This window comes from Leucoraja erinacea, chromosome 5 (genome assembly GCF_028641065.1).
Source record: "Leucoraja erinacea ecotype New England chromosome 5, Leri_hhj_1, whole genome shotgun sequence".
Classification (NCBI taxonomy): Eukaryota; Metazoa; Chordata; class Chondrichthyes; order Rajiformes; family Rajidae; genus Leucoraja; species Leucoraja erinaceus.
Window position 1 is genome coordinate 40371285 of NC_073381.1, and position 288358 is coordinate 40659642.

The 288358-nt window shown below is 43.3% G+C and overlaps 3 protein-coding genes and 1 pseudogene across 7 annotated transcripts; 1 reads left to right on the forward strand and 3 right to left on the reverse strand.

The window, feature by feature from the left end:
- Window positions 1-11685: 11685 nt before the first annotated feature.
- Window positions 11686-23621, reverse strand: rdh14a (retinol dehydrogenase 14a). Of its 2 annotated transcripts, none has more exons than XM_055635411.1 (2): window positions 23061-23621; window positions 11686-12377 (listed from the first exon to the last, which is right to left on the reverse strand). In XM_055635411.1, exons 1-2 carry the CDS (start codon window positions 23614-23616, stop codon window positions 11758-11760), a joined length of 1176 nt encoding a protein of 391 aa, XP_055491386.1. In that variant the 5' UTR covers window positions 23617-23621; the 3' UTR covers window positions 11686-11757. The 2 variants fall into 2 exon arrangements, with proteins under 2 accessions (XP_055491386.1, XP_055491387.1); XM_055635412.1 differs by having other exon boundaries at window positions 11686-12381; window positions 23061-23437.
- An 18503-nt stretch (window positions 23622-42124) lies between these two features.
- On the reverse strand, window positions 42125-163910 carry LOC129697154 (cytosolic 5'-nucleotidase 1A-like). 4 transcript variants are annotated; one of them, XM_055635414.1, is made up of 7 exons: window positions 163557-163910; window positions 163066-163233; window positions 159172-159301; window positions 155285-155407; window positions 149426-149595; window positions 107805-107837; window positions 42125-42861 (listed from the first exon to the last, which is right to left on the reverse strand). In XM_055635414.1, exons 1-7 carry the CDS (start codon window positions 163686-163688, stop codon window positions 42541-42543), a joined length of 1077 nt encoding a protein of 358 aa, XP_055491389.1. In that variant the 5' UTR covers window positions 163689-163910; the 3' UTR covers window positions 42125-42540. The 4 variants fall into 4 exon arrangements, with proteins under 4 accessions (XP_055491389.1, XP_055491393.1, XP_055491392.1 ...); XM_055635418.1 differs by lacking the exon at window positions 42125-42861 and adding an exon at window positions 60708-62266 and having other exon boundaries at window positions 163557-163909; XM_055635416.1 differs by lacking the exon at window positions 42125-42861 and adding an exon at window positions 87999-89184 and having other exon boundaries at window positions 163557-163907.
- Window positions 163911-182249: 18339 nt separating this feature from the next.
- Window positions 182250-206303, reverse strand: LOC129697153 (cytosolic 5'-nucleotidase 1A-like). Its single transcript, XM_055635413.1, has 6 exons — window positions 206007-206303; window positions 205728-205895; window positions 203852-203981; window positions 201603-201725; window positions 189776-189960; window positions 182250-183013 (listed from the first exon to the last, which is right to left on the reverse strand). Exons 1-6 carry the CDS (start codon window positions 206145-206147, stop codon window positions 182648-182650), a joined length of 1113 nt encoding a protein of 370 aa, XP_055491388.1. The 5' UTR covers window positions 206148-206303; the 3' UTR covers window positions 182250-182647.
- A 65422-nt stretch (window positions 206304-271725) lies between these two features.
- On the forward strand, window positions 271726-271904 carry LOC129697745 (U2 spliceosomal RNA; annotated as a pseudogene).
- Window positions 271905-288358: the final 16454 nt, after the last annotated feature.

Here is a 288358-nt window from a genome sequence, read left to right on the forward strand (position 1 = left end):
TTGTACGAAGGTCACTGGCACTGTGAGGCAGTAGTTTACGATGCAATCGATGTTACTTTGGTTAAAGTATACAATACAATTAAATTTATTTTTCCATTGGGAACTTTGGTTTCTGCAGTCATACAACAAAATAAACAATTTTACAAGACACACAAACAACTCAATTCACACAGACATCCATCACAGCGAATCTCCTCCTCATTGTGATGGAAGGCAAAGTCTTGTCTCTCCCCTGCTCTCCATCTCTCCCAATGTTAAAGCCCCCGGTGGGCGATGGCAAGTCCCGCGGCCGTTAAATCCGCGCTGGGCGATGTCAGGCCCCGCAAAAGCCCAAAAGCAAATCACAGATGGTGTAAGTGTGAAATAAAAAGACACGGGAAACACTCAGCAAGCCAAGCAGCAAAAACACATTTGTTATTAGATATCGATGGCTTTCTATCAGAGTGAAACCAAGTGTGTGGTTGAAAATCCAAAAAATGTTGGTTAACAGATGAACATGATTCAGCGGAGAGTAGATCTGACATGAAATGAAATTCACTCTGTGAAGTTTTAAGTATTCTAATACCTCAAATAATCGATGTTTAAGGTTTCCATGGCAATTTCTGAATAGATGTTTCTTAGTTGAAACTTGAGTCAGCTCTGAAATGAGAAATTAAACTGTCAAACATTAAACTGTCAAGGATTAATACGAGATTAGTGCAAATTAATGCTTTATGATTTGGTGGACCGAATAGCCTGTTTCTGTGCAGGCAACTATGAGAAGTATGTTTTATCTTCAACTTAATTTCTGATGAAGCTGCGTGACATTGCACTTTCAGTTAAATTCCTTGAGAGAAAAATCAACAGCATTTCTGATTAAATAAATTTAAAATGTTCACAGAAGTTGTAATTTTATTAGTTGTTTTAATAAAGCATCGGTCCTCACTGGACTGTTGGCTTCGTCTATAAATAAAATTTATTTCTGCACATTTTCTAGTCTTTATTTTTCCAGACAAGTTTTACTTTGGTTACATTTGCTGCATCTGTAATTGGTATGCAACAGCCCTTGTTGTGGTGACTTAACTGTTACAGATCTTCTCTGTATAATGGTTGTCATATCTGCAACATATCAAAACGGGCGGCACGGTGGCGCAGCGATAGAGTTGTTGCCATACAGGAGACCTGGTTTCGATCCCGACTGCGGGTGCTGTCTGTACGAAGTATGTATGTTCCCCCCGTGACCATGTGGGTTTTTTTCCCGATATCTTTGGTTTCCTCCAACACTCCAAAGACGTACAGGTTTGTAGGTTACTTGGCTTGGTGTAAGTGTAAATTGTCCCTTGTGTGTGTCTGATACTATTCGTGTGCGGGGATTGCAGGTTCGTGCAGTCTCAGTGGGCCGAAGACCTGTTTCCGCACTGTATCTCTAAACCAAAACTAAAAAAAATTGAGTCTAAATCACAGCTCCAGGTAAGCCAGCACCTGCAGTCCCTTGTTTCTATATCTGCTTTCTACATTTATCAATGAAGACCAGACTGGTAGCTCATTGCAATACATTTGAACCTCATCACAGCAGGGGGATAGTTATCCAAGCAGAGTGATCAGAAGAAATAAAGGACCCAGATTGCAGAAATAGATATTATCAATAACTACACTGAACAATTCAGAGCGGAATAATACTAGATAAAATCATGAAATTAAGCACCAGCAATTTTTAATTTGTTTAATTTAGCCACGATTGGAGGTCACTGTCAAAGTAAAATATTTTTAAGAACAGCAGAGATTTTTTCTGCTTCTTTTTATCCACTCCTACATATCAAAACACAAACTATTTGAAGATTATTTAGGAAATAATGATTTTTTAAATTTGTTTGGGTCATTGTTAATAAATAAGCAAGAGAATATGCCATAGATCACCCTTGGTAACGTCAAAGGGCAAGTCACTTATGAGGGGTCCAGTGCTCTATTCTAGCTCCTACTATTTTTGTTACATCTCTCCAAATCACTGCCATCCTAGGCATCTTCCAGTGGGAACTAGACATCGGGGCCAAGTTGCAACCAGTGGAGCACAAAATGTGCAATGGTATCTAGTGGGTTGAGGTGCAGGAAGAAGGCTTTATATTAACAAGTAGTAAATTGGGATTCTTTCAGGGTTTTTTGCCCAGAATAAAATTACGTTAGCTCCAAACAACAGAAACCTTTCTTTTAACAAAACAGACAACTGATGCAGCCATTTAAAATAATTGAATTTGCATGTGCATTAGTCACTTGTGCTGATATAAAATCAGTGGGAATTTGATGAAACCCATGAGACATAAATCCAAGGGGGGAAAATGGCAATTTCACTGATGACAACGATGTCTAGGTGGAAGAAGCCAGTTAGGTTCCCTCATTCTGGCTTCATGTTCGTTAGAATCTTAACACTAATATGGGAATGTGGAAATTTCCTCACCATGTTAACATTTGTTTTCTCCCCCTTTCCTCATCCCCACATCCCTTCCACCGACTTTACATTTCACGCCTCTCCTCTTATCTGACATTTTCCTTTTTATCTCTTGCCTGTGTCACTTTCCCCACCCATTTGCCAATCACACCCCCTTAACCTAATTCCACCCATCACTTTGTCCTGCCTCCGAATCTTTTTTCAAGCTTCCCCCCACACAATCTTTACTCCATCAGTCTAAAATTATATCATAACCTGAAACAATGCCTGTGAATTCCCTCCACAGATGCTGACTGACCAACTGAATTACTCCAGCACTTTGTGTTTTGTTCAGGATTCCAACATCGGCATTCTCCTGTGTCTACAATTTGTTTTTGTTTGGAATGATTGTCTTGATCCTGTTGTACAGATTCACCACTGGAAATAAAATATCAATATGAGATCCTATGTTAATAAGAGAAATTCTGCCTTGTGCGACAGTTTACTCGTTGTAGATAATTAGTCCCAATTAATCCTGGAAAAATGTAGTTTATTTGTATATTAAAGAAAACAGAAGCCAGTGATAAAATTAATTTTCAAACTAATCTATTGCTAAGTTCATCTAACAACATTGATGACAAGCAAAATGGCTTATATTTTACTGTGTTTAATGAGGGTACTTACCTTGAAAGTTTCCCCCCGACCTTTGAAATGTGCTATTGAACATGTGTTTGTGGTTTATTGGTAGCAGTAAATCGGCAGGCAGGTCTCAAGCATCAAGGTGAACTGCAACACGTTGTAAAGCGATGCAATACAACCCATTTTAAAGTATCGCTAAAGAGTTGTTGGCAGTCACATTACCAGATGGTAATACATTGCAAAATACAGAAATGTTTCATAAATGTTTATAATACAATTTTCTACATCGTGTGGAGACTGAACAGAAATCTGAATTGCCTGAACCGTGTAAGATTTGGAATTTTCCCACTAAATCTCATCCAGTGCTGCCCCAATTCTTCTCCAGCTGCAAGGAAATATTTCAATTTCCAGTAACTGAACATTGTTTTATTTGAATGAGCATCGGATATAATTTCTCTAGCGTTGCAACTGGTCTTAAATACAAACTTACTTTGCCTGGGCCAGAGAAGGATCTGCTTGAGAAATAGAACACACTCCTTTAAAACGTGCAGACCTTTCCTGTCAGATATGCATTTCCTTGCCTTTTTTCACTTGCCTTCAATATGCAGAAAAAAATGCCACATTAGTGACTGTCATCACATTGTTTTAACTCACCAGGATTGATCCTCTTCATCTTGAAGTATTTCATAATGTCATTAGTTGCAAACTATTCAGTTCTCGATATATTGACAAATAAATGTATAATACCCCTTCTACCCAGCTCCCAGTTATATTTGGCCAGAATTATTTCTTACACACAGCATACAACCATCTATGGCATTCAAGATAATCTTTTCCTCACCCGGAGTCTATTTCATAACTTTCTGTAAGTACCAATCTTCAACCAGGAGGCACACAATTTTCTCCTCTTTAATCTGTAAATGGTTTCTAACAAGACACAATAATTCTTGCCTATATCCATGCATGCACTGTTTTCTGAATATTTCTATGCAAGAATCTTCTTTTAATGCAGATGTGCACAAACATGTATTATCTGCCTGCATTGTTCAGTATAATTAGCTGCCAAATACTTTGATTCACGTAGAAACATGCAATAATCACCTGCATAAAAGGAACAGATGTTACTTTAGTAAACACTGGTCTGCATCTCATTAACAAGGAAATCAGAAATTATATATTTATTTTGAGATGAAAGATATACATAAAACCACTCAAAGACATACTGTGTACAAAATGTTCAAAAAATGAATAGATAATTGTTAAAATGTAAGAATCTGTTTCTAGTCACTGACATCTGTGTATTTAGTATTTTCCATGTGCATGTGAGTGATTGGGGATTAATTGCCTGCCTGAATCCTACTTCATTGCATTTGTAGGAAAAATAAATAAATACAATCTCTACATACAAGAAAAAATGCATACATATTTGCTGGATTTCATTAAAACAAAAAAATAATGATTCCCATTCTCTCTCTCTCAGGAACTTCCCACATCTCACTATCCAATTTTGCCTTGCTTTTCCCCCAAACAATTAATCCATAAAAACACTATATGTCTGGAAGAATGTAACTTTTTGTAAAAAGGAATCCGTTGATCATGTTAATAATTTAAAAAATGAACACTTATTCGCTTCAATTAGGTCCATGCAAAGGTATTCTGCTTATTGACACTGCAATGCACTGTGTGATTTTTTTTTTAGTCAGTCTTCCTCCTCGAAGTCGGAGGAATTTTTTCTTCCCTCCATCCTGGCTGTCATTCCCATCATAAATATAAAATGGTAAAGATATTTTGTTGGGTGAGTTATCCAAATCCCGTTCTAAATTTTTACACAAGATATTTTTACACATTTCCAAAAGTAAATAACAACAGGGTCCCCTACAAATATATTCAGAGATTTTTTTTCTGCAACAAATGGTACATATTTAAGCATAACTAAATAAGTCCCAGAAGTAGACTGTTCAGTTATTTGCACAAAATGCTGCCAACACCCCCCTGCAACTTGTAATACTTAGCAAAGCTTCTGCTTTGAGCATTCATTCTGTCAATCTTGATATACTTCACTATCCTCTTGAACTATTGTTAAAATAACTCTAGCTCAGCAGGTGAGCATACAATCCCTACGGGCATAATCCTATCCATCAGTGGAAAGTACCACAAGTTTCTGCTTTCATCTCATTAGTAGGCTTTCCTTTATTAGTTTTTTTTATTATTACAAAATTTAGTAAACTGGCAGTGCTATTAAAATTGACAAAGTTGTTGGCTTCACCTTACCCACTATTCAGTGCCAACATTAAAGTACGTCCACAATTATTGTTACCATATGCCAGTAAAAAATGGATGCCCTCCATTTTTACATCAGATTTCTTTTTTCATGCTAGCATTGCTGGTACTAAATGTTTGGGAATTATACTTACCTTTAGTACTCGGCTTTTGTTAGTGACATTGTTTTACCATTAATTGTTTTAGATTGGTTTGGTTCAATTTCATTCAACTCTTTATTTTAATTTTATTTTTAAGTGAAGAACTGCATATTTTGTGGATTATTCAATGATACAGATTTGGGATGTTCTCGTGAGAGGAGTGTGGCATATTCCAATGATGAACAAAGTGTATGACCTCTGGACCATACTTTGTGTTTTTATAGGGTTATCCTTTCTCATGTGCAGTTCTCAGCACCCATTTCATTGGGAATAACAATCTTGTGCTTCATGTAAAATATACAAATCTATTTCAGGCAGCATTATCCAGGATCTGCAGCTGTCAATTTAGAAGAGTCCAAAGACACAAAGGTAAATTTTGTTTGGATAATGATTTTTCTGTACTTAGGGTATAGAAAATATCTCTCCACTACTGTCAAAGACCCCTCAGGATTTAGATCAACATGTTTCTCAGCAGTTTATTCTTGAGTTGTTTTCTACAGTAAGAACCAGAATAAAAATTTTAAGATAGCCCAATGAATCATTTTCAGCTCTTGCCTTGGTTTATTTTGTGTAAACGTGAATAGACGTCCAACCAATATCTATTTTTAATAGATGTGCAATTTTCATATCTTGCTTTGAGGTTTTTTTTTGGCATAATGTTACCTGTCTAGTATCCTGTTAGTGTCTACCCTCAAGAAATTAGTATTCCACATTCAGATTGTTACAGCCCTTCACTGCTAGTTTAACGCAACACTGGTGTTTCAAAGCAATACTTTTAGAGGTGTACCCTGATTGATTAAAACTAACAGATTTGTTCCTACAGAAATTACACTCTCAATTGGAATTGGATTTCTTCCAAAAGACTGTGCCAGATGTCAATCAAATTCTATAAGAAAAGGACCAGCAAATGAGTTTTTTACATCTCTCTCACTCCCCAATGACCATTTTGTAGGATTTAGTATTTATTATTAATTTGTGATTCATTGAAAAAAAATTTAAATTACAATTTTATTCTTCGGTTCTCTTATGTACATGTTTTGTCACACTGTAACATTTTATCATACTACTTTCTATATTTTTAACTGAGATGACTGTAAATGCAAACATTCCCCTCCCCCTTCCTCCATTAAATCAGTAAACCTGTACCAGTTTGCAACGATGTATCCCTCTTGGGATCACACTGTCCCTATCCAACAATCAGCCTATCAAAACCACCCTGCCTGATGTCTTCTGTTTCTGACCCTGATGTGTCCAAGTCTTTTCTTGATTCCAGTTCCCCCTCCAATTAGTCTGAAGAAGGGTCCTGACCCAAAAAGTCATCTACTCATTTTCTCCAGAGATGTTGCCTCACCTGCTAAGTTACTCCAACATGTTGTGTCTATCTTTGGTATAAACTAGCATCTGCAGTTCATTTTTATTACAAAGATAAAGAGGCATTGATTTAAATATGTGAATTGTGTTCCATTGAGGTTCTTAAAATACAATTACCATTTTTGGCCGAGGTTTTAGCAAGAGAGCAATGCGATCCCAGTTCCTTGTTAGGTTGAAATTGCCAGACACAGGTCTAGGTAATGATGAATTTTACTTTTTTTTGCAACATAAACCTGTTTGTGTATCTCAAACCCTTTCACAATTCCTCTTCTTGTAGCTTCCAATCTACTTTGGATGATGCCAGGGATCACTCTACAAAGCGCCCAGCAGCAGAGTTCAATCTGCTGTCATTTAAAAAACACTTTGGTGAAGAGCTCCAATGTAGAAACAAAGAACTGCAGATGCTGGTTTATTCAAAAGATAGACACAATATGCTGGAGTAACTCAGCAGGTCAGGCAGCATCTCTGGAGAAAAAGGATGGGTGACATTTTGGTTATGACCCTTTCTCAGACCTTTATTCACTCTCTGACAAAGGGTCCCGACCCGAAACGTCACCTATCCTCTTTCTCCAGAAATCCAGCCTGACCCACTGAATTAGTCTAGCACTTTATGTCGATCTTTGATGGAGTGCTCATTAAGTAACAAGTACAATCTGCCCATTAAATTGCCCATTTTGTCACTTCCGCACAAGCCGGCATTCCCTCCCCACAACAAAAGTTCAGTCTGAAGAAGGGTCTCGATCCGAAACGTCACCCAATCCTTCTCTCCAGTTACTCCAGCATTTTGTGTCTATCTTCAGTTTAAACCAGGATTTTCAGTTCCTTCCTACACAAAAGCTTACCATCAATTTTCAGATGTCAGAATAGCTTGATTAGGTGCAATAACTAATTGGTGGAATTTTAAATATTAAGTTTTTATGCATAATTACTATATTCTCCCCATTCTTTTCTGAGCTGCCTTAATTTTCTTTTTGTTATTTCCCTCTTCCCCCATTCAAATGCTGTTATTCACTCTAAACGTTAAAGCTTGATGAACAGGTCCAACAAAGGATACATTTTCATCCAGTTGAAAAATGAACTATAACTATGAAAATCATTATTGTGACCTTTAGACTGTTGACCACAATGTAGGGCTTTATCCAGAAAATTATCCTGAACAACATATCCATCTCTACATAAGATAACTATATATTGGTGCACCAAGGGTTAATATTAATCACCAATCTATATTGTCACATTAATAAGAGTACAAACCTTTAAAATTTGGTTTGCCTTTAAGTATCTGGATGAAACAATTTTACCATAACAAAACTACTTTCCACTTATAGCACAAATCTGACCACTCCATTATTCAGTCGACAAGGAGCAAAGGAATGCATCTGAAAGATCAATGGAAACTGGTGCCTCCTGTCAATGTCCATAATCTATGTCTGTGAACTTAATCTTTTAATTACACTTTTTAATAGTATTAATTCCACATCAGCTGTAACAAACAGTTAATGGTAAGATCACAAGATTTTGATGATCAGTTTTACAATGGTATTCTTGACTTACAAATCGTTTTAATTCACCATGCAATCCTGCAACTGCCTACTTACCATAGCCAACTGATTTGGATAGTGTCTGGGATTCATCATTAGTTATTAATCAATAGAGATGTAAAGAGCTTGGTCTGATGTGATAACATTCCAAACAAGAAAATCTTGTCAGTCTATGATGAAGATGAAAACAAGAAATAATAGATTTCCTTATGACTTTCTGTGATAACTTTCAGGCTTATTTCTTTCATAGAATCACAATGAAACCATAAAAGATGGGCTTCAGGCAATTGGAGCTGTGAGTTATGTGCGAGAACGCCTAAGGAAGGGAAACAGAGAAAAGTGAGAGTTCATGCATAGGTCAAGAAGAATCTTAGAAGAGGTTCGATCAATGGATTACGAAGTTCGTACATTGTCCCTTAGACTGACCGCGTAGGTTTTCCCCGGGTGCTCCAGGTTCCTGCCACACTCCAAAAATGTACAGGTTTTTAAGTTACAATGCCCTCCATAATGTTTGGGAGAAAGACCCATAATTTATTTATTTGCCTCTGTACTCCACAATTTGAGATTTGTAATAGAAAGTATCACATGCGGTTAAAGGGTACATTGTCAGATTTTATTAAAGGCCATTTTTATACATTTTGGTTTCACCATGTAGAAATTACAGCTGTGTTTAAACATAGTCCCCCCATTTCAGGGCACTATAATGTTTGGGACACATGACTTCACAGGTGTTTGTAATTGCTCAGGTGTGCTTAATTGCCTCCTTAATGCAGGTATAAGAGAGCTCTCAGCACGTAGTCTTTCCTCCAGTCTTTCCATCACCTTTAGAAAGTTTTATTGCTGTTTATCAACATGAGGACCAAAGTTGGACCAATGAAAGTCAAAGAAGCCATTATGAGACTGAGAAATAAGAATAAAACAGTTAAAGACATCAGCCAAAGCTTAGGCTTACCAAAATCAAATGTTTGGAACATCATTAAGAAAGAGAGCACTGGTGAGCTAACTGATCGCAAAGGGACTGGCAGGCCAAGGAAGACCTTAACAGCTGATGACAGAAGAATTCCCTCTATAATAAAGAAAAATCCCCAAACACCTGTCCAACAGATCAGAAACACTATTCAGGTGTGGATTTGTCAATGACCACTGTCCACAGAAGACTTCATGAACAGAAATAGAGACTACACTGCAAGATGCAAACCACTGGTTAGCCGCAAAAATAGAATGGCCAGATTACAGTTTGTTAAGAATTATTTAAAAGAGCAACCACAGTTCTGGAAAAAGGTCTTGTGGACAGATGAGACGAAGATTAACTTATATCAGAGTGATGGCAAGACCAAAGTATGGAGGAGAGAAGGAACTGCCCAAGTTCCAAAGCATACCACCTCATCTGTGAAACACGGTGGTGGGGCTGTTATGGCCTGGGCATGTATGGCTGGCGAAGGTACTGACTCAGTTATCTTCATTGATGATACAACTGCTGATATGCCTGAAGTGTATAGACACATCCTATCTGCTCAAGTTCAGCCAAATGCCTCAAAACTCATTGGCCGGAGGTTTATTCTACGGCAAGACAATGATCCCAAACATACTGCTAAAGCAACAAAGGAGTTTTTCAAAGCTTAAAAAATGGTTAGTTCTTGAGTGGCCAAGTCTATCACCCGATCTGAACCCAATTGAGCATGCCTTTTATTTGCTGAAGAGAAAACTGAAGGGGACTAGCTCCCAAAACAAGCATAAGCTAAAGATGGCTGCAATACAGGCCTGGCAGAGAAGACACCCAGCAACTAGTAATGTCCATGAATCACAGACTTCAAGCAGTCATTGCATGCAAAGGATATGCAACAAAATACTAAACATGACTACTTTCATTTACATGACATTGCTGTGTCCCAAACATTATGGTGCCCTGAAATGGGGGGGGGGGACTATGTATAAACACTGCTGTAATTTCTACATGGTGAAACCAAAATGTATAAAAATTGCCTTTTGTTAAAATCTGATAATTGTGTCTAAATTATCAGCACATCCCCGCAAAAACAGCATTATCTGTAGTTATTCATTCATAAAATTTGTACTTTTTACAATCCAGTTCTGAATTTTTTTTGTCTTTTTTCTGGTAGCCCATTGTTTCAGTGAATAGCTACAAATTCTGTTGCGTTATTGAAGTAATTGAAGGAAGGAATTAAAATACACTACCAATTTATGAAACAGTGGGTCCCCATGTTGTTGAAGACCCGATTTACACAATTTATTCTAGACTCTGCTCTCGAGCACAGCATTCGAATCTCTTCACCATAAAACTATGTAGGGATCACCCAGAGAAAAATCCAAGTTGTATGAAGGAACTGCAGATGCTGTTTATATTGAAGGTAAATGCTGGAGTAACTCAACGGGTCAAGCGGCATCTCTGGAGAAAAGGAATAGGTGACATTTCAGGTCGGAACACTTCTTCAGGCTCTAATCCAATACCTTCTCCAAAGTCTTCTTGAGGTATGATCAAATGTTATGAACCCCAAGCCATGTCTCGTCACCTTTCTTTTATCGAACTGCCGCCAGTTGTCACGTTGATCTGCAGATCAGCTCCCCACATCACTTCACCCGGGCTGTATTCAGACAAACATTTATCACAGTTCACTTGCTGGTCACAACTCATATCACCAATGCTGACCTTCTCCAGTCTACTCTCTGCTAGGGCTGTTGAGCCCAATGATTGCACCTTAAGGTTTGAGGGGAAAACTGGTCATTTTCAACTTGGATCATTTCATTCTCAGGAACAGACTATTTTATGTAACCTCGGAATGCCTAGTACTTCAGAAAATGAAAAAGATGCATAAAATCAGAACAAAACTAACTTCCTTTCCATGACACTGCCTCTACTAAAGGTATATTGTTAAACTTCTAGTTAACTCCATTATCTCTCTATGTAGTACAAAACAGCAGACTAACATTTTGCTTTCAGGAATAGTATTTATTTGGTAAGTGCTAAAAAATTTGAAATGATTGAAGTTTTGTATGTTATGCTGAGAGAAAGGGTCGATCAGTGAAACTTGCCAAATTGCAACAATAAATGTCAACGAAACAGAACTGAGCATTGCCATTACCTAATAGGGCAATCCCCTTTTCTTAACAGTTATTAGGTGCCGTAATAACATTTTTGACCTCCAAAGTAACAACATTCTGTTAACTGGTGTAAGGCAGAAGCAGTCATCGACAAAAAACACAACTGATGTTCATTTAAATATATTCTGCTAATTCAAACATTTTGAACATTATGGCGTGAACATTCCCTGGTGTAATAACTGGTTTCCAAATATACAGTCAAAGATTTATTGAAATTCAATTAGTCAATAATCTACTCAAAATGTATATTTACAACATAGAATATTTACAGTGGTGAGTTCAGTCCCACCATTTTCGCACTCTCATCCCACAACATTTTTGCAACTGCATCATCCATTGCTTTGGGCAATAACTCTTCCTGCTTGCAGTCTCCAAAATATTCACCCGACACCCCATCAACGTCAGGAGATGTAGCCAGGTAGAGAGATGTTTCTGCTCCTTGTTCTGGAGTTTTAAAGAAAGCCCAGGACACGAACTTGAAGATCGGTTGTCCAAGTAAAGGGATACTGATGTGTCTTCCCAGGTTTGTGCGCACAATGCCTGGGTGTAGCACGTTTACCGTGACACCAGTACCATCCAGACGTTTGGCTAGTTCACGGGTGAACAGGATGTTGGCCAGCTTACTCCTGCTATACCCAAAGCTTTTGTTGTAGCTTTTTTCGCTGTTCAGATCATCAAAATTGATCTCACCATACTTGTAGAGCTTGGAGGACACTACCACCACTCTGCTTGGGGCAGACCGCTTGAGGAGATCCATGAGGAGATTGGTGAGAAGGAAGTGTCCCAGGTGATTCACCCCAAACTGCATCTCAAAACTATCCTCGGTTTTCATGTAGGGACACTGGAAAATTCCAGCGTTATTGATGAGGACATCCAGTCTTTGTTCTTCCTTATGGAGAGAAGAAGATAAAAAAGTACTTTTCATCCATCACATTGATGCACTGCTCACAAAGAAGGAATTTGTGGATCTTTCCCAGAATGATCTATCCATTATCAAAATATGCTATGGACATAGGAGTGAAAGTAAGAACTTTTGGTGTGCGAAATCGTGTCTCACAAATCTGAGAATATTTTTTTTTGCAGAGGTCACCACGAGGATTGATGAGAGCAGGGCAGTGAACATTGTCCATATGGACATTAACAAGGCCTTTGCCAAGGTCCCACATGGTAGCTAGTCTGGAAGGATAGAACATGTGGAATCCAATGTGAGCTAGCAATTTGGATTCAAAATTAGCTTGGAAAAAGGATTCATAAGGTGGTTTGTGGAGTGTTGTTTCTCTGATTGGAGGACTGGAACAAATTGAAAGCCGTGAGGCTGGGTCCACTGCTATTATATACATTCACGATATGGATGACAATGTAGTTAACATTGTGAGTAAATTTGCAGATGTCACCGAAAAGATTCTACAGTGGACAGTGGGGAAGGATATCTTGGTTTACAAGAAGATCGGAATCAGTCGGAAAAGTGGATCAAGGAATTAACTCCATTAAATGTGATGTGTTACAATTTAATATGTCACACCAGAGTAGGAACAGTAAATGGAAAATTTACTGGGCTTGTGGGGTTGAGATATAGGGAGAGTTGTATCGGCTGGGACTTTTTCCTTGGAGTGTAGAAGGCCGAGGGGTGACATTAGTGAGGTGTACAAGATCATGAGAGGCACGGTTAAAGTGAGCATTCACAGTCTTTTCCCCAAAACTAGGCTTAGGGTGAGGGGGAGAGAATTAAGAAGAACCCTAGAGGCAATTTAAAATGATGAGAGGGATAGACAGAGTTGATGTGGACAAGCTTTTCCCTTTGAGAATAGGGAAGATTCAAACAAGAGGACATGACTTCAGAATTAAGGGACAGAAGTTTAGGGGTAACATGAGGGGGAACTTCTTTACTCAGAGAGTGGTAGCGGTGTGGAATGAGCTTCCAGTGGAAGTGGTGGAGGCAGGTTCGATGGCATCATTTAAAAATAAATTGGATAGGCATATGGATGAGAAGGGAATGGAGGGTTATGGTATGAGTGCAGGAAGGTGGGACTAAGGGAAAATAATTGTTCGGCACGGACTTGTAGGGCCGAGATGGCCTGTTTCCGTGCTGTAATTGTTATATGGTTATAATTCAGAGGCTAGTACATATATGGAATGAGCTACTCGAACAAGCTGTAGAAGTGGATATATCACAACTTTTAAAAATACATTTGGACAGATATAAGGATGGAAAGGGTTTAACGGATAACGAACTAAATGGAATTAGTCTAGAATGCCCAGTTGGTCAGCATGGATATGGTGGGCCGAAGAGCATGTTTCTGTGATGTACAGCTCAACGATTATGAACTTTGAGGGGGGTTTTAAGAGAAGCAAAAATAGATGGTTACGCACTACAGAAATGGCTCCCAAATGTCATCACAAATAAGAAATTGTCTAAAATTAACAAAACATTGTGAATATGTTTCGATGTCATTGTTCATATCAAGCAAAAAAATTGTTTAATTGCAAGTACAGGTGCACAACGTTTTATCCGGTGTTCCGGAAACCGAAAAACTCCGAAAACCGGCCATTTTTTCCAGGATGTCGTCTGCACACCAAATCTGCGTTTGGCGCCAAACTTGACCCGAAACGACCCACGGTCAACCCAGGTCTGTACTACTGTAGTGGCTGCCTCCTCCCCGGAGACCGGGGAGACACTTAAACATCTGTAAATCATTGCTTAAATGTTAGTCAGTTAGTTTGGAGGACGTTTATGTGAAGGGGGGGGTTGAAGGGGTAAACTTCAATTCTTAGTCCCCTACCTGGTCGGAGAGGCGGGGAGCGGTCAATGCCTTACCGGGTCGCCGTGCAGTAAGCTCCGCAGCGCTGTAGCCGCCAACTCCCAGCTGGGGCTGCGGGCGGCGCCGGTTGTAGCTCCGACCCCGGCAACTCTACCCCTGTCTGCGAGGCTCCGCAAATGTTGGGAGTCGGCTGCGTCGCAGCGCTGGGATACCAGCGGGAAGCGGGCAATGCCTTACCGGGTCGCTGTGCGGTAAGCTCCAGGGCGCTGAGCCCGCCTTCTCCCAACGTTCGCGGAGCTGGGGGCTGGGGGCTTCGGGCGGCGCTGGATTTGGAGCGCCGCGCAGCCAGGGGTGGAGCTGCCGGGGTCGGAGCTACAACCGGCGCCGCCCACGGCCGGACGGAGCCCCCAGCTCCGCGATGTTGGGAGTCGCCGACCAGGTAGGGGACTAAGAATTAAAGTTTACCCCTTCACCCACCCACCCCACCACATAAAATCCCTCCAAACTAACTGACTAACATTTATGCAATGATTTACAATGATTCCCCGGTCTCCGGGGAGGAGGCAGCCGCTCCAGACTTTTCAAACCACCCGCGCTACCTACCTAATCTACGCTAAAAATCTTCCATTCGGAAATCCGAAAATGTCCGAAATCCGACAAGTGTCTGGTCCCAAGGCTTTCGGATAAAAGGTTGTGCGCCTGTATTAAGATTTATACAAGATAGTATCCACTTAACTTCCATCATATCACCCCTACGCTACAATTTGAGGTATGTCTAGCCTCCAACAAGATGATGCAACACCAAATATCACATCGGTAAGAAAAGGATTATATATGTAAAAAAATCCCAAGAAAAATACATTGTTCAGAAGTATATTGATTATAGGTTACATTTCTGTTTTCAACATACTAACAACTAAGTACTTGGTACATCTGACCTGAATTTAAGTTTTCCTTCTATAATTATCAGTATCACCGGTGTCTGTTTCATTCCAAACATAGTGAACTCGTGATTGGTATTGATTTGCTACTCTTTTAAAAACACAAACTGTCATTTTAAAATGCATTTTAAAATTAACAAAAAGTACAATTACATTTACTCAAACTCACTGCCAGTAGCAAATTTCTGTCCACTCTCAACACCTGATATACTTTACTTGAGAAATTACATTGCAGAAATCTTCAATGAACTAGTCCATCTACATTAAAAAATACCCTTTTCTGATCGAATGGAGAGGTTGAAAAAGGGACCATCTGCAGATAAAAAGAACTTTTCATCCGTGGTTCAAACTGTAGTTGGTAATTTTAGTCCGTGAACAGGGAAAAAAAGTCTGTGGACTAAATGGAATGAAGCTGATGATGGTGCGAAATACTGGCTTTGTAGTCTGAAAGAGTGGGGGGTGCATGTAAACTTTATACACGGGGTATTATTAATTTAAGTTCCATTATACCACCCCCTCACTATAACCTAACGTTTGGCTTATCCCGAATCAACACGATGCAACAACTTCATGTCACATCGGTAAGAAAAAGTTCACGTCCATAAAGAATCGCAGGAAAACGAAACCTCTAAGGCATAAAGAAAAAAATAAACTTAATATAACAATTTTAGCTATTGTTATCTCAGTTGTGGATCAGCAACTTGAGAAATTGTGTCCACATGTACAGCGCTGAAGCAAGAAGCATGCCCCCCACAATATGCTCTCAGTGGGCAAGTAATTAGTGGTTTGCTGAGTGCGGCAATCACCGATGAAGACCATCCTGCCCCACCGGAATGCAGTCATGAGGATGCATGTTTTAAATTGAACCATATACCCTGCAAACTGAATGGAAAATGTTCGGGCTTGATAAAATCAAGCATCTACACATAGAAAAGAGGGATTATGAGAATTATCTGAAAAATCAAAAAACATTGCCAAATGGAATTCACGTGTAAACAATAATATTGTTAACAGACCCATGATTTAAATCACAAATTTTCCATTTCACTAGTAGTGTCTCAAACAACTGTGCTGTGCATATAACATTTTTTTTTAAACTGTATTTAACATCAGAGGCAGAGTCAGGATCAGATCTCAGAAACTAAAAATCCTAATCTTTAAATATTTATTATGGAAATGGATATGCAATCTTGTAAGATAAAGTAAACAGAAACTTTGTTTAAAGGTCATAAGCAATTAAGATTTTGTGAAAACCACTTGTCCTCATATTTAATAGCTGGGGAAAGGCATGTGTACAACAAAAGGACAGGGTCTGATTTATTTGTAGTACCAATGTTGTACTGAAGGGATCCCTGTGATTAGTTGGTAAATCCAACAGCAACTTCCAGCATTTACAGGGATACACAGTACATCTGAATTTCTGCCTTTACGTATCTATGAGGATTCTTCACTGATTTCTTGATGAGCTTCGCTGTTTTCTTGGCAGTACATGGGCACCACGTTGAATCAGACATCAGATTAGTAGAAATTCCTGATGACAAACCAGTAAAAAGTCACTGGGAAACCATATGCTGAGTGAATAGACATTTGTCTCTCTCAAGAAAATCCAAGGAATAGGTCATATTTCCATATTTCCATATTTTAATGGGGTTTTTTAAGTCAACAAGATGGTGAATGAAGTTAAACTGCTAGCTTCTCTTAGTGTAGGAGCCATTTATGTTTATTTTCTATGTTTGTATTTTCTATGTAACAGATTGGGATGTAATGCTGAGGCTTGAAAAGGCACTGGTTAGACCACATTTGGAGTATTGTGGACAGTCCCATATCTAAGGAGAGATGTGTTGGTGAGGGACCAGAGGAGGTTTACGAGAATGATCCCAGGGATGATTGGATTAACGTACGTTGAGCGTTTGGCGGCTATGGAGTTTAGAAGGATGGGTTGGCGGGGGGGGGGGGGAATCTCATTGCAACTTAGCAGGAGAGACTCGGAGAAGATGGCACAGCTTCAGACTAAAAGGATATACCTTTAGAAAGGAGATGAGGAGGAATTTTTCTAGCCAGAGGGTGGTGAATCTGTGGAATTCATTACCACAGAAGGCTGTGGTAATGAAGGTCATAGGGTATTTGAACAGCGATTATTGATTAGCACGGTGGGGGGGGGGGGGGGGGACGACAAAAGTTACAGGGAGAAGGCAGGAGAATTGGGTTGAGAGGGAGAGATAGATTAGCCATGAATAAATGGTGGAGTAGACTCAATGGGCCGAATGGCCTAATTCTGTTATTGCATGAATGTTGTCAATGTCCAAAGGTACTCTCTTAAGTGTCTTCCTGCATTTAAACTGGCAGCCTGTGTTCTGAACAAACAAGGTGCCTGATTACTGTCGGGAGGTTACATGTAAATAGACTTATTTTTCGAGAATAGTTCTCATTTGAATTTAATAATATCTGTGGAAGCTCGTTCGTATATACCGGATGTCCATAAGTTGGATGTTTGTCGCCCAGGAAGGGCCTGCATTAACAATATATTAATCTTGTCTGAGAACTGGGCAGAAGGCCTGAGACTGAAAGCAATTTGAGTACTGTGGTATCCCACGGGACTCAGTGTTGAACAGTTGCTCTTTTATTAATCATCTAGGTGTATGTATTATGGGCACCATTTGAAAGTTTGCAGATGTTATGAAGATCTGTGTGGGTGTAGAGAATGATCTTGAATTGTTGAGATTCAGTTAGGAATTGATAAATGCTGCGGCACACATGGGCAGGATGAATGATGACCATATGTAACCCTACAGGGATGAGCCTGAAAGGGATTGAAGAAGCGGCATTGTAGCGCAAAGATCTTAGAGAGTTCATGAGGAATTTGCCGAACATGGTTTAGGATTAAGGAGACAGTTTGTTTCAAAATGGAGCAAACATCATAATTTATAGGGGCACATGGTCAGTTATAAAGATTTTTTTTTAAACAAGTCTCTAGTTCATACTGCCAATGCTTCTGGTAGGTTCAAGTTTGTAGTTCTGGGTAGTTTTGCAGTCAGGTAACAACTCAATTTATTACCCCCAGGGTTGGGTCATGAGCTTCAGCACCAGGTTGTTTCCAATTTCTGACTATCCAACATTTACTACCCCAACTCTTATTTACAAGCAGTTGCTTTCACAAGTTATGAATTATTGACCTATTCCTGTTTATTCACATATACCCAGTTATTCTTTCCTTCATTTCCCAGCAGCCACAGATTATTATGATAATCTGATACACTTGTTCTAATCTTAGTTCTGATTTATTGATCTAAATTCCAATGATTCTACAGTTCTTACCCTAGTTAACCATATAACAATTACAGCACGGAAACAGGCCATCTCGACCCTTCTAATCCGTGCCGAACACGGATTCTCCCCTAGTCCCATATACCTGCGCTCAGACCATAATCCTCCATTCCTTTCTCGTCCATATAACTATCCAATTTATTTTTAAATGATAAAAACGAACCTGCCTCCACCACCTTCACTGGCAGCTCATTCCACACAGCCACCACTCTCTGAGTAAAGAAGTTCCCCCTCATGTTACCCCTAAACTTCTGTCCCTTAATTCTCAAGTCATGTCCCCTTGTTTGCATCTTCCCTCCTCTCAGTGGGAAAAGCTTATCCACGTCAACTCTGTCTATCCCTCTCATCATTTTAAAGACCTCTATCAAGTCCCCCCTTATCCTTCTGCGCTCCAAAGAATAAAGCCCTAACTTGTTCAACCTTTCTCTGTAACTTAGTTGCTGAAACCCAGGCAACATTCTAGTAAATCTCCTCTGTACTCTCTCGATTTTGTTGACATCCTTCCTATAATTAGGCGACCAAAATTGTACCCCATACTCCAGAATTGGCCTCACCAATGCCTTGTACAATTTTAACATTACATCCCAACTTCTATACTCAATGCTCTGATTTATAAAGGCCAGCACACCAAAAGCTTTCTTTACCACCCTATCTACATGAGATTCCATTTTCAGGGAACTGTGCACAGTTATTCCCAGATCCCTCTGTTCACCTGCATTCTTCAATTCCCTACCATTTACCATGTACGTCCTATTTTATTTTGATTTGTCCTTAAACTCCATCTGCCATCTTTCAGTCCACTCTTCCAACTGGCATAAATCTCTCTGTAGACTTTGAAAATCTACTTCATTATCCACAACCCCTCCTATCTTAGTATCATCTGCATACTTCCAATTTACCACACCATCATCCAGATAATTGATGTACATGACAAACAACAGTGGACCCAACACAGATCCCTGTGGCTCCCCACTAGACACTGGCCTCCAACCTGACAAACAACCATCCACCATTACTCTCTGGCATTATTTATCTCATTCTTAAGATATTGGCACTATAAACAACATTTAAAAGGCATTTAGACATGTATGTGGATAGGGAAGAATTAGAGGGATATGAACTAACTGTGGGCAGGTGGGTCTAGCGTAGATGGGCATTTTAGTTGAACAGATTAGGCCAATGGGCCTGCTTCTGTGCTGTACGAATCTACGACTTTGACCAAAAACATTTGTAGTGCTTTATTCCTTTATTTTGCTGTGGTGACTATCCCATCATTGAATGTATGCACTTTTGCCTCCATAAGCGTGGCTTGACCAGTTGAGTTCTTCCAAACTTTTGCTTTTTGTATACTCCATTGGTATTCCCATATGCAATGTGAATTGTACTCCCTGACCATCCCATCCAATAATTGGCTCTTTTATGTATTTGGATATCTGAACCAACAAGTGTCCCTCCCTCGTTACACAAAAAAGCTGGAGAATCTCAGCGGGTGCAGCAGCATCTATGGAGCGAAGGAAATAGGCAACGTTTCGGGCCGAAACCCTTCTTCAGACCCTGAGTGTCCCTCCCTCAGTCCTCCCATGCTCAGGGTTATTCCTGTTTCCAGGTATACACATTTGCAATCACCAACCTCCTCCATCGCCCGTCTCCAGATGGTACAGAATGCAGCTGTTCGTCTCTTGACTGGCACACGAAAGCATGATCATGTTTCTCACCTTTTGGCCTCTCTCCACTGGCTGCCTATTCAGTATAGGATTCGTTTTAAAATTCTTTTATTTACTTTTAAATCCCTAAGTGGTCTTGCCCCGTCCTACCTATCTGAGCTTCTTCACCCTTATTCGCCCTCCCGCTCTCTCAGGTCAGATGATCAGCTGCTCCTGATTGAGCCAAAGACTAAGCGGAAGCTCAGAGGGGACCGTGCCTTTGCTGTGTCGGCTCCGAGATTGTGGAATGAATTGCCTCTGCACGTTAAACAGGCCCCTTCTCTAGCTGTTTTTAAATCACTCCTGAAGACATATCTATTCTCCATGGCCTTTGTAGACCAGTGAGGTGTTGAATTGTTTATTAACTTTATTTGCTTGGTTTTGCTGCGTTGTTCGTACTTGTGTTTTATGTTTTTTAATTTATTGTTTGGATTTTTGTATGTAATTTATGCGCCTCGTGTTAGTTGTATGTTCTGTTGTTCTGCCTGTTTTATGATGTCTTGCTTGTTTTCTTTTTTCTGTACAACACTTTGGTCAGCTTTGGTTGTTTTTAAGGTGCTTAACAAATAAAGTTATTATTATTATTATTATTAATCTTCACCTGGCTCTTCTTTCCCAATATTATCCTGCACCCTAGTTAACTATCCACGTCCACGGCATTTCCCCATTCCCAGACATGGATACACAGTCTCTTTCATCCCAGTTTTAGCCCATTACCCATGTATTTATTCACTCCAAGGCTCTTGCTCTCCAGTATCTCCTCGTTCTCTGGGTATTTGTAGGCACCTCCTGCTGCCTATTTCCTCTAGTATTTATCCACTCTTCTACTCTAGATTTCTCCATTCTCCACGTATTTATCAACTCCCAGGCTCTTTCTGCCTGATACTTTAACATTTCCTAGTGCTTCTTTCCCAATGTTTCCCCACGCCCTGAATATTTATCTACTCACAGGTTCTTCATGCCCAATTTTACTCTTTAATTAGGCATTTTTCCACTACCAGGCTCCTTCTGACCTGTGTTTAGCCATTCCCAAGCTCCTTGTGTTCTCTATTTCGCAGGGCATTTATCCACACGCAGGTTTGCGTCCCCCTGGCTGGTATTTACCCGGGTGTTTATTTATCCATCTCCTGACACCTCTCACCAATTATTTCACCGGGTGTTTATTTATCCACCCCCAGGCCCAGTATTTCCCCGGGTGTTTATTTATCCCTCTCAGGCCAATTATTTCACCGGGTGTTTATTTATCCACCCCCAGGCCCAGTATTTCCCTGGGTGTTTATTTATCCACCCCCAGGCCCAGTATTTCCCCGGGTGTTTATTTATCCATCCCCAGGCCCAGTATTTCCCCAGGTGTTTATTTATCCACCCCCAGGCCCAGTATTTCCACGGGTGTTTATTTATCCACCCCTAGGCCCAGTATTTCCCCGGGTGTTTATTTATCCACCCCCAGTATTTCCCCGGGTGCCCAGTATTTCCCTGGGTGTTTATTTATCCACCCCCAGGCCCAGTATTTCCCCGGGTGTTTATTTATCCACCCCCCAGGCCCAGTATTTCCCCGGGTGTTTATTTATATCCACCCCAGGCCCAGTATTTCCCCGGGTGTTTATTTATCCACCCCCAGGGCCAGTATTTCCCCGGGTGTTTATTTATCCACCCCCCAGGTCACAGTATTTCCCCGGGTGTTTATTTATCCACCCCCAGGCCCAGTACTATTTTCCCCGGGTGTTTATTTATCCACCCCCAGGCCCAGTATTTCCCCGAGTGTTTATTTATCCACCCCCAGGCCCAGTATTTCCCCGGGTGTTTATTTATCCACCCCCAGGCCCAGTATTTCCCCGGGTGTTTATTTATCCACCCCCAGGTATTCCCCCGGGTGTTTATTTATCCACCCCCAGGCCCAGTATTTCCCCGGGTGTTTATTTATCCACCCCCAGGCCCAGTATTTCCCCGGGTGTTTATTTATCCACCCCAGTATTTACCCGGGTGTTTATTTATCCACCCCCAGGCCCAGTATTTCCCCGGGTGTTTATTTATCCACCCCCAGGCCCAGTATTTACCCGGGTGTTTATTTATCCACCCCGGGCCCAGTATTTCCCCGGGGTGTTTATTTATCCACCCCAGGCCCAGTATTTCCCCGGGTGTTTATTTATCCACCCCCAGGCCCAGTATTTCCCCGGGTGTTTATTTATCCACCCCCAGGCCCAGTATTTCCCCGGGTGTTTATTTATCCTCCCCCAGGCCCAGTATTTCCCCGGGTGTTATTTATCCACCCCACCCCGAGTATATTTCCCCGGGTGTTTATTTATTATCCCCCCAGGCCCAGTATTTCCCCGGGTGTTTATTTATCCACCCCCCGGCCCAGTATTTCCCCGGGTGTTTATTTCTCCTCCCCCTGGCCCAGTATTTCCCCGGGTGTTTATTTATCCACCCCCAGGCCCAGTATTTCCCCGGGTGTTTATTTATCCACCCCCAGGCCCAGTATTTCCCCGGGTGTTTATTTATCCACCCCCAGGTCCCAGTATTTCCCGGGTGTTTTATTTATCGACCCCCCAGGCCCAGTATTTCCCCGGGTGTTTATTTATCCACCCCCAGGTCCAGTATTTTCCCGGGTGTTTATTTATCCACCCCCAGTATTTCCCCCGGGTGTTTATTTATCCACCCACCCCCAGGCCCGGGTGTTTATTTATCCACCCCCAGGCCCAGTATTTCCCCGGGTGTTTATTTATCCACCCCCAGGCCCAGTATTTCCCCGGGTGTTTATTTATCCACCCCCAGGCCCAGTATTTCCCCGGGTGTTTATTTATCCACCCCCAGGCCCAGTATATCCCCGGTGTTTCTCACCTCCACGATCCGCTGGCAGAAGCCCCGCACGGAGGTGAGTGAGGCGAGGTCGAGCTGTCGAACCAACACCTCCCCGGAGGCCGCGCCGTCGCCCCGGTCTTGCTGCCGCATTTCGCGGGCCACCTCCTCGGCTGCGGCCGGGTCGCGACACGCCAGGATGACCCGGGCCTGAAGCCGCGCCAGGCCGCTCGCCGTCGCCCGGCCGATGCCGCTGTTGGCGCCGGTCACGATCACCGTCTTGCCCCGCATGGAGCCTGGGGCCGGGGCCGGGGCTAAGGCCGAGCTCGACACGCGGCCCGCGGTCCCCGACATCAGCCACCGGCCCAGGTAGTAAACGGCCGTCAGCGCCGCCACCGACAGCGGCAGCAACATCGGACCTGAAGCGCAAAAAGCCGCCGCAAGGGGCAGCCTGCCCGGGACAGACACAGACACATCCCGGGACAGACACAGACACAGACCAGACACAGACACATCCCAGGACAGACACAGACACATCCCGGGACAGACACAGACACAGACCAGACACAGACACATCCCAGGACAGACACAGACACATCCCGGGACAGACACAGACACACACACATCCCGGGACAGACACAGACACACACACATCCCGGGACAGACACACACATCCCGGGACAGACACACACACCCCGGGACAGACACACACATCCCGGGACAGACACACACACACACACATCCCGGGACAGACACACACATCCCGGGACAGACACACACACCCCGGGACAGACACACACATCCCGGGACAGACACACACACACACACACACACATCCCGGGACAGACGCAGACATCCCGGGACAGACACAGACCCATCCGGGGACAGACACACACATCCCGGGCCAGACACAGGCGCTGACACATCCCGGGCCAGACAGACATCCCTGGCCAGTCCTATAGTCATCCCGGGACAGACACAGACATCCCGGGACAGTCCTATAGTCATCCCGGGACAGACACAAAATGCTGGAGTACATCAGCGGGTCAGGCAGCATCTCTGGAGAGAAGGAATGGGTGACATTTCAGATCGAGACCCTCCTTCAGACATCCCAGGCCAGACACATCCCGGGACAGTCCTACGGTCATCCCGGGACAGGGACAGTCATCCAAGGACAGTGCTACAGTTATCCCGGGATAGTCTTGACCGTCATCCTGGGACATTACTACAGTAATCCTTGGACAGTCCCACAGTCATCCCGGGCTGACAGCAAGGCATGAAAACAGGCCATGCAGCCCAACCTGTCCAAGCCGAGCAGGGGGCATTCGGTATTAACCTCATTGCCCACCTCTTAGTCCATAGCTCTCGAAACCCAACCAATAACTCTGGATTAATACCTCAGTCTGAAGAAGGGTCTTGACTCGAGACGTCACCCATTCCTTCTCTCCGGAGATGCTGCCTGTCCTACTCCAGCATTTGTGTCAATGTTGGTGTCAACCAGCACCTGCAGTTCTTTTCTACACAATTAATCTGGATATAGTTCAACCACTTGCTTCAACTTTTGTCTGGGGAAGTGGGTATCCCCTTTAAATCTCTTCCCCCTTACCCTGGGCCTATATCCTCTAGTTTTATCTACCTCTGATAAATGGATACATTTCCTACAATCTACTCTATCTATACCCTCATAATTCTATATACCTCAATTATGTCAATTACCTCAACCATCCAGTCTCTGCAAAACTGAACTCAGCCCCTGTGAATGAGGATGAGATCAGCATTCCATGCTAGCTTGTGTAAAACATTTTCAGTGGTTGCAGTCTGCCTGCTCTTGATGTGATTAACTTGTGTTTAACACTTTGAAGGAGCGGATTCCGAGGCCAGGAATCTGCTTAGCCCTCACCTGGGTGGCTATCTTTGAGCCTATACACCCAATGAATGAATGCAGGCTTTCTTTATGCTTAGTTGGCTCAGATGTGTGTGCCCAATACCATGGTCATACACACTAAATCAGGCCCTTTGGCTCAACTTGTCCATGCTGATCATTGTATGTAACTCTGCTACTCCCATTTGGCCCATATCCCTCCAAACATTTTCTATCCATGTACCTGTCCAAATAACTTTTAAATGTTGCCATTGTGTCTGCTTCTATAGCTTATTCTGGCAAGTGTTACATATATGCACCACACTTTATGTGAAGGAATTGCTCCTCGGCCATGATCATATTGAATGGCTGTGCTGGCTCGAAGGGCCGAATGGCCTACTCCTGCACCTATTGTCTCAGGTCTCTTTTAAATCTTTTCTCTCTTGTCTTAAATCTATGCCGTCCAGTTCTGATCTCGTCTACCCTGGGAAAAAGACTGTGACCATTTATTTTATCCAGGTCTCTTATGATTGTGCATACCGCTATATGTTCACTCCTCAGCCTCCTGCACTACATGTAACAATGTCCCAGCTTATCCTAATAACTTAAGCCCTCAAGTCCTGGTAACCAGACAGCTCAATTGGATATTCTATTTTTAGCTTCATCACGGTATGAAAATATGAGGACAGAGGAGATGTTCCAAGAATGCTCTCAAATCCAAAAATGTTAACTTTTTAACATGGACTACTGAAAATGGTGGAACATCTGGGATGGCACTGAGAAACCGGAGTTTCATCATCTAGAACATTAGTAACCACCCTAAACAACATATTCTAAACAATCTATCAAGTACTGTCTGTGATGGGGTCTACTACTCCAACAATGGCCTTATCTGTTACCTCAAACCCCAGAGAAATGGAGTGAAAGCAATGCATCCAGAACATTTAGAAGAAAACAACAGTAAAGACAAGCACCCCTGCTGATGCATTGTTGCTAATCTGTGAGTCCAAGGTTGTGATGAGACCTGCGTTCTACAGGTCATTCATGATTTGTGCAGCTTCCTGATAAAGGTGCCCTCAAGCAGATATCTGAGATGTAATACCTCCTGGGAACAGTGGTTGCTGCCTGATGGTTGCATTTAAAGAAAGGAACCGATCCCGACCTATAAATCTCAGCAGCAGTAAATCTATATTTATGATTTTTTTAGCCTCAAATATCTTGCAGTAAAGGTGTTGCATGCAATAATATTTCTATGTATGAAGCCAAAACACAGACAAATAAAGATAATGTCGAACAAAGTTCCTAAAGTTGACAGTGGAGGAACAGTGACTTTAAAGTACTACATATGCAGGTGATGTCCTCCAACCTCATCTACTGTATCCGTTGTTCAAGATGTGGACTCTTATACATTGGCGAGACCAAACCTAGACTGGGCGATCGTTTCGCTGAACACCTTCGCTCAGTCCGCCTGGACCTACCTGATCTCCCAGTTGCCAAATACTTTAATTCCCCTTCCCATTCCCCTGACCTTTCTGTCCTCGGCCTCCTCCATTGTCAGAGTGAGGCTAATCACAAATTGCACATGAACATCTCATATTTTGCTTGGGCAGTTTACAACCCAGTGGTATGAATATTGATTTCTCTAACTTCAAATAACCCCTGCACTCTCCATCCCTCCTCCACCCAAGTTGCGCGGGGTTCCCGTTCCCACCTAGCAAACAGCTACCAAGAAAAATATTGGAATGATGCTAAACTGATGAAACCCAAAGGCACAATTTTATTTTATTAATGTTTGTGTTCATTACTGAAATGGTTGAATATTTCTGCAATGAAACTCTGCATTGTAATTCATTTTCAGTATTTGAACAATAGGCTTTTAATCCTAAAAGGACAAAAAAATGGTCTGGTGACTTTTCAGAAAATCCAGAAAACCAATGCTTTCCACGAAATGCACCAAATTTCATGCCCAACTGTCCTGCCAAATTTATAATCACTATACTCCCTCTGAAACAAGTTCACACTATATTTTATCCAGTTCCTGGACTAAAGAGACATTCTCTCCTTCCCTCCAAACCTCCATTCCCCAGTTCATATCAGCATTCCCCCCCTCTCCTTTTTTAATTCACTCATCATTCTATACATTATTTTTCACTTCTCTATTACAGCTAATGTTCTGTGCCCCAATTAATGTTGGCAGCCATTTAAAGATAATGTAAATGATTGTTTTAAAAAAAGTCCTACAGAACTCTACTGATGACTCCAAGCAAATCTGTATGCATTTACATTCCCTTCTAGTTTCCTGTTGCCTCACCAGTTTTCAATCCAACTACATTCTCATTCGTTGTATAAACCTTGTCCCTTTGCTCCAATAGTCGAGGGCCCCTTACCAGCATAAATGCATCAGAAATTGATTTCATCAGATCAATGACATGCCACATACAGTAAATCTTAAATTCTTTGGTGTTTGATTTTCTATAGAGGGAAATTTTGAAACTTTTATAACCTAGTATTGTACATTCCATATAGCAAACAGGATTAAAATGGAAATAAACTGCATTACATTTCTGTCATTTCAATGCAGCGAACATGGAAGAAGAAAGACTGAACTGAAAATGAACAACAGACCAAATTTTAACTCTAGCAAAAGCTATTGTTCTACAAGAACATTACTAGAATTTCTTCAAACCTGCTGGCAGTTGAAAATCTAAAATGTTTCCAGTCATACAATGCTGCAGTGCAATACTAAGAGAATTACAACTAAGAAGCACACTTCTAAAAAGCCTTATTTTATTTAAAATAGATTACAGGTGAAATAAGCAGATCTGAAAATCACAATTGCAGATTCTTCTGAAGAATATCTTGCAGCTTTTCTCTCATGCTTTGCTAGAAAACCTTTCACCATTTGGGATACTGCAAGTGTGCATTGCAAATGGTGCCAGGGCACGCTGGTCCATTTTGAATGTCGAGACCAATGACTTGATTTGCTGTAATCTGTATTAATTATATAAATAACAAAATGTAGTCGGTCTAGCTTTGCTAACAATACCGAGCTAGGTGGGGAAGTAAAGTGTACAGAGCAGTTACATGAAGAATGTAGCAGGTTTGAGGATGTGTGTATTATTTCTGATGATACAACTTTTGAGTGATGGTATTTGCTAATTCAGTAAAATTAAGATGATTTAACAGTGTTGATTTTACATTTTTTAACTAAGTCCTCGGTTTTGCTCACAGTGGCTATCATGAGATCTTTGCTGGAAATAAATACAAGGTTGTATAGATAACCAAAGAGATAGTGGGTTGTTCCAGAATCATCAAGTAAAAATAAACAATTACAAAGACAAGCCATTTTGAATTGACTACTGTAATAACAAACTATGGTAGCACAGCTATGCCATTACTGTTCATGAATGTTTAAAACTGCTGTATCAAGTGCCAGGTAAATTGTGGTATCCTTTTTTAAAATGAAACAATCAACAAAAAGCATCTCAATTAAAAATATTATTTTTATTGACTAAATAATCAGAATAAATAATAACCTAATTTTAGATATGTACTATCATGCCCAAATGATATTGATGATACCAATGCTCACTGCACTCTCCTCTGGGGTTCAAGAGTTAGCATGTTGTGGATTGGTGTTCAGCAGCCGGCGCAGCATGGACTTTTCATCGCGGAGCGGGTGAGGCCTTGCCGGGGTAGCCAGATGAGAGTGCTCCGATCGACTGTTACAGCCTGAAGCCGCGGTCTGCGGAGCTTCTAGCCACTGGCGCGGAGTCCGGAGCCTGGGACCCCTCGCTAGGGATCGTCAGAGAAGAACTCCGACCGCCGGCCCGTGGCCGATAACATCCTGAAGCCGCGGTCAGCGGAGCTTCTAGCTGCGGGTGCAGTGTGGACTTGCCATCTGGAGCCTGGGTTTCCCCGCCGGGGACAGCCAGAGAAGAGCTCCGACCGCCGGAGAAGAAAGGAAAAAGGAGGAGGAGGAGCCCGAGTGCTGAGGGAGAGATAGGAAGATGAGGAGACAGCAAGGGCTAACAAAATTGGAAGAATTCAATGTTCATGCCCCCAGGATGCAGACTCCCCAAGCGGAATATGAGGTGCTGTTCCTCCAATTTCCGGTGGTGCTCGCTCTGGCCATGGAGGAGACCCAGGACAGAGAGGTCGGATACAGAATGGGAGGGGGAGTTGAAGTGCTGAGCTACCGGGAGGTCAAGTTGGTTAATGCGGACCAAGTGGAGGAGTTCGACGAAACGATCGCCAAGCCTCTGCTTGGTCTCACCGATGTAGATCAGCTGACATCTAGTGCAGCGGATGCAATAGATGAGATTGGAGGAGATGCAAGTGAAGCACCTGGAACGACTGCTTGGGTTCTTGAATGGAGTCGACGGGGGAGGTTAAGCAGCAAGTGTAGCATCTCTTGCGGTTGCAAGGGAAAGTGCCCAGGGAGGAGGTAGTACAGGAGGGAAGGGAAGAATTGACAAGGGATTTATGGAGGGAGCGGTCTTTGCGGAAGGCAGACATGGGGGGAGATGGGAAGATGTGGCGAGTGGTGGGGTCACGTTGGAGGTGGCAAAACTGACGGAGGATTACTTGTGTGTGACGGCTGGTGGGGTGAAAGGTGAGGACAAGGGGGACTCTGCCCTTGTTGCGAGTGGGAGGGATGGGGAGAGAGAGCAGGGTTACGGGGTATGGAAGAGATCCTGGTGTGAGCCTCATCTATGGTGGGGGAAGGGAACCCCCGTTCCCTGAAGAATGAGGACATTTCAGATGCCCTAGTGTGGAACGCCTCATCCTGGGAGCAGATGCGGCGTAGACGGAAGAATTGGGAGTAGGGAATGGAGTCCTTACAGGAAGCAGGGTGGGAAGAAGTGTAGCCATGGGAGTCAGTAGGTTTATAGTGGATGTCGGTCAGAAGTCTATCACCTGCAATGAAGATAGTGAGGTCAAGGAATGGTAGGGAAATGTCGGAAATGGTCCAGGTGGATTTGAGTGCCGGATGGAAGTTAGTGGTGAAGCGGATGAAGTCAGTCAGTTGTGCCTGGGTGCAGGAGGTGGCACCAAAGCAGTCATCAATGTAGTGGAGGAGGTAGAGGTCGGGGGTGGGGGCCTGGTACGCATCGAACAAGGATTGTTCGACGTACCCGACAAAGAGGCAGGCATAGCTGGGGCCTATGCGTGTGCCCATAGCTACATCTTGTATTTGGAGGAAATGGGAGGAGTCAAACGAGAAGTTATTGAGGGTAAGGACCAACTCCGCTAGGCGGAGGAGAGTATCAGTGGCTGGGTATAGGTTACTTCTCTGGTTGAGGAAGAACCGGAGAGCTTTGAGACCATCCTGGTGGGGGATGGAGGTGTAGAGCGACTGGATGTCCATGGTGAAGATGAGGGGATGGGGGCCTAGAGAATGGAATGCGCGGAGACGACGGAGAGTGGCTGAGGTGTCTTGAACATAGGTAGGGAGGGATTTAACCAAGGGGGATAGGATGGAGTCAAGGTATGTGGAAATGAGTTCGGTGGGGCACGAACAGGCAGAGACAATGGGTCTACCAGGACAGTCAGGTTTGTGGATTTTGGTGAGAAGGTAAAATCGGGCCATGCGAGGTTGGGGAACGATGGGGTTGGAGGCTCGGTCGGGCGGGGCGTGGGAGTTGATGAAGTCGGTGATGGTGCTAGAGATAGTGGCCTGGTGCTCGTCAGTGGGGTCATGGTCCAGGGGTAAGTAGGAGGAGGTGTCCGAGAGTTGGCGCGTGGCCTCTGCTTTGTAGAGATCGATGCGCCAGACTACCACGGCACCTCCCTTGTCGGCGGGTTTGATAACCCAGTCTGGGTTGTTGCGGAGTGAGTCGATGGCAGTACGTTCAAGGGGGAGGGGAGAGATTGGAGTGAGACAGGGGAGTGGAGAAGCTGAGGCGGTTGATGTCGCGACGGCAGTTTTGGATAAAAAGTTCTAAAGTCGGAGGGCCACGAGGGGGGGGTCCACGAGGAGGGGGTGCGTTGGAGACGGGAAAAGGGATCATCAATGGGGGGGCGTGGACTCCTTCCCATGGAAGAACGCTGTAAGGCGGAGGCAACGGTAGAACAGCTCCAAGTCGTGGTGGGCACGGAACACATTGAGGTGGGGACGGAGGGGGACAAAGGTATGACCTCTGCTGAGGACAAAACCGTTCGGTGTCGGAGAGGAGGAGGTCAGGGGGGATGGTAAACACACGGCAGGGACGGGGGTTCGGGCCGGAGGAAGGCAGGTAGGTGGACTGAGGACAAGGCGATGTGTGGTGGGTGGTCAAGGGGTAGGGGGGGTATGAGGACTGTGGTGTGGGTGGGGAAGAGCAGGGGTCACATAGAGGAGGATGGGGAAGACCCAGTGGAACAGCCACTGAGGTTACCAGGGTTGGGCAGACTAGCACTAGGACCCAGTGCAGTCAAACCCAGAGGAGTGGGAATCAGCAGCGTGGAGGCTTCAGGTCCAGTGCAGAGTCCAGGCTCCAGGTAAGGCGATGGCTGCGGGCTGCTGGAGGGAGGTGGAGTGGCGAGGGTCGGCGGACCCGATGGTAGGAGTCTGTGGGCAGTAGAGTCGGGGTCGGCGGGCGATGCGTGGGAGGTCCCGGTGGGCGGATGGTCGGTGGGGTGGTGCAGTTCGGCCAGCCCGGTAAGGGGATGAGATGATTAGGGTGCGGTGCGGCAGCCATGTTCGAGGAGCCCCGGTCCGGCGGCCATGTTGAGTAGGTCCGGCGGTGGTGTTAGATAGGCCGGGTGAGACGGCAATATTAGGCAGGCCCAGTGCCTCGTTGGAAGTGGGGGACCTCTGTTTCCTAAAGAATGAGGGCATCTCCGATTCCCCGATATGGAACACCTCATCCTGGGTGCAGATGCGGCATAGAAGGAGGAATTGGGAGTAGGGGCTACAGTCTTTAAAGGAAGCTGGGTGGGAAGAAGTGTAGTCAAGATAGCTATGGGAGTCAGTAGATTTGTAGTAGTTTTCGGTCAATAGTCCATTTCCTGTGATGGAGACGGTGAGATCTAGAAATGGGAAGGAGATGTCAGAGATGGTCCAAGTGAATTTGAGTGCAGGATGAAAATTAATGGTGAAGTTGATGAAGTCAGTGAGTTCTGCATGGGTGCAGGAGGTAGCACCAATGCAGTCGTCAATGTAGCGGAGGTAGAGTTCGGGGATAGGACCAGTGTACGCCTGGGGCGGGGATTGTTCGATGTACCCTACAAAGAGGCAGGCATAGCTTGGGTCCATGCGAGTGCCCATAGCTACGCCTTGGATCTGGTGGAAATGGGAGCAGTCGAAGGAGAAGTTGTTGAGGGTAAGGGCCAGCACTTCTAGGTGGAGGAGAGTAATGGTAGATGGAAGTTGGCTGGTTCTGCTGTCAAGGAAGAAACAGAGGGCTTTAAGACCCTCCTGGTGGGGGATGGGGGTGCAGAGTGACTGGACATCCATGGTAAAGAAGAGGGAGTGGGGGCCTGGAAAACGGAAGTAATTGAGGAGATGAAGAGCATGTGAGGTGTTTTGGACATAGGCAGGGAGCGATTGGACCAGGGGGGATAGGATGGAGTCGAGGTATGTGGAGATTATTTTGATGCAGAAACAATGAGTCTGCCTGGACAGTTCTGTTTGTGGATTTTGGGGAGAAGATAAAATCAGGCCATGCGGTGCTGGGGAACGATAAGGTTGGAGGCTTTCGAGGGCAGAGAGCCGGAAGTGATGAAATCAAAGCTGTGTAACTATAGTTTGTTCAAGCAATTCAAAATGGCTTATCTTTATGACTATATGACTATCCAGCAATGTATTTCCCACCAGAGAAACAGGAAGGTTTTACTCCTTCAAATTATTTGTCATTTGAGAATAGTGGCACAGCTGATAGGGCTGCTACCTCACAGCATCAGAGACCCATGTTCAATTCTGACTTCAGGAGCTGTGTATAGAGTTTGCACATTCTCCCTGTGACCACATGGGTTTCCTGAGGGTGTTCCGGTTTTGCACCACATTCTAAAGACGTGCGGATTTATAAGTTAATTTGCCTCTGTATATTGCACCTATTGTAAGTGGATGCAAAGGTGGGATAACATAGATCTAGTGTGATGGGATGATCGGTGGTTAGTGTGGAGCCCGTGACCTGAAGGACCTGTTCCCATGCTGCATCTTTAAACTAAACTGAACTAAACTAAATTAGACTAAACTAAATATTGATGATCCCATCAATGAATCTGAGGTTGTGATACCTCCTCTGGCTGGGAGGTGGAGCTGAAGCATAATGGCAATACCAAGTGCATGCCAGGCAGCAGATTGTAAAGGAACAAGCAGAATTATTTATCTCAATGTGAATGCTGTACTTTTTAACATTAAATATGTTTGTTCCAGTAAACATATTTACGTCCTGAGTATTTATTTCAGAATTCTAATGCAATTCCAGCTTCATGACATTTTAGACTACATATTACAAGAATTAGTAATGGTCCTTTGTTTGGCTATCATGTACTTAATGAGTACAGTTTCAGATTTATGAATGCCCCGTGTTAAAAATAACATCACGTTAACATGTTATGTATCAGCCCCCTGTATATGTTACTGAATATTGAAGATTCTGATGAGATCTGATGATTTCATGTTTCGTGTATTTTGTTGGCTGATCAATTTCCCTCCTGGGATAAATAAAGTTCTATCGTATCGTTTCGCTATAATTTTCACTGCAAATTTCATTCACCTCGTTTGGAACAAATTTGAATTTCCAGAAATTTTAAAGTGATGATAAAAGACAAAGTTAATTTCTTAAAATATATATTTTGTTAGCGTCTGGGAGTGTTGACTGCAGGACAATAAAAACAGAATAAAAACAGAGGTTGTTCTACTTTGGGTGCAAACTTTCCTTGAAATTGTGCAACTATTTTCCAGTAAAGTTTAGGTTTTCGTTCAAAATCATGTTCACAATTTTTCAATGTTAATGTAATCAAGTAGCCACGTTTAATGCTAATGTTTATTTACTCAGCTTGCACTGACAAACAAAAAATCATCGACCCAGTGAATAGCAATGGGGTGGTGTTTTGTAAGCACTGCTCATAATGAGTTTTGAAAATATAAATTTTAGTAAGAGTGCCTGCCCCACCTGAATAATGATTTTAAGGTTGCTAAAAATGATTCACAAAAAAAAAAACCAAATCGTATTTTCATTGAAATACATTAGTTAACTTAGTAAATTAAATTAACAAAAATGTTTAAATTGTGTACATAATTGCAATTATGGGTAAAATGTAATCAACCTTAATTTGAAGAACTTGCACAAATGGCAGCAAACAATGCACACTTGATGTGGTGGGGATGTGGCTGTTTTATGCCAAACATTTCATACCCAATTCACGCTCAATGTAACTTTGAAATCACCCTTTATGAGGAGTGAAAGTAACAAGAATTTTTTACTAATCCAGTTGTATCACTAACAATGCCAATTTAATGCATTTGTAATGATTTTGTTGGCCACTTTCTTGCCAGGTTGCTACATTGACCAGGAATGGCTAATGGGCCTGTCCCACTTAGACGACTTTTTAGGCAACTGCAGGAGACTATGGCCACATGGTTGCCACATGTTCGCGGGTGGTTGCCAGGAAACACCTTCATGGTCGTGAGGAGTTCCCTCATTTTAGGAACTAATTGCGGCCTCATTATAGTCGCCGCAAATTTTTTGACGCTGAAAAAAAACGCAAGCAGTAGTTTTCAGAACCAAGAATAACTGACAGGTAATGTTAATGTCCACCGAGCTTCACAGCCGTGTATGTCTGGCTTCTTAAAAGTTGTCTCCACTCCTTCTCCCCCCTTCTCTCCCCTCTCCTCCCCCCTTTCTCTCCCCCCCTCTTTTAAAGGACTTACCGTACACTGTGCTTTCCATCTTAATTACAGCGCCAACCTTCCTGTTAATCGCGGTGTGTGTCTGGATCACCTTGGCTTTGTATCGTGTGAATTTCACTCAGACAGCGCTCCCCCCGCTTGTCCTGTCCCCCGCCTGCAAAACGTGCCGTTCCAGTCGCCATTCCAGTTGGCGGTTTTTCAGGCAACTGTTGCAACTTGACAGTCACCGGCAGTCGCCTGAAAAATCACCTAAGTGGGACAGGCCCATAAGTTCCACCTCTGTGCTTGATTGTGCTCAATTTCAATTGAATTAAAATCTAGTGGAAACTCCAGGCTACGGTTTCAACTCAACTGAAGTGGGTTGTATACTAGTTTATTGAAAGAATGGAGATGTTTACCTTGTTTACCTTGCCCCATCTGTATATGTGAAACAATATGTCAGCAATATGTTTCCAGGGTAAAAAAAAGCCATTTGAAAACAGGAAGTGTTATAATTTACATAAAATAGCCCACTAGATGGAGGTAGCAGGCTAATTTAGAAAATACTTGGATTTTGGTTCTACATTTACGTTAACAAATGTTTTCAAATTTGGAATTATTTTCCTTAACCAAATGTCCTGAGAAATTAGAAGTTGTCCTTCTACATGATGCCAAACTGGAACGATTGTGTGTAACGGATGCACATGAAGTGATGAGGGTCAATCACAGCCTGAGGATGGCATCAAAGCATACACTGAATAGCTTGAATGAAGCCATGACTGAGGCCTTAGTGAGTTAAGGGTTAGGCCTAAATTAGAGGAAAAATAGGTCACCATAAGGTCCTATTTCTCCTGACAGCGCCAACCTTCCTGTTCATAGCTGTGATATTTTGTGCTGTTAACAACTCTTACTACTCAACTGGTAACCTTGTGTGGACGGAGGGAATGAAACACTTTTGGCACTGTATGCCCTATAATATTTGCTTTTATCGGTAGGAAAAGGCCATCCAGAAATGATCTGATGGTAAAACAAGGGAGTAAGCCCTGGTCCAGGTAAGACTTATAGGTGATTACACTCTTAAGGTCACAGTTAATCTTGTTCCTGAGGTACTTGGTGACAAATTTAAATGAGGGATAAACCTAATAATGATCCCAGCTCCAAAGCATAATTACAGGAATGTACTAGGCCCACTCATCTTTAGTTGCTTCACCAATTACCTTACTTTCATCCTTTGGCCAGCAATGGGAAGGTTTACTGATAATTCTGCAATATTCAGTTGCAGTTGCAATGACTCAGCAAATGAACTAGTCGGGTTATGAATGAATGAATCATCAGCAAGCAGCAGGAGCTGGATGACATCTAGGCATGGGGTGATATTTAGTAAGCAGCATTTGTGTCAGTGTCAGACTAGTGAGAGTCCAAATCAAACCACCTACCCTTGATATTTAATAGCAGTGCCATCATAGAATAACCTACTATCAGCATCCTAAAGATCACCTTTGCTAGAATGGGCTCACCATCCGTAGAAAGCATTTTATCAGGATGCATCACAGCATGATTTGGGAACAGCTCCATTTAAGACCGCACAAAATTGCAGAGAATTGTGGACGCAGCCCAGACTTTCATACAAACCAACCTTTCTTCCATTGACTCCATTTACACCTCACTTTGCCTCGGCAAGGCCACCAGTTTAACCAAGGACAAGTCGCACCCTGGTGACTCCCTCCCACATCGAGCAAAGGGTATAGAAGTGGAAAATGCACACCTCCACATGGGCTCAGATGAGGGAGGGTGAAGTTAGGAGATAGTGTTGAGTGGGTGATAGGTGAGAAAAAGAGGGCAGATGGAGCCAAGTGGGGGTAAGTGAAATGAAGTAGATACGGGCTGGAAGGTGATAACTGGAAACACAAGAGACAGCAGATGCTGTAATCTGATAAATAAGGAGGGTGATCTGTGGACAGAAGAGTACAGGGCATGTATGTAGAAAGTGTGATAACATAAAGTGGATATTACTCATCTTGTTAAATCCAGTATTGAGTCCCGAGGGTTATAATGCAGTCAGACAGGATTTGAGGTACTTTCCTCAAGCTTGCTTTGGGCACCATTGGAGCAATGTAGGAGGCTGGAGACAGATAGATCAGAATTGAACTGGGAAGGAGAATTAAAATGACAATGCTGGAAGTTCCAAGTTACCCTGCAAATTGATTGACTTACTTTGGCTAAACACCCTCCAATCCTGCTTTGTGTAAGCACAGTTCTCCCAGTTTCTCCGTCACTGCTTATCTGCTCTGATGCCAAGACTTTCCACATCAGAACCACTAAGATGTTTCCCTTTTTCATTCATTGTTGCTTTTGCTCTACCATTGATGATACGGTTCTCAACTGTACCTCTGTTTTCTACACTTCAGCTTGCACCCAGGACCGTATGTTGTGACTATTTGCATACCTTGGGTATGCAAGCAAAGAATTTCACTATGACTTGTCACATGTAACAATAAATTATTTCATAAAGTATTCCATCCCATTCCACTTCCTCCCTTCCCAGCCAGAACAAGGACTGGGTTTTCCTTGCTTGCATCTTCTTACACAGCAGCCTCCAAACTTAACAAATCACCTTCTGTAATTTCTGCCACCTTCAAAGAGTTTGCACTACCTTCCCCTTATTTCTGCTTTCAGCTTTTTGAAGAGATTAATCTCAGATCCACTCTTCCATCTCCACCAACTACTCGCCTTCTCAGGGCACTTCCCTATTCAACTGCAGGAGATGAAACACTTGCTCTTCTACCTCTTCCCTTTATCTTCATCTGAATAAACAAACGGTCCTTTCAAGTTGCACTTAGTCATATTGTCATCCAGCGTGGAAATAGGCCCTTTGGCCCAACTCGCCAAACTGGTCAACATGTTCCACCTGCCTGTGTTTGGCCTATATCCCTCCAAACATCTTTCAATGTGATGTACTGCATTTGGTAATCACACTGTGGTCTCCTGTGCATTGGAGATTCCAGATGCAGATGGAGTGTGTGCTTTGCAGAACATGTCCATTCAGTGTGCAAGGGCAATCCTGACCTGTCTGATACCTATCATTTTAATTGTCACATTCTCCTACCTGCCTTCAATCTTCTAATTTGTCCATCAATGGCCAATGTACGCTTGAGAAACATCACCTCATCTTCAAACAATGCAGATTAATTTAATATTAAAATCAACAATCTTGGACAAGCAAGATTGTCTAAGATTTTAAACTCTCCATTGATTTAATTGCATCTTTTTGCCTCTTTTTTTCCCTGCTTCTTTAACTGCCAGTTTTTAAAGTAATTGTTATCTTGACAACTTAGGCCTGGTCTGAATCACAGACATTCCCTCTGTCCTCGCCACCCCTTGCTCAATTTATCAGCTAGTTTAAAAAAATTCTGTCGTTAACTAACTTATTTTTTTTAAATAGTTACTTTCTCAATTTAGAGGTATGCTGTCATAGTGCTTGTTAGTGAGCCATCAATTTAAAGGGCTCATGATCCAGAGATACAAGTTCAAATCTCACTGTGGAAGCTGGGAAATGTACATACAGTTACTTAAATACATTTTGGACTTAACACTAGAATCAGTATAAACCCCATGAAACTCGTGGCTTATTGTGAAAAACATATCAGGTTCATTGATAGCTTTAAATAAAGCAAATCTATCATCCTTACTTTTAGTCCCATATATTTCCCCAAACTCACAGCAATCTGGTTGATTCTGCTTTGCCTTTGAAAATGGTCTAGCAATTCTTTCAGTTCAAGGGTAATTACAAGAAAGGTTTCTGCAGAAGAGTATTTTTGTCCACAACGCAATTAGGCAGCAATCTGTACAGAATGTCCTTGAGGTCTTGCAAGGAAAAGGAGATTATAGAACCTGATAATTCCCTCGGCAGATGGTCAAAGACATTTGGCAGAATGCCTCATCAGCAGGACATTCAAACATGTCCCAGGATCTTTTTTGGCTGATGATGACAAGAGCCCTCCCTGTCAGATCTTTCAACCACAACTGGAGTATCAGGCCACGCCTTGCTGCCCTGGAGGTGGATAGACAATAGACAATAGATGCAGGAGTAGGCCATTTGGCCCTTCGAGCCAGTACTGTATCAATGTGATCATGGCTGATCATCCCCAACCAGTACCCCGTTCCTGCCTTCTCCCCATATCCCCTGACTCCGCCATTTTTAAGAGCCCTATCTAGCTCTCTTGAAATCATCCAGAGAACCTGCCTCCACAGCCCTCTGAGGCAGAGAATTCCACAGACTCACCACTCTCTGCGAGAAAAAGTGTTTCCTCGTCTCTGTTCTAAATGGCTTACTCCTTATTCTTAAACTGTGGCCCCCTGGTTCTGGATGTGGTGGGAGTGAGATTATCATTTATCTCTTTCTAGAGCGTATTTTGTTAATTAGACCTGGAGCGGGATGCACAGGACGCTGTGCTCTGCCATCCATTTGCAGGGATACACATTGAGAAAAACATAAACTGCTGCTGAAAGACAATCAACTCTGCGAAATAAGCTCTTTGGCCTCCTGGAACAAAGAGCCGACCATCGCTGAATGTTGTAGGCTGACCCGTTCCAAGTTGCAGGTCAATGTGCTGAGGGATGCACTGAAGTCTGGCACAGCTGCCACAAACACTCTCTTAGGGAAGGGCAACACTTGAAGACTCTCTTAAGATCATAAACTGAAGCGTTGGAACTTTTGAGACTAATTGCTCAAGGAACAGACACAAAAGAAAACATAATATAAACAAATGGAATGATACAACCTATAACATAAGGATAAAACCCATTACCATGCAATCCTGCAACACAGAAACAGGCCCTTCCGCACAACCTGACCACGCTGACCAAGATTCATATCTAGGGAAAACAAGAAATTGCAGTTGTTGGAATCAGAGAAAAAACAAAGTGCTGGATAAATTGAGTGGGTGGGAAGCATCTTTGGGGAGAATGGAGGCATGATGTTTTGAATCGGGCCCTTCTTCAAGCAGTTTGGAGTAGGGGGAGAAAATCTGAAAAAGTGAGGTGGGGGAGTACCAAAGCCAGCAAGTGTAAGGTTGATACAGTTGCAGGGGCTTAGATTGGCAGATGGGTGGAGTTAGTGACAAAGGCTAGAGAAGAAAAGGAGACACTAGGGTGTCAGATAAGGAGAGAAAAGGAGGAATGATCTGTAAAGCTGGAAGGAGTGATGTGGGTGGAAAGGATCAGGGGAGAGGGGATAGAGAGGGGTTAAAAGGGAAGTGGGAGATTCGGTGATGGTCAATGAGTATATAAAGGAGGGGAAAGGAGTAGGGTGACTGGAGGGGGATGGGAAATAGTGGGATGATTGGTGGGGGGAACGAGAAAGAAAGAGTCGGGTGTATACGAAGTTGGAAAATACAATGTTCATCCATTAGGTTGCAAGCTACCCAAGTGGAAAATGCGGTGTTGTTCCTCCAGTTTGCATGTGGCTTCACTCTGGCAATGGTGATCGCCCGGGCAGAAAGGTCAGTATGTGAACATAAAGGGGAGTGAAAATGGTTAGATCCAGTAGGGCTTGGTGGATAGAGTGCAGGTGCTCATTGAAATAGCCACCTAATCTACACTTGTTCTCGATGTTTGTTGAAACATTTAGTTTAGTCCCATTTGCCTGCTTTCATGTCACATCACTCTAAACCTTTTCTATCCATACACCTGTGCAAATATCCCTTAAATGTTATTATTGTACCTGCCTCAACTACTTCCTCTGGCAGCTTGTTTCATTCATGGACCAACTTCTGTGTGAAAACGTCACTCAAGTCCCTGTTAAAACTTTTCTCTCTCATTTTAAAGCAATAGCCTCCTGTTCTTGACTCCTCAACCCTGAGAAAAGGACTCTGTGCATTCACCTTACTTATGTCATTCTTGATTTTCCCCCTTATAAGACCACCCTTCTGTCTCCTATGCCTGTCCAACCTTTCCCTATATTCAGTCCCCCAGGTCTTGGCAACATCCTTATAAATCATGTATGCACTATTTCCAGCTTAATGACATATTCATTGTAGCTGGGTTACCTAAATTGGCACAATACTTCAAGAGAGGCATCACCACTTTGTAATGTTCCAATTTTTATTCTTGATGTATTTATCAATGAAAGTCAGTGTGCCAAAAACCTTCCTGAGTTTTACAATTAAAGTTTGGTTTACTGTTATGTGTACCGAGGCACAGTGAAACGCTTTTGTAATGTGCTATCCATTCAGCAGAAAGAAAATACATAATTACATTCAGGCCATTTACAATGTATAGATACATGATAACCTCACTGCATTGTCCATCTCTGACCCCCCTTTTCAGGGAATTAAGTACTGAAACTAGTCCGATTCCCCTTTACCCCATTGCCGACATTGGACTTTGTCTCTAGAACCATTACAATATAATGTAGCGAACTATAGACTGCACTCCACATCTTTTACTTTGTTCTGTCTGTAGTACTTGACTTTTAGCTTGATTATATTTATGTATATTATTATCTGATTTGACTGGATAGCATGGAAAATAAAGCTTTTTGCAATATCTCAGTAAACGTGACCATAATAAACCTAGAACCTAAACTCTTAGATCCTTCTGTTCTATTGTATTGACTGAGTATTATATCTTTGCAAATTTTATGAATAAAGTTTTAAAATATAAAATATTTAGGAGTGGACATTAATCCTAAATTTACTAGCTATATCTGCATCATACAGACAAATGCCAGATTTTTTTCGAAATGATAATGAGATGAATAATGTGAATCAGGTTAAAAAAAAAATCTCAATTTTAATCAGAATATTTCTCACATTTTTCCTTCCTGTTTTTATCCTACTTATGTGTTATAATGCAGATACCTTTCTGCTTATAATCCTCATCAATCTTACAAATTTAAAAAAGATAAAGTAGCCTTACAAGTCTCATATAATGTCTATTACCCATAAGCCCCTCCATTATTTTTATTTAAAAGTTTACACATAAGGTATAACTAGCAGATAATAGTTGAACAGATAAGGAAATGCCTGGACAGGAAGGAGATAGAGGGATATGGGGACAAATGGCAGCAAATTTGGTCATCCTAGTATGCGAAGTATGTAGACAAGATAAGTCAAACGGCCGGTTTCCATGCTACACAGCTCAATAAAATCATGAGGGGAATAGATTGGGTAAATGCTTGGAGAATCAAGAACCAGAGGTTGTAGGTTTAAGGTGATAGGGGAGAGATTTAACAGGAACCTGAGGGGCAACGTTTTCACACACATGTGGAATGAACTGCCAAAGGAGGTAGTTGAGGCAGGTTCTGTAATAACATTTAAAAGACATTTTGGAGATGTACATGGATAGGAAAGGTTTAGAGGGGTATGGGCCAAATACAGTGAGGTCGGACTAGTACAGATGGTGCATCCTGGTCTGCATGGGTAAATTGGGCTGAAGTATGTCTAAGTAACTTCTTAGATGCTAATGCTCCAACACAGATCATTTTACATGGGCACTGGATTAAATTGTTTTTTATATTGTGTACAGAAGTTCTGTTGTGCAATTTAAACCAACAGGCTTTTGACCCAGATACATGATTGCTCTATATTAAAGAAATCAACCACTTACCATTCAGTGTCCAAGTAATGTTAACCTCAGCAGACAATATTTATATCCAAGTGAAACTATAAAAACAAAGTTCTGCTGATGGGTTAGAGCACATAAAGGTGAACAAGATTTCTGTCTGGCTTTTCATTTTAAGACTGTAGATATTTACAATTACACATGTAACTCCAGGGTCTGTTAGTAGAGTTATTTTAATCATTAACACGTGCACCTTGCAGCATCCTGCATAAGACACCTCAGTGCCTTCTGAATTGTGACACGTTCAAGTAACTTTTGGAGCAATTGTCTAATTGCTGTTGGGCCGTTGGCAGAAAACCAAAGTATATATGAGGTCGTATAATGTCTAAGATTGGTTTTTTTGGTGAACCAGCAAGATAGAGCGTTTCATTAATCTGCAGGCCATTGTCACTAATTATCTTCAAAACTCTTCCTATGGAACTTGCGGGACTTCTTCCTGTTATTAAGTATGTGCGGAGAGGACATTCCAGGTGTTCATTTTCGGCAACGATCTTTCTCTGGATTTTCCCCAGTATTTCTATAAATCCTGCGAATTGGCTCTGTTTGTGAAACAGGCAAATTACAACAACAGAAATAGTTGTTCTGCATTAAAAGTATACAATCAAAATTCAATTTTTTAAAACAATGTCAGCTAATTAATGGCAACGACAAGTTCAAAAGAAACAGTGGGTTCAGTTCTCACTGCACAGTTATGGTTAATTAAAAGCTTAACGACTGTAAATAAATAGGTTCAGTTAAAGTACCACTGGCTTCAGCTGCAATTCACAACTCAAACGTCTTAGAACTGTCATTTGTAATATCTATATCTAAAACACACACCAGTGGGGAAAAGTAAATGAGTGTAACTTAATTGCAAAGTTCAAATACAATTTAAAATGACTTTCATGTTAAGGCTATAGAGTGGCGAAAAACAATCTCTTGGTTTTGTGACTGCAGTGGAGAGCTTTCCCTGCCAGTCACATATCTGAAATTCTAGCACAATACTATTTTTGGTTTCCACCATTCTTTTGAACATTTGGAGGATCATGTGCAATGTGGCAAACTTTTAATATCTGCTCAATATCCACCAGAACTACAAAGTTGTAAAATTACTTGCATTATATCACCTGAGCCCTGGCAACTTCCTGTGTCTTTCTACATTGAATACACTGTACAATGACCTTCAATTACCCGGCAAATATTTAGTCTCCCAAATATCCGACTAGACAGATGCAGAGGGGGGACGTTCTGGGTTGCCAAAACCACCTCCTACTGGAGATGTTGCGGGTTCAATCACCAAAACTTCGATGAAAGTAGGTGCCCACTTGATAACCCCAATGATGTGTCTGCCTAGCCTTTCTCAACATCGGAGGAGCATAGGTGCTGGCTCGAAGGGCCGAATGGCTCCTCCTGCACTTATTTTCTATGTTTCTATAGATGAGTGCCTAAGGCTCCCATCACCACCGGGAGCAAGGTGACATTTGGCACTTTGGATTTTTAACATCTTGTCCTGTGTATCTGGAAACATTTGCCCTGGAATTATCCAGTGACTGCCGTGAATAGAATGGCTGACAACAAGGGAAAGACCTTGTGACCGACAGGAGGAAATATACCCTACCTGGGGCAGGCATGGGCTAGCGGCCCATGTCAGTAGGATCCAATACTAGTCAGTATTTTGGAGACAGAATTAATGAAAGAATACTCCTAGAGTCTACGAGAGTGGGAGTGGGAGAAGACTAATTGACGAACAATACGGCTATAGACCAAGGAACAGAAAAGACCATGAGCAATACATGCACTCAACAAGAACCATACATGTAATCAGCATCCGAGAAGAGGCTTTAGGTTTGTTCCTGCGGCTGGATGAAAATAACATCTTCAAAGGGCTTGAAAATACATCACGTCAAGCCAAGTCAAGTCAAGTCAAGTTTATTTGTCACATACACATACGAGATGTGCAGTGAAATGAAAGTGGCAATGCTCGCGGACTTTTGTGCAAAAGACAAACAACCAAACAAACTATAAACACAATCATAACACACATATTCTTTTACATAATAAATAATGGAAGGAAAAACGTTCAGTAGAGTTAGTCCCTGGTGCGATAGGCGTTTACAGTCCGAATGGCCTCTGGGAAGAAACTCCTTCTCAACCTCTCCGTTCTCACCGCATGGCAATGGAGGCGTTTGCCTGACCGTAGCAGCTGGAACAGTCCGTTGCAGGGGTGGAAAGGGTCTCTCAGGATATTGTTGGCTCTGGAGTTGCACCTCCTGATGTATAGTTCCTGCAGGGGGGCAAGTGAAGTTCCCATAGTGCGTTCGGCCGAACGCACTACTCTCTGCCTCTCTGCAGAGCCTTTTTGTCCTTGGCAGAGCAATTCCCAAACCAGATGGTAATGTTCCTGGACAAGATGCTTTCCACCGCTGCTGCGTAGAAGCACTGGAGGATCCTCGGAGACACTCTGAATTTCCTCAATTGCCTGAGGTGGTAAAGGCGCTGCCTTGCCTTACTCACGAGTGCTGATGCGTGTGATGCCCATGTCATATCCTCGGAGATGTTGACTCCCAGATATTTAAAACAGTTCACCCTATCCACAGGATCCCCATTTATCCTCAATGGAGTGTACGTCCTCGGATGATGTGCCCTCCTAAAGTCCATGATCAGCTCCTTTGTTTTTTTGATGTTCAAGAGGAGGATGTTATCCTGGCACCAGAGTGTTAGATCAGCCACCTCCTCCCGGTAGGCCTTCTCGTCGTTGTCTGAGATCAGGACCACCACCACAGTGTCATCAGCAAACTTAATTATTGAGTTGGAGCTGAACCTAGCCACACAGTCATGTGTGTACAGGGGGTACAATAAGGGGCTGAGGACACAACCCGGGGGCATCAAGGAAAGAAAGGGTTCTTGAGAGAGGGAAAACCGGGACCTCGCATTGATAACTACTTCCTGAGAAGTCAATCAAGTAACTCGAATGAAGTCCAGCGACGAGTCTCACCAAAGTTCGCAGGGCATCAGCCGTCCTGATGAAGGAAACGCAAGCACAGATATGGAGCCCATCCCGCCAAGAAAACCAGCAATGGAGAAAAAGAACAGCGGAGGAAAACCTCGCGTGAAATGGCCTGGAACCTCGGAGAAGAAAGAATGGGAGACCATAAATGCAGACCTGACCAGTATCCGACAGGGTGTAAGGGGTGCAATCAAAAGAAAGTGTGACAAGATGGGGGAAATCATCTATGGCTATGGAGCAGAACGATATGGAATAAGGGAGAAAAAGGAAAAGGCACCAGCTTTGGAAAGCAAGTCCAGACGGCAAAAAGAGATGAAGTGCCTAATCCGGGAGAGAAGGCAGCTCAAGAAGCAGTGGAGGAAGGCTTCTGATAGTGAGAAGGAGGGCATCAACATTCTCGAGGGAAATATCAAAAGCCGTTTAGCAACCCTGAGCCGAGCAGAGTACTTGCGGAAATCTTGAAGAAAGAAAGAACAAACAAGATCACGCTTCTTCAAGGACCCCTCTAAGTTCGTAAAAACACTTTTCATCAAAGAAAAGGGAGGAAACCTGAAAACATCAAGGCAGGAGCTGGACGAGCACTTGGAATTAATGCATGCGGATGACAAGAGACACCAGAAGACAGTTATTCCATCCGACATTCCACCAATTGAACAACCAGAGTACCAGATGGACAATAGTCCTCCAAAGTGGAGGGAGGTGGGACAGACAGTAAAGCGGGCAAGAGCATCTTCAGCCCCAGGGCCAAATAGGGTTCCGTATCGACTCTACAAGGGTGCTCCTGATGTTCTTCGCTTCCTGTGGAGGCTAATGAGAGTGGCTTGGGAGGAGAGAGTCATACCCAAAGCATGGCGCAGGGCAGGAGGAATCCTAATTCCGAAAGAGAAGGAATCCACAGATATCAGCCAATTCCGCCCTATCAGTCTCCTCAATGTAGAGGGTAAGCTCCTATTCTTCAGATATTAGCCCCCAGATCACAAATTGCTTTTAAGATTGTATTAATAGGTTATCAATCCTCATTTTCTTCTGAGGTTGATAACCCGTTAAGTGGGTTACCCATTTCTTTGAGCACCAACTTTCCTCTTTCGTATTTTCATTTTACATAATTATCAGTTATTCTAAAAGCATATTCCCAACAACATAAATAAAACATTTTCCAAGACCGACAAAACTATCCAGTTCGTTAAATGTAAACACAACTTGCCCTCTAAAACTCTTGGGTACAAAAAAAGCCTGAGCTCAATAACATTCGCTGCCTGTAAGCTGCTAAAGGTGATGTAAGCATCATATGTAAATTATATTTCCATTTCAATATGACATCCTAAAGTTGGCCTCATGTAGGTTTACAGCACTGAATTGCCAGAATTGAGGACTGATGGGCTGTGACATACTGAACACGATGAAGAAAAGGTAAATATTCCAGAGATGCAGTTAAACATGCTATTGGAACTCAGGGCCTGAGGCAGGGAGAGTGTACCTACCATAGCTAACCTGAGAGTGTCCAGTGTTGATACTGAAAATCCATAATTGAATGTGCTACACTCTTATCAATGACATCTCACAGATTCTAATAAAATACAAAATGTGACAAAAATATATTTTTACGAAAGCACTTTGTGATCAGATATTATTTTGAATTACCCTGATACAAATATTCCACAGGCGACATATGTTTAATTACATCAACGTCTTTAAACATTAAAATGCCCAAACACACAATGTAGAAAATTGCCGGGCCACTGATGAAATTCAGAAGAAATTACTATAGACTGATAGAAATGAATCTATATTACTAAAAAAATTCTGTTCTTGACCGGTTTTGGCGATCTGTGCTGCGATTTCCGAGAGAACGCCGCCACCTACGGCCGTCATTTTTGGCCCCCTCGCTCAGAGTCCCCCTCCGCCGTATGTGTGCCGAGGATTTTTCCCGTCGATAAAATATGACAGAGATATTAATGATTTTACAAAATTCCCCATTCTCTCTGCTGCCCCTGCTGGCGGCAGGGGGGAGGGACTATAAAACCAGGAAGTGGTGTGCCTCATTCAGTCTCTTCAAGATGGAGGAAGGCAGAGGGTCATGTTTCTCTGAGCTGTGAATAAAACTGAACACATGTCCACACAACTATGAGTAACTACCCTTAATGTGGTTTGAAAATGAAAATATGGTTAAAGTAAAAAAGCACTGCCTCCAAATGGTTGTTTGGGTTGAAATAAAAAGGCACTCACTCTCTCCCCTCCTCTCCTCCCCCCTCTCTCCTCTCCTCCTCTCCCCCTCTCCTCCCCCTCCCCTCCCCTCACCCCCCTCAGTACACCCTCCTCTCCCTCTCCTCTCTCCCACCCTCTTCTCCCCCTTTCTTCTCCCCCCCTCTCCTCTTCCCCCCCTCTCCTCTCCCCCCCCTCTCCTCTCTCCCCCTCTCCCCTCCTCCGCTCTTTCTCCCCCCCCCCCACCATCCCACCCCTAAACCCCTTCCCCCTCCACACACCCCATACCCTCTTCCCTCCACCCTCCCTGCTCCCCACCTCTCCCCCTCCCCTCTCCCCACCTCCCCCCTCCCCACCCTACTCTCCCCCCCCCCTCAGCACACCCTATCTCTCCCCCCCCCCCTCCCCCCCCCTCCCCCCCCCTCCCCCCTCCTTCTCTCCTCCCCTCTCTCTCCCTTCCTCCCTCCCTCTCTCCCCCTCTCATCCCCCCCTATCCTCTCCCCTCTCCACCCCTCCCCTCTCTCTCCCCCTATCCTCTCCTCCCCCCTCCTCTCTCTCCCCCCTCTCTTTCTCCCCCTCCTCCACTCCATCCCCTCCTCCACCGTCCCTCCCCTAAACCCCCCTCCCCTCCACACACCCCTACCCCCCTTCCCTCCACCCTCCCTCCCTGCTCCCCACCTCCCCCTCCCCTCACCTCACCTCACCCCTCTCAGCACACCCTCTCTCTCCCCCGCTCCCCCCCTCTCTCTACCGCCCTCCCCCTCTCCCCGCCCCTCTCTCTCTCTCGCCCCTCCCCCTCCCCCCCCTCTCTCTCTCCCCCTCTCTCTCCCCTCCTTCCCCTCCCTCCCCCCACCCCACCCCCATCCCTAAACCCCCCCCCCTCCCCTCCACACCCCCCTACCCTCTTCCCTCCACCCTCCCTCCCCCTCCCTGCTCCCCACCTCTCCCCCTCACCCCCCTCTCAGCACCCCCTCTCTCTCCCCCCTCTCTCTCTCTCTCCCCTCCCTCTCTCTCCCTCTTCCTCTTGCTCGCTCTCTCCACCCTCTCTCTCTTTCTCCCTGTCTCTCTCACTCACACTATTTCTGTCTCTCTCTCTCTCTCTGCCCTTTTTCTCTCTGCCCTCACTCTCATCCCCCCCCGCCCCCCCCCCTCTAGATGTGACGCATACCCCCCCCCCTCCCCCCCTCTAGTTGGGGGCTATGCGTCAGTAGAATCGGTGGTTATGGGGTAAAAGGAACAAATTAATAATATTAATATTATATCAGGGGGGTAATTAGCGTGAGTGCGGTGGGGGGGATAGTTAGTGTGTATGACGCTGCATGCCGCCGCCCCCCATCCCCCCCCCCCCCCCCACAACTGCACGTTGGGGGAAAAGACAACGGGTCTGCACTTGGTCTAGTATCTTTTAATAATATCTATCGATAGCCAGAAAAATAGTAAGACTAGAGAGTCTAGAATATTCCAGAGTAGTGACATGGAAATAGACAACCAATGGTCCAGCAAAGATAAGATACCCACAAAGGAGAGAGAAACGGGATCTGAGGATATCAGAGTTAAGGTAGAAAAAAATACATAACATTTGATGATTAATCCTATAAGCTTCACACGTTGATGTTTCCTCTGAATTTCACGTTCACATTATAGGAGTAGAATCAAGCCATTCGACCCACCAAGTCTATTCCGCACTCATTCATGGCTGATCCCTGCCTCCTAATCCCATTTTCCTGCCTTCTCCCCATGTCAATCTAAATCCAAATTATAATTAACCTCCATATAAGTCACAATTAAAGCTCTGATGAGGAAGAGGAGCTAACACATTTTGCTTCTGAAAGTGAGGTACACATCTCTTTGGATTTCCCAGTCACTTATTGCTTCTATTAATAACCATTTATCTGGATAATTTCACGCACCAGGCTACTGTCCTGCACTGCATTTGCCTCTAACTGAGACACATCCCACAAAAGCACAGCAGCAAGGTCACTGCATTGTATGATTAAACAAGAGTCAGTATTTTTAGGTTCACCAAAGTGTAGTGTAAAATAGATTATACCCGTGTACAGTCCAAGGCCATTCACCACTTTTGCAGTAGAAAGAGAAAACATTTGCAGGATCATCAGATGCAGCTAAACCAAAAGCATGAATGCCAGAAATTGCTGGAATTTCCATGTTGTATTAATCTTCAGAAATTCAATCTCATATTTCTTCAAGGAAAGGATGGTTCCCGTGTATTGTGATTTACTCCTTGCTTCAGTGAATAATGATTATTGTCAGAATCAAAAAATACAGCAATTAAGGAGCTATAGCAGACTGTTCATCAAGGGCACCATGAGGAAGTAATTACGAAGGCAAATGGCGTATTGGTCTTTATTGCCAGAGGCTTGGAGTTTAAAAATAGAGAAGTATTATTACCATTGAAGGGAAAGTTGAAGAGACCGCGTCTGGAATGGTGTATACAGTCTTGGTCCCCTAATTTAAGGAAGAATAGACCAGCACTGCACGTAGTCCAGTAGAATCTTATTTAGTCGAGTGTTAGCATTAAATTTCAATTCATAAGTATGTAGTGTAAAGGAGTAGTGCTACTTAACTCATTGGCTTCATTTTTAGGTCAACGAAAGGCACACCATGGAAACCGGTCCTTCAGCCCAATTCACCCATGCTGACCAAGATTAGTCCCATTTGCCTGTATTTGACCCATATCCCGCTAAACCTTTCACATCCATCTTCTATAGCAGGGTGATCAAGACTGAACACAATACGCCAAGTGCGGCCTCACCAATGCCTTGTCCAACTAACATAACTTCTCAACTTCTATACTTAATCCCCTGAATGATGAAAACCGGCATTGCAAAAGTATTTCATGCCACCCTATCTACCTGTGACGCCACTTTTAGGGAACAATGTACTTGTACTATTTGATCCCTATGCTCTATAATCTCCACAGTGCGCAACCATTCACTGTAAAGATCCTGCTGCAGTACGACTTCCCAAAATACAACACCTCACACTTGTCTGAATTAAAATCTATTTCCTATTCTTTGTCCATTTGCTCAGCTGATCTGGATCACAGGGTAATTCTTGAAAACTATTTTCATTGTTTATGATTCCACCTATTTAGTGTCATTGGCAAATTTACTAATCATGCCCTGTAGATTCTTATCCAAATCATTGTTATAGTCCAAATCATTGAAAAAGATTACAAACAGCAATGGACACAGCACCGATCCCTGAAGCAGACCACAAGTCACAGGCTTTCAATCTGTAAAACAATCTTCCACTACAAAATCCTCTGCTTCCTACCATGAAGCTAACTGTATCCAGATCGCTGGCTCTCCTTGGATCCCATGTGATCTAATCTCCCAGAGCAGCCTACCATCTTATCAAATGCTTTGCTGAAGTCCATATAGAAACATAGAAACATAGAAATTAAGTGCAGGAGTAGGCCATTCGGCCCTTCGAGCCTGCACCGCCATTCAATATGATCATGGCTGATCATCCAACTCAGTATCCGTACCTGCCTTCTCTCCATACCCCCTGATCCTCTTAGCCACAAGGGCCACATCTAACTCCCTCTTAAATATAGCCAATGAACTGGCCTCAACTACCCTCTGTGGCAGAGAGTTCCAGAGATTCACCACTCTCTGTGTGAAAAAAGTTCTTCTCATCTCAGTTTTAAAGGATTTCCCCTTTATCCTTAAGCTGTGACCCCTTGTACTGGACTTACCTAACATCGGGAACAAACTTCCTGCATCTAGCCTGTCCAACCCCTTAAGAATTTTGTAAGTTTCTATATATCGACTATATCTATGCCCACCCTCATCAACCTTTTTGGTCAATCCTTCATAAAACTCAATCAAATTCGTGAGACACAATCTCCAATAACAGAAATATGCTGACTATCCCTAATCAACCCCAGTCTTTCCAAATGCATATAGAACTTATCCTTCAGTCTAGTAACTTTCCCAACACAGATGTTAGGCTCACTGATCTACAGTTCCCAGGTTTTTCTTTGTAGCCCTTATTAAATAGAGGCGCAACATTAGCCACCATTTCACGGCACTCTCACTTGTGTCTAATGATGATTCATATTTATCAGTCAGGCGTCCTACAATTTTTCATAAGTGATAGGAGCAGAATTAGGTCATTCGGCCCATCAAGCATACTCCGTCATTCAATCATGGCTGATCTATCGCTCCCTTCTAACCCCATTCTCCTGCCTTCATCCAGGATCTGAAGGATGCTGACCCGAAGAGTCACCTATCCATGTTCTCCAGATATCTTGCATGACCCACTGAGTTACTCCAGCACCTTGTGTCCTTTTGGTGTAAACCAGCATCTGCAGTCCCTTATTTTTGCATATTTGAACTGCTGTAAACCAGAAAACCATTTTGTAAACCAGCAAACATGGAATGAGCTATGATCACATTGTCATCTACAACTAGGCACAATTTCTCACTAGTCACAGTTTTCATACTAACACTAATCCCATGATTGCCACCTTTCTTCCCGCTATGTGGCTCACCTGTGGGCACTGGGCATTGTTAAACTCTGGTGGGCATGCTAGAACTCACTGCAAGCCCATTGTTCCATTTGGTGGTTGCTTGCCATTAGCAAGCATGAGTGTGTGTATGTGGCAGTGTTGTAATGTGAGAGTAGGATATTCCTGGCATGGTTGAATAACTGGAAATGTAGAAAAACTGTGAGATGTGTGCACAAATTCTAAAATGGTGCGTGTGTGTAGATTTGCTGCTATTTCCAACATGTACTGGGTGCAGATTTTAGATGCTTCATTCCTTGCATTGAACACACTATCCATCTCTCCCATTGTCACTTCATTGTTGTCTCAGAAAACATGGACTAAAATATTCAGAATTAAGATTTATAGAAAATGGATTTGACATACAGATCAGTCAATAATTAATCGAAAAGCTGAAGAGATGCTTAGTAATATACATTTGTCCCCATCTTATGTCTATGATCCTTTTAATATTCTATATTTTGATATGTAATGTAAATAAACTTTTAATTTTCATAGTTTTATGTAAATGTTCCAGATAATAGCCTTGGAATGTATTGGTTTTGAAACTTAGTTCCCCTGGGTGAAAATCATCAGTTTCCTGATAAAAAAAGTTGGACAGCACTGCCCTCATCCTTCATTTCCTACACATGAGTAATGGATAGAAATTAGTCTTGTGTTCAAATTTAATCAGTAATGAAGGAAAGCCAAGCACAGAGAAATGAAGGTATTGGTAAGCCATCAAAGTCAGTAATCTGTTGTTTCCCCTTCTAGAACACTAGTATATTTCTCAATCCGGTGGGGGTGGGGGGGGGGGTGGAGAGTGGAGGGTGTGGAGGGTGGAGGGTTGGGGGTGGGCGCGCAGGGTTATATTACTCCTCATGTATTTTCCTCCTTTAATCCAATAATATGATGATTTCTTAGCTGAGGAGAATCCAACTGTCCAGATTGGTGAATAAGTATCTTTAAGTGCATTTCAACAATGATTGTCAATATGGCATGACAGGAAGCATCTTGTAGAGGCCATTTGAAATAAATATTTCTAAATCCTGCACTCCATAAGAATTGGCAAATGCAACTGCAAAGTATGACCATCAGATAACTATACTGCACAACATTTTTGATTATGGTTTCATTTCTGTGGTAATTTGATGCAGATCTGTGCTAAATTGCTGCCCCTTGCCCTATTTTATGGCTGATGTCGAAGGCAGAACCTGAGATGAAATAACCTTAGACACAAAAAGCTGGAGTAACTCAGGGGGACAGGCAGCATCTCTGTAGAAAAGGAATGCGTGACATTTCGGTTCGAGACCGGGTCGACCCGAAATGCCACCCATTCCTTCTCTACAAAGATACTGCCTGTCCTGCAGAGTTACACCAGCTTTTGGTGTCCAAGATTATTTCATCTCAGGGTCTGAAGAAGTGTCTCGACCCGAAACGTCTCCCATTCCTTCTCTCCTGAGATGCTGCTTGTCCTGCTGAGTTACACCAGTTTTTTGTGTCTAAGGTTATTTCATCTCAGGGTCTGAAGAAGGGTCTTGATCTGAAACGTCACCCATTCTTTCTCTCTAGTGATGCTGCCTGTCCCACTGAGTTACTCCAGCTTTTTGTGTCTTACGGTTTAAAGCAGCATCTGTTGACCCTTCCTACACATGAAATAACCTTATATTTTTCTAAAGTAGGCCCCCAACCCAAAACGTCACCTAGCCATGTTTTCCAGAGATGCTAGTAGACCTGCTGAGTTAATCCAGCATTTTGTGTCTTTTTAAATATTTCTTGTCTTTCCTTTTGAGAAAAGGTGGGCATTAAGCTACATTTCTGAGAGGTAGCTACTGACTGAAGGAAACACAGCTAGAGTCAAAGGGCTCCTTACAGAAGATGGAGCAAAATACCGTTTCTCATCCATTTGTGGATATCCTGGTAATACAATGACTGTATATCCTGTAATGCAGGAGATGCAACAACTGTCCCTATACCTCCTCCCTCAACTCCATCCAGGGACCCAGACAGTTCTTTCAGGTGAGGCAGACGTTCACTTGCACCTCCTCTAACCTTATCTACAGTATCCGGTGTTCTCAGTGTGGACTACTATATTTAGTGAGACCAAGCGCAGACTGAGCGATCATTTCACTGAATTGCCAAACATTTTAACTCCCCTTCCCACTCACACACTGACCTTTCTCTCCTGGGCCTCCTCCACTGCCACAGTGAGGCCACATGCAAATTAGAGGGACAGCACTTCATATTTTGCTTGGGCAGCTTACAACCCAGTGGCATGTATATTGATATCTCCAACTTCAAGTAACCGTTGTATTCCCTCTCTGTGTCCCTCCCCATCCTAGTCCTCTTGCTAATTTCACTATTTGTATTCCTACGTTATCACCTTGTTGCCAGCCAACAATGGACCATTGTGGGCTCAACCTTTACTGATCCATCGATGTAGGCTCTGCTTTGTTCTATACCTTTCCTACCTTCAGTGTCCCCCTCCCCGACTCTCAGCCTGATGAAGGTTCTCAATCCAAAACGTCACCTATTTCTTTTCTCCAGAGATGCTGCCTGTCCCACTGAGTTACTCCATTATTTTGGGTCTATTTACAATGACTATTTTAGATTGGCCTGGATTTGGTTGTTGGCAGTGACAGACAGCCTCACAATTATTCCAACTACAAAGTTTGCAATGTCATAGATTATCAATATGCATACGACTGGGGTGTACACCATTAAGCTAATCAAGCTTATATTTCTTATGGAGTATTTCTAAAGGAAATGTCATTGAACAAAGTTCTGCTCTTTCCCTTGGCACCACATTGGCAGCTGAATGATGCATAATCAAATAGAATTTGATGTGGTTCTGAGTTGTTGCCAAACAGAGAAACTAGCTCAATATGTGCTTAATGAGATGAAACAGTATCAAACTCAAAATAACCTCTCTAGATCTATATCTTAAATATAATATTATGAATACTGTATCCTGAGAGATTATTTCAGGAACACCACTATCTACCACTGAAATTTCTGTCTGGTTTTACTGAGAGGAGAGTTTTCTGCTGATCTGGACCCAAAGGCCTCTTAGCACCGAGTGGAGTCATTGTAGAATTACCTAGTAACCATGTTGGTTCCAAACTCCAATGCTTCATAGAGCATGTGTAAAAGGGAACTGCAGATGCTGGTTTAAAAGCTGGAGTAACTCAGCGGGAACTCAGCATCTCTGGAGAGAAGGAATAGGTGATGTTTCGGGTTGAGACCAAGGGTCCTTCTTTCCAGAGATGCTGCTTGTCCCACTGAGTTACTCCAGCTTTGTGTGTCTAGCTTCATACAACATAATTGTTTGCAAAACATAAAATATCTCCTAAGATCTTGGTGGCCTAATCCAAAACCATTGCTGCCAGCTTTCATTATTCTGCAGACATTACATTTCCCTGCTTAAAATACTTATCCATTTTAAAATGAGTATATGTTTTGAAAAGTGGCATGACATTTGTAAGATCTATTTAGTAAGATCTACTAAAAATTACTGTCTCTCTCCACAAATGTTGCTTGATCTGCTGAACATTTTGAGCATTTTTCTGTTTTTAGTTAAGATCTGACGGATGTTGTGTAAACTAGATACCAATGTGTAGATATCTGGCACTTGACATAAGAAAGTTGTGAGAAGTTTGCTGGATTGTATTGAATTCTGACTGACATCAATAGGTTAGTTTAAGCATCATTTGGAAGAAGAAGAAAGTCTTGAATTTTCAAAAGGAAAATAATATGTTCCTGTTTAGTTGATAACAATTGAAGACAAATAAAAATATATTTTCAAAAATCATATTTTCTGGTGTGAGCGAGAACAATGGGTAACAATGATGGGAGAAACAGAACAAAGATAGCACAATTACCTCATGCCAGTGCACCCTTGCTACCATGTGCACAATCTAAAGGCCAAAAGAAATTAAGGCTTTTTGGATCACACCCCATATCCAGCTTCTCCAAGGGTATGGATGGCAACTACATAAGAAAAAAAAATCTCCACATTTCCCACCAAGCTACAATCAATCCTAACCTGCACATAAACCATTATGCTAACATTGTCACTAATATTTAAAAAAACAACAACAATGCCTTACAAAGAGCATCAAGGGAGTAACTTCCTTCAATGAACTATAACAGTTCTCAAAGATATTTAGTTGTTACTTTCTCAGGAACAATTAAGGATGAGTATTAAAATACAAGACTTTCCAATAGCACAGTCCATGGACCATACGAGTCAAATATTGCTAATTCCCCTAATTAGATGTGTAGCTGATCACAGTTACTACATGCCATTTTCTTCATTAATGCTGAGTGTTTATAGCCTCACGATTATTCCAACTACAAAGTTCGCAATGTCATAAATCATCATGATATTGCAAATAAAATGTGATCAGGACAATAAATATGCAGTGATTAAAGAAAGTTCATCTTTAACAAACATGTAAAATGTAAACAAACTCACCAAAATAATATTATGTTAAATCAGAATGAAAATCAAAAGATTGCACTCTGTAAGCCTGAAAACCCTTCGTCTTCAACCTGAAATGTTAATTATTTTTATTTTTCCAAAGATAAGTCTGACTTACACAGTATTTCCAGCATTTTCTGCATTTATGTTGAGTAAGTTTTTCCCCTGGAAGATAGAAGGTCAGCAGACAGGTGTACATTAAGAGAGGGGTTAAGAGAGGGGCAGGACTGAGGATCTAAGGGGGTAGAGGAACTGATTTTTTTTTTCATTAGGCGAGAAATAACATTGGGTAGGCTAATGGGACTGAAGGATGATAAATCCCCTGGTCCTGATGGTCTGCATCCTAGGGTCCTCAAGGAGGTGGCTCTAGAAATAGTGGACGCATTGGTGATCATTTTCCAATGTTCAATAGATTCAGGATCAGTTCCTGTGGATTGGATGATAGCTAATGTTATCCCACTTTTCAAGAAAGGAGAGAAAACGAGGAATTACAGACCAGTTAGCCTGACTTCGGTGGTGGGAAAGATGCTGGAGTCAATTATTAAAGAGGTAATAATGGGGCATTTGGAAAGCAGTAAAAGGATTAGTCCAAGTCAGCATGGATTTATGAAAGGAAAATCAAGCTTGACTAATCTTCAGGAGTTTTTTGAGGATGTGACAAGTAAAATGGATGAAGGGATTCCAGTGGATGTAGTGTATCTAGACTTTCAGAAAGCCTTTGATAAGGTCCTGCACGGGAGACTGGTGCTAAAATTAGAGCACATGGTATTGGGGGTAGGGTGTTGACATGGACAGAAAACTGGTTGGCAGCAAAGAGTAGGAGTGAACGGGTCCTTTTCAGAATGGCAGGCAGTGGCGAGTGGAGTGCCGCAAGGCTCGGTGTTGGGGCCACAACTGTTTACCATATATATTAATGATTTGGAAGAGGGAATTAGGAGCAACACTAGCAAGTTTGCGGATGACACAAAGCTGGGAGGCAGTGTGAACTGTGAAGAGGATGTTAGGAGGTTGCAGGGTGACCTGGACAGGTTGAGTGAGTGGGCAGATGTGTGGCAGATGCCGTATAATATAGATAAATGTGAGGTTATCCACTTTGGTGGCAAAAACAAGGGGACAGATTATTATCTCAATGGGGTTAGGTTAGGTAAGGGGGAGGTACAGCGAGACCTGGGTGTACACCGGTCACTGAAAGTTGGCGTGCAGGTACAGCAGGCAGTGAAGAAAGCCAATGGAATGTTGGCCTTCATAACAAGAGGATTTCAGTATAGGAGTAAAGAGGTTCTTCTGCAGTTGTATAGGGCTCTGGTGAGACCACATCTGGAGTATTGTGTACAGTTTTGGTCTCCTAATTTAAGGAAGGACATCCTTGTGATTGAGGCAGTGCAGCATAGACTCACGAGATTGATCCCTGGGATGGCGGGACTGTCATATGATGAAAGATTGAAAAGACTAGGCTTGTATTCACTGGAGTTTAGAAGGAGGAGGGGATATCTTATAGAAACATATAAAATTATAAAAGGACTGGATAAGCTAGATGCAGGAAAAGTGTTCCCAATGTTGGGTGAGTCCAGAACTAGGGGCCACAGTCTTAGAATAAAGGGGAGGTCATTTAAGACTGAGGTGAGAAAAAAACATTTTCACCCAGAGAGTTGTGAATTTATGGAATTCCCTGCCACAGAGGGCAGTGGAGGCCAAATCATTGGATGGATTTAAGAGAGAGTTAGATAGAGCTCTAGGGACTAGTGGAGACAAGGGATATGGGAAGAAGGCAGGCACAGGTTATTGATAGGGGACGATCAGCCATGATCACAATGAATGGCGGTGCTGGCTCGAAGGGCTGAATGGCCTCCTCCTGCACCTATTTTCTATGTTTCTATGACTGGCAGCTCAATTTCCCGGGATACAGGTGCTTCAGGAGAGACAGAAGTGATAATAAAAGAGGAGGGGGGGTTGCAATATTGGTTAGGGAGGATGTCACGGCAGTGGTCAGTGGTGACATTATGAACAGTTTATCTATTGAGGCTATATGGGTAGAGTTGAGGAACAAGAAAGGAATGATTACCTTGTTGGGGGTGTACTACAAACCCCCAAATAGTTAACTGGGAATTAGAAGAACAAATAAGCCAGGAAATTGTGGATGGCTGCAAATCAAATAAAGTTATTATAGTTGGGGATTTTTAATTTCCCAATGTTGACTGGGAAAATCATAGTGTGAAAGGTTTAGATGGGGCATAATTTCTCAAAGGACTTCAGGAGAGTTTTCTCCAACAATATGTAGAGGTCCCCACACGTGAGAGGGCGACACTTGATCTAGTTCTAGGGAAATAGGGAAGGGCAAGTGAATGAAGTGTTTGTGGAGGAGCCTTTTGGGACCAGTGACCATTGTTCGAATAGTTTTAAGATAGGTATAAGACAGAGAGGGACCACATGTTAAAATGCTCAATTGGAGTAAGGCCAACTATGAGAGAAAGACTTGCTCAAGTTGATTGGGGCAGGTTGTTTGAGGGGTAAGGAACATCCGTCAAGTGGGATGTTTTTAAATGTGTGCTGACAAAAGCTCAGGATATGCACGTCCCTGTTAGAGTAAAGGCAGGCAAACATAAGGAAGCTTGGCTGATGAGAGAAATAGAGGCATTGGTCAAGAATAAAAAGGACGCATGGGACGGGTATAGACAGCTGGAATTAAGTATATTCCTGGAGGAGTTTCGGGAATTAAGGAGCAAAGGAAATTAGAAGGGCAAAAAGGGGCATGGGATAGCTCTGGCAGGTAGCATTAAGGACAACCCCAAGAGATTTTATGAATAAAGGGGGAAAAGGATAACTAGAGAGAGAATGGACCCCTTAGGTCACCTCGGTGTGGAGCCACAGGAGATGGGCAAGGTCCTCAATGAGTATTTCTCCTCTGTATTTACCGAGGAGAAAGACAGTAGGACGAAGGAACTTGGGGCAACCAATGGAAGTGTCTTAAGAGCAGTCAGTGTTATGGTTGAAGAGGTGCTGAAGGTACTGTTGTGTATGAAGGTAGACAAATTTCCAGGACCATGTATCCGAGGGCATTGTGGGAAACCAGAGAAGAAATTGCGAGAGCCCTGGTTGAAATTCATGAGTCGTCTTTAAATACAGGAGAGGTGCTGGAAGTCTGGAGGGTGGCAAATGTTGTGCTTTTATTCAATTCAGATTCAGATTCAATTTTAATTGTCATTGTCTGTGTACAGTACAGAGACAACGAAATGCATTTAGCATCTCCCTTGAAGAGCGACATAGCAAACGATTTGAATAAAAAAAATAATAATAAGTGTCCGGGGGGGGGGGGGGGGGGGGGGGGGGGGGGGGGGGGGGGGGGGGGGGGGGGGGTGATTGGCAGTCACCGAGGTACGTTGTTTAGTAGAGTGACAGCCGCCGGAAAGAAGCTGTTCCTCGACCTGCTGGTTCGGCAACGGAGAGACCTGTAGCGCCTCCCGGATGGTAGGAGGGTAAACAGTCCATGGTTGGGGTGAGAGCAGTCCTTGGTGATGCTGAGCGCCCTCCGCAGACAGCGCTTGCTTTGGACAGACTCAATGGAGGGGAGCGTGGAACCGGTGATGCGTTGGGCAATTTTCACCACCCTCTGCAATGCCTTCCGGTCGGAGACAGAGCAGTTGCCATACCATACTGTGATGCAGTTGGTAAGGATGCTCTCGATGGTGCAGCGGTAGAAGTTCACCAGGATCTGAGGAGACAGATGGACCTTCTTCAGTCTCCTCAGGAAGAAGAGACGCTGATGAGCCTTCTTGATCAGAGTAGAGGTATTGTGGGTCCAAGAGAGGTCATCGGAGATGTTGACTCCCAGGAACCTGAAGCTAGAAACACGTTCCACCTCCGTCCCGTTAATGTGGATGGGGGTGTGCGTGCCGCCTCTGGACTTCCTGAAGTCTACAATGAGCTCCTTGGTCTTCTTGGAGTTAAGGGCCAGGTTGTTGTCAGCGCACCATGCTGCTAAGTGCTGGACCTCCTCCCTGTAGGCCAGCTCATCGTTGTTGCAAGAAGGGCTGCAGGGAAAATACTGGGAACTATAGGCCAGTGGGCTTAACATCTGTAGTTGGAAAGTTACTAGAGGGTATACAGAGGGATATGCTATACAGGCATTTAGATGGACAAGGGCTGATTAAGGATAGTCAGCATGATTTTGTACATGGGAGGTCGTTCCTCACAAATCTCATTGTTTTTTAAAGACGTGACCAAATAGGTCGATGATGGCAGAGCTATAGATGTCGTATATATTTACTTTACTAAAGCATTCAACAAGGTTCATCATGGTAGGCAGCTCTAGATGGTGAGATTGTATTTCTCCAAGGAGAGATAGCTGAATGGATATAAAATTGGCTTAATGAAGGAAACAGAGGGTGATGTTGGAAGGTGGTTGCTTCTCGGACTGGAGGCCTGTGACTAGTGGTGTACCTCAGGGTTCGGTGCTGGGCCCGTTACTGTTTGTCATCTATATCAGTGATTTGGATGAGAACATACACATCAAGATTAGCAAGTTTGCAGATGATACAAAAGTGGGTGGTTTTGCAGAAATCGGAATCGTTGACGGAATTTAATGCAGAAAAATGTGAAATGCTGCACTTTGTGAAGTCTAACATGGGCAGGACCTACACAACGAATGGTTGGGGTCTGGGTAGTGTTGTAGAGCAGAAGGATCTCGGAGTGCAAGTGCATAGCTCCCTGAAGGCGGAGTCACAGATAGATCGGGTGATCAAAAAACGCTTTTGGCACATTGGCCTTCATAAGCCAGAGTATAGAAGCTGAGAGGTCATGTTGCAGTTGTATAAGTCATTGGTGAGACCACATTTGGAGCATTGTGTTCAGTTCTGGGCACTGTGTAATAAGAAAGATGTTGTCAAGCTGAAAAGGGTACAGAGAAAATTTACGAGGATGTTTCCAGGTCTAGAGGGTCTCAACTTTAGTCAGAGGTTGAGTAAACTGGGACTATGAGATTGATAGTGGAATTGGTCGGGTAGATGCACAGTCTCTTGCCCAAAGTAGGTGAATCGAGGACCAGAGGACATAGGTTAACAGTGAAGGGGAAAAGATTTAATAGGATTCTGAGGGGTAACCTTTTCACACAAAGGGTGGTGAATGAATGGAATAAGCTGCCAGAGGAGGTAGTTGAGGCAGGGACTATCCAAACATTTAAGAAGCAGTTCGGCAGGTACATGGATAGGACCTGTTTGGAGGGATATGGACGAAATGCCGGCAGGTGGGACTAGTGTTGCCGGGACATGTTGGCCGGTGTGGGCAAGTTGTGCCGAAGGACCTGTTTCCATACTGTATCACTCTATGACTCTATGCAGTAAGAAGTGTACTTGGAATCCAAAAATGCTATAGCTCGAAACTGCTTTTGACAGGCACAGGTTTTATTCTTAAACAGCGCAACCAACATGATTTTTCAGCCCCCTTCCCCCTTGCTATTGTTTGGTGATAGTACCAGAAACGGAAGCAGGGCTTAGTGCTAGCACTTGTTATGATCGCCTAGACATGAAACAAAATGTGAGGTCGAATTTTCTTTAGAAGTGAATTTTTCATTGAACCAACATGGAAGAGTGCTTCATCAATCTCCAAGCCCCATTTACGAATGTTCTGCAAAGCTGTTGCTCCTTTGCTTGAGGGACCTCCGAGCATGAGTAAGTATGTTCGGATAGGGCATTTCAAACGTTCATTTTTGTCAAAAAACTTGCGCTGGACTCCTCCAAGTAGTTCCAGAAATTCTTTGATAGGCTCCTGTTTGTGAAACAGGTCAATTACAACTTCAGAAACAACTAGCTGCAACATTTCTGAGAATGTGACCAGTAAGCTCAAATAGTTTTATTATATTATTATTATTATTATTATTATTATTATTATTATTATTATTACTACAGTGCATTCGTTTAGGCCAATTCAATTCAAAATGGTTGTGGAATCAAAGTCCTTCCTCCCTGCTCAATTACATGTGAAGCCCAAATAGCAGTCAATACATCTGCATCATAATGGCACAACTCCAGACAAAGATAATGCTAGTTTAAAATAGATGCAGAATTACAGACATTTAAGTGAAGTAAGAAACAAAATCATTTTTCTTCTATTTAAAAAAAAAAAAATGTTTTGCTGAACCCATTTCGCAGGAAAATAAACCGTGAAAACTAAAAGTGGGTACAATCTCAGGTTTGTTAGATGTGCTCCTAGATATACTAATAAAAACTAGGGGAGGAGTTTGTATAAATAGATTTAAGAGTATATATAGAAGTTTCTACTGTATATTTCTAGATATTGCTGGGGGATGGCACAAAGCTAACACATAACAAGATTTTGAGTACAGGTAATACTAAGTTCCGATAATTATGTTAATCTATCACAGATGGGAAAGACATTAGAATCTACACTAAAAGAAGTGATGAAACACTTTGAGACTGACAAAATGTATTTGGATCTGAAAGATGAATCCATGCCTAAATAATCTGAATGAATTCATTCAAGGGACAAAGGAAAATATACAAAGTAAGGATAAACTAGGCAATGCTTAGATTTTCAAAATAATTTTGATAAGCTACTGCTTGATGGGTTTCTGATAAATGTTATGGCATAGGGATCGTGGAACTGATAATAAACTGGCTAAAAATAAAATGTACAATGGAGTTGTACAGATTGATGGAAAGTAGTATGCGGTCAGTCACAAGTGCTGGGGCAAAGTTGTTATTTGGATTTAGGAAGAGGCAAACAATATCCATATTTGTAAATGACGTGAAACTCTGAGATTCAGCAAACAGTGAGGAAAAATGCAACTCAATATAAAATGCCTTATGGACTGAGCAGTTGTGCAGAGTCACAGTTCAGGCTGGATAGAGGTGGACATGGTCATAGAGTGATACAGTGTGAAAACAGGCCCTTCAGCCCAACTTGCCCACACCGGCCAATAATGTCTCAGCTACACTAGTCCCACCTGCTAGCATTTGGTCCATATCTCTCCAAACCTGTCCTATCCATGTACCTGCCTAAATGCTTCTTAAATATTGAGATAGTCCCTGCCTCAACTACTTCCTGTCGCAGCTTGTTCCATACACCCACCACCATTTGTGTGAAAATGTTACCCATCAGATTCCTGTTACTCTTTTACCTTTCACCTTAAACCTATATCCTCTGGTCCTCAATTCACCTACTCCGGGCAAGAGACTCTACCCAATCTATTCCTCTCATGATCTTATACACCTCCATAAGAACACCCCTCATCCTCCTGCGCTCCAAGGAATAGAGTCCCAGCCTACTCAACCTCTGCCTATAGCTCAGACCCTCTAGTCCTGGCAACATCCTCGTAAATCTTCTCTGTACCCTTTCCAGCTTGACAACATCTTTCCTATAACATGATGCTCCAAACTGAACACAACACTCTAAATGTGGCCTCACCAACGTCTTATACAACTGCAACATGATCTCCCAACTGTTATACTCAATACTCTGGCTGATGAAGGCCATTGTGCCAAAAGTCTTTTTGACCACCTGATCAACCTGCAACAACACATTCAGGGAACTATGCACCTGCACTCCTAGATCCCTCTGCTCTACAATACTCCCCAGAGCCCTACCATTCACTGTGTAGGTCCTGCCCATGTTAGATTTCACAAAATGCAACGCCTCACATTTTTCTGCATTAAATTCCATCAACGATTTCTTCGCCCACTCGGCAAATTGATCAAGATCCTGCTGCAATTTTTCACAACCATCTCCACTATCTGCAAAACCACCCACTTGTATCATTTGCAAACTTGCTAATCTTGCCATATGTTCTCATCCAAATCATTGATGTAGATGACAAACAGTACCCAGCACGGAACCTTGAGGCACACCACTAGTCACAGGCTTCCAGTCCGAGAAATAACCTTCCACAATCACCCTCTGCTTCCTTCCATTAAGCCAATTTTCAATCCATTCAGCTATCTCTCCTTGGATCCCATGTGATCTAACCTGACAGAAATAAATAAAAATATTACTTACATAAACATAGGAACTGAATTGGATCGCAAAGCCAAAGAATCAGAGGGTGCAGATAAACTAATCATTACGAATGACTCCATTGGTCAGCATAGCATTTAACAAGTGAACAAAACACTAGTTTGATGTAGAATTCACTTAATATTTAATGGAGCTGCACAGGCTGTACAGTTAAGAAGGGCATATATTGAAGTAAGTCAAATAACACTTTGCAAGGATAACCCCAGAAATAGGGGAAAGGAAAGCTCTGTGTCCCTTCTAAATGATTCATCTCAGTGTCTGTGGACCAAAATGTTGGCCAATCTTGGATAATCCCTAACCCTAATGTATGGGAAATTTTATTGGCTTTTGGATTATTACGATGAAGCCCAATGACTAATTCTGGATGGTTTTCGACTTCCCTGTTGTTCCTTTCCATCACAGTGCATTCTTGAATCACAGTAGGTAAATAATAAAATATAAGCTCTATTCATGAGACCCAGTTGGCTAAAGCAAAGTTGATTGAGATAACATCCTATATGCAGTTTTAAAATGAATTAGCCTGAATGTAACTTTAAATATGAACAACATATGTTGTCTTATATTATCAAACAAATGATGGAGAGAATGGTCTCATCACAAAGATACCAGCACCTGCCATATATATAAATAGGATTTTGAACAGGAAAAGAGTGATTTCCTTTTACAACCAATTGTATGCGTGATTGGTTGTTTTCATTCTGGTATTGCAAAATTATATTATAAACGTTCTTTATTTTGAATTGGAAATGCAACAGTCAGCAGGAGTTAAACCCTAAATGTTCCTGAGATCCCTAGATGTGTAATTAACTGACTGGTGTATCTGATAAACAAAGAGGCATCAAATGTGCATTCTGTGGATGTTAAATGTAATGTTGGAATCAAGTTTTAATAAAATTGATAAAAATATTTGATATGTTGGGATACTATTGTTCCTAAAATAGCCATTATGAGAACTGGCCTTAGCACAGTTTATAATTTAATTTATGAAATTTAGTTTAACAGCAATATCTTCATATTTATCAGGCTGGAAATTAATGCCAAATGCAGTCAACAGTAAAGTCTGCAAGGTTTTTGCTGTTTTGATCATTTTATGCATTTACTGTAAATATATACAGTCTTCAACAAATTTATGGAGATGCCCACTGCATAATTGTTTGAGAAAAAAAATCACTCTAACCTTAATGAGAAATGTTTGGTTTCATTAAGTAGCTAAATTGATTAATTTAAGGATATTTGAGCAATTCCTGCACCGTTAGCCGAATTTGGGCCAGGTTTCACACTGCTCATTCAAAAATTATTGTCTTTCATCCCCATTTCAGTTTTTCCAGCATTGTTAGTCTTGGAGTCATGCAGCAGGAAAACAGGCCCTTTGGCCCAACTTGCCCATGCCAACCAAGATATCCCATCTATACTAGTCCCACCAGCCTGCATTTGGCCAAAATCCTTCTAAACATTTCCTATCCTTGTACCTGTCCAAATGCCTTTGAAGTATTATAGAACGCCTCAATTATCTCTTCTGTCAGCTCATTTTATATACCCATCACGCTCTGTGTAAAAAAGTTGCCCCTCACATTCCTATTAACTTTTTTACTCTAACCTTAAACACATGCCATCGGGTTCTTGATTTCCCTAATCTGGGTAAAATACTCTGGAATCACCCTATTTATTCCCTTTGAGATCTTCTAGACCTCTATAAGATCATCCCAGATTCACCTGCGCTGCAAGGAATATCATCCTATCTTGCTCAACCTCTCCCTACAGCTAAGCTCTCATGTCCTGGCAATATCCTCGTAAATCTGCTCCACACTCTTTCAAGCTTATCAACATCCTTCCTGGAGGTCGACACAAAGTGCTGGAGTGGCTCACGGGACAGGCAGCATCTCTGGAGAAAAAAGATGGGTGACATTTTCGGATCGGGACCCTTCGTCAGACTTGAGGCTAGCTCTCCCTAGATCCCATGTCTTGCTGAAGTTCATATAGACAACATCTATGCCTTTGCACTCATCAACCTTTTTAGTTATACTTCAAAAAACTCAATCAGATTTGTAAGACATGATCTCCTATGTACAAAACCATGTTGACTATCCCTAACCCTGTCTATCCAAATGCATAGTTATTATATCTCTCAGAACCCTCCCCATTAACCTGCTTACCACAGATGTTAGGTTCACTTGTCTATACAGTAGTTCCTTGCTTTTCCTTGCAGCCCTTCCTAAATGAGGCACAACATTAGCACCTTCCGTTCTTCTTGCACCTCATTTGTTTACAATGATGATTTATATATCTCAGTCAGGCACCTACTTCTCTAGCTTCTCTAGCATCCCACAGTGTCCATTGATATATCTGATCAGTCCTGTGAGATTGATCTACTTTCATATGCCTTAGGATGTTCCGCACCTCCTCAACCATTTTATGGGCTGTCTGCAAGACATGTCCATTAACTGTCCATAGTTTCCCAGTCTTCATGTCTTACTCCACAGTAAAAACAGTGGATAAATACTCAATGAATACCTTTCCCATCTCCTGCAGCTCGACTCAAGAGATGACCAGTTTGGTTTGTATGGGATCCTATTCTCGCTGTATTTATCCTGTTTCCCTTAATCTACATCTATATTACTAAAAGACTGTTCTTGACCGGTTTTGGCCATCTATGCTGCGATTTCCGAGAGAACGCCGCCACCTACGGCCGTCATTTTTGGCCACCTCGCTCAGAGCCCCCCTCCGCCGCATGTCTGCCTAGGATTTTTTCAGTCGATTAAATATGACAGAGATATTAATGATTTTACAAAATTCCCCATTCTCTCTGCTGCCCCCGCTGGCGGCAGGGGGGGATGGACAATAAAACCAGGAAGTGGTGTGCCTCAATTAGTCTGCAAGCTGGAGGAAGGCAGAGGATCACGTTTCTCTGAGCTGTGAATAACACTGAACACATGTCCACACAACTGTGAGTAAGTACCCTTAATGTGGTTTGAAAATGAAAATATAGTTAAAGTAAAAAAGCACTGCCTGCAAATGGTTGTTTGGGGGGTTTGGGTTGAAATAAAAAGGCACTCTCTCTCCCCCCCCTCCTCCCTCCCCCCCCCCCCCCCCCCCTCCTCCCCCCCCCCCTCCCCTCCTCTCCCCCCCTCCTCTCCTCCCCCCCTCCCTCCTCCTCCCTCCCCCCCCCCTCCTCTCCCCCCTCTCCTCTCCCCCCTCTCTCATCTCCTCCCCTCCCTCTCCACTTCCCCCCCTCTCTCTCCCCTCTTTTCCTCCCCCTCCTCCCTTCCATCCCCTCCCCCACCATCCCTCCCCTAAACCCCCCTCCCCTCCACACACCCCTAACCCCTTCCCTCCCCCCTCCCCTCTCCCCTCACCTCCCCCCCTCCCCTCACCCCCCCCCCTCTCCTCTCCCCCTCTCCTCTCCTCTCCTCTCCCCCTCCCCCCTCTCTCTCTCTCCCCCCCTGTCCTCAACCCCATCCCCCTCCCCCTCTCTCTCCCCCTCCCCTCCCCCCCCCTCACTCTGCCACCCCCCCGCCTCCACACACCCCTACCCCCCCCCACGGCCGCCCCTCCACCCTAAGCCCCCCCCTCCACCCACCTCCACCCCTCTTCCCCTCCACACCTCTCCCCCTCCTCTCCCCTCCCCCCCTCACCTCTCCCCCTCACTCTCACCTCTCTCTCTCCTCCCCTCCACCCCCACCTTTCCCCTCTCACCCCACCCCTCTCCTCTTCTCCTCCTCGCCACCCCCCCTCTCTCTCTCATTCCCCTCTCTCTTGCCCCTCTCTCTGTGTCTCTGCCCCTTCTCTCTCTGCCCTCACTCTCTACTCCCCCCCTCCCCTCCTCTCTAGATGTGACTGGAAGTTGGGGGCTATGCGTCAGTAGATAGGGTGGTTATGGGGTAAAAGGAGCAAATTAATAATATTAATTTAATCTCAAGTGGGGTAATTAGCGTACGTGTGGGGGTGGGGGGGGGGGATAGTTAGTGTGTGTGACGCTGCATGCCGCCTCCCCCCCACAACCGCATGTTGGGGGAACAGACCCAACGGGTCTGCACTTGGTCTACTACTGTATAAAAATCTTTGGATTTTCCTTAATTTTATCTGCCACAGCTTTCTTCTGCCACTTTTTTGTCCTTATTTCCATCTTGCGCATGCTCACTTCTTGAAACTCCTCTAGTGATATACTTGATCTCACCTGCCTATACCGGTCCCATGCTTCCTTTTTCTTGACCAGAGCCTCAATTTCTCTGTTGTTAAAGAACCTTCCTCAATTATCTCTCCTGGCAGCTTGTTTCATATGTGCAACACCCTCTATGTCAATACGTTGCCCCTCACATTCCTATTGTTTCCCCTCTTACCTTCAACCTATGTCCCCCTAACTAATGAGTCTCCTGCCACAATGGCTCTGCCTGACATAACCTTTCCCTGCTGTGCCTCAGAGTCAAACTCAGTGTCACACCCTGACTGCTACTGCTGTTTACTCCTGATAGGATATCCCCCCCAACAGTATCCAAAAGGATATACCGATTTTGAAGGGGAATGGCCGCAGGGGTCATTTGCACTCTCTGTCTACTCCCTTTCCTCATGGTCATCCACTCTTCATACTCACCTACTTAAAATCGTTACATGTACCTTAGGCATGACTACCTCTCTGTAACTCCTATCTATGAACCTCTCATTCTCCTGCATGTTGGCCAGGTTGTCCAGCTGCAGCTCCAGTTCCTTAATGCAACCTGTAAAGGGCCTGTCTCACTTGGGCGTCATTTGCGCGTCATTTACGCAACACCATTTATGCGTCACGACCCGCGCGTCATGACGCGCACGTGATGCACGCATGGGATGCATTATGCACACATGGCGTGCATTACGCGTGCATGGTGCGTGGTGACGTAGGCAGCGATGCTCGGTCGTGCGCAGGGCCCCAGGATTTTGGGATTCACAAAATCTTTGCGGGCCACCTGCGTGACGTGCAAATGATGCCCAAGTGGGACAGGCCCTTAAGGAGCTGCACATGGACATAGTTTCCACGGGTGTCGTCATCAGAGACACCAGCAGTTTCCTTTCACACACCCTGCAAGAGAAACATTGCACCAATCTACCTGCCATCACCACCGCTGTAACACCAAGAGGAAAGAAAAAAGGACAACAATCACACACAAGCCAAATGTGTGACCGTACCTTTAACTCCCGTTCCCCTCTGCTCAGTCTCCTTGCCTCAGCCTCGTTGCTGAAAGTTCACACTTGCCCTTGACACAGCCTTTCTCACAACACGGCTGCTCCCAATAGGCTGCTTCGCTGCCTTGCCTTCTTTTTATTCTCTGCTCACTTACCCGATTTTGATCACTCAACCAATCTACGGCTGCCTTTTTCAATACAATGGCTGGCTTTTTTAGTACTTTCCACAGGGCACAAGAACCAAATGCCACCTTCCAGACCAGTATATTTCAATGCTACACATTTGACTTGCCTATCAGCAACTCTTTAATCTAGTTCATGTTGGAAAATGCTTTGGCAGAGATCACAGGGATGACTGTCCCTCCATGACAAATCATAGGCACAAAATTTAGAGTACAATTAATAATATTCTTGGCACCTAATGTATAACTTACTGCATGTTGTTAAGTGGATGGAACATAACTGTCAATCCAAATATAACTCAAAACTACTTGGTGCTGCCAACAAAATAGAACTGTGATTATAAAAATTCATGAAAATAAACTCGAGTCACAAAAATAAGCGAAACACTATTTTTTGTACCTAAGGAAATCCATTAAAAAAAAAAGCAATGATGGAATCAAATGAGATTTGTGAAAAACTAGGAAAGGATAATCACTTGTATTTTGTGACATACATAAATGATGTAGAAATAAGTGTAGAGAATTATGACCAGGATATGTGAAGAAGATTCAAAGCTTGGCTGTTTGATTGAGAATGAGGAATGAAGTGCAAGACAGTCTATCAATGAATGTCAGATAGGCAGGAAAGAGTGGCATGGTGGCACGGCTGGTAAAGCCCCTGACTCACTCCAAAGTTGGGTTTGATCCCAATTTAGTTTAGTTTAGTTTAGAGGTACAGAGTGGAAACAGGCCCTTTGACCCACCGAGTCCTCGCCGTCCAGTGATCCCTGCACATTAACACTACCTTACACACACTAGGGACAATTTTACATTTTTATTCCAAGCCAATTAACCTACAACCCTGTACGTGTTTGGAGTGTGAGAGGAAACCAAAGATCTCGGAGAAAACTCACTCGGGTCACAGGGAGTAGGTACAAACTCCGTACAGCCAAGCACCTGTAGTCACGATCAAACCCCTGGGCTCTGGTACCTCTACCACCGTGCACCATGATGTAAGGTGCTATCGATGTTTGCCACCCGTTAGCTGTAAGGTGCTATCATCTGCAGATGCGTGTCAGCCTCTGTGATCCTAGTGTTGCATAGATTTTCCCTGGGTGATAGCGTTGATCCGTGGGCCAAAGGGCCTGTTTTTTGTATCTTTAATCATGGTGCTGGGTCTTGGTATGAATCTGGAGAAAGCCATATGGACTAAAGACGTGCAGGTGCGTAGGTTAATCAGCCTCTGTAAATTGATCCTAGTGTGTCGGGAGTAGATGCTAAATTGGGATAACGTAGAACTAGTATGAATGGGTGATCAATGGTTGGCGTTGATCCAGTGGGCCAAAGGGCCTGTTTCCATGCTGCATCTTTTAATCAATTAAAAAATGCTCCAGCAACGCAAGGTTGGACTGGGACTGGGAGCTTGTGTAATTCCCGGAGCTCCCGCAACGCGAATCGGGTTGGAAAGAAAGCCCGGCAATATGGGGGAACCTTGGACTTTCAGACCGGGAGGAATAAAATGGCCGTGGGACTCATCATGGAATCGGGAGAGACACAGAACAGGGGTAGAAGACTTGCCTTCCATCACAGACTGTGAGTGAATTTAATTATGTGTATGTCTGTAAGACAGTGTCTTTGTTTGTATGGCTGTGGAAACAACATTTCGTTTGAGTCTCACTGGGGCTCAAATGATAATAAATTTGTATTGTAAATATAAGGTAGCAGGATAAGCAGGTAATGTGGTTAAGAGGCATTAGAGTAAGGATGCAATTGCTTCAAATAATGTTGGAAGAAGATTTACAAGGATGTTGCCAGAACTCCCGAATTTAAGCTATGAATGAGAAGCTGTGCAGAATGGAGGGTGTTTTATTTGGTGGGTGAAGAGAGAGTTACTGGTGCATATAGTAACATGGTACCTAGATGAGAAGGGTCTGAATAGAGAGCACAGTTATCGTGGAATCTTGATTTAAGATATTTGGTACATGGACTATTGGGATTAGAGGAAATCTGTATTGTCACGAAGAATGGTGGGAGTGGAGCTCACTGCCTTAAACGTGGTAGAGGCAGAATTGGTCATCACAAACAAGTCCTTGAAATTTGTACTTAATGTGCAGTAACCTATGCCTCTACAGATCAGGCACGAGAATAAGGAAGTTTGTGGGGATAACTCTTTCTCAGCCGGCACAGCTAAGGTTGAGTAAATTACCTCCTTTCCTAACAAATATCTATGTTTCTACCTACATTGGCGTAACACACACTATTAAAAAGTTATTAACCTTCAGTAATGTTTTAGTTAAGCATTATGGAGTTGGATCACATGATGATGTTAAGTTCACTGGTTGACTGCCCTTCGGTCATGGTTTTTCTCCGGCCTGGTTCCAGGCATAATCTTCCATTGGGAGGCTGAACCCAAGTCCAGCACTGAGGCCCAGCGCAGTGCAGGGCTCCCATCAGTCTGAAGAAGGGTCTCAAACCGAAAAAATCAGTCTGAAGAAGGGTCTCGACCCGTAACATCACCCATTCCTTCTCTCCTCTGTCCTGCTGAGTTACTCCAGCATTTTGTGTCTACCTTTGATTTAAACCAGCATCTGCAGTTCGTTCCTACACATTTTGTCCCCTCCAGAATGGTTGGCATAGCTGCTGAAGCCTCACATTCATGGGGTCTCTGGTTGTTAATTATCTGGTTGTGAGTGCTGTCACAGCTGTGAATGTGTATGTGTGTGTGTGCGCACATGCAAGTGAGTGAGTGTGTGTGTATACCCAAACATATTTTTTGCTTCACTTCTCCAGTGCCTGTGATGCCATTTTGTGGTTGTAGACACTGTAAATGACACTGTGGGTGCTATTTGAACACCAGCTTGGTTCTGTTTATGTAGTCTAGTTAAGTTTAGGTAAGTTTTCTCAAGGATTTGAAATGCTACGGTTATATAGACCAGTTCTGTAGTTTCTGTGAGCTGTGCATGTGCTTTTTGAATAAACCGACATTGGGAAGACACTGTCATAAATGCTGTGTATACTTGCTGCTAGTAATTACAATTCAGCAGCAGCTGATAACTCTCCTGTGTTACGCCCGTGAAATCCAACTGTAATTACTGCTCAGCCTGAGGCATGATTGAGCAAGAGATGCAGGTAGCATGTAAGGCAATGATTCATGGATTAGAAGCACTGTTTATATGAGACATAAAATGATGGGATGTACATTGAAATGTTTGCCAGATCTCCAGCTGGCTGAACGAGTACACTGAAAAACATGAGATGATACTGAATAAAAAGGTCCAGTTCCATCCCTAACCTGAACTGTTATCTGATGCCAGTGGGATAAGGATAAAGATTTCTTAAGTTGCTTTTGTTACTCCTTTGACAATAATAAAAAATCCATTTAATATTGAAACCTATTATGTCCCTTCCCAATGTCGTGACAATTTTGAAAAAAATATTTCATGACCATGTATATTTTAAACTGTTTATGACGTACTTGAGTAAATGTATCTTAATATTTAATGACACACAAGACCTCTGCTTGATTAGTTTTTTTCTATTTTTTTTAATGAGCATTGGACAGCATCTTATTGCATCAGTTCTTTTTTTTATCAACCTTATGCCAATTTTTCTATAATTTACACAGGGAAGAAAATTGAATTTATAAATTTACACCAAGAAACAATGGCTGCAGATTTCAGGTCACTATTGCTTGAATCTTGGCTGTGATGGGAGCCAAATTAATTCCGATACCTTTTGAATTCGATACCCATTTTGAGGAACCTGCCTTGGAACAGTGTGTGGAAGCTGCAGTGTGACAAAGGTTAAGATAGCTGTGCAGCACAATGTGCACTGCTCTTGCACACTGGAAGTATACATGGCAGACAAGTCAATAGTTGAAAATGCTGATTTTACAAGAGCATTCCTAAAATACACATCACTGAGTTAGCTGGGGGACAAGGGATATTATCTCACTATCCGGCTCTTGTTTCCACTGTGCAATTGGAACTCAACATATTATTCTGCAAAACGGTAAGAGTCAACTGGGCGGCACAGTGGCGCAGCGGTAGAGTTGCTGCCTTCCAGCGCTTACAGCATCAGAGACCCGGGTTCAATCCTGACTACAGGTGTTGTCTGTATGGAGTTTGTACGTTCTTCCCGTGACCGCGTGTGTTTTCTCCGAGATCTTCGGTTTGCTTCCACACTCCAAAGACGTACAAGTTTATAGGCTAATTGGCATGGTATAAATGTCAAAATTGTCTCTCGTGTGTGTAGGATAGTGTTAATGTGCAGGGATCGCTGGTCAGCGTGGACTCGGTGGGCCGAAGGGCCTGTTTCCGCACTGTATCTCTAAACTAAACTGCAACTAGATAGAGCTCTGCTCTTCTCAAGCAGTAGGTATATTGCCTGCATTGTTCTGAAGGAGCCTCACACTACAGAGCAGAGTGGATCATACGATTCATGGTGGTCTGCATGAAGCTGCATATATGCAGCAGAAGGAGAAGGAATCTAAAGAACTGCTCTTTGGCCAGGATATTATTGGATTGCATTTCCAATGAGCAAGGTTGCAGTTCCCTATTTCACAACAATTCCCAATTACCTTCCCCTTTGCTGACCGACATAGTGACCACTAGACTGCAATGACAAAGTAGAATCCAACATCAAATCAATATTCCAAGCCACATTTGTGAAACCAAAATTATGCTATTTTTTAATCGTATCAGTTTCATTTCACTTTGTTCTCACCCAGAGCTTCTACAATGGCTGTAGCATAGACTGGCAGGATTTCGGTCTTTCGATAGCCGTGAAGAATGACCGTGAGCAGTTCTGAGCCTAAGACCTGGTTCTGAACTGCATCTTCCCTATCTGACAGTTAACATCACGGACACAAGGACAGTGGTAATGATGAGATCATAAATTCTCTCATCCTAACAGAGATGAGCAGAGTAATGCCCCTGTCCCACTTAGGAAACCTGAACGGAAACCTCTGGAGACTTTGCGCCCCACCCAAGGTTTCCGTGCGGTTCCCGGAGGTTTTTGTCAGTCTCACTACCTGCTTCCACTACCTGCAACCTCCGGCAACCACCTGCAAATCCGGGAACTGCACGGAAACCTTGGGTGGGGCGCAAAGTCTCCAGAGGATTCCGTTCAGGTTTCCTAAGTGGGACAGGGGCATAATGCTCCACAGAGACACTGCCATTCAACCAGAGCACAGACAATACCATTATTCGGTACTATCCAGAGCCATAATAGCAGTCTGAACTTCCACTATCTACAACTTTCTGATGTTTTGTAACGTGTATGCTTGCAATGGAAACTGTAACATTGGACAACCCTTGTTTATGTATGACGTGTTGGATCAGCATAAATTGAAATGGATAAAGCTACTACCTCCAAACTGGAGAGAATGGCCTCCATGCTCTGTGCAAAACTCTGTTCAAGTTTGGGTTTAGTGTATATAATATATATATAATGGGGGGGGGGGGGGGGGTTTTTTGGAGCGCCAGTATGGGTGTTGGGGGCTGAAGGGACTGGTTTCCAGAGGGCTAGTGTGGACATTGTGGGCCAAATGGATTCTTAGGGTGGCAGCTCAGTCACTCAAGCTGGCAGCTCACTCATGGCTGGTGGGCTGGCAGTTGACTCACGGCTATTCCTTGAAATTCCATTTCAAACAGGGTGCAAGGCCACCAAATTCAAGTGCAGTTTCTTACCACTTCTAGCAGGGTGCAAGGCCACCAAATCCAAGTGCAGTTTCCAACCACTTCAAGCAGGGTGCAAGGCCACCAAATTCAAGTGCAGTTTCCGACCACTTCAAGCAGGGTGCAAGGCCACCAAATTCAAGTGCAGTTTCCAACCACTTCAAGCAGGGTGCAAGGCCACCAAATTCAAGTGCAGTTTCAGACTACTTCAAGCAGGGTGCAAGGCCACCAAATTCAAGTGCAGTTTCAGACTACTTCAAGCAAAGTGCAAGGCCACCAAATTCAAGTGCAGTTTCATACCACTTCAAGCAGGGTGCAAGGCTACCAAATTCAAGTGCAGTTTCATACCACTTCAAGCAGGATACAAGGCCACCAAATTCAAGTGTAGTTTCAAACCATTTCAAACAGAGTGCAAGGCCACCAAATTCAAATGCAGTTTCATACCATTTCATGCAGGGTGCAATGCCACCAAATTCAAATGCAGTTTCATACCATTTCATGCAGGGTGCAAGGCCACCACATTCACATGCAGTTTCATACCATTTCAAGCAGGGTGAAACCATAAAACCACACAAAACACCACATAAACACCATACTCACAGTTCAGTAGACATTCAGTGTGTTCAGTTGATTCACAGCTCAGACAGAGTCGTGACACACCAACCAACCACCCACCACCACAAATCTTGCAGAGATTGAGCCACACCCACACTTCCGGGTTTTATAATCCATCCCCCCTCCCACTGGAAGGGCGTGGCCTTCATGGAGTGATTGACAGGAGAGAGATTCTCAACAGTTTTTAACCACTAGTAACACTTTTATTTTTCATTGATGGGGAGAATTCTCTGCACCTGATGAGTGGAGGGGGACTGAGTAAGATGGCCAAAAATCACAGCCTTAAGTCATAACGTTTTATCTAAAATCAATATACAGCGCAAACAGGAAGTTGTCTCGTTTGGACTTTTAATCATTTGCCATTTCAAACCAACCACCACCAACCATTTGCTGTGTTTTTTTAATCTCAAAGCAACCACCACCAACCATTTGCTGTGCTTTATTTCAAAGCAACCACCACCAACCATTTGCTGTGCTTTATTTCAAACCAACCACATTTTCATTTTCAAACCACATTAAGGGCACTCGAGGTCAGTAAAACCACAAAACAGTTTAGTATACATGTGTTCAGTGTTATTCACAGCTCAGACTGAGACATGACCCTCTCGCTCCCCAATCTTGCAGGGACTGACTGAGGCACTCAACACCTCCACGTTTTATAGTTCCTCCGGAAAGGGCGTGGCCTTCAGGAGAGAGAATCTCAACATTTTCTAAACACTAATAACTCTTTTATTTTTAATCGATGGGAAAAATCCTCTTGTCCTGCGCAGCGGAGGGAGACTCTGAGTAAGATGGCCAAAATTCACAGACGTAAGTGGCAGCGTCTAAAATCAATATACAGTACAGGAAGTGGTCAACATCAGACGTTTAGAAATACAGGTGTGTGTGTGTCTTTGTTTTTATATATATAGACAGTGGCTTGCAAAAGTTTTCATACCCCTTGAACGTTTCCACATTTTGTCACATTACAACCACAAACGTAAATGTATTTTATTGGGATTTGATGTGATAGACCAACACAAAGTGGCACATAATTGTGAAGTGGAAGGAAAATGATACATGGTTTTCAATTTTTTTTACAAAGCTCGGCCTGTGGACTTCGGAAGCCGCGGCAGCTGAGAGTGTTCTTCCGATGCCGGAGTTCCATCACCCGGTGAAAGGGCCTGAAACATCGGGCCGCCATTGTGGCGACTGCGGAGGCCTCAATATGCCCCAACCACAATGACTGAAGGCAGATGACTGAACTTTCATCCCCACAGTGGGAAACATTGATGTGGGGATGTTCATGTTAAATTCTATTGTGTGTTGTGTTCTTTTTATTTGTATGGCTATATGGCAACCCAAATCTCTCTGTCCCAATAAGTACAGTGACAATAAATGTAAACTTGAACTTGAACTTGATATATTGCTTTTTTTTTAAACCTTTATACTTTTATTTATGTGCATGCAGACAAATATTTTTCTGTGAGCATCTGATTATCTCCCCATATGTGCAATATCTTGTTCTATTCCTAACAGCCTTCAGGGAGTTGTGTATTGGTGACTTTTACAATAATAATTTCCAGGAGTTTCTTACCCCACTCAGCCTCTTCATTTAGGACAAACACATTTGGAACAATGGCTTGTTTGTATTTTCCAAGAAATTAATGAATATCATTCACAGTATGAATATCTGCATCATATGAGGCCCGTCTATTCTTTATGTTTACACTAGAAATAAAATGTTCATGTCTATTGTATCAATGGCATTTTGCAATCTCCATTCACACAAGACATAAATGCTTCCGACAACTTTTCCCTTAGGACAAGTGAATCATGATTCTAATTCAAATTCAGATTGACCCCATTTGCTTAGCTGATTGCAGTCGCAATCAGTAAATTGCAAGGCTGTGGTACTTGGCCAATGATATTGTGTTTAAAGAGAAGCTTGCGATTGGTCATTAAAAAAAAAACTTTGCCCGCACATGATACAACCAGTCAGAGCAGATGAAGCTTCATCTTCATTCACTGTCTCTTAATTGGAACTCCACAATATGCTTTTGTTGGATAAAGACAAAGAGGCCATACGTATGTTATAAATTAGTCTTCTGTAATTGCCTCTTGGCGGTTATAAAGATATATCACAATTGATGATTTAATTTGGAACAAACAGTAAAGATCCATTTTGGCCAGGCCATTTACTGAAAGCATTGTTATTTTTATCATTGTACAACATGTTCCCTTTATTTCAAAATCCACATACTGGATTTTAGATTTGGATTTAGATTCTAGTTCTAGATTTGTAAATCTTATATCCAATTAATTGCTAGATTTAAACAGTAAAGAGCAGTGCAGCGAACTAAATTTTAGAAATGTAAGATACAAAATTAGAATTTGGGAAAAGTCCCAGCTAACATGTTCATGATAGATTATTTGAGCATTTATCTCATCGTTGTTGCTAGGCATTGTGCGAAGGTTGGTTGTTACGCTTCCTCCATTATGGCAGTAAACAACTTTACCAAACTGATTCCAAGGATGATCTATTTAATGAGGAAAGATTTGGATCACATGCATTCACTAGAGTTTGGTAGAGTGAGAGAAAATCACAGTGAAACCTATAGAACTCTGAGTTCTGATTGCCAAATTGCATAGAAAGATTTCATTTCTGTTGACTGAGAATCCAGTATATGATTTGGGTTTGAGAGGAGCATGTGAAATTGTGTGCCATTGAAGCAAAATAAAAAAAATGTAGGTGATAGTGCCACAACTTAATTGTCCATGTAGCTAGTAGGTGATGAAGCTTATTTTATGTAATTAAATGTATTTATGTTTTTGATACACAGAAAGGGGGAAACATATTTTGCTTTTTCAAAAAGGTTTTACATGGTAAGGTGTTTTGAAGGTGCAAAAGGTTTAAGCAGAAGTTAAACCTTTTAAACTAAAGGGGGCTTTCAAAATGTTGGCTAGGATGTTTTTTTGAAAGCAACAAAGGATTATTTTCTGAAATGTGGTAGTTTAACCATCACCATTAATGATGATACACTTTGATAGAGTGAAAATGGATATCCAGAAATTCAACTCCAAACATCACCATTAAATGTTCTCTGTAACAATACATTGCATTCTCTGTCACTTCCTCTCTGAACTTCATTTCCACGTGAATTGCCTCTGCACATTTCATGTGAAAATAAAGCTCTTTTAAAGTCCACACTGATAGTGGGGTTGTGAGAAACTGGGTTTGTGGGATTGAAATGAGCTACAAAACCTACAGGGTAAGGTCTTTAACCAATGAAGATTCAAAATTAGGGGAAAAAGATGCAGGACTAAGAACAAGAGTAAATCAAAGGGATGAATGCAATGTTAATGAAGAAAAGTAATGAGTGCAAAATTGGATGATCAGCTGGAAACAAACATAATTCCCAAAAAAATGTTCAATTGCATGTTCAATATTGATACAAAGCAAATTGAAAAGGTAGCTACAAATGTAATTGCAGAATGTAACTCTCTTTGTGGAAGCTAATTTGCAATTTAGATGTAAACCCAGCAAGTATTTCAAAGGTTGTGTCAAATTTATGTTGACTTTAGAAAGAAACATGTGGAGAGATCCCAATGTTACTAATCTTGATGGAATATTTACTTTGTAATGATCAAATAAGTCATTTATTTTGCTGCTGCTATGATGGCAAATATTGACATGAGAAGGAAATAAATTGCATATTTTTCATTTTACCAATTTCACTTAAGAAAATATGTTGAGCTACGCATTTGTTCAGCACAATTCATTCAAAGAATCTGAAGCATCATTAGTTAACATGGTGTGTAAATATAGTCATAATAATTAAAATGTTAGAATATATTTACAAGGGCTGCATAACATTGTATCTGAAATATTTGGAGCACTATCTTTTGTGCCTATATACTTTGTAAGTAAATAGGTGTGAGTTCTGAGAAATAAAAATGAGTGGCTTTGGTTAGAAAAACCTACCCAGTGCATGACAGTGCTGCTAAGATTAAAATATGATCCTGCGATTCATGGCTTTCTCTTTTCATGCCATGGGAAATATATACTTCCTACATAGATATATAACTTGATTTTATAACACTAAGACAAAATCATCACAAGTACAGGAGAATCTTGGCAGGTTCCTTAAAGCACAATTTACATCAATTTAGAATTCAATCATATTGAAGACCCAAACCTAGAAATTGGATGCCTTCAAATACAGAATAAAAGTCTGGTGTTAGGGAAGGGACTACTCATTCTATTCAACGGTGCATAAAACATATTCACGGATAGATTATTTTCTTGTGGATACAAAATTAATTACACACACTATGAATCCTAAATACCACATTAATGCGATTTCAGATCACTCTCCTCTAACCTTTGTTTTAAAATTAGAAGGAATGTCCATGAATAAATCGTTCTGGAGGTTTAATTCGCAACTTTTAAAAGACCCACAAGGGAGTATATATCTAAAAAAACAGATGGACTTATTCTTTGAGATAAATGATACACCAGATATATCCCCCACGCTATTATGGGAATCCTTTAAAGCATTTATTAGAGGAGTCATTATTTCATTTCAAGCTTACCAAAATAAAAAGAATAAGAAAGAACAAAGACATTTAGAAGAACAAATAAAACAATTAGATATAGATAATGCTAAAGATCCAACTATGGATAAACATAATAAAATCCTATTATTGAAATTCAAGCTGAATAAATTATTGTCAGAGAAAGTTATAACATTATTCCAAGTTACAAAACAAGAACACTTTGAATTCGGGGACAAACCCCACAAACTCTTAGCACGCCAGTTGAAAAAACGGGAAAAAGAGAATGCAATACTAAAGATTAAATCAGATAGTGGGGAATTATTAACACTACCCAAGGATATCAATAAAAGATTTGCTCAATTCTACGAAAATTTATATACATCTAAAACGTCAATAGATAATAATAAAATTTCAGAATTTCTGGAAGATTGTAACCTTCCAAAATTAGAATTGAGGGAACAAGAGGAACTGGGAGCAATAATTACTTCTAAGGAGATAGAAGACACAATAAAAACACTAAAGAATGGTAAAACACCAGGACCAGATGGATTCAGTAGTGAATTCTATAAAGCCTTTTATGATATAGTTACCCCACGATTACAGAAAATGTATACACACGCTTTTAAAGAGCAAAGCTTACCCGAAACATTAGCAGAATCAACGATCACATTAATACTTAAAAAAGATAAAAACATAGAAGAACCAGGTTCATATAGAGCTATTGCTTTGTTAAATACGGATCAAAAAATAATAGCGAAAACACTAGCCAGTAGATTAAGCAGGTACGTTAGTAGATTAATAAATGGAGATCAAACAGGATTTATACCTAAGAGACATTCATTTAATAATTTGAGACGTTTGCTTAACATAATGCACTCACATAAACCTCACGACCAAGAGTTATCTATTATCTCACTGGATGCAGAAAAAGCGTTTGATCAAGTAGAATGGGATTATATGATTAAAGTATTGCAAAAATTCCAATTGGGAGAAAACTTTATCGCATGGATAAAACTATTATATAACAAACCTACGGCTAGAATATTAACTAATAATATCTTATCCTCGAAATTTGAACTATCAAGGGGCAATAGACAAGGATGCTCATTATCACCGCTGCTATTTGCTTTGATAATTGAACCCCTTGCTGAAAAAATAAGAACTCATCCGGATATTTATGGTTATAATACAAAATACTCAAAGAATAAAATATCTCTATATGCCGATGATGTACTACTGTACATCACAAAACCACAAATTAGTATACCAAACATATTAAACTTAATAGAGGACTTTGGATCCTTTTCAGGATATAGAATAAATTGGAACAAAAGTGAAATTATGTCGATAAAACCAAAAGACTCAACACAGCTTCGGAAATTTCCCTTTAAAATAGCCACAGAAAAATTCAAATATTTGGGAATTGAAATTACTAGAAATTACCAGGATATGTTTAAAGCCAATTATAATCCTTTACTCAAGAAATTGAATAATCTGATTAAATTCTGGAAAACACTTCCGATGTCCTTAATAGGCAGAATAAATGCTATTAAAATGGTTTTCTTACCACAAATTCTATACCTATTTCAATCAATACCTATATACCCCCCAAAAAATGTTTTTCAAAAAAATTGGACTCAAACATAACCAATTTTTATATGGGATTATAAATCCCATAGAATACAAATAGCACACCTTAATAAACGAAAAGAGCTGGGGGGGTCTAGCGCTCCCTAATTTTATGTATTATAACTGGGCAGTAAATATTACATAAAATATGATTCACCTGCTGGACAATTCTACACAGCAGGCGGACTGGATGGTAATGGAAAAAGGGGACTGCTCCCCGAGTAATATAGGAGCGACCATCCTCTCACCAACAAATTTGAATAATAAAAAATATAATAAAAATCCAATTATACATAACAAAAAAAGAAAATGGAAAAAAAAAAAACAGACTCTAAAATTAAGAAACCTATCTCTTTTAATACCAATAGTCAATAATCCATCGTTTAAACCATCAATCATAGACAAATCATTTATACAATGGGAAAGAATGGGAATTAAAACGCTCGAAGATCTGTATGAATTAGGGAATTTACTGTCATTTCAACAACTACAACTGAAATATAATTTGAAAAATAACCAATATTTTAAATATCTTCAAATCTGTGATTATTTGAAAAAATACACAAAAGACTATCATAATATGGCTTCCGACTTATTGGATGAAGCAATGAAGACCAAGGCGGAATCAGCTAATTTAATATCGTACTTATATAACATCATTTTAAACATAGAAATACCCACAACAGATGGAATTAGAAAAGATTGGGAACAAGAATTAGCTATAAAAATCTCAAAAGGGACCTGGGATAATCATTTACTACAGGTGCATAAATGTTCGATCAACGTACGGCATACGCTTATCCAATTTAAAACATTACATAGATTATATTATTCAAAAACTAAATTAAATAAAATCTTCCCTAATGTTTCACCAATCTGTGATAAATGCCTATGTCAAGAAGCTACCATAGCGCACTCTTTTGTTTTTTGTACAAAAATCCAAAAATTCTGGTATGAAATATTTGATATTTTTTCAAAATTGATCAAAATAAAACTGGTACCAAAACCAGAATGGATTATCTTCGGAATATCGGAAGATAACCCTGAATTAAACGTGTTTCAGAAGAATTTATTTAATTATGGGCTAATAATGGGAAAAAAGCTTATACTTAAATTCTGGAAAAATGCGCCGACACCAACAATAAAAATGTGGATATCAAATATGTTTGAAACATTACACCTGGAAGAGATGAGATTCCTCCTAGCAGGTAAAGCAGACCAATTTCAAAAGACGTGGTCTATGTTTCTGGACCTATTACAAGTATGAGGTGCAATAGTAATCTAAAAAAAAACAAATATATAAATAAGCGGAATCAGGACCTGGTAACGGGAGGTAAAATAACAAAAACAGACTTGGTTGGTAGCCCCCTCTCTGCGGAGTTTAATGTTATAATAGAGCGATTGTTTCTACTTTCTCTTTCTTTTCTTTCTAGGGTCTATTTTCTCACTTTACTTCCTTCTCTAACTTCTTTCCTAAGGGGCTTTCTTTTCCTTACACTCTCGCACCGCACGATTCTCTTGCACTTTCTAAAAAAAAAAAAAAAAAAAAAAAAAAAAAAAAAAAAAAAAAAAAAAAAAAAAAAAAGAAAATATGTTGAGCTACGCATTTGTTCAGCACAATTCATTCAAAGAATCTGAAGCATCATTAGTTAACATGGTGTGTAAATATAGTCATAATAATTAAAATGTTAGAATATATTTACAAGGGCTGCATAACATTGTATCTGAAATATTTGGAGCACTATCTTTTGTGCCTATATACTTTGTAAGTAAATAGGTGTGAGTTCTGAGAAATAAAAATGAGTGGCTTTGGTTAGAAAAACCTACCCAGTGCATGACAGTGCTGCTAAGATTAAAATATGATCCTGCGATTCATAGCTTTCTCTTTTCATGCCATGGGAAATATATACTTCCTACATAGATATATAACTTGATTTTATAACACTAAGACAAAATCATCACAAGTACAGGAGAATCTTGGCAGGTTCCTTAAAGCACAATTTACATCAATTTAGAATTCAATCATATTGAAGACCCAAATCTAGAAATTGGATGCCTTCAAATACAGAATAAAAGTCTGGTGTTAAGCATGCCACGTACTTCTAATCTAGCAGATTAATGTGCAGTGCAAGATCAGGAAATTCGGAGACAGGTAGAAGTAACCTGGAAAGTGTAGGAAGGAACTGCAGATGCTGGTTTAAACAAAAGATAGACACAAAAAGCTGGAGTAACTCAGCGGGACAGGAGCAGGACAATATCTCTGGAGAGAAGGAATGGGTGACGTTTTAGGTCGAGACTCTTCTTTAGACTGGTAGAAGTAATCTGGAGAGACTTGTGTTTAAGAAGGAACTGCAGATGCTGGAAAATCAAAGGTAGACTCCCCGTCCTCCCCACCCTACATCAGTCTGAAGAAGGGTTTTGGCCCGAAACGTTGCCTATTTCCTTCGCTCCATAGATGCTGCTGTACCCGCTGAGTTTCTCCAGCACTTTTGTCTATCTGGAAAGACTTGGCCAGTGGTAAATCATGGTTTTAACATGTTAGTTGGAAGAAATCTGCAAGCACTTCTATTGTCACAACAAGGTGAGTTAAATATTTGAATCTGGCTTATAGATGACGGGCTCTCTGGAGCACTGAGCAGCTGATTTGGCTGCATAGTTCCTGAAGAAACTGATTGCAACATGCATGGCAGATTCCTATAGGAAAATGAGCTGGAAAAAAATGTGAGGACACATTGTAGAACCAGTGGACCCAATGGCAGTTATAGATCACACCTGCATCCCACACATCATGTAGTTGCGGCACAGAATGAGCTCACCTTGCCCTCAAATTAGTAACTGCAATTCAAAATAGCTTTAATATAATGGTTCGCACTTCCTTCTAAATATCTAAATAAAAATATTTAAAATGCCAGAAGCTACTGACTTATTTATATTAACTGATCAACAACATCAAATAAACATATTATTAAACATATAAAATCTTATTAAGAAAAATGCACAAATTGATAGAGTAACTCTGCAGGTCAAGCAGTGACTCTGGAGAACATGAGAATAGGTGATGTTTCATGTCAGGATCATTCTTCAGACTGCTGTGTCCTATTCATCCTTTAATATTACTACTCATCCCCCACTATGCCTAAAGCCCCTGTCTCACTTTCCCGAGTTATTCACAAATTCTCCCGAGTTTTCCCCTTGATTCAAACTCGGAGATGCCAGCCGTAGGTACTCGGGGCTATTTTTTTTACTCGTGGACATTTTTCAACATGCTGAAAATACATCCCGACTTACCTGATGCCCCGAGTACTTACGGCTGGCATTACGTAGGTACGCAGCTACGGACTCCTACGGCCTCCTATGGACTCGCTACGGACTCTTACAGAATCGCTACGGACATTCTCCGAGTTTGAATCAAGGGGAAAACTGTGGAGAATTCATGAGTAACTCGGGAAAGTGTGACAGGGGCTTTAGATAGACACAAAAAGCTGGAGTAACTCAGCGGGTCTGACAGCATCTCTGGAAAAAAGGGATAGGTGATGTTTTGGGTCGAGACCCTTCTCCAGAGATGCTGTCTGACCAGCTGAGTTACTCCAGCTTTTAGAACATAGAAAATAGGTGCAGGAGTAGGCCATTCGGCCCTTCGAGCCTGCACCGCCATTCAATATGATCATGGCTGATCATCCAACTCAGTATCCCATACCTGCCTTCTCTCCATACCCCCTGATCCCTTTAGCCACAAGGGCCACATCTAACTCCCTCTTAAATGTAGCCAATGAACTGGCCTCAATTACCTTCTGTGGCAGAGAATTCCACAGATTCACCACTGTGTAAAAAATGATTTTCTCATCTCGATCCTAAAAGACTTCCCTCTTATCCTTAAACTGTGACCCCTTGTTCTGGACTTCCCCAACATCGGGAATAATCTTCCTGCATTTAGCCTGTTCAACCCCTTAAGAATTTTGTAAGTTTCTATAAGATCCTTGTCTTTTGTCTATCTTCGGTTTAAACCGGCATCTGGAGTTCCTTCCAACACATCATAATTGAAGTAAGCCTATCCTATTCCATCCATGCATTCTGCTGCTTCTGACACATGAATCCAAAATATTCCACTTTCAACACATCTGCAGCATCTTCCGGGTTGGGTGTGAACACATTCACCCAGTTCCAGTATTACTTATCTGTCATTCAGAATCAGAATCAGAATGCTTTATTGTCATTGCATGTGTCACATACAACGAGATTACTGTGTCTCTCCATTTAAAAGAACTTCAAACATTCACATACTCATACTTTTTACACTCCCTCCCTCCCAAACCCACCCATGGATTCACATTTACATAAATTAACACTCCTCCCCCCCCCCCCCCCCCCCCCCCCCCCCTTCCCCATAACCCGCTCCCGAGACAGAGTTCAGTTCCAAGATTGCTGATGGGTAAAAGCTGTTCTTGAGTCTGGCAGTGCGTGACTTTAGCGACCTGTACCTTTTTTCTGAGGGCAGCAGTGTGAAAAGGTGGTGACAAGGATGTGTAATGTCTTTCACAATATTACAGGTCCTGCTGCGGCATCTGGAGTGGTAAATGTCCTCCAGAGGGGCCAGGGGAAGTCCAATGGTATCCTGGGCAGTTTTTATCACCCTCTGGAGAGCTGTGGTGGAATCCTTTTCTTCTTCCACACAATTAACTTTTGGTCTTCTCCAAGAAGCCTTCTCCAATTACATCATTTTATTCTGCCTCTTGGCAACATCATCTGAAAACACAGTGTCACTCTTCACATGCAACAACACCCAACTTTCCAGCTTTTTTGTGTAACCTTCACCTTTTCACTTGTTTGCTCAACATTGTCTAACACTCTGGGTGGGCCAGTTCACCCACTACACTGAAAGAAAGTCTTGTCCCATACCTTGTTTACTTCTAGATTTGACAATTCCATTGCATTCCTATTGTACTATTCATAGACTAGCACTCATCCAAAACACTGCTGCTGCTGTGCTAACTTGTACAAGGCATGATCATACACCACTAATATGCTGTATGAATTATGCTGACTCCTAGTTTTGAATCTCTCATGCGCTCATGCCTCTCTTACACATTGATCTCCAGCCTTTCCTCTGAGACAACTGTGCTCCTGAAATTCTGACCTCCTCGTCTATTGGAAATTAAAAAGCTCCATGTATCCTCATCTATTGGAAATTTAATAGCTCCAGAAATATATTTTGCCTCCAAAGCTTGAAGCTCTGAAATTCCTAATATAAACCTCTGCCCTTGCAATTTATTTTTCTACTTCCTTAAACACTCCCCGTTTGACAAACCTACTTGAATTTCTTCATGTGCCCTTTGGTATCATATTTTGTTTGATAATGCTCCTATGAAAGACATTATAAATCCAAGTTGCTAAAATAATTGTTGATAAATAACTGAAGATACTTCTGATTATTCAATGTGACTTATTTGTTCTGAAAGATGAGTAGAAGGGTGAATATTGCAATGTTGATTTGGTACTTTCTCCGTGATTTAATTCCAAATTCATAAATACTTAGTTCCTGTAAAATTAGTGACTTGGATTGAGAATCATTAACACTTGGCTACGTTACAACCAGGTCTAATATTAATACAATTTGATATACATTTAGCTATATGAAAAACTTGAATTTTTGTAAAATGCTTTATTATTGTTGTTAAAACTTCAGAAATTAATTCAAATTTGCCATATAAGCATTACTGTAATTTATTTCTTGATTTCAGCAGGTGAGAGTTACATGATTTTAGATTTGAGATTCAAACAATGCAAGTTATTACCACATGCTAAATGTCACCTGTAAACCATTAGCAAACACTGGTCATGGCAGTGCAGAGTTTATGTTTCACTCTTTCATGTTCCATGTCTAATTAATATCCAGTTAATTTTTGAGAAATAAACAATCTGCTGATGGAATTCAGCAGGAAAGGCAGCATCTGTGATGGGACAAATCACAGCTCGGGTTGGGAGCCTAATTTTAGAGGTGAAATCAGGAAATTTTAGTATATTTCTTATCAGTTTTAACTTAATTGTGCTTCTAAATATTCAGATTTTAAAGAAACTCTAAACCAGGAAAGAACATAATTTTATAATCTGAATGAAAAATCATTATTTCAAAAGACTACATTTAATTTTCTTCAACATCTATCACCATAATGAGCTTCCCTCTTTCCAAATAACACATAAAAACTCCCACAGGCAAGAAATTACACCTTTCAGATTGAAACTCACTTTTAAACCAAAAACAAAAACTTAAGGCAGACAGACATTGCCATGACACTATTTAATATTATACATGAATAATTGTTCCAACCATTTTAGAAACAATTATTATTATTGACTTTGTAAATAATGTTGAGAATTTTTTTGTATTTAATGAAGCCAGATAGCAAAATCAATAATAAAATTACATTTTAACAATTTTTTTTACCTTTGAATCTAATAGAACCGGACAAAACACACAGCTACAGAAACATACAGTAATGTAGCTTTAATTTTCCTTGTTGTGTACAGTTGGTATTCGTAAAAACTACATGAATAACTATGAAAAGAACTATCCCATTCCTTAACGAGTCTTGCTTTGCATACCAGATGTCTCGTTACATGGGTGGAGTGATTGTTCATCAAGGTAAATATGCGGGCATATTTTATTTAACAGTACCGTTGCTGATAAACCAGATAAGATGAATGCCTCGTCAACATCCAGCCCCCAGCTACGAATTGTCTTCAATGCTTTTAATCCAACAGCTGAACCGCCCTTTTTTATGATCAAGTATACTCGAATTGGGCAATCCATACGTTGATTTTTGGTATAGAAACCTTTCTGGATTTTTCCGATTGCTTCCAGAAATCCTACGAGGGGACCCTATTTGTGAAACAGGTGAATTACAATTTGGAGAAACAATATGTGTGCAATATTTTCCAAAATGTGATCATTTACTTCAACCTCTGTTACATTTATACTCCATCACTTTAGATAATCCTTTCTTACTCTCTATAATCCCACATCCCAACTAAATACATTTAGTACATAATAATAATAAAGCATTTTACCAAAATACAACTTTTTTATGTAAGCCACATATCATTTTTCAATTGACAAAATTTGAGAGGGTTAATCGGGGTTTTTCTAAATGTCAATAGGGTCTGGGTTTTTTTCTAACTGTGTAATATCGATCCACACATTCCACTACAAATATTTCCTTTTCCTTGGGGCAAAAACTTTCCTTCCAGTCAGTAGAAGCCAATTCTAACGGACCACCAGATCAGTTTTAACCATATAATAACCATATAACAATTACAGCACGGAAACAGGCCATCTCGGCCCTACAAGTCCATGCCGAACAAATTTTGTTCCCCTTAGTCCCACCTGCCTGCACTCGTACCATAACCCTCCATTCCCTTCTCATCCATATGCCTATCCAATTTATTTTTAAATGATACCAATGAACCTGCCTCCACCACTTCCACTGGGAGCTCATTCCACACCGCCACCACTCTCTGCGTAAAGAAGTTCCCCCTCATATTACCCCTAAACTTCTGTCCCTTAATTCTGAAGTCATGTCCTCTTGTTTGAATCTTCCCTATTCTCAAAGGGAAAAGCTTGTCCACATCAACTCTGTCTATCCCTCTCATCATTTTAAAGACCTCTATCAGGTCCCCCCTTAACCTTCTGCGCTCCAGAGAATAAAGACCTAACTTATTCAACCTATCTCTGTAACTTAGTTGTTGAAACCCAGGCAACATTCTAGTAAATCTCCTCTGTACTCTCTCTATTTTGTTGCCATCCTTCCTATAATTTGCCGACCAAAATTGTACACCATACTCCAGATTTGGTCTCACCAATGCCTTGTACAATTTTAACATCACATCCCAGCTTCTATACTCAATGCTCTGATTTATAAAGGCTAGCATACCAAAAGCTTTCTTTACCACCCTATCTATATGAGATTCCACATTCAAGGAACTATGCACGGTTATACCCAGATCCCTCTGTTCAACTGTATTCTTCAATTCCCTACCATTTACCATGTACGTCCTATTTTGATTTGTCCTGCCAAGGTGTAGCACCTCACATTTATCAGCATTAAACTCCATCTGCCATCTTTCAGCCCATTTTTCCAAATGGCCTAAATCACTCTGTAGACTTTGGAAATCCTCTTCATTATCCACAACACCCCCTATCTTGGTATCATCTGCATACTTACTAATCCAATTTACCACACCTTCATCCAGATCATTGATGTACATGACAAACAACAAAGGACCCAACACAGATCCCTGAGGCACTCCACTAGTCACCTGCCTCCAACCCGATAAACAGCCATCCACCATTACCCTCTGGCTTCTCCCATTCAGCCACTGTTGAATCCATCTTGCTATTCCTGCATTTATACCCAACAGTTGAACCTTCTTAACCAACCTTCCATGAGGAACCTTGTCAAAGGCCTTACTAAAGTCCATATAGACAACATCCACTGCTTTACCCTCGTCAATTTCCCTAGTAACCTCCCTAGTTTTGTCGAATGTTCCTGAAAGCCTGTTGCATTGTGGAAAAATTGGACTCTTTTATTTCCATTTTAACATATTGACATCAATTTTGTAGCATCTATGCAACTTCAATAATATTCAGATGTTTTCAAGACATTTAAAGCAAATACAATGTCACTGGACATAAGGGCTTTAAGTCAAAAGTATTTTTGTTATTACTTTTAATTAATATTGTTCTTTTCCAAATGCACACCTTCAACAATCAAAAGTATTATATGAATAGCAAAAGTTCACAAAATCTATACATAAAACATTGTGATGATACGTTTGGGGAATATTCTAATTACCCCATCAGCACTTTGAGAGGAAATGTGGGCGGTCAAAAAGGGATACAGGGCCTGTCCCACTTGTGCGACATTTTCGGTGACAGCCTGAAAGGAGGTTGCCGTGGCGTGATCTACTTGGGAAGAAGAAGACTAAAATTCCAATTGCCCCAAAATAGTTGCTGAATGCCAGATGGTGTGGGGCAAGCAGAAAAATATCCAGATTTGCAATTCATTGGCTTCCAGGGATAGGTTTTACAGCCCATCTAAGGACTCTAAGCTACATCCCTATCAGAATGAAAAGACACAATCCCGAGTTGAAAAACTAAAGACACAGCTTTAAGTGAGGAGTTGGCACAAAGGGTATTTTTCCTAAAAAAAACAATATCCTATAGTTACTTTTAAAGAGAGTGTTGGCCTTTAATCATGCGTTGATTATAAAAAGGAAATAGATTTACTTTTGTCTTAATTATTTACTGTGGTTGATTATATTTAGAATAATTTTTCAATTCATGTTTTTAAAATAATTAGTGTATGATACTCTAAACTGAGCAAATGACATTCCATTTTCTATGAATTTTCCAAGATAATAAATGATAGGACACCACAGATTGCTTCATACAGTGTTTTGGCTCACCAGCTTGCAGCAGTGCTTTTGATTTTCAAATGTCTTTGGTACATAAATAGAGTCAAAGAGAGAGTCATAGACTCATACAGTGTGGAAAAAGACCCATCGGCCCATTTGTCCACTCCACCCAACATGTCCCATCTACATTGGTACTACCTGCCTGTGTTCGGCCCATATTCTATTAAACCTATCATGTCCATATGCCTGTCTAAGTGTTTCTTGAACATTGCAATATTACCTGCCTCAACTGCTTCCTCCGACAGCTCTTTTCATATACGCACCATCCTTTGTATAAAAAAGTTACCCCTCAGGTTATTATTAAATCTTTCCTCCCCTCACCTTAAACCTATGTACTCTGGTCTTGATTCCCCTACTCTGGACAGAGACTCTGCATTTACACACTCTATTCCTCTCACGATTTTGTACACTTCTTTAAGATTACTACTCATCCCCATGCACTCCAAGGAACAGAGCCCAAGCCTGCTCAACCCTTCCCTATAGCTCAAAACTGAACACAATACTCTCAATGTAGTCTTGCCAACACAAAACCAATATATAACTAATTTGTTCGAAGAAACCCCATATCAGTCATGGAATATTCTAGTAGGACAGCCTTTCAGAATGGAAATAAATAAAACTGAGGCAAGCAGTAGCAGCTTGAACAAATTTGAAGACTGCTCAGTAGGTTTTCAGCAGATTATCTGCAAACATTGTTCCAAAATTATTCTGTCCAAACGTAATATGAGGTAGCTGTAATTCTTTGAAGCTGCAACTGAACTTCATTACTTGCTGTAGTCACACATCTGCTCCTGCTGTAGGCTATCATGGTTATTAAAGCCTGTACAATTGGAGCCTGTACTCCATGTGATCATTTCAGGCACCAACATGCATTTGCGTTGACCGAGGCTCTCCAGGAAGAAGTGTTATAATATCACTTGCCTCAATGGCTATGTGAAGCAAGAGCCAGACACTTTCCAGTCCTCCAATTCCCAAAGATCTAAGGTGACACAGATTGACTTCATGTTGCCCAGCATTTCCTCAAACGTGGAGATATGTGCAGCTTATTTGCATTTACTGGTGGCACATAATGCAAATTTCCTGTCAGCTGCCTTGATTTCTTCATCCTTGGCTCATATTCCATCTTGTCTATGTTTGACAGACACAAAATGCTGGAGTAACTCAGTGGGACAGGCAACATCTCTGGAGAGAAGGAATTGGTGACGTTTCGGGCCTATGCTTGGACTGTTAGGTCATGGAGTAGCAGGTTAACTACAAAGTATTGCAGGGCTGGGTTACAGCCAATGTACTGAATCAATAATCACCCTTGTGCAAATATCTGTTGTCTTCAATAAAAACAGAAAATGCTGGAAATAGCAATGCAGACAGCATCTGTACAGAAAGAAATACAGCTTCTTTTCGATGTCTGTAATCTATACTAATTTACGTGTTTGTGCATGCATGTAGTGTATCCATAGTAGTTACATTTTGAGAAATAGATGTATCTTTTAATGAAGTCACTTCACATGTGGGCATTATCCAAATGGTCTGGGCCTTTAAAAAATAACTGTAAACTACAGAATTGTGTTGTCTGTCATTGTAGTCTGACCAAGCAACCTCAAGGGTCACGGGTGAAGTGTCTAGTACATATTCACCCTGAGGTGGAACAACACCTTTTCCCATTGAAGCAATGCTAGTCTCCTGGCATTACACTTGAAAATTATGTTTTATTTTTGCTTTTTGAATGCACATCTGTTGCTGGCCTCAACGGAAGTGGCTGGTTGTCTCGTTAGCTGTCATACCTAGATGTATTTTGACAATATACATGCACAATGGTATTTTCAAAACGGTCCACACAATATAATAAAATATTATCAATTATGAACTTTAATTAGAATAATGTGTGTAATTTTGTATGCATGCATGTATGGTACCACAATAGCTCAGCTTCCCACAACAATGTGACATTCCTGATACTGGCACTCCTGAATGAATATAATGCTGGTGTTTTATTGGTATTCAATATGATAAGGACTGTATGAAAGTGTTGTAAAACATGACTGTTGATGTTGTATACACCGTTTACAACTCCAGTATTAAAATGGAGCAGTTGTAGGTTTTGCCTTGTTTTCTTTATAGGAAAGCTCATCAGAATCCTGTCAAGATAGCATCCAGTCCATGGGAGACACTGTCCAGTCCATCACAGGTACTGACGTTGACACCATCAAAAGGGATCAATGGGAGGCACTTCCTCAAAAAGGCAGCCAATATCATCCAAGACCCTTACTACCCAGTCCACACTTTCATTTCACTCCTACCACTGGGAAGAAAGTATAGGAGTCTGAAAACCATGACTAGCAGCTTCAAGAATAGCTTCTTCCCAGCAACAATCAGACTCTTGAACATGACACACTAACATCAACTATGATACCTGTCTTTGGTTGCACTAAGGACATTGTTTTTGGACGATTTTGGGGATTATTAATTCATTGATTTTCTATATATTATCTATGTGTATTATGTTTACAGGCCTGTTAGGTTAATGCAAATAAGAATTTTATTATTGCATTGTAAGTACATATGCCAATTAAACACTCTTAACTCCTGACTTGGGGAATCTGAAGAAAAAGAGATGTTCTGTATTAATATTTAATCTAATTGTGAATAAAAAACTACAGGATGAGGATGACTAAGAAAAAAATCTATATATAGAATACAATGTATTCTATCATTTTGATTTTACACAACTTATTTTTAAGTTCAGTTGTTACCATCAGGTGGACAACATAGATCCAACAGAACACCTGAAAGATTAGTTATATATATTGTTAGGTTTAGGAGGAAAATGACAGGTACAAAGAAAAACAAGACAATATCCTTGCTTTGAAGACACAAAGTGCTGGAGTAACTCAGTGGTCAGGCAGCATCTTTGGAGAACATGGATAGGTGATGTTACCTGTCCTTCTCCAGAGGTGCTGCCCAACCCACTGAGTTACTCCAGCACTTTGGGTCTTATTTTGCAAACCCGCATCTGCAGTTTCTTGTTTCAACTCTTCTCCCTATTGTCCTTGATTTTACCATCTTAGAGGCTCAAGAAGGGGAATAAGAAGCATTTCATATCCATACACTGTCAAACAAGATAACCTCCAATAAGCCTGGAGGAGATCGTGAACCTGCAGCCCCAGGCAGGGACTTCATTAATTGCCCTGCTTTTTTCAGAATAATCTATTTGGAAAGATTCAAGAAATGAAAGTTAAGTTGTTGGCAAGTGAACTTGCAAAATCCAGATTCCAAATCAACTGCCCCTGTAATGGGCTAAAGACTCTCTTTGAACTCCCCGAGTGAAGAAATGTTCCAGTCCCCTGCCAGGTTACAATATTTTAGTTACTAGCCTGAAAGGTGCCTAGACAGCCTTCTTCTTTGAGAAGGGTGCTCTGCATTGTGTGCGTGTGTCTCACATATTGCACCAAAAGAAGAATGGGTGCTAGAATGACCATAACTAAGGAAATTGGGATTTATTATGCCCTAAAAGCTGAAGGAAGGCGAGTCAGAATTAACAAGGATTTAAAAAGAGCGCCAAAGGCCAGGTTCGAGTGTTTACCGTGAAGTCGGAGAGAAGCAGCAGCCAGAAGCAGCAAAAGCTAGTATGGGCTGAAAGTAGGAAGAAGATTTAAAAAGAGCGCCAAAGGCCAGGTTCGAGTGTGTACCGTGAAGGTCGGAGAGAAGCAGCAGCCAGAAGCAGCGAAAGCTAGTATGGGCTGAAAGAAGGAAGAAGATTTAAAAAGAGCGCCAAAGGCCAGGTTCGAGTAATTTACAAATTAGCTCTTAAGTACTTGATTAGGTAGCAGGTACAAATAAATTCAGCTGTAGCGGAGCGGCATTGTTGGGAGCGGCCTTGTTGAGGTGAAGTGCCTTGGTGAGTAAAGTGCGAGTCTTTGGCTCGAGAGTATTCGGCGAGGAGACTACATTCAAAGGTGGAGTAGGTGAAAGGCACAACCTATTGAGATTTGGCTACTGAAATGATGACAGGCAAGTTGCTGCAGTGTATCTCTTGCAGGATGTGGGAAGTCAGGGACACTGCTGGTGCTTCTGACAACTGCATCTGAGGAAATTCTGTCCAGGTGCAGTTCCTGAAGGAGAACTGGAGCAGCAGCTGGATGATCACAGGACCATCCGGGAAAACTAGAGCTTCCTGGACAGGATCTACAATGACATTGTTACACGCTGAGGAAGGGAAGTAAGCATGGAATGCAGGTGACCCCGGTGGCTGTACTTGTTGAAAACAGGTACATCCCCTTGGAACCTGTCGGGACAGATGACACTTCCAGTACGAGCGGCGGACCGGTTTTTCAATCAAATCCTGGCACTGTGGCTCAACCGGAGAGGCCTACGTCAGATAATGCCATAGTGGTAGGTGACTCAATAGTGAGAGGCACGGACAGGAGATTCTGTGGCAACAGGCGAGACTCGAGAATGGTGTGTTGCCTCCCTGGTTCCCGGGTCCAAGATGTCTCAGACCGATTGCTGGGCATCCTCAAGGGGGAAGAGGAGCAGCCGGAAGTGGTTGTGCATGTCGGCAAAAACGACGTCAGGAAGAAGAGTAAGGAGGTTCTACAACGTAAGTTTAGAGATTTAGGATGAAGGCTGAAAAGCAGGACCTCCAGGGGGTTATTTCTGGTTTGCTTCCAGTACATCGTACTGGTGAGAGCATGAACAGGGAGATAGGGGATCTGAATGTGTGGCTGAGGAACTGATGCAGGGGGCAAGGATTTAGATTTATAGACCACTGGGATCTCTTCTGGGGTAGGGGTGACCTGTACAAAAGAGACAGGTTGCACTTTAACTGGAGGGGGACCAACATACTGGCAGGCTGGTTTACGAGTGCTACACGTGTGGGTTTAAACAAAATAGCGGGGGCGAGGGGTCGACAAATTGGAAGAATAAGGATGGCGTTAAAGGGAAAGAGAGTATAGGAAAAGTTACGAAAGAGACCTGAATTAATCGGACTAAAAGTCCAAGAAGGGATAAGAGAATAAAGTCAGGTTAAATAGGAACCGGTGTGAGAGGGGAGGTTAATACCGAATTAAAAGTGTTATATATGAATGCATGAACTGTAGAGATTGGTAGGTATGATGTTATAGGAATTACAGAGACATGGCTGCAAGAGCTGGGAACTGAATATTCAGGGTTATATGTCATATTGAAAAGATAGACGTGTGGGCAGAGGGAGGTTGTGTGTCTCTGTTGGTAAGGAATGAAATTCAGTCCATAGAATCAGAATATGTAGAGTCATTGTGGATAGAACTGAGAAATTGTAAGGGCAAAAAGATCCTTACATAGGAGACAGAGGGTCCAGGGTGACGGAGGAACTGAAGAAAATTCACATTAGTCAGGAAATGGTGTTGGGTAGACTGACGGGACTGAAGGCTGATAAATCCCCAGGGCCTGATGGTCTGCATCTCAGGATACTCAAGGAGGTGGCTCTAGAAATCGTGGACGCATTGGTGATCATTGTCCAATGTTTCATAGATTCTGGATCAGTTTGTGTGGATTGGAGGGTAGCTAATGTTATCCCACTTTTTAAGAAAGGAGGGAGAGAGAAAACGGGGAATTATAGACCAGTTAGCCTGACATTGGTGGTGAAGAAGATTCTGGAGTCAATTATTAAAGATGTAATAGCGGCACATTTGGGTAGCAGTAACAGGATCGGTCCAAGTCAGCATGGATTTACGAAGGGGAAATCTAACGACTAATCTTTTGGATTTTTTTGAGGATGTAACAAGTAAAATGGATAAGGGAGAGCCAGTGGAAGTAGTGTATCTGGACTTTCAGAAAGCCTTTGATAAGGTCCCACACAAGCGATTAGCGGGCAAAATTAGAGCACATGGTATTGGAGGTAGGGTATTGACATGGATAGAAAATTGGTTGGCAGACAGAAAACAAAGAGTAGGAACTAACAGGTCCCTTTCAGAATGGCAGGTAGTAACTAGTGGGATGCCGCAAGGCTTGTGGCTGGGACTGCAGCTATTTACAATATACATTAATGATCTAGATGAAGGAATTAAAAGTAACATTAGCAAATTTGCTGATGACACAAAGCTGAGTGGCAGTGTGAACTATGAAGAGGATGCTATGAGGATGCAGGGTGGCTTAGATAGGTTGGGTGAGTGGGCAGATGCATGGCAGATGTAGTATAACGTGGATAAATGTGAGGTTATCCACTTTGGAGGCAAGAACAAGAAGGCAGATTATTATTTGAAAGGTGTCAGATTAGGAAAAGGGGAAGTGCAACGAGACCTGGGTGTTCTTGTCCATCAGTCACTGAAAGTAAATATGCAAATACAACAGGCAGTGAAGAAAGCTAACGGCATGTTGGCCTTCATAACGAGAGGATTTAAGTATAGGAGCAAAGAGGTCCTTCTGCAGTTGTACAGGGCCCTGGTGAGACCACACCTGGAGTATTGTGTGCAGTTTTGGGCTCCTAATTTGAGTAAGGACATTCTTGTTATTAAGGGAGTGCAGAGTAGGTCCACAAGGTTAATTCCTGGGATGGCGGGACTGTCATATGATGGAATGAAATGACTGGGCTTGTATTTGCTGGAATTTAGAAAGATGAGATGGGATCTTATAGAAACTTATAGAAACACTCAGCGATGCAGAAATTATTAAGGGTTTGGACACGCTAGATGCAGGAAGCGTGTTCCCGATGTTGGGGGAGTCCAGACCCAGGGGTCACAATTTAAGAATAAGGGGTAGGCCATTTAGAACTGAGATGAGGAAAAACCTTTTCACCCAGAGAGTTGTGAATTTGTGGAATTCTCTGCCTCAGAAGGCAGTGGAGGCCAATTCACTGGATGCATTCAAATGAAAGTTAGATAGAGCTCTTGGTTAGATATGGGGAGAAGGCAGTAACTGATTGTGGATGATCAGCCATAATCACATTGAATGGCATTACCAGCTCAAAGGGCCGAATGGCCTACACCTGCACCTATTGTCTATGTTTCTTTGTATCTATGTTAAGCTAAGGCTACCATTTTTGCTTCTGTCACACCGCCGCATAGACTTCTAAGTCTGTAATGAGGTTTACTGATGGGAGGGACTGCTCTACAAGCAACCCCTATAACCTCACATATCAATTATTGCACGTAATTGATGGTCCCTTTAAATAGCTCACTAAATACTTCCTATTACTCAAGACTGGGCCCTTGATGCATTGAGATTTCCCACCCTTTACAATTGGGCAATAATGAGGAACGTAGGGCAACTGGCACAGAAAACCCAAAGTAAATCAGCACCTACAAAACCAAAGAATTGCTGCCAAGAAACTCAATGTCATATCATAGATTTCTGTTGGCAACTTCTGTGCAGGGAGGCTGAGGTGGACAGTGTTATGTCCGAAGCCAAGAAATATTCTGAACAATAAACAAAGTGTTGGAGGAACAGTGTAGTGGAGAGAAATCTGGAAAAGAGAGGTTTGGGTGGGACAAAGCCTGCCTTGTGGTAAATACAAAAAGCTGTAATAACTTGGTGGGTCAGATAGCATCTCTGGAGAAGAGGAATAGGTGATGAGACCCTTCTTCAGACCAAGAGTCAAGGGAATGGGAAACAAGAAATATAGACAGTGATATAGAGAGATATAGAACAAACAAATGGAAGATATGCAAAAAAGTAACAATGATAAAGGAAACAGGCCTTTGTTAGTACTAGAGAGTACCCCGGTGGCTGTACACCTTGACAATAAGTACTCCTGTTTGAGTACTGTTGGGGGTGACAGCCTACCTGGGTGGGGTAGCAACAGCGGCCGGGCCTCCAGTACAGAGACCGGTTCTGTTGCTCAGAAGGGTAAGGAAAAGAAGAGGAGGGCATTAGTAATAGGGGACGCTATAGTTAGGGGGTCAGACAGGCGATTCTGTGGATGCAGTCGGGAGACCCGGATGGTAGTTTGCCTCCCTGCTGCCAGGGTCTGGGATGTGTCTGAACGTGTCCAAGATATCCTGAAATGGGAGGGAGAGGAGCCGGAGGTCGTGGTGCATATAGGTACCAATGACATAGGTAAAAAAAGAGAAGAGGTCCTGAAAGGAGAATTTAGGGAGTTAGGAGGAGAGTTAAAGAGAAGGACCGCAAAGGTAGCAATCTCGGGATTACTGCCTGTGCCACGCGACAGTGAGAGTAGGAATGGAGCGAGGTGGAGGATAAATGCGTGGCTGAAGGACTGGTGCAGAGGGCAGGGATTCAAGTTTCTGGATCATTGGGACCTCTTTTGTGGAAGGTGCGACCTGTACAAAAAGGATGGGTTGCACTTGAATCCGAGGGGGACCAATATCCTGCTGGGGAGATTTGCCAAGGCTACTGCGGAGACTTTAAACTAGAACGGTTGGGGGGAGGAACTCAAATAGAGAAAGCTAGTGGACAGTGTGTGAGGCAGGAGGCAGAGAAGGGAAGCACTAAGACCCAACATGTAGGGGGGAAAGAAGAAAACAATAATAAACAGAGAATAAGAGGTGGTGGGGTTCTTAAATGTGTGAGCAGAGAGACAGATGGGTGTAAAATGGGGGAGGAAGCAATAGGTAGCAAGGTGAAAAGTAAAAGTGGCAGGCAGACAAATCCAGGACAAAAATCAAAAAAGGGCCACTTTTCAACATAATTGTGTAAGGGGTAAGAGTGTTGTAAAAACAAGTCTGAAGGCTTTGTGTCTCAATGCAAGGAGCATTCGTAATAAGGTGGATGAGTTGAATGTGCAGATAGATGAATTAATGAATATGATATAGTTGGGATCACGGAGACATGGCTCCAGGGATACATCCAGGGATATTCAATATTTAGGAGGGATAGACAGAAAGGAAAAGGAGGTGAGGTAGCGTTGCTGGTTAGAGAGAAGATTAACGCAATGGAAAGGAAGGACATTAGCTTGGAGGACGTGGTATCGATATGGGTACAGCTGCGAAACACTAAGGGGCAGAACGCCAGTGGCTGTTGTGGGTGTGTGTGAACGTGCCAAGATATCCTGAAAGTAAAGTTTTGGGATGGCATCAAACAGGAAATTAGAATAGGCAACAAAGGAACACAGGTATAATGGGTGACTTCAATCTACATATAGATTGGGGTGAATCAAATTGGCAGGGTGCTGAGGAAGAGGATTTCTTGGAAGCAATATGCGGGATAGTTTTCTAAACCAACATGTGAGAGTAGGAACCGACAAGAGAGCAGGCTATTCTAGACTGGGTACTGAGTAACGAGGAAGGGTTAGTTAACAGTCTTACCTTGTGCGTGGCCCATTGGGCAAGAGCGACCATAATATGGTTGAATTCTCCATTAGGAAGGAGATGGACATTGTTAATTCAGAAACAATGGTTCTGAACTTAAAGAAAGGTAACTTTGAGGGTATGAGACGTGAATTGGCCAAGATTGACATGCAATTAACTCTTAAAGGGCTGATGGTGGATAGGCAAGAGAAGGCATTTAAAGACCTGCATGTATGAAACAAGAAGAAAACAATAATAAACCAGAGAATAAGAAATCAGGGAAGGTTCTGCAATGTGTGGATAACAAGGGAAATCAGGGATAGTATCAAAGCAAATGGAGGAAGCAATAGGTAGCAAGGTGAAAAGTAAAGCCTACAGAGGACAAATCCAGGACAAAAGCAGAGGAAGACAAAGGGCTTAATTAGGAAAGGGTATAATAATATTATTAAAGAAAAGTCTGAAGGGAACATAAAAACTCACTGCAAGGAGCATTCGTATAGATATGTGGAGAAAGTTGAATGCAGATAGATGAATTAATGAATATAATATAGTTGCAGTCACGGAAACAGGTGAATTAGGGAGTCAAGAGGAATTTAATTGTCAGGAGGGATAGACTGAAGGGAAAAAACGAAATGCCGTTTCTGCAGAGAGGAGATTACGCACACAAATAGACCATTAGCACAACATAATTATGTGGTATCGATATGGGTACAGCTGCGAAACACTAAGGGGCAGAAAACGCTAGTGGGTGTTGTGTACAGGCCACCTAACAGTAGTAAAGTCTCTCTCCATGCACTCTCAAACCCCCCCCCCCCCCCCGTGCAGACAAAGTCAAGCCCCCGGCTGGCGATGGCGATTGTCCCGCGGCCATTAAAGCCACGCTGGGTGGTGCGAGGTCGCACACCGGGTCTTTGCGTTAGAGCCCCCGGTGTGCGCTCGCAGAGTCCGCGGCCATTCCAGCCGACAAGAGAGGGCTAGTGGTGTGGGCCCCGCTCCGAGAGCTCTTAGTTACCCCCGCAACTCGTGCGGGGAGAAGTCGGCCGCCGCAGCAGAAGCCCCGAAAAGCGAGTCTCCCCCCAGGGAGCCGTGGGCTCCTGGCGCTGTCGTTCAGACCTGTAGAGAGCCTCCGTAACTTTGAGGGTAGCAGACAGAAGCAGCAGCAGCAGCAACAGCTCTTAAAGGGCTGATGGTCATGCAATGGAAGGCATTTAAAGACTGCATGGATGAACTACAACAATTGTTCATCCCAGTATGGCAAAATAATAAATCAGGGAAGGTAGTGCACCCGTGGATAACAACCTGAGTCCCAGGGATAGTGTTGGAGGCCGCTCCTCGTTGCGGCCTCAACGATGACTGAGACCCGACGAGAAAGGTCGGGTCTCCAGTGCAGGGAGAGATTCAAAAAGTTCAGAAACCCCCAGAGGAAGACCCCCACCCCCCCACACACACACACCCCAACATAAAATAACAAACACTACATAAAAACACAGACAAAAATAATAAAAACGCGGACAGGCTGCAGAGGCCGCTGCTGGCCAGAGCCGCGCCGCCTACCGCATAATCATGGGGAACAAGGACATGGCGGACCAATTATATAACTACATTGGTTCCGTCTTCACCAAGGAAGACATAAATTATCTGCCGGAAATAGCAGGGGACCGGGGGTCAAATGAGATGGAGGAACTGAGTGAAATCCAGGTTAGCCGGGAAGTGGTGTTAGGTAAATTGAATGGATTAAAGGTCGATAAATCCCCAGGGCCAGATAGGCCGCATTCCAGAGTACTTAAGGAGTAGCTCCAGAAATAGTGGATGCATTAGTGATAATTTTTCAAAACTCTTTAGATTCTGGAGTAGTTCCTGAGGATTGGAGGGTAGCTAATGTAACCCCGCTTTTTAAAAAAAGAGGGAGAGAGAAAACGGGGAATTACAGACCAGTTAGTCTAACATCGGTAGTAGGGAAACTGCTACAGTCAGTTATTAAAGATTGGATAGCAGCACATTTGGAAAGTGGTGAAATCATTGGACAAAGTCAGCATGGATTTACGAAAGTTAAATCATGTCTGACGAATCTTATAGAATTTTTCGAGGATGTAATTAGTAGAGTGGATAGGGGAGAACCAGTGGATGTGTTATAACTGGACTTTCAGAAGGCTTTTGACAAGGTCCCACATAAGAGATTAGTATACAAACTTAAAACACACAGTATTGGGGGTTCGGTATTGATGTGGATAGAGAACAGTCTGGCAAACAGGAAGCAAAGAGTAGGAGTAAACTGATCCTTTTCAGAATGGCAGGCAGTGACTAATGTAATACCGCAAGGCTCAGTGCTGGGACCCCAGCTATTTACAATATATATTAATGATTTGGACGAGGGAATTGAATGCAACATCTCCAAGTTTGCGGATGACACGAAGCTGGGGGGCAGTGTTAGATGTGAGGAGGATGCTAGGAGGCTGCAAGGTGACTTGGATAGGTTGGGTGAGTGGGCAAATGCATGGCAGATGCAGTATAATGTGGATAAATGTGAGGTTATCCACTTTGGTGGCAAAAACAGGAAAGTAGACTATTATCTGAATGGTGGCCGATTAGGAAAAGGGGAGATGCAACGAGAACTGGGTGTCATGGTACACCAGTCATTAAAAGTAAGCATTCGGGTGCAGCAGGCAGTGAAGAAAGCAAATGGTAGTTTAGCATTCATAGCAAAAGGATTTGAGTATAGGAGCAGTGAGGTTCTACTGCAGTTGTACAGGGTCGTGGTGAGACCACACCTGGAGTATTGCGTACAGTTTTGGTCTCCTAATCTGAGGAAAGACATGTTTGCCATAGAGGGAGTACAGAGAAGGTTCGCCAGACTGATTCCTGGGATGTCAGGACTTTCATATGAAGAAAGACTGGGTAGACTCGGCTTGTACGCGCTAGAATTTAGAAGATTGAGGGGGGATCTTATAGAAACGTACAAAATTCTTAAGAGGTTGGACAGGCTAGATGCAGGAAGATTGTTCCCGATGTTGGGGAAGTCCAGAACAACGGGTCACAGTTTAAGGATAAGGGGGAAATCCTTTAGGACCGAGATGAGGGAAAACATTTTTCACACAGAGAGTGGTGAATCTCTGGAATTCTCTGCCACAGAAGGTAGTTGAGGCCAGTTCATTGGCTATATTTAAGAGGGAGTTAGATGTGGCCCTTGTGGCTAAAGGGATCAGAGGTTATGGAGAGAAGGTAGGTACAGGATACTGAGTTGGATGATCAGCCATGAAGGGCCGAATGGCCTACTCCTGCACCTATTTTCTGTTTCATTTCACTCCTCTCTCCTCTCTATATCTGACCCACTTTTGTCTTCTTTTCACCTCTAACCTTTATCACTTACTGCCAATCACCCCCACACCCCCTCCCCACACCTGTTTCCACCTATCACTTGTCGGCCTTTGCACCACCCCACCTCTCCTTTCCAGTTCTCCTCCTTCCCACTTCACTCAGTCTGAAAAAGGGTCCTGACTCAAAAAGACATCTGTTCATTCCCTCCATTAATGCTGCCTGAGCTGCTAGTTCTTCCATCTTTTTGTTTCTTGCTCAAGATATCAATATCTGTAGTTTCTTGTGTGTCCAATGTTCTCTCAGGGAATGTTTAAACACATCTCACCCAATTTACATTTGCCCTTGTACTGAGAGAAAGCATGTGCAACACAGCCTGAAATGCTTCATTGCATAACATTGACTAATATAGATAATGTTATGTACATAAAGTGTAACTTCATTGCATCTCAGTATTCCAAATTGAAATGCAGATCTTCTTAATGGTGTCCTGCGATGCAAAACCTTTATTTTAATGATATATTCACTGACAGAAATGAGAGTATGAAATGTGTTTAATATATAAGAGGTTGCGCATCAATAATATTGCCTTCTTCCAAGCTCACCAGAGTACATACCATACCATACCATGATGATCAGTCCAAAATGCTTAATATCAGTGTGTGCAAATACATCAGATTGCAAATTTATATCAATGTCCAATTTGCCAGCAAATCGGGATATAATTATGCCATTAAGGTCCTGGAATCCAATTTGCCACTCAATTTGACGGTCTATACCTTAACACATTCATCTTCATTTGAACCATTAGATTCTTTATTCATTCATTAATTATTTTAACATTTGCTGTTTGCTGGTATGGTCATTAATTAATTAATTCCCACACTTTTCAATTCATTCATTATTTTTTGTCATCCAGATTCAAAAAAATAAATCCATTAAAAAAAATCAATTTACCCAGTATTCACAACCCTATTTATGCAGAGAGTTCGAGATTGCCACAATGCTTTGTGCAGAAATTGATCTAATTAGCCTTTGTCTGATGTTAAGCGTTTGTACTTTGTTCTGAAATTCTTCACCAAAGCAAATACGTGTTGTGCTCTGTTAAATTATTTTATTCAAAGTCAAATATATTTGTCTTTGTTTATTTAACTGGATGTGGGCATCACTGGCTATGCCTGTATCAGTTGCCATTACAAGTCATCCTTCAAATTCAAAGCTAATTTGTGCAATTTTGAATTACAATTTAGGTCCCGGAATCTATGTGTTCCACCACACCTTTCTAATGTGCAGCATCGAGAGTTGAACCCAAAGCTCCTAATCAAACTTCAAGACAACAGAAACCTTTGTTTTTCTCATTTCTATTTCAGATGCCTTGATATTGGGGCTAACATCCAATTTGTTTTTTTTTTAAACTTAAAAACAGGGGCAAAAATCCCGGGGGGGGGGACACGTTCGCCCCCCTCACCCGTTTTGAGAGGTGGGGGACGACCACCCCCACACCCCCCCATTTTTTGTAATCTGGATTTAAAAACTCGGTGTAATCTCCAATTTCCGCGAGACAGTGGGGGTCGGACTGCTGATCGAGGGTGCCGATTGGACGAGAGAAACGTCGGTCAGCAGGCAATGGGGGCAGGACATAATAATTCAGCGCGATCATTGGAGGAGTGTCGGTCAGATGCGGAGGTGTCGGTCAGATGCGGAGGTAGGGGGGGTTGGCAGCCCTGACATAGACCTGCGCCTCATCCGCAGCCAGGATCAATCCCGTCTCTCCGACGCTGCAATCGCTGCTGAACCCCCACTGGACCATCCCCGTCCTCACCCGAGTTCCCCCTTGGGGGTGGACAGAGACGTCAAGAGTCAGACGGGATCTCTGCCCCCAGGCCCACAGCCAGCGCAGAGAAACAGCGCTAAACCCAGCTCAACTCAGCCTGTCCTGCCGGGTTAACCTACAGCCCTGCCTGGACTTACGGGAAATATGGCCCATGTTTACAGCCAGCACGGAGAAGCAGCGCTAACTCCATGACTCCAGGCTGGTGTCCCATCAGTCCAGGCAGGGCTGTAGGTTAGCCCGGCGAGCCAGGCAGAGCTGCATTTAGCACTGGATTGAGCCTCCGAAGACTCGCGTGTGTATGTGAGTGTGCAAATTTTGATTTCCGTGCCTGTTTTAAATGATCTTTTATTGATATTCTTCATTTAAAATGGTCTTCAAAATGAAGCTTTTGTTCATCTATTCTGATATATTGATGGTCAATTTTTGTTTTATAAAGTTCTCTGAAGTGCTTTAGTAGGTTTTACTATGTTAAAAGTCTCAGAGCTGAATTTGTATGCAATGATATACAAATCGCATTTTTGCTTCCACAATTCCCAGTCTTGAGAAACCACTTCTGTTTTTGGATCCAAAGCAAATTAAACTTACACATTTTCCCACATTCAGTTCCATCAACTATCTCATTTAACTGTGTTAAATACTAATTTTGACCCCTTGAATTATTTTTATATTCCCTTGAAGGGCTTATGATTTCTTCTCTTTCTCTACAAATGGAAAATGAGAAAAATCATCAGCCTTTCAAGGGAATCTAATTACAAAATTTACCATGTTTGTTATTTCCTTAATCCTGAGTGTAGTCATACCTGCATCGGTCTTTAAAGGTGCACCTATTCCCTTAAGCGGAAGCTCAGAGGGGACCGTGCCTTTGCTGTGTCGGCTCCGAGATTGTGGAATGAATTGCCTCTGCATGTTAAACAGGCCCCTTCTCTAGCTGTTTTTAAGTCACTCCTGAAGACATATTTATTCTCCGTGGCCTTTGTAGACCAGTAAGGTGTTGAATTATTTATTTACTTTATTTGCTTGGTTTTGCTGCGTGGTTCGTACTCGTGTTTTATGTATTTTAATTTATTGTTTGGATTTTCGTATGTAATTTATGCGCCTCGTGTTGGCTATATGTTCTGTTGTTCTGCCTGTTTTATGATGTCTTGCTTGTTTTCTTTTTTCTGTACAGCACTTTGGTCAGCTTTGGTTGTTTTTTAAGGTGTTTAACAAATAAAGTTATTATTATTAACATTCTTTGCCTTGCATTTCAAACATAATTTATTGCTACCATTGATAGTCCTTGCAACTGCCTTGCAATTCATTTTTTATTCATTTAGATTTTGTTTAGTTACCCCAATCTAATGACATTATATTTTCCCTAAATTTGTTTAAATCTATTTCTGGTGTTACCTCTTACTTGATATTATTGACCAAAATTGTTTATTTTGCATGAGTGGAAATTTGACGGCGTATGTACTAGTTTGATCAAAAATAGGTTTAGTTATTTTATTTAAGTTGAATTGTTATTCACCCTTTACCAGCTCAAATCAAACAGCAAAATCAAACGTACTACAGTGATAAAATGTAAAATGTTCACTTCCACTTAGAACATTAACTTAACATGAATTGTCCAATAGTTCTAAAAATCACTAGCTGAAAACTGCTTGATTAAAAATTTACCTTTCCTGGTTCAGGTGCTCCACCTCTTCCAGTCTATGTAAAAATAAAAATTACATATTAGAACTATGTTATTTCTGTCACGTTTTCTTGATCTCTGTATTTATACATTTCTCTCAAAAGAAGTCAATTTTGTTGACTTAGATTTACCCATAATGTTCCAACAGCGTGATCACCCAATGAGAATTCCTTTCTTCTTATTATTGTAATTACACTGTAGCTATATCTTTTATTATTTTTGCAAATCTTTATTGAATTTTTCTGTCCTATTTCCAAATCATCTAGCTTGGAATATTTAGCTTGCAGTCACACACAACCTGTAACCAATATTCCCTGTAATGGCAACTGCAAAATACCCTATAACACTTCAGTTTTAACTAATTCTATCACACCCATTCTGACAATGTTTTGCACACAGTTGATCTAATCGGCTTTTTTCTGTTTGTGCTCTATATAGTACCATACAATTATTTGAAAGCACCAATTATTAATGGAATGGTGCATGGTGCAACGAGCGGCATTCTTTAGTAACTTGTCAGTTTCTTTGTTGAACTAAATTAAGGCGCATGTTGCAATCAAAAGCGCTTGAACAATTGGTTGGGAAGAAAACCAAACTGTGAGACAGAGGACTGCACCCTTACTAAGCCCTTTGCCTTATTCTTTAGATCACATTATATTTGCAATGAATTAACAACTGCACAACAAGTTTACAGAGTTGATGTGGACAAGCTTTTCCCTTTGAGAATAGGGAAGATTCAAACAAGAGGCCATGACTTCAGAATTAAGGGACAAAAGTTTAGGGGTAACATGAGGGGGAACTTCTTTACTCAGAGAGTGGTAGCGGTGTGGAATGAGCTTCCAGTGGAAGTGCTGGAGGCAGGTTCGTTGGTATCATTTAAAAATAAATTGGATAGGCATTTGGATGAGAAGGGAATGGAGGGTTATGGTATGAGTGCAGGCAGGTGGGACTAAGGGAAAAAAAGTTGTGTCGGCACGGACTTGTAGGGCCGAGATAGCCTGTTTCCGTGCTGTAATTGTTATATGGTTATCTGGTTATAACAATGGTATTTACAAATTAATTAACACCAAGACCAAGAATACATACCGAATGAAAGGATTGAGAAATAATACACCACACTGCGAGAAGGAAAGTCAAGGCTACAGAGAGGATACATTTACAGAAAGGTGTAACAGATGAGAAACTAGCTCTTTGGAGAGATCAGAAAAAAAAACTAAACTGTTTTCGTCAGGGGAGTAAAGGCTAAAGGCAGATTTAGTGAAGATATTCAAGATTACAACATGTTTATAGTGCAGCCTGTCCCACTAAATTACTACAGCTTTTTGTGTCTCTCTTCTGTTTACAGTGTAGGTTGCAAGAAATGCAGGTTTGTATTGGTTGTCGGAGAGGTATTTGCTCGGACTACAAGTTGATGAAAAAAATTTGTTCTGTGCTTCCGTTCCTGTTTTTAAAAAACAGTTGCTGGACGATTGCATAGAAACATAGAAAATAGGTGCAGGAGGAGGCCATTCGGCCCTTCGAGCCAGCACCACCATTCACTGTGATCATGGCTGATCGTCCCCAATCAATAAGCCGTGCCTGCCTTCTCCCCATATCCCTTGATTCCACTAGCCTCTAGAGCTCTATCTAACTCTCTCTTAAATTCATCCAGTGACTTGGTCTCCACTGCCCTCTGTGGCAGGGAATTCCACAAATTCACAACTCCCTGGGTGAAAAACCTCACCTCAGTCTTTAATGGCTTCCCCTTTATTCTAAGACTGTGGCTCCTGGTTCTGGACTTGCCCAACATTGGGAACATTTTTCCAGCATCTAGCTTGACCAGTCCTTTTATAATTTTATATGTTTCTATAAGATTCCCCCTCATCCTTCTAAACTCAAGTGAATACAAGCCTAGTCTTTTCAATCTTTCCTCATATGACAGTGCCGCCATCCCAGTGATCAATCTCGTGAACCTACGCTGCACTGCCTCAATCACAAGGATGTCCTTCCTCATATTAGGAGACCAAAACTGTATACAATACTACAGATGTGGTCTTACCAGAGCCCTATACAACTGCAGAAGAACCTCTCTACTACTATACTGAAATCCTCTTGTTATGAAGGCCAACATTCCATTTGGCTTCTTCATTGCCTGCTGTACCTGCACGGCAACTTTCATTGACCGGTGTACAAGGACACCCAGGTCTCGCTGTACCTCCCCCTTACCTAACCTAACCCCATTGAGATAATAATCTGCCCCCTTGTTTTTGCCACCAAAGTGGATAACCTCACATTTATCTATATTATACTGCATCTGCCTCGCAACTGCCCACTCACTCAACCTGTCCAGGTCACCCTGCAACCTCCTAACATCCTCTTCACAGTTCACACTGCCACCCAGCTTTGTGTCATCCGCCAACTTGCTAGTGTTGCTCCTAATTCCCTCATCCAAATCATTAATATATATGGTAAACAGTTGTGGCCCCAACACCGAGCCTTGCGGCACTCCACTCGACACTGCCTGCCATTCTGAAAAGGACCCGTTCACTCCTACTCTTTGCTTCCTGTCTGCCAACCAATTTTCTATCCACGTCAACACCCTACCCCCAATACCATGTGCCCTAATTTTGGTCACCAGTCTCCCGTGCAGAACCTTATCAAAGGCTTTCTGAAAGTCTAGATACACTACATCCACTGGCTCCCCTTCATCCATTTTACTTGTCACATCCTCAAAAAATTCCAGAAGATCAGTCGAGCATGATTTTCCTTTCATAAATCCATGCCGACTTGGACAAATCTGCTATCCAAATGCCCCATTATTACCTCTTTAATAATTGACTCCAGCATCTTTCCCACCACCGGTCAGGCTAACTGGGCTGTAATTCCCCGTTTTCTCTCTCGCTCCTTTCTTGAAAAGTGGGATAACATTAGCTATCCTCCAATCCACAGGAACTGATCCTGAATCTATTGAATCATGATCACCAATGTGTCCACTATTTCTACTCACCTCCCCGAGGACCCTGGGATGCAATCCATCAGGCTCAGGGGATTTATCACCCTTCAGTCCCAATACTATTTCTCGCCTAATGAAAATTTATTTCAGTTTTCTACCCCCTCAGATCCTCTGTCCTCCAGTGGAAGATTGTTTGTGTCTTCCTCAGTGAAGACAGATCCGAAGTACCTGTTCAACTCTTCTACCATTTCCTTGTTCCCATAATAATTTCACCCCTATAACCATATAACAATTACAGCACTGAAACAGGCCATCTCGGCCTTACAAGTCCGTGCCAAACACTTATTTTCCCCTAGTCCCATCTACCTGCACTCAGACCATAACCCTCCATTCCTTTCCCATCCATATACCTATCCAATTTATTTTTAAATGATAAAATCGAACCTGCCTCCACCACTTCCACTGGAAGCTCATTCCACACAGCTACCACTCTCTGAGTAAAGAAGTTCCCCCTCATGTTACCCCTAAACCTCTGTCCCTTAATTCTGAAGTCATGTCCTCTTGTTTGAATCTTCCCTACTCTCAATGGGAAAAGCTTATCCACGTCAACTCTGTCTATCCCTCTCATCATTTTAAAGACCTCTATCAAGTCCCCGCTTAACCTTCTGCACTCCAAAGAATAAAGACCTTATTCAACCTTTCTCTGTAACTTAGTTGCTGAAACCCAGGCAACATTCTAGTAAATCTCCTCTATACTCTCTCTATTTTGTTGACATCCTTCCTATAATTGGGCGACCAAAATTGTACACCATACTCCAGAATTGGTCTCACCAATGCCTTGTACAATTTTAACATTACATCCCAACTTCCATACTCAATGCTCTCATTTATAAAGGCTAGTACACCAAAAGCTTTCTTTCCCTCCCTATCTACATCAGATTCCACCTTCAGGGAACTATGCACAGTTATTCCTAGATCCCTCTGTTCAACTGTATTCCTCAATTCGCTACCATTTACCATGTACGTCCTATTTTGATTTGTCCTGCCAAGATGTAGCACCTCACACTTATCAGCATTAAACTCCATCTGCCATCTTTCAGCCTATTCTTCCAAATGGCCTAAATCTCTGGAAATTTGGAAATCTACTTCATTATCCACAACACCACCTATCTTAGTATCATCTGCATACTTACTGATCCAATTCACCACACGATCATCCAGATCATTGATGTACATGACAAACAACAGTGGACCCAACAGAGATCCCTGAGGCACCCCACTAGTCACCGGCCTCCAACCTGACAAACAGCCATCCACCATTACTCTCTGGCATCTCCCATTCAGCCACTGTTGAATCCACCTGGCTACTCCTGCTCTAATACCCAACAATTGAACCTTCTTAACCAACCTTCCATGAGGAACCTTGTCAAAGGCCTTACTCTTCTTCTTCAAGTCCGTTGCAATCTCAGATGTCGTTCTGCCAGTATCTGGCGCAGGTCACAGCTGGTCGGGTCGGTTCAGCCAGGTCCTGGGGGCTCCACTGGGGGGGCGCCGTCACACTCCAGTAGGTGAGACATTGGCTGTACTGCTCCACAGCTGCATGTGTCTTCTGCCTGGTAGTTCCATGCTTTCATAAGTGCTTTGCACCTCCCCTGCTCCGCTCGTAATCTGTTGAGGGTCTTCCAGGTTGGCCATGGGAGGTCGTGCCCGCTGGCGAGTCATTCAGTCGGAGTGATTCCTCTCTCCATCCAGTCGTGGGCTCGTGTGTTGAGCTGGTTCCATTCATCTTTCCAGATGTTGATCCTTGCTGTTTCTTTGGTTGTCTGGAGAGGTGGGACTGACTGCAAGAAACTGGCTCTAGATTTCAATCGGGGTGGAGGTGTTGTGTGTCCATGCAGGGGGTGCCTGGTATCGATCTCCTGTGCTCTCCGCTCATCTTGGGCGACGATGGATCGTCTGATATGGGGGGGGGGGGGCAATACCAGCTAGGGCGTAGAGGCACAGGACTGGCATTGTCTTTATGCATCCCGTGATAATGCGGCAGGTGTCATTGAGGGCTGTGTCAACCAGTTTGGTGTGGTGGGAGCGGCTCCAGCTTGAGCACGCGTATTGAGCTGTGGAGAAGCACAGGGCTAGGGCAGTTGCACGGATGGTTGGTGGATCAGCGCCCCACTTTGAGTTTACCAGTTTGCGCAGGATGTTGTTGCGAGTGTTGACCTTGGCTTTGGTGTTCTGAAGGTGGGTTCTGAAAGAGAGTATCTTGTCGAGTGTGACTCCGAGGTACACGGGGTGGAAGTGGTTGGAGAGTTTGTGGCCATCCCATGAGACGCTCAGTTGTTTTCCTGCATCTCGATTTTTAAGATGGAAGCTGCATACTTGGGTTTTTGATTGGTTGGGTTTCAGGTGGTTGTTATTGTAGTAGGTTGTCATCTCCTGGAAAGCGCTTTCCAGGACAGACTCGATCTTCTGGAAGTTCTCCTGTTGGGTGGTGATGCAGAGGTCATCAGCATAGATGAAGCGGCGGCATTGTGGGGGAAGTGGTTGGTCGTTGGTGTAGATGTTGAAGAGGAGGGGGGCCAGTACGCTGCCTTGTGGTAGGCCATTCTTTTGGGCTTTCCATTTGCTCTTCTTGTCGTTTAGTTGGACGAAGAAGCGCCTGTTGTTGAGAAGGCTTTTGATGACTTGGCACAGGTCGAGGTCACCAGTCATGTCAAACAGTTTCCTGATCATGGTGCGGTGTCGTAGGCAGCGGTGAGATCTATGAAAGCTGCTCCGGTGATGAGTTTGCACTCAAAACCGTCGTCAATGTGTTGGGTGAGGTTCAGTAGCTGCTCGGCACAGGAGCGGCCAGGGCGGAAGTCAGCTTGATCTTTAGTAAACTTGGAGTCTATAAGTGGCATAAGGCGTTGGAGTAGTAGCCTCTCGTAGAGCTTGTAGGTGATGCAGAGGAGGGAAATGGGTCTGTAGCTCTTTGGGGATGATGGGTCCTTTCCAGGTTTGGGAATTGCGACAGTCTTGGCCATTCTCCATACAGGTGGGGTTGCTTTCTGCGCCATGCATGAGTTCAGCATTGCTAGGAACCAGGTCTTTGCTTTAGGTCCAAGGTGCTGTATCATTTCCGTCAGTACATCATCGATTCCTGCTGCTTTCCCAGGTTTCAGCATGCTCATTGCAGCTTCGAGTTCTTCTAGGTCGAAGGGCTTGGTGAGGGCGCTGGCTGGTTGTAGGCGGTCTGTTACCGCTGCCCGACGGTATTCTCCTGTGGGTCTGCGCCGATTTTGGCTACGACCGTTTGCCACCAGCTGTGCTGCAACTGAGTTTGCTGTGACTGTTGTGAGCGTGGGCGGTGTAGTATGGTCTTCACCGAGGCGGCGGATTGTGGCCCATGCCTTCCTGCTGTTATTGGTCATGTTGGTGTTTTCTATCAACTCCTTCCAGACTTGCCTTCGGTCCTCCCCGACTGTGTTCAACAGGATCTCTCCGAGTTCCATGGTGGTGGAGGAGAAAGGGTCCTCGTGATATGCCCTCATGGTAGGCTTTCAGTAGATGGCTGGATGTTTCCGACAGCCCGGGGATGTACTCGGTCTGGCATCCTCTTGGTATACGTCACCTGGCTGACCTTTTCAGCAGTTCTGTGAACATGGTATAGTTGTTGAGGTGTGATGGAATACTGGGGATGGAGTCTTCGATCTCCTGTTGGAAGGCAGCCAGTCGACCTTCCATGAGGAACCTTGTCAAAGGCCTTACTAAAGTCCATATAGACAACATCCACTGCTTTACCCTCATCAATTTCCCTAGTAACCTCTTCAAAAAATTCAAGAAGATTAGTCAAACATGACCTTCCAGGCACAAATCCATGTTGACTGTTCCTAATCAGACCCTGTTTATCCAGATGCTTATATATATTATCTCTAAGTATCCTTTCCATTAGTTTGCCCACCACTGAAGTCAAACTAACAGGTCTATAATTGCTAGGTTTACTCTTAGAACCCTTTTTAAACAATGGAACAACATGCGCATTACGCCATCCTCCAACACTATTCCAGTTTCTAAGGACATTTGAAATATTTTTGTCATAGCCCCTGCTATTTCTACACTAACTTTCCTCAATGTCCTAGGGAATATCCTGTCAGGACCTGGTGACCTATCCACTTTTATATTTTTCAAAAGTGTCAGTATTTCTTTTTCTTTGGATCTCATAGTTTCCATAGCTACTCTACTTGTTTCCCTTACCTCACATAATTCAATATCCTTCTCCTTGGTGAATACCGAAGAAAATAAATTGTTCAATATCTCCCCCATCCCTTTTGGCTCTGCAGATAGCTGTCCACTCTGTCTCTCTAATGGACCAATTTTATCCCTCGTTATCCTTTTGCTATTAATATAGCTGTAGAAACCCTTTGGATTTACTTTCACCTTACTTGCCAAAGCAACCTCATATCTTCTTTTAACTTTTCTAATTTCTTTCTTAAGATTCTTTTTACATTCTTTATACTCCTCAAGCACCTCATTTACTCCATGCTGCCTATAATTATTGTAGATCTCTCTCTTTTTCCGAACCAAATGTCCAATTTCCCTTGAAAACCATGGCTCTTTCCAATTTTTACTATTTCCTTTCAACCGAACAGGGACATAAAGATTCTGTACTCTTAAAATTTCCCCTTTAAATGTCCTCCATTTCTCTTCTACATCCTTCCCATAAAACAAAATGTCCCAATTCACTCTGTTTAAATCCTTTCGCATCTCATCAAAGTTAGCCTTTCTCCAATCAAAAACCTCAACCCTCGATCCAGTTCTGACCCTCTCCATAATTATATTGAAACTAATGGTATTGTGATCACTGGACCCAAAGTGTTCCCCAACGCATACCTCCGCCACCTGACCTGTCTCATTTCCTAACAGGAGGTCCAGCACTGCCCCTTCTCTAGTAGATACCTCTATGTATTGCTGCAAAAAACTATCCTGCACACATTTTACAAACTCCAAACCATGCAGCCCATCTACAGAATGTGTTTCCCAGTCTATGTGTGGAAAATTGAAATCTCCCACAATCACTAACGTGCTTACTACTAATATCTGCTATCTCCTTACATATTTGCTCTTCCAATTCTCGCTCCCCATTTGGCGGTTTATAATACACCCCTATAAGTGTTGCTACACCTTTCCCACCTCAGTTCCACCCAAATAGCCTCCCTAGACGAGCCCTCTAATCTATCCTGTCAAAGCACTGCTGTAACATCTTCCCTGACAAGCAATACAACACCTCCACCTCTTGCCCCTCCAATTCTATCACATCTGAAGCAACGAAATCCTGGAATATTTAGTTTCCAATCACAGCCCTCCTGTAACCATGGATCGCCACAACATCATACTTCCAGGTGTCAATCCAAGCTCTAAGCTCATCTACCTTTCTTACAATGCTCCTAGCATTAAAATATACACATTTAAGAAACCCACCGCCTCTTATTCTGTTTATTATCTTTTTCTTCTTTCTCCCCTAGATTTTGGGTCCGAGTGCTGCCCTTCTCTGCCTCCTGCCTCACACTCTGTCTACTAGTTTTCTCTATTTGAGTCCCTCCCCCCAACCATTCTAGTTTAAAGTCTCCCCAGTAGCCTTTCCAAATCTACCCGCCTGTCAGCCTTCAAGGGACCCACATTTGACTTGCTATTCCTTTCCCCTTAACATATCTAAACAAGCTTTACATTTTACTGTCCTTTACATTTCCCTCGTACTTCATCTTTTCAGCCCGTATTGCCCGTTTTGTTTCTTTCTGTTCCTATGGAAGTTTCCCAATCCTCGGGCTTCGCTCGATTGAACTATGGAAGTTTCCCAATCCTCGGGCTTCGCTCGATTGAAGTTAAACGTGATTTCTAATGCCTTCAACATCAAAATCAACATCAAGGACTTCCATATCAGGCCAAAACAAAAGTTATGTAATTTATTTAACATCTTACCTTGCTTTTTGATGTGGTTTCATTTTAATCTGTTGATTCGAAATATGTTATTTAGGCCCCGATATCAGCAGTGTCTTGCCTGCTGATATCGCGGGGCTTAAAATCATGGCAGCAGCCACATTCCGATCTATCACAATCCACTCTCAAGATAATCAAATTCTTTTTTTGCACAATCATGTCATAAGAACATCTAACTCATCAATATTTTGTGTTATTGTTTATCAATGATCAAAATTTTCTTACTAAATATCTGATTGAAAACTTCCACAGTGCCTAGTTTTTAGTTTTTAATCAGGTTTAGTATGAAAATATTGATCATGGATATACAATAACATAAAATATAGATAACTTAGATATTCTTATGACATGATTGTGTAAAAAAGAATGATTTTGATTATCTTGAGAGTGGATGTTTGTGGAATTTAAATAAATGCCTGTGTAAAACGACCCTTGCCTGCAGCAGAGGTATAAACCAACAGAGTAAAATTAATGGGAATTAAACATTCAATTCCTTCCATTGGCATAGAAATCATGAAAAGGAGATTTAAAAATCTTGTTATATTGTGAATTCTTGTGTGAATGAGATCAGTTTGTTATTTGGATACTTTGGCTATTTAAAAAAGATATTTTTAGAAACATAGAAACATAGAAATTGGGTGCAGGAGTAGGCCATTCGGCCCTTCGAGCCTGCACCGCCATTCAATATGATCATGGCTGATCATCCAACTCAGTATCCCATACCTGCCTTCTCTCCATACCCTCTGATCCCCTTAGCCACAAGGGCCACATCTAACTCCCTCTTAAATATAGACAATGAACTGGCCTCGACTACCCTCTGCGGCAGACTCACCACGCTCTGTGTGAAAAAAGTTCTTCTCATCTCGGTTTTAAAGGACTTCCCCCTTATCCTTAAGCTGTGACCCCTTGTCCTGGTCCTCCCCTACATCTGGAGCAATCTTCCTGCATCTAGCCATGTCCAACCCCTTAAGAATTTTGTAAGTTTCTATAAGATCCCCTCTCAATCTCCTAAATTCTAGAGAGTATAAACCAAGTCTATCCAGTCTTTCTTCATAAGACAGTCCTGACATCCCAGGAATCAGTCTGGTGAACCTTCTCTGCACTCCCTCTATGGCAATAATGTCCTTCCTCAGATTTGGAGACCAAAACTGTACGCAATACTCCAGGTGCGGTCTCACCAAGACCCTGTACAACTGCAGTAGAACCTCCCTGCTTCTATACTCAAATCCTTTTGCTATGAAAGCTAACATACCATTCGCTTTCTTCACTGCCTGCTGCACCTGCATGCCTACTTTCAATGACTGGTGTACCATGACACCCAAGTTTCGCTGCATCTCCCCTTTTCCTAGTCGGCCACCATTTAGATAATAGTCGGCTTTCCTGTTTTTGCCACCAAAATGGATAACCTCACATTTATCCACATTGTACTGCATCTGCCAAACATTTGCCCACTCACCCAGCCTATCCAAGTCAACTTGCAGTCTCCTAGCATCCTCCTCACAGCTAACACTGCTCCCAGCTTAGTGTCATCCGCAAACTTGGAGATATTGCCTTCAATTCCCTCATCCAGATCATTAATATATATTGTAAATAGCTGGGGTCCCAGCACTGAGCCTTGCGGAACCCCACTAGTCACTGCCTGCCATTGTGAAAAGGACCCGTTTACTCCTACTCTTTGCTTCCTGTTTGCCAGCCAGTTCTCTATCCACATCAATACTGAACCCCCAATGCCGTGTACTTTAAGTTTGTATACTAATCTCTTATGTGGGACCTTGTCGAAAGCCTTCTGGAAGTCCAGATACACCACATTCACTGCTTCTCCCCTATCCACGCTACTAGTTACATCCTCGAAAAATTCTATAAGATTCGTCAGACATGATTTACCTTTCGTAAATCCATGCTGACTTTGTCCAATGATTTCACCACTTTCCAAATGTGCTGCTATCCCATCTTTAATAACTGACTCTAGCAGTTTCCCCACTACCGATGTTAGACTAACTGGTATGTAATTCCCTGTTTTCTCTCTCCCTCCCTTCTTAAAAAGTGGGGTTACGTTTGCTACCCGCCAATCCTCAGGAACTACTCCAGAATGTAAAGAGTTTTGAAAGATTATTACTAATGCATCCACTCAATTTCTCCAACTCCTTTGACCCGCAGTCCTCTGCTATTTCCGGCAAATTATTTATGTCTTCCTTAGTGAAGACGGAACCAAAGTAGTTATTCAATTGGTCCGCCATATCCTTGTTCCCCATGATCAACTCACCTGTTTCTGACTGCAAGGGACCTACATTTGTTTTAACTAATCTCTTTCTTTTCACATATCTATAAAAACCTTTGCAGTCAGTTTTTATGTTCCCTGCCAGTTTTCTTTCATAATCTATTTTTCCTTTCCTAATTAAGCCCTTTGTCCTCCTCTGCTGGTCTCTGAATTTCTCCCAGTCCTCCGGTATGCTACTTTTTCTGGCTAATTTGTACGCATCATCCTTCGCTTTGATACTATCCCCGATTTCCCTTGTTATCCACGGATGTACTACCTTCCCTGATTTATTCTTTTGCCAAACTGGGATGAACAATTTTTGTAGTTCATCCATGCAGTCTTTAAATGTCTTCCATTGCATATCCACCGTCAACCCTTTTAGAATTAATTGCCAGTCAATCTTGGCCAATTCAAGTCTCATACCCTCAAAGTTACCTTTCTTTAAGTTCAGAACCATTGTTTCTGCATGAACAATGTCACTCTCCATCCTAATGAAGAACTCAACCATGTTATGGTCACTCTTGCCCAAGGGGGCACGTACAACAAGGTTGCTAACTAACCCTTCCTCATTACTCAATACCCAGTCTAAAATAGCCTGCTCTCTCGTTGGTTCCTCTACATGTTGATTTAGATAACTATCACGCATACATTCCAAGAAATCCTCTTCCTCAGCACCCCTGCCAATTTGATTCACCCAATCTATATGTAGATTGAGGTCACCCATTATAACTGTTTTGCCTTTGTCGCACGCAGTGCCAATTTCCTGTTTGATACCATCTCCAACTTCACTACTACTTTTAGGTGGCCTGTACACAACACCCACCAGCGTTTTCTGCCCCTTAGTGTTTCGCAGCTCTACCCATACCGATTCCACATCCTCCAAACTAATGTCCTTCCTTTCCATTGCATTAATCTCCTCTCTAATCAGCAACGCTACCCCACCTCCTTTTCCTTTCTCTCTATCCCTCCTGAATATTGAATATCCCTGGATGTTCAGCTCCCAGCCTTGGTCACCCTGGAGCCATGTCTCCGTGATCCCAACTATATCATAGTCATTAATAGCTATCTGCACATTCAACTCATCCACCTTATTACGAATGCTCCTTGCATTGAGACACAAAGCCTTCAAGCTTGTTTTTACAACACTCTTACCCCTTATACAATTATGTTGAAAAGTGGCCCTTTTTGATTTTTGCCCCGGTTTTGTCTGCCTGCCACTTTTACTTTTCACCTTGCTACCTATTGCTTCTACCCTCATTTTACACCCCTCGGTCTCTACGCTCACACATTTAAGAAACCCTTTCCCTTTAACTCCATCCACCACTATCCCATTCGACACCCCATCCCCCTTATTCAGTTTAAAGCCACCCGTGTAGCAGTGGCAAACCTGCCTGCCAGAATGCTGGTCCCACACCTGTTAAGATGCAATCCGTCCCTTTTGTACAGTTCCCCCTTACCCCAAAACAGATCCCAGTGATCTAAGAATCTAAATCCCTGCCCTGCGCACCAGTTCCTCAGCCACACGTTCAGGTCCCGTATCTCCCTGTTCCTGCTTTCGCCAGCACGGGGAACTGGAAGCAAACCGGAGATAACAACCCTGGAGGTCCTGCTTTTCAACATTTTTCCGAGCTCTCTAAAGTCATGCTGCAGAATATTCATCCCCTTCTTTCCGACATCGTTTGTGCCGACATGCACTACCACTTCCGGATGTTCACCTTCGCCCTTGAGGATTTTCTGCACTCTGTCCGTGACATCCTGGATCCTGGCACCGGGAAGGCAGCACACCATCCTTGCATCCCGTCTGTTGCCGCAGAAACCCCTTCCGTACCTCTCACGATGGAGTCTCCCACTACAATGGCCTTGCCTGCCTTAGGTCTTTTTGGTTTTGGCTCAACAGCCCTATTGGCATCGCAAGCCAGTCCGCTGCTCACGTCTTCTGTCCCAACAGCTTCTAAGCGGGTGAACCTGTTTACAAGAGGTACACCACCCGGGGACGTTGGCATTCCATGCTTCCCTCCCTTTCTCACTGTCTCCCACCTTCTCTCTTCCAGTACCTTAGGTGTAACAATCGTACTGTAGGACTTGTCGAGGAACGACTCCGTTTCTCGTACGAACCGGAGGTCATCCACTTGCTTCTCCAGTTCCCCAACACGGCCCTTCAGGAGCTCTACCTGGATGCACTTCTCGCATTTGTAGCAGCCAGAGGCACCAGCGGTGTCCTTGACCTCCCACATACTGCAAGCATCGCACTGAATCAGCTTGCCTGACATCTCCTTCTTTCGTCTCTTTAGCCTTTTCTTAAGAATGGGATAGATGTTTAGATCTAGTAATTGTATTTAGATGAATTTAATTGATTTAATGACTGTTGAATATGATTTTTTTGTTGGGTGTTTAATATCTGTTTTTGTCGTTAAAATAATATTAAAGTTCTGATCTTGAGAATATCACATTTTTGAATTTTCAAGGCAGCCTGTCTAAAATCTTATTACTATTTCCATCACAACGGTCAATTTTGTAATTATCTACAATTAGGTAACTAACTAATTATATGCTTTAATTTTAGGTCATCCAAGTAAGATGTACCATATTTGTTTCAGATGCTTCAATCTATAATACCTGAAAATTTCATTCAGTTCTCTTATTTTTTAAGAAAGTTATGGGTTTTTATGTCAATTGATTGTCCTCGATCACAGCTTTTCTGTTAAGTTAATGGAAAAGCAATAGGGAACAAAATGCTAATTTCCGGGTATGAAAATCACCATAACTTTTATAATACTGAAGATATGAAAGTGAATTAGGTATCCAGTTATTTTATTTTTATGCTTTATCTGATGGGATAAATTACAGGTTTGATTTTTTAAATCTCAAAATTTTGGAACATTCCTACTAACTTGTATTTCTCAGTATCAACAATGTGCTTGTACATTAAAATATTACTACCATCTGAAATAGCAGTGTGCTTGGTGACCTTCAAACACAAGCAAAACAAACAATTCACTAACTGTGATAATGGAATGTTCTAGCTTTTGAAAAAAATCCAAAAGAGAATGCTGGAAATACTCAAGTGTTATCAATTCAGACAGGCAACCACTGACATGAAATGTTAGCTCTATTTATATCTCTACAAATGCTGCTTGACCTCCGTGCTTTCCAGCATACTATTTTAATTTTGTAGTATTTTCCCCACACCATTTGTGTTATTTTAGTCACACTTGTATGCTCACCTTTACTTATAATCTCCCTTTTATTAACATTATTATTTCCTTCTGGACCTTGCCCAAATCCGCTAAGGTGTTATGTAAATTTCTAAATTTGCTAAAGTTACCTAGGTACCGGATGTTCCAGGGAAAACACATGCATATTAAATGAAGAGGCAGAAGCTGTTTGCCTGGATTTTGCAGTGAACAGCGAAAGGATAGTGCTGTGGTACTGTTCACAAAGATCCATTAATCTTTGTGGCATTTTCTGATATCAGTGGTGGTCAGACATCAGTCCATAAGGATTCCCAGTACTCATGAGCTACAATGTCATTAAACTATTGCTTCCTTGGCAGCAATGTCCAATGGCTCTAATCATGAAATGCTTCGAGAGGCTGGTCATGGCGCATGTCAACACCACATTTCCAACAGGTTTCACTGCCTGCCACCACAACATTTCCACAGCAGATGTTATCTCTCTGTCCCTATGCTCATCCCTGGAACATCTAAGTAAAAAGGACACCTATATCAGACTCCTATCTATTGGTTATAGCTATTCCTTCAATGTTATAATTACAACAAAATACATCTCCAAAGTCTTGGGCTTAGGAGTCTCTGTAACCGGATTCTTGAATTGCAGATCCATAAACCACAAACAGTGAGGACAGATGACAAAGCATCCTCCATGATAAATCTCAACAACCTCAGCCACTTACTGTACCTCCTATGCACTCACGACTGTGTAGCCAAATTTCCACTAATTCCATTTACAAGTTTGAAGATAACATAACCGTATGGGCCAGATCTCAAACAATGACGAGATTGAGTACAGGAAGAAAAGATATACAGCCTAGTGACATGGTGTAACCCCCCCCACTACCTCAAGGTTGGCAAAATGAAGGAGATGGTCATCGACTTCAGGAAGTGGGATGGAGCATATGCCCCAGTCTGTACCAATGATGCTGAAATGGAGATCGTCCAGAGCTTCTGATTCTGAGACATAAATATCACTAACAATTTGCCATGGTTTGAAAATACTGAGGCTGTGACCAAGAAAGCATATCAATGACTCTACTTCCTCAGAAGACTGAGGAAATTAATTGTGTCTCCAATGACTGTTGCCACTTTTTACACGTGCACCATAGAAAGCATGCTAGTGGGATGCATCACACCTTAGTTTGACAATTGTTCTGCTTAAGACTGCAAGAAATTGCAGAGAATTGTGGATGCGGTCCAGTTCATCATGCAAATTACGCTTCCCCCACCCCCAAATTAGCTCCATTACATCATGTTGTCTCGGCGAAGCAGCCAACATTATCAAGGATACTCAGATACCTATCATTCTCTCTCCTCCCATCTCCCCGAGGGCAGAAAATACAAAAACCTGCAGCTTGTACCACCAGATTCATGGACAGCTGTTATTAGACTATCTGCTGTTATTAGACTATCTGCTGTTATTAGACTACCGAACAGAACTCTCATTAGCTATGGATTCATTTCTGATCTCCCAATCTACCTTGTCGTGGCTCTTGCATTTTTTAATTGTGCATTTACAATATAGGTGTAAAACTATATTCTGCACAGTCCCCTTTCTCTCTTAGCAGGGCTTATTATACTCATATATGGTTTGATTTAACATGATTAGTTAAAACAAATGTAGGTCCCTTGCAGTCAGAAACAGGTGAATTGATCATGGGGAACAAGGACATGGCAGACCAATTGAATAACTACTTTGATTCTGTCTTCACTAAGGAAGACATAAATAATCTGCCGGAAATAGCAGAGGACCGGGGGTCAAATGAGATGGAGGAACTGAGTGAAATCCAGGTTAGCCGGGAAGTGGTGTTAGGTAAATTGAATGGATTAAAGGTCGATTAATCCCCAGGGCCAGATAGGCTGCATCCCAGAGTACTTAAAGAAGTAGCCCCAGAAATAGTGGATGCATTAGTGATAATTTTTCAAAACTCTTTAGATTCGGGAGTAGTTCCTGAGGATTGGAGGGTAGCTAATGTAACGCCACTTTTTAAAAAGGGAGTGAGAGAGAAAACGGGGAATTACAGACCAGTTAGTCTAACATCGGTAGTGTGGAAACTGCTAGAGTCAGTTATTAAAGATGGGATAGCAGCACATTTGGAAAGTGGTGAAATCATTGGACAAAGTCAGCATGGATTTACGAAGGGTAAATCATGTCTGACGAATCTTATAGAATTTTTCGAGGATGTAACTAGTAGAGTGGATAAGGGAGAACTGGTGGATGTGTTAGATCTGGACTTTCAGAAGGCTTTCGACAAGGTCCCACATAAGAAATTAGTATACAAACTTAACGCACACGGTATTGGGGGTTCAGTATTGATGTGGATAGAGAACTGGCTGGCAGACAGGAAGCAAAGAGTAGGGTAAACGGGTCCTTTTCAGAATGGCAGGCAGTGACTAGTGGGGTACCGCAAGGCTCAGTGCTGGGACCCCAGCTATTTACAATATATATTAATGAATTGGACGAGGGAATTGAATGCAACATCTCCAAGTTTGCGGATGACACGAAGCTGGGGGGCAGTGTTAGCTGCGAGGAGGATGCTAGGAGGCTGCAAGGTGGCTTGGATAGGCTGGGTGAGTGGGCAAATGCATGGCAGATGCAGTATAATTTGGATAAATAGGTTATCCACTTTGGTGGCAAAAACACAAAAGTAGACTATTATCTGAATGGGGGCCGATTAGGAAAAGGGGAGATGCAACGAGACCTGGGTGTCATGGTACACCAGTCATTGAAAATAGGCATGCAGGTGCAGCATGCAGTGAAGAAAGCGAATGGTATTTTAGCATTCATAGCAAAAGGATTTGAGTATAGGAGCAGGGAGATTCTACTGCAGTTGTACAGGGTCTTGGTGAGACCACACCTGGAGTATTGCGTACAGTTTTGGTCTCCTAATCTGAGGAAAGACATTCTTGCCATAGAGTGAGTACAGAGAAGGTTCACCAGACAGATTCCTGGGGTGTCAGGACTTTCATATAAAGAAAGACTGGATAGACTCGGCTTGTCCTCGTTAGAATTTAGAAGATTGAGGGTGGATCTTATAGAAACTTACAAAATTCTTAAGGGGTTGGACAGGCTAGATGCAGGAAGATTGTTCCCGATGTTGGGGAAGTCCACAACAAGGGGTCACAGTTTAAGGATAAGGGGGAAATCCTATAGGACGGAGATGAGAAAAACATTTTTTCACACAGAGTGGTGAATCTCTGGAATTCTCTGCCACAGAAGGTAGTTGAGGCCAGTTCATTAGCTATATTTAAGGGGGAGTTAGATGTGGCCTTTGTGGCTAAAGGGATCGGGGATATGGAGAGAAGGCAGGTACGGGATACTGAGTTTGATGATCAGCCATGATCATATTGAATGGCGGTGCAGGCTCGAAGGACTGAATGGCCTACTCCTGCACCCAATTTCTATGTTTCTATGTATGGTATGATTTGCGTTGATAGCACGCCAAACAAAGTTTTGCCACTGTAGTTCGGTACACCAATACACAAACCAATCAATCACATTGACGATTTTTCACACTATGCAAATCAGTAAGCAAACACATTATTTAATTCCATTATTTAAAAAATATAATGGAATGTCAGATGATGATTGGAACACATATGCAAGACTGTTAGTAACAAAGTTTTTATTTTTATTTTCTTAAAATTTCACCCTAAACTTTATGGTCAGAGTTTGATTTGCATTCATTTTGACTTGACACGCTTTAAAATCTCAATGGCTCATGCACAACATTTTCAGGATATTTGTCAAAAGGAATAGTCTAAATCCTAAAGACAAATACATTATTTATTCTGAAAATTGTACTGAAGTCGCAAAAATAATGCATGTGAAGAAACAAGACTTTACAGTTACAGTTTAGTTTATTGTCTGCTGACCCAAGATATATGAAGATAGTTCCACAGTCAGTACATATTAGGTGCCTGTTAGGTGGAAGAGAGTGACTGGTACATGGCAAAGTTTGTTTCAGATGTATCCTGGCTTCACTGTATTTGACTACAAGATTTGTTTTCAACCTCCAAAAAATATTTGCATTCTCTCAGGGATATCCACTGTTCAATTACTTTAGACATGCCAAAAACAACTCTTCCAGTTGAGGAACTTGAGTATGTTTTAAATGAATTTCCAAGAGGATATGAGAGAGTGTACAAATCTTCTCAAGTTTCTGTACACTTAAGGCTAATATGTTGGAATCTCATTTCTGGGCTGTTTAGAAAACTCTCCAGGAAATGTGTTTAGGTACTTGCATCAATATTCCCAGAGTACAAACCCATCATTATGTCTTTATATATTGTCGTCCTAGGAGGTTGCGAGTATGGGATCGGAATAAATTGTTAAATTAACTGAATTAGCATTACACATGTCCTGGAAATGCTGATATAAGGTGTCAACTGTATTCCTTTCAGTATGAATTACTTTTCTTATATTAACGTGACAATAGACATGATGTGAACATGTACACTGCTAAAAGATGCACTGTAATTTCTCAAAACATCCATTGGCAGCAAGGAGTTCCATAGGCTTAAAATATATTTGCCAAAGAATTGGCACCAGAATATTAGTCCTATCATTGATTATACTATGCTAGATTGCTGCATGTGTTTATTTATTTAGATATACATTGAAAGGCATTTATTTTATTAATTGGCTTTCATTATCATTATTCACATACCAGACCTTGGTGGATCTTTAATACATGGCACAATCAGCTCACATCACCATTAATTAACATGGTATAATGATCTATAGTGAAGACAGGTTGAACTGATTGTCCAGAGATGGTTCAACTGTTAAATCCTGAGAGTATTATTTAGCTGATATCTTTGATATTTACAATCATGATACCAGTTTAAATAGGCCAATGTGTTTTATTAATCAGATTATTATAATCTAATTTCTTAGACAGGGCCTGCAGATGGTAAAAATGCAAATTTGGTGGCAGTAATTTGGTGGCAGAAAAGGCCATATCCTAATGGAGCCAAAGCTCATAAATGGAGATGCAACTAATTCAACTTTCATGCATATTTTCCTATAAGGCTAATAGGACATTTTAATTTCCCTGTTTCTCTATGCCAAATCAGTGTTCTCAGAAATGGTGCATATCAACAGCAAAAAAAGCACACAACCAAATGACAAATAGTGCACTTGTATGCATTGATATATGTACTGTCTTGAACGTTAACCATCAATAGATATGAAAGACACAAAAAGCTGGAGTAACTCTGCAGGACAGGCAGCAACTCTGGTGAGAAGTAATGGGTGACTCTGAAGAAGGGTCTCAACCCGAAACGTCACCCATTCCTTCTCTCCAGAGATGCTGCCTGTCCCGCTGAGTTACTCCAGCTTTTTGTGTCTATCTTTGGTTTAAACCCGCATCTGCAGTTCCTTCCTACACAATAGATATGGCGTTTCAGGCTCTAAAAGCTATCAAGGCCCACACTGCCAGCAAGGTATTTAGTTACATATTTAATGTACTTCTCTGCTTGCAGATAACGTTTCAGGCTCCATCCCAATATTTAGCAATAGATTTACCATAGTAAGGACACCTGCAGAAAAGCATGTTCCAACCCACTGGCCAACGTCAGAACACCACCCAACCACTCCACAGGGGAACTCAATGCTCTTCTTGAACTATTGCCATTTATATGCTAATAGGCAACCACTCTGATGTTTGCTCTTGGGAACAGGATGTCTGCTTGAAAAGCATGGGAAGAAAATCTTGCTGCTAGGAGACCTTTTAAACAACTCCTCAGACTGGGGGCCACAGTTCACTTCCGAGCTGTGGTCGGCCATGGCTCGCTTGCTCGGGGTACGGCTGCACCACACCACGACTTATCACCCGCAAGCTAACGGTCTGGTGGAGAGGTTCCACCAGCAGCTCAAGGCAGCGCTGAAGGCACAACTCTCCGGCCCGGACTGAATGGACGAGTTGCCGTGGGTCATGCTGGGAATTCGGACTGCTCCTAAAGAGGACTTGACCTCATCATCAGCGGAGCTCGTGTACGGGTCGCCACTCACGGTGCCCGGGGAGTTCGTGCCGTCGGCGCCGGGGCAGCAGGGAACGCTATCATCCACCTTAAAGCGCCTTCGCGAGTGAGTTGGCAGGCTCGCAACCATCCAGACGTCCCGCCATGGGACATTTCGCCCGCATGTGCCATCAGCCCTCCGGGACTGCCCATACGTTTTCCTGCGCCGTGACGCCACTCCAGAGGCCGTACGAGGGCCCGTTCCGGGTGCTGGAACACAGGCAGACGACTTTTGTGCTGGACATGGGAGGCCGGCCGGAGGCCGTGTCGATTGACCGGTTGAAGCTGGCACACCTGGACATTGACCAGCCGGTGCTGGTTGCCCAACCTCGGCCTCGAAGGTGCCCCCCTTCACGGCTCCCTCCGCCTGTCACTCCACCTGTCCCTCCCGCCGGTCCCTCGACCTGTTCCTCGACCTATGCCTCCGCCAGCCCCACATTCGGCTGACTTCCGCACGCGAGCCGGCCGGGTCGTGCATCCACCGGTGCGTTTCGTGCCTCGGGTTCTGGGGGGGGGGGGGTGGGTCCTGTGGCGGCTCCCAAGGGTCGGGCCATCCTAACTGTCGAACTCCTCGGCACGGGAGTGGTTCAGTCCGGAGGCGGCCCTTAACCAGAGGGTCTAAAGGCAGGGGTTTGGGTGCCATCTTTCTCTCGTGTGGACTTCCCTACAACCGGGAGGAACACAAATAAAGGTGCCTCTTGAAATACCTGACTCCTCTCTGTCGTTTCGAGACCTACGCACCACACAGTACGCAAAATATCACAGCGAGGTGTGGTAGAAGACCAAATAACCGACCCCCTTAATATTGGGGAATCAATAAGGAAGATTTATATATACTTCTCCCAGTAGAATGTGTAATGCCACTACACATAATATGGAATTCCAGCCATGCCAAAATGAAACACAAAATCATTTTCATATCGTTTGCTCCATGTCAAACCATTATTTACATTAATTAATCATGACTCAGGATTTGCTTGGATTACACAAGATGCATTGTATGTGACAGTTTCTGCATGCTTGTAGTTAATTCAGTTACACTAGAATAACCTGAAAATATTTCTACATACATAAACCTTATTTTAAAAATAGTTTAACATCTAAATAAGGTTATGTGATATTTAATGAAGTTATGGGAAACAGAAATTATATGAATGTATATTAAATTAAATAGGATTTGGGCAGCATCTACTCATCCATTCTTCTATTGCATGCAATGCTTTTAGTAAGTATAGACCTTGTTTGTAAATGGCTTACAATCACTAAAACCTGATCACTTCTTCACTCCTTTATTTCCGACAAATAATAAGATTGAGGCCTAATAATGGGATGGGGAAACGCTGCCTTCATCTTATCTCGTGCGATGAGCTTTAAAGACGACCAGCCATGATCTTTTAATATTTTTATTCCAATAATTACTGCCCATAGCCATTAAGATTGTCTAAGAAAAAACTGCTGATGCTGGAAAAATCGAAGATAGCCAAAATTGCTGGAGAAACTCAATGGGTGAGGCAGCATCTATGGAGCGAAGGAATAGGTGATGTTTCAGGCCGAGACCCTTCTTCAGACTGATGTGGAGATGGGGGGGAGGGGGGGGCGAGGGAAGAAGAAAGGAAGAGGCGGAGACAGTAGGCTGTGGGAGAGCTGGGAAGGGGAGAGGACGGAGGGAGAAAACAAGGACTACCTGAAATTGAAGAAGTCAATATTCATGCCGCTGGGTGTAAACTGTCCAAGTGAAGTATGCGGTGCTGCTCCTCCAATTTGAGGTGGGACTCACTCTGGCCATGGAGGAGGCCCAGGACAGAAAGTTTGGATGCAGAATGGGAGGGGTAGTTCAAGTTTCAGGGTATCTTGGACAGGGTTGCAATTGAACCCGAGGGGGACCTGGCGGGGAGATTTGCAAAGGCTACTGGGGAGACTTTAAACTAGAACGGTTGGGGGGAGGGACTCATAGAGAAAGCTAGTAGACAGTGTCTGAGGCAGGAGGCAGAGAAGGGAAGCACTCAGACCCAACATGTAGGGGAGAAAGTAGAAAAAGATAATAAACAGAGAATAAGAGGCGGTGGGTTTCTTAAATGTGTATATTTTAATGCTAGTAATGCATTTCGTTGTCTCTGTACTGTACACTGACAATGACAATTAAAATTGAAACTGAATCTGAATCTAGTACCATTGTAAGAAAGGTGGATGAGCTTAGAGCCTAGATTGACACCTGGAAGTATGATGTTGTGACCATTAGTGAAACATGGTTGCAGGAGGGCTGTGATTGGAAACTAAATATTCCAGGATTTCGTTGCTTCAGGTGTAATAGAATTGGAGGGGCAAGAGGTGGAGGTGTTGCTTGTCAGGGAAGATATTACAGCAGTGCTTCGGCAGGATAATTAGAGGGCTCGTCTAGGGAGGCTATTTGGGTGGAACTGAGAAATGGGAAAGGTGTAGGAACACTTATAGGGGTGTATTATAGACCGCCTAATGAGGAGCGAGAATTGGAAGAGCAAATATGTAAGGAGATAGCAGATGTTAGTAGTAAGCACAAGGTAGTGATTGTGGGAGATTTCAATTTTCCACACATAGACTGGGAAACACATTCTGTAAAAGGGCTGGATGGTTTGGAGTTTGTAAAATGTGTGCAGGATAGTTTTTTTGCAGCAATACATAGAGGTACCTGCTAGAGAAGGGGCAGTGCTGGACCTCCTGTTAGGAAATGAGACAGGTCAGGTGGCGGAGGTATGTGTTGGGGAGCACCTAGGGTCCAGTGATCACTGTTTGGCGGCCCAGTTTGGAGGCCCAGTTTGGAGGCCCCCAGTTAAAAGGCACAGCTAAAAGGCACAGCTAAGAGGAACATAAAAACATTTATTCCTTCGAAACACAGTTCCAAATAAACCACATAAAACCACACTCAGTTTAGTAGACATGTGTTCAGTGTTATTCACAGCTCAGACTGAGAGTCGTGGCCTCTCCCTCCCCATCTTGCAGCAACTGAGCCACATCCACACTTCTTGGTTTTATATTCCCTCCCCCCTCCCACCGGAAGGGGCGTGGCCTTCATGGCGTGATTGACAGGAGAGAGAATCTCAACATTTTGTAAACATTAATAAGTCTTTTATTTTTCATTGATGGGAAAAATCCTCTGCACCTGATGAGTGGAAGGGGACTCTGAGTAAGATGGCCAAAAATCTCAGCCGTAAGTGGTAGCATTTGTTCTAAAATCAATATACAGTGCAAACAGGAAGTGGTCAAGTTGAGACTTTTAATTATATAGATATGATATGATAAAGCAAACATCATTTAGATACTCTTAGGGAAAAGTAGTTTCATTTCTGAAGAAATCCATGAAAAACATCCATTCTTTTAACTGGAGCTGAAAAGAAATACTGGGTATGTGATAGTCTTAAATTTTTGTGCAGTGCTCTGACAAAGTAATCTGTGATAGCTTCCACAGGTTGGCAAGATAGATTAAAAGATAATACCATTTAAATTAGTCACTAAAAAACAAGTCAAACAAAAAGTTGCAAATAAAAAGCCCTTTTACCACAGAAGGGTTGGAATATGGATTTTTTTAAAGAGCAAATTAAAACTTTGTCAAACTATACTATAAAGTTAATTGAACATGAGTATTAGATTTGAGTAGGAGTATAGCGTTAGATTATTTGGTGTATATCAAGGAAAATTCTAGTACAGATTTGAAACCTCAAAGGGCCCCCATCTATTAGATTCTAAGAATCTAAAATTGCGGGAAGCACTCCACCATTTTCTTAAAATGTGTTCCCAGAAGACAAAACTCCATGCCAACAATATTGAAAATTGGCTCCTAGTTATTGGCACTGCAAAAAAACTTCACAAAAAGATTTGTTACTGCATTTTTATTAGGGTAATACAATTTATGGGAATATATATTCCCAAATGGCTACAATATAATTTCACTTGCATGTGACACTCAGTATGCTGATTAAAAAAACGTTCTGAGCAATTTAATGCCCAATTATTATTATTTTTCTATTTAAAATCAAAACTACAGTAGTAGTTTATTTTAGCTATGAAACACGGTGGGGAAACAGGCCCTTTATCCCATTGAACCAGTGAGGATGATATAATCCACATAACAACAAATGGTGTATAGAAGAAAGTACAACCTGGTGGCACCGTATGATGGCAACCTAACCAATGTTCTGTGTCATCCTTTTCTTCTTTTGTTGTTTTTAGTCTGTTATTAAATCTAGTGTAGTGTTTAGTGTATCTTTAGTTTTGTATTATGTGGGGGGTGGCGGTGGGGAAACTTTTTTTATCTCTTTCCTCGATGGAGATACGACTTTTTCCGTATCGTATCTCCGTCTGCTCTGCGGCCTAACATCGTGGAGCTGGCCGTCCCTTAGTCAGGTATCGACTTCGGGAGCACCAACCACAGGAGCCTACAGAGTTAACATCATGGAGCTTGGGGTCCCTTGTTTAGTATCGACTTCGGTAGCTCCAACTGCAGGAGCTTCACCCACCCCGATCGTGGCAGCTTAGATCGCGTTTGCTCGCTGAATTTCATCAAAAGTAAGGCATTATTGACTTACTTTTGATGAAATTCAGCGAGCAAACGCGATAATTCCCGATATTTTGGACCTTTAAATCTCCATGGCAAATGTCTGCTAAGCACTTCCGCTGTTTTTCCACCTTCAGTTCCCTCTTGTAATTACCTTACTTTCTATCTTTTATTTTGCCTGAAAATTTAGGTCACTGTGCTTCACGGTCACCCCGACTAGCACAGAAATCTTCAGCTCAAAAATCGGCCGTTTTCCGTGTTTTTAACGGGTGTGAAAGTGCGTGTTTCCCCATTCACTAACATGTACCGGAAGTGACATATGTCCTCCAGTTAACTTTTTCGGTCACGTGAGGGGGGATCTACGCTCATTTGACCATTGGTGAAATCACCCTATAGGCAAACCACAGCATTTATGAAAGGGAATAGAGTTATCCAGTATCCACCAACACCATCCTTAACCTTCACTCATAGGCCACCCATCAGTAGGCATAGGAATAACCTTGATCTTCAGCATTGCAAGCTCCATCAAGCTCATATTCACTGCCACTGCCATCATTCAAACACCAATGAGTGCCATCTCTGTCTCCCCCATTCCCATTCCCCCCCCCCCCCCCCCCCCCCCCCCCCCCCCCCCCCCCCAGGCCATGACCCCAGACCGTCACTCAATAAGATTGTGGTTAATCTGTTTCCTTCCTCAACTCCACATTGCTGCCTATTTCAGGTGACCTCAAAGGTTCATCAACATCAGATAGGAGAGTTGATTAATTTTTTAACTAGTTTTTAGGTCTACTTTTCTGAAATACTTGACTGAAAGGGTTTACATTGAAAGTGATGCAACACTGTTTATTGATTTATGAATTTTCATTCATCAAGAGCAGTTGTTAGTCACGTGGTGCAATCCTTAAGGGGTTATGGACCCAGTAACATGATGACAAAAATCAACTGAGTTTGGATACAAACTTGATATGCCAATCTTTACATTAAATATTATTTCCATTTCTAAACGGAGTAAATTTCATTAAAAGGGACCAATGTTTGCAAATGAAAACTTTTGCAAAATATTGCAATTTTTACATTACTGCACCTGTGTAAATGCATGTTATTGTTTTGGAAGGCGAGTTAACGGTGGTTAATACCTGTGGTAATGTCCATGCAGGGATGTAAAGTGTTACCTTGGGCTGTGAAGTAAATCTTTCAAAGGTGGAAAGGCTGTCAAATGGGCACTTCAGTCCAAATTTAAAATGGGACTTACGAGGGGAGAGGTTTCTACCTGATCTTTTAAATTTCCCCATCCTCAGATATTCTTCGGGGAATTAAATCCTTACAGTCTGGCTTATATGCGACTCCATATCAATAATAATGTTAAATTTTGACTGCTCTTTAACATGGCACAGCAAGTTATCACGTTGGCAGTAACCCAGATGAGAAATAAATGCCGTCCTATGTATTAGAGTAAATAGCCACTGACTAGAAAACTTCATAAGGGCGACTAACACTTTTCTCTGCCTTTGGCTATTTCCATTTGTGGGTGGTCCAGGCATTGTGTAATTCTTTGGTTCTTAGAGTGAAGCAAACAGCTCTTTGTCCATTTTTCTTTGGAAACCACCGTAAAACCTTGGGTTGACTGTATGACTGCAAAATAGATTTATTTTCTGAGATATAGTACGTTTTGCATTAGTTTATATTTTTAGTGCATGGGTGGTCTGGCTTGTTTGTTGTGCTTTGGACTCACAGGGAAGCAACCAGCTTTTTCTTGTTAAAAAAATATCCTTTGAAGACCAATTAGTAAACCGAGTTTTGGTCTGCTAAACTAGTTATTGGGGTCATTGGAAGGGCTATGTACGATTCGGTATGAGTAATCTTTTCATTGGATGAATTTTAAAGTTTGTTATCTATTAAATCAGTATTTTATTGTACTTTAAATATTTGATTTTATTGAATGCTACAAATGAATAAACATGGCATTGGCTTATTAAATCTACATTATTGTTTATTAGCCTAATTTATTTGCAGTGATTTTACATCTAAAATTAAAAGTCTGGTGAAAACAATTATTAAAGATCCAGTTTATTTTTCATTGTTCCCTTGGTTTTCTTTGACAACAAACAGAAATAAAGATTTGGACTTTCCCGATAGTGTTGGGCATGGGGTGGAGATTGGCAGACTTTTTACATTTCTCTTGATTTTTATTTTTATTAATTTCAATGGAAGTAAAAAATAAATTGGGATAAATGTTTTTATGCCAGTGATAGGGTTCAGAGCAGCATCCATGAGAACGCCTACATAGTCATAGAGATAGACGTTACCAAACAATAAGTAAAGTCTATCCATTATCTACAGCAGCAGCTTTACAACATAGCTGATTTTTACAGTATTCATTTCAATAGACAATATGCTTCATTTGTCACATATGCAACTGCACAGTGAAATTCATTATGCATATATTATACATGCGGGCACTGCCATTTTGGCGCCATTATTCAAAGTCCTGTTGGCCTAAGTACTCGATGTACAGGAGCAGTTCCCATGAACAGATGTCCCTTTCCTCTCCTAGACCGGCCATCTTTGTGTCCTGGGGACATCTCCTGCAGCCTACCTGAAGGCATTGGAGGCATTACCCCAGTTCACCCTTCAACCAGCCCTTGCTCCTCATATCCAGCTACTCCAGCTCCCTCCTAGCGGGCAGGTTCCCGATCCCGCTGACCGGTGAGCCTTCGGGTGGGTTGCAGATCTCGCCGGAGACCGCGGCGGGAGAGCCGGGCCTACCAGGTGGGTCCTCCAAGGTCAGTCTACTGTGGGTGAGTCGGGCCTGCTTGCCGAGAGAGTCCCGGCCCGCTGTTTTTAGATCCATGCCAATATTTTTTTTTGCTCTCCTTATATTTTTCAAGATGTGAGCTGATTGAGTATATGCTCCAGCAATTTTACTCAACACTAATATATGTTGAACTGCTCCAGAATATTTATTGTACTTAGCTCCTGTTCCATTGTTAACATAGTGTTGAGTAAAGGAACTCTTAACATTAACTCTCCAATATGAAGTAAATGCTCTAAAAGTAATGTCTTGCACTCTGTCAATTCTTCTTCAATTTTTCTGAGGAATCTATGCCTCGTAATAAATTGATAACAAATTTGTTTTGTGGTAGCTCAGAGGAGATGACTATGGCCAGAAATAATGTTTTTCATTATCCAAGGTAGACAACAAAATGCTGAAGTAACTCAGCGGGACAGGCTGCATCTCTGGAGAGAAGGAATGGGTGACGTTTCAGGTCGAGACCCTTCTTCATACCAACTTGTTAAGGAGTTAGATTTTTACCTCATAGCCAAATATATAGTTTAATAACGGATCTAACTTTTATTAGATATAACATCTGACTGACCACTAATAACTGACCAGAGAAAAAATAGTTGTCTCAATAACCACTTGGATTACTGTTTACAAACTATACATTCTATTCACTTAGTCATTTATGCACAATGTTTTTGAAACACACTGGCCTTCATATGCCGACACAGAATATGAGCATTTTGTCATGTTAATCATTACATTATTTAATACAGATTCCACTAAAATAGAACAGCTACAGATGTATTCAGCATCCAGTTCTAAACCTGCAGCATTACCTCGAGGTTAGCATGTTATCTATATATATATATATCTATATATTACTAAAATCTCGTCTTGTTTGGATGTCTGTTTGTGTGTGTGCGCTCTCAAGGAACTACGGAAAAACGGTGCACAATAGCACAAAAAAAAATTGCACCACCTTACTCAACATTGACCCGTGGTTGTTGCATCAAGTTTAGTTCAGATCGATGTAATATTTCACAAGTTATCACATTCTTAAGTTCGCTAAATCCACTTTGATAACCACTTCAACACTTCAGTGCTGGCAGATGCAGCTTTGACGTCACAGTGGGATCTCATAGTCCTCCACCTGACATTTGCAACAATGTTGCTTTCATAGAACACTTGGTCATGGTCCTGGCAGCAAGTGATTGAACAGGAGGGGGAGGGGCCAGGGGAAGTTGAATTGGAAGTGCTGGGGGAGGCAGGGGAAGTGCAATTGGAATTTGTTTTAAAGTCCAGTGCTGGGGAGGCAGGGAAGTGGTGGAATCTTACGTTGGGGAACGGGTTGCCGTTGGGGGACCAGGCCTCCCGTCAGGGCTATGGGTGAGTGGTAGAATACTACTTTGGGGAAACAGGTGAGTGGTAGAAACGAGTTGCGTTGGGTGAACGGGTGAGTGTGGTGGTGGATTATTGCGTTGGGGATCAGGGCTCAACAGGTTCCATTTGGTCTAGTACAGGGGTGGGGAACCTGTGACCTTCTAGGCCATTAAGTGCGGCCTTTCGAATGAATCCAAATTTTGTAGAACAAATCCTTTTATTTTTATTAATATGTTTTTGTTACTCTTTCATTATTTTTATTTTAATCTTAAAACGAACGTATTTAAAATACCAAAGAGTAAATGAAGATTCAACAAAATAATCCGCCCCAACTGATGGCCACAATGAAAACATTAGTAAGTCATGAAGGCTATTTTAACACCTGTTATGCCCATGGTTTAGTTCTAATGTGATTCCAGAATGTCCGTTAACCTCCCTGCCTGACTGGCGCAACCACGGCCTGAGGCTGATTGACGAGAGGGAAAATTTAGGGGAGCGTCCGCTGGCTGTCCAGTCTTCACTATTCTTCTTCAAATGAAATTTCGGATGAACATTTTCCCCAGTTAGCGAAGGTCATTGATGAGCAGGCGGATTCATGTGAATCATTTGAAGAATACGCAGCTGTTATAGACTAATTAAAGAAATATAATGAAAGGTTCACTGACTTTGTAAACCATGACATCACACTCGAATTAGCATTTCAACCTCACCTAGTTGATGTCTCCAAGGCTCCGAAAGAACTACAGATGGAATTGATTGAGCTCTCAGAAGATGACATTTTAAAGTCCCTATTTGGCACTAAGAAAGATCCGATTGAAATATGGAAAAATGCAATAGAATACCCACGTCTTCGGCAACATGCACTAAAAATGCTTTCTTGCTTTTCAACCACTTATTGCTGCGAATCTACATTCTCCCACCAAATCCAAATCAAGATGCCCTTCAGGTCACAAGTGATGGATACCCATCTAGAAGATCAGCTGTAACTGCGTACCTCCATGTTGCAACCAAATATTCAAATGTTTTCCCACAAAAAGCAGTCACAACTAAGTAATTAAAAGATGAGTTAACTTTAGAATTAACAATTTTTTTTTCTTTTTCTTGAAGTTAGTACATAGTAGTTAGATTTTTACAAAATAATGTACATTTTGAAGTATATCTAATTGAAGTTTCTAGGATGTGGCCTTATTAGATTACAGCTAACTTAATGCGGCATTCCAACATGAAAAGGTTCTCCACTATATATATTTAGTATATTACTAAAAGTCTCGTCTTGTTTGTACGTCTGTCTGTCTGTCTGTCTGCGTGTGTGCGGTCTCAAGGCACTACGGCAAAATGGTACACAATAGCGCAAACATTTTTTGCAACACCTTACTCACCGTTGACCTGTTGTTGTTTGTATCAAGTTTCCTTCAGATTTGATATTATATTTCAAATATCAAGTTATTGATATTTAAACTTTAAAAAAAAGCCTACTTGGAGAAGAATAAAGGGCCTGTCCCACTTACGTGTCCTTGGCACGCAAATTACGCAACCTCGTGGTCACGTTGAGCCGAGACGGTCTCACGAAGGTCGGGCGCAATTACATGCTTACGCACAGCCGTCTGGAACGCATAACGTCATTTGAAGATGGACTCAAAGCTGGAGTAACTCAGCGAGACCGGCAGCATCTCTGGAGAGATGACTTTGTGTCGAAACTCTTCTTCAGTCTGAAAAGGGCTTGACCCGAAACGTCACCCATTGCTTCTCTCCAGAGATGCTGCCGCTCCCGCTGAGTTACTCCTGCATTTTTGTGTCTATCTTCAATTTTCTTTGGCCCGCTCTGGGAGTAGAAGTGGGGGCGGTTTCGGACCGCAACGGCCATGAGCCCCAGGCCAAGTTCGGTGATCGTTTGCTTGCTTCTGTTGCTGTTGAAGGTGAGACTTTGCATCGTGCCAGGGTCTTGGGCCTGTCCCACTTTGGCCGTCAGTTCCGCGACAGGCCGTTGCTGCGCGAAGATTTCGCTCACTACAAAAATTTCGGAGCCCCACGCGATGTTGCTCACAACTCCATACCCCTCCACTATTCTAATTGGGACCGGCCCCGCATGGCCATACGATGCCCGTGCGCCTGAACGCGACCACGAGGTCGCGTAATTTGCATGCGTGCCTGCGTGTGTGTGAGTGCACAGAGGGTTTAGTATGCGGGGGCGTTAGTGTGTGTGCGGGGGGGTTAGTGAGTGTGCGTGGGGGTTAGTGCGTGTGTGGGGGGGGTTAGTGGGGGGGGTTTAGTGTGGGGGGGGTTAGTGTGGGGGGGTTTAGTGTGTGGGGGGTTAGTGTGGGGGGGGTGTAGTGTGTGGGGGGGGTTAGTGTGTGGGGGGTTAGTGTGTGGGGGGGTTAGTGTGGGGGGGGGGTTAGTGTGTGGGGGGGGAGTTAGTGTGTGGGGGGGGGGTTAGTGTGTGGGGGGGGGGTTAGTGGGGGGGGGTTGGGGGGGGTAGTGGGGGGGGGGGGTTAGTGTGTGGGGGGGGTTAGTGTGGGGGGGGGGGGGGTTAGTGGGGGGGGGGGGTAGTGTGTGGGGGGGGTTAGTGTGGGGGGGGGGTTAGTGTGGGGGGGGGTTAGTGTGGGGGGGGGTTAGTGGGGGGGGGGGTTAGTGTGGGGGGGGTTAGTGTGGGGGGGGGAGTTAGTGTGGGGGGGGTTAGGAGTGTGGTGGGGAGGGGGGGGGGGTTAGTGTGGGGGGGGGGGGGGTTAGTGTGGGGGGGGGGGGGGGGGGGGTAGGGGGGGGTTAGTGTGTGTGGGGGTTAGTGTGCGTGTGTGTGTGTGTGCGTGTGACTATGTCACATCGGGAATCCGTCAGCCACGCCTGCAGTTGGGGGCTATGGGTGAGTGGTGGAATATTGCGTTCAGGGACCAGCCCTCCCATGTGACACCTCGCCAACACCCCACCACGATTTAGATTATATCTATCTATCTATATATATATATAAAACTCAAATCCGTCCATCCGCCTGCAGTACGGATCCCTTCCTGCCTTTCGATTCGTGCCCGATACTCGCAGATGTCCAATCGGAATGGCCGATGCTCGCAGATGTCCAATCGGAATGGATTCATTTGCATGTACGGCTGCCGGCTGCATTTCTTCCTTTGATTCATTGCCACGCCCAATCCAGACGCTCAATCTCCGAGATATTTTCCATTTCGGTAGAGATTTCGCTTTTCTTTCTAAGTATCCGCTCCTCATTTCATTTCGTCGTGTTGAAGTACATGTTTTTAATCAAATCCTTCTCCCCCCCCCCCCCCCCCCCCCCAAGTATTTCAAAGATAAACAGGCTTCTCCATTTACATGTCAGCTTCCAACACACTTCGAAACAAAGTTGCAAGAGAGGAACACTGAACTTTTCACTGCTGCAGCAGGCAGGGGAGGGCTGCAATCTTACATTTGGGAACGGGCTCAGTTCCAATGGAGGAGACGGGTGCATGGTGGAATATTGGGTTGGGGGATCACTCCATTGGGGGAGCAGACCCAACGGGTCTGCACTTGGTCTAGTATATATCTAAAAGTCTGATCTTGACCTCTTCCTGTTGTTCTGTATATTTATTTTAGAAAAAACGCTGCCTCTGGCGGCTGTGATTTTTGGCCATCTTACTGAGAGTCCCCCTCCGCTGCGCAGGACAAGAGGATTTTTCCCATCGATGAAAAATAAAAGAGTTATTAGTGTTTATAAAAATGTTGAGATACTCTCTCCTGAAGGCCACGCCCCTTCCAAAGGGACTATAAAACCCGGAAGTGTGGAGGTGCCTCAGTTCTCTGCAAGATGGGGGAGTGAGAGGTCGCAATTCTCAGTCTGAGCACAAACAATGTTTGCAACACCTTACTCACCGTTGACCTGTTGTTGTTTGTATCAAGCGTTTAACTATTTATACTGTTTCATCAGGGACTGGATTGTTTTTATTGTTATTAAGATTCAAGATTCACGATTCAAGATTCAATTTAATTGTCATTTGGACCCCTTGAGGTCCAAACGAAATGCCGTTTCTGCAGCCATACATTACAAACAAATAGACCCAAGACACAACATAATTTACATAAACATCCATCACATCGCTGTGATGGAAGGCCAAAAAAACTTATCTCTCCACTGCACTCTCCCCCCCCCCCCCCGATGTCAGAGTCAAAGTCAAAGCCCCCGGCTGGCGATGGCGATTGTCCCGCGGCCATTAAAGCCACGCCGGGTGGTGCGAGGTCACACACCGGGTCTTGGTGTTAGAGCCCCCGGCGTGCGCTCGCAGAGTCCCGCAGCCATTCCAAGCCGCGTGGGGCGGTGCTGTAAGGCCCCGCTCCAGGAGCTCTTCGTCCCCGCAACTCGGGCAGGAGAAGTCGCCGTTGCGGGAGCCCTGAAAAGCGGTCTCCCCCCAGGGACCCGCGGGCTCCTGGTGCCGCCGTCCGCCAGACCCGCAGTTGCAGCCTCCGAATCTCCGGAGGTCGGGCCGCAGCAGCAGCAGCGCTCCACCACCGCTCCACCCGCTCTGGACTCGGCCAGCTCCGCGACGGTGAGGTGAGTCGTCGGCACCAGAGTCCCCGGTCTTCTCCTGTTGGAGGCCGCTCCTCGTTGCAGCCCCAACGACAACGGAGACCCGACAGAAAAGGTCGGGTCTCCCGTGCAGGGAGAGATTTAAAAGTTACCCCCTCCCTCCCACCCCCCCAACCCCCCCACACACACACCCCAACAAAAAATAACAAAAACCACATAGAAACATAGACAAAAAATAATAAAAACGCGGACGAGCTGCAGTGGCCGCTGCTGACGAGAGTCGCGCCGCCTACCGCCTAACGTCTTCTCATTTTTGCACTGTACAACTGTTGCTTTGCAAGATGACAATAAAGGTTGATTGGTTGATTGAAAAAGATTTGAGTATAAGAGCGGGGAGGTTCTATTGCAGTTGTACAGGGTCTTGGTGAGACCACACCTGGAGTTTTGCATACAGTTTTGGTCTCCTAACTGAGGAAAGACATTCTTGCCATAGAGGGAGTACAGAGAAGGTTCACCAGACTGATTCCTGGGATGTCAGGACTTTCATATGAAGAAAGACTGGATAGACTCGGCTTGTACTCGCTAGAATTTAGATTAAGGGGGGGATCTTATAGAAACGTACAAAATTCTTAAGTGGTTGGAGAGGCTAGATGCAGGAAGATTATTCCCGATGTTAGGGAAGTCCAGAACAAGGGGTCACAGTTTAAGGATAAGAGGGAAGTCTTTTAGGACCGAGATGAGAAAATCATTTTTTACACAGAGAGTGGTGAATCTGTGGAATTCTCTACCACAGAAGGTAGTTGAAGCCAGTTCATTGGCTATATTTAAGAGGGAGTTAGATGTGGCCCTTGCTGCTAAAGGGATCAGGGGGTATGGAGACAAGGCAGGTATGGGATACTGAGATGGATGATCAGAATGGAGGTGCAGGCTCGAAGGGCCGAATGGCCTACTCCTGCACCTATTTTCTATGTTTCTATGAGCGACCAAAAACTCAGATCAGAGCTTCTGAGAAAACCAGATTTGACACTAGATGAGGCAGTACATGCACGCAGAACAGCAGAATTTATAGACCCTCTAGATAGTCCGCACGAAACCAAATCCATCAATCTGACGGGCCTCACTAGGCAGCGAGCTAACACAGATAACAGGCAATTTATGACCCAATCAAGCCAGGCGGCTCACAGCTATCCTCAGAAGAGATGTCCTAACTGCAATTACTTACACAGCAGACCATCAGCTTGTCCTGCATTTGGAAAATCATGCAATTACTGTAAAAAGTTGCATCTGCATGTCGGGCAGCAAGTCGGGCCCGTGGGAATAATTCGCCCAGCTCCAAGTCTAATCCCAATTTTATGCAACGAGCCAATAATAGTCTCACTCCTCAATACCAGCTAGAATACGCACCCGAATATAGCCCAATTAACTCGCAAGAGGATCCGACTGTTTACTCATTATACCATGCTACTGCTAAGAATTCTGATCCTACAATGACGGTAACTGTAAACAACGATGTCTTTGGCGCGAAATTGGATACGGGTGCAAAGGTCAATACAATGTCAATCAACCTCTTCAAGATTAAAATTAACGAGTCACTGATCAAGGCCTGTTCCATTTCCAGCCGCCTTTTGCCATGCCTCCCACCCATCCCCGCATGCCTCACACCCCACCACGTCCCACGGTCGTGACTAATCACGAGGCCTCACCTCCTGCATGTCTCCCCTTTCGGTCACCAAAAGCCTCTCCAGCGCCGTTCTCACCTCCAGGCTCTCCGCCTCATCTTTCACGAGAGGGAGCACGCGCTCGGGCCGTGTTAGTAGACCACCAGACAGATATGGCGAGTATATTTAACTCCATGGCATGGGTGCCCTTCTACACTTAGTCTTTAGGGGGAAGGGTGTAGATTGATGATGCATGTCAACCAATCACATACAAGCCAGCATCACTAACTCCACCCCACTGTAACACTTATACTAACACTTGCTTCCAGTACGGTTCAGTTCGAGCAGCTAGGATGTACTGACAACCAACCATCCTTTATGCTGTTAAAGTCTCAGTGCTGATTGAAGATGAACTTGAATCACATACTGTGTCTGGTGTATGCCTACCGTTTTGAAAGTGCTAAAGCGAGCTGCCTTGTCTTTGGTTTTGAATGTGCTAAAGCGAGCTGTCTTCCCTAATTAGAGCAGCCTTGCCTAATTTGAACAGCCTTGCCTAATTTGAGCAGTCATACCTAATTAGAGCAGCCTTGCCTTATTTGAGCAGCCTTACCTAATTAAAGCAGCCTTGCTTTCTATATAATTAAAAGTCTAATCTTGACCACTTCCTGTTTGCACTTTATATTGATTTTAGAAAAAACGCTACCACGTCCGGCTGTGATTTCTGGCCATCTTACTCAGATTGCCCCTCTGCTCATCAGATGTCGCGGATTTTTCCCATCGAAGAAAAATAAGAGTTATTAGTGTTTTAAAAATGTTGAGATTCTCTCTCTTGATGGCCACGCCCATTCCGGAGGGACTATAAAACCCGGAACTGTGGAGGTGCCTCAGTTCTCTGGAAGATGGGGGAGTGAGAGGTCGCAATTCTCAGTCTGAGCTGTGAATAACCCTGAACACATGTCTACTAAACTGAAGGGTTTCGGCCCGAAACGTTGCCTATTTCCCTCGCTCCATAGATGCTGCTGCACCCGCTGAGTTTCTCCCGCTTTTTTGTGTACCTTCGATACTCCAGCATCTGCAGTTCCTTCTTAAATACTGTCTACTAAACTGAGTGGTTTTACTGACCTGCCAGTCCCTTAATGTAGTTTGAAAATGCAAACGTTTGAAAGTGCTAAAACTGTGTTGCCTTTGGTTTTGAAAGTGCTGAAGCAAGCTGTCTTGCCTTTGATTTTGAACGTGCTAATTAGAGCTGCCTTGCCTAATTAGAGCTGCCTTGCCTTCTATATAATTAAAAGTCTAATCTTGACCACTTCCAGTTTGCGCTTTATATCGATTTTAGAATAAACGCTACCATGTACGGCTGTGATTTTTGGCCATCTTCCTCAGAGTCCCCTCCGCTCATCAGGTGCTGAGGATTTTTCCCATCGACAAAAAATAAAAGTGTTATTAGTGTTTAAAAAATGGTGAGATTCTCTCTCCTGACAATCACGCCATGAAGGCTACACTCCTGGGAGGGGGAGGGGTTATAAAACCTGGAAGAATGGGCGTGGCTCCGTCTCTGCAAGATGGTGGAGGGAGAGGTCACAACTCGCTGTCTTTAGTGGCTTTGCACCCTGCTTGAAATGGTATGGCACTGCACTTGCATTTGGTGCCCTTGCACCCTGCTTGAAATGGAATTTTTAAGGAATATTGGAATTGGTGGAGAGGTGGAATATTGTGTTTGGGACCAGCCCTCCCGTGTGATGCTGTCCCACTTAGTCTAGTATATACTAAAACTCTGATCTTGTGCGTGTGTGTGTGCGTGTGTGTGTGCGTGTGCGTGTGGTTGTGGTTGTCTTTCCATCTTTGCAGAAACACTACGCGGTAGCAATAACATTTTTACATATGATTTTACATATTTCCCCTCGAGGCCGAGGCCACCTTCACTGAACATTTTATGCTTTATTTCTCGGCATTACTGATTAAAAAGTAAGAAGTTTAGAAACATCAAAAGACTTTGAATTTAAAATAACCAGCTTTCACTGATGATGTCACAATGGATTGGCTAGCAGTGATTAGCTTCACAAGATTTAATCCTATATTTCATGTTATTCGCAATTAAAGCTTTAAAAATACCAACTTTCACAAGATTTTTACATATTTTGATTGACATTTTACCCCTCTAGGCAGAGATCACCTTCACTGAACATTTTATGCTTTATTTCTCGACTTATTACTGATTAAAGTTTTTAAAAAATCAAAAGACTTTGAACTTAAAACGACCAGCTTTAACTGATGACGTCACAATGGCTCGGCTAGCAGTGACCAGCACTGAAGACCAGCTTCTACTGATGGCGTCACAATGGCTTGGCTAGCAGTGATCAGGAGGACCACACCTCCAATGGGGGCTAGGGGTAGGAGGGAACGGGTGCGCTGGGGGAGCAGACTCAACAGGTCTGCACTTAGTCTAGTCTATATTACTAAAAGTCTGATCTTGACCGCTTTTGGCCCACTGTGCTGCGATTTCCGAGAGAACACCGCCACCTATGGCCGTTATTTTTGGCCACCTCGCTCAGAGCCCCCCTCTGCCTTTCGGGACCAGAGGATTTTCCCATCGATGAAAAATCAGAGCGATATTAATGGTTTTTTTTTTAATTGCCATTCTCTCTGCTGCACCTGCTGGTGGGAGGGACTATAAAACCCGGAAGTGGTGTGCCTCACTCAGTCTCTGCAAGATGGAGGAAGCCTGAGGGTCATGGCTCTCTGAGCTGTGAATAACACTGGACACATGTCTACTCAACTGTGAGTACCCTTAATGTGGTTCTAAAATGCGTGCAAAAAGTGTCTATTGCTTCTAAAATGCTTACAAAAAGTTTCTATTGGTTCTAAAATGCTTACAAAAAGTGTCTTTATTGGTTCTAATGCTTGCAAAAAGTGTCTCTATTGGTTCTAAAATGCTTGCAAAAAGTGTCTCTATTGGTTCTAAAATGCTTGCAAAAAGTGTCTCTATTGGTTCTAAATGCTTGCAAAAAGTGTCTCTATTGGTTCTAAAATGCTTGCACAAAGTGTCTCTATTGGTTCTAAAATGCTTGCAAAAAGTGTCTTTATTGGTTCTAAAATGCTTGCAGAAATTGTCTTTTGGTTCTAAAATGCTTGCAGAAAGTGTCTCTATTGGTTCTAAAGCTTGCAAAAAGTGTCTATTGGTTATAAAATGCTTGCAAAAAGTGTCTATTGGCTGTTGTTGGTGGTGGTACCTGCTTTGAAAGGCTGCATTGCAAAAAAAAATGGCTGTTGGTGGTCGTAATTGTTCTGAAAGGCTGCACCTCAAAAAAAAATGGCTGTTGTTGGTGGTGGTGGTAACTGCTTTGAAAGGCTGCACTGCAAAAAAAATGGCTGTTGTTGGTGGTGGTAACTGCTTTGAAAGGCTGCACTGCAAAAAAATAGCTATTGTTGGTGGTGGTAATTGCTTAGAAAGGCTGCACTGCAAAAAAGAAATGGCTGTTGTTGGTGGAAACTTGACAACTTCCTGTTGGCACGAATGTTGATTTTAGATAAAATGCTACCATTTACAGCTGTGATTTTTGACCATCTTACTCAGTTCCTCACCACTCATCAGGTGCAGAGGATTCTACCCATCAATTAAAAATAAAATTGCTGTTGGTGTTAAAAAAAAATTTTGAGAATCTTTCTACTGTCAATCATGCCATGAAGGCCACGCCCCTTCCAGTTGAAGCGAGAGATTATAAAACCCGTAAGTGGGTGTGGCTCACTCTTCAAGATGGCGGAGAGAGAGGTCACGACTGTCTGAGCTGTGAATCAACTGAACACATTGAATGTCTACTGAACTGAGTGTGGTGTTTTGTGTGGTTTTATGGTGGTTTCACCCTGATTGAAATGGTATGAAGCTGCACTTGAATTTGGTGGCCCTGCACCCTGCTTGAAGTGGCATGAAACTGCACTTGATTTCGGTGGCCTTGCAGCCTGCTTGAAGTGGTCGGAAACTGCACTTGCATTCGGTGTCCTTGCACCCTGCTTGAAGTGGTAAGAAACTGCAATTTGGTGGCTTTGCACCCTGCTTGAAATGGTAGGAAACTGCATTTAAATTTGGTTGCCTTACACCCTGCTTGAAGTGGAATTTCAAAGAATGGCCATGGGTCAACTGTTAGTCCACCAGCTGTTAGTGAACTACCAGCACATCAGGCTTGAGTGACTGAGCTGCCACCTCAAGAATCCATTTGGCCCACAATGTCCATACTAACCAGTCCCTTCAGCCCACAGTACCCATACTGCATCGGGGGACCAGCCCTCCCGTGTGAACATGGGATCCAATGGGAATCTATGGGTCCCACTAGGTCTAGTACTTACTGTTGTGTGTGTGTGTGTGTGTGTGTGTGTGTGTGTGTGTGTGTGTCTTTTACATCTTCGCAAAAACACTACACAGTAATATTCCGATTGACATTTACATAGTCTGATTCACATTTTTCCCCTCGAGGCAGAGTTCACCTTCACTGAATATTTTATGCTTTATTTCTCGAACTAGTCTCGACTCATTACTGATTAAAAGCTTCAAAAAGTCAAGACTTTGAATTTAAAATGACCAGCTTTCACTGATGACATCACAATGGCTCGGCTAACAGTGATCAGCTTCACTGAAGATTTCATCCTATATCTAGCGATTAAAGCTTTAAAAATGCTCACTTTTGCAAGATATTTACATATTCTGATTCACATTTTACCCCTCTAGGTAGAGATCACCTGCACCGAACATTATGTTTTATTTCTCGACATTACTGATTAAAGTTTTTTAAAAAATCAAAAGACTGAATTTAAAATGACTAGCTTCAACTGATGACGTCACAATGGCTCGGCTAACAGTGATCAGCTTCATTGAAGATTTCATCCTATATTTTACGTTGTTCGTGATTAAAGTTTTAAAAATGCCAACTTTCACAAGAGTTTTACTGTTGAAATCATTCCTGCCAGCTTCCAACACACTTTGATACAATGTTGCAAGACAGGAACATCCTGAACTTTTCACCTCACAGGAGGGGAGGGCAAATTGCCATTGCAACACGCAGGGCAAGAGCAATTGGAATTTTTTAAAAGAGCATTGCTGAGGGAGGAAGGGAAATGCTGGAATCTTACATTCAGGAACGGCTTGAGTTGGAGGACCACGCCTCCCGTGGGGGCTACTGGTAGTGAACAGGTGTGTTGGGGGGGGCAGACCTGACGGATCTGCACTTGGTCTAGTATATTACTAAAACACTCATCTTATTTGTGATCCTACGTGATCCTGGCACTGCACCAAAACGGTACACGATAGCGCTACAATTTTGGACCACCTTACTCACAATTGTCTTGTGGTATGTTTATTTTTATTAATTTTCACTCAGGTTGATGTTATATTTTACAAGTTATTCACATTTTTAACTTTACAAAACCCCACTTAGAGAAAAATGACTTGAAATTGCAGTGGTAATTACAGCTATGTTGTCACAATGGGATTGTAGCCTTACCTGCTACAATGTTGCAAATCCCAGGACACCGAGTCCTGGCAGCAAGTATAATTGGATTTTTTCTCCTGGCAGCAAGTGCAATTGGATATATTTAAAGTTTATAAAGAGGAAGGGTGAATAATGGGAAACAAGCTGTCCCTGCGCGGTTGAGGACTATGGGTGAGTGGTGGAATATTGCGTTGGGCGAATGGGAGAGTTGTGGAATATTGCGTTGGGGAACAGATTGCGTTGGGGGACCAGGCCTCCCGAAGGGGCTACGGGTGAATTGTCGAATATTGCGTTGGGGGAACAGGTTGCGTTGGGGGACCATGCCTCCCGTGTGACAGGGACTCAATGGGTCCCACTTGGTCTAGTTATCAATAAAGGGCTGTACATTAATAGCATAACCAGAGTACAAGAGATTTTTTGTATTAAGATATGTTCATCATATTTTTGTACCAATAACTAATTATTACAGGCCTAAGTATTTTTACACTATGTCAAACATGTCACGGACTAGAAATGTACTATATTCCTTGGCAAAGTACAGGAAACATAGCACTAATATTAAGTTTCAAAATATACATTCTGTTTCTTTGTTCAATTCATGAACACCAGTTTAAAAGTTTATATTTCTAATAGTAGCCTGTGACTTTTTAAATCTAAGGTCAGATAACTATGCAAAATCTATATGTTCTGTTATATACGCCAAGCAAAGCATTCTGCTCACAACAGTATTTGTAATCTTTAAGAACATGTTTAGAACTCAATACGATGAAATACTGAACTTAAGGCCATCTGGTAGATGCTACAGCAACTAAAGATTTCTGGTTTAACAGCAGACTGTACCCGCTTACCTGCTGCATGGACTCGTAATCAGAGGGCGAATCAACCATCAGATAATTCTTTGAAGGTTTCTCATTCGATTCTTGAGTCACAAACGAATCTCCATCAAAAGCCACTCTTAATTGCTGCTCAGAGAGCTGTGCATCTTTGTCCAGATGACACAGTGTAGCTGCTGCAATTCCTGAAATCGTGAAAGCAAAGAGTTAAATGTCTCTAAGCTTAATGTAGCTCTGTCCTACAAATCCTACTGTGTGACCTTGTCTAAAAATGCTTTTTTTGTGTCCTGAAAGTACCTCTCCTAATCTTTGCCATGCGTATGGCTTGGATTCCTTAATTCACTGTTATGGATTATGGGTTAACGCATTTCTAAAAAGGGAGAATAGCTTTGAATGTGTATTTTGAGGATCCGAAAAGGGTGATTTAAAAAAAAAAAAAAAATGTTTTAAAGTAGTTAGAAGCAACTTTGAGTTGCTCACTCTGTCACAGATTCTTCAATTAGTCTGACAGAGATCCTAACACAATTAAATAAAGAAACTTATCCAGAAGATGCACTCAGACTTCCTTACCATTCACCAGCTAGAGTGTGAAGTGAAGGTGAATCTAGATAGATAGAATACTTTTTTTTTTTTAAATTTATTTTTATTAGAAGTACAGTAAATTACAGTAATACACATCACATATATCTTATTACATTTGTTGTACCACTTCGTTTTTCGAGCTTTAAAAAAGGTAGAAATAAAAGAAGTAAGGAAAGTGAGCAAGAGTCGTGAAGGCGCAGGAAAGTGTTGGGAAAAGAAAGCCCCTTAGAGAAGGAAGTAAAGAAAGGAAATAGACCCTAGAAAGAAAAGAAAAAAAAGGAGAAACAATCGCTCTATTATAACACAAAACTCTGCAAAAAAGGATATACCAACCGTGTTTTTTTTTTTGTTTGTTTTTACCCCCCGTTACCAGATCCTGGTACCATTTATTTTTTAAATTACTATTGCACCTTATGCTTGTAATAGTTCCATAAATGCAGATCACGTCTTTTGGAAAGATAGATAGAATACTTTAATGTCACATAAGACAAGTCAGTGAAATTCTTTGCTTGCATACCTTGCCAAGACCATAAAGGGCACGTATAAAGTTACAGATTCCCTCACCCCCCCCCCTCCCACCCCCATCACTCGCGCCAGTTCCGCCTTTGTTGTCCCCCCCCCACACCAGGTCCCCATTGCTCTTCCCCCTCCCTTATGGCAGTCCCGCCCCACGCCGGATCCTAGCTCTTGTTGATTGGAGATGGATTCTGTGCAATTCTTTGCATATGCACGGAGAACTTTACAAAGAGAGCATTAATCCAGTGCAAATGGAAATCAGACCTAAAGCACTGAAAATAAATGGAGGTCAAACTTAATGATGCTGAAAGGAAAAATGTCAAAAAAATGGAAAGTGGAAATCAGAAGGTGTGTTCGCCATGAAATGTTCACTAAAAACAACTGACAATTGAGGGATGAAAAAGTATATGTGTTTATTGGTAAAGAGAACATCCTACAGACTTGTCACACTAGTCTTTTAAGAGCCAGTGAATTCTATTAAATATACTTTTCTCAATACAACTGATGACCTCTACTGTCAAGCAGGAGAAATGAAGCCATTGATCAGGAATACTTATTGTAGAGAATAAATGATCACGAGATAGGAACTACCATATGCAATATGGATAGAACATTGATTGGTCAACGAGAAACAGAGAGTACTCATAAGTCACACTTTAACTGCTTGATAAAGTGCAACAAGTGAAGGCAGATAGTCAAATAATCATAGAGTGATACAGTGTGGAACTTGTCCACAACGGTCAACAATGTCCCAGCTACACTAGTCCACTTGCCTGCGTTTGGTCCATATCCCTCTAAACCAGTCCTATCCATGTACCTGTCTAACTGTTTCTGAAATGATGGGATGGGATAGTCCCAACATTAATTACCTCCTCTGGCAGCTTGTTCCATATACGCACCACCCTTTGTATGAAAAACATCATTTGTTATATGCAACACCAGCACCTGAAGGCTCTCCTCCAAATTGCACACCATTCTAACTTGGAACTATTCTGCTGGTTCCAAATTCTGGAACTTCCTACCAAATGCAACAAGATTACTAGGCTAAGTGGGACCCGTTGGGTCCCATTTTCACACGGGAGGGCTGGTCCCCCAACGCAATATTCCACCTCTCCACCAATTCCAATGGGGGGGGGCTTTCTGGAGTGCTGGTATGGGTTCTTGGGGTGACAGCTCAGTCCCCCAAGCCTGATCTGCTGGCAGCTCACTCACGGCTGGTGGGCTGGCAGTTGACTCATGGCTATGCCTTGAAATTCCATTTCAAGCAGGGTGTAAGGCCACCGAATTCAAGTGCAGTTTCTTACCACTTTGAGCAGGGTGCAAGGCCACTGAATTCAAGTGCAGTTTCATTCAACTTCAAGCAGGGTGCAAGGCCACCAAATTCAAATGCAGCTTCATACCATTTCATGCAGGGTGAAACCACCATAAAACCACACAAAACACCAAACTCACAGTTCAGTAGACATTCAGTGGGTTCAGTTGATTCACAGCTCAGACAGAGACGCGACCTCTCCCTCCCCCATCATGCAGAGACTGAGCCAGAAGGTGTGGCCTTCATGGCGCGATTGACAGGAAGGTGGCTGATTAGGAAAAGGGGAGATGCAACGAGACCTGGGTGTCATGGTACACCAGTCATTGAAAGTAGGCATGCAGGTGCAGCAGGCAGTGAAGAAAGCAAATGGTATGTTAGCATTCATAGCAAAAGGATTTGAGTATAAGAGCAGGGAGGTTCTACTGCAGTTGTACAGGGTCTTAGTGAGACCACACCTGGAGTATTGCGTACAGTTTGGTCTCCTAATCTGAGGAAAGACATTCTTGCCATAGAGGGAGTACAGAGAAGGTTCACCAGACTGATTCCTGGGATGGCAGGACTTTCATATGAAGAAAGACTGGATAGACTCGGCTTGTACACGCTAGAATTTAGAAGATTGAGGGGGGATCTTATAGAAACATACAAAATTCTTAAGGGGTTGGTCAGGCTAGATGCAGGAAGATTATTCCCGATGTTGGGGAAGCCCAGAACTAGGGGTTACAGTTTAAGGATAAGAGGGAAGTCTTTTAGGACCGAAATGAGAAAATCATTTTTTACACAGTGAGTGGTGAATCTGTGGAATTCTCTGCCACAGAAGGTCGTTGAGGCCAAATCATTGGCTATATTTAAGAGGGAGTTAGATGTGGCCATTGTCGCTAAAGGGATCAGGGGGTATGGAGAGAAGGCAGGGATGGGATAGTGAGTTGGATGATCAGCCATGATCATATTGAATGGCGGTGCAGGCTCGAAGGTCCAAATGGCCTACTCCTGCACCTATTTTTTATGTTTCTATGTTTCTATGAGAGAGATTCTCAACATTTTTTAAACACTAATTACACTTTTATTATTCATTGATGGGAAGAATTCTCTGCACCTGCACAGAGTAAGATGGCCAAATATCACAGCCGTAAGTGGTAGCTTTTTATCTAAAATCAATATACAGTGCAAACAGGAAGTAAGTGCATTTGCAGTAGTGCCTTTTAACTTCAAGCCAATGCACCCAAACTGCCATTTGCAGTATGTAGTGCCATTCAACTTCAAGCCAAAGCACCCAAGTCACCATTTGCAGTAATTAGTGCCTTTCAACTTCAAGCCAAAGCACCCAAGTCACCATTTGCAGTAAGTAGTGCCTTTCAACTTCAAGCCAAAGCACCCAAGCCGCCATTTGCAGTAAGTAGTGTAACTTCAAGCCAAAGCACCCAAGCATTTGCAGTAAGTAGTGCCTTTCAACTTCAAGCCAAAGCACCCAAGCCGCCATTTGCAGTACGTAGTGCCTTTCAACTTCAAGCCAAAGCTCCCAAGTCGCCATTTGCAGTAAGTAGTGCCTTTCAACTTCAAGCCAAAGCACACAAGCCGCCATTTGCAGTAAGTAGTGCATTTCAACTTCAAGCCAAAGCTCCCAAGCCGCCATTTGCAGTAAGTGTTATCATTTTCAAACCACATTAAGGGGACTCACAGTTGAGTAGACATGTGTTCAGTGTTATTCAGAGCTCAGAGAGAGGTGACCCTTTGGCTTCATCCATCTTGCAGAGACTGAGTGAGGCACACCACTTCCTGGTTTTATAGTCCCTCCCCCTCCCTCCAGCAGGGGCAGCAGAGAGAATGGTGATTTTTTTTAATAAACATTAATATCTCTCTGATTTGTCATCGATGGGAAAAATCCTCCAGTCCAGGAAGGCGGAGGGGGGCTCTGAGCAAGGTGGCCAAAAATGACGGTCGTAGGTGGCGGCGTTCTCTCGGAAATCGCAGCACAGTGGTCCAAAAGCGGTCAAGATCAGACTTTTAGTAATATAGATATTTTCCAAACGTGCTGCAATAGTTCAGGAAGGAGATTTATCTAACATTTGTATCATTAAAATGCATAAGTAAGGATGTGTAATAAATGGCAGCAAAACCCACAATGAGTAAATCAAAGATAAATTGATGAAAATAATAATTACATTTTACAGTTGTGTGCTCTGATCCAGGTTGAGTTCTGTTTGGTTAGCACTAAAGAGACATTTAAGGGCCTGTCCTACTTAGGCAAATTTTTCAGCGACTGCTGGACAGTCGTAGCAGGTCGCCGAAAAAGCGGCGACTGGACCCACCCCCACGACAATGTTTACGACAAGCTACGACAGCCTACCACCGAGTCAACCTTAAGCTACGGCAAGTTACCGACAATCGGCAACCCATTAGGACGTCCACCTACGACCACAGAGACGACAACCTACGACAACCAAAGTCAACCAGCGACAAGTTATGACAAGCAACGACTCTGTCGGCAACAACTGAAGACAATTCAGTCGCCAATACCTGTCGCTGGTTTACGTAGGTAGTCGCCAATGGCATTCACCAAAATCAGCACCCGGCAACAACCAACGTCATTTGGTGACAACCTGTGTCATCCTGGCGACATCCTACGACAGCACTTATGACAGTAGAAGACAAGCTACATCAACCCCACAGTCGCCAAAAAGTTTTGAACATTTCAAAATCCAGCGGCGACCAGAAAAACGTTACTACTCTTTAGGCAACTTGAGGAGACCATTCACGACCATACAGGCGTCACCCCACGACCATGTGACAACAGCCTAAAAAAATCGCCTAAGTGGGACAGGCCCTTTAAGCTCAGCAAGTACTGCAAAGTAGAGCCATGAGGCAGATCCTTTGAGTTGTGAATAATGAGAGGATAAACCAGGGCCTTTCAACCTAAGAAATGCATGGCGTGGTATGTATACTTAAAATTAGAATATCATTGCTTACATTAATTAAATAAGGGTTAAACAAGGGTAACTAAAATAAAACTAGTTTAAATCAAAAAACTGCAGATGCTCCAAATCTAAATTTGAAACAGAAAATGCTGTAAATACCACATTAGGTTGCATGTGTGGGGAGAAACAGTATATTAACATTTTAGGTTGAAAAAATGTCAGAAGGTACCCAAAGCAACAGAGATATATTCAAGAACTATTTAAGAAATACATAGAATTCACATGAGAAGGGATTTTTCTGGATGGGTGAATAAAGATCTTATTAAATGACAGAGCTGGGCAAAGGACAGAGGAGACAATGGCCTCTCAGCTTCCGACTCTCATATTAATTGTCCACAAATTTTACAAATTATCTACTGCAGGCTACAGCTTGTATAATCTGTATAGAATTTGATAGCCAAGAAGTAATAGTGTTGATTTTTTTCCTTCTAAATTACTTTAGTGAGGACACATTTTAAATTTCTGCTTTGCACTATATTCCTTTCATCTTACCTTCACTTAGAGCCTTTGCTACTTTAACAGGATCCGATGAGAGATACAAGTTGGTTTGATATGCTTTTAGGTAACTAATAGGACTTGTTCCACCAGTCAAACAAAATCTATCAATTGACAAACCTACAAAATGATAGAAATAATTGTATTTCTTTAATTGCAACTTAATTTTAGATTGTTTAATTAAGAAACATTAAGATAAATTCACAAAAGCAATATTAATTAGTACTCATATAAGTAATTCACAATGTGAAATGAAATTTCTCCAAATATTGGAGACACAAAGAACTGCACATGCTGTAATCTTCATCTTTTTCTTGCATGAGGCGTGCACAGTCTAAAGTTGTAGGTCAACTTGTTCTATTTGATCTTGTTTATGCATGTCCGGTTGATTGCATTAGTCGAAACAGGGTTTACCACGTGAAGGTTGCAAACTCCTACCCCACGTGCTGCAATCTTGACCACTGACAAGTGCTGGAGGAACTCAGTAGGTTAGGTAGTATATGTGGAGAGAATGGACAGACGACGTTTTGGGTCAGGACCCTTCTACAGGCTCTGAGCCGATTCTCACCTCCTTCAGGCCAGTGTCATTGACCTCTCCAGATCCAACAGCACCCCTGGCTACTTCTGCACCGGGAGCACCAATGTTGCTGGCTCCTACAGCTCCCCTGGCTGGATTATTGACTCTTCCGGGTCCTACTGCTACCTGGATGCCTTCAGGCCAGGTCCCTTTATACCAACACCGCTGGGTTCTGCTGCCGTTCTTCCTGTGTTAACTGCACTACTTCCCCCTAGCCTCCACTCCTACATTCCGCACACCTCTCTCGCTGTTCTCTGCGCCCCTCCATCTCTCTGCCCACTTCAGACCTCGTGTCATATCTCAGCCCCGATCCGTCATGTTGTTACAATTCCACCTGAGTCTCCTGTCTGCTATGCCGAATGGCCTGTCCTCAGCAGAGGCTTTACCTTTGTACCCATGCCCACACCTCAGCGGGTTCTGATTCTGCCACAATGTCGAGCTCTTCTACTGTCGTTTCCACCTCTGGGCCCATTTCTCTGGCAAGGAATCATTGCCACTCAGCGACAAGCCCTTCTCCAACATTCCTCCCTGTTCTGGACTCACCCTGCCAGCCTTCTACCCTCTCTTGACAAGTGGTTATCATGTCTCCTTCCAAGTAACATATCCTCCTGACCTAAATACATGGCTGTATTTACATCACAAAATTCTAGAGCTTTTCAACAAACATTGAGTGGGGACAATCTTCATCAAATAAATCACAAATGGTCAAGAAAGGAACTCCCCACCACCTTCTCAAGAGTAATTAGGGGTAGGGAATAAATGTGGTTCTTGCCAGTAATCTCCATTTTCCTTCAATGAACTAAAATAAATATACTAAATATGTTACTGAATGAGTTCTGTACTTTTGCATTCTAATCAATGCATCAATAAATGCCATAAAAGGTTTCTAAACTAAATTTGGCAAAAAAGTGTGTTTATATCCTTTGCAAGGTTAAAGAGATAGCCATATAGGTGATTTAATGTAAGAGAGCATGAATGGCAATGAGAAAAGAAAGATTTATTCACTAAAGTTTTTAAAAGATTGCTGGTCCTTGCTTTAATGAAATCTTGTTAAAGGCGTTACTGATGCCATGTAAACCACATTCATTGTCCTGTCAAAAAGCTTTGTTGCCCCTTCAAAACAGATTTAAAGGCATTCTCTTTCCCCTTGCCTCAGAGCAACTGGGGATAAATCACTGCAGAACTGCAGATGCTGCTTTACAAAAGAAAAGACACAAAGTGCTGGAATAACTCAGCGGGTCAGGTAGCATCTCTGGGGACATGGATAGGTGATGTTTTGGGCCAGGACCCGAATTATTCTAATTTTGGTTAACTAATAGAATCATAGAGTCATTGAGTGTTACAGTGTGGAAACAGGCCCTTCGGCCCAACTTGCCCACTCCGGCCAACATGTCCCAGCTACACTAGTCCCACCTGCCCGAATTTGATCCATATCCCTCCAAACTTGTTCTATCGATGTACCTGTCTAACTATTTCTTAAATGTTAGAATAGTCCAAGCCTCAACAACCACCTCGGCAGCTTGTTCCATACACCCACCACCCTTTGTGTGAATCTATAAATCTTTCCTTCATTTACCCACCCTCCCCCTTCCTTGTGCCCTACTTGGACATGCACCCATTTTTCCCTTCCCCCTCCCCTATATTCCTTCCTCTGGCTTCACAATTCGCACCTCTTCTCTCCTTATCTCATACCTTTTGTCATTCATCTCTGGCCTTTGCCCAACCATCTGCCTATCAAAAGCCCCCCTCACCTGTACCCACCTCTCTCGCTAGACTTTGTCCTGTGCCTGCTGTCTACCAGCTTTCTCTGCACATTCCCCAATTTCCCCACCATAATCAGTCTGAAGAAGAGTCCCAAACTAAAATGTTCTCCAGAGATGCTGCCTGACCCGCTGGGTCACACCAACAATTTACGCCTATTTCTAGGATAAATCTCATCCAGTCCTGGAAATGTATCCATCTTCAAGGCCAATGGCATCGAATACCTCCTCTTTATTAGTGACGCATTAAAATGTTCCCTTTTCCTGTTCTGAATCCTTCAACTATAAATTCCATTTATTACATCAATATCAATGAACGGTGTTAATGTAGAACTTCACTGACACCTTTTGGCTCCATCCTGATTGTCTGTTGGCCCTATTCTTTCCTTGGTTACCTATTCTTTCTCAATATACAATGCCTTCGGTTTACCTAAATCCTGGCCACCCATGATATTTTGTGATCCTTCTTTGCCATCCTAATTTCCTTTAAAGGGACCTCCCTACACTTTTTTTATGCTCATGAAGAGCTTCCCCTCACCGTTTTTATAATAGCCATGTGCTTCCTTTTTTCTCTTTATCTAATCCTTAATATCTTTTGATATCCAGTGTTCCCATACTCATTACCCTTGGCTTCCATGCTTACAGCACGTTGGCCCTAAACTTTCACTGTGCACCTTTGACTGAGCAGATGTAAATTTACCTGCGTGAATGCTCGCAGGCTGCCTTTGCCACATCCTGTCGTATATATTAACAAAATTGGTCTTCTCCATTAAGTGCTTCATTCCTGGTCCATCCATCCTCACTTTTTTTCCATAACCACTTTGAGATATTAAGAGTTATGGTCGCTATCTTTAAAAAGCTCGCCAATTGACACTTCCTCCACTTGATCAGCTATATTTCCTGAGATAAGGTCCAGTACTACGTCTTTTCTCGTTGGCCTATCTATGTATTGCCTCAAAAACTCTGTGGGACACATCTCAAAGATTCCTCTCCATCTGAGTCTTTTACGCCAGGGAAAACCCAGTTACTATTCAGGAAATTGAAACCACCTTATAGGTGAACCACTGTTTTTGTTATATCTCTCAATTATTTCCTACATATCTATTTCCCACTGATGATTGTTAATATGTCAGTCATTGTCTATTTGTTTACTATAATATACGCTCACGCTTTCTAAATGTCTCACTGCTATTAACACTTGGAGCCTTTTGCCATTGAAATGCCCATAATTCCTTCCTAAAACAAATAGCCTCAGGGCAGCAAGAGCACATTTTGTGAGGTCTATATCAGGCTGACTAACTGCTTATGATCTGGTAATTATTACATTTCTATTGTTATTGACAGGTTTATTGCTATTGCTAATAAATCAATTGTTCTTGGAACCTTACTGGCAAATTATGTGTTTCTGTCTGTCAATTGTTTAAGGTATATGAAAGAAAATAATATTTTCAACATTTGTTTTAATTTTTAAAAAGCATCAATATATAGGTCCTCAATGTGGCATACTGCTGATAACTCGGTTACATGGACTCTATAATGATGCTTACCATAGTGATTGATGCTGTTTATGAGCCTCACTCCCACTTGGGCATGGTTATTTGTCATTAGAACCACATCAAATACTTCATCACTCCCAGGATAAAGTTCATGTAGCCGTAAATTAACAGCTTCCAGTGCCTAGGCATAACAAAGACTTCCAATTATACATATATTAAATATGCACATAACATGTTTATATCCACTTATTTATTGTAGAAGATGCCAAATTTTGGGCTAGATTTTATACCAACGTTACTCATTGCCAATTTCAACAACCACATTTATTTCATCAACAGACCTACAGAATGTAATTATTAGCTCACTGTGTGTCACTATTGTATTCCTAAAATGCTTCCCTTCATTTTATCCATTGTTTTTATATACTTACTCATAACACATTGAATGATTAATACAAAAACCATAGCTTTTTCTAAAATGCGACATTGAACCTGAAATGTTTGCTCTGAGCCTTTACTTGGATTCAGAAAGCAGTCTAAGCAGTTCTAGTTTATCCACAATGGAACAAAAGATTGTTGAACAGTTTGAGTTTTTCTCGCTCGCATCCAAGAGCTACCGATGTAATTTTAAATGGCACAAATTTTGTGAAATAGATGTGTTGAAATCATCTGCATTAATAATATAACTAACAGCTTTTTCAAAATGTCTACACTCTTGAATAAGATTTTGGTAATTTAAAAATACTTTAAACTGGTTATTCATTCCAATAGACAAATTATTTTCAAGAAGTTTCCGAATTACCCACTGGTTTGATAGATGATCCTTAAAACATTTATAACATTTTAGGTTTAATTATGGTTGAATTTATGCTTTTAACGTTTGTGGGGCGGTTTTTTGCTTATCTAAGCAAATTTGAAGATTACTTCCAGTTGTTTTTTAAGCAGTTAAGGCTAAGTCTGCGGGCAGTTCAGTTTAGTTTATTGTCACGTGTACCGAGGTACAGCGAAAAGTTGTTGTTGTGTGCTAACCAGTTAGCAGAAAGATAATACATTATTATCATTGATCCATTTACAGTGTATAGATACATGATAAGGGAATATTATTTAGTGCAAGGTAAAGCCAGCGAAGTCTGATCAAGAAGAATCTGAGGGTCATCAAAGAGGTAGATAGTAGCTCAGCATTGCTCTCTGGTTGTGGTAGGATGATTCAGTTGCCTGATAGCAGCTGGGAATAAACTGTCCCCGTATCTGGTGGTGTGCGTTTTCACACTTCTATACCTTATGCCTGATGGGAGAGGGGAGAAGAGGGAATGACCAGGATGCAACTCTTCCTTGATTACAATGCTGACCTTGCCGAGGCAGCATGAGGTACAAACGGAGTTGAGCGAAAGGAGGTTAGTTTGTGTGATGGTCTGGGCCGTGTCCACAATTCACTGCAATTTCTTGCGGTCTTGGATGTAACTGTTCCCAAACCGAGCTGTGATGCATCCTGATAAAATGCTTTCTATGGTGCATCTGTGGAGGTTGATGAGAATTGTCGGGAATATGACAAACTAAGGAAATAGAGGTGTGGGTGTGCTTTTTCTTGGTCCTTGCTTCAATATGGGTGGTCCAGGAGAAGTTGTTGGTAATATTGAATCTTAGAAATTTGAAGTTTTCAACCATCTCGATTTCAGTACTGTCAATGCAAACTGGGGTATGTGTACTGCTTCGCTTCCTGAAGTAAATTACAATCTCCTTTGTCCTGCTGACATTGACAGAAAGGTTGTTGTCTCGACACCAAGACACAAGGTTCTCAATCTCCTTCCTGTACTCTGTCTCATCATTATTTGATATCCGGCCCACAATGGTGGAGTCGTCTGCAAATTTTAAAATTGAATTAGATTTGTACATGGCTGCACAGTCGTGGGTGGACAAGGAGTAAAGAAGGGGGCTGAGAATGCATCCTTGCAGAGCCACCATGTTGAGGATTATCGTGGAAGGTGATTTGTCCCCTATCCTCACTGATTGGAGTCTGCTGGTCAGGAAGTCGAGGATCCAGTTGCAGAGATGAGTGCTGACACCAAATCCCGCTAGTTTGGTGATAAGCTTGAAGGTATAATCGTATTAAAGGCAGAGCTATAGTCTATGGATAGGAGTCTGACATAGGTGTCACTCTTATCCAGGTGTTCTAGGAATGAGTGTAGGGCTAGGACGATGGCATAGTCCGTGGACCTATTATGGCAGGAGACAAACTGCAGTGGGTCAAGGCACGACTTAACCAGATGTCATTTTCCTGAGTAGAGTTTGTATTGATTGCCAAATGCTTCATAAGTTCAAGACTTAGCCACAGAGAAAACTCCAGGCATTTTTCCACATGCTCCTGCTGAGAGAATCACCTGAATTGTTTTCTATTTCTTTTTTGTTCCCTAAGAAGACAACAGTGCGAGTAATTGACTGCAAAATCTGCCCCACTATATTTTTGCAGAATCTGGGTGTCACACATGAGGTTGTACTTCACGCTAACATAAGTTAGATGTGCTACTTATTGCATTTACACAAAAAGCTGGAGTAACTCAGTGGGTCTGGCAGACTCTCTGGAGAAAAAGAATAGGTGACGTTTCAGGTCAAGATCCTTCTTTATTGCTATTTTCTTGATAGAATTAATACTTGAACTGTTACAATCACTGGTTCAAGACTCCCACAATGGTGTGTTGTCTGAATATCTGGAGGCAAAAATCTTAAAATGTGTATCTGTGTGTTGCTTTTGTAAGCTACAAACTTTGAAAAGGCAACAAAATTATTAGAAGCGGCGGAGGAGAATTTCAATTTGCGCTGATTTATGCCATAAAATGTGCAGGTAATTAGTAAATGCAGCAGGAGATATTGGTCAAAATTGTGCTCCTGCCTTTCTTTAGATTAGACACTGATGTTAATTAACTGATTTGATAAGCAATTTCAGCCAGCTCCAGGTCAAAGCAGTCCAAGGTACCCAATGAGTGAGGTTCCAAAGTCGAAAGTATGGGGAGGTGTAGAAAAGCCTCGGGCTCATTTAACAAATAAATACTGAAATTAATGTGCTGGGTTAAATGATCTATATGCAGAGATTCAGACTTTATAAAATAGTGTACTTTTTAGTTTAATTCTCCCATAATTTTGTTACAGTCCATGAAGTCCTGAAGGTAAAATGTGTGTTTAATACCAGTAACTGTGGTGGAGTTTGACTTAAAGCAGAACAAGGGACCTATTTCATGGAAATGTACAAAATCTTTACAAGGATTTATAAGAAAGATGCAGGGATGATTTTCCCTGCAAGTGGTATATAAGAACACACTGTCATAAGGTCATAAGTGATAGAAGTAGATTTAGGTTATTCAGCCCATCAAGTCTACTCCGCCATTCAATCATGGCTGATATATCTCTCCCTCTTAACCCCATTCTCCCCATAACCTCCGACACCTCTCAACTGACAACTCATGCACAATCTCAAAGCTGCTTGAACACATCACACTGTGCAAATCCAAAGAATAAACGGATAGAACAAATGCCACATCTTATCCCTCAACCGGTTTCTAAAGAGCATGATTCACTGATACAAAGGAATGAATAATGTGAGGAACAACCTATTAATTTCCAGTTAACAAAACTACAATTATAACAGGATAACCAAGCTCCTCTGTTGAGCTGAAGGTAGCAGGTCCTTCTGTTGAGCTGACTGTTGGAGCAAGAGTTCAGAAACAACCAATTTAAACACAGAATGGGAAAGGCAAGTCTGTGGCTACACATTTGATCCTAACCAAGGTGTTTGTTTTTTTGAATATCCCACATGTTCTCTTTCGCTTCAGATTATTTCAATGCCACACCTCAAGCTTTATTTTCTCAAATCTGTAATTTACACTGAATTAATCCACAATATTTGCATCCATTCCCTCTCTTTCTTCATTGTTTATGTATACGTGGCCCTACCTTCATTAAGGCGAAGGCTAATCCTTTCTTGAGTGGCTCGTTCTCGTGTTCCTGCTGAAACTTAACGTAGGACTCCAGCCCATCAGTCTCATAGATAGCCCTTTCCTCTGCCATGTTGAAGAGTGTCCGTGAGGATACGGCGATGGTGATGGCGTTCGGTAACTTGTTCTGCAAAACAACACCCAGCTTTGTCAGGTTTGTCTCCATTGATGTACATAATAAATATAGGCCTACCCACTAGAAGGATGCCAATGTATAGTTAAGGGTCACCCCATCCCCTAGTTTGAGCGACATGTGTCTAAGCTTGTGTAGGAAAGAACTGCAGATGCTGGTTTAAGTGGTAGACATGAAATGCTGGAGTAACTCAGCAGGACAGGCAGCGGGCCAGGCCAGGCCAGGCAGCGGGAGCGGCAGCGGCAGCATCTCAGGGAGACAAGGAATGGGGGACGTTTCGGGCGAGACCCTTCTTCAGACTAAGCGCGTTGCTTTACCCCTGAGGTAGACTTGGTCGATCCGCTGGATCCTCGGCTCCGCCGGGTGGCGGAGGCTCGTTCGGGGGGCGCGGGAACGGGCACGGAGCAAATGTCCATGTCGTCTAGCGAGTAGAGTCCAGTATCGCTCATCTTGTCCAGTGGCTGCCCGCCTGCCCGCCCGCCTGCGGCTGAATCAGAGCAGATGGTCCGGTGGAATGGGGGAGGGGGTGGGGAAAGGGGGGAGGAGAGTAAAGTCTGAGCCGCTGATGCCCTAGCTTTGCTTTGTGAAGGCAGGTGCTGTTTGATGGGGGCAGGGGGTGTTGGTGGTGTCGGTCGGGGACGGGTACGGTGCCGCTTCTCTGGCGGCCTGAGCGGCGGCGGCGGCGGCGGCTTCGTCACAAACACCGCCGGGGGCTGTCACAAGGAGCGGCACCACGCGTGGCCGCCTCCCTCCCTCCCCCCGCACCGCCAGCCCGCACATTGTCCACCAAACAATTGCCACAGCCAGCCAGATTGGAGGACCAGCACCTCATCTCAATGTTATGAACATTGAATTCTCCAATAAGAAATAATACCCTTCCCCTTCCTCTCTCGCCCTCTCATCCATGTGGTGCGCACTCATTTCTTCCACTATTCCAATCTAAGCAACCTGCACCTTTACCCTCCTATGCACAATAATCTCCCATCACCGAGTTCCTCATTTCCCTTCTATCCAACCTCTTTCCCTATCCCACTATCCCCTTCCATCCTCATACCTCCCTCTGGTATCACAATTTATTATTACTATTATTATTATTATTATATTATTCCTTATCTAGCATTATTAGTCTCCTTTTCACCTCTAGCCTTCGTCACTAATGCCACCATTTGTAAGTCAAACAACTCCCCTCTTCTGTATCTTCTACCTATCAATGGCCAAGCTTTAGCCCACTCCCCAGCCACATCCCCAGGTGCCCCTTACCCCGGGCTCCCTGCCTTCCTTGAACCCGGCCATTCCTTCTTCCTCCTTGCTCATAGTGCAAACAGGTGCAGAAGCCTGAAGGCATACCGCCAGACTCAGGAGATAGATTCAAAATGCTGGAGTAACTCAGTGGGACAGGCAGCATCTCTGGAGAGAAGGAATGGATGATTTTCAGAATTAAGGGACAGACGTTTAGGGGTAATATGAGGGGGAACTACTTTACGCAGAGAGTGGTAGCGGTGTGGAATGAGCTCCCAGTGGAAGTGGTGGAGGCAGCTTCATTGGTATCATTTAAAAATAAATTGGATAGGCATATGGATGAGAAGGGAATGGAGGGTTATGGTATAAGTGCAGGCAGATGGGACTAAGGGGAAAAAAATTTGTTCGGCATGGACTTGTAGGGCCGAGATGGCCTGTTTCCGTGCTGTAATTGTTATATGGTTATATGTTATATGATGACTATTCGGGTCGAGTTCCTCCAGCATTTTGTGTCTATCTTCGGTGTGAGCCAGCATCTATAGTCACTTCCTACACATTTTGTCTGCTCCACCGGACTCAGGAACAGCTTCTTCTCTGTTTTCAGCTGTGTGGGATCAACATTCTCCATTGAAGTGGATGATGCTGAAGACTTCATCACTCCTCCCTACACTCAAAACCTAGAAATATTACCCTCATTTTTATTTTCATGTTTATAAATTATCATTGATATAACCCCAAATTTATATTTGTAATAAAATTAATATAAACAAAACTCTTCTGGAAAGAGGTCGAATTCTCCAAACTGCAATATTTTTTCAACACTATCTTCATAAGATAATCAATTGAAGCATTACATTGTCCTCTAAATGCATGCTGGTTTACACCGACACAATAATCAATGGAATGGTCCTCCCATAAGCCAGGGAACTGTTTGATTTATCTGTATCCCATTGCGCACATTGGATTTTGTCAATGGAACTTATGCGCTACAATGCTGAGAAGTATATTCACAGTCTGTATCTTCCCCTTTGCAGAACTTACGGGCGGCACAGTGGTGCACGGGCAGCATGGAGGACTTCATTGCCCTCACTCTAACCATGGACTATCACCATCGGTGTCAGTCAAACCCTCTTGGCCTCCACCTTAACTTCTTGCGTATGGCGTGCACAGCCTATAGTTGGAGGACAACTTGTTCTATTTGATCTTATTTGATTGTGCATGCCAGGTTGTTTGCATTCGTCGAAACAGGGCGGACCACGTGAAGGTTGCAATCTCCCACCCCTTGGCCTCCACCCAATCATAGACATTCCTTTTATTCTCTCCACCCATTTCCCCTAACTACAACTTAAAGCAGGCATGATTGTAAAAGTTCTCAATTCTGATTTGGGCCGGCACAGTAGAGCAGCGGTAGAGTTGCTGCCTTACAGTGCTAGTGACCCAGGTTCAATCCTGACTACGGGTACCGTCTGTATGGAGTTTGTATTTTCTCCCTGTGACCTATATTCAGGGTCCTCCAGTTTCTTCCCACACTCCAAAGAGGTACATGTTTGTAGGCTAATTGGCTTGGAAAAATTGTAAATTGTCCCTAGTGTTTGAAGGATAGTGTTAGTGTGTGGGGATCGCTGGTCGGCACAGACTTGGTGGGCTAAGGGCCTGTTTCCATGCTGTATTTCTAAACTAAACTTAAAAACTTAACTAGACTTAACTTCTTGTAGTTGAGTTTGATTTGATTGTATTTATGTATAGTATTATTTGATCTGATTAGATAAAATGAAAAACAAACCTTTTCACTGTACGTGACAATAATAAACCTAAACCTTTTTCCTTTTACCATGAAACATTAATGCAGTAAACATTCCTTTGCCAGTCCCACATCTCAAATCCTGTCACTGTCACTGTCACTGTCACAGATGGATGTAAAACATTCCCAAGAACATTTCATAGGACATTATCTCCTATCAACATTTCTAATGGCACACGTGTGGGTTTAAACTAAATAGTGGGGTGGAGGGATTGACAAATTGGGAGTATAAAGATGGAGTTAAAGGGGAAGTGAGTACAGGAAAAGTTACAAAAACTCACGAATTAATGGGAAGGACAGTTTGAGAAGGGATAAGAGAGTAAGGTCAGGGCTAATAGTGAGAGGGGAGGTGAATACCAAAGTCAAAGTTTGTATTTGAATGCGCGAAGTATAAGAAATAAAGTAGATGAGCTTGAGGCTCAGTTAGAAACTGGCAAGTATGATGTGGGAATTACAGAGAAATGGCCGCAAGAGGGCCAGGGCTGAGAACTGAATATTCAAGGGTATACATCCTATCAAAAAGACAGACAGATGAGCAGAGGGGGTGGTGTAGCTCTGTTCGTGAGGAATGAAACTCAGTCCTTGGCAAGGGGTGACATTGAAACAGGAGATGTGGCGTCAGTATGGATAGAACTAAGGAATTGTAAGGGTAAAAAGACCCTAATGGGACGTATACATGCCCCCAAATAGTAGCTTGGATATAGGGTGCGTTGAATCAAGAGTTAAAATTGGCATGTCGTAAAGGTAATGCTATGCTTGTTATGAGAAATTTCAACATGCAGGTGGACTGGGAAAATCAGGTTGGTACTGGACCCCAAGAAAGGGAGTTTGTCGAGTGCCTCCGTGATGGATTCATAGAGCAGCTTGTACTGGAGCCTACCAGGGAGAAAGCAATTCTGGATTTAGCGTTGCGTAATGAACCGGATTTGATAAGGGAACTTGAGGTAAAGGAGCCATTAAGAGGTAGAGACCATAATATGATAAATCTTAATCTGCAATTTGAGAGGGAGAAGGGTAAATCGGAGGTGTCAGTATTACAGTTGAACAAAGGGGACTATGGAGCTGGCCAAAGTTCACTGGAAAGATACCCTATCAGGGATGACAGCGGAACAACAATGGCAGATATTTCTGGGAATAATACAGAAGGTGCAAGATCAGTTCATTCCGAAGAGGAAGAAAGATTCCAAGGGGAGTAGGGGGCGACCGTGGCTGGTTGGAAGTCAGAGACAGTGTAAAAATAGAGGAGAAGAAGTATAATATAGCAAAGATGAGCGGGAAGCCAGAGGATTCGGCAACTTTTAAAGAGCAACAGAAGATAACTAAAAAGGCAATACAGGGAGAAAAGATGAGGTACGAAGATAAGCTAGCCAAGAATTAAAAGGAGGACAGTAAAGGCTTCTTTAGGTATGTGAAGGGGAAAAGTTTGTTAAGACCAAAGTTGGGCCCTTGAAGACTGAATAAGGTGAATTTATTATGGGGAAACAAGGAAATGGCAGACGAGTTGAACAGGTACTTTGGATCAGTCTTCACCAAGGAGGACACAAACAATCTCCCTGATGTACTAGTGGCCGGAGGATCTAGGGTGACGGAGGAACTGAAGGAAATTCACATTAGGCAGGAAATTGTGTTGGGCAGACTGATGGGACTGAAGGCAGATAAATCCCCAGTGCCTGATGGTCTGCATCCCAGGGTACTTAAGGAAGTGGCTCTAGAAATTGTAGACACATTAGTGATCATTTTCCAATGTTCTATAGATTCAGAATCAGTTCCTCTGGATTGGAGGCAAGCTAATGTGATTCCACTTTAGATGGGAGAGAGAAAATAGGGAATTATAGACCAGTTAGCCTGACATCGGTGGTGGGGAAGATGCTGGAGTCAATAATAAAAGATGAAATAGCGGCACATTTGGATAGCAATAGCAGGATTGGTCCGAATCAGCATGGATTTATGAAGGGGAAATCATGCTTGACTAATAATCTGGAATTTTTTGAGAATGTGACTAGAAAAATGGACAAGGGAGAGTCGGTAGATGCAGTGTACCTGGACTTTCAAAAAGCTTTTGATAATGTCCCACAAAGGAGATTAGTGGGCAAAATTAGAGCACATGATATTGTGGGTAGGGTGCTGACATTGATAGAAAATTGGTTGGCAGACAGGAAACACAGTGTAGGGATAAGCACAGGGGTTGGCAACCTATGGCCCCCGGGCCAAATGAGGCCTGTAACCCAAAATCATCTGGCCAGCAGGCGGACTTTGTTTCCCCGTATTCATCTGGCCCGCCGAGCACCCCCCCCCCCCCCCCCCCCCCCCCCCCCCGAGTGCCCCCGAGGGCTGTACTGCATCCTGAGCAAAGCCACCAGTACGGCTGCGCACCTTCTGTGAACATGTTTAAGAAAGAACTGCATATGCTGGAGAAACGCAGCGGGTGAGACATGCAAGGATTGCATGAGGCTGCCTCACCCGCTCAGTTTCCCCAGCATTTTTGTCTAACTTCTGTGAACACGAGATTTGATGCCTGCCATCCGGGGCGGGATCCATGTGCACACGTGATAGATGCGTCCCGCCATCCGCTCACAGACATGCGTCCCGGCCTCTATGCAGAACAAGGTTGGCAACCCCTGGATTAGCAGGTCCCATTCAGAATGGCAGGCAGTGACTAGTGGGATACTGCAAGCCTCGGTGCTGGGACCACAGCTATTTACAATATACATTAATAATTTAGATGAAGGGATTAAAAGTAACATTAGCAAATTTGCTGATGACACAAAGCTGGGTGGCAGTCCGAACTGTGAAGAGGATGCTATTAGGATGCAGGGTGACTTGGACAGTTTGGGTGAGTGGGCGGATGCATGGTAGATGGAGTTTATTGTGGATAAATGTGAGGTTATCCATTTTGGTGGCAAAAACAGGAAAGCAGATTATCTAAATTGAGTCAAGTCGGGAAAAGGGGAAGTACAACGGGATCTGGGGGTCCTTCTTGATCAGTCAATGAAAGTAAGTATGCAGGTACAGCAGGTAGTGAAGAAAGCAAATGGCATGTTGGCCCTCATAACTAGAGTAGTTGAGTATAGGAGCAAAGAGATCCTCTGCAGTTGTGCAGGGCTCTGGTGAGACCACACCTGGAGTATTGTGTGCAGTTTTGGCCTCCAAATTTGAGGACGGACATTCTTGCTAATGAGGGAGTGAAGCTTAGACCTGGAGCTGACTGAACTCAGAACTGCTTTTGAACCGACAGAATGCAGGACTGATTAGATAGGACCCAAGTGGTGATGATCTCAGGTATTTATACCAAGTGATAGATTAGGGGAGCAGATTAAATGCAGGTGAAACTCCTAATAGCTCGAGGGTGAGGAAGAAAGAAGACAAATGAGTGAACGATTCAGAAAAGAAAAAGTACAATTTGATTTAATAGATATTTTACAAAATAATTCATACAAGTGCTATCAAATCCTATTGCTTTTTCTCAGGGTAACCAATTTGTTCGGAAAGATATAGGTTATTAGTATATAAGTTATAATGTTATTTGATCCACACTCCATACCAGTTGGTGGCGGTAATGCACTAAAACGTTGTTTGCCAACCGCCAAAAAAAACTACATAGAAGAAGAAGAATAGCTCAAGGGAGGAGTGTGGAAAGAGGCTCAAGTGTCTGGAGGCGTGGCAAGTGTGACAAATGCTGGAGTAACTCAGTGGGACAGGCAGCATCTCTGAAGAGAAGGAATGGGTGATGATTTAGGTCGAGACTCTTCTTCAGACTGATGTCAGAGGAGTGGGAGGTACATTGATAAGAAAGTGCAAGGTGTGAAAACAGCACAAAGGGGATGAAGATCAAGGAAAATGTAGAATAGATCATTGTTAACTGGAAGAAGGTAACAACAAAGCAAACAGAGATAATATGTAGTTCGAGACAGTAAGACTGGTCGGAGAACTGGGAAGGGGGGGGGGATGGAGAGAGAGGGAAAGCAAGGATAACAAAGTTAGAGAAATTAAAATATGTCAAGGCCTTTCAATTGTGAGATACAAATAGATACAATTGAAGGCAAAAACTATACCTTGAGCCGTAAAAACAATCTGAAAAGAAACAACAGGCAAGTTAATACCTAAAATAGACATAAAGTTCTGGAGTAACTCAGCGGGTCAAGCAGCATCTCTGGAGAAAAATAATGGGTGATGTTTCTATCCAGGCATGTTAATAAATACCTGTACTATATGCTAGTCTTCATTGTAGGTGGGAAGGACTTAATTGTTTCTAAGGGTTTAAATGGAAAGGAGGAAATTGCAAATGTTTTACATTTAAACTTCTAAACTGCTCTTGACTCTGGACTTATCCCCTTTGCAGTGAGCTTTCATTATTCAAGAAAACTGATAAATGATTCTCTCTAATGCTGTTGGAAGGTTACTTCAATCTGGATTGAAAGAAAAACTGAGTCCAAATTTGAAATTAATTAGATGGAACCAACTTAGAAATTAAGGTAGGTCATGGTCATCAAACCTAAATGTCATTTTTAAGGAAGTAATTAAGGTATATATATGGAGATCATTTATTTGAACTTTAAAAGGGGATTTATGTAGGTTCAATGCAAATCTTTGTTAAGTTAAAGCTTATGCAATGGAAGGCAAATTTAAAATAATTGTTTAAGCAGTGAAAGTCAGAAGAAAAGGAGAATTGACGTACTATAATTGGAAGGAAGTGATGATGGCGTCGAATTTGCACCTTTATTTTTACACTAAAGTATTATTACATTTAATATTAGGTCCACTTAAAACAATTGTCACAGGAAAACTGGAGAACCAGCACCTCATCCCAATTTTATGAACATTGAATTCTCCAATTATAACTAATACCCTTCCCTATCCTCTCTTGCTCGCTCATTCCTGTGCCCCCATTCTGTGGTGTGCACCCATTTCTCCCACTACTCCAATCTAATCAATCTGCTCCTTTCCTATCCTATGTACACTAATCTCCCACCACTGAGTTCCTCATTTCCCTTTTATCCACCCTCTTTCCCTTCCCATTATGGCTTTCCATACCTCCCTCTGGTTTTACAAGTTATTATTATTTACAAGTTATTATTATCCTCCTTTTCTGAAACCCTTAGTCTCCTTTTCACCTCTCGCCTTTGTCACTAATGCCACCATTTGTAAATCAAACTTCCTCACCTGTATCCACCTATCAATAGCCAAAATTTATCCCACTGTCCCCACCACAATGTCTGAAGCATCACAACCTGAAATGTCGCCTGTCCATTCCCTCCACTGATGTTGCCTGACCCACTGAGTTCTTCCAGCACTTTGTGTTTTGCTAAATTGGTAATTGATTAATAACTGAATGCCCTCATTTGGATAGAGAGATGCTACCGGCTTGTTCATAAGGCATAGGGTTTAGTAAGCTTTTGGCCAAATGCAGGCAAATGGGACCACCCCAATGTGCCAACTTAGTGGTCTGAAGAGCCTGTTTCCATGCTATACAGCTCTATGACTTGTGTAGGAAGGAACTGCTGATGCTGGTTTACACCAAAGATAGACACAAAATGCTGGAGCAACTCAGTAGAACCAGCAGCATCTCTGGATAGAAGGGATGTGATGTTTCAGGTCGAAATTCATTCTGAAGAAGGGTCTCGACCCGAAACATCACCCATTCCTTCTATCCAGAGATACTGCCTGCCCCGCTGAGTTACTCCAGCATTTTGTGTCAATTTGCAGATCCTTTCAATGCATCCTGCACTGCTCCTTCAATTGGCCTGGGAGAGTGGTCTGGGTAAGCCAATTCAGAGAAGAAAATGATCAGGAATAATGAAGTGCATCCATGTGGTTTCAGGTAAAGGAAGCTGTGTTCCCACGATTTGACAGCATCCACAAATAGAATATTGCCAAAGAAGTACGAAAAATGGAAACTCCCATTCCTGGTGGGCAATTAAGAAAGGTACAGAAGTTTAGCATGGTAGATTTTCCATATATGTATAATTTTCACTTTGTTCTAAACTCATTTCAATTCACTAGCATCCTACAAAAATGTCCTTTTTGGACACATAATATCTTTCATATCAGAGAAAATTCTCAGGAGTGTGGCAGGTACAGACATTACTGTAGATTCTGCAAAGTGTCAATTAATAAGCTTGCTAATATCATGCATTTCATGTCAACATGCTCAAGGGAAGCCTGAATTATTGCAAACATTGATGGATCCATTTCTAATTAAAATAATAGCTTCTCTGCAAGTGAAGCATGTGCTGGTGAAATTATACGACCAATCCTAAAACTGCCATGTTAATCGGGAAATATAATGTAGAATTCCTCTATTCTGTACCTTTGAGTACAATGTAGATTTGCACAATATTATGGGAACACTGCTTCCTTTACCTGAGCCCAGAGCTACGTAAATCTTGAACAAGCAGCAACAAAGAGAAGCAGGGAAAAGAACTGATTGGCTGAAGCCCGTGGGAAAAGTGAGTAAGTCACAGGGGAAAAACAGTTTAAGACTGAGGTATTTAGTTTGAAAATTGGTAAATTAGGCAATTTATCAGTCAATGTTTGCAAGTTTATCAGTTTGCAAGGCTGCTCTAGGGGAGCGGCAGTGAGGGAACGGCCTTGTGAGTAAAGTGTGAGTCTTTGGCTCGAGAGTTTTCGGAGAGGAGGCTGAGGAGAGGATACTATGCAGTATGTGGGAAGTCAAAGACACTGCTGGTGCCTCTGGCTGCTGCAAATGTGAGAAGTGCATCCAGGTACAGCTCCTGAAGGCAGTGTTGGGGAACTGGAGAAGCAAGTGGATGCCCTCGGGTTCGTCCGAGAAACTGAGTCGTTCCTCGACGAGTCCTACAGTAAGATTGTTACACCTAAGGTGCTGGAAGAGAGAAGATGGGTGAAGGTGAGAAAGGGAAGGAAGCATGGAATGCAAAGGTTCCCGGGTGTTGTACCTCTTGTGAACAGGTTCACCCACTTAGAAGCTGTCGAGAATCCCGTCTGCGGCAACAGACGGGATTCGAGGATGGTGTGCTGCCTCCCTGGTGCAAGGATCCAGGATGTCACGGACAGAGTGCAGAAAATCCTCAAGGGCGAAGGTGAACAACTGGAAGTTGTAGTGCATGTTGGCACAAACGATGTCGGAAAGAAGGGGATGAATATTCTGTAGTGTGACTTTAGAGAGCTCAGAAAAGTGCTGAAAAGCAGGACCTCCAGGGTGCTTATCTCCAGATTGCTTCCAGTTTCTTGTGCTGGCGAAAGCAGGAACAGGGAGATGCAGGACCTGAATGTGTGGCTGAGGAAATGGTGCAGGGGGAAGGGATTTAGATTCTTAGACCACTGGGATCTGGGGTAAGGGAGAACTGTACAAAAGGGACGGATTGCACCTTAACAGGTGGGGGACCGGCATTCTGGCAGGCAGGTTTGCCACTGCGACATTGGTGGTTTTAAATTAAATAGGGAGGGGGGGGAGGGGGGGGGATCAAATGGGATAGTCATGGACGGAGTTAAAGGGAAAGAGAGTAAAGGGATAGTTAATGACCCCAGAATTAATGGGAAAGAAAGCTCACAAAGGGATAGGAGAGTATGGCCAAGTGTAATAGGGATCGATGTGAAAGGTGAGATGTGTAAGGAATTAAAAGTATTGTATATGAATGCGCGAAGTATAAGAAGTAAAGTAGATGAGCTTGAGGCTCAGTTAGAAGTTGGTAGATATGACATTGTGGGGATTATTATACATATTCAGGGTTATACATCCTTTTGAAAGGACAGGCAGGTGGGCAGAGGAGGGGGGTATCTCTGCTGGTGAGGGATAGAATTCAGTCCCTTGTGAGGGACGACATAGGGACTGACAAGGTAGAGGCACTGTGGATTGAGTTGAAGAATTGTAAAGGCAAGAAGACACTAATTGTGTTATCTACAGACCCCCAAATAGTAGCCCGGATGTAGGGTGGAAGTTGCAGCAGGAGTTAAAACTGGCATGTAACAAAGGTAATGCCACTGTGGTGATGGGGGATTTCAATATGCAGGTAAACTGGGAAAATCAGGTTGGTTCAGGACCTCAAGAAAGTTTGTAGAGTGTCTCGGAGATGGATTCTTAGAGCAGCTTGTAATGGAGCCGACCAGAGAAAAGACAATTCTGGATTTAGTGTTATCCAATGAACCAGATTTGATAAGAGAACTTGAGGTAAAGGAACCACTTGGAGGCAGTGATCATAATATGATTAGTTTTAATCTGCAATTTGAGAATGAGAACGTTAAATCGGAAGTGTCAGTGATGCAGCTGAACAAAAGGGGACTATGAAGACATGAGGGAGGAGCTGGCCAAGGTAGACTGGAAAGGGATCCTAGCAGGAATGATGGTGGAACAGCAATCGCAAGAATTTCTGGGCATAATCCGGATGACGCAGGATCATTTCATTCCAAAGAGGAAGAAAGATTCTAAGGGGTTCTAAGAGGCAACCGTGGCTGACAAGAGAAGTTAGGGATCGAATAAAACTAAAAGAATAGATGTATAACACAGCAAAGAGTAGCCGGAAGTCAGAGGTTTTTGAAACTTTCATAGGACAACAGAAGGAAACAAAACGGGCAATACGGGCTGAAAAGATGAAGTACGAGGGGAAGCTGACCAGGAATATAAAGAAGAACAGTAAAAGCTTCTTTAGATATGTTAAGGGAAAAAGAATAGCAAAGTCAAATGTGGGCCCCTTGAAGGCAGACACGGGTGAAATTATTATGAACAAACAAGGCAGAAGAGTTGAACAGGTTCTTTGGATCTGTCTTCACTAAGGAAGAAACAAACAATCTCCCAGATGTACTGGAGGAAAGAGGATCTAAGGGGGTAGAGGAACTGAAAGAATGTTTCATTAGGTGATAAATAGTATTGGGTAGGCTAATGGGACTGAAGGATGATAAATCCCCTGGGCCTGATGGTCTGCATCCAAGGGTCCTCAGGGAGGTGGCTCTAGAAATGGTGGATGCATTGGTGATCATTTTCCAATGTTCAATAGATTCAGGATCAGATCCTGTGGTTTGGAGGATAGCTAATGTTATCCCATTTTTCAAGAAAGGAGCAAAAGAGAAAACGGGGAATTACAGATCAGTTAGCCTGACTTCGGTGGTGGGAAAGATGCTGGAGTCAATTATTAAAGAGGTAATAATGGGGAATTTGGGTAGCTTGGGATGAGTCCAAGTCAGCATGGATTTATGAAAGGAAAATCATGCTTGACTAATCTTCTGGAATTTTTTGAGGATGTGACAAGCAAAATGGATGAAGGGGAGCCAGTGGATGTAGTGTATCTAGACTTTCAGAAAGCCTTTGATAAGGTCCCGCACGGTAGACTGGTGACTAAAATTAGAGTACATGGCATTAGGGGTAGGGTGTTAACATGGATAGAAAATTGGTTGGCAGACAGGAAGCAAAGAGTAGGAGTGAACGGGTCCTTTTCAAAATGGCAGGCAGTGACGAGTGGAGTGCCGCAAGGCTTGGTGTTGGGGCCTCAACTGTTTACCATATATATTAATGATTTAGAAGAGGGAATTAGGAGCAACACTAGCTAGTTGGTGGATGACACAAAGCTGGGTGGCAGTGTGAACTGTGAAGAGGATGTTAGAAGGTTGCAGGGTGACCTGGACAGGTTGAGTGTGTGGGCAGATGCATAGCAGATGCTGTTTAATATAGATAAAGAGTGAAAAGACAAGGCTTGTATTCACTGGAGTTTAGAAGGATGAGGGGGTTCTTATAGAAACATATAAAATTTTAAAAGGACTGGACAAGCTAAATGCAGGAAAAATGGTCCCAATGTTGGGGGAAGTCCAGAACCAGGGGCCACAGTCTTAGAATAAGACTGAGGTGAGAAAAAACGTTTTCACCCAGAGAGTTGTGAATTAGTGGATTTCCCCGTCACAGAGGGCAGTGGAGGCCAAATTACTGGATGGATTTAAGAGAGAGTTAGATGGAGCTCTAGGGGCTGGTGGGATCAAGGGATATGGGGAGAAGGCAGGCACGGGTTAATGATTGGGGATGAACAGTCATGATCACAATGAATGGTGGTGCTGGCTCGAAGGGCCGAATGGCCTCCTCCTGCACCTATTTTCTATGTTTCTGTGTTATAAGGACTCAAAGACCAAATTGAGGGCCATGGAAAGAGTGAGCCTTTCTGCTGGATGGACTTCTCTTGAACTTGGATGGGAATAGTGTCCAAGCAAATGAAATAACTGACTGCAGAGGAGGCTTCAAACAAATAATGGAGTTATGGGGCAGGAGCTATGCAGGTTTTGGCGAGGGGAAATTTTGGCGAAAAAAACAGATCGTATCTCCACTGAAGGATATAGTTGCAATTGTAGCAGTACACGAAAGATTATGGAGATTGATTCCCCAGGATGGCCAGGTTTGTAATGTGAGGAGAGTGTGCCCAATATGAACCAATATACAGGTGATGTCATTGAAGCAAACCCAATTCTCAATAGGCTTGACATGGTACATATATGGATGAAGTTCCCCTTGGTTAGAGTATCTAGAACCAGGGAAAATTTTAGTTATTAAGGTATTGAAGGCATGTGGAACTGATTGAGGAAATGTGACCGAGGTAAAAGATCAGCCATGTCCTTACTAAATGGTGGAATAGGTATAAGGAACAGAATGGTGTTCTTTTGTTTCTATTTCTTAGATTTTATTTTTATGTAAACCTATCTTGCAATCCCAGGGATATATCAGGTTAGGGGACAGTTTGACGAAAATGCTTCAGATTGTAAAACGAATTGACATAATAAGGAGAAAGCCAATCAGCCAAAAATTGGGATCAGTAGGTACTTTGCATTTGCATAGGACATTTAATGCAGTAAAATATGCTGGGCTGCTTCACAGAAGTATTATCAAAATACACAGGAGTTTTATCAAACAAGATTTTACACTGAATACTTAATAATAAATTAGGGCAATCAAAGGAATATATTTTATAGAATGTTTACAGAAAGAGAGAGATTTAGGTAGGGACCTACATAATAGGTCTTGACAAATGAAGGCAGTAATTAAAATGGAATAAGTATTAATGACCAAAGCATTTTACCCAGTGGTCAGCATGAAAATTGGACCCCCAGAATATACTGCTTTACATGATAATTTTAAGTCTTGAGATTACAGTGACCTATACTTTGCTGATAACAAGGACTCTTGGAACTTCATTCATATTTCCCCAACATTGTTGTTTGCAGTGCAAACAGAGCCTGTAACTTAGTCACAACTAAGACAGTATTTCCTGCTGCAGATAAAGTAACTGCAGATGTGCACTACTATTCCTCCATGTCTGCATATGGATCTGCATCAACTCATTTTGGAGTCTAGGTCCATTTAATGGGTAACTAATGCGTTTCCTTGTTGACAATTGAAATCCATAAAGTTTGCAGACTTAAGCTTGCAAGGCTTAACCAAGCAAGTGCGCTGTCTTCATGCATTATAAAGGTATTCATTGCATCTATTTCCAGCTTTCCTGCAGCCGCATGATTCAGTTCTTTAATGGTACTCATCCTCCTGCAAAGTCTTTGCCCCACATAGCAAGAGTACAGTAGGCAATAAAGCACCTCAGGAACTCGTGCTTGATTGCAATCGATTAGTCAGACCTATCAATCAAATGAGTTTAGTTTATTGATTTTACTCTGAATTGAATTGAATTGAATTTTATTTTTGTCATTGTGAATGAAATTTCGTTGCCTTGCAGTCATACATATAATAAAAATGACAAAAACACACATTAAACACAAATTTAACATCCACCACAGTGAGTTCACCAGGCACCTCCTCACTGTGATGGAAGGCAAAATTCTTAAAGTCTCTGTCTCTTCCCTCCATGTTCTCCCTCTGCGCCGAGGCGATCCAGGCTTCGGATGTTGTGACCTTGCCGGGCGATAGTAAGTAATGTCAGTTCCACGGCTGAATTTAAGCGAACGGGCCAGTTCAAACTCCCCGGCCCGGGGTGGTCAAAGCCGCCAAAGCTGCGGACCTCCAGTCCAGCGGACGCAGCTGTTGTTGCGGGAGCACCGGGAAAACAGGTCACCAACCTGTCACCTGCGAGCTCCCGACGATGTCGTCCACTGGGCCCGCGGCCGAGTACCAAGGGACCCGGAGTTGGGGCACGCCGCCACAGCTCCGAGGTCAGGTCGGGTCGCCGCTGCCGACGGAACGCCGCGACAGCTCCGCGGCTGGGTTGGGTCGCCGCTGCCGCCGGAATGCTGCCACAGCTCCGAGGCCGGGTTGCCGCCACATCTCCTAGGTTGGGTCGGGTAGCCTCTGCCGCTGGAACGCCGCCACAGCCCCGAGGCCGACCAGGTCCGCCATTAGGCCTCGGCGCAGACGGAGCCGGAGAATACGACAAGAAAAGTCGCATTCCCACGAAGGAAGAGACCAAAAACATGTTTCTCCCACCCACCGACACACATACACAACCTTATAAAACTAAAACATGACAAAAGAACAACAAAAATAGAAAGAACAGACGGACTGCAGGCGAGCCGCAGCTGCTAAGGCAACGCCGCCAACTTGTTGCCATGTATACAGAGATAGTGAAAAGCTTTTGTTGCGTGCTAACTGGTCAGCGGAAAGACAATACACAACTCCAATCGAGCCATCCACAGTGTACAGATACATGATACAGGGAAATATCATGAATAACGTTTAGTGCAATATAAAGTCCAGTAAAGTCTGTTCAAAGATAGCCAATGAAGAAAAAAATAAATTATTGACAATTGGTTTTGCTGCCACCGAATATTTCCTCATCACTTTAATTTCATGTTTCATGTATTTTGTGTTTTATGACTGATGGCAGATTAATTTCTCTCCTGGGGTAAATAAAGTTCTATCGTATCATATCCCTCAGGAAACGCTTCATACATTAACTGCATTCTGTGGGTTGCACAGCTCTGGAGTGCAATCAGACGAGCACAGAATGCAACTGTTGTTGGACATTGCACTAAATAATGCAAGGGCCCACCCTTATATTTTTAGCTCTGAAATATAGGTCTCTACTGGTGATGTCCATGAATCGCAGACGTCAAGCAGTCAATCCATGCAAAGGATATGTAACAAAATATGAAACATGATTACTTTCACTTGCATGACATTGCTGAGTCCCAAACATTATGGTGCCCTGAAATGGGGGGACTATGTATAAACACTGCTGGAATTTCTACATGGTGAAACCAAAATGTATAAAAAATACCTTTATTAAAATCTGACAATCTGCACTTTCACCACATGTGATTTTTTTTCTATTACAAATTTCAAATTGTGGAGTACAGAGGCAAATAAATAGATGATGGGACTTTGTCCCAAACATTATGGAGGGCACTGTAGTTTGCCCTCACCAGCAATTGCTGGAATCTGCTTCCAAGATAGAGCAAGGCAATCCATCATTTAGGTCCACTCATTACCTGGTCTTCATCAAAGGCTGGATAATTGATGGTTCATAACCTATAACTGCTGTTCCTCAAGAGGAAACACAAGGCAACATAGTACAAAATGTTTTTTTATTTCAAAGTATAAAAAGTTTATATGTGATTTAAACTGTTCTCTCCTCCAATAAACAAATACACAAACAAATGTTCTAACTGTTGCAGGTTACTGCTACTAATAAAAGCAATCAGTATTTTCCACAATTTTGTCAGCCTTGTCTGCAATTCTTGAACCCCATCCAACAACTTAGGTTGGGTCTTTGTAAGGAGGTAATGAAATAATGTTTGCCAAATGTGACTTGGATAAAAAAGTGCCATTGATATGACAAAGTTATCAACACGCAAACCAAATAAATGTAATTTATTAGTTCAATATTAAGAAAGTGAAAATCCTGAAATGATTTTCATGATTCATAGATAATACATTTTTTTCTGTTACTCATTCCATTCAGTGTAGTGCTCTGCACTGCAGGCCCAAACCTCGACTCTGCAAAAATTAATCTCTGAATGTAAACAATGTTATTTTAGAAATTAAAAGTGCTCTAAAATGAGATTTACTACTGCAAAAAATGAGGAATAATAGTAAATACATTTTCGTATGGTTCTATGGTAATTCGCTTATCACTGTACCTTAATTGGTACATGTGAATAAAAGACCTTTGAAATGTTAGCCATTAAAGAGCATATACCATGTGTGACCGAGAAGTATCGTCATGCATCATGTAACTGAAGGCGAGTCACAGAATATACTTATAGACCTTTACATAGAATATACAACAGTGCAGCACAGGAATGTGAGATTTGTCTCATGCTGTCTGTGCCAAACATGATGCCAATGTAAATTAATCCCTTCTGCCTGCATACAATCCGTAGCTTCCCGTGTGCCTATCTAAAAGCCTCTTAAACTCCACCATCGTATGTGCTTCCACCATCACCCCTTCCACGAATATAGGGAACACATGAATTCCACGCACTTACCACTTTGTGCAAAAAACTTGTCTTGCACATCTTTAAACTTTCACAATTTCAATTCACAGCTATGCCCTCTAGTATTTGACATTTCCACCCGGAAAGAAGATTCTAATTACCTTCTTGATGCCTCTCATAATCTTAAAAACTTCCATCAGGTCTCCCCTTAACCTCCAATGCTCTAGAATGAATAACTGAACTTTGCCCAACCTCTCCTTATAGCTGATACCCACGAATCCAGACATAATTTTGTAAAATCCCTTCTGCACCCTCTCTAGTGCCTCAACGTCCTTCCCATAATGGGGCGATCGGAATTGCGCACTCCAAATGTGACCTAACCAACTTTTTCTAAAGCTACAACATATATTGTTGTGACATCATTCCTTTATATCAATTATGCATTACTACTACTGTTGGTACAAATTTAGCAAAAGCGTTTAACTGAGAAGTGAAGGCAATACTTGCAACAAAAAATGATTCTAAAAGGGCAAAGGAAAAAACCCATTAAAATGGTCTTGCACGGATTGAGCTGGCACAGACTGGCCTCATTCTGCTTTGTAAGATTTAGATTTTTGAGGGATTCCTTTGGCCACTTTGGAGGTAATTTAATTTCCAATCTAAGCAAGTAATTTAAATTAAACAATATGCCAAGAGGACTAAATTAGATTAGATTAGATTCCTTTATTGTCATTCAGACCTTTCGGTCTGAACGAAATTATGTTGCCTGCAGTCATACACAGAACCAATAAAAACAAAACATACAATAAACACAAATTAAACATCCACCACAGTGAGTTCACCAAGCACATCCTCACTGTGATGGAGGCAAAGTCTTAGTCTCCATCTCTTCCCTCCTTGTTCTCCCTCAGCGCTGAGGCGATCGATCCAGGCCGGAGATGCCGCCCTCCAGTCCAGCAGACCTCCGTGGTGATGTCGCCGCCACCGAAAGCCGGAACGCCGTCTCCGCTCCGAGACGGCCCGCCACAGCATCAGCTCCAGGCCGCCGCCCCAGCTCCGGGTCCCGCAGTCTCTGCTCCGGGCCGCCGCCCCAGTTCTGGGTCCCGCAGTCTTTGCTCCGGGCTGCTGCCCCAGCTCCGGGTCCCACAGTCTCCGCTCCGGGCCGCTGCCCCAGCTCCGCGGGTCCCACAGTCTCCGCTCCGGGCCGCCGCCCCAGCTCCGGGTCCTACAGTCTCAGCTCCGAGCCCCGCTGCATCAACTCCAGGCCGCCGCCGAAAGCCAGAACGCCGCACCAGCAAGTCGGGCCGCTGCTGCCTCAGCCCCGAAGACGGCCGGCCTCTCGTTGGTGAGTCCTGGCTGGCTCTGCCTCCGGAGCCTCGGGGTCAGTCGCAGGCTGGAGGCCGCCAGCTCCGCCATTAGGCCTCAGTGGAGACGGAGGCAAAGAAGGGGGATACGACACGAAAAAGTTGCATTCCCCCCCCCCCCAACACAACCCAACAAACTAAAACTTAACCAAAACAAGACAAAAAAAACGACAGAAAAAAGAAAAACCAGACGGACTGCAGGCGAGCCGCAGCTGTTAACAGCGCCGCCACTTCCGGAGGGGTGAAATAAATGTATTTGTGTGCAGCAGGACAAATAAGGTAAAAATATGCAGTTTTAATTATTGCAAAACACCAAATCAAAATATCGATATCATCCACATGTCCGCTTGTATCATTACTATTATGTAATTCTAAAATAAATAACCATATAGTTATTTTAAACAGAACAATTTTGAAGGAAAAGTCACACCTAGTGTGGTTTGAAAATGTAAGCTGATTGTTCATGCTCTCCTACCCCTCAAGCCTGATAGTATATAAGATAAGTAAATGAAATACATTTTGGGAAGTCTGGAAAAGGAGAAACAAATATGCGACTTTTTTGTAGAAAAGGCCCATCTGCCGAATGAAGTTGAATTTTCTCATTCCCTGGATTTTCGCATTTGCTTATTCCACCTGGAATAAACAGCATGGCTGTCTATTTTTTTTACATAATTTAACTTTTTTTTGTATTTTCAGTTATGGGAGTGCTCTTATTGTACTTTTGACCAATGCCGTATGGCACATGTGCTGCAATTGTTCCCATCGCCTGTGCCCCTTTAACGTGGAACATTTGATCATCAAAGAAAATATGAGGGCGAATCTTTTCTAACATTGGCCCCTTTGGTGCCCCGGCGAGGAAGAGTGCTTCATCAACGTCCAGCCCCCAGTCTCGGAGGGTCTTCAAAACCCTTGCTCCAGAACTTGCGGCGCTTCTTGCTGTGACAAGATAAGTCCTGATCGGGCAGTCGCAACGTAAATCTTTGGCATGGAATTTCTTCTGGAGTTTTCCCAATACTTCCAAAAATCCTTTGAGTGGACCCTATATGTAAAATAAATGGACAAATTATACTTTACTGGGAAAGGTTTCTGTGTCCCGATCTAGAAACAGGAATAGAGAATAAAACAGAGTAACCATAAATTACACCCAAATTGTTTTTAAATGTTTGCGGCCATTTCCAGCACAAGTCCTGCTCTTCAGGAAATGCAAACAGTTCTGGGAAAGATTAATCTTGGTGTGGCTATCATTTCCCCATCATATTTCATTTACATGTTGATTTCAAGAATACAACTGGATCAAAAGGTTGCGAAGTACAGTTCTTACGGTTTGCTGCCTGTCAAATAAGGAATACATCTATCTCAAAGAACTCTTATAACCTCATGTAAGGTAAAGGTCCCCAATGTGGTATTGGTTTTATTTTCACTGATTCTCAATATTAAATTACACGTGTTAACCTTTGTTAGAAAACCAACACTGACAAAGATTGTAGCATCTGCACACATGATTCTATAACCTGTGGGCCCCATTGATTGCTGCTCCAAACAGGCAGCATTTCACAAGGACCCTTCCATAGCATATAGTTCCCCATTTCCCAATACCCACCACTGCCTCTTTTTCCCTTTCAATTCTCCACTACCTGTTTCCGTTCTTCCTCTCTATTTATTGATAGTTGGTATCCATTTGCAGCTCTTATCTTTCATTTCTAATTTAAATTTCCATCCTTACACCCGACATTTGCAATAATTTAGTTTAGTTTAATTTAGAGAGTCAGCGTGGAATTAGGGCCTATGGACCATTGAGTCCACACCGACGATCGATCGCCCATCCACACTGGTTCTAAGTTATCCCACTTTCGGGTTCAATCCCAAAAAAACTAGGGGCAATTTACAAGGGGCCAATTAACCCACAAACCTGCATGTCTTTGGGAAGGAAATCAGAGCACCTGGATAAAACCCACGTGCTCACAGAGAAAATGTGCAAATTCTACACAGACAGCATCCGAGGCCAGGATCAAACCCAGGTCTCTGGCACTGTGAAACATAGAAACATAGAAAATAGGTGCAGGAGTAGGCCATTCGGCCCTTCGAGCCTGCACCGCCATTCAATATGATCATGGCTGATCATCCAACTCAGTATCCTGTACCTGCCTTCTCTCCATACCCCCTGATCCCTTTAGCCACAAGGGCCACATCTAACTCCCTCTTAAATTAAGCAATTAACCTAGCAATTATAGACCTGTTAGTTTGACTTCAGTGGTGGGCAAATTAATGGAAAAGATACTTAGAGACAATATATATAAGCATCTAGATAAACAGGGTCTGATTAGGAACAGTCAACATGGATTTGTGCCTGGAAGGTCATGTTTGACTAATCTTCTTGAATTTTTTGAAGAGGTTACTAGGGAAATTGACGAGGGTAAAGCAGTGGATGTTGTCTATATGGACTTTAGTAAGGCCTTTGACAAGGTTCCTCATGGAAGGTTGGTTAAGAAGGTTCAAATGTTGGGTATAAATGCAGGAATAGCAAGATGGATTCAACAGTGGCTGAATGGGAGAAGCCAGATGGTAATGGTGGATGGCTGTTTATCGGGTTGGAGGCAGGTGACTAGTGGGGTGCCTCAGGGATCTGTGTTGGGTCCTTTGTTGTTTGTCATGTACATCAATGATCTGGATGAAGGTGTGGTAAATTGGATTAGTAAGTATGCAGATGATACCAAGATAGGGGGTGTTGTGGATAATGAAGAGGATTTCCAAAGTCTACAGAGTGATTTAGGCCATTTGGAAAAATGGGCTGAAAGATGGCAGATGGAGTTTAATGCTGATAAATGTGAGGTGCTACACCTTGGCAGGACAAATCAAAATAGGACGTACATGGTAAATGGTAGGGAATTGAAGAATACAGTTGAACAGAGGGATCTGGGTATAACCGTGCATAGTTCCTTGAAGGTGGAATCTCATATAGATAGGGTGGTAAAGAAAGCTTTTGGTATGCTAGCCTTTATAAATCAGAGCATTGAGTATAGAAGCTGGGATGTAATGTTAAAATTGTACAAGGCATTGGTGAGACCAAATCTGGAGTATGGTGTACAATTTTGGTCGCCAAATTATAGGAAGGATGTCAACAAAATAGAGAGAGTACAGAGGAGATTTACTAGAATGTTGCCTGGGTTTCAACAACTAAGTTACAGAGATAGGTTGAATAAGTTAGGTCTTTATTCTTTGGAGCGCAGAAGGTTAAGGGGGGACCTGATAGAGGTCTTTAAAATGATGAGAGGGATAGACAGAGTTGATGTGGACAAGCTTTTCCCTTTGAGAATAGGGAAGATTCAAACAAGAGGACATGACTTCAGAATTAAGGGACAGAAGTTTAGGGGTAATATGAGGGGGAACTTCTTTACGCAGAGAGTGGTGGCGGTGTGGAATGAGCTCCCAGTGGAAGTGGTGGAGGCAGGTTCATTGGTATCATTTAAAAATAAATTGGATAGGCATATGGATGAGAAGGGAATGGAGGGTTATGGTACGAGTGCAGGCAGGTGGGACTAAGGGGAAAATAAATTTGTTCGGCATGGACTTGTAGGGCCGAGATGGCCTGTTTCCGTGCTGTAATTGTTATATGGTTATATGGTTATATGGTTAAATATAGCCAATGCACTGGCCTCAACTACCTTCTGCGGCAGAGAATTCCAGCGATTCACCACTCTCTGTGTGAAAAAAGTTTTCCTCGTCTCGGTCCTAAAAGATTTCCCCCTTATCCTTAAACTGTGACCCCTTGTTCTGGACTTCCCCAACATCGGGAACAATCTTCCTGCATCTAGCCTGTCCAACCCCTTAAGAATTTTGTAAGTTTCTATAAGATCCCCCCTCAATCCTCTAAATTATAGCGAGTACAAACCGAGTCTATCCAGTCTTTCTTCATATGAAAGTCCTGACATCCCAGGAATCAGTCTGGTGAACCTTCCCTGTACTCCCTCTATGGCAAGAATGTCTTTCCTCAGATTAGGAGACCAAAACTATACGCAATACTCCAGGTGTGGTCTCACCAAGACCCTGTACAACTGCAGTAGAACCTCCCTGCTCCTATACTCAAATCCTTTTGCTATGAATGCTAACATACCATTCGCCTTCTTCACTGCCTGCTGCACCTGCATGCCTACTTTCAATGACTGGTGTACCATGACACCCAGGTCTTGTTGCATCGCCCCGTTTCCTAATTGGCCACCATTCAGATAATAGTCTACTTTCCTGTTTTTGCCACCATAGTGGATAACCTCACATTTATCCACATTATACTGCATCTGCCATGCATTTGCCCACTCACCCAGCCTATCCAAGTCACCTTGCAGCCTCATAGCATCCTCCTCACAGCTAACACTGCCCCCCAGCTTCGTGTCATCCGCAAACTTGGAGATGTTGCATTCAATTCCCTCGTCCAAATCATTAATATATATCGTAAATAGCTGGGGTCCCAGAACTGAGCCGTGCGGTACCCCACTAGTCACTGCCTGCCATTGTGAAAAGGACCCGTTTACTCCTACTCTTTGCTTCCTGTCTGCCAGCCAGTTCTCTATCCACATCAATACTGAACCCCCAATACCGTGTGCTTTAAGTTTGTATACTAATCTCTTATGTGGGACCTTGTCGAAAACCTTCTGAAAGTCCAGATATAACACATCCACTGGTTCTCCCTTATCCACTACTAGTTACATCCTCGAAAAATTCTATAAGATTCGTTAGACATGATTTACCCTTCATAAATCCATACTGACTTTGTCCAATGATTTCCCCACTTTCCAAATGTGCTGCTATCCCATCTTTAATAACTGATTCTAGCAGTTTCCCCACTACCGACGTTAGACTAACTGGTCTGTAATTCCCCGTTTTCTCTCTCACTCCCTTTTTAAAAAGTGGTGTTACATTAGCTACCCTCCAATCCTCAGGAACTACTCCCGAATCTAAAGAGTTTTGAAAAATTATCACTAATGCATCCACTATTTCTGGGGCTACTTCCTTAAGTACTCTGGGATGCAGCCTATCTGGCCCTGGGGATTTATCGGCCTTTAATCCATTCAATTTACCTAACACCACTTCCCGGCTAACCTGGATTTCACTCAGTTCCTCCATCTCATTTGAACCCCGGTCCCCTGCTATTTCCGGCAGATTATTTATTTCTTCCTTAGTGAAGACAGAACCAAAGTAGTTATTCAATTGGTCTGCCATGTCCTTGTTCCCCATGATCAATTCACCTGTTTCTGACTGCAAGGGACCAACATTTGTTTTAACTAATCTTTTTCTCTTCACATATCTATAAAAGCTTTTGCAGTCAGTTTTTATGTTCCCTGCCAGTTTTCTTTCATAATCTATTTTCCCTTTCCTAATTAAGCCCTTTGTCCTCCTCTGCTGGTCTCTGAATTTCTCCCAGTCCTCTGGTAGGCTGCTTTTTCTGGCTAATTTGTACGCTTCATCTTTTGTTTTGATACTATCCCTGATTTCACTTGTTATCCACGGATGCACTACCTTCCCTAATTTATTGTTTTGCCAAACTGGGATGAACAATTGTTGTAGTTCATCCATGCAGTCTTTAAATGCCTTCCATTGCATATCCACCGTCAACCCATTAAGAATCAATCGCCAGTCTATCTTGGCCAATTCACATCTCATACCCTCAAAGTTACCTTTCTTTAAGTTCAGGACCCTTGTTTCTAAATTAACGATGTCATTCTCGATCCTAATGAAGAAGTCAACGATATTATGGTCACTCTTGCCCAAGGGGCCACGCACAACAAGACTGCTAACTAACCCTTCCTCATTACTCGACACCCAGTCTAGAATAGCCTGCTCTCTCGTTGGTTCCTCTACATGTTGGTTTAGAAAACTATCCCGCATACATTCCAAGAAATCCTCTTCCTCAGCACCCTTGCCAATTTGATTCACCCAATCTATATGTAGATTGAAGTCACCCATTATAACTGTTTTACCTTTGTTGCACGCATTTCTAATTTCCTGTTTGATGCCATCCTCAACTCCACTACTACTGTTAGGTGGCCTGTACACAACTCCCACTAGCGTTTTCTGCCCCTTAGTGTTTCGCAGCTCTACCCATATCGATTCCACATCCTCAAAGCTAATGTCCTTCCTTTCTATTGCGTTAAATCTGCTCTCTAACCAGCAACGCTACCCCACCTCCTTTCCCTTTCTGTCTATCCCTCCTGAATATTGAATATCCCTGGATGTGAAGCAGAAGTACTACCTGCTGTGCCACTGTACCACCATCTTGAAAAAAAAATGAAGGCATTGCTGTTACTTTTGCTAGCTATTAATTAAAAGGACCTCTTTCCATCATATAGATTCAAGTTATTGAATCAGCAATTTGGATCATGAGCAAATCAAGGCCCTTTTGCATTTGCAAATCATAATCAAAAAGAAAAAAAACACTTGTTTTCATTATATATAGGATTGCAGTCAGGCATTACCAAATATATTTTGAATTAATTGTTTTGAAAGCCAAACTCAATTAAATATCCAAAGACTGGATACTGAATAATCCTGATTTAAATTAAAAGTGTTAAGAGTTATTTTCATAATATTGTGACCTCTGTGTTCCTCTTTTTGTCAATTAACAAAACATAGAAACAAGTTTCATTTCCATGATCATTACTGATTAGCGTCATCCTCACTTTGACAGTGTTTGGCCTAAATTTATAATCAAGCACTCTTAAGACAAAGCCTAGCACCCCATGGAATAGGGGAGAAACAACCTGGCAGATTATCAGTCTGAATATACGCCTTTAGAAATTTCATTTGAAACAGGTGGCAAGTTCATTAATAAACAAGAATAAAAAATGTTGTAACCATCAATAGATGCCATTCTTAGCATGCCATGTGTGGGATGGGATCAGGGATGACTTTTAAGCTATTTTAAAGCTTGCCACTTGCCTCAAGCCTGTAACTAGATTTGTGTTCACTTTGGCCTGTCTTTGGATAGCTGCAGCTTCAGGATTGCCAACGGCTGTTAATGGTTGAGATATTTCTTGAGCTCATTGAAGTTTTTTATCCCCCCTGTTTTACTCTGCCTTTGTGAGACTCACCTTTCACAGTTTTGATCCCCTTAAACGGAAAGTGTTCCGCGATGGATGGAACTAGGTGAGGTGTTGGGTGATAGGCAGATGGAGCCAGGTGGGAGATGGGAGGGGGGAAATTTGAGAGAGGCTGTTGGGTGATAGATGTAAAAAATAAGAAAAAGGGTGATGGGGCCACATTGGGGAGGGGCGTACATAGAGGCAGAGCTGGAAGGTGATAGTTTGAACAATTTAAGGGAGGGATGATGGGCAGATGGAACCAGTCGGTGGAGGAGAATTGAAAGGTAAACAAAGGGAGAATATATCCAAGTGGATAATTGTGTGTGTGGTGGACAGATAGACTTGGGTGGAGGAGATTAATTAATCTAGGCAATAAAGGGTAGGGATTGCACAGTTCCTCGTATTGTAACTACATGAAAGATATTTTGCAGAAAACGTTTCAGGCAAAAACTGTGTAGAACCAGCACGGAATAAATGAAAAACTAATGGCTGCTCTGTCAAATCAAAGACTGCAGATGCTGAAATCAGAAGCAAATAAACTGTTGAAAGAATTAAGGAGGTAAGGCAACATCTATGGAGGCAAAAGGAAGGTTAACGTTTTGAGCTGGGGCCCTGCATCAGGACCATCCCTCTGCCTACACACCTGTTGAGTTCTTCCAACAGTTTATTTTTTAGTTCCTCCGTGAAACTGTAGACAAAGTGGAAAGTGGTGTGCGCATCAAATTTACCTTAGCAAGCGATTTGTTTTCATACTTCTTCTCGTGCTCAAAAAAGGTATCCAATCCATGAAGTTTTACAATTTTCTCTGACTCGTCAGAGAAAAGAACAGCATCACCATCAAATGCAACCCTCAGCTGCTTATCTGAAAGATTCAGTTCCTTCTTCATCTGAAACATGGTGGCAGCTGCAATTCCTGAAATCACAGAAAAGGCAGAGTATTGGTCCACACCGGCCAACAATGTCTCCAGTTACACTAGTCCCACTTGCCTGTGCTTGGATCATATCCCTCCAAACCTGTCCTATCCATGTAGAATATCCTACCTTATAGCTAACATTCCCATTTAAGCCACAAGAAATGTCAATTTAAACCCGTACAGTAATTCAACAAACACTAAAGTTTGAAAATGACTTAAACTTATGATGTTCAGGGGCTGAAACTAAATTTAGAAATCAGAATACCAAATTCTGAAACAGCTTATTCCCCTTTTGTTATCAGAGTACTGAATGGACCACAAAAGCTAAGGGTGTTGCCTCAATCTTCCAGCCTACCTCATTGTGGTCCTTGCACTTTTTTAATCTGTACTTTCTCTGGAGCTACAACACTAATGCTGTCGCACTGTATTCTGTACTATAGTTACTTTTCTCATTACACTACCTGTTGTACTTGCATATGGCTTGATTGAACTCATGGATAGTATGATTTGACTGGATAGAATGCAAACAATATTTTTCACTATGTCTCTGTACACATGACAATCATAAATCAATACCAGTACTAATTCCAAACATTCTTTTGGACCTGTAGATTTGAGGGATCAATCCAAAGACATCAAGTTCATGGTGAAATGTATCAATTCTTGTGCTTAACTCCCTTGTTTCCCCAGCATTTTATTCCAGAAGTTGCTTTTACATGTGCGAAAAGCACCCCAGCTACTGGAAGATCATTAACCTCCTCATGCTATGGGTAATGGTCCCAGTGAGCTGAGAGTAATGTGATATCAACAGGTGCAAGACTCAAAACTATCTAGTGTACAGTTCAGAGAACTGCTTTTTTTTTCAATGCCATGATCTTAAAGCATGTTGTGAACGTGGAATGTGATTAATATTGTGTTTGGCTGCACAACAAAGGAAGAAAAGATGAACAGCAGATGTGTCAACGTTGCCCTCACTTCATTGACATATCACTTGATGTCATTGCTGGGATCTGTAAGGGGCCAGAGAACAACCATTTTTTACTCGTGAGAGGGCATGCATATGTTGATATTCATTTATATCTTGATTTGTGTGCAAAAAAACCACAAATTCTTTAATCTAACACACACTAGGACCTATCCCATCCCCCCACCCCACCCCCCCCCCCCCCCCCCCCCCCCCCGGCACTCCCTCGCCTCCCCCCACACTACAATGTCTCCCCCCCCTCCTATGCTGTAGTCCCTTAACCCACCAGCCCCCAACCCTACATCTCTCTGCACCCAGGCCCCTACCCCACCTCTCTCTCTCCCAAAGATCTTATAGCGGAGCTCCGCTATAAGATCTTTGCTCTCTCTCTCCCTCCCCCAGCCCTACCCAACCCTCCTGCGCCACCACTACCCCACTTGCACTACTCCCCTCCTCTCTCCCCGGGCCGCGCCCCCCTCTCCCCGCCTAGGCCGCAGGCCTCCCCGCTGCCCGGGCCCCCCCCCTCCCCCACCTAGGCCGCAGGCCTCCCCGCTGCCCCGGGCCGCGCACACCCCTCTCCCCACCTAGGCCGCAGGCCTCCCCGCTGCCCCGGGCCGCGCACCCCCTCTCCCCGCCTGGGCCCCAGGCCTCCCCGCTCGCTGAGCCGGGCCGTGCACCCCCTCTCCCAGCCTAGGCCCCAGGCTGCCCCGCGCCGCGCACCCCTTCTCCCCGCTCGCTACCCCGGGCCGCGCACCCCCCTCTCCCCGCCCAAGTCAAAGACCAAAGCAAAGATACGGGAGCTGAGGCGGAAGCAAAGGTCCGATCTTTGGCCAGAAGCAGGATGGCGGAACAAGATGGCGGAAGCAAGATTGCGGAGGCTGGTTGCTAAAATGGGTCCTATAATCAACCATGAATCTGCCCATGACCGTACCACGCGTTTTGCGTAGGAGTAGGCCATCTTGCTCCACTATAAGATCTTTGCTAAGAACATCTAAGTGCATCATTCCTTCCACCAACATTGATTGGGGAATAAGGTGCTAAATGGTGAGCGCAGACATAAGGAGCTGGAACCAATTTACCATATTATATTTGAGAGTCACAACCTGAATTAATGAGAGATTGTGATTTCTAGACTGGGGTGGGCTTGATCTGTGTAGGTACCCAAAGAAATTATGATTTGTAATCAGAAATTATAGTTTTTGATAGCCTGGCCGAAACCTGAACATACAGAAGATGTTAATAAGTTAGGTTGGTTTTCTTGGAGAAAGCATTTCTGCTCCTCCTTGTCCAATGGCAAATACGCCTTTTCATCCAGCACTTCTCTCCTCCCTTTGGCTGCTGAGTTTCTCGAAAATCAAAGTTGAAATGTTAGAAAATATTTTTAGTCAGTTTATGGCACAGATTGAAATAAGTGACCTGTTTTGAAATGAGAGTGCTTTGGTCAACCATATTGCCAAATTGCCACTGTTAAAGCAAGAGTGAGTTTAGTTTAGTTTAGTTTAGTTTAGAGATACAGCGCGGAAACAGGTCCTTCGGCCCACCGGATCCGCGCCGACTAGCGACACCCGTTTATTAACACTATCCTAGGAACAATTTTTACATTTATCAAGCCAGTTAACCTATACACCTGTACGTCTTTGGAGTGTGGAAGATCTCGGAGAAAACCAAAGCAGGTCACGGGGAGAAGGTACAAGCTCTGCACAGACAGCACCCATATTCGGGATCGAAACCGGGTCCCCAGCGCTGCATTCGCTGTAAGGCAGCAACTCTACCACTGCGCCACCGTGCTACCGAGTCTGAAGCTGCTGAGCATCTGCTTAATATTTATTGCAAAAGATAGAGGCAAAAAGCTAGAGTAACACAGTGGGACAGGCAGCATCTCTGTAGAGAAGGAATGTGTGACGTTTCAGGTCGAGCCCCTTCTCGACTCTAAATGCCACCCATTCCTTCTTTTCAGAGATGCTGCCTGTCCCGCTGAGTTACTCCAGCTTTTTGTGTCTATGTTCGGTTTAAACCAGCATCTACAGTTCTTTCCTACACTAATATTTATACCATTTTATTTTCCGATCCAGCTGAAAATCAATCACTTAATTACAGGGCTTCAAATGTATTAAGGTTTGTCCTTGTGCCTTCCAGCTAAGATGGCGCCTACCTGCGGCGACATTTTGCCAGTCGCACAACAGAAAATCTTCAAATATATTATTTTTGAGCTCACCTGCATCAAAGAGTCTGCGGAAATCAACGTTGTAAGTAGCGAGCTGCTCACGCATTTTAATGCATTAGCACTACTGCAAACTCCCGAAGGTAAGTAAGGGAATCCCTTACCTTGTGGAGGCGTGCAGGTATAGTAAGTACTGTACCTGTAAACACCAGGGAGGCCTTCATGGAGTCCGAATCGAGGCCGTCGGGCAGGATCTCCCAGCAGCAACGGAGCTGGAGGTGCCGACTATAAGGGAATTCCTGATCTCAGGGGAATCCCCGACCTCGCGGAGACTCGTAAGTACTGTACCTTTATACACCGAGGAGGGCTTCGTGGAGTACAGAAACATGGTGTCAGGCAGGAATACAAGTAAGACTGAAGCGGAGGGGACTTCGGCCCCCTCTCCCTACCATCCTACTGGCCAAAGTACAGTCACTAGAAAACAAAGCGGAAGACTTAAGGGCAAGGCTGCTTTACCAAAAAGAGCTGAGGGAATGCTCTGTGTTCTGTTTCACAGACACATGGCTGACCCCCAGCTCCCCAGACTCAGCGGTCCAGCCTGAAGGGTTCTCCTTCCACCGTATGGACCATACGCAGGCATCTGGGAAAGGGAGAGGAGGGGGCATCTGGGAAAGGGAGAGGAGGGGGCATCTGCCTCATGGTCAACTCTGCATGGTGCTCAGATGTGGCAGTCCTATCCAACTCCTGCTCTCCACACCTCGAACATCTGGCGGTGAAGTGCCGCCCCTTCCACCTATCGTCGGAATTCTCCTCCATCATCCTGACCGCGGTCTACATCCCACCCCAGGCAGACGTCTGTCTGGCACAGGAAGAGCTGCACGCCGCGGTCAACAAGCACCAGACGGCTTACCCCGAGGCATTTACCACCGTAGCTGGGGGCTTCAACAAAGCCAACCTTAAGAAATTGCTCCCTAACTTCCAACAACATGTCTCTTGCAGCACCAGAGGACCAAACACCCTCGACCACTGCTACACCACCATCAAGGATGCCTACCGCTCTATCCCTCGCCCTCACTTCAGTAATTCCTACCGTACTTGGTGCTGCTTTTTCCTGCCTACAGCCAGCAATTAAAGAGCGCACCACCAGAGCTGGAGATTGTACTGAGCTGGTCGGGGGGGGAGGGGGCAGAGGAAAAGCTCCAGGACTGTTTGGAGTTTGTAGACTGGGCAATGTTCAGGGACTCGGCAACGGACCTGAATGAATTTGCCACAGTCGTTACAGAATTCATTAAGCAATGTGTGGAGGACTTTCAACATCACAACAAAAACCTTCCGAGTGTTTCCCAACCATAAGCCTTGGATGAACCATGAGATCCACACTCTTCTGAAGTCCAGATCCCGGGCATTCAGGCCTGGAGATACAGAGATCTACAAGAAGTCCAGATACAACTTTGGTAAGGCCATCAAAAGGGCCAAAAGGGACTTCTGCTCCAAGCTGGAGGATGACACAACTAGAATTCAGCAAGTGTGACGGGGCTTGAATGCAATCACCTCCTACAAGGCGAAATCAGGAGGCAGCTCAAATGTCAGCAAAGCATCACTCCCTGACGAGCTCAATGTGTTCTATGCACGCTTTGATAAGGAGAACACTGACGTGCCTGCCCGAGCCCCCATTCGCCGTGGTGGTATTTCAGTCACAGTCACAGAGGCCGACGTCAGATGATCCTTCAGAGGGGTGAACCCTCGGAAAACGCCTGAACCTGATGGTATATCCGAGCGTGTTTTAAAAACCTGTGCAGCCCAACTGGCTGGAGTTTTTACAGATATTTTCAACCTCTCACTTCTGAGGTCTGAGGTTCCCACCTGCTTTAAAAGAGCATCAATAATACCGGTGCCCAAGAGCAAGGTGACGTGCCTCAATGACTATCGACCAGTGGCACTAACGTCTGTGGTGATGAAGTGCCTCGAGAGGCTGATCATGGCGCAAATCAACTCATACTTCGACAAAAACCTGGACCCACCGCAGTTTGCTTACCGCCACAACAGATCAACGGTGGATACAATCTCACTAGCTCACCATTCCGCTCTGGATCACTTGGACAACAAAAACTCATATGTCATGCTGTTATTCATTGACCGCAGCTCGACATTTAATACCATCACCCCTCCAAGCTGGTTACCAAGCTCTCAGATCTGGGTCTCTGCGCATCCCTCTGCAATTGGATCCTCGACTTTCTCATTCACAGGCCCACAGTCTGCCCTATTGGTGGAAATGTGTCATCCTCGATAACAATCAGCACGGGAGCACCTCAAGGCAGTGTGCTCATCCCCGTGCTGTACTCACTCTATAATCATGACTGCGTAGCCGGACATAGTGCGAACTCCATCATCAAGTTCACCGACGACACCACTCTTGTGGGACGTATCACTGATGGGGACGAGTCAGAGTATAGAAGTGAGATCGACCGATTGACCAAATGGTGCCAGCACAATAACCTTGCTCTCAACACCAGCAAAACCAAGGAACTGATTGTGGACTTCGGAAGGGGTAGGATGGGAACCCACAGTCCCGTTTATATCAATGGTGGAAAGGGTCAAGAACTTCTAATTCCTGGGCGTGCATATTTCCGAAGATCTCTCCTGGTCCTAGAGCACTGATGCAATCATAAAGAAAGCACATTAGCCCCTCTACTTCCTGAGCATATTACGGAGAGTCAGTATGTCAAGGAGGACTCTCTCGGACTTCTACAGGTGCATAGTATGAAGCATGCTGACCAGTTGCATCGTGGCTTGGTTCGGCAACCTGAGCGTCCAGGAGCGGAAAAGGCTGCAAAAGGTTGTAAACACTGCCCAGTCCATCATCGGCTCTGACCTCCCTACCATCGAGGGGATCTATCGCAGTCACTGCCTCAAAAAGGCTGCCAGCATCATGAAGGACCCACACTATCCTGGCCACACACTCATCTCCCCGATGCCTTCAGGTAGAAGGTACAGGAGCCTGAAATCTGCAACATCCAGGTTCAGGAACAGCTGCTTCCCCACAGCCATCAGACTATTAAACACAACTTCAAACAAACTCTGAACTATAACAGCCTATTGCACTTTATCTGTTTATTTATGTGTGTATATATATATTCTATGGTATATGGTCACACTGATCTGATCTGTAGTTACGCCTACAATATTCTGTCGTGCTGCAGCAAGCAAGAATTTAATTGTCCTATCTGGGACACATGACAATAAACTTTTGTCTTGTCTTGTCTTGTCAGTAAAGACTCACGCAAGAGAAGTGTAAATAATAATGTGACACTATATTTTTGAGGCATAGCGTGCCTGGTTATGGCATAGAAATTTTAACAGCATGATGCAAAGTTGAATGTGCCCTGAGTGCTCAAATACTATGCATTTTGCATACATAAAGTGTTTGATAATCTCCAAAGTTATATTAATAACATCTACCCAATACGTGAAGTAATGAACATTACTCATTTGTACAACATCACATTAGTTAAATGTAACCACAGCACAGTAAAATATCAGATCGCACAAGGAGGAAATGTTAATAATACCAAAATATCATATCATCTACTGAGCCTTTATGGCCAAATTTTCAACATGCAAAATTCCTCACTTGCAATGTAAATTTATGAAATCTATCTTTCCAGCTAATTGTGGTGACCATTGTACCAGTTTAACTTTCAGAAACAATTAATTCCGAGTAAAACCGCATTGTTAATTATGCTAAATAAAATGTCTTATTACTCTTGCATCAAACCAAAGGACACATTTTGCACTTAATGACTTGCAGTGTATTCATCATCTGCCAGCTGGTGATGAACTGTCACATATTTGTTGACTTGCTTTGTTGCAAGGCCAGTTTTCTCATGACTTGGCAACTGCAAACAGATTTGACCAATTCTGCAACATGTTATAGAGAAGTGTGACAAAAGGAAGTGACATTGTGATCACACTATTCATTTCACACTAGTCCCTAAGATATCAAAACAAACATACTTTACTATTCTGTACTCCTGCTGTACTTGCATACAGCAACATTATCTCAACTAAAAATGCTATTCTTTCTTAGTTTCTTCATTGCAGTCCTTTCCACGTTGTTGTTGCCTTCAGCACTTTCACTCCTTCAAATGTTCAACACCCTGAATGAGTTTGAAGAACAAGCTAAATGCTTACGGCATTGTGTAATTAAGATATATGCTTGACAGATAATTATGCGGTAAAATTAGACAGTCTTTAAAAATCAGACAGGGGAAATTTAGTTTAGTTTAGGGATACAGTGCGGAAACAGGCCCTTCGACCCACTGAGTCCGTGCTGACCAGCAATCCCTGCACACTAACACTATCCTGTACACACTACGAACAATTTACAATTATACCAAGCTAATTAACCTGCAAACCTGTATGTCTTTGGAGTGTGGGAGGAAACCGGAGCATCCAGAGAAAACCCACGCAGGTCACGGGGAGAACGTACAAACTCCATACCGAAGGCACCTGTGGTCGGGATCAAACCAGGGTATCTGCAGCTGTATGGCAGCTACTCTACCGCTGCGCCACCATGCTGCCCCTTTGACAACTCTGTTCCTACATAAATAAATTGGACCCTCAGATTACAATATAGGCACCACACAGTTATTTTAACACAGCAAGAAGATCCACTATGTTTTTCATTTGAGTATTCACTGCCATTCAATATCATGGCTGATTTGTAACTTAACTCCACTGAACTACTTCTGCCCCAACAATATTGATATATTTGCTGTAGAAAAATGCATCAATCCTATGTTTGAAATTAAGAAGTGACCTAACCACAATTTTCATTTGTAGAACAAATTCCAATTTTTGCATGTAGAAATGTTTCGCAATGTTTGACCTGAGGAGGGAAGGTTTCAGAATTTCTAATTGGAGAAATAATTTAAATCTCTCATGAAAGTTCCCATTAATCTTTTGAAAATACGACTTAAATCGCTCGTCAAATCACCACTTCACCATCTACATTCCAAATCCTAGGTTGTTTATTTGCTCTTTAGGATTTAACCCTTGAATCACAGATTGACCAATTTTTATTCCAGTTTGTCTATGTTGGACTCTCCAAACATCAAAATATCTTTCCTAAGGGAAACATCTCAAATTCTCACTGCTGTGTTCTGTCCTCTAGATATAAAGGTTAACATTCCATTAGCTTTTGTTTAATTCCTGCAGTTATCCATGACACTTAATGATCATCATTCATAGAAACATAGAAAAATAGGTGCAAGAGTAGGCCAGTCAATATGATCATGGCTGATCATCCAAAATCAGTACCCCGTGCCAGCTTTTCCGCATATCCCTTGATTCCTTTAGCCCTAAGAGCTAAATCTAACTCTCACTTGAAAACATCCAGTGAATTGGCCTCCATTGCCTTCTGTGGCAGATAATTCCCTCCGTCTCTTTGAACCACCTTGGCTTTCTGTTTTAGAAAGATTTGGTGCAAAATAATGGCTGTACTAAACTGGAGTTACATCAAGGAAGCAATGACTGTTTTAGGGCTTGGGCTCAACTCTACAGATATCGCACATTGTCATAGAGGTAGGAATGATCATGGTCTATGCTAAGGTCAATTGAGGATCGTGAGCAAGAATTGGGATGAAGTCAGGCAATCAGGAAGGTGATAGGGGTGGGGATCACCACAGATATCTTCAGTGGGCATGAGGTTTGGAGATCATCAGGTAAGGATTCAAGGAAGCTTGTGTGTCAGATTTGCCAGCGGAACATGGTAAAAGTTTGGGGCAGGGGGAACTAAGGATTAAAGGTATTCATGAATTTAACATTCAGGGCTTCAATCCCTGTACAATGGCTTGTTGTCCCAAAGTGTGCTTCCTGGGCAACTTGGTCTGATTTCCCTCACAATGCTCCAAGAAGAGCACTACACGAGGAAGCACTTCATTCTGACTCAAAGATTGTGTTGGCTGAATTGCATCAGGGAATTACGTTATATTTCCAGAGCAAATGGATCAGAAACTATCATTTCAGAAATAAAATGCAATTTAAATTGCTTAATGCTAAAATATGTTGTCAATCAATTTTGCGGCAAACATATTTTAATATTCTTTCTAACACAGTCCAGCTTATTCCACAATGCAGATATGAGTGGCAATCTCAGTGTATCGATGAGTAGTAATAACTCTCAGCATGACGTTTCTATGAGCTGCAAGAAAAATGAGCTTAAGAGGGGAATTGGGTGGGAAATGACTTTTTGCTATAAAGGAACTGCCTGGACAATTCCATCATCTTTTCTTCCTTACACCAAGCCTTTCAGCCCCGCTCTATATCCCTTTACCTCAGGCCTCCCACCACCCAATCCCTCTCCCACATCATCACCATGCAGGTCAGTCCCATCACTTCCCAAGACATTCCCTAACAGCACCACTCAACAGCTCCCCCACACCATCCCCTGGTAGCCCCAATGCATCAACTTGTTACGCCATCTTAGTCGGGGTGGTTGAGTTGGGCTAGAAGGCCTGCTTCAGTACCATATAACTCTATGTCTCTTTCCTGGCTCTTCCTCAGTCTTGGTTCCCACACACCGGATTTCCCCCTTTTCCCAAGGGATGCTTAATGTTCTTGAAATTTGTTGCATTGCAGCCGATGGAAAAAAAGATCAATGCGACTACAGGCATTGAGCTGCCCAATGAGGATGTTGGAGAAGTCCTGTGGTCATAATATCACACGATTAAGAGCAGCACAGTAATGCATCTGGTAGAGCTACTGTTTCACAGTGCCAGAGACTTGGGTTTGCACATTTCCCCTGTGACTGCATGGGTTACATCAGGGTGCTCAAGTTTCCACCCACATCCCTAAGATATGCAGGTTTGCATATTGTCTTCTGAAAATTACCTCTAAAACACGGTCGGCAACCTTGTTCTGCAAGGGGGCCGGGACGCATGTCTGAGCGGATGGCAGGCTACATCTATCACATGTACACATGGATCCCACCCCGGATGGCAGGCATCAAATCACATGTTCACAGAAGGTAGACAAAAATGCTGGAGAAATTCAGCGGGTGAGGCAGCCTCATGCAATCCTTGCACGTCTCACCCGCTGAGTTTCTCCAGCATTGTTGTCTAACGATTTTTCCAACATCGGCAGTTCTTTCTTAAACGTGTTCACAGAAGGTGCGCGGCTGTGCCGGCGGCTTCGCACAGGATGCGGTACAGCCAGAGCTTGGCCGCTGTTCGGGTGCCCGGCCACTGCTCAGGTCGCTCGGCGGGCCGGATGATTACGGGAAGAAAAATCTGCCTGCGGGCTGGATGATTCTGTGTTATGGGCAGGATTCGGCCCCGGGGGACCATAGGTTGCCGATCCGTGCTCTAAAGCGTAGGGAGTGGATGCGGAAGTGGGATAACATAGAAATAGTGTGAATAAATTATTGATAGTCAGCGGGACCAAATGGGTTGAAGGGCCTGTTTCCATGCAGTATCTTTCCATCAATTGATCGAAGGCTTAAGATACTTCCCACCAGAATCAGCAATATGAAAATTCCCATACAATCCCAATCTATTTCAGGCTACGCCATCCCTCTTTCCCCATAAATTTTAAAACAGTCCATGCCTTAAAAACAATGAATACTAAATGGGTTGTTTACAAGCAAATGATAGGAGTGTTAGCAGATAAAATGCAAACATCTATCACTATCTCACTTCACTGATTTGTATTTCAACAAACAAATTCACATGCCCAATATCAGTGTCAGCAAATCTGGAGGAGTGGAGACAGCCATGTAAACAATAAAGCACCTTACAAAAGAATTCTCAACCCCAACACAAACACTAAAGTGTTTAAGAAGGAACTGCAGATGCTGGAGAATCGAAGGTACACAAAAAAGCTGGAGAAATTCAGCGGGTTCTATGCAGCATCTATGGAGCGAAGGAAGTCTGAAGAAGGGTTTCGGCCCGAAACGTTGCCTATTTTCTTCGCTCCATAGATGCTGCTGCACCCGCTGAGTTTCTCCAGCTTTTTTGTGTACCTACAAACACTAAAGTGTTAGGAGCTCCAGAGAAAATTCCTGGCCAAAAATGTGCTACTATTTATTTTTAGTGCAGCGATTTCACGGGCAAAACATATCACAGAGCCAGTATTTATTTTTGTTGGTAAATTGGTATTTTATCTTATATTTTTATAATACAAATAAAACTTCAGACAGCAAACAGGAGTAAAGGTCGATTCAATATTATATTCAACTAATTATCGGAAAACCATAGTATGAATAGATCAGATGATATTTTCAATGAAGTAAAGATTCAGGAGAGAAAAATCAGAAAATAACTTTTCTCAAAGCTCTCAAATAGAATGAGGTAAATTCCATCTGTACATACGCCTGTTGCATAGAATGCATACTTCAATCTGAACTTAAACAGTTCGATTCTTTGGTGGCTGCCCTGCCGAAGGCCAAAACTGGTTTATTTTCTACTGGCTTGCAAAACCATTTCATCACATTGTGGATTATTTTGTAAGGTCCTTACCTGCTTCAATTGCTTCTCCCACCTTCTCTGCATCTACCGATAGGTATAAATTGGTAAGATATGCTGTCAGGTACCCAATTGGGCTTTTCCCACCCGTCATACAGAATCTTTCAATTGACAGTCCTATTTTTTAAAAAAAGAACACGTCATTAACAAGATGAAATTTCTAGGATGTTTGCTGAAATTCATTTTAAATTTATAATTAGATAATTATAAAATAATCAAACTACAATGCACATTTTTGTTCATCAGCATTCTATTATAAAATTACGTCAATCCCTCACAATGATGATTCATTCACTCACACATGCCTTAACATGCTGAAAACACAGCTCATGGGTTTTAGTGCTCAGCAACCTCTTTCATGTTTGCACAAGTTTGCACACGTTATGATCAAGGCATGTGCACAGAATGCATGGATGCATATTTCTCCACAGTGTTGTGAAAATCAGCACTGGTCTAAATTTATTTACATGCTAAAGGCACAGAAGTTTAGGGGTAATATGAGGGGGAACTTCTTTACTCAGAGAGTGGTAGCGGTGTGGAATGAGCTTCCAGTGGAAGTGGTGGAGGCAGGTTCATTGATATCATTTAAAAATAAATTGGATAGGCATATGGATGAGAAGGGAATGGAGGGTTATGGTATTAGTGCAGGCAGGTGGGACTAAGGGGAAAGAAAAATTTGTTCGGCACGGACTTGTAGGGCCGAGATGGCCTGTTTCCGTGCTGTAATTAAATGCTGTAATGACAATTAAATTGACTATTGATATTGACTATTAATTGTTATATGGTTAAGGGTACAAGACATCAACTATTAAATCACGTCCTGTCAATACATGCACAGGATGCTCAGGTTGGTGATCTTACTTTAAAGGAGTTTGTAAAACCCAAGGAAGAAATACAGATGCATTCTAACAAAATCTCTCACAATTATACTCTCAGAAGCTGACTTGTCATGGAATGCATAGTTAACTCTCTTGCTTCATGTTTAACATTGGTCTGGGCAGGTTAGGAATGTGCACTGACAGCTCAGTAAGTTACACCCATCACTATAAGGGAGACACAGGGCCCAAATTTAACTGAGCCCATTTGTCAGTTGGAAAAAGGCCAGCCAATTATTTCTTTTTTTTTTTGCCGCCTTCTGTGTCTTTTGAGCAAACAAGCAGGACAGAATGTGAACTCTAACAGATCCACTTCCACTATGAGCACCTCATACGTAATTTTAGTTGAAGGCCTGAGGTCTTTGGTTAAAGTTGAAGGCAAGGTCTTCAGTTTGACAGCCTCACTGAGAATTCTTCATTCAAAAAAGCTCCCAAGTTCAAAACCTCTACCAGCTAACAATTCAAGGGCAACATGGAAGTATTACATTTTGCCCACACAAACCAGTGATTCGATTACTTTCTCAAGACCAATAAGGATCATAAGATATAGGAGTAGAATTAGGTCATTCAGCCCATCAAGTCTACTCCACAGTTGAATCATGGCTGATCTATCTTTCCATCCAAACCCCATTCTCTTGCCTTCTCCCCATAACCTCTGACACCCGTACTAATCCTCCCCCCCCCACTCACTTATTTTTTCGCCTCCTGCTGGCCAGCGACTATAACGGCTACTGCCGCCTGGCTCTCCTCCAAAAACGCCAACATTTTTCCCATTTCGTTAGCGATTTCACTTCCTCCACCCCCCCCTCCGGCCCGGCTCTGTCACGCTGGCCGAAGCCAAAGATCGCCTGCTCCCCCCACTGCTTTTCGCCATTCTCGCTGGCTTGCACTCTCCGAAAATCCCGCGCGTCAACGGCCTGTGGGCCCGCAGGCGCATTGAGGGCGTACGCAGCGCCTTGATGTCGGACGCAGCGTCTTCATGTCTACTCTTTAAATTTAGTCATTTTTCTGTACACAATTTCACTGAGCACCTATTTCACTCCCTCTGGCTTTACATTTCACTCGTTCCCCCCTCCTTATCGGAAACCCACTTATCTTCTTTTCATCTCTGCATTTTGCCAACCCTTCTGTATCCACCCAACATTTACCAAGCTTTATTCCCCACCCCCCAAACCTCTTTCCCAGCTTTCTATTCACCTCCACTCTGGTCGAAGAAGGCTCTTGACCTGAAATGTCACCTTTCCTTGCCCTACAGATATACTGCTTGACCCATTGAGTTACTACAGCGCTTTGTGCTTTTTGCTTTGTCAACCAGCATCTCCAGTTCCTTGTGTCTCCAAATATATATCAGAGTTTCTGTAAACATACCATAATGATTAATACTGTTGATCAGCCGTACTCCCACTTGAGCATGGTTGTTCGTCATCAGAACTATATCAAATATTTCATCGCTGTCAGGATAGAGTTCACGAAGTCGTAAATTAACCGTTTCGAGTGCCTGGAAGAAACAGCATCATTACATTCCAACTAAAGACATATTGCTGATTTGTAAACACAGTGGAAAAAGTAAATGATCCACTTCTCCAAAAAATGAAAGCGGTTTTGAACTATTAATTAAAATCCCGGATCAATGACACTCTAGCACTGTCGAGTATATTAAGATAATTGTGTTTGTTCGAACTGGAATTTCAACTGTACTTGCTGATATCCTTTCATATAATTCCCTTAAATACTTTTCCAATTTTATTGATTTAACTATTTAGACTTTACTTTAAACCTTAAGAGATACAGTGTGAAAACAGGCCTTTCGGCCCAGAGTCCATGCAGACCAGCAATCACCCTGTACACTAACACTATCCTACACACTAGGGACAATTTACAGATTCCAATTAACCTACAAGCCTGTTCTTTGGAGTGTGGGAGGAAACTGGAGCACCCAGAGAAAGCCCACGTGGTCACAGGGAGAATGTCCAGACTCCGTACCGACATCACTTGTAGTCAGGATCGAACCAGGGTACTGGCACTGTAAGGCAGCAACTCTATCATTGTGCTGCTCATTTCTGAATAACTGAACTAAGTGACGATGAAAAAAATTACCGGGTACTCCTCACTGATCTAAAAGGAAAATGTCTATCTCTGGCAGGCCAAGTTATTGAGAATTACGGAAGTATTCATTTAATCACTTAAATTAATAACATATACATCACCCATGAAAGAACTGGTTGCACTATTGCATTACCAAGAATTTGTAAATTCAGCAATACTTTCCAATTTTTGTGTTCACAACGTATCTGTGTAGATTTGATTGTACATGTATTTTCACTTTCACATTCAACAATTGTAAAGATTCATTTTTACCTGCCAAGGTAGACAAAAATGCTGGAGAAACTAAGCGGGTGAGGCAGCATCTAGGGAGCGAAGGAATAGGTGACATTTTGGTTTCTACCTGCCAAAGTCACTCTCTTCCTCCCACTTGCCCTCTACAAATGTTCATGATCTTTCTGAATGATTTTCTGCAAATCCTTTTGTGGGAGCATGGCGGTGGGGATGTGTTGCAAAATATTGGAGGAAGGTGTTATAAAATCTTTGAGGAAGATCCAAAATGAAATATCTCTATAATAGCGTACTAGAGTTTCAAATATTTTCCTGTGTTAGTTATTTTGGAAAAGTTCAACATTTTCCAAGGCCGAGGCCACAAGGCTTTTATTTTCTGACTGAAATATAAAAGGACTGGAAATTTCAAAATGAATAGTTCTCCTTTATGCCACTGTAAACTACTGTTAACTCTATCATTGCCAAAACTATTTTGTTCCCCTTCTGCCTGGAAGGCAAATTGTTGTTCATGTGTTTCATACTCCGCATAAGTCTCTGCTAGTTGTTTCATTACAGTTGGGATGGGTGGCACAATCGAAGCTGTCGCAGTACAGTGGGGCAAGATGCTAGAACTCTGGTGTGAGTCACCGCTCCTGCACACTATCCACAGTTCCCTCCGGACAGAAGCTTCCCTTAAATTAATCTTGCGGCCGGAACACGAAGTAATTCATTGCATTACAATCTTTGCACGAACCTCCCTTTCCGAGCTGAGCGCAGGGGCGGTATAAAATAAAGTTATTTTGTCCGCAGAGCATTCAAAATATCACAAGCACCAACGCATTTCATCTTTGACTCGGTTTTATGGAAGGGCGATGCATGGAGCTCAGGAGATGGAGCTGGAGAAGGGGTGGGGATAAGGGATACGCTGTACCTTGATTAAGGGGAAGGCCGGACCCTTCCGCAATGGTTCCTCTTCGTGCTCCTGCTGGTATTTCATGTAGGTCTCCAGCCCCTGTTCATCGTAGATTTTTCTTTCTTCCGTCATGTTAAAGAGGCAGCGAGAGGACACCGCGATCGTGATGGCATCCTGAGACTTGGGCTGGCGAGAAGGGCAGTAACGTTACATTATTAGCAATAATATCAAGTTGCATCCTTTCACTGTAACTGTACAACCACCGCTCCCCGCAACCTCCAGGCCTTGTGTACTCACAGTCCGCAGCTTCTTCGTGGAGGCCAGGCTATCAAATCTCGCTTTTGCAGCCTCCCAGTCGCCCTCAGCGTCGCCGGAGCCTTCGTTAACCTGAGGATCGCTTTGATCAGCAGCCGAGGGTTTCATTTCCCCTTCGCTCATCTTCAAAGCAGCTGTGACTATGAGTGGATACAGGCCGGGATCTCTAACGGGGTGGCTCAGCTCCTTAACGAAACTAGGAAGTGTGAGCGCTGGGCGTTGTTGCAGACGTGATGCTAACTGAGCGCAAGGCGGGCCGCTTGAACTCAGACCGGCGGAAATTGAACTGCAGCAGAGGCAACACCAAAGATCTTATAGCTCCTCTATAATCTTTGGGCAACACCATTCATTTATCAGAATCCCAGTATCTGCAGGATGTTGCTTTTCAAAAGCTTAAAAACACGTGATTTACTTTATTCACAACAGTTCCAGGCAGATTTTAAAAACGTCCTAGAATACGAAACGAAATAACCTCGAGCGAGCAAACTGCTTGTATTTATTTTAAGCAAAACACAAAGTGCCAGAGGAGGCGGCGGCACGGTGGGGTAGCGGTAGACCGGGGTTAGCAATGTTACATCTTTTTGAGATTTAAAAAATCAAGTCTGTAATTTATCCCATCAGATAAATCATAAAAATAAGTTTAATTTGACACCCAATTTACTTTCATATCTTCAGTATTAAAAAAGGTATGGCCATTTTCATACTCTGGAATTAGCATCTTGTTCCCTATTACTTTTCTATTGACTTAACTCAAAAGCTGTGATCGAGGACAGTCAAAATTGAATTGAATTTGAATTGAATTGAATTGAATTTCCTTTATTCAGATTCAGATTCAGATTCAGATTCAATTTTAATTGTCATTGTCAGTGTACAGTACAGAGACAACGAAATGCATTTAGCATCTCCTTTGAAGAGCGACATAGCAAACGATTTTGAATTAAAAAAATAAATAATAAGTGTCCGTGGGGGGGGGGGTGATTGGCAGTCACCGAGGTACGTTGTTTAGTAGATTGACAGCGGCCGGAAAGAAGCTGTTCCTCGACCTGCTGGTTCGGCAACGGAGAGACCTGTAGCGCCTCCCGGATGGTAGGAGGGTAAACAGTCCATGGTTGGGGTGAGAGCAGTCCTTGGCGATGCTGAGCGCCCTCCGCAGACAGCGCTTGCTTTGGACAGACTCAATGGAGGGGAGCGTGGAACCGGTGATGCGTTGGGCAATTTTCACCACCCTCTGCAATGCCTCCCGGTCGGAGACAGAGCAGTTGCCATACCAAACTGTGATGCAGTTGGTAAGGATGCTCTCGATGGTGCAGCGGTAGAAGTTCACCAGGATCTGAGGAGACAGATGGACCTTCTTCAGTCTTCTCAGGAAGAAGAGACGCTGATGAGCCTTCTTGATCAGAGTAGAGGTATTGTGGGTCCAAGAGAGGTCATCGGAGATGTTGACTCCCAGGAACCTGAAGCTAGAAACACGTTCCACCTCCGTCCCGTTAATGTGGATGGGGGTGTGCGTGCCGCCTCTGGACTTCCTGAAGTCTACAATGAGCTCCTTGGTCTTCTTGGAGTTAAGGGCCAGGTTGTTGTCAGCGCACCATGCTGCTAAGTGCTGGACCTCCTCCCTGTAGGCCAGCTCATCGTTGTTGCTGATGAGGCCAATCACCGTTGTATCATCTGCATACTTGATGATGGTGTTAGTACCATGTACATGTGTGCAGTCATAGGTGAAGAGGGAGTAGAGGAGGGGGCTCAGCACACAGCCCTGAGGGACGCCGGTGTTCAGGGTGAGGGTTGAAGAGGTGTGCTTGTCTAACCTCACAGACTGGGGTCTGTTGGTTAGAAAGTCCAGTATCCAGTTGCAGAGGGAGGGGTCGATGCCCAGGTTACCGAGTTTGGTGATCAGTTTTGATGGAATAATGGTGTTGAATGCTGAGCTGTAATCGATGAACAGCATTCTTACATAAGTGTCTCTGTTGTCAAGGTGGGAGAGGGCGGAGTGAAGTGCCGTTGAGATGGCATCCTCCCGTACTCCTTACGGTCTGAACGAAATTTCGTGCCTGCAGTCATATGATACAATAATAAACAACAATAAACACAAATTAACATCCACCACAGTGAGTCCTCCAAACACCTCCTCACTGTGGTGGAGGCAAAAATCTTAGGGCTGCAGTCTCTTCCCTCTTCTCCCTCTGCGCTGAGGCAATTCCCCACCGGGCGATGGTACAAACAGTCCCGCAGCTCACCGAACCCCGCGAACGGGCCGGTTCAAACACTGCGGCCCGGGGTGGTCGAAGCCGCCGCACCTCCAGTCCAGCACACGCAGCCGCCGGCCCGCGGCTGAACCCAGGACTCTGGACACCGCCGCCAGAACGTCGTCCCAGCCACCGGAGCACCGTCCCAGCCCCCGGACCGGATCGCCCTCACGTGAGTACCGTTCCACCCTCAGGCTGGGCCACTCCGACGGGAGTGCCGTTCCTCCCTCGGGCTGGGCCACTCCCAGCGGGAGTGCCGTTCCTCCCTCGGGCTGGGCCACTCCAGCGGGAGTGCCATTCCTCCCTCGGGCTGGGCCACTCCAGCCCCTCACCATGCCGCTCTCACGGGAGCACCGTTCCATCCCGGGCTGGGCCGGGAGCGAGCCCAGGACGAGTCCTGTCAGCTGCCTCCAGAGTCCCGAGGTCGCCGGCTCCGCTAGGCCTCAGCGTAGATGGAGGCAAAGAAGGGGGATACGACGAAAAGGTCGTATTACCCCGAAGGGAGTGACAGCAGCCCCCGTTTCACCCCCCACCCCCCTCCCCACATAAACACAGCCTAAAAACCAAAAACATAACTAGACAAAACGAAAAAAAACAACACAAAAAAGTAAAAGACAAACGGACTGCAGGCGAGCCGCAGCCGTTCCCAGCGCCGCCACTTCCGGATGCCAAAAAGCCCATAACCTTCTTAAAAATTAAGAGAACTGAATGAAATTTTCTGTTATTATAGATTGAAGCATTCTAAAACAAATATAAAATAATCTTACTTGAAATTAAAGCATATAATTAGTTAGTTACCTAATTGTAGCTAATTACAAAATTCAATTACTAGATCTAAACATCTATCAATTTCTTAAGAAAAGGTTAACATTTTTAAATAGCCTGTGTCCAAATAACATTCACACAAGAATTCATAATATAACGATTTTTAAATCTCATTGTCATGAATTTATAGGCCAAATGGAAGGAATTTAGTGTTTAATTCCCGTAAATTAATGGCCATTTAAATCATCTAGCGAGTGGGATTTTGTGGAATGCGATCGTTTGGAACGTTGCGGTTGCAGTGAATTTGAACCCCATGTCGGCAGGAAAAATACTGCCCGTTCGGATGGGGCCCAAGTCACCTTCTCGCAACGTGAAATTTTGATTAAAGGCATCTTAAGAAACACTTTTTAATGTAAAAATAAACGGCATACCTTGCTTTGTCCCGTAAGTGAGATCCGTCCCGTTGTCGGCGTTCACGGCTTTAGAAAATGATTGTTAATTTACTCTAGCAATTAAATTATCCAGCGGTTTAAAAATAACTCCAGAGAACGAATGTCAGAGCATTTTTTCTTCAGCAACTTAAACAGCCTGACGAACATTGATTTGTTCCAAACCAGCTTAAACCACTTGGAGAAAATGGCATTTTAACCCGCCCCCCTCTCAAAGGCGCCAAAGTCGCGCACACGGGCAGTGACAGAACTGCAGCGCCGCTGAAGGTAAGTTTTGTAACATACCTACCGGGGTTAGATTCTGACTGCTGTAATTTGTACCTTCTTCCCGTATTCACGTGGGTTTTCTCCGAGATCTTCGGTTTCCTCCCTCACTCCAAAGACGTACAGGTTTGTAGGGTAATTGGCTTGGAAAAGTGTAAATTGTCCCTTGTGTGTGTAGGATAGTATCGGGGGATTGCACATAAGGTCATCGGGTCAAAGGGCGCGACGCACTGCGCAGCTCAATCCATCTGGAGTGCATGGCAGCTTCCGGCATACACTGTTAACACACGAAAAGTGTACTTTCTTACCTGTTCAAAAATGCCAAAATGGTAAATAACTGTGCATGGTGAATGAGCGCTCTGAGCTAAATGCTCTAGTACCTTTGCTCTGAACCCGTGCAACAATGTGTAAATGGCCGAAGGAGTGCATCCCTCGGGACAGCCCCCACTCTCCACCCAGGGTCAGCGCTGTCCGGCCACGGCCACCCTCTCCCTGTTCGGCCATACTGTCACGGGCTGTGGGTCGGCAGCGCCCACACACGTGACCCGGTTGAGCGGGACCAAGGCTTCTGGCAGCGGACACACGGGGACACAAACCCGGATAGGTCCCCGTCATCTGCAGCAGAGTTGAGGACAGTTTGGTCCCTCCGTCCACACAGAGTCACTGACCGTGCTGCATCAGCACTCCCCCGACCCCTCCCCCCCCCCCCCCCCCCCGACAACCCCCCCCCCCTCCCCCAGGCCACCCGGCAACATCCCCGTCAGCTGCAGCAGAGTTGGGGACAGTCTGGTCCCTCCGCACAAGATTACAGCATCTTCGGTTTCATGTGGGTACACAAAAATGCTGGAGAAACTCAGCTGGTGCAGCAGCATCTATGGAGCGAAGGAAATAGGCAACGTTTCGGGCCGAAACCCTTCTTCAGACTGATCGGGTGGTGGGGGGCGGGGAGAAGAAAGGAAGAAGGAGGAGCCCGAAGGCAGAAGGGCTGAGGAAGGGGAGGAGACAGCAAGGACTAACAAAATTGGGAGAATTCAATGTTCATGCCCCCAGGATGCAGACTCCCCAAGTGGAATATGAGGTGCTGTTCCTCCAATTTCCGGTGTTGCTCACTCTGGCCATGGAGGAGACCCAGGACAGAGAGGTCGGATACGGAGTGGGAGTGGGAGGGGGAGTTGAAGTGCTGAGCCACCGGGAGATCAGGTTGGTTATTGCGGACCGAGCGGAGGTGTTCGGCGAAACGATTGCCCAACCTCTGCTTGGTCTCACCGATATAGATCTGCTGACATCTAGAGCAGCGGATGCAATAGATGAGGTTGGAGGAGATGCAGGTAAACCTCTGTCGCACCTGGAACGACTACTTGGGTCCTTGAATGGAGTCGAGGGGGGAGGTGAAGGGACAAGTGTTGCATCTCTTGCGGTTGCAACGGAAAGTGCCCGGGGAGGGGGTGGTACGGGAGGGAAGGGAAGAATTGACAAGGGAGTTATGGAGGGAGCGGTCTTTGCAGAAGGCAGATATGGGGGGAGATTGGAAGATGTGGTGAGTGGTGGGGTCACGTTGGAGGTGGTAAAACTGACGGAGGATTACTTGTTGTATTTGACGGCTGGTGGGATGAAAGGTGAGGACTAGGGGGACTCTGCACTTGTTGCGAGTGGGGATGGGGAGAGAGAGCAGTGTTGCAGGGTATGGAAGAGAACCTGGTGAGAGCTCATCTATAGTAGGGGAGGGGAACCCCCGTTCCCTGATGAATGAGGACATTTCCGATGCCCTGGTGTGGAACACTTCATCCTGGGAGCAGATGCGGCATGGACGGAGGAATTGGGAGTAGGGGATGGAGTCCTTACAGGAAGCAGGGTGGGAAGAAGTGTAGTTCAGATAGCCATGGGTCAGCAGGTTGTTTTGTTCTGTTTCTTGTGTCTCCACTTACTTGTTTGAAGTACTCAGGACATGGACTTCAAAAGCAATGCGAGCATTTGTTGACCCATCCCCATTGGACCAAAGTTTAAAGGAGATGTGCAAGGCAAGATTTTTACACAGAAGGTGATGGGTGCCTGGAACATACTGTGAGGGGTGGTGGTAGAGGCAGTTATGACTGTGGTGTTTAAGAGGCACATGGATAGGCAGAGAATGGAGGGATAAGGATCATGTGCAGGCAGAAAGGATTAGTTTTGTATGGCAAGGGTATTGTGAGTGAAGGGCCTGTACCTGTGCCAACAATTCGCTGTTCTGTGGCAGCTGACGGTAGCAGATGACTAGAAGGACTACTTCTACTAATCTCATGCTGTTGGTTGGGTCAGCGAAGTGTGGGACCAGCTGGACATTAAGGTATCCAAGGATTATGAGGTGAGTGGACACTGAAGGATGTGGGGAGTGAGGGGAGAGCGGAGTCCTGGGATCTTTTGCCGAGGGTCACCGCCCAGCTTGGCCTGTGGACTTTGGGAGTCGCGGTCTCCGGTAGGAAGCGGACGATTCAGAAACTCCAAGCCGATGAGTGTGTTCTTCCGTTCCGACGTCGGAGTTCCAATCATCCCGGCAAGAGGGTCTGAACATCGGGCCGCCGTAGTGGCGACTGCGGAGGACTCAAAGACCCCGACCACAGGTGAACAAAGAGGAAGATGACTGAACTTTATTGCCTTCCCTCACAGTGGGAAACGTTGATTCCGCTGTGTGGGGATGTTCATGTTAATTTCTATTGTATATTGTTTATTCGTATGGCTGTATGGTAACTCAAATCTCACTGTACCAATTGGTGCATGAGACAATAAATGTAATATGAGCTTGAGTAGGATAAACTGAGGGAAATGAGAAACCAACATATTTCATTGGTTCTAGACACCCTCAGCAAAATCTCTATTTGAGACAATTAGGATGAGCTATTGGGTCGATAAGAAATGAATAGAATTGCTACCAGTCCCCGCTTGATTGTGTTATGCCCAACCTACGAAGATGCAACTTATACAATACGATAAAACTTCATCCCAGGAGGGAAATTGGTCTGCCAACAAGTGGTTGGCAGAAAGGAAACAAAGAGTAGGGATTAACTGGTCCCTTGCAGGGTGACTTGGACAGGTTGGGGGAGTGGGCAGATGCATGGTAGATGAAGTTTAATGCGGATAAATGTGAGGTTATCCACTTTTGTAGCAGGACAGGAAGGCAGATTACTATCTAAATGGCGTCAAGTTGGGAAAAGGGGAAGTACAACGGGATCTGGGGGTCCTTGTACATCAGTCTATGAAAGTAAGCATGCAGGTACAGCAGGCAGTGAAGAAAGCGAATGGCATGTTGGCCTTTTTAAAAAGCGGAATCGAATATAGGAGCAAAGAGGTTCTGCAGTTGTACAGAGCCCTAGTGAGTCCACACCTGGAGTATTGTGTGCAGTTTTGGTCCCCTAATTTGAGGAAGGACATTCTTGCTATTACAAGGTTAATTCCCGGGGTGGCAGGACTGTCATGCTGAGAGAATGGAGCAGTTGGACTTGTACACTCGCTAGCAGGTTCTTTTGCAAGTTGCAAGCTCTCAAGAGTTAGAAATATAACTCGAGAATTAAAAATAGGAATAGACTACGGGTGCTGTCTGTACGGAGTGTGTACCTTCTCCCCGTGACCTGGGTGGGTTTTCTCCGAGATCTTCGGTTTTCTCCCACACTCCAAAGACATACAGGTATGCAGGTTTAAGAAGGAACTGCATGCTGGAAAATCGAAGGTAGACAAAAATGCTCAAGAAACTCAGCGAGTGAGGCAGCATCTATGGAGCGAATGAAATAGGCAATGTTTCGGGTAGAGACCCTTCTTTGTTGCCTATTCTACTTCGCTCCATAGATGCTGCCTCACTCACTGAGTTTCTTCAGGTATGTTAGGTTAATTGGCTTTGTAAATGTAAAAATTGACCCTAGTGGGTATAGGATAGTGTTAATGTGCGGATATTGCTGGTCAGCGCAGACCCGGTGGGTCGAAAAGGCCTGAATCTCTAAACTAAACTCCATTCCTTCAAAATCCCTGGATCAACAACCTGGAACTTCCTTCAGAGCACTCTGGACTTCCTTCAAAAGAAGATCCGTCAAGCTTCAATAAGGCAACATCACTATCTTTGCAAAGCCAATTGGAGATAGGCAATAAATGCAAGACTTGGCGGCAATGCTCATATCTGACCAAATTAATTCTAAATTAAAATCTTGCTCGCAAGGTAGCAACCTGTGTTGTAAGAAATTCAGTGACTTGATCTAGGTAGGCATGTTTTACACTGGCCATTGCCCTTTTATCTCGTAGTTCACTAGTATTCACATTAACATTTGCACAAATATCTCTTTAAAATGCACGTGGATTAGGTCGAATGATAATTTGAAAAGTCATTGCATTGCTACTCATTGAGTACACCAAGATGTATTCATCCACAGCCATACATTTCCCACCTCTGACAATAATATGATTGGTACATAGTTTACAGCTGTTAACTTTTATCAAGTAAAAAAAAACTTTCTTAGATGGTACAAGGTGTGTCTCATACTCCTGACATGTAAAGGACACACCCAGCTAGTGAAGAAGCTGAAATGTATCTGTACAACTAAAAAAATGTAGTCTATTTGGAAAATCCAGTTCTTATGACAGAGCAACTAAATTCAAGGGAACAGGTTTACAATTCCCTCGAGCAGAAATGATTGTTGCCACTTCAAACTGGAATATTGAAAGATTAACAAATTTGACACCACTTCTGGTGCATTTCGCATTCGTTCTCTTACGGGTAACACTGACAATTTATTGTTAATTATTCACTAAACTGTATCTTTCTAGGGCCTTTCAGAAGAAGGAAATTAAAAACCGAACACATTACTCTGGGTTTGGAATCAGGTTGCAGTCCAGCATAAGGGCTGCCGATGGCTCTCCCTTCATGGCGTTGTCGATACCAACGTTGTAAGATATTTAGATGATTTAATTAACTGCATTTAAATTTCTCCAATGGCACAGTTGGATTTGAACTCATGTTTCCACATTACTAGTTCAGATCTCTGGCTTGCCAGGATAGTGCCCAACACCTGCTTTTCCTGCATCTTTCTATTCATTTATGTATAGTATATGATGCCAGGTCTCATAGCTCTTATAGTTCCTTAGGTCTCAGAGTTCCTTATATTGTTCTTTTTATTTCTTTACAAGACATGACCAGCCGGAAGCTGCTGAGTTGAGCGGAATACTCTGAGTGAAGCCGGAGTGGGACCGGGATCTGTATAATTCAGTTTGAGGAAGTCTTTCCTATATTGTCTTTCCTATATTCCTATATAAGCCTTTTGTATCGTTTCAGCCTTTTCTGTTGTGCATCTATTTGGCTTCTTAGGTCTTTCCTATACCAACTCATAGAAACATAGAAACATAGAAAATAGGTGCAGGAGTAGGCCATTCGGCCCTTCGAGCCTGCACCGCCATTCGATATGATCATGGCTGATCATCCAACTCAGTATCCCATCCCTGCCTTCTCTCCATACCCCCTGATCCCTTTAGCCACAAGGGCCACATCTAACTCCCTCTTAAATATAGCCAATGAACTGGCCTCAACTACCTTCTGTGGCAGAGAATTCCAGAGATTCACCACTCTCTGTGTAAAAAATGATTTTCTCATCTCGGTCCTAAAAGACTTCCCTCTTATCCTTAAACTGTGACCCCTAGTTCTGGACTTCCCCAACATCGGGAATAATCTTCCTGCATCTAGCCTGTCCAACCCCTTAAGAATTTTGTAAGTTTCTATAAGATCCCCCCTCAATCTTCTAAATTCTAGCGTGTACAAGCTGATACAAAGTACTGTCTGAACTTTTACAGTAGCCCTCTTTTGCTTAATCCACTGTCTAATCACTATACCCTTGTAGGCAGCCTGAATGGTAATAGTTGCATACCTCGTTGACTGATATTGCACAAACTAGGAATGCCCTATTTAGTATGCGTTGACCCATCTCTGGGACGAAATGACTGCTTGTCGCATAGCTCTGTAGCGTAACCTTGATCGGTATCCACGGTATGCAGCTTGCAGTGTGACTACAGCTGCCTTTTGCATCAAGAAATGTTTTCTTGTAATGCACATCATTAAGACTGACTTAACATGGCATGCTGCCTTGATTTTCTCAACCAATTCTCTGGCTTTAATCCCATGGTAGAAAGCCTGAATGCAAACCACTGCTTTTCTCAAACTATTATAATGTCTCACTTGGACATCCCTTATCTGGCAAGCTCTGTATCGTTGCTGTACAGCAATGGCAGACCAGCGTAGTTTCTTAAAATACTGACGCTGTTTATGCATCTGATAATAAGTCTGTATGACCTTGGCAGATTTGTGCATGCACAGCAATTGCTTTCGAACAAGCATTCATCGGTAGACATCCTGAAGCAGTACAACGCTTCTGCGTACCTTCATGTAAGTCTTGCAATCACTTTCCATTTGAAGGTGTGCCCTATAATGGGTTTGTAATATTATAGCTGCTAATTTCATTGTCCTGTATGGACGGTATACTCTGTGCCTTCGAAATGCTGCTTGTATTACCATTGCTGCCTTCTGTTTGTTCCAGATCTCTCTCCGTACCTTCATACCCTTGAATGCAGCTTGAATAGTTAGGGTTGCCCTCTGGATGGCAATGTTCCTTTGCATTTGACTTTTGTCCCTTTGCCTTTGACCTTTGGCCTTTTACACTTGACCTTCGTCACTTGGCATTTGACTTTTGTCACTTTGTCCTTGACTTTTGTCACTTTGCACCTCCCGTTTGTCCTTTGAAGGACTCCCTGCCTTCTTTAGTTCAGGCTCCTTGCCTCTGGATGCCCTTGGAGGTTTTGGCAAGAAATTAGCCATTAATGCCTCCTTACACTCCTCGTACATTTTGTCCGTGGGCTTTGCTGGCTGCAGTAACATACGTAAGGTCTGACCCTCTTCCTAAGCCTAATAAAAACCATGCTCTCTTCTTCTCCTCTGCAGTGATATAATTGGAAATGAAGCAAGTCTTCGGTCCATTTCTCAAAATCTAAACACCCAGAATCTAGCTGGGGCACCTTTCCTACAATTTGAAAAGCCATGCTACCCTGTTGCTATTCAGGTGCACTATCTTCAGTTCTCTCACTGTGTTTTCTGCATTGGACTTAATCCTTTTACACACTAAGAAGTGATCCAGCCCACTGACTATTACTAATACTTATAATAATAGATTTATACTATTAACCAACATTTTATGTTCATAGCCAACTAGAACATTTTAAACCATATTCCTACTATGCACATACATTTACTATTAATAACAGTGACCAATGCATTACATCCAAACAGTCCTGTTTTGACTTTGAAGGAATATTGAACAATGAATTACATTCAACAGTCCCGCATTTACTTTGAAGGCTTTCACCGATCCAGCTTGTCGGCCTATTGACATCGGCGCCTCCTCGACCTCTCGGGCTGTCCCCACCGTTACTTTTGAAGATGCTGGAGGATTTTCTAGAGCAATAGGATACTCTAGAGGATACTCTAGAGGATACTGATCTCTAGAAGATACTGTTGCTGCTAGCCACTCCGGACCTCCGCTGCTGCCTCCATTGGCTCCACCGGGCCTCCCAAGCCGCTGCTAGCTTCACTGCTGTTCTAGCTGTCGCCGACTCCCGCTACTCTGCCGACTTGCTTGCCTGCTGTCTCCCGTGGACGCCCTGCGGAAGGTGAGTCTCTGGCTCCCCGCTGCTCCACCCGTCGCTGGCTCTACAGCGCAGCCTCACTCTGCTGGGCCCCCCTGCTCGGCTCCTTGCTCGCTCCACGGCCCGCCTGGCTGCTCGGCTCGTCGGGACTGTGCCCTGCTGTCGGGGGCTGGGTAAGCGCTGGGCCCCGCTTCTCTTGCGCGGACCCACTTCTCTCTCGGCTGGCTTGTCCTCACATTGGGACTGTGCCCCGCCGTTGGGGCTGGCTAAGTGCTGGGCCCCGCTTCTCTTGCATGGACCCACTTCTCTCTTGCCCGGTCTGTTTCTCTTGCCTGGCCAGCTTTCTCACTCGGCCCAAGTGCTGTGTGCTGTGTGTTTGAGTGCTGTGTCCTGCTTCTCTCACACAGACCCACTCTTCGCTTGGGGTCGGACTTCCTCTCACGTCCGGGCTTTCTCTGCTCACGGCCGTCTCTCACGACCGGGCTGACTCTGCTCCCGGCCGGCTGACTCAGTTTTCGTCGGTGGCTTCTCCGGACCTGTCCGTGGCCTTCCCAGTACTAGGCCCTCACTCGACGTCGGTGGCAGCTCCAGGGCCTGGCTGTGGGCTACACAGCCTTGTAAAATGTTCGAAGTCGGTGGCGGTCACTGGACTTGTCCGTGGCCTACACGGTACATGACCCTAGAACTCACCCGAAGTCGGTGGCAGCTGTTGGGCCTCTTTTGCCCCTTTTCCGTGGCTGCACAGCCCTGGAGCACTTCAATACCAACTCCGACCCCCGACACATGTGGCAAGGCATTCAGGCCATCACTGACTATAGATCTACCAACACCACCCCCATATCCAGCGGCGCCTCCTTCCTTGAGGAGCTTAACCACTTTTATGGCCGCTTTGACAGGGACAATCAAGAGATGGCCATCAAGGCTGCACTTACTCCCATCATCACTTAGTGCTTCGAGAGGCTGGTCCTGGCACACCTCAAAGGCTGCCTACCTCCCACACTGGACCCCTATCAGTTCGCCTACTGCAAGAACAGGAGTACAGAGGATGCCATCTCAACGGCACTTCACTCCGCCCTCTCCCACCTCGACAACAGAGCCACCTACGTGAGAATGCTGTTCATCGACTATAGCTCAGCATTTAACACCATTATACCCTCAAAACTGATCACCAAACTCAGCGACCCGGGCATCGACCCCTCCCTCTGCAACTGGATACTGGACTTTCTAATAACAGACCCTCATTTGTTAGGTCAGACAAGCACACCTCTTCAACCCTCACCCTGAACACCGGCATTCCACAGGGCTGTGTGCTGAGCCCCCTCCTCTACTCCCTCTTCACCTACGACTGCAAACCTGTATATGGTACTAACACCATCATCAAGTGTGCAGATGATACAACGGTGATTGGCCTCTTCAGCAACAACGTTGAGTCAGCCTATAGGGAGGAAGTCCAGCTCCTAGCAGCATGGTGCGCTGACAACAACCTGGCCCTTAACTCCAAGAAGACCAAGAAGCTCATTGTGGACTACAGAAGGTCTAGGAGTGGCACGCACACCCCCATTCATATTAACAGGATGGAGGTGGAACGTGTTTCCAGGTTCACGTTTCTGTGGGTCAACATCTCTGATGACCTCTCTTGGATCCACAATACCTCAACACTGGTCAAGAAGGCTCACCAGCGTCTCTGGTATGGTATGGCAACTGCTCTGTCTCCGACCGGAAAGCACTGCAGAGGGTTGCGAAAATTGCCCAACGCATCACCGGTTACTCATTCCCCTCCATTGAGTCTGTCCAAAGCAAGTGATGTCTGCGAAGGGCGCGCAGCATCGTCAAGGACTGCTCTCACCCCAGATTGTTTACCCTCCTCTCATCCGGGAGGCGCTACAGGTCTCTCCATTGCCGGAACAGCAGGTTCAAGAACAGCTTCTTCCCTGCGGCTGTTACACTACTTAACTCTGCACTTCGTTGTCTCTGTACTGTACACTGCATCATGACAATAAAGATTGAATCTGAATCTGAATCTGAAAAACGTTCCAGGTAAGTTGACACCATCGCTGTCCTGCTGGTTAGGCTTCCAGCTTTCGGCTGTGTTCTTCGGTGACACTTACTGCCCACTTGTTTTCCTTGTGTTCTTGCTTCCTGTTCCGACCTTCCTTTTCTTTGGCGCCAATTCAAAACCATTTGGCGCCAAATCTTTTTGCTTGGTGCTGTTCCACTTTGTTTCCAAATACAACCTCTATTTTAACTTGTTTTCTTTGTTCTTGGCATTCATTCTTTTGTTTCTGTTCTTATATCCTCGTCGCCAATTGTTGTGTACTTGTGTGCTTGGAACTGACTTAAAATAACACTCAGATACGGGAGTAAACTAACAAGCTTCTTTATTCCAGGACGCCACCTTGAGTCTCCCCCACCACATGCGTCCCGTCACACAAGACATAACATATCCTAATTATATCCGAACCAACCACCAACCTGGACACACTGCAGCAGAGCCACTGTTGTGCCGCTGCCGATCGGAACGCCTGTTGAATGTTTAGTAGAGTGTTAAATTTGTTCAAGATATATGTATTTTTATTTCTATTTATTTTTAATGCACACCGAATGGACACTGGTTGAGCAACGTTTTTTTGTTTCCTCTGGGTATGTGAATACTCAGGAAATGACAATAAAGATATACAATCATATCACATACATCACAATGGGGATCCTAGTTAAATGTAGTGTTTGGTGTTTTTTAATAGTGTTTTTAAATGTGTATATGTGGGGGGCAGGGGGAAACTATTTAAAATCTCTTCCCTGTCTGGGAGACCCGACCTTTTCCGTCGGGTCTCCGTTGTCGTTGGGGCCTAGCACCGTGGAGCAGCCTCCAACTGGAACGACCCGGGGGCTCGGGAGACTGCGGAGCTGTGGACTACTCACCATCGTGGGGCTGGCCGGCCTCGGAACGTGGGGAACGGTGGTGACGCCGGGTCCGGGGGGAGTGAGAGACCGCTTCCCGGAGCTCCCGCAACGCGACTTCTCCAGCCCGTGTCGCGGGGTTGGAACGACCCGGACCGGGACCGTACATCACCTGGCGCGGCTTCATGGCCGTGGGACTCACCATCGCCCGTGGGGGTTCCAACCTTGTACTTTCAGACCGGGAGCGGGGCCGTAAATCGCCCCGCGCGGCCTAAAATGGCCGTGGGACTTATCATCACCCGCCTGGGGCTTGGACATCGGGAGAGAAATTGAGAGCAGGGGAGAGAAAATACTTTGCCTTCCATCACAGTGGGTTCACTGTGATGGATGTTTGTGTGAATTTAATTGTGTGTATGTCTGTAGGACATTGTCTTTGTTTGTATGGCTGTGTAAACAAAATTTTGTTTGAGTCTCACTGGGGCTCAAATGACAATAAATTTGTATTGTATTGTATTGTATGATGTTGGCAGCCTTTTGTGACAGCCCCTCATAGATAATAATATAATAATAATAATAATAATAATAATATATTTTATTGTCATTGCACAGAGGTACAACAAGATTTGGTATGCAGCTTCCATCCGATGTAATAACTTAATCAACTAAAAATTTAGACATCCAGTGGAACAAGATTAAAAAATAACCCACTAAAACAGTATAAAGTGTAAATAGGTCTGTGCTGGGTCGACGTGCGACATGGCCATCCGAGGGAGACAGTTCGTGGGGGGTGGGCACTCAGCAGGGCCGGTTCAGAGCAGCGATAGCTCTGCGGATGAAGCTGTTCCTAAGTCTGGACGAGCGGGCGTAGGCCTTGTAACGTCTGCTGGAAGGTAGAAGTTCGAACAGACTATTGCAAGGGTGTGAGGAGTCTTTGTGGATGCTGACGGCCTTCCTGAGGCGCCGTGTACAGTAGATGCCCTCCAAGGCTGGTAGCTGTGTCCCAATTATCTTCTGTGCTCTGTGGATGACGCGCAGAAGAGCTCACCTCTCTGCCTCCGTGCAGCTGAGATACCACACAGAGATGCCATATGCTCTCTGTGGTGCAGCGGTAGAAAGTTGTCAGCAGCTGTTTCAATGGTGGGAAGGTCAATAGGCAAGATTCACCACAATTCGGAATTTCAGGCAGTGAAGCTTTTTGTAATTTCCTTCATTCCTGGATATGTGAGTTTCTGAACCAGGTTGTGATGCAATGTGGTCTCTACCGTACACCTGTAGATGTTCAAGACAGTATTTATCGACATACCAAATCTCCTCAATCTTCTAAGGAAGTAGAGGCATTGATGGGCTTTCTTTAGCACCGATATGCTGGTTCCAGGACAGATCTTCAGAGATATGCACGCCCAGGAATTTAAAGTTATTGACCCTCTCCACCACTGATGAAAACAGTTTTGTGGATCCTCAGCCTTCCTCTTCTAAAAGTCAACAATCAGTTCCTTAGTGGGGTGGGAGATTGCAACCTTCACATGGTCCACCCTGTTTCAACTAATGCAATCACCCCGACGTGCACAAATAGATCAAATAGGATCCGGTTGCAAACTGATGCACAGGGACCCAGTTCCCTAATCTTGGTAACAAGTTACAGGGGATGATGATGTTGAACGTCGAGCTATAGCCTATGAACAATAGCCAACGTACTTGTTTTTATTGTCCAAGTGTAGCAGTGCAGAGTAGATCATATCTCCCGTTGATCTATTGTGGTGACAGGTAAATTGTAGCGGGTTCAGGTTATCAGTGAGATTAGAATTGACCTACACCATTATCAACCTCTCAAAGCACTTCATCACCATGGACATTAGTACCACCGGTTGGTAGTCTTTGAGGCATTGAGAATTTGGATGAGGGGATTGGAGGCTTTGTGGCCTATTTTGCAGATGCTTTGAAGATAGGTGGAGGGGCAGGTAGTGTAGAGAAAGCAGGGACTCTACAGAAGTACTTGGACAGGTTGGGAGATTGGGCAGAGAAGTGGCAGATGGAATAGAGCGTAGCAAAGTGTGAAGTCATGCATTTTGGTAGTAGGAATAAAGGTGTTGACTATTTTCTAAATGGGAAGAGAATTCAGAAATTGGAGGTGCAAAGGGACTTGGGAGTGCTGGTACAGGATTTGCAAACTCAAATAAATTTATTTCAAGAGGACTAGAATGCAAAATTAGGGATGTAATGCTGAGGCTTCATATGGCGCTCGTTAGACTGCATTTGGAGTATTGTGAGCAATTTTGGGCCCCATATCTGAGGAAGGATGTGCTGGTGCTGGAGAGGACCCAGAGGAGGTTTACAAGAATGAGTGGGCTAATATATGATGAACGCTTGATGGCTCTGGGCCTCTACTTGTTGGATTGTAAAACCATGAGGGGGGACCTCATTGAAACCTACCGAATAGTGAAAGGCCTGGATAAAGTGGATGTGGAGAGGATGTTCCCACTAGCGGAAGAGATAGGGACTAGAGGTCATAGCCAAAGAATTAAAGGACGTTCCATCGGGAACAAGTTTAGGAGAAATTTATTTAGTCAGAGAGTGGTGAATCTGTGGAATTCATTGACACAGAAGGCTGTGGAGGCCAAGTCAATGGATATTTTTAAGGCAGATAGATAGACTCTTGATTGGTACAGGTATCAGTTGTTATGGGGAGAAGGCAGGAGTATGTGGTTGAGAAGGGAAGATAGATCAGCCATGATTGAATGGCGCAGTAGACTTGATGGGCCGAATGGCCTAATTTTGCTCCTATCACTTATTGAAAAGTGAGAAAAGTACAAGTCTTTGGCTCGAGAGTCTTCGGCGAAGAGGCTGAGGGAGGAGACTCCGCCAAAAACATTGAAGAATACAGTTGAACAGACGGATCTGGGAATAACCGTGCATAGTTCCTTGAAGGTGGAATCTCATATAGATAGGGTGGTAAAGAAAGCTTTTGGTATGCTAGCCTTGATAAATCAGGGCATTGAGTATAGAAGCTGGGATGTAATGTTAAAATTGTACAAGGCATTGGTGAGACCAAATCTGGAGTATGGTGTACAATTTTGGTCGCCCAATTATAGGAAGGATGTCAACAAAATAGAGAGAGTACAGAGGAGATTTAGTAGAATGTTGCCTGGGTTTAAACAACTAAGTTACAGAGAAAGATTGAATAAGTTAGGTCTTTATTCTCTGGAGCGCAGAAGGTTAAGGGGGGGACTTGATAGAGGTCTTTAAAATGATGAAAGGGATAGACAGAGTTGATGTGGATCAGCTTTTCCCTTTGAGAATAGGGAAGATTCAAACAAGAGGACATGACTTCAGAATTAAGGGACAGAGGTTTAGGGGTAACATGAGGGGAAACTTCTTTACTCAGAGAGTGGTAGCGGTGTGGAATGAGCTTCCAGTGGAAGTGGTGGAGGCAGGTTCGTTGGTATCATTTAAAAATAAATTGGATAGGCATATGGATGAGAAGGGAATGGAGGGTTATGGTATGAGTGCAGGCAGGTGGGACTAAGTGAAAAAGGTTGTTCGGCACGGACTTGTAGGGCCGAGATGGCCTGTTTCCATGCTGTAATTGGTACATGGTTATATGGTTATAAAAGTTGGAGAGGGTGAGACACAGTGAAGAAATGACAGGTAAGCTGATTCAGTGTGAGGCTTGCAGGATGTCGGAGGTCAAGGACACTGCTGGTGCCTCTGGCTGCTACAACTGTAGAAAATGTGTCCAGGTTCAGTTCCTAAAGGACTGTGTTGGGGCACTGGAGAGGCAAGTGGATGACCTCAGGATCATCCGGGAAAATGAGAGTTTCCTGGACAGGACCTACAGCAAGATTGTTACACCAAATATACCGGAAGAGAGAATGTGGGAGAGGAAGGGAAGGAAGCTTGGAGTACAGGAGACCCCAGGGGATGTACCTCTTGTAAACAGGTTCACCCTCTTGGAAGCCGTCAGGACAGAAGACTCTGCCATTCTGAGCGGCGGACAGGTCGACGAGTCTAAGCGTGGCGCTGAAGCAAAGTCGAAGAGATTGATGTCAGGCAGAGCCGTGGTAGTCAGGGCCTCCATTGTGAGAGGTAGACAAGGGTTTCTGCAGCAACAGGCGGGATTCGAGGATGGGGTGTTGCCTCCCTGGTGCCAGGATCCAGGACGTCATGGACCGATTGCAGAGCATCCTCAAGGGTGAAGGTAAGCAGCCGGAAGTGGTAGTGCATATCGGCACAAATAAGGAAAAAGAGGAAAGAGATCTGCAGCGTGACTTTAGAGAGCTCAGAAGGCTGAAAAGTAGGACCTCCAGGCTGTTATCTTCGGTTTGCTTCCAGTTCCTCGTGCTGGTGAGGGCAGGAACAGAGAGATATGGGATCTGAATGTGTGGCTGAGGAGCTGGTGCAGGGGGCAGGGATTTAGATTCTTAGACCAATGGGATCTGTTTTGGGATAAAGGTGAATTGTACAAAAGGGACGGGTTGCACCTTAACAGGCGGGGGATCGGCATTCTGGCAGCCAGGTTTGCCACTGCGACACGGGTGGGGGGGGGGGGGGGGGGGGGGGGGGGGGGGGGGGGGGGGGGGGGGGGGGGCAGAGACAAATTGGAAATACAAGGATGGAGTTAAAGGGAAAGAGAGTATAGGAAAAGTTAAGAAAGACACGATAATTAACAGGGCAGAAAGCTCATGAAGGGATAGGAGAGTATGGCCAAGTGAAATAGGAATCAATGTGAAAGGTGAGGTGAGTAATGGATTAAAAGTATTATATATGAAAGCACGAAGTATGAGAAGTAAAGTGGGGATTGTGGGGATTACAGAGACATGGCTGCAGGAGGATCGGGACTGGGAACTGAATATTCAGGATTATACGTCCTATCGAAAGGACAGGCAGGTGGGCAGCGGAGGTGGGGTAGCTCTGTTGGTGAGGGATGAAATTCAGTCCCTTGCGAGGGGTGACATAGGGACTGATGATGTAGAATCGCTGTGGATAGAATTGAGGAATTGTATAGGGAAGAAGACACTAATGGGAGTTATCTACAGGCCCCTAAACAGTAGCCTTGATATAGGGTGCATGTTGCAGCAGGAATTAAAATTGGCATGTAACAAAGGTAATGCCACTGTGGTTATGGGAGATTTCAATATGCAGGTAGACTGGGAAAATCAGGTTGGTTCTGGACCACAAGAAAGGGACTATTGGAGCCTACCAGAGAGAAGGCAATTCCGGATTTAGTGTTGTCTAATGAACCCGATTTAATAAGGGAACTCTAGGTAAAGGAACCGCTATAAGGTAGTGACAATAATATGATGTTTTAATCTGCAATTTGAGAGGGAGAAGATTAAATCAGGTGTCAGTGTTGCAGTTGAACAAAGGGGACCTGTACCACTCTGTAATTGTGTAAATGGCAATAAACTGGATTTGACATTGAAGAGGACTGGGACTACCTATACTAGAATAGAAGAGATGAGGTGGAGCTATGTACAGCTCACATATAACTCCCAAGTGCTCCCAAGGATGTCCTCTACTGAGCTACTTTTATTGATTCATTTGCAAAACTCGGCAGAGTAGCCCACCTAATCAATGATTTGTCCCACCTCAGTCATTCGTTTTTCATCTGCTCCCAAACAGTAGAAGATGTGGAAGTTTTAAAGCACACAACATCAGATTTAGGAACAGCTTCTACCCTTCTGTTATCAGGATTTTTAATGGTCCTTCCATAAGCTAGAGTACTATTTGATTCACCTCAACTCTATAGAAGACATTGGACTTAATCTATGGAATTGAGAATTGCTACCTGCTCCATGTTCGGAGAGTCAGCGACTAAACCGTCTCCCCCACTTGGTTTGGAGGTGAGGAGGGAGGTGTGGACTGCCAGCAGGACCAAAAACAAGACGCTACAATGCTGAGCACTATATACTGCACTCTGTATTTTGCTCTATTGTACTTCAGTTTGAACTGATTGAATTTATATGTAAAATATCTGATCAGTCTGGAAAGCATGCAAAGAAAGTTTTTGACTGTGCTCTGTACAACAAAGTGTGCTTCCAGCTGCCTACTCTAGTAAGGCCATAAGGCATAGGAGCATAATTAGGTCATTTGGTCCATCAAATCTGCTCTGCTATTCAATCATGGCTAATCTATTTTTCCCTTTCAACACCATTCTGCTGCCTTCTCCCAGTAACATTTGATGCCCATTCTAATAAAAAAAACTATCAATCTCTGCTTTAAAAATATCTAATGACTTGGCCTCTTCCATCTGTGGCAATGAATTCCACAAAATCACCACCTTTTGGCTAAAGAAATTCCTCCATATCTAAAAGTATGTCCTTTTATTATGAGGCTTTGCCCTCTCGTCCTTGACTTTCTCATTGCTGGAAGCATCCTCTCCACATCTTCTCTGTCCAGACCTTTCATTATTTGGTAGGTTTCAATTAAATTGCCCCCTCAGCCTCTAAACTCAGTGAGTACAGGGCAAGAACCTTCAAACACTCCTCATACATTAACCCAATCATCCCCGGATTGTTCTTTTGTCAGCTACAATTACCTCATTCTCCCATTGATGTTTCTTCCTCTATGGGATGAAAAGGTCCCGCAACTTCAGAATTACTCCTTAAAATTCCTGCCATTGCTGCTTCACCAACATTCCTGCTAGGGTCACCTGGACATCCGGTGGCGCTGTTACTGGCTGCCTCCGCCTTCAGTCTGATACCTTTTTTATTTTTTGGTGTGTTTCAGGTATGTTCTTTCGTTTTTTGTGTGTTTTATGTGGGGGGGTTGAGGGTATGGTAAGGGGGAAACCGTCCTTCAGTAGCTTCCTGGCGAAGATGCAACTATTATCTGAGCCGCGCCCTCGCCCCCCTCCTCGCGGCCTACAAACTGGATTGGAGCGGCCTTTCCTACCGGGACCGACCGGAGCTTCAGCAGCAGTGGCGCAGCACTGGATACATCACAGAGCAGGCGGTGCCTCACCTGGGATCGTCATTTGGAGCTCCGGAGTGTTGGGCCTACTGCATTGACATTGCGGAGCTGTGGTTCGCAGAGCTCCCAACACGGGCGGCGCTGATTAACATCGCGGAGTCCTGGGACCCTTTGTCGGGGGTCGTCAGCGTGAATCTCCGCCCAGCTCGGCCTGTGGAATTTGGGAGCCGCGGACTCCGGTGGGAGGTGGCCGATTCAGAGGTCCAGGCAGCTGAGGATGTCTTACCTTTCGACGTTGGGGTTCCATCGATCCCGGCGAGAGGGCCTGAACATCGGGCCGCCCGTAGCGGCAACTGTGGGGGGGGGCTCGGGAGGCCATGACCATGGGTGAACATTGGGGAACATCAGTGAGGAGGTTGACTGGACTTTGGTTCCTTCCCTCACAGTGGGAAACTTTGGTGCCGCTGTGGGGATGTTTGTGTTGTGGACTACTGTATTCTGTGTTTTGTGGGGTTTTTTAATTTGTATGACTGTAAGGAAAATAGTGTTTCATTGTCTCTTAATTGAAGACAATGACAATAAATTGAACCAAATCCTTCCAATCATCCTGAGCCAGTTCCTGCTTCATGCCTAGACAAAAGTGCTGGAGAAACTCAGCGGGTGCAGCATCATCTATGGAGCGAAGGAAATAGGCAACGTTTCGGGCCAAAATCCTTCTTCAGACTGATTCATGCCTCTGTAGTTACCTTTACTCAACAGTAATATGGATACATCCAATGTCAGCTTCTTCCTCTCAAACTGCAGGTTGAATTCTTTCATATTGTGACCATTGCCATAAATCTACCCCAAGACAGAAGGGGGAGGAAATGCCAGCAAGAAAATCAGATGGCTAAATTAATTGTTACGATGTTCAACATTGCCCTGAAATTTCGGGATTCTCCGGTTAAGCTGATTTTCACCCAGTCTTTTCATTTGCTATTAGAAGCAGTGGGAATGTGATAACTACATCATTTAAGTAGTGCTTAGAGATTTATCTTATCTGATTGGTAAGAGCCCGTAAGATTGCTTGTTAAACCGGTTGTAACATACTAGGGATCAGAAGGCTGTGTAAGTCTTTGAAATCATAATTTTCACAATCTTTGGACTTTGACTGGACATGCAGGGTGGAAAGGTGAACCTAATAAACTGATGCAGCCCTAAGTAGCTGGAAGGTCTGGCAACATTAAATATTACACATAAATGAAAATAGAAAAAGCTGGAAATATGTAACAGCATCTGTAGAGTGGGAGACATAAAATTTGTTATTGGGCAGAAAGCAAATAATGGGAATAAACAGATCCTTCTCTGGTTGACAGACTGCATCTGACGAGTACTGCAACGATTCACAGCTATTCACAATCTATAGCAGCGGTTAGGCTGGAGGGATCAAATGAAATTTTACCAAAGATAGACACAAAATGCAGGAGTAACTCAAAGGGACAGGCAGCATCTCCAGAGAGAGGGAATGGGTGACCCTTCTTCAGACTGAATTTTACCAAAGTTTGCTGATGCTAGTAAACTAGGTGGGAATGTTAGTGGAAATGAGGATATAAACAGGCTTTTGCAAGATATGGATAAGGCGAGTAAGTGACTGTGAACATGGCAGATGGAAAATAACATGGAAAATTGTACGGTTATCCAGACTAATTGTTAAATGGTGAGAAATTGGATAGTGTTGATATTTAAAGGGACATGGATGTACCTGTACATATCACTGCAGGTACATACATATTGCTGCAGATGCAGCATATTATCAGGAGGCAAATGATGTGTTAGGTTTTAGGGATGGTTTAATTAGGGTCAGACAGCATCTCTGGAGAAAAGGAATGAGTGACGTTTCGGGCTGAAACCCATCTTCAGTCTGAAGTCCAGTTCTCCAGTCTGAAGAAGGGTCTCGACCCAAAACATCACCCATTTCTTCTCTCCAGAGATGCTGCCTCTCTCGCTGAGTTACACCAACTTTTTCTGTCTACCTTTGGTTTAAACCAGCATCCGCAGTTCCTTCCAATACTGGAGTTACGCTGTTCAGGATTGAGATTTCTCAACTTAAAGGATGGTGAACCCAAGGAATTCTCTACCATGGAGGTCTGAGATTAAAGAACATAGAATAGGACAGTACAGGAATTGGCCCCTCGGCCCACAATGATTGTGCCAAACAGGATGTTGAGTTAAACTGATCTCATCTGCTTGTACATGATCCATATCCCGCAATTCCCTGCACTTCTTTAGTCAGAGGGTGGTGAATCTGTGGAATTCTTTGCCACAGAAGGCTGTGGAGGCCAAGTCAATGGATATTTTTAAGGCAGCGATAGATAGATTCCTGATTAGTATGGGTGACAAGGGTTATGGGGAAAAGGCAGGAGAATGGGGTTAGGAAGAAGAGATAGATTAGCCTTGATTGAGTGGTGGAGTAGACTTGATGGGACAAATGCCCTAATTCTGCTCCTATCACATGACTTCCATGTGCCTATCTAAAAGCTACTATCATACTATTGTATCATAAACACCACTATCATGTCTGCCTCCACCACCCCACCTGGCAGTGCATTCCAGGCTCCCATCACTTTCCATGTAAAACACTTGCCCCGCACATCCCCATTACGTTTTCCCACTCTCATCTTATACATGCCCTCTCATATTGGACATATCCACCCTGGGAAAACGGTTCTGATTTTCTTTCCTATCTATGCCTCTGCAGCTGCAGGCTGATATTCCAAATGAAATCTAATTATTTTTTTATCTGGCCACATCCATTGTACTAACTGTTTCCTTTTATTTTGCTCCTACACTTTTCCCAGCTTCACATCATTTAATACTCTAATTCAGTGGTTCCCAACCTTTTTTAGTTCATGGCCCCCTTGGGCTCTTTAATTTTTCTGTGGCCCCCCTCTGACATTATTAGCGGGAAAAAGAGACCTCCTTCATTGAATCTGTGGCCTCCAAATCCCTACATTTTTCTGTGGCCCCCCCTGAAATTTGCCATGGATGGCCCAGGCTGGGAATCACTGCTCTAATCTGTCTTTCTTAGGTACAAGCTAATCAAAGACTTATCCAGTCCTTCAGTCACTTCAGTCCAATTCTGAAATGCCGTGAATAAATGGGACTCATTGGGAATAACCCATGCTCAGGGCTATTGTAGTATTGCAGTCTGGAGAAGGGTCTCGACCCAAAACGGCACCCATTCATTCTATCCAGAGATACTGCCTGTCCCGCTGAGTTACTCCAGTATTTTGTGTCTATCTTTGGTGTAAACCAGCATCTGCAGTTCCTTCCTACACTGTGGTATCTGATTCTTTTATGTGATTGTTTAGGTTGAATTTTTGAATCTGTAATGATCATTAGCTTTAAACATATGTCCATCCAAAATGGGCAGAACCGTAGTTTTAGTTTTACAACACCGTAGTTCAGAAATACAAATTTCTGGTCCATGCCTTCCCTAACACAAGGACTGCTCCCTCTGCTGGAATCATTGCACCATGGATTTAGCTGTATGATTTTGTGGGATTCCCTTGACCATTACAGGCAGCCGGAGCCTTGCTGTAACATGTTTGTGGAACAGATTTTGCAAAGAACCATCTTCAGTTCCACTGTCTCTTCCCAACGACCATTTAGAAAATCAAACAGTACAGCATAGAACAGGATCTTTGGACTGAAAGTAATAATATCTGTATCGTTCGTTAAAAGAAACTTACCCCACTCATCTCCTTTAAACTTTCTCCCTTCACCTTAAACCTATGCCTTGAAGTATTTGACATTTCCAACCTAGGAAAAGATTTTGTCTATGCTATCTATGCCTCTCATATCGTCTCCCCTCAGCCGTCGAAGCTCCAGAGAAAATAATGCAAGTTTGTTGACCATATCCTTCTAGCTTTTCCCCCTAATCTAGGCAGCATCCAGTAAATTTAATTTGTACCATCTCCACAACCTTCCTGTAATGGTGCAATCAGAGCTGAATTCACTACTTCAAATGCAATCTACCCAATTGTAAAGCTCGAACATGACTTCCTGACTCTTGTACTCAATGCCCTGACTGATGAAAATAACCATACCTTATAGCCGCCTTTCCAACTCTATCTATTTGTTTTGCCACTTTCAGGGGACTATAGACTTGAATCTCAAGATCCCTCAGTATACCCATGTTGTTAAGGGTCCTGATATTAATCACATACAGTATATACTTTCCCCTTACATTTGACTTCCAAAAGTGAAGCACCCACACTTGCCTGGATTACACTCTATCTGCCAATTCTGTGCCCACATCTGTAACAGATCTATATCCTGCTGTATTCTTAGAACATAGAAAATACGTGCAGGCCATTTGGTCCTTCGAGCCTGCACCGCCATTCAATATGATCATAGCTGATCATCCAACTCAGTATCCTGTGCCTGCCTTCTCTCCATACCCCCTGATCCCTTTAACCACAAGGACCACATCTAACTCCCTCTTAAATATAGCCAATGAACTGGCCTCAACTACTTTCTGTGCAGAGAATTCCACAGATTCACCACTCTTGGTGTGAAAAAAAAGATTCTAATCTCGGTCCTAAAAGACTTCCCCCTTATCCTTAAACTGTGACCCCTTGTTTTGGAGTTCCCCAACATCGGGAACAATCTTCCGGCATCTAGCCTGTCCAACCCCTTAAAATGTTGTAAGTTTCTATAAGATCCCCTCTCAATCTTTTAAATTCTAGCAAGTACAAGCCGAGTCTATCCAGTCTTTCTTCATATGAAAGTCCTCCCATCTCAGGAATCAGTCTGGTGAACCTTCTCTGTACTTCCTCTATGGCAAGAATGTCTTTCCTCAGATTTGGAGACCAAAACTGTACGCAATACTCCAGGTGTGGTCTCACTAAGGCCCTGTACAACTGCAGTAGAACCTCCCTGCTCCTATACTCAAATCCTTTTGCTATGAATGCTAACATACCATTCGCTTTCTTCACTGCCTGCTGCACCTGCATGCCTACTTTCGATGACTGGTGCACCATGACACCCAGGTCTCGTTGCATCTCCCCTTTTTCCTAATCGGCCACCATTCAGATAATAGTCTACTTTCCTGTTCTTGCCACCAAAGTGGATAACCTCACATTTATCCACATTATACTGCATCTGCCATGCATTTGCCCATTCACCCAACCTATCCAAGTCACTTTGCAGCCTCCTAGCATCCTCCTCGCAGCTAACACTGCCCCCCAGCTTCGTGTCATCCGTAAACTTGGAGATGTTGCATTCAATTCCGTCCAAATCATTAATATAGTAAATAGCTGGGGTCCCAGCACTGAGCCTTGCAGTACCTCACTAGTCACTGCCTGCCATTCTGAAAAGGACCCGTTTTGCTTCCTGTCTGCCTGGCAGTTCTCTATCCACATCAATACTGAACCCCCAATACCGTGTGCTTTAAGTTTGTATACTAATCTCTTATGTGAGACCTTGTCGAAAGCCTTCTAAAGTCCAAGTATAACACATCCACTGGTTCTCCCTTATCCACTACTAGTTACATCCTCGAAAAATTCTATATGATTCGTCAGACATGATTTACCTTTCATAAATCCATGCTGACTTTGTCCAATGATTTCACCACTTTTCAAATGTGCTGCTATCCCATTTTTAATAACTGACTCTAGCATTTTCCCCACTACCGATGTTAGACTAACTGGTCTGTAATTCCCCGTTATCTCTCTCACTCCCTTTATAAAAAGTGGGGTTACATTAGCAACCCTCCAATCCTCAGGAGCTACTCCAGAATCTAAAGAGTTTTGAAAAATTATCACTAATGCATCCACTATTTCTGGGGTTACTTTCTTAAACACTCTGGGATGCAGCCTCTCTGGCCCTGGGGATTTATCGTCCATTCAATTTACCTAACATCACTTCCTGACTATCCAGGATTTCACTCAGTTGCTCCATCTCATTTGACCCCCATTCCCCTGCTATTTCCGGCAGATTATTCATGTCCTCCTTAGTGAAGACAGAACCAAAGTAGTTATTCAATTGGTCTGCCATGTCCTTGTTCCCCATGATCAATTCATCGGTTTCTGAATGCAAGGGACCTACATTTGTTTTAATCTTTTTCTCTTCACATATCTATAAAAGCTTTTGCAGTCAGTTTTTATGTTCCCTGCCAGTTTTCTTTCATAATCTATTTTCCCTTTCCTAATTAAGCCCATTGTCCTCCTCTGCTGGACTCTGAATTTCTCCCAGTCCTCTCAGAGGCTGCTTTTTTTGGCTAATTTATATGCTTCATCTTTTGTTTTGATACTATCCCTGATTTCCCTTTTTATCCACAGATGCACTACCTTCCCTGATTTATTCTTTTGCCAAACTGGGATGAACAATTGTTGTAGTTCATCCATGCGATCTTTAAATGCCTTCCATTGCATATCCACCGTCAACCCTTTAAGAATCAATTGCCAGTCTATCTTGGCCAATTCACATCTCATACCCTCAAAGTTACCTTTCTTTAAGTTCAGAACCCTTGTTTCTGAATTAATTAATGTCACTCTCCATCCTAATGAAGAACTCAACCATATTATGATCACTCTTGCCCAAGGGGCCACACACAACCAGACTGTTAACTAACCCTTCCTCATTACTCAATACCCAGTCTAGAATAGCCTGCTCTCTCGTTGGTTCCTCTTCACGTTGGTTTAGAAAACTATCCCGCATACATTCCAAGAAATCCTCTTCCTCAGCACCCCTGCCAATTTAATTCACCCAATCTATATGTAGATTGAAGTCACCCATTATAACTGTTTTACCTTTGTTGCACGTATTTCTAATTTCCTGTTTGATGCGATCCCCAACTCCACTACTACTGTTAGGTGGCCTGTACACAACTCCCACTAGCGTTTTCTGCCCCTTAGTGTTTCGCTTCTCTTAAACAGCCTCCTTCACTGATTGTAACTTGTACTAATTTTTTGCAGCTTGCAACATTACTAACCAACCTGTTTCTATTTCCATCCAAGTCATTTATATTCATGGTAAACAGAGGATCCAGCACTGTTCCCTGCAGAACATCACTGGTCACAAAGAAATCAGTATCATCGGCGAGACATTTTTTCTGCATTAACAGTGCATCCATAAATTGTTTTTTTTTTTTTGTTTTTGCACGTAACTGCACAGTTATTGATGCCCCTGCAATGTTGGCAAATGTTATCTTAAGACCACAAAATAGTAGTTCACAATATGGCAGTTTGGGCACTTTATTCTAAATCAGATGCTTGTTGAATTAACTTAAACAGAATTGCATTTTGGAAGTCAAACACAATGATGGATGTGAATATATCACACATCTTCCACTACTGATCAGAGAATGAATGAATGAATTTCTGGGCATGGTTCCAAAAAAATGTAGGATAATTATAATCTTAGCAGCCACTGACTCTGGTACCTCTGGTGAAAATTTTCTTAGGCTGGGATCCAACACGCAACTCACGCTCCGATGTCTTCCTTTATGAAATGCAGCTTTCACAGGCATTGATCCACTCATAAATGGGGACAGGTGTTGCATCTCCTGCGATTGCAGGGGAAAGTTTAGATTAGTTTAGTTTAGAGATATAGTGCGGGAGCAGGCCCTTCAGCCCACCGAGTCCATGCCATCCACCAATTCCCGCACACTAACACTATCCTCCACACACTAGGGAAAATTTACAATTATACCAAGCAAATTAACCTACAACCTGTTCATCTTTGGAGTGTGGGAGGAAACCCATGCAAGTCACGGGGAGTACGTACAAACTCTGTGAAATTGTTTTTGACAGTAACGATACCAAGCAGGCAGTCTTTTTCAGAGTACGTGTGATTTTTATGCTCCATAGAAGGTTGAAAATGGATTGGAGATTCACTTTTTCCTGTCGAGCTGAGGCCAAATACCTCTTTATCTCCAGGATTACACGAGCAGAGCACCACAGCTGATACAACTGCTGTTCTCACAGCTCCAGCCACCTGGGATCTATCCTGACCTGTTGCTGACTGTTTGGAGTTTGCATGTTGTCCCAATGACCACATGGGTTTCATCTGTGTACTTCAGTTTCCTCCAACATGCCTAAGATGAGTGGGTTAGCAGGTTAATAAACCCTTAGTGTGTAGGCAAATGGTCCAATCTGGGGTGGTTGATAGGAATGTAAGGAGAGTAAAATTAGATTAATGTAGGATTAGGGTAAATGGGTACGTGATAGCCGGTGTGGAGCAGGTTGGTCTGTTTCCATGCTGTTTGATTCTAATATTCCCTCTGTGACTTCTGCTGATGGAACAAATGGTAGTGTCACAACCAACAGCTCAGTGAAGGTGACACCATGTATTTTGTTGCTAAATCTTTGAACCTTTCAAAGAATGTTTGAAAAGGTGTTATTTGAGCAATCTAGCAATGCAATACCCACAGTGAACACTGGTAGGAAATCGAGGAGTGTGCAGGTTGTGATTTTCTGATCCATCCACCCTCTGACATATTGCTCACCCTGAGCTCTTGCTCCCTGGCTTCCTGCTCTACTTGAGGTCTCTCCCCATCTCCCATGAAAAGCCTTTGAAGGTGAAAGTTTAAAAGTCTGCTTGTTTCTTTCTCTAAAACTTATCCTTGCCAAGTGGAAGCATTTTTATCTTATGGAAACTGAATTGAAAGCCCCGATTACACAATTTATGCATATATTCCAAGTAGGTACTTCATTGCTTGCAGGTGTGAAGGAGGAGAAAGGAGCAAGTTGACTGGAGGTTTGGGAGATGGGGAGAAAAATAGGCGTGCACTGAGGTGGGAAGGGTGGGAATAGGAAAGAGAATGCGGGTTCCTCCAGATTGTGTAGAGCCTCACTCTGGCAATGAGGAGGACCAGGTCAGAAAGGTCGGTACAGGAAGGTGGGTAAAGGACCTGGTGATATTTTGCTTATCCTATCGGTTGGTTTTGAGGATTTGGTTGAGATGGCTCCAGTGCATTCAAGTGCCTGCTGCAGACAGTCCATGTTTCGAAAGTGTACAAGAGGATAGGGACTACTGCAGTCTGACAAACCATGACCTTTATGCTGGGTGTGAGGCCCAGACCTTAAAAAAGACCTTGGACAGACTGCTGGTTTACTGATGGTGATGTTCATTTTTATCATGGACATTTGCCTCCATTGCGTGCTGGCTCCTGACATATTCAATGTTTTTTAGGGATCCAGCATCAACCTTTAAGATCTGGGTGGCAGTGTGCAGCAGTGTTTTGTGCTAAACTTAATTTATTTTGCGTAAACCTGACCTTTTTTAAGTCACCAAAATCAGAATCAGTTTGAATCAGCATTTATTTTTGTTTAACCTCGCTCTTTTAAATTGAATCCAATGGTTGTCATATTTCACACATGAGCTGATGGGAATTGGGGTTCTCCAGATTAGTGGTTGCATTTCTGTAGCGATTCCCCTCTTTTCTGCTGAACATAGGCAGAAGAACCGTGGAAATGGCGAGACAAGAGTGTGAAAACTTGTCAATGGTACTTTCATGGAGTTATCCTGGCAGAAGAGAACTTGCAGAATTCAGAAATTATTCATCTTCTTAGTTTCAATGAAACTTCTAATTTGGTTCATTTGGAATATTTTAATAGTTTCACGTTTTCAATTATTATAGTCTTTGATTGATTATTAGAAACTTGATAAATTAAGTTTTTATCGTGTACCAAACATATAACCTAGTATAAAATAACCTAAAATGTTCTTCCTTGTAATTAATGCCTTACAATGTGTAATTTATAAAAAAAACTCAAATATTTACTTTGTTGCTGCTATTAAAACTTTGCAGGCTTGGTTATACCGAAGTATACATGCTTATTGTATGTTTACTTTCATTAACCTAATGGAGCTAAAAGTACAGGGGTTGAATCCAGCCTGTCACCAGTACTGGAAGTGAACCAATCTGTCACTAATATTAGAGGTGAACTTGATATGATTAGCATATGATGAGCGTCTGACAGCACTGGGCCTCTACTCGCTGAAGTTTAGAAAGTTGAGGGGGACCTCATTGAAACTTACAGAATAATGAACGGCATAGATGTGGAAAGGATGTTTCCACTGGTGGGAGAGTATAGGACCAGAGGTCCTAGCCTCTGAATTAAAGGGTGCTCTTTTAGAAAGGTGGTGAGGAGGAACTTCTTTAGCCAGAGGGTAGTTAATCTTTGGAATGTATTGCCACAGAGGGCTGTGGAGGCAGTCAGGGGATATATTTAAGGCCGAGATAGATAGATTTTATATCGAAGTCTCGTGATGAGACTACGTGAAGAACCCGCCAGCCCGCATGTGCGTCAAATACGTCGACGCAATGCGAGGGATTTGGAGCCATTCGAAAATGATCCAGCAGGTAAGTTGTTTTTCTTTTCAGGAACGGCCCGCTGGCTACGAAAATGGATGCAGCGGGCTTGGAGAGACTGACAGGCGCGCCTGTGCAAGTACCGCCTTTGAGGCTCCGGAAGGGAGCAGGCCACCGGCCTTGGAGTAAACTGGCAGGCACGACCTGCACAGTAAGCTCCGCCAAGGCCCCGAAGGAGCAGCCTGTCGTACCAGGCTCGGAGTAACTGGCAGGCGCAACCTGCACAGTAAGCTCCACCAAGGCTCCGAAGGAGCAGCCTGTCGAACCAGGCTTGGAGATGCTGGGGCCGAAGATGGGAACAGGCATGGCCTGCAAAAGGAACTACATTGAAGCTCCGATAAGGAGGCCGACCCGGGCTCGGAGATGATGGCAGATAAGGTCTGCTTACTAACCTCCGTGAAAACTCCGAAATGGAGCAGCCTGGCGCCCCGGGCTCGGAAACACTGGCAGCATAGTCTGTTTAGTACCTTCCACTGGCTCTGAAAAAGAGCAGGTTGGCAACCCGGGCTCAGAGACATGGTGGCCTGCCCAGCAACCTCTGAAAGTTCTGAAATGGAGTAGCTTGTTTGAACCGGGCTCAGAGACGCTGGCAGGGTGGCCTGCCCAGCAACCTCTGTGAAAGCTTCCAGGAGGAGCAACTTGTCTACCCTGGTAGACCAACTCGAAACTGGCTGTCCAAATGGATCATATTGGCCAGGGAAGCACTGCCTCAACATCTATGTTTGAGGTTATCAAGCAGCCCACAAGAGTGAGGAAGGTGCATTTCATAGATAGAGGCAGTTAAACTCAGATATCTGAGGATATCTCCTGCTTAGAGGTTGGGAGTTTGAGGATTCCCTCAACACATGCTAAATTCTTTCAGCTCGGCTAAAAAGAGGTGCAAGCTCGCTGGAACATCATTTGTCATCCTCTCGGGTATAGGTAAACCAGTAAAGGCTGAACGGGCATGTAGCATTTTTACCTGTCTTGCAATTTCGTGTGGTAAAAAAAAAAAAATAATAATAATAAAAAGTAAAAGCTCCGTAAGGGAGCAGTTTGGCGACACAAGTTCAGGGTAGGCCAAGGCCAAAACGGCAAAATGTCCAAAAGGACAATATTGGGCAGGAAGATACTGCCTCAGCATCCATTGAGGATGTCATCTGTAGGCTCTCAATACTGGAAATCCTGATTGAGATGCTGGTCGAAAGAAATGTGTTGCGCACACTGGCGCGAGACAGGTAGTTTCAGTCAGAGGTCTGCGGCAGCAATACCTGGTTCAGGGTTGCATTAAGATATCTCCCACTCTGAGGAGGGGTGTTTTGAGGATTATTTGTGGAGACTCTGATTGTGAGGTAGTTGACAGTGAACTCAAATTCCCACATCAAGTGGATGATATGCGTCAACTCTTGACTTATAAGGACCTGCTGGTACTTGTGACTATGTTTGGCATCCCTTCAGGGATAGGAGAACCATTAGAGGAAGAACTGGCAAGTAGCTTGGTTACTTGACTTCTCATCAGTTGATTGAGAAGATCATGCAGGATACTGCTGGATAGTATGCTAGTCCTGATTTCTGCCAGACACTGGAGGTCCGTAGGTTAATGCCACCATTTGGAGCTATCTGATGGGTTAAACAAAGTCAAAAGGCTTTAAACTCCAGCAAGTTTTGGCAGGATAGATTGGAGGGCTCATCTAGGGAGGCTATTTGGGTGGAATTGAGAAGTGGGAAAGGTGTAGCAACACTTATAGGGGTGTATTATAGACCGCCAAACGGGGAACGAGAATTGGAAGAGCAAATATGTAAGGAGATAGCAGAGATTAGTAGTAAGCACAAGGTAGTGATTGTGGGAGATTTCAACTTTCCACACATAGACTGGGAAACACATTCTGTAAATGGGCTGGATGGGTTGGAGTTTGTAAAATGTGTGCAGGATAGCTTTTTGCAGCAATACATAGAGGTACCTACTAGAGGAGGGGCAGTGCTGGACCTCCTGTTAGGAAATGAGACGGGACAGGTGGCGGAGGTATGCGTTGGGGAGCACTTCGGGTCCAGTGATCACAATACCATTAGTTTCAATATAATTATGGAGAGGGTCAGAACTGGACCTAGGGTTGAGATTTTTGATTGGGGAAAGGCTAACTTTGATGCGATGCGAGATGATTTAAAAGGAGTGAACTGGGACATTTTGTTTTATGGGAAAGATGTAGAAGAGAAATGGAGGACATTTAAAGGGGAAATTTTAAGAGTACAGAATCTTTATGTTCCTGTTCGGTTGAAAGGAAACAGTAAAAATTGGAAAGAGCCCTGGTTTTCAAGGGAAATTGGACATCTTGTTCGGAAAAAGAGGGAGATCTACAATAATTATAGGCAGCATGAAGTAAATGAGGTGCTTGAGGAGTATAAGGAATGTAAAAAGAATCTTAAGAAAGAAATTAGAAAAGCTAAAAGAAGATATGAGGTTGCTTTGGCAAGTAAGGTGAAAGTAAATCCAAAGGGTTTCTACAGCTATATTAATAGCAAAAGGATAACGAGGGATAAAATTGGTCCATTGGAGAGACAGAGTGGACAGCTATCTGCAGAGCCAAAAGAGATGGGGGAGATATTGAACATTTTTTTTTTTCTTCGGTATTCACCAAGGAGAAGGATATTGAATTATGTGAGGTAAGGGAAACTAGTAGAGTAGCTATGGATACTATGAGGTTCAAAGTAAAAGAAGTACTGACACTTTTGAAAAATATAAAAGTGGATAAGTCTCCAGGTCCTGACAGGATATTCCCTAGGACATTGAGGGAAGTTAGTGTAGAAATAGCCGGGGCTATGAAAGAAATATTTCAAATGTCATTAGAAACGGGAATAGTCCCCGAGGATTGGCGTATTGCGCATGTTGTTCCATTGTTTAAAAAGGGTTCTAAGAGTAAACCTAGCAATTATAGACCTGTTAGTTTGTCTTCAGTGGTGGGCAAATTAATGGAAAAGATACTTAGAGATAATATATATAAGCATCTAGATAAACAGGGTCTGATTAGGAACAGTCAACATGGATTTGTGCCTGGATTTTTTGAAGAGGTTACTAGAGAAATTGACGAGGGTAAAGCAGTGGATGTTGTCTATATGGACTTTAGTAAGGCCTTTGACAAGGTTCCTCATGGAAGGTTGGTTAAGAAGGTTCAACTGTTGGGTATAAATGCAGGAATAGCAAGATGGATTCAACAGTGGCTGAATGGGAGAAGCCAGAGGGTAATGGTGGATGGCTGTTTATCGGGTTGGAGGCAGGTGACTAGTGGGGTGCCTCAGGGATCTGTGTTGGGTCCTTTGTTGTTTGTCATGTACATCAATGATCTGGATGAAGGTGTGGTAAATTGGATTAGTAAGTATGCAGATGATACCAAGATAGGCGGTGTTGTGGATAATGAAGAGGATTTCCAAAGTCTACAGAGTGATTTAGGCCATTTGGAAAAATGGGCTGAAAGATGGCAGATGGAGTTTAATGCTGATAAATGTGAGGTGCTACACCTTGGCAGGACAAATCAAAATAGGAAGTACATGGTAAATGGTAGGGAATTGAAGAATACAGTTGAACAGAGGGATCTGGGTATAACCGTGCATAGTTCCTTGAAGGTGGAATCTCATATAGATAGGGTGGTAAAGAAAGCTTTTGGTATGCTAGCCTTTATAAATCAGAGCATTGAGTATAGAAGCTGGGATGTAATGTTAAAATTGTACAAGGCATTGGTGAGACCAAATCTGGAGTATGGTGTACAATTTTGGTCGCCCAATTATAGGAAGGATGTCAACAAAATAGAGAGAGTACAGAGGAGATTTACTAGAATGTTGCCTGGGTTTCAACAACTAAGTTACAGAGATAGGTTGAATAAGTTAGGTCTTTATTCTCTGGAGCGCAGAAGGTTAAGGGGGGACCTGATAGAGGTCTTTAAAATGATGAGAGGGATAGACAGAGTTGACGTGGACAAGCTTTTCCCTTTGAGAATAGGGAAGATTCAAACAAGAGGACATGACTTCAGAATTAAGGGACAGAAGTTTAGGGGTAATAGAAACATAGAAATTAGGTGCAGGAGTAGGCCATTCGGCCCTTCGAGCATGTACCGCCATTCAATATGATCATGGCTGATCATCCAACTCAGTATCCCGTACCTGCCTTCTCTCCATACCCCCTGATCCCCTTAGCCACAAGGGCCACATCTAACTCCCTCTTAAATATAGCCAATGAACTGGCCTCAACTACCCTCTGTGGCAGAGAGTTCCAGAGATTCACCACTCTCTGTGTGAAAAAAGTTCTTCTCATCTCGGTTTTAAAGGATTTCCCCCTTATCCTTAAGCTGTGACCCCTTGTCCTGTACTTCCCTAACATCGGGAACAATCTTCCTGCATCTAGCCTGTCCAACCCCTTAAGAATTTTGTAAGTTTCTATAAGATCCCCTCTCAATCTCCTAAATTCTAGAGAGTATAAACCAAGTCTATCCAGTCTTTCTTCATAAGACAGTCCTGACATCCCAGGAATCAGTCTGGTGAACCGTCTCTGCACTCTCTCTATGGCAATAATGTCCTTCCTCAGATTTGGAGACCAAAACTGTAAGCAATACTCCAGGTGTGGTCTCACCAAGACCCTGTACAACTGGCCAAGACCCTGTACAACTGACCAAGACCCTGTACAACTGACCAAGACCCTGTACAACTGCCCAAGAGGTGGAGGTGTTGCATTGCTTATCAGGGAAGATATTACAGCAGTGCTTTGGCAGGATAGATTAGAGAGCTCGTCTATGGAGGCTATGTGGGTGGCACTGAGAAATGGGAAAGGTGTAGCAACACTTATAGGGGTGTATTATATATCGCCAAATGGGGAGCGAGAATTGGAAGAGCAAATATGTAAGGAGATTGCAGATTTTAGTAGTAAGCACAAGGTAGTGATTGTGGGAGATTTCAATTTTCCACACATAGACTGGGAAACACATTCTGTAAATGGGCTGGATGGGTTGGAGTTTGTAAAATGTGTGCAGGATAGCTTTTTGCAGCAATACATAGAAGTACCTACTAGAGAAGGGGTGGTACTGGACCTCCTGTTAGGAAATGAGATGGGTCAGGTGGCAGAGGTATGCGTTGGAGAACAGTTCGGGACCAGTGATCGCAATACCATTAGTTTCAATATAATTATGGAGAGGGTCAGAACTGGACCTAGGGTTGAGATTTTTGATTGGAGAAAGGCTAACTTTGAGGAGATGTGAAAGGATTTAAAAGGAGTGAATTGGGACTTTGTTTTATGGGAAAGATGTGGAAGAGAAATGGAGGACATTTAAAGGTGAAATTTTAAGAGTACAGAATCTTTATGTCCCTGTTCAGTTGAAAGGAAATAGTAAAAATTGGAAAGAGCCATGGTTTTCAAGGGAAATTGGACACTTGGTTCGGAAAAAGAGAGAGATCTACAATAATTATAGGCAGCATGGAGTAAATGAGGTGCTTGAGGAGTATAAAGAATGTAAAAAGAATCTTAAGAAATAAATTAGAAAAGCTAAAAGAAGATATGAGGTTGCTTTGGCAAGTAAGGTGAAAGTAAATCCAAAGGGTTTCTACAGCTATATTAATAGCAAAAGGATAACGAGGGATAAAATTGGTCCATTAGAGAGTCAGAGTGGACAGCTATCTGCAGAGCCAAAAGAGATGGGGGAGATATTGAACAATTTATTTTCTTCGGTATTCACCAAGGAGAAGGATATTGAATTATGTGAGGTAAGGGAAACAAGTAGAGTAGCTATGGAAACTATGAGATTCAAAGAAGAGGAAGTACTGACACTTTTGAGAAATATAAAAGTGGATAAGTCTCCAGGTCCGGACAGGATATTCCCTAGAACATTGAGGGAAGTTAGTGTAGAAATAGCAGGGGCTATGATAGAAATATTTCAAATGTCATTAGAAACGGGAATAGTGTCGGAGGATTGGCGTACTGCGCATGTTGTTCCATTGTTTAAAAAGGGGTCTAAGAGTAAATCTAGCAATTATAGACCTGTTAGTTTGACGTCAGTGGTGGGCAAATTAATGGAAAGGATACTTAGAGATAATTTATATATAAGCAGCTGGATAAACAGGGTCTGATTAGGAACAGTCAACATGGATTTGTGCCTGGAAGGTCATGTTTGACTAATCTTCTTGAATTTTTTGAAGAGGTTACTCGGGAAATTGATGAGGGTAAAGCAGTGGATGTTGTATATATGGACTTCAGTAAGGCCTTTGACAAGGTTCCTCACGGAAGGTTGGTTAAGAAGGTCCAATTGTTGGGTATTAATGGTGGAGTAGCAAGATGGATTCAACAGTGGCTGAATGGGAGATGCCAAAGAGTAATGGTGGATGGTTGTTTGTCAGGTTGGAGGCCAGTGACTAGTGGGGTGCCACAGGGATCTGTGTTGGGTCCACTGTTGTTTGTCATGTACATCAATGATCTGGATGATGGTGTGGTAAATTGGATTAGTAAGTATGCAGATGATACTAAGATAGGTGGAGTTGTGGATAATGAAGTAGATTTTCAAAGGCTACAGAGAGATTTATGCCAGTTGGAAGAGTGGGCTGAAAGATGGCAGATGGAGTTTAATGCTGATAAGTGTGAGGTGCTACATCTTGGCAAGGACAAATCAAAATAGGACGTGAGGGGGAACTTCTTTACGCAGAGAGTGGTAGCGGTGTGGAATGAGCTCCCAGTGGAAGTGGTGGAGGCAGGTTCATTGGTATCATTTAAAAATAAATTGGATAGGCATATGGATGAGAAGGGAATGGAGGGTTATGGTATGAGTGCAGGCAGGTGGGACTAAGGGGAAAAAAATTTGTTCGGCATGGACTTGTAGGGCCGAAATGGCCTGTTTCCGTGCTGTAATTGTTATATGGTTATATGGCTAAGTTCAGAGAATTCTCAAAGAAGGATTACGGCCTTTGCAAGGTTGGTGGAGAGAACTCAGCTGTCTGAATTGCAGTAGATGACTTAGCACGTTTGTGTAGGCTGTGGGCCGAGGAGCTTTATTCTGCAGTTTCGTGACCCAAGTCACCAAACTACATGACATTTTCACATATTGTGTAAAAAAGAATATATAAATCACCCCTGAAACTCGTCCTGAAGAAGACTTGCACAGTTTTATTAAATTAGAGAAAAAACGGAAAAATTTCCGGGTAATTTTTAGTCCAATCAAAGCACATTTAACATTGATTTGTCTGCCAGTTGGCCAATCACGCGCTTTGCTTCAGGCTAGCACACAAAATGGCTGAGGCTGCCTCTGCAGATGCCTGTTTTACTGGGGATTCCGATGTGTTGTTCTGTGGAATACATGTCGTGGAAACTTGCAGCAAGGTAATTGTATTTAGTGCAGGCCCGTACGAAGCTTTTCAAAAAGGGGGGTGGCAAGACATGATTACAAAAAACTTAATGTGAAATAATGTGCGCGCTGCGCACATCACGAACACGAAGCATGAAGTCCCTCGATGCCAGGGGTTTTAGATGCTCTCTGATGCATTCTGAGCCTTATTTTGGAGCATTTTTGCACCAAATTTATGACCAATATTTCAGAAATTAACAGGAACCTGAGAGGTAGCTTTTTCACACAAAGGGTGCTGGGTGTATGTAACGAGCTGCCAGAGGCGGTAGTTAAGGCTGGGACTATCCTAATATTTAAGAGAAATTTGGACACGTACATGAATAAGACAGATTTAGATTGATAAGGGCCAAACGCGTGTGAATGGGACTAGTTTAGATGGGACATGTCGGTCGGTGTGGACAAGTTGGGCTGAAGGGCCTGTTTCCACACTGCATCATTCTATGACCAAAAAGTGAAGAAGAAAAATGCATGTAGATAAGTAGAGCAGATTTGAAAGAGGAGTGAAATGTAAAGGCAGAGAGAGATTTATGGGTGGAAAGGAACATAGGAAACGAGGGGGGAGAGTGGGCTTGGGCAGATGGGTGAAGGGAAAGTAGTCACAGTGCTGGAGTAACTCAGCGAGTCAGGCGGCATCTGTGGAGAACATGGATAGGTGACATGTCACAGAGTGCTGGAGTAACTCAGTGGGTCAGGCAGCATCTCTGGAGAAAAGGTATAGATTATATTTCGGGTCAAGACCGTTCTTCAGTAATATTCATGATGTGACATGCATAGACATTCCTGAATGTTACCCAAACCACCAGCTACTTTGTTACAGTGCTTGCCTTCTCCTATAACATCTCTGCTGCCTTGGGTGATGCAGGACAGGACACAAGCTTTGGGACACGGTGTGAACTGTTGCCGTCTGTCCCAGCCTGGTAAAAACCTGGATGGAGTGGATTTGGAGAGGATGTTTCCACTAGTGGGTGAGTCTAGGACCAGTGGCCACAGCCTCAGAATTAAAAGGCATTCCTTTAGGAAGGAGATGAGCAGGAATTTCTTAAGTCAGAGGGTGGCGAACTGTGGAATTCATTGCCACAGACAGCTGTGGAGGTCAAGTCAATGGACATTTTTCAGGAGGAGATTGATAAGATTCCTGATTGATATGGGTGTCAGAGGTAATGGGGAGAAGGCAGGAGAATGGGTTTGAGAGGGAAAGATAGATAGAGTCATAGAGTGATACAGTGTGGAAACAGGCCCTTCGGCCCAGCATATCCCATCTGCACTAGTCCCACCTGCCCATGTTTGATCCATATCCCTCCAAACCTGTCCTATTCATGTACCTGCCTAACTGTTTCTTAAATGTTGCGATAGTCCCTGCCTAGACTACCTCCTCTGGCAGCTTGTTCCATACACCTACCACCCTTTGTGTGAAAAACATACCCCGCTTTGAAATCTTTTGCCCTTCACCTTAAACGTATGTCCTCTGCTCCTCGATTCACTTACTCTGGGCAAAAGACTCAACCATATCTATTCAAATCATGATTTTATACACCTCTATTAGATCATCCCTCATCCTCCTGTACTCCATGAAATAGAGTCCCAGCCTATCAACCTCTCCCTATAGCTCTGGCTCTCTAGTCCTGGCAACATCCTCATCCTTCACTGTACCCTTCACTCAACATCCTTCACTGTACCCTTTCCAGTTTGATGACATCTTTCCTATAACATGGTGCCCAGAACTGAACACAATACTCTGAATGCGGCCTCGCCAACTTCTTATGCAACTGCAACATGACCTCCCAACTTCTATACTGAGCCTGGCCTGCTGAGTTACTCCAGCACTCTGTGAAACATCACAGAACAGGGCAAGATTAGCAAGCTTGCTGATGATACAGAAGTGAGTGGTTTTGCAGATAGTGAAGTTGGTTGTGAAAAATTGCAGCAGGATCTGGGTCAATTAGCCAGGTGGGCAGAGGAATGGTTGATGGTTGCATGGTTCCTTGAAGGTCGTGTCGCAGGTATATCAGGTGGTCAAAAAGTATTTTGGCACTTTGGCCCACATCAGTCAGAGTATTGAGTATAGAAGTTGGGAAGTCATGTTGCAATTTTATAAGACTTTGGTGAGACCGCATTTAGAATATTGTCTTCAGTTCTGGGCACCATGTTATAGGAAAGATGTCAAACTGAGAAGAGTACAGAGATCCCCATCCTGGATCAATCCAATCAGGGTTGTGTCATCCGCAAATTTGAGAAGCTTGACAGAGGTGTCTGTGGAGGTGGTCATTGGTATGGCGAGAGTAGAGGAGAGGGGAGAGTACGCATCTTGCGGTGCTCCTATGCTGAGCGTTTGAGAGTCCGAGATATGCTTTCCCGCCTCACATGCTGCTTCCTCTCTGTCAGAAAGCTGGTGATCCACCGACAGAGGGGCTCAGGCACAGTCAACTCAGAAAGTTTGGAGCGTAGTAGCTCTGGCACATTGGTGTTGAATGCAGAGCTAAAATCAATAAAACACAATCCTCGCATAGGTTCCCGGGCAGTCTAGGTGCTGGAGGATGAAGTGCAGGCTCAGATTGACCACGTCATCCTCAGATCTATTGGCCCAATATGCAAAATGCAGATGGTCCAGCAGAGGGATTTTGATATTTTTCAGTTTGACCAGCACAAGCTTTTCAACGGTCTTCATGACTACAGAGGTCAGTGCGACAAGCCTGTAGTAATTAAGACCAGTAATCCTTACCTTTTTGGGTACAGGGACAATAGTGGAGACTTTGAAGCAGGCAGGGACTGTTTAAAAATAAGTAATTGGGTGTGAAGTGGTGATTGGAGTGGGGTGGGTGTAGAAGGGCCCAGTCTTGGCAGACTGAGGTCAGGCTGTGAGTGAGTGTGAAGTGTTGGTTGGGGTGGGAAAGGGTCCACTCTTTTCATACTGGAGTCTTGCCTTAAGTATGTGTGAAGTGGTGAATGAGAAGGAGAGGGTGCAGGGTCCATTCTTTGCAGACTGTGGTCTGGCTGTGTTTGTTGGGGAAGGGTTACGTTTCTGATTTTCAAACCTGCAGTAAAACTCATTCAGGTCGTTCGCCAGCTGACGATTGTCCTAAGAGCGGGGGGGCTGGTGGGGGGTTTTCCTCATAGCTGGTGATTTCTTGCATGCCCTTCCAAACTGAAGAAGAGTCATTAGCTGAGAACTTGGTCCTCAACTTCTCAGAGTACCTTTCCTTGGCAGCTCTGATTCCCCTTTCTCAGCTCTTTATCGATTAGGCTATCTTTTAACTCTTTAACGATTAGGCTATTGGCTTGACGCATATTTGCCCCCAGTGGGGGTGGCGTGGGCCTAGCATGGGTGGCGTGGGCCCAGCGGGGGTCAGAGAGGGTGGCGTGGAGCCAGTGAGGGTCAGCGGGGGTGTCGTGGGCCCAGCGGGGGTGGCGTGGGCCCAGCAGTGGTGGCGTGGGCCCAGCAGGGGTGGCGATGGCCCAGCGGGGGTGGTGTGGACCCAGCGGGGGTGGCGTGGACCCAGCGGGGGGGTGGCGTGGAGCCAGTGAGGGTCAGCGGAGGTTGCATGGGCCCAGCGGGGGTGGCATGGGTGGCGTGGGCTCAGCAGGGGTGGCGAGGGCCCAGCGGGGGTAGCGTGGACCCAGCGGGCGTGGCGTGGGCCCAGCGGGGGTCAGCAAGGGTGGCGTGGACCCAGGGTGGGTGGCGTGGGGCCAGCGGGGGTCAGAGAGGATGGCGTGGACCCAGCGGAGGTTAGCGAGGGTGGCGTGAGCCCAGCGGGGGTGAAGTGGGCCCAGTGGGGGTGGCATGAGCCCAGCGGGGGTGTGGGGGGAAGATGGCTTGGGCCCCGGCGGCAGGGGGAGGCGAGGGGTGCATGCTCCGCCGCAGCGGCATCTGGTGTTGGGGTCACAGCCGTTGGGTTCAGATTCATCCACTCTTGCCCGGTGATGGGAGAACAGAGAACTGGCTGTATCCAAAGTGGAAACGTTGATTTTTTTTTTCCAATTTCTTTTTTTTTTTTTGGTGATTTTTTTTAGGGGGTCGCACCCAACGCACCCCCCTTCAGATGGCCATGTAGTGAGAAAAGCATTAAAAAGGCTGAAGAATGTGCTGCTAAGTGGATTGAAGTAGAAGAAAGCCTTGATAGCAAAGTCGCTGCAGAAGTGCTCCAACACAAAGAAGGCAGCCAGGAATCAACTCGAACTGAAAGGTAAGATCTAAAGTCTGAATTTATGAAAATCTATCTGTATGGAGTTTAATTGCACCCTTTTAATTTAATTGCACCCTTTTATAATGTGAATAAAATTCATTCATTCACTTACTTCACTCATTCATTTACTTCATTCATTCATGAAATTGAGGGCCTAAACTATATGTTTCCATAACACAGTCAATTAAACATTGTCACTAATGCCAGCTTGTTGTAGAGTAATAAGTCTTTAACAGCTAATCTCGGAGCTGCCTGCAATAACTTACCGGGAAAAAGTGCTCCGACCGTGGGGCCTAGGTACTCGCGCCTCAATTAAGAAGCAGCTGATTCGTGAACGCGGAGCCACGGATCATCTCTGCGGGCGGGCGGGCAGGAAGGGGGGGGAGGCTGTACATAGTGCCGTCTGTAGTGGCGGTTTTCAGACCCCGATAACGGGAGAAAAACGGAGGGATATCGATCGCTATTTATAGGTTTCCATTGCAGTGATAAATGGTCAGAAATGGTTGATTTTTCTGTAGAAATTAATTGGTGATATGTGAACTTGAACTAATTTTTTCTATGGTAACAGTGTTATTCTCATTAACATTAAGAAGAGGTTTAAATGTTATGAATTGAAGTCCATGCAGACTTAATGACTATGAGATTTTTTTTTTCTGTAGCCTCTACTGAAACTTGAAATAACTTATCAATTGTAGTAAATTACAGTGTAAGTCTCATTGACATTAAATAGAGGTTGACACTTTATGAATTGAAGTCCATGCAGACCCAAGTACTATGAGATGTTTCTTTCTCTAGCTATTCTGCACCCTCTGCTCCTGCACTTGAACTTGAAGTCTTATCTATGGTTGTAAATTACAGTGTCAGTCTCATTGACATTAAGAAGAGATTGACATTTTATGAATCGAAGTCCATGCAGACCTAAGTAATATGAGATTTTTTTTCTCTGCAGCTTCTGCCCCTCCACTCTTCAGAGCCTGTCCACACAAAAGTGTTTTGTATGGACATTCACTGTGCTTTAATGAACACTAATTTGATAATTTGCAGACTTGCCATCCCATCTACCTGGACATGCATACATGTTTAATTACCTCATTGATATGTCGATATTGTTTTACATAATATAAAACATGAAAAGATGTAAAATACACCCTGAGACATATTATCTTCTATTATTAGGAGGCAGCAGTGTACATGTACACATCCAAACATACATGCACACATACATCCATTCACACGTACATACACACAGCCACAGATACATGTTTGAAAGGCACACACAGACACACACACAAACTAGAGATAAACAATGCAACACTTTTAGGGTTCTTTTAGGTTAAAGGTAATACCCCTCATTTGCAAAGGCACCTTCGGGTGGGGGGAAGCTATAACATAAATATAAGCTCATTGTAGCTTAAAATGAATATTCATCGAGTAAACATCAGAGCATTTGATTCTTGGCCAGGATGTGACATTTACATCAGAAATAAGATAGGTCTCTTACAGGTCTGGCACTGCCCCAGTCCCACTATGGCCGTCACCCCCACTCTCCCCACTTTGGCAGTCAGCGGGGTTCAGTAAATGGGGAAACCTAGAGGATCTGTCCTGACCCTTTAATTAAGCAGGTTCATGAGCCTTAATACCTGGGACATCTGCTGCAGTCTCATTTAATTTCCTATTAAAGCGACTGGAACATGCATGCCTGGCACTGCCCCGGTCCCACTATGGCCATCACTCCCACTCTGTACACTGGCAGTCAGTGGGGTTCAGAAAAGGAAGGAACCCACAAGAACTGCCCTAACCCATTAATTAGGCTGGTTCAGGAGCAGGACCTCTGCGACAGTGTCATTAAAAAAACACATTCAAAATTATATTCATCAGATTATTTTTATATAATATAATTATACTTAATTATATATGATAACATTCATATTTACAGGTTACATATATATATATATATATATTGGTATAATAATATATAGTTTAAATGGACTGCTTATGAGATGGCGCTTATTTTCCCGATCTCATTTTCTAATTAGTTTAATTAATTAATGTGCAAGTTTCGGCAATTACGAGTTATGACTTCCTTCTCAATTATATTTCATCCAAATATGTGGAAAATTCCATGTAGTTTGGTGACTTGGGTCACAAAATCCTATTTCTAGACACATTTTTGATGCTCGGCCCACAGCCTAAGAGTTTAAACTCAATTGTGTTAGGATGGTATAGGCCTAAGATCAACCCATTATATGCTAATTTTGTGCAAGGCTAGTATGTGCATTCTGCAAGTATCTCTTTGGAGAAGACTTGGGCTAGCAAGTAAAAGACTTGCAAGAAAAATTCAAGGCTGCGGTGGGTGTGGTAAAGACGCCCTTTGTGGGTAAGATTCCCGTTTACCTGCATGCATATCATCCCTCAAACGAGTGGCAGATACCACTACACCGGGGCTGGTTGGAGCACCAGGCCTACACAATTAAAACCAAGCCAGAGGGCTTTTTATTTGTAGGTTTTAGCATTCACCATGGAGGCAGCGCACTCCAGATACTCAGTATCGGTCCCCAGCTGGCCACTATGCCTGAGCCAAGGGGACGGAGCAAAGTCTAGGGTCAGTTAACTCTATTGATCATCCGCCTAAGGCCATTTTTGGTGGTGTCAGTCTCAGGGGTAACTGGATCTTGGTGGCGTGTGGTGATAATCACCTTTTGTCTATTATTTTATTGGCTGCCTTGGCGGTTTTTATAGCAAGTGCTTTCTTAGAAACTGCCTTGATCACATCTACAGCCACCGTCTGTCTCGTCATAGACAGCAAAGCGACAATGAGGTGGAGGCCGTTGAGGAATGCGAATATTATTCCATCAGTCGCATGAGATATGCTGACGATATTCAAGTCGGAGATAGGTTGAGACGGTTCAACAACAGGTGGGGGCAGATAACCTCCGATCTTTTCATTTCACAAATCATAAATGGTTATAAGATTCAGTTTCTGGCTGATTAATTTCCTCCGCAGCAAGAGAAGCCAAGATTTCCGTAATACCTACATACGGTCTAAAGAGGAAACTATGGCTATCCAAGTTGAAACAGAGACATTTCACAAAAGGATGAGCAGTCTGCCCATGAACAAGAGGGGTGTATTTCTAATATCTTCTCAAGGTTGAAGAAAAGTGGAGGATGCCTAATCATTCTAGGTTTTGGCTAGTCTGAACATGTGCTTGGTATAACCATTTTAAGATGGGTAATTTTCATTCAGCAAAATAGCTGATTGCAGAGGATTGCGTGAGGGCCTCAATCGATCTCGAAGATGCATAGTTTTCCATATCAATACACGAGAGTCACAGGATATATCTGAGGTTTATCTGGCAAGGTCAGATGTGGAAATTTTAGGCTCTACCTAAGGGGTTGACTTCAGCCCTAGGCTATTTACAAAGATTCTAAAGTCAATGTTGCCCTACTCAGATCTAAAGGGCATTTTGTCATGGAGTTTATAGAGGACATGCTTTTTGTAGGGAAGAGATCAGGTGTCACAGAGTTAGCTGATACACTAATGCAATTATCAAGAAAGCTCATCAGCGCCCCTACTTCCTGAGAAGACTACGGAGAGTCGGTGTGTCAAGGAGGACTCTCTCTAACTTCTACAGGTGCACAGTAGAGAGCATGCTGACCGGTTGCATCGTGGCTTGGTTCGGCAACTTGAGCGCCCTGGAAAGGAAAAGACTACAAAAAGTATTAAACACTGCCCAGTCCATCATCGGCTCTGACCTTCCTTCCATCGAGGGGATTTATCGCAGTCGCTGCCTCAAAAAGGTTGGCAGTATCATCAAAGACCCACACCATCCTGCCCACACACTCATCTCCCTGCTACCTTCAGGTAGAAGGTACAGGAGCCTGAAGACTGCAACTACCAGGTTCAGGAATAGCTGCTTCCCCACAGCCATCAGGCTATTAAACCTGGCTTGGACAAAACTTTGATTATTAATAACCAATTATCTGTTATTCGCACTTTATCATTTTATTTATTCATGTGTGTATATATTTATATTACGGTATATGGACACATTGATCTGTTTTGTAGTAAATGCCTACTATGTTCTGTGTGCTGAAGCAAAGCAAGAATTTCATTGTCCTATCAGGGACACATGACAATAAGCTCTCTTGAACTTGAACTTGTTTCAGCAACCAAGGCTCTCCTAGAATATCTAGGGGTTGTTATTCATCCAGGAAAGTCCATACTGGAGCCGACATTATCTATTACATATTTAGGTTTTGTCATAAACTCTGCAGATATGTCTCGGACCCTACCCACAGATAAGACTCAGGGTATTTATCAACAGATGCCTCCTAAGATAATTCAAGATGAGGCAACATGAATTATAGTAGTGCCAAATTGGCCTACTCAACCAGGGCTTCCATTGTAAATAAGTCCACTGACAGAAGCTCCTGTATTTGCTCAAAGACACGAGCAGTGACTAGTTCAACCTATTTCTCGTGCATCTATTACTGCATGGGTGTATGGAAAGTTTTGTGAAGAGACACATGTGAGCTACTTTTAAACAGAAGTAGCAGAGGTTTGTGGTTTGGGTTTAAGAGAAGCGACTATGTTATAGCGCAATTGACACGGCTCCTACTGCTTTGTCGTTGTATCTAGTACTATAAGTGGGACAATAAATGATTGGTTCTCACCCACTGTTGACTAAAGTTATGGAAGGTGTCTTTTATATGAACACTCTAAAGCCTAGATACAAAGTAGTGTGGAATGTGCAATCAGTATACATTTTTATGCAGATTATCATCAGCAGTATCCCTAACGTTGGAGCAGTCAGTCATGCTTATGCTAAGTTAGTCATGCTAAGTTAGTCATGCTTATGACACTGATTTCAGCACGAAGAGCACAGTCTTTACACAATCTCCATCTGGATCTCTCGGTCATATCTGACATAAGGGTAGCATTTTATGTGAATGAACTCATAAAGCAAAACAGGCACGGTTGGGTACAAGTTGGAGTTGACAGCATACCCACCAGATCAGAGATTGTGGGTGTTTATTATGTAAAAAGGTACACTGAGGTTACTAAGAACCTATGAGATGAAGGAAAAGTTTCTTCATAGTTCTATAATAGTTTCACAAGAGGTTGTTGGTGCAGACTATTTCAAGATAGATAGAGTGTAAGCAGCTGAAAGCAGGAGTGATTACAAATATTTTCAAGTCTCACTCTACCAGGGCAGCTGGCTCGTCAGCAGGCAATAGAATGGATATTTACCTTTGATCACTTCTTGCAACAGCAGGAGACTCAGATAAGCACATTTTCAGAAGTTATAAAATTTTGTTGAACATGTCTGGATGGTTGCAGATAGAATTATGAACAGTGTTGCATGAGCTATTGCCTAACCCAAAGGCAATTGGGACTGTGGTCCAATTAAGGGCGATGTACATGTATGTAAAGGTAGCATCATGTTGTTAATTGCAATGTTTTTTCTACCATTTATGGTTTATCTGTTTAGTGTTTTCACATACAGATTGGTTTACTGCATTAAACCACAGAGCTTCGAAATCTTCACGTAGTCTTATCAAGAGACTTCAATATAAAATAGAAAGGTTAAACGAGAACTTACCATTTGAAGTTTGATCTTTATTTTATGAGAAGTTGGAGTGAGAGACTACGTGTCCTCCACTCCCAACCCTGAATCTCATAAAGATCATTCGGTAAGTCAAGCGTTATTAATCTTTCTATAGTTTAATTTGGTGCAAGTGGTCTGTGGTTTCATACAGTTGCTCTGAAGATTGACGTGCATGTGGGCTGGCGGGTTCTTTAGATTAGATTAGATTCCTTTATTGTCATTCAGACCTTTCGGTCTGAACAAAATGTCATTGCCAGCAGTCATACACAATAATAATAAATAACAAAACATACAATAAACACAAATTAACATCCACCACAGTGAGTTCACCAAGCACCTCCTCACTGTGATGGAGGCAAAAGTCTTAGTCTCTGTCTCTTCCCTCCTTGTTCTCCCTCTGCGCTGAGGCGATCCAGGCCGAAGATGCCGCCCTCCAGTCCAGCGGACCTCCGTAGTGATGTCGCCACTGCCGAAAGCCGGAACGCCGTCTCCGCTCCGAGTCGGGTCGCCACAGCCTCAGCTCCGAGTCGGGCCGCTGCCAAAAGCTGGAACGCCGCCTCAGCGAATCGGGCCGCCGCTGCCTCAGCTCCGAGTCCCGCTGCCTCAGCTCCAAGTCCCACAGCCTCAGCTCCGAGTTGGGCTGCCATCACCTCAGCCCCGAATTCGGCCAGCCTCGCGTTGTGAGTCCTGGCTGGCTCTGCCTCTGGAGCCTCGAGTTTGGTCGCAGTTGGAGACCGCCAGCTCCACCATTAGACCTCAGCGCAGACGGAGGCAGAGAAGGGGGATACGACAAGAAAAAGTCACATTCCCCCGAAGGAAGAGACAAAAAAACATGTTTCACCCCCCCCACCCCCACACATAACACAACCTAATAAACTAAAATTTAACTAAAACAAGACAAAAAAAAAAAACAAGAAAAAGTAAAAACAGACGGACTGCTGGCGAGCCACAGCTGTTCAACAGCGCTGCCACTTTCACGTAATCTCTCACTCCAACTTCTCATAAAATAAAGATCAAACTTCAAACGGCAAGTTCTTGTTTAATCTTTCTATTCTTGATTAGTATGGGTGTCAGAGGTTATGGGGAGAAGACAGGAGAATGGGATTAGGAGGCAGATATCAGCCATGATTGAATGGCAGAGTGGACTCGATGTGCCAAATGGCCAAAATCTACTCCTATAACTTGTGAACTTGCGAACTTATGAAACCGGGAGTAAACCCTGCTTGTCACTGATACTGATGTTGATGCTGCTCAACCCACTGATTTCTTCCAGCTGATTGCTTGTCAACAACACTATTCCATGATCTTAATACCAACTGAAATAACATTTTGTGGTCAGCATGTCACATGTACAGAGAATAGCAATCTTTCTACTATTTTCTTTCTTGATACAGATTTATCTTTTCCAAACCAGTAGGCTTAGGACTTTAGACTTTATTACTTTAGAGGTACTGATGCCTTTCTAGTTTAGTTTAGAACTACAGCGCGGAAACAGGCCCTTTGGCCCACCGAGTCAGCGCTGTATACATACGCTAGCACTATCTTACACATCAGGGACAATTTACAATTTTACTGAAGCCAATTAACCTCTAGAACTAAATGTCTTTGGAGTTTGGGAGGATACCAGAGCACCCAGAGAAAACCCACGCAGCCACAGGGAGAATGTACAAACTCCATACCGACAGCACCGGAGTCAGGAATGAACCATGTCTCTGGCACTGCAAGGCAGCAATTCTACCACTGTGCCACCATAAAAATAATTTAAGAGTCTTTCTTCTGTGCATTAAGATTGCGAGGTCTGGTTTGAAAGGTTAATTTGTGAGTGTGACTTAAGCCCCTGTCCCACTTTCACGACCTAATTCACGACCTCTGGCGAGTTTTCCCTTGACTTATACTCGCAGCAAGGCCGCCACAAGGTCGTAGGAGATCTTCCTCATGCTCGTGAGTGGTCTCCACGTACTCGTGGCATCAAGTAGGTCACAGCGTTTTTTCTAGCCTGATACAAAATGGCCACGAGTAAAAAAAAAGGCCGTCATGGAAAAAAATCAATATCAAATCGTAGGTAGGCTGTAGGTAGGTCATAGGTAGGTCATGGTAGGTCGTGATGCTCATCGTAGGTAGTTGTAGGTGGTCGGAGGCAGTCAAAGGTAATAGATCCGGAATGAAAAAAGGTCAGTAGAAAAAAGGTTTTATTTAAACAGCAGAAAGTTACCTCTGTGACATTCATAGCTGGAGAGTTTTTTGGAGAGGAGGCTTGTGTTTTAGAGATGGGACCAAAAAGATAGCAACGCAGGGAGAGGGCACAACCCTAAAAAAAAATGGCCATGTAAGTGTTGCCCACCCAGGAGGAGTAGTGGCAGGAGGTGATACCACAGGAGGTGATAGTGCAAGAGGAGGGAGCCCTGCATGATAGGCCCCTGGAGGAGGTGGTAGTATATGTCCCACCACTACCCCATCCTTCACTGCCTCATTTGAAGGCAGCAAAGCAGCCCTTTCTCCTGTGCCTGACACAGCATCAGAGGCAGTTGTCCCATTGGTGGTGAGGGAGGGCTGGAGGAAGGTTATGCCCTACATCTTCACCAGGCAGCAGGAGGGGGACCTTGAGGAATGGTTCCAGCAGAATGCCATCCTGTATGAAAAGGAAAATGAGGGGTACAGGGACAGAACAAGAAAGGCATGCTTGCCATCCACTGCCCCACATGTGTGCTTAAAGTTCCATCTTTTGTCAAAGCCCAGCGCCACTCTCTTCCAGTCACCTGGTGTACTGGGACTGTCCATCACATCATCTCCATTCACCCATTGAGATCTCTTCTTTTGCTTCCTCTTCACCCTTGCTCTTCCCCTTCTGCCTTTCTTAAAAGGCTGCTGGAGCAAAAGGGCTACTGCAAACAGTAGTAAAACGTATATGGTCGAAGCCAGTCTTCAACATAGTCGAAGGAGGTCTTCTTCATAGTCGTGGGAAGTCATCAACATAGGCGTAGGAGATCGTAGAAATAGTCGTGGAAAGTCGTAGGAGGTCGTACATATAGTCGTAGAAGGCCGTAGGAGGTCGTAGGTTATCGCAACCTTAATTTTTTTTACAGTTGTTTAAGGTGGTCCTAGATCCTGGTGCCAGGATCCAGGATGTCACGGACAGAGTGCAGAAAATCCTCAAGGGCGAAGATGAACAGCCGGACGTTGTAGTGCATGTCGGCACAAATGATGTCGGAAAGAAAGGGATGAATATTCTGCAGCGTGACTTTAGAGAGCTCGGAAAAATGCTGAAAAGCAGGACCTCCAGGGTTGTTATCTCCGGTTTGCTTCCAGCTCCTCGTGCTGGCGAGAGCAGGAACAGGGAGATACAGGGCCTGAACGTGTGGCTGAGGAACTGGTGCACGGTTTAGATTCTTAGATCACTGGGATCTGTTTTGGGGTAAGGGGGAACTGTACAAAAGGGACGGATTGCATCTTAACAGGTGGGGGACCAGTGTAAAATGAGGGTAGAAGCAATAGGTAGCAAGGTGAAATGTGGCAGGCAGACAAATCCAGGGCAAAAATCAAAAAGGGCAACTTTTCAACATAATAGTATAAGGGGTAAGAGTGTTGTTAAAACAAGCCTGTAGGCTTTGTGTCTCAATGCAAGGAACATTCGTAATAAGGTGGATGAGTTGAATGTGCAGATAGCTATAAATGACTATGATATAGTTGGGATCACGGAGACCAAGGGTGGCCAAGGCTGGGAGCTGAACATCCAGGGATATTCAATATTCAGGAGGGATAGGCAGAAAGGGAAAGGAGGTGGGTAGCGTTGCTGGTTAGAGAGCAGATTAACGCAATGGAAAGGAAGGACATTAGCTTGGAGGATGTGGAATCGATATGGGTAGAGCTGTGAAACACTAAGGGGCAGAAAACTCTAGTGGGAGTTGTGTACAGGCCACCTAACAGTAGTAGTGGAGTTGGGGATCGCATCAAACAGGAAATTAGAAATACGTGCAACAAAGGTAAAACAGTTATAATGGGTGACTTCAATCTACATATAGATTGGGTGAATCAAATTGGCAGGGGTGCTGAAGAAGAGGTTTCTTGGAATGTATGTGGGATAGTTTTCTAAACCAACATGTAGAGGAACCAACGAGAGAGCAGGCTATTCTAGATTGGGTATTGAGTAATGAGGAAGGGTTAGTTAGCAGTCTTGTTGTGCGTGGCCCTTTGGGCAAGAGTGACCATAATATGGTTGAGTTCTTCATTAGAATGGAGAGTGACATTGTTAAGTCAGAAACAAGGGTCCTGAACTTAAAGAAAGGTAACTTTGAGGGTATGAGACGTGAATTGGCCAAGATAGACTGGCAATTGATTCTTAATGGGTTGACGGTGGATATGCAATGGAAGGCATTTAAAGACTGCATGGATGAACTACAACAATTGTTCATCCCAGTTTGGCAAAAAAATAAATCAGGGAAGGTAGTGCATCCGTGGATAACAAGGGAAATCAGGGATAGTATGAAAACAAAAGATGAAGCGTACAAATTAGCCAGAAAAAGCAGCCTACCAGAGGACTGGGAGAAATTCAGAGTCCAGCAGAGGAGGACAAAGGGCTTAATTAGGAAAGGAAAAATAGATTATGAAAGAAAACTGGCAGGGAACATAAAAACTGACTGCAAAAGCTTTTATAGATATGAGAAGAGAAAAAAGATTAGTTAAAACAAATGTAGGTCCCTTACAGTCAGAAACAGGCAAATTGATCATGGGGAACAAGGACATGGCAGACCAATTGAATAACTAGTTTGGTTCTGTCTTCACTAAGGAAGACATAAATAATCTGCCGGAAATAGCAGGGGAACGGGGGTCAAATGAGATGGAGGAACTGAGTGAAATCCAGGTTAGCCGGGAAGTGGTAATAGGTAAATTGAATGGATTAAAGGCCAATAAATCCCCAGGGCCAGATAGGCTGCATCCCAGAGTACTTAAGCAATTAGCCCCAGAAATAGTGGATGCATTAGTGATAATCTTTCAAAACTCTTTAGATTCTGGAGTAGTTCCTGAGGATTGAAGGGTAGCTAATGTAACCCCACTTTTTAAAAAGGGAGGGAGAGAGATAACGGGGAATTACAGACCAGTTAATCTAACATCGGTAGTGGGGAAACAGCTAGAATCAGTTATTAAAGATGGGATAGCAGCACATTTGGAAAGTGGTGAAATCATTGGACAAAGTCAGCATGGATTTATGAAAGGTAAATCATGTCTGACGAATCTTATTGAATTTTTTGAGGATGTAACTAGTAGAGTGGATAAGGGAGAACCAGTGGGTGTGTTATATCTGGACTTTCAGAAGGCTTTCGACAAGGTCCCACATAAGAGATTAGTATACAAACTTAAAGCACACGGTATTGGGGGTTCAGTATTGATGTGGATAGAGAACTGGCTGGCAGACAGGAAGCAGAGTAGGAGTGAACGGGTCCTTTTCACAATGGCAGGCAGTGATTAGTGGGGTACCGCAAGGCTCAGTGCTGGGACCCCAGCTATTTACGATATATATTAATGATTTGGACGAGGGAATTAAATGCAACATCTCCAAGTTTGCGGATGACACGAAGCTGGGGGGCAGTGTTAGCTGTGAGGAGAATGCTAGGAGGCTGCAAGGTGACTTGGATAGGCTGGGTGAGTGGGCAAATGCATGGCAGATGCAGTATAATGTGGATAATTGGAGGTTATCCACTTTGGTGGCAAAAACAGGAAAGTAGATTATTATCTGAATGGTGGCCGATTAGGAAAGGAGGAGATGCAACGAGTCCTGGGTGTCATGGTACACCAGTCATTAAAAGTAGGCATGCAGGTGCAGCAGGCAGTGAAGAAGGCGAATGGTATGTTAGCATTCATAGCAAAAGGGTTTGAGTATAGGAGCAGTGAGGTTCTACTGCAGTTGTACAGGGTCTTGGTGAGACCACACCTGGAGTTTTGTGTACAGTTTTGGTCTCCTAATCTGAGGAAAGACATTCTTGCCATAGAGGGAGTACAGAGAATGTTCACCAGACTGATTCCTGGGATGTCAGGACTTTCATATGAAGAAAGACTGGATAGACTCGGTTTGTACTCGCTAGAATTTAGAAGATTGAGGGGGGATCTTATAGAAACTTCCAAAATTCTTAAGGGGTTGGACAGGCTAGATGCAGGAAGATTGTTTCCGATGTTGGGGAAGTCCAGAAAAGGGGTCACAGTTTAAGGATAAGGGGGAAATCTTTTAGGACCGAGATGAGGAAAACATTTTTCACACAGAGTGGTGAATCTGTGGACTTCTCTGCCACAGAAGGTAGTTGAGGCCAGTTCATTGGCTATATTTAAGAGGGAGTTAGATGTGGCCCTTGTGGCTAAAGGGATCAGGGGGTATGGAGGGAAGGCAGGTACAGGATACCGAGTTGGATGATCAGCCATGATCATATTAAATGGCTCGAAGGGCCGAATGGCCTACTCCTGCACCTAATTTCTATGTTTCTAAGGTTGTCAGACGTCGCGATTTAGGTCGTGCAAGTGGGACAGGGGCTTTAGAGTATCACATTGAGACAGGCGTAAAAAGAAATAAGTTGCAGAGGTACAGGGAAGCCAGGAGTGGGGGAATGGGACAAAAGGAATTGCTTCTCTGAGAGGTGAGCTTCCTTTTGTCCCTTTGTTCAAGATACATCCAATCATTCACAATGAATGTATTTTTTTTTCAGTGTAAATTTTGCCTCACTTATCTAGAGAGATAATTATATCCATATAAACAACGGAAGTGTAAATTCAAGGCAAAATCTCTGTACGTTTGCTAATGTATATCGTTAGGGAATATTTAGCAATTTTCTATATTGGCACTCTAGATGGCAGTAAATATCCTTCTTCTGTTCAAAGAGACTTCGCAGATTTCAGACTTTACACTTTCTTGCTGTTGGAAGATTCTGCCCTTATGTCCAAGGGAGGATTAAATGACCTTAAGTGAATAGTGTTCCCCAACTGAAAAATAAATATGTTCGAAGCAGCACAGATCTAAGTATATATTATTGCCAAACTCCAGTAGTGCATGAACTAGCACAAATAAGTTGTAAAGAATTTACTATTAAAAATGTGTTTATAAGATGATGTCCAAATAGTATGAGTCAGTAAAATTGTAGTGCTTATGAATATTTTCCCCAAACATTTGCTTGGTCTTAAAAGCTATATATTCTATCAAGAAGACAATGGTGCTTAAAGCCATGCTGCCTGTAAAATGGAGATTGAACTTGTTGGCATCCAGTTCTTTCAGAGCTATGTAGGTGAGATTAAAAATATATTTCTACAGTACTATAATTCCATGAACAGTTTCTGAAAAGAAGAATGAATATATATTTTTTATAATCAGAATGGAATGTTCTTCTTTCCAATGATGTCAATTATCGAGCCATTGATTACCTTTAACACATTTTGATACTAGGTATGATGTGGTAACGCATTGTGACTACTCTTATATGTTTCCTTGCCGGCAGCACATAACGTCCATTCTCACTATGCCATGGTACAGGAAGTTAAATTGTTATTAGCAGGCCATTCCCTTGTTTTGGGCTGTTGCTTATTTCCAGGAGTACCAGATGGGATGTATGACAAAGGACCGATCTACCTGCCTACCTTCAGGTCATCGTGATTGTTTTCTTTGAGCCTTTAACAGGATGATGGCACGAGAATCACATGTACCACAAGCATCAGTCAGGAAATCACAAGCCTTATGTTTTCTATCTCAATTCATTTAAATTGGACATTTATGTACACGTCAACCAACGTCACATGTAACATACACTGAGAATTCCATCCTGGTGAAGATTTGCATCAGTATTTAAACATGTCAGTTTAATTTGGATGTATATAAATCTGGATTCCTTAACTAAATTACCATTTTATGTGCTAACACAATTTATTGTGATCTTCAACGTTTAGTTTACTGTTCAATTTCTCAAAATATAACTTTCTTTACAATCACCGTTGTAACTTCAGAAAAATTATAATATTTTTAGAATTTTGATATACACTTCTGGCAGACTGAAATCCATTGCCGATATTTATTTGGGTTTAGATTATGATCAAGTAAATATCATTTTACAAATCTGACCAGAGAATTAAGAACAGAAATTGCTTTCAGCATTATAATCCATCATCCAGAATTTCATTCTTTGGAATCAGGGAAGAAAAACACACACAATCAAAACAGTTCAAAATAATTGTGTGGTTTCAGCCATGTCAAAATTACCAGCCAATGAGGTGGTTAACATTTTGTATCAACTCCACTCACAGCAGGAAACACACTCCAAATCAAATTTTACATCCAAAGAGCCAAGAATTATTAGGATATCAAAGACCATTGGGATCTCAACTATTTCACAAAAACATTATATATGATGAAATTGTGCCATGCTAACAAGAATGTGCAGTTAGTTATAACCAAAATTCCTTTACTAATTAATTTAATGTGAACACTTTTAAAATATATGAGGGCATTTCATTCACTGTCTTAAGAATTCTCACGATAATATTTTGCAAAGCATAATTTCAAGAGGTTTCTAATTTCTATTATGCAAAAATAAATTGCAATAAGTTATACATCAACAGCTACAAAATTCTTTGAACACAATGTGAAAGTCTGGAGGAACAAAGCAGGCCAGGGAGCATCTGTGGACGGAATGGACTTTGGGTCTTATCTTGGCCTGATTCTTAATAGCTTTTGCCCACCATAAATGGACTGATAACAACCTGTTGCTGCAAGCATTCTCCATGTCATTGTAATGACATACGAGGCAGGAGTCCAATTAATTATATTAATTTGTTGTCTACAAAGTAAATGGGAAATGATTTGAGGGACAAATAATTGTTTTTGGCCCGTATTCATTTGATAATTTTCAATGGTCTCACCCTAAAGTTGATTTCCCTAATCAGCAATTATCATCTCAGTGAAAGAGACACTTAGAAGAAGCAAGAGTGAAGGAACCGGATAACATATCCCTTTGCTTACACTTTCAAAGGAATGCACCAGCAAAACAGATATTAATATGGGTGCGGAGTTGATGAATAGAATTACACATTAGGGGCACATTTACATTTAATACCAAGCCGATTAGCCTACAAACCTGTCCGTCTTTGGAGTGTGGGAGGAAATGTACAAACTCCGTATAGACAGCACCCGTAGTCAGGATCGAACCCGGGTCTCCGAAGCTGTACGCAGTTGCGCTGTAAGGCAGCAACTCTACCGCTGCGCCACAGTGCCACCCTATTGTTATTGTCTTATGTACTGCTTTGAAAAGTGGTAAGTGAAAAGCTTTGTTTTATGTTCCATCTAGATAGATCACTCCTGTCTGGATAGAAATACATTCATCCATCAAGATAGTGAAAAAGAAAAAAAAAAACAGAATGTAGTGGACAACGGCAGAGAAAGTGTCTCAGAGAAAGAGAAAGGCTGCGACAAGATTGGTTTTGTTTAGTTTAGAGATAGTGTGGAAATAGGCCCTTTGGCCCACCGAGTCCACACTGACCACTGGTTCCATGTTATCACATGTTTATATGCTACACATGAGGCTATTTCTAGAGACCAATTAACTCATAAATCTGCATGTATTTCGATGTGGGAGCAAACGGGAGCACCTTGAGAAAACCCATGCGGTCACAGGGAGAACGTACAAACTCCGCATAGGCAGCACCCATAGTCAGGATCAAACTCAGGTCTCTAGCGCTGTGAGACAGCAGGTCAACCGCTGTGCCACTGTATCACCCACTGTGAGATTAAGGTTGAGTGATAAAGAATTCAGTTTAGCATTTGTGACTTTTCAAGAACCTTTAAGACTCTGGCAATGGTGTGAAAGAAACTGTTCTTGATAGTACAAACTTTCAAATGTTAATATCTTCTGCTGGACAGAAGGGAGAAGCTTTCTCAAAGCTGGGGGAATTGTAGATGGAGTGCAGTCTTAGGCACAAAAGTTGCCATACCAAGCTGCGATGCATCTAGATAGGATGCTTTTTGTGGTCCATCTGTAATAGTTGATAGGATTAATTGGGAATATACCGGGCTTCCTCAGCACTCTGATGAACTACAGGTGTTAGTGTGTTTTCTTGGCCATAACATTGATGTAGGTGCACCAGGACCGATTGTTGATGATGTTTACCCCAGGGATTTGAAACACTCAACCCTCTCCACTTCAGCACCATTGAAACAGTCCTGTCACCATACCACTAAGCTCTCAACCTCCTTCCTCTGCCTCATTTTGTTTGAGCTGCAAGTGCCTCAATTCCTATGTACTCAGTTCATTAGGATGGATGTGTCTCAATCTTGCAGCCAGGAAAGCAGGAATGCTTATCAGGCATTATTTATCAGTGACATCAAACAGTTGTGACACTGCCAGCTGCTATAAAATTAAAGTATCTCCATTGTTATAGAAGCCACTTGCATTAGCATTATTAAGTCTGATATCACCCAAACATTGCTCGAATTAATTCCTTTGCTTATATATTCCATGAAGTCTGATGCCTTGATAGAAACATGAACTGCATAGATTTATTTTTAATTATTTGTTCTTGGGATGGAGCCAGCACTGTAAAGGCTGCTTTTATTATTTACTCTAGTTCTTCTGAGAAAGCCTTGACGGGCCTCCTTCATAAGCTGCTGTAGTACTTGTGCCAGTACTTGTGGCGTTGACACTTTTACACTGATGCTGGGTGGGGATTTCCAAACTATTCCAAACTATTTGCCTAACAGCGACAAGGGGATGAAATATCTGTGAGACTGATGATTGCGGGGATGTGATTCCCATAACACTGTTCCTCCAGTTCAAAGTTTTTTTTTGATTTTCTGCAATGCACCCTGCAAGGAATACAGATGTGGTTAAGGGTACCTGTTGCATCTTTTTGAAAGGTTCCTATTCAGGTGAGTCAATGTATTATGGATAGTAATGAGCTTCTTGAATGTTGTCACAACTGCAGCAGTAGGTGAGTGGTACATCTTCCATTATGTTGATGCCTAGAGTCTTGTAAATGGGAGAAAGTTAAGGATGTTTTCAGAGAAGCATCTGCAAAACACTTAATCACCAAGGAAGAGTAGGCTATAATCCAAGTGCTGTTAAATGGGATTGAATTAGATAGATACTTGATGGTCATGATGGACTAAAGAGACTGTTTCAGTGCTGCATGGTTCTATGAGCATAGGTAAGTAGGTGCCGAATGACCCAGTCATACTGACGAACATGGTACAACAGTATTTATTGTAAAGCACATATAACACACTACAGCATGTTGTTTCTGCTGTGTAGCAACATGGTCTGTCAGCACAAGTTGGGTTGCGATAATATGAACAGTGTAGTAGGCAGAGCTAATAATAAAGCACTACATTTGTTAGTAAGTAAAGTAACCTATCTATATATTTCCTTGTAGAATTAAAAGGGGAGCACATCTAAATCTAGGTGACCTATAAGAATAAATACATTACTATGTGATGACTGAACAATACAGCACCCTAAACGCTAATAGCACATACATGGACGTACAGATGGTTTAAACAAAATCCCCGTATCCACGGCCAACAAACCCGTCCCGCACGCATACGGTACAGATCCACCTCTCCTCCCTTCACCGGCGAAATAACCGGGGACATATGTGGCGAGTGCACTGGTGACCCGGGAGTGGAACACGGCAAAGGTGGCGAGCGGGGCACCGAATGTGATGGTGAGGGCGTAGGGGTATAACCAACGGATTGGCTGCAGGAGCAGAGCGAGAGGGAAGAGACAGTTCGACAGTAGAAGGGTAGATCGGACGCGTTGTGTTAGGATACAAGGCAGCAGGACATGGTTCCTTCACAGGAAGGAGATGTTGATGGTTGCGTCTGTAGGTCCCCTCCATCGGCGCTCACCAGGTACGAGCGCGGCTCGTGGCTGTGGATGTGACCCAGGGCATTGCAGGGCTGTGGATGTGACCCAGACGGCCATAACCCTTGTCGGTCTGAAGGCGAACGACTTGCACACTGGAGAGAGGTTTAAGTGGTTTGCTGGACATCGGAAAAACGCTTCTGGGCATCGTGTTTCAGGTGGAGTTGACAGGCAAGGCAGCACGGGTCTGTCGAGACAAATTAGGTTGCGATAATATGACAGTGTAGTAGGCGGAGCTTCTAATAATAAAACACTACATTGATTAGGAAGTGAAGTAACTAATCTACATCAGATAAGCCACTCAAAACAGAATACTCGTTACTACGTCTGTCTATCCGTCTGTCTGTCTCTCTGTCTGACTGTCTCTCCTATTACTAAAACTCTCATCTGGACCACTTCCGGTCTGCGTTGTTTATAGATATGCACAAAAACGGTACCCTGTGTCGCTTGGATTTTTAAGCCACCTTACACACCGTTCTCCTCTGCTCCAAGCGCACCAAGTTTTGTTCCGACCGGTGAAATATTAGAAAAGTTATTGGTCTGTTATTCGCCAGGAGGGCGACGCCCCTTCCGGCACCAGTTATCAATCACCGGCCACAAGAATAAAGCTGCAGGAGCGTAGTGAGCAGTGTGCTGCGAGCGGGGGCTGTGTTCTGCGAACGGGGGCTGTGCTCTCTGTTCTGCGAGCGGGGGCTGTGCTGTGTTCTGCGAGCGGGGGCTGTGTTCTGCGAGCGGGGGCTGTGTTCTGCGAGCGGGGGCTGTTCTGCGAGCGGGGGCTATGCTCTGTGTTCTGCGATGAGCGGGAAGCCGATGTGTGCAGCCGGGTCCTGGAGCCGGTGAGTGCGGTCGGAGCTGGGGCTATGAGCCATAGAGCCCACACAATCCCCTCCCCCCCCCCCCCCACTACCCACTACCCTCTCCCCCTCCCCCCCCCCCTCCCCACCACCCCATCACCCTCCCTCCCCCCCCATCTCCTCCCCTTTTCCAAAAAACAAAAACAAAACAAAAAAGAAAGAGCAAAAAGAGAAATGATAAACATAACTTATACATATCGATCAGGATTACATTAATAACATGAATAAATCTAATATGAGTCTAGTGTCAAAATACACATTGAATATAGACCTCCCGTTCTCTATGTAAATGTAGTTAAAAAGACAAAAAAAAGAGAAAAAAGGAAGAAACAAAACCCCCCTAAACTAAAGAAAAAAACAAAGCAAAACAGAATCTGAACTGAGAATTTCAACAATTTAAGTCTGTTTGTCGTCAAGTCCGTTCCACCATATAGAGGTAAAATAATTTTTATAACGGTTGGAGAGGGAGCAATTTATGTTGTGTGAAAGTGTTGAATAAATTTTCCCGAAGTCTTATCAAATTTAACCAAGGGTTCAACAATGTCACTCCTGATTTTTTCTAAATTTAAACATGATATCGTTTCAGAGTACCACTGGAGTGTGGTCAGAGGGTTGGAGTCTTTCCATTTAAATAAAATAGATCTTCTGGCGAATAGTGTGGTAAAAGCAATCAACCGATGAGCGGAACGGGACAAATGAATAAAATCTAACATTGATAGGCCAAAAATTGCAGTAATAGGATGAGGTTGTAAATCAATACCTAAAACTACAGAAATAGTATCAAAAATGTATTTCCAATATTTTTCCAAAAGTGGGCAGGACCAAAACATATGGGTCAGTGAGGCCACTTCAGAGTTACATCTGTCACAGGTAGGATTTATATGACCATAGAAACGAGCTAACTTATCTTTTGACATATGAACTCTGTGAACCACCTTGAATTGTATCAGAGCGTGTCTTGCACACATTGAAGAAGTATTGACTAATTGAAGAATCCTCGCCCATTTCACTATATATAGAGAAATGTGGACCTCTTTCCCAGTCATTCTTAATTTTATCAAATATATCTATTTGTAATTTCAAAATCAATTCATAAATAGTCGTTATTAATCCTTTCTGATAAGGGTTCAAATCTAATTTTTTTTCCAAAATTTCGATTTGATGTGGTAGCGGAAAAAAGGGTAGAGTAGCCTTCAAAAAATGTCTAATTTGTAAATATCTAAAAAAGTGTGAATTAGGTAAATTATATTTATTGGAGAGTTGTTCGAAAGACATAAAACAACCATCCAAAAACAAATCACGAAAAGCTACTAATCCCTTCCTCTTCCATAACAAAAAGGCTTGATCAATACTAAAAGGTTGGAAGAGAAAATTAGATAAGATAGGACTCGATAAGATAAAATCATTTAGTCCAAAAAACTTACGAAATTGAAACCATATTCGAAACGTATGTCTTATTATTGGGTTAGTCGTATATTTATTCAATCTCGTAATTGTAAAAGGTAACGAGGCCCCTAGAATAGAAGCCAATGATAGCCCTTGTAAGGAATCACGTTCAAGATTTATCCATCCTGGGCATAGGGTATCTTCTAAATCTTTTGTCCAAAATGTTAGATAACAAACATTGACTGCCCAATAGTAGAATCTAAGGTTCGGCAATGCCAAACCACCATCTTTTTTTAAAATTTCTGTAAGTATTTTTTACTTAGTCTGGAATTTTTATTCTGCCATATATATGAAGAAATTTTGGAATCCGTAATATCAAAGAAAGATTTGGCAATAAAAATTGGTATGTCTGAAATAAATACAGACATTTAGGTCAAATGAACATTTTAATAGCATAGATTCAGCCGATTAAAGATAAGGACATTGGTGACCATTTAGTAAACTTGTTTAATATGGTCAATTAAAGGCATAAAATTAGCTTTAAATAAATCCTTGTGTTTCTTGGTGATCTTAATACCTAAATAAATAAAACTTTCGGTAGTCAATCTAAGTGGAAACTGTCCATAATTCGAAACTAAATTATTTAATGGAAAAAGCTCACTCATACTAAGATTTATTTTACTTCAGAGTCACGTGAGTGACTACGTGAAGAGCCCGCTCAGCACGCATGCGCGACATTGCGTTCACGCAGGCAACAGCGACGCAGCGGGAGTCAGGCGCTCCCGCTACAAGCCTGAAGGAAAGGACCGTTAGGTAAGTACTTACCTTCAGTTTAAACTAGCGACTTTGCGTTTGTTTTTGCTCCAGGGGGAGCAAATCAGCAGAGGGAAGCGGCCCCCGTTCGACTCCAGGGAAGGAGTCGACAGTGGAGGGGGGAGGCGGCAACGGGACCGCACACGCTGCGGTTCACAGACACGGGTGCTGCGCTGATGCCCGGTCCGCTAAACAGCTGTCTGACCAACAGCAGCGGACTGGAGGGAAATTCAAAACTGGCCGGCACCCCTGCAGACTCCCGACAAGAAGACTCGCCGCTGGAGAGCCGCTGAAATGCCGCCCAAAAACGGCAGACAGCCTCTAACAGCAAGGTCAGGACCAACCTCAGGATGGAGACAGACACGGAAGATGGAATCAGCACTTCAAACAAGAAACAAGAGTGTCTGTTTCTCCAAGCCAGAGGAAGGTCATGGAGCTAAAAACTCCAGCGAGACTTGCCTCAGGAGCAGGGGCAAGTCCGCCAAGGGAGCTAACACTCCCACTCCAGTGCCTAACAGCATTGGCCATCTCCCTTGTCAAGGGATTGATGGGGACCAGACTGGACTAGAAGAGGGGTCACTGGCTGAAGTTTATCAGGGGGTATGCTTGAGGCACAGGATCAGGAAGAGCTGCTGGGTGTGACCGCTATGTGGCTCCACCACTAGCTAGATGGCTTTTCAGTCTCAACTGACGGCCAGCTTACTACCTGTTCTTTTCAAAAAACCTCTCCAAGACAGGTAGTCATGAGCTGTTGGATTCATCACGCCTCCCCTAAATTGCATTTACTCAAAGTGCCCACCGTTATTGGGGGGTACATTGAGCATAGCTTTAAAACCCAAATATCTTAAAATGCGTTTGATATCCCTGACGTCAGTTATCATTTTGCATGCTCATTTCAGAGGGACAGGGTAGTATGGCAAAACACCTGACCCTACTGCTTGCAGTGCTCCGCAACTTCTTAGGAAGTTATAAAACCTACCCTCAACTTAAAAAATTACAGGACTGTGAGAATGGTGACCTCTCAACCACAGATCCTGCTAGCTGGCTAAGTTATCAAACCAAGCCTAAAAAACTGAAGTATCCAAAATTTGGCATCTAGAGGGCAGGGTCTGGAATGAGCACCACACGAAACCAGCAGCAGTGCCTCCACGCGTCCACCAGTAGGCGTCCACCTAATAGTACTGGTGTAAGCTCGGGGCCCGCATGCCAACTGTGGGCCCTGTTTTTTCAGGCCAGGTTCCAGAGCGGGCCCCCTGGAAAAATGTGCCACCCCCAACAACACCATCTCTACGGACAAGGAACCGGAAACCGAAGAGATGAACACACCACTGAACAACGGTGAAATAAGATAAGTATGGTTCCTGCCATCACACAAAAGATGAAGGGTTTGTACTAACAAAGCATTCAAGGATAAAATTAAATTAGATCCCATCCTGCTTGGCCTTTTGGCTAAGATTAGTAGTAACTGCCTTATCAGTTTATATCTGATATGTCCCTTCTCAGGGACCATACAATACCAGTGCAGCATGCACCCTAGGGGTCTACCCTCCCACTAATAAGAACACGAGGGACTAGCAATTGGGGGTAATAATTATACAGGGGTCATATAGAAGCCTATATGAACCTTTGGTACCAACTAACCAAGATGGTAATGTCGCCATCATTGATATCAAACGGGTCATAATAAACCCAGTATGAACCTTTGGCTCTAAAAATCCCAACATGGTATATGTCGCACAGTCATTGACTTGCCACTTGAGTATCTCGCCAGGCCACGCTTGGAATATTGAAACTGCCAACCTTTCATTCAAGCATACTTAATGGTAGACATCAACTTAAAAGGTGCATACTATTCAGTACCCATTCAAAAAACTTGGAGATAACTTGGCAGTATTAATTATCGACTATGGCTATTACAGCCAAACTGGTTCCAGATATTCTAACCAGCCCTGGCTATATTAAGGAACTATCGTCATGGCATGTTCCAATGATATTAACGACGACTAATCCATGGGTATAGCTATCACAGCTTTAGCTATTATTCTTTTAGCCGAGTTTGTCATGCAATCCAGATAGATCTACGATTGAAACAATCGCTCTCAGCCTTGACTAAGATCAAGCGGAGTATCTGTTGTTGTTAGTTCTATTTTGACTCGTCCCTTATCAAGGGACCATATATCAATTGATTTGGAACAGGGAGATGGGGAGGGGCTTGCTCCGTCCACTCCACGCATCAACCAATATTGCAGTACCTTGAAATATAAATCCTCTACTGTTGACTATTTGGTATTCAACACTCTACCCACTTATCTTTAACTTGGCATAGGAGAGTCAGTACGACACAACCTGTAACAATTAATGGTATCTACCTATCATTCAACAGTGGCAAGAGTATTGGGAGTTAGTAGCAGCTGTTCCAGCTACTTAACTGGATCCTTCCATTAAGGCTAGGTGCTAATGTTTAAACTACCCTCACCCAAAACATGGTGGCATATGGACTAATCTGGAGTTGTCATCACTATAGACACTAGGCGTAAAACCTAGTTTGGAAATTTTGAGTACGCTCTATTGGCAAAGCATATTATCCTGCAGTTCACCATTTTGCATGTTCGTTTATAATTCACAACATCACAGTAGTGACATACACAAACCACTTGGGCAGAATAAATTGATATCATGTGACATTTATTTAACAATTGGAAACTACAGGTCGTCAAAAATATACGACCATCAGCAAACGTACCTACTAGGTGAGCTAAATACTGTAAACAGACATATTAAATCTAAGTGTTGCTGGAATTACAAAGCAATATGGAACACCCGATATCGATTTCACTGTATTCAATTGAATTCTCCACATACCGATGTATGTCGCAAGAAACCAAATTTGAGGCAGGGGCAATGAATTCATTCCCACTGAATTAGGAAGCGTGAGGGGGGAAATCTAATCTATGTTTTTCCCCTTTTTTCCTACCTCATCAGGTACTACGGCCTCATCAGTCGGGTACTACACACATGCCACGATAAATTAAACTACTGGATTGCAGATTTGAAAAGACCATCACTGGGCCTGGGTTGCAGAATTGGGAAGACCACTGCTGGGCCTGGATTGTCAATAGCACTATCGACACAATGATAGCATCCCATCGCATATCCACTAGGGAACATACTTGGTGAACATCAAGAAGTGGGAAGATACCATTCAAATACAGGAACTACATATTCAACTACAACAAACCTGTACTGGAGTTCTGGCAGGTCTTCACCACAATGAAGGATTCAGCCAGAAGTGCTCTGTCAACTGACTCACATGGCTACCTGGATTACACGTCTTCCCACCCTTCCCCCTGTAAAGACTCCATCCCCTACTCCCAATTCCTCCGCCTACGCCGCATCTGTTCCCAGGATGAGACATTCCATACCAGGGCATCGGAAATGTTCTCGTTCTTCAGGGAACGGGGATTCCCCTCCGTCACCATAGATGAGGCTCGCATCAGGGTCTCATCCATACCCCGCAACACTGCTCTCTCTCCCCATCCCCGCACTCGCAACAAGGGCAGAGTCCCCCTGGTCCTCACCTTTCACCCCACCAGCCGGCAAATACAACACATAATCCTCCGCCATCTCCAACGTGACCCCACCACTCGCCACATCTTTCCATCTCCCCCCATGTCTGCCTTCCGCAAAGACCGCTCCCTCCGCAACTCCCTTGTCAATTCTTCCCTTCCCTCCCGTACCCCCCCCTCCCCGGGCACTTTCCGTTACAACCGCAAGAAATGCAACACCTGTCCCTTCACCTCCCCCCTCAACTCCATTCAAGGTCCCAAGCAGTCATTCCAGGTGCGACAAAGGTTCACATGTATCTCCTCCAACCTCATCTACTGCATCCACTGCTCTAGATGTCAGCTGATTTACATCGGGGAGACTAAGCGGCGGTTGGGCGATCGTTTTGCCGAACACCTCCGCTCAGTCCGCAATAACCTTCCTGAACTCCCGGTGGCTCAGCACTTCAACTCCCCCTCCCATTCTCAATCCGACCTCTCTGTCCTGGGTCTCCTCCATTGCCAGAGTGAGCAACACCGGAAATTGGAGGAACAGCACCTCATATTCCGCCTGGGCAGCTTGCATCCTGATGGCATGAATGTTGAATTCTCCCAATTTTGCTAGCCCTTGCTGTCTCCTCCCCTTCCTTAACCCTCGAGCTGTCTCCTCCCCTCGGGCTCCTCCTCCTCCCCGTTTTCCTTCCTTCTCCCCTCCCACTCCCCATCAATCTGAAGAAGGGTTTCGGCCCGAAACGTCGCCTATTTCCTTCGCTTCATAGATGCTGCTGCACCCGCTGAGTTTCTCCAGCAATTTTGTGTACCTTCGATCTTCCAGCATCTGCAGTTCCTTCTTGAATGCTCTGTCAGCCTACTTAACTCGGGCACCAGGACCACAGGCCATAGGGTACCTCCCGCTGGTGATCAAATTTAGGAAAGGTTAATCCCGCAGACCCAGGTACACCCAAATCTGGGATGTCAGTATGGACCTGACGTACCTTAGGGGATGGTCACCAGCCAGATCCCTCACCCTGGAACAGCCCACCCTGAAGAGACATGCTGATGGCCTTGTCTCAGCACAAAGAGTCCAGTTTCCTCCATCCACTACGATTGGGCAATATGGTTATAACACTACACCATGTTACATTTACCATTAGGGACTGGGCAAACAGAGCAGACCAGGAACATCAGGTCTAGTTATGGAATTCCGGGCATACCCACCTGAACCACGGTTATGTGTCATGACCCACTTATTGAACTACATCGACACAATAAGTAATCCTCGAGGGAGAGAAAAAGCCTTATGGGTCAGCCACAAGAAACGTTATGTTCGGGTGACGAGCCAAACTATCTCATGTGGCTTAAGCAGGTACTGGGAGTTGCTGGAGTACATATTAACGTGTATAAATCTTACTCCACCAGGACAGCATCCACATCAGTGACTAAGAGGATGGATGTGACAATGGACCACATCCTGGCTACAGCGGGGTGGTCTAGGGAGTATATGTTCCAAACTTTTATAACAAACCACTGACAGAACCTATATCGTTTGCAGAAAAAGAATCTGCAAAAAATATATAATTTAAGCCCGGGGGAGCATTTGGTCTTGTTGTTGTTAATAATACCATTATTGTTTTTACAAACAGATTCATGGTTGATTACGATAACATACTTCCCCCTTCGAAAGACTTCGGCAGCGAGTGAAGTATGAACTGTTACACAGTTTGAAATCACAGAGCTTTAAAATCTTCACGTAGTCACTCATGTGACTCCGAAGTAAAATAGTAAGATTAAATGAGAACTTATCAGTTTGAAGTTTGATCTGTATTTTATGAGGAGTTACGATGAGGGATTACGTGCCCTCCGCTCCCACCGTCAATAATATGGGTCAAACTGATAACTAAGGTCTCCTTTTCTTTACTATGTTTATTTCAATAACTGTGTCTATCTGTGATTCTCACCGCTGCTTTGAAGTATGTCGCGCATGCGTGCTGAGCGGGCTCTTCACGTAATCCCTCATCGTAACTCCTCATAAAATACAGATGAAACTTAAAACTGGTAAGTTCTCGTTTAATCTTACTAATTTATAACCAGAAAAACTACTAAATTGATTAAGTAATGCTACTATTGCCGGAATAGATTTCTCAGGGTTAGAAATGAATAATAACAGATCATCTGCATAAAGAGATAGTTTATGTGTCTTATTCCCGTGGACAATACCAAAAATATTAGGGGATTCCCTAATAGCAGTGGCCAAAGGTTCCAAAGCAACATCAAATAGTAAAGGAAATAAGGGACAGCCCTGTCTAGTACATCGAAAGAGCCTGAAAAAAGGGGATCTTTGATTATTAGTAAGTACAGAAGCCTGAGGTAAATGATATATCAGCTTGATCCAAGAAATAAATTTTGGACAAATCTTATATTTTTCAAGTGTATTGAATAAGTATTCCCATTTTACTTCGGAGTCACGTGAGCGACTACGTGATGAACCCGCCAGGATGCATGCGTGTCATATCGCTTCACGCATTGCGAAACGACAAGTGGGTGGAGCGTTCCCCCGCAGCGGGTAATTTTGAAACCGAGTCCGCAGGTAAGTGAATTACTCTGCGGTCGTTTTTTGTTTCCCGTGCTGTTTTTTACAGGGGGAAACTGGACAAAAATAGAGTCCACAAGGGCTGCGTTTAAAGCTGGCTGGGGAGGACCGCGGAGTTGCGGGCAGCCAGCAGCAGCTGAAGGCACCAGCATCACCATGAATGGGATCAGCTGTGCCCGACTTAGCACCCGCGCCGGCCAGATCAACACCATGGCCGGGCGGGAAGACTTCACAGAACAGAGCCGTTGACTCTGACAAGTCAAAACAGCAAGCGGAGGGAGCGTTCCCCCGCAGCGGCAAGTTTAAACCGAGACCGACAGGTAAGGGGATTACTCTGTGGTCGTTTTTTTGTTTCCCGTGCTGTTTTTCACAGGGGAAACTATGGACAAGAGTCCACAAGGGCTGCACTGGCTGGAAAGAACCGCGGAGCTGAGGGCAGCTAGCAGCGGCTGACGGCACCAGATCACCGTGAGTGGGATCAGCTGTGCCCGACTTGGCACCCGCGACGGCCAGATCAACACCACGGCCGGGCGGGAAGGCTATACGGAACAGAGCCGTTGACTCTGACAAGTTGGACTGCAAGAAATGCCGTGGGGACCAGCGTTGCTGGGGCCAAATGGAGCGGCTTATGGAGCAGATACTCCAATGTGACAGACTCCGGGAGATGGAGTCTAGTCACTATGGGTTATACAAAACACCCACAGCAGCACCTTACACAGGGTTATACAAAACACCCACAGCAGCACAGTGCATCTCCCTCGTCAGAGGGGAGTACTGGGGTCAATTCTGGGCTGACCCTGAAGAGGGGTTTGCTGAACAAACAACAAGTGTGCAGGGGGTGCAGGAAGAGAAAGAAGGAGCTCGATGAGGAGGCAAAAACCCTGAGGCTCATAAAGGCGACAACAGGAAGGACCTCCTACACTCAAAAACAGCACCCTTACGCACCCACCAGCAGAGCAAGACAATCAGAAACTGGTGAAAGCTCAAAGGCCGGACATACAGGACAGCGGTCATTTTTTAGGCCATGGCCCAGATCTGTGGAAAATGCGCAAACCCCAAACCCAGTCACCGGCGCCTCAACCTCCTCGAAGACTACACAGGAAGGAGTAAACTTTCCACTGGTAACCATGGAGGTAGGTGGGTCTGGTCCCTTACAAATTATAGGAAGTGTGGATAATACACATATCGGTGGGAGATTATACTTCTTTTGGGAGGCATGGAGTGCATTAACAACAGGCACTTATATCCTAAACAGTATCCAGGGATATACCATTGAATTTGTGCACAAAAATAGCCCCAGTTCAGCATCTACCGAACCAAACGTTCGTACTTTCACAAAAAGAAAAATTGGAAGCACATGCTGAACTGGTGAGACTCCACGCTAAAGGGGTTATTGAAAACAAAAAAAGATGGTGGTTGTCGCATCATCATAGATTTGACCAAATTGAGTACATTTGTGCAGTATATTCATTTCAAAATGGAAACCTTTGTTACTGCCAAACAATTGATTTCCACAGGCTACTTCATGGCCAGCATCGACCTAAAAGATGCTTACTATTCAGTGCCTATACGGACTGATCACAGACGTTATTTAAAATTCAACTGGATGGGTCAGCTCTGACAGTACAGAGCTCTACCAAATGGATTAACATCAGCCCCAGGCTGTTTACAAAAATTTTGAAACCAGCCCTAGCGTTTCTTCAGAAACAAAAACATATGATCAAGGCCTATCTAGATGACATATTGATTGTGGGCTAAACTTTGGAATTAGCCAAACTAGCTATATCAGCCACCAAACAATTGTTTGAGAAACTGGGGTTTATCATCCATCCAGTTAAATCTAAATTATTGCCTTCCACCATAATGGATTATTTGGGGTTCACTATTGACTCAGTTCACATGTCGGTGACTTTACCAAAGGACAAGGCTACAGTCTTAACTGAGGCCTGCAACAACCTCATTGACATCAGTGAACCATCTATCAGATTGGTAGCAAGGGTGATTGGCAGAAAAGTGGCTGCTTTTCCAGCCACACAATTTGGACCTTTGTATTATCAAAATTTACAAAGGGCAAAAATACAAGCACTCAAAATTAATGCTGGTCATTTCGACAGACCAATGAAGCTACCAATCCAAGCAATTATGGAATTTAAATGGTGGAGGGATAACATTCGGCATTGTTCCAGCCCTATCATTATCAGCAACCCCTCAGTGGTGCTACAAACTGATGCCAGTGCACTTGGTTGGGGTGCTACCAATTCCATCTCCAGCTGTGGAGGTAGATGGAATGCACAGGAGGCATCATTACTACAGACACTTGGCATAAACTGCCTGGAAATGTTGGGTGCGTTCTATCGCCTGGGGCATCAGTGATAGATGCTTTTTCGCTGCATTGGGGGACATTGTTTTTCTAGGCATTCCTTCCTTTCTGCCTCATCAGTCGGGTATTACGCAAAATACAACAAGACTCGGCGTCTGGTATTTTGGTAGTGACCCGATTGGCCTACTCAACCATGGTTCCCTGTGATACTCGACATGGTCTTAGAACCATGTATCACCATCCTGAAATGACCAGATTTGTTGGTTCATCCCGTAACTGGGGATAGCTATCCATGTCATAATACGACAAACTTATTAATTTGTAGAGTTTAAAGAAACCTCTACTGGAACTGGGACTGACAGACCGAACATTGAACATGATCTTAGCGCCTCACATGCAGTCCACCAAAAAACAATATCTGGTATACATCAGGTAATGGGAGATATATTGTCACAGAAACAACATCACTTACAGCTCGATGAACATAACGTCTGTTCTGGAATTCCTGGCAGGCCTCTATTGTGATGAGGGGCTCAGTTACAGTGCCATTAACTGCGCCAGAAGTGCCCTTTCAGCACATCTATGGCGAGGATCAGAGCGTCATTCTGTTGGGACTCACCCCCTGGTAACCAAACTTATGAGGGGAATTTTTAATATCAATCCCCCAAGAACCAGGTACTCTCAAATATGGGATGTGAGTATTGTCCTAACGTTGCTAAGGAACTGGTCTCCAGCAACAGCTCTGTCCCTGCAAAAACTGATGCATAAAACAGTCATGCTGATGGCTTTGGTCACAGCACAAAGGGTACAGTCTTTACATAAGTTAAGGCTGGACAATATGATTTCTTCAACAAGAAATATAGCTTTTCATATTCACAAATTAGTCAAACAGAACAGACCGGGACCATCAGGCCTCAAATAGAATTTAGGGCTTACCCTATAGATGATCATCTCTGTATAATAAGACATTTATTGTTATATATGGAGAACACCAAAAACATCAGAGGCTATGAGATGGCACTACTAATCAGCCACAAGCAACCCCACAAAAAAGTGTCGGTTTAAACTATTTCCAGATGGCCGGAACAGGTTTTAACAACAGCTGGTGTGGATACTAACATATTCAAATCTCATTCCACCAGGGCTGCAGCTACATCGGCAGCTATGGAGTTGGACGTACCGATGGACCAAATCCTGGAGACAGCAGGATGGTCAAGAGAAAAAACATTCCTACAATTCTACCATAAACCAGTGGTTAAACCTGGAACTTTTGCAGAATCAATTTTAAGTTCTGTAATATGATTTCACCCCATGAAATAGGGGCTATAATTAGTCGTTAATAACTTTATCATGGATTTCAATGTCGGATTCATGTTTAAACATGTTAACACAATTCCTCCCTTAGTCAAATTAAGGCAGATGTGATGCATGGACTCGTTTCCACGGCATGAAATCACAGAGCTTTGAAATCTTCACGTAGTCACTCAAGTGACTCCGAAGTAAAATAGTAAGATTAAACGAGAACTTACCAGTTCGAAGTTTGATCGTTATTTTATGAGGAGTAAAGTTGAGGGATTACGTGCCCTCCGCTCCCACCCTTGATCATAAAGTTCAACTGGTATCCTTTTCTCTAATCTTACTATGTTCAGTCATTACTGTTATCTGTGATTTCACACCGCTGCTTTGAAGAATGACACGCATGCGTCCTGGCCGGGTTCTTCACGTAATCCCTCAACGTTACGATCAAACAGGTAAGTTCTCGTTTAATTTTACTATTCCACTCTATCAAACGCCTTCTCGGCATCAAGTGAAATGCACTTTATTTGATGCTGTATATACAATATTCATTAATCTGCTTACGTTAAAGTATGAGTAACGATTTTTAATAAAACCTGTCTGATCTTCAGAGATAATTTGCGGTAAAATATTTTCAAATCTCATAGCTAATATTTTGGAAAGAATTTGGGAATCTACATTTAACAGTGATATAGGTCTATATGATGTCACTTCAGTAGGGTCTTTATCTTTTTTAAGGATTAAAGAAATAGATGCTTCATAAAAAGATTGTGGTAATCTATTCCTTAAAAAGGCTTCTTTAAATACCTTGCATAGCCAGGGAGACAATAAGCTTGAAAAATACTTTATAAATTCAACTGTAAACCCATCTAAACCGGGAGCTTTACCAAAATCCAATGAAAGGATTGCTTTCTGTATTTCTTCTTCCGTGATGGGTTCATCTAACAACAGAGACTCATTATGTGGTAAACTTGGCAAGTTTAGTTTCTTTAAAAATTGGAATCAGTAGGAAATTCTGATTTGTATAGGGAGGTATAAAATTCCTGAAAGGATTTATTAATTTCGTCATGGTCTACAATTAGTGTACCATCTCGTTTACTCACTTTAGTAATCTAACGTTTGGCCGACACCGCTTTCAACTGATTAGCGAGTAATTTACTAGATTTTTCGCCATGTATATAAAATTGACTTTTGGTTTTAAGTAGCTGGTTCTCAATCGGTGATACTAATAACAAATCATATCTCAATTGGTTCAGCTCTATTCTTATAGCGCTCTAAACTAGGAGCTTTTGAATATTTGTTATCAATTTCTTTAATCTCCTCAGCCAATTACGTATTTCTTTTTGAGTTTGATTTTTTAATCCCGCGGAGTATGAGATAATTTGTCCAAGAATATATGCCTTAAAAGCATCCCAGACTACACACGGATATTTCTTCAGTATAGTTTGTCAAGAAGTAAAAAGCAATCTGATCTTTAATAAAATTTATAAAGTTTAAGTCTTGAAGCAAAGTAGCATTAAATCGCCATTGCTTAGCACTAAACTTGGAATCAGGTAGTTCGATTGATGGTTTCAATGGTGCGTGATCAGAAATAGCAATTGCATCATACTCACATGCAGTGACCGATGAAACTAGCCGAGAATCTATTATAAAGTAGTCAATCCTAGAATAACTATGATATACATGATAGAAAAAGGAAAATTCTTTGTCATTTGGGTTTTAAAATCTCCAAACTTCTAACATTCCAGAGTCAAGTAAAAAAGAATTGATAAAACTAGCTGATTTATTTGGAAGCACATGATCAGATGTAGACCTGTCAATCAAGGGGTTCAGACAGCAGTTGAAATCTCCACCCATTATTAAAAAGTGTTCATTTCAATTAGGAAAGGATGCAATTAACTGTTTAAAAAAACTCAGGGTGATCAATATTTGGTGCGTAAACATTCACCATAGCAACTTTTTGATTATAAAGAACACCGGAAATCACCAAAAATCTGCCATATGGATCAGAAATTGTTTCATAATGAACAAACGGAATTGAGGAGTCAATAAAAATAGAGACTCCTTTCACCTATGCCTGTGAATTTGAATGGAACTGCTGTCCTCTCCAAAACTTGAAGAATCGTTGATTGTTATCTTGCCTTACATGAGTTTGCTGAACAAAGAACTCCTTTCACCATTTCTTCCAAACTGCCAAATCTTGTTTTCATATCATTTTTCAATTCATCGTTCATTTTCAATATTGCTCTATGATACTAGAGTCAGAAGCTGTGGTTGTGGCTTTCCCCTGTTCCTTCCTTGGGGAGCCTCCTTTCCTTCTTGTCCCCATCCTTTTCACGATTAAGGCGTGTAAAAGTGTTATCAACACTTTATGAAAAGTTAGACCGTGTCTTGAAGCCAAATAGTCACAAGTAACATTGAAAGAGTGGTAAGTGGAAGTTAGAAGTTAAGGGAGGAAACGAATTTGCAAACTTTACAGCATGCTGCCACTAGGAGAGTCTCCCACATACTCATCTAAAAGTCCCATAAATGCCAAATAACGCAGGTTTCTGCAGATTATTCCTTATCAAGACCAAATGAAAGAAGCTTCACCATATAATTGACCAAATTTGAAACTGTAGCCTTGAACCTTTGAATTCATCAGGAAACAGTGATAACAGTTGGAATGGATGTAATACTTTATTGTTACATGTGACTAGGCAGTGAGATTCGTTGCTTGCATACCCAATGCAGGCAAATAGCAGCCACCTACGGCACTGACAAAGTTGCAAAGCACGCCGGCTCCTCCTTTTGTGTGTCCCCCACGCCCCCCGCCCCTGAGCAGTTCCCCTATGCCGGGTCCCCAATTGTCCATTGTCCATCCACCCCCCCCTTCCCTCACGGCGGTCCCACCACGCCGGGTCCTCCATTGTTCTTCCCCTCCCCCCTCATGGTGGTCCTCCTACACTCTCCTCGGCCGTCAGCCTTGGGTTGATCCGTGAGGCATTGCCGCCTCCGCGAGGCTTCAACACCTCCGACGCCCCATCGTCGTGAGGCTTCACCACGGCCGAGGCCTCACTGCTGTCGACCCCACACTTCGCGCCTCCGTGGTGCCGATCTGGGCCCCAGCAGTGGGCTCTGCTGGCCGTTCCGCTGACCCAGACTTCGACCCGCGAGGCCCGGCTCCTCCAACTTGCAAATGGGAATGAGACGTTAGATGAAATTTACAGAATAGGAAACTGAATTGACAATAGGTCAGTTGTCAGGAGGTGATTGCTTTCCTGTGACTACAATAAATCTATCAAAACCAAAAATATTTTAAACTGTCTTGGAAATTATCATTGATCGACATAAAGAGAATGGCCACTCATGTTAAATACCATGAAAACAATGAGTTGTAGGGAAACTGTTGAAATCATTGCGTGAGTTTAAAAGAAAAACGTAAAAGTCCTAACACTGCCAGAACCATCACATCCACTTTGTTCAACACATTCACTACCTTCACGCAGAACCACAAAGTCCATCACATGCTCAAGCACCAGTACAAAACTAAAACCTCAATCCTAAACAGTCCCCTCCTAAACTAAATACTTACAGTCGGCTTATTCGGTGATAATTTTTTTATATGCATCCCGGGATTTCAAAGGACTTTGAATCCTTGAGCTGAATTTATGATATCAATACTAATATAAAGCAGTATACCGGAGTAATTATCATCACCACCTATTTAAAGAAAAAAAATTCAAAGCTGCACAGGCATGGTGTTTTACTGGCTGCCACACTTTTCATGCGTTTAGGGGCTATGGATACAAGCCAGGGTCATTAAAATCCTAAATTTTAACTCATTGCAGAAATGTGAACTCTGTAAGGGCTTTCCTACCCACAGATGTCTAATTTTGCATGCTAAATCCTATTATCTGGGAAGCAGACAACACTTTCATTAAGCAGTCGTTTATTTTGAATGGCCGGAAGGGATGTGATGCCTTTTGTGATGCCTCTTCCATTTTAGCGAATGTCAAATTTGAATTCCCAGTCCTTATTCCCTTCCCCCAAGGGATAAGAGTGTTCAAATACAATGAGGTTGTGCACCATCCAATGTAATAACAAGCACGGAACAATAAAACTACAGCTAGAATTCCACTGTTCAAACTGCTCAAACAAGTTACCACACCCTGTTCCAGCCAAAGTGTCCAGTCATCAGAATCTGCAAGTCTGCTTCTTGTTGCAGCATCTTGTCTCCTGTGGTTGGAAACAGACAGGAGAAGAGTGGGAAGAAGAAGAAAGTCAACATTCATAGATTCTTGATTAGTATAGTATTAGGGGAGAGTATAGTATAATATAGTATAGTATAATATAGTATAGTATTAGGGGAGAATATGTGCTCGGCACGGACTAGAAGTGTCGAGATGGCCTGTTTCCGTGCTGTTATATGGTTATAGTATTATAGGATTATCAGGAAAAGGCAGGAGAATGGCGCTAAGAAGGAAAGATAGATCAGTCATCAGTCGACTTGACGGGCTGAATGGCCTAATTCTGCTCCTATCACAAATTAACATGAACATGAAATGAGCTTTTCCACAGGCAAGAAATTTGGTGTGAAATTTCATACGATTGAAACCTACCTGACAATATTTGACAAACATGAAGTTTAGTTTAGAGATACAGAGCATAAATAGACCCTTCGGCTCACCGAGTCGTCAGCGACCAGCGATCCCCACACATTAACATTACCCATAGATTACCCAAAGACTGGGATAGTCTGGGGATTAGGAAAGTAGGGGATATGTATGAATTGGGCAAACTGTTATCATTTCAACATTTAAAATTAAAATTTAAACTGAAGGATAATCAATATTTTAAATGTATACAGATATGTGACTTTATGAAGAAATATATACATAGATTTCAAACTATATTTTTAGACCCTTTAGAAGAAGCAATGAATATTAAGGCTGATTCACAAAAACTAATATCATACTTTTATAATAATATATTAAATAGAGAATTACCCTCAACAGAAGCACTAAGAGAAGATTGGGAACATGAGCTAATGCTAAAGATCTCGAAGGATAGATGGGAAAAGTATCTGATGAACACACATAATTGTTCTATTAATGCAAGACATAATTTAATTCAATTCAAATTATTACATAGACTATATTATTCAAAAACGAGGTTGAATAAATTTTATCCAAACGTCTCTCCCAGATGCGATAAATGTTTGTTTCAAAACGCTAATATAACACATTCATTTGTAGGATGTACAAAGTTGAATAAATTTTGGAGCGATATATTTGATATATTTACAAAGCTTTTCAAGTCCAGAATAGAACCTAAAACAGAATGGATTATATTTGGAATAATAGTAGAAGATATCAATTTAAATAAAGACCAAAACGTTTTTTTTAATTATGGGTTAATAATTGGTAAGAAATTGATACTTAAATTTTAGAAAAATACAACCATAGCAACTGTTAAAATGTGGATTAGGAATATGATGGACATTGCATGCCTTGAAGAAATGAGACTCCGACTAATAGATAAATATGACCAATTCTTAAGGAGTTGGTCTTCTTTCATCGACTTTTTGGAATCATGTGATGCAGCGGTACCGTAAAGATTGCTGATTTCAGTTCATGACACGGATAGATCTACATCTCCAAATAAAGATTTGAAAATTTCTCTTTTAAGGGGCCTTCTCTCCTATTTCTACTTTCCACTTTTCAGATTCAGATTCAGATTCAGATTCAATTTTAATTGTCATTGTCAGTGTACAGTACAGAGACAACGAAATGCATTTAGCATCTCCCTTGAAGAGCGACATAGCAAACGATTTGAAAAAAAAAAAAAATAAGTGTCCGGGGGGGGGGGTGGTGATTGGCAGTCACCGAGGTACGTTGTTTAGTAGAGTGACAGCCGCCGGAAAGAAGCTGTTCCTCGACCTGGTGGTTCGGCAACGGAGAGACCTGTAGCGCCTCCCGGATGGTAGGAGGGTAAACAGTCCATGGTTGGGGTGAGAGCAGTCCTTGGCGATGCTGAGCGCCCTCCGCAGACAGCGCTTGCTTTGGACAGACTCAATGGAGGGGAGCGTGGAACCGGTGATGCGTTGGGCAATTTTCACCACCCTCTGCAATGCCTTCCGGTCGGAGACAGAGCAGTTGCCATACCATACTGTGATGCAGTTGGTAAGGATGCTCTCGATGGTGCAGCGGTAGAAGTTCACCAGGATCTGAGGAGACAGATGGACCTTCTTCAGTCTCCTCAGGAAGAAGAGACGCTGATGAGCCTTCTTGATCAGAGTAGAGATATTGTGGGTCCAAGAGAGGTCATCGGAGATGTTGACTCCCAGGAACCTGAAGCTAGAAACACGTTCCACCTCCGTCCCGTTAATGTGGATGGGGGTGTGCGTGCCGCCTCTGGACTTCCTGAAGTCTACAATGAGCTCCTTGGTCTTCTTGGAGTTAAGGGCCAGGTTGTTGTCAGCGCACCATGCTGCTAAGTGCTGGACCTCCTCCCTGTAGGCCAGCTCATCGTTGTTGCTGATGAGGCCAATCACCGTTGTATCATCTGCATACTTGATGATGGTGTTAGTACCATGTACAGGTGTGCAGTCATAGGTGAAGAGGGAGTAGAGGAGGGGGCTCAGCACACAGCCCTGAGGAACGCCGGTGTTCAGGGTGAGGGTTGAAGAGGTGTGCTTGTCTAACCTCACAGACTGGGGTCTGTTGGTTAGAAAGTCCAGTATCCAGTTGCAGAGGGAGGGGTCGATGCCCAGGTTACCGAGTTTGGTGATCAGTTTTGATGGAATAATGGTGTTGAATGCTGAGCTGTAATCGATGAACAGCATTCTTACATAAGTGTCTCTGTTGTCAAGGTGGGAGAGGGCGAAGTGAAGTGCCGTTGAGATGGCATCCTCCGTACTCCTGTTCTTGCGGTAGGCAAACTGATAGGGATCCAGTGTGGGGGGTAGGCAGCTTTTGAGGTGTGCCAGGACCAGCCTCTCGAAGCACTTGGTGATGATGGGGGTAAGTGCAACTGGGCGGAAGTCGTTGAGGCTTGCCGCAGTGGAGTGTTTTGGCACTGGCACGATGGAGGTGGCTTTAAGGCAAGTGGGGACAACTGCTTGGGCAAGTGACAGGTTGAAGATGTCAGTCCAGACGTCTGTCAGCTGCGCAGCACAGGCACTGAGCACGCGCCCGGGGATGCCGTCAGGGCCAGCAGCCTTACGTGCATTAGTCCTACTCAGTGCCACGTACACGTCGTAGGGGGTGAGTGTGAGGGGTTGGTGATCGGCAGGTAGCACAGCCTTGATGGCTGTCTCTAGATTGTCCCTGTCGAAGCGGCCATAGAAGTGATTAAGCTCCTCAAGGAAGGAGGCGTCGCTGGATGTGGGGGTGATGTTGGAGGGTCTGTAGTCCGTGATGGCCTGGATGCCTTGCCACATGCGTCGGGGGTCGGAGTTGTTGTTGAAGTGCTCCTCAATCCTGAGCTTATGGCAGTGCTTGGCCTTCCTGATGCCCCTCTTCAGGTTAGCCCTGGATGAACTGTAGGCTCGAGCATCGCCTGACCTGAAAGCGGTGTCCCGTGCTTTCAGCAGTAGCCTGACCTCGCTGTTCATCCATGGCTTCTGATTCGGGTATATGGTCACCTGTTTGAGGGAGGTGACACTATTGATGGTGGAGTTTATAAAGTCCAGAACAGAGGATGTATAGGAATCAATGTCCGTGTGAGAGTCAAGGGTGGCCTGGGCTGCAAACGCCTTCCAGTCAGTGTTTCCAAAACACTGCTGAAGTGTGAAGTCCGCTTCCTCTGACCAGACTTTAACTGTCCTTACAGTTGGTTTAACCCGTCTGATGAGTGGGGAGTACTTAGGGAGCAGGAACAATGAGACGTGATCAGACTGACCAAGGTGGGGGAGGGGGATGGCTTTGTAAGCTTCAGCCATATTGGTGTAGACTTTGTCCAGTGTCTTGTCTACTCTAGTGGGGAAGGATACATGTTGGTGGAATTTGGGGAGTACAGTCTTCAGGTTGGAGTGATTGAAGTCACCCGCAACAATGAAGGCTGCCTCAGGGTTGTGCGTCTGTTGTTTGCTAATGGCAGTTTGCAGCTCTTTCATTGCAAGCTTGGCATTAGCATCAGGAGGGATATAGGCTGCAGTCACAACAGTGGAGGTGAACTCTCTGGGCAGATAGAACGGTCTGCATCTAACCAAGAGGAATTCAAGGTTAGCTGAGCAGTGACTCTCGATGATGGTGGAGTCCGTGCACCATGCTTTGTTTAATTAAATGCACAGACCCCCCCCCCTCTTTTTCTTTTCTTTATATACACACTTCACGTTTTTCTATTCTCTACCATCTATTTTTCCTCTTTTTCCCCTTTCTATTGTTTTCTTTTTCTTGTCTTGCTTACTTCCTTCTCAAAACATAAAAGTAGAGGTTGTACATAGAATGGATTACGGTATGACATAGTTGGCACCTAAAATTAGGTTCCACTGTACTGTTTTGTACTGTATAAAATAAAATAAATAGAACTAGGGGCCACAGTTTAAGAATAAGGAGTAAGCCATTTAGAACAGAGATGAGGAAACACTTTTTCTCACAGAGTGGTGAGTGTGTGGCATTCTCTGCCTCAGAGGGCAGTGGAGGCGGGTTCTCTGAATGCTTTCAAGAGAGAGCTAGATAGGGCTCTTAAAAATAGTCAGGGGATATGGGGAGAAGGCAGGAACGGGGGACTGATTGGGGATGATCAGCCATGATCACATTAAATGGCGGTGCTGGATCGAACGGCCTAATGGCCTACTCCTGCGCCTATTGTCTATTGATGCAGAGAAGGCTCATCAGGATGTTGCCCAGGAAAGAGAAGATAAGTTATTCAGAGATGCTGGAGAAGATAGGTTTGTTCTCCCTTGAGTGGGACAGGTTAAGATTGGACATAATTAAGGCACATAAAATTAAGTGGTATATCTAGGGTAAACTGCAGGAAACATTTCCACAAG

Coding starts and splice junctions, on each gene's coding strand:
- LOC129697154 (XM_055635414.1), bottom strand. CDS start 163,688: ATGAGCGATACTGGACTCTACTCGCTAGACGACATGGACATTTGCTCC. Junction 159,302..163,065: donor TAGCCTTCGCCTTAATGAAG/GTAGGGCCACGT, acceptor TGTTATGCCTAG/GCACTGGAAGCTGTTAATTT. Junction 107,838..149,425: donor ATTACGAGTCCATGCAGCAG/GTAAGCGGGTAC, acceptor ATTTTTACATAG/ACTGGAAGAGGTGGAGCACC.
- LOC129697153 (XM_055635413.1), bottom strand. CDS start 206,147: ATGAGCGAAGGGGAAATGAAACCCTCGGCTGCTGATCAAAGCGATCCT. Junction 201,726..203,851: donor CAACAGTATTAATCATTATG/GTATGTTTACAG, acceptor TTTAAAAAATAG/GACTGTCAATTGAAAGATTC. Junction 183,014..189,775: donor AAAACAAATCGCTTGCTAAG/GTAAATTTGATG, acceptor TTTTACATATAG/GGTCCACTCAAAGGATTTTT.
- rdh14a (XM_055635411.1), bottom strand. CDS start 23,616: ATGTGTCTGTGTCTGTCCTGGGATGTGTCTGTGTCTGGTCTGTGTCTG. Junction 12,378..23,060: donor TCTGCCAGCGGATCGTGGAG/GTGAGAAACACC, acceptor TCCATAAGGAAG/AACAAAGACTGGATGTCCTC.